General features: G+C 40.5%; 5 protein-coding genes, 1 non-coding gene and 1 pseudogene across 23 annotated transcripts; 2 read left to right on the top strand and 5 right to left on the bottom strand.

The window, feature by feature from the left end:
- Positions 1-13888: 13888 nt before the first annotated feature.
- On the bottom strand, positions 13889-27276 carry Htr3a (5-hydroxytryptamine receptor 3A). Its single transcript, XM_004856613.3, has 9 exons — positions 27042-27276; positions 24918-25084; positions 23209-23253; positions 21159-21268; positions 19546-19715; positions 17439-17602; positions 16864-17074; positions 16531-16752; positions 13889-14714 (listed from the first exon to the last, which is right to left on the bottom strand). Exons 1-9 carry the CDS (start codon positions 27115-27117, stop codon positions 14416-14418), a joined length of 1464 nt encoding a protein of 487 aa, XP_004856670.2. The 5' UTR covers positions 27118-27276; the 3' UTR covers positions 13889-14415.
- Positions 27277-51071: 23795 nt separating this feature from the next.
- On the bottom strand, positions 51072-94558 carry Htr3b (5-hydroxytryptamine receptor 3B). The gene is made up of 9 exons (XM_087212037.1): positions 94411-94558; positions 92939-93099; positions 66758-66802; positions 66320-66429; positions 65730-65899; positions 65078-65235; positions 55399-55609; positions 55079-55261; positions 51072-54409 (listed from the first exon to the last, which is right to left on the bottom strand). The coding sequence occupies exons 1-9, from the start codon at positions 94556-94558 to the stop codon at positions 54174-54176; spliced, it is 1422 nt and encodes a 473-aa protein (XP_087068163.1). The 3' UTR covers positions 51072-54173.
- A 21124-nt stretch (positions 94559-115682) lies between these two features.
- LOC110344272 (inositol-pentakisphosphate 2-kinase pseudogene) lies at positions 115683-117518 on the bottom strand (annotated as a pseudogene).
- Positions 117519-119190: 1672 nt separating this feature from the next.
- Positions 119191-182135, top strand: Usp28 (ubiquitin specific peptidase 28). 16 transcript variants are annotated; one of them, XM_087212394.1, is made up of 28 exons: positions 119193-119397; positions 135712-135926; positions 137552-137629; positions 139111-139243; positions 145396-145501; positions 146405-146564; positions 151788-151874; positions 153095-153232; positions 154276-154349; positions 154729-154808; positions 156446-156594; positions 157572-157703; positions 158359-158486; positions 161305-161400; positions 164872-165051; positions 166952-167172; positions 168421-168491; positions 169844-170072; positions 172342-172536; positions 173146-173285; positions 173446-173631; positions 174564-174659; positions 175552-175730; positions 175844-175922; positions 177224-177303; positions 177852-177975; positions 179703-179898; positions 180960-182135. In XM_087212394.1, exons 2-28 carry the CDS (start codon positions 135897-135899, stop codon positions 181133-181135), a joined length of 3543 nt encoding a protein of 1180 aa, XP_087068520.1. In that variant the 5' UTR covers positions 119193-119397; positions 135712-135896; the 3' UTR covers positions 181136-182135. The 16 variants fall into 16 exon arrangements, with proteins under 16 accessions (XP_087068519.1, XP_087068522.1, XP_087068518.1 ...); XM_087212393.1 differs by lacking the exon at positions 135712-135926 and having other exon boundaries at positions 119191-119397; positions 154732-154808; XM_087212396.1 differs by lacking the exon at positions 135712-135926 and having other exon boundaries at positions 119191-119397; positions 173446-173559.
- Positions 182136-211044: 28909 nt separating this feature from the next.
- Cldn25 (claudin 25) lies at positions 211045-229337 on the bottom strand. Of its 2 annotated transcripts, none has more exons than XM_087212391.1 (5): positions 224699-229337; positions 224161-224221; positions 223210-224005; positions 221307-221396; positions 211045-213587 (listed from the first exon to the last, which is right to left on the bottom strand). In XM_087212391.1, exon 5 carries the CDS (start codon positions 213574-213576, stop codon positions 212953-212955), a length of 624 nt encoding a protein of 207 aa, XP_087068517.1. In that variant the 5' UTR covers positions 213577-213587; positions 221307-221396; positions 223210-224005; positions 224161-224221; positions 224699-229337; the 3' UTR covers positions 211045-212952. The 2 variants fall into 2 exon arrangements, 1 of the variants encoding a protein (XP_087068517.1); XR_002386786.2 differs by lacking the exon at positions 211045-213587 and adding an exon at positions 220483-221173.
- A 22-nt stretch (positions 229338-229359) lies between these two features.
- Positions 229360-263520, top strand: Zw10 (zw10 kinetochore protein). 2 transcript variants are annotated; one of them, XM_004856609.3, is made up of 16 exons: positions 229360-229547; positions 231545-231679; positions 238436-238537; positions 238715-238792; positions 238946-239105; positions 240794-240946; positions 241700-241891; positions 250088-250251; positions 251472-251654; positions 252106-252344; positions 254592-254663; positions 256663-256832; positions 257659-257789; positions 258810-258941; positions 259762-259964; positions 263380-263520. In XM_004856609.3, exons 1-16 carry the CDS (start codon positions 229443-229445, stop codon positions 263498-263500), a joined length of 2340 nt encoding a protein of 779 aa, XP_004856666.2. In that variant the 5' UTR covers positions 229360-229442; the 3' UTR covers positions 263501-263520. The 2 variants fall into 2 exon arrangements, with proteins under 2 accessions (XP_004856666.2, XP_087068516.1); XM_087212390.1 differs by lacking the exon at positions 241700-241891.
- On the bottom strand, positions 246400-246506 carry LOC147827926 (U6 spliceosomal RNA). The gene has a single exon (XR_015451700.1). It is a non-coding gene; the product is annotated as a U6 spliceosomal RNA (small nuclear RNA).
- Positions 263521-288358: the final 24838 nt, after the last annotated feature.

Genomic DNA, 288358 nt, shown 5'->3' with positions numbered 1-288358 from the left:
TATTTGGTGAGTAAGAAATAAAACTTGAAAGAGAAATGCAGGTTTGCTTGGGGATATTGAGTGCCCACTACAGTTTGAGGCTATGAATGTATAGTAAAACCACTCAACTCCATTTGACTTCTTTTTTTTTCTTTTTGGTACCGGAGATCAAACTCGGGTCCTTGCACTTGCGCAGCAGGCAGTGAAACCACTGAGCTAAATCCCCGGCCCTACATTTGATTTTCTTCAAAAATATTCAACTACTTAGATGTGGGAGCAGAGAATGTGGATAATTGAACACAGCTAGACTGTGGCTTCACCATGGGAGTATGTATGAGAGGGAGCTGTATTTTAAATCACCAGTAATATGGGAGATTGTTCAAGGGTATAGTTAGGCATTATAATAGCTCAGACAAAAAAATGATGAGGACTTATAATCTTGCAGGGACAATGGGTTTGATAAAGAAAGAATAGATATGACAGGGAAAAGGTAGGATCAACAGGGCTTGTAAGTAGTCTAGACATGAGAGAAAAAAGACTGAATGACTTTCTAGATGCTTTGCTTGGACACCTAAGTTGTGACATTCACTGAAACAGGAAACATGGAAAGTACAACTTGAAGGAGGGGTTGATTGTGAACTGAAACAGGTCATGCTGAGCTTGAGGGGGCCTCCAAGCAGGGGAGTAAGAGACACTGGGTATATAATTCAGGAGTTATGGCTGGGTTTGGGACACAGACTGGAGACCTAGGAGTCTTTTGAGTGGCTCTATGAGTGGATGAGATTCCCCCAGGCATTAAGTCAGAAGAGAAGAGGGCTAAGGGTGGACCCTAAATGTTGTGCCAAGCGAGCTGATAGATCACCAAACACTGGGACAAAGGACAAAGTTAAATCTAAAAGGAGTTTATTCACCTGCGTGGACTCCACTCCCTAAGCGAAATGAAGCCCTGAGTACAGGAACAGCACAGTTTATATAGGGTGTCATAGCAGCATAGCGTTTATAGGTGTTATTTTAAGAAGAGAAGTTCAAGGGGAGGTTAACATGTTTTTTGTTTTTTTCTTTTTTTTTTTTTTTTTTGGTACCAGGGATCAAACTCGGGACCTTGTGCTTTCGAGGCAGGCGCTGGAACCACTGAGCTAAATCCCTGGCCCGACATGTTTTTGACTAGTTGCAAAAGTATTTTTCACAACTCAGCTATCTCGCTGTGTCAGGTTAGGGCAATTTACAGTAAAGGGAGGCACCAGGCACTATCTCTTTCCGAGAAGCGATGAAGCAAGTTTACAGAAGCAGAACAAGCAGTTACAAAAACATCTATTTTATAAGGGGAGGGGCATGAGGGAAGTTCATCTACAGGCCAAGATGATGTTTCTTGGGTTTATCCTGGTCTCCCACTAAAGAACATGAGTGACCTAATGGTTATCAGTCAGGAAGCTATTGCAAGCAGGTAATTAAAAAAACAAACAACAACAAACACAAAAGAAAAAAAAAAAAAGAGGAAACCTATCCAACTAGCTTAGTGGAGACTATCTGCTATCCAACTATCCAACTAGTTTAGTGGAGACTCCCTCCTTAGCTTTTCTACCTTCTGGGATTTGAAGGAAATCATTGGCAAAACTCTAGGATTATATGGCTATCGTTTGCCTGTGTGTGTCTCTCCTCTTATTCTAAGGACACTGTCATGTTGGATTTAGGGCCCACTCTATTCCAGTATGACTGTAATGTAACTAATTACATCTGCAAAAACCCTATTTCCAAATAAGGTACTAGGGATGAGAACTCAGCCTCTTTTAGGGAGGCTCAGTTCAATCCATAAAGAGCCTTTCCATCTTCCTGCTCTGCCATTGTGATGTGCTGCCCTCCTGATGTTCAAACCTGGCAGCTGTAGACTCAGGCACCCCCTGAAGCTGAAGAGGGCTCATCTCTACCTTGTGTCTCTTAAAGTCAAACAAACCTTCCCATGTCCCTCTTCCCCCACTGACTTCCTCTATTTTCTCATTAGCAAAACTTTCATTACATTATCCATGCCTGAGATCAAGTGCTACTTGTCTTTCTGTGTCTGGCCTGTTTCACTTAACACAGTGTCCCCTAGGTTCATCCAGAATTTGAATTTTTAACAAGTTCCCTAGCAAGGGTGATGCTGCTGGTCTGCGACCACACTGTGAAAGCCAGGGGTTTAGACCAAGCAAGAATCCTCTTGTGGTCTGGGTACAACTCCTGTGAAGTGCATTGACATTCAAAGGAGAATGCCTGAAAAGAGTGGGCAGAAGAAAAGGGGAGTGTCTGACCAAAATCAAGACTCCATCAGGAAGGAGGAAGGGGGGAAACTGTTGGGTAGATCTCCAGTAGGGTCTGCTACGGAAGGGACACTGAGGAAGCTTCAGCGGTGGGTGGGAGGGGGATCAGACAGTTAAGAGGAAAGTCAGAATGGTTGATGTCAGGAGAAGTGATTCTGGGAATGTGGTCACTGCTGTTAATGTTACAGGGAGGGCCAAGAAGGTGAACATGGAAAAGCAGCCATTTGATTGGACAACTAGGAGGGCTTCACTGACCTTAGCCAGAGCAGCATTATTTTGAAAACAAGACATGGAGACAATTATACAAAATACAAAAGGATTTATACATTGTCATCTGCTACTGATGCCAAGTACTAGAGCTAATTCCCAGAATTGGGACTGGTTTTCCTGGGATCCAGGTGACAAGTTGAATAAGAGAAAGCCACAGGGTTTTTAATCTACTGCTGAATGTGAAATAAGTTTGCTTAGACAGAACTCAGAGTTCAGCTTCAAGCACAGCCACCTCCTGAGTCCTGAGTTACATACAATAGGTTGTGATAGCGGGGGAAAGGTTTGTGCACCCTCATCTAATTTGCTGGTGCACACAGCCTTTTGCACATATGTTCAGCTATGTCTGTTTACCCATCTAACCCACTGATTCCTTTCTCTATTTTTTATCTTTATTTTTGGTACCAGGGATCGAACTCAGGACCTTGCCCTTGTGAGGCAGGTGTGGCGCCACTGAGCTAAATCCCTGGCCCACTCCTTTCCCTTTATGTCTGCTGTCTAGCTTCATGAAAATACCTAGTTATCTGCAGGCAAGTCCAAGTTCTGCCACTTGCTGCTGGAATACCTCTCTTGGCCTGCACTTTTGCATTTGAGACACAGAGTCATCAATTTAGCTCTCATAGGGTCATAGTGAGAATTAAGGGAAATCATGTGTATAAATAAAGATGTGTAAGATAATTGTTATTATAGCTACATATCCATTGCTCTTTCTACACATAACAACACCACTAATTACAGATTGATTCCCAAGTGTTGGATGAGTATAATTTTATATATATTTATAGCTATTGACTTATACTCACCTACATATGTCTATATTTAGAGATATATACCTTTGCTTCCAGCATTGCATGGAGAATCATGTATATACCTAATCTATCAGGCTATGTGTCATTCTAATAGCAATCTGCACAAACAGCATGCAGACATAGAGTCTCTGTCAGGGATACTCACGTACATGCCTCCCTCTCCTTATGTGGATGAGAGGTGCACTATTCCAGGTCCTCTGAGGATCAGATGCCAAGATGAGATTTCACTGGGGAAATTCCTAATAGAAGGAAAATGGGAAACAAGCCCTGGAAGATTGGGCAAGCTGTCAGACTGCAGTGCAAAGCTCATATGAGTGAAGGAGGGCAGGAAAGAAGGTTGGGAAGAATGTCCTAGGCTGCTGTGCAGCTCAAGGAAGGTTTGGCAAGGCCATTGGGGAGTCTTCCTGCTAACCAGCCATCAGAGGGGACCTTGTCTCCCTTTCTTAGCATCTTTGCTACACTTGGTCATCAGCCAGGACCTGGCACAAAATGCTGTCATGAATATTAGAGCAGCTCTGGAGCCCCTGGTCAGTTACACCTGGGAGCCGAGGAAAGTCACATTCTCCCAGCTATCACTGGGGGTGCCATCCATTTTTTGTTTGATCCCAACATTACAGATTAATTAACAGAGAAGCAGTTCAAACGCAGTGAATTCTCCCAGGGACCAAATTGCCTGTGTGGTCCTCTCTGCCACCATAGCTGTTCTAAATGGTGCCTCTGCTCAGATTTTCCCTGAGGCTGGTGTCTCAGGAAGGCCAGGGCAGCAGCTGCCCATGACCTTGGACTGGGTCCTATCCCAGGCTCACTTTGGAGAGCCCAAGCTAAGTTGATTGCTGCTGTTCCTGGATACTTTCAGAGATTTCCTTCCCTAAGGATGAGAGAAGCCAGGATACTATTGGTCCAAGTCTGCTGGGACTCAAACCTAGTCCAGGCATAGGGTGGGGAGGAAACACTGCCTGGGGTTCCTTGTTATACCTCCCTCTCTCCAAAGCCCATGACCTTCACAGTGGATCTTCTGGTCCAGCCCTAATCAGAGGTCAAAGGACTGATGACACCAACCAGGCCAATGGCTCCTTATGAAGCACCTTGGGCTCCAAAGCCAAGTCCCACAGATGAAATCATGGCAAGCCACAATGGCTCAAGCCCAGTACTGTACAGATGAAAGTCTTATTTATGTGAAAGATATATCTGCAGAGGGAGCAATAAACTGCAAAGGAAAGTATGAAGGTTTGCAGCAAATGCTGTAAAGTTTTATATTCCTGAAAACTAGGGATAAAAGATATAACCATTTAAGGCAAAGTGAATAAAAGGAGCTTCCACACAATTGTAAAACAGCCTTATAATAGTTAATTGCTAGTTTCTTACTACAGTAGAGAGAGTCAAAATAACCTTTAATCACCCAGCATTGGAAAGTGATGGGAGGAGACAAGAGGATAAGAGGGAGTGACATGGAAAGGTTTGTGCCAAGTTTCCAAGTGTTCTCAGAAGAGGGACCACTGCCATTCCTTCAAGCCTGCCCTGTCCCCATATCGAGGGCTGGTTGTTGATGGAGTCTGTCCTATGTGTTCCCATCCATGGTCTGTCATTGTCATGCTTTACATCCGGATGTCACCCCAAAACCTCATGCACCTAGAGGCGGGGCTTGTGGAAGGTGATTGGATTATGGGGGCACTACAGCTGGCTTGGTGTTGGGCACTGGTCAGAGGAGGTGGCTCGCTGGCGGTGACATGGCAGTGTTTATCTCCCTCCTTGGCTCTGCCCTTCTCTCTCTGTTTCCCAGCTGCCATGAGGGGACTGTCTTTCCTCTGCCCAGACCCTTCCACCAGGCCACTTCTGCATGGAGCCAGCCGAGTCTGCAAGGACTGAAACTTCTGAATCATGAGTCAAAATAAACCTCTCCTACTCTGAGTGTCAAGTATCGGGTATTCCGTGCCAGGGATGAGAACAGTGACTAAGACAGCCACAGAGACGAGTAGATGAGACACTTCACCTCCTGGACTGCAGCATCCTCTGCACAGAGGACGGGCACGAGGACATCCCGAGCCTCACACCCTGCACTCAGTCAGTGGTTCCTCGGTGCCTCCGTAGGCCTGGCACTGTGCTAGGAAGGTGGGGGTGGGCGGAGAATGATGAGAACGGTGGGGAAGACAAATGTGTAAAAGCGTTAGACTTCACAGAGCAGGTCAGAGACAGAGGTCTGTGTGGGGGTGATGGACGCCTGCAGAAAGAGCCGTTCTAAGACTTCAGAAAGGAAATCGGTTAGATCTGGGAGGTTGAGTAGGAACTTACCAGAAGGAAGTTTTAGGTAGAGACCAGCATGTGTAAAGGCAGGTGATAAACACTTTCTGGGTGGCACAACTCCAGAGGGTCCATTCACACCAGAGACCCTGTAAAAGATGCCCCCAGGGCTGTGCAGTGCACAACCTATGCAACCCAGCATGATAGCCCTGTAAACCTGGGACCTTGGATGCACACGGGGATGCTGAGGCTGACCCCGAATCCCACCATGCACCACAGTAGGCTTCAGGAGAGGATTTCTTGCCCCACATTCATTTCTCATCATCTCTGAAAACAGGCCTCTTAGTGGGGTGGCTGCCTAGATATATGCCTATCCCTGAGGGGATTTCTGCTCCATTCCCAAACTCTGGGGAGTCTCCAAGACGCTGTCAGGAAGCTCAGGAGAAACTCAGATCCATTTCCCCCTTTAGCAAAAACAATTGCACTTTTCTTTACTCTGCAGGGAGCTTATGGGTTTCTTCTCTACAAAAAAAAATAAAAAAGATTATTAATGAAAAAGAGACTTTTAAGACAACAGTGTACCTAGTGATCTCCGGCCAATCTAGCCAACTATCAATCCCAGGGGACATGTCCCCTCCATGCCCCTTCCACACAGCACCCCTTGAAGAAGTTCATCTCCTGGAAGAGAGTGGAGGGGGCTGGTCCTTTCTGCTCCAGAATCAGCCCTCTCTTCTTCCTGGGGGTGGGAAGGGTGGAGGCCGGGCCAGGTCTCCATGTAGCTCTGCTGAGACGCACAGCATGTGACCTGTGACCCCACAGGAAATCCTCCTGACCTCTGAGGCCAACCTCAAGAGGAAAACCATGACCTCACCCTGGACAAAGGGCTGCATGGAGGCCTCCATCTCCATCCCTCCCCCAGCCTGAGTACTCTTGTCTCGAGGAGGCAGGTTGGAGGGTATGTGGGTCAGACTGTGGTCTGGGGCTGGGGATTTAGTTCAGTGGTTCTGCCGCCTGCCTTGCAAGTCCAAGAGAGGCTCACAGTCTAATCAGCCCGGGGCTCAGGTCTCCCCCTCAGCTATGGAAGGGACCAGAGAGACCCTAAAGAGGTAGGGTGAGCACACCCCCCACTTGCCTGGGACATTCCCCACTTAACAACATCCTGTCCATATGTAATTATTACTAGCACCTCTATTTCCAAGACAGAAATGCCCTTGTTTGGATGATAATTTTTTTTTTTTTTTTGGTACTAGGGATTGAACTTGGGACCTTGCGCTTTTGAGGCAGGCGCCAGAACCACTGAGCTAAATCCCTGGCCCTGGATGATAATTTTTTTTTTTTTTGGTACTGGGGATCGAACTCAGGTCCTTGTGCTTGCATAGCAGGCAGTGAAACCACTGAGCTAAATCCCTGGCCCTTCTGGATGATAATTTTTATGGCCATTCCAACAGAACAGGGATTTTGTCAGCAGAACCCACAATACCACCCCCTCTGTTAATTCAACAAGTCTTGAGCTTCTACCCTGTGCCAGGCCCCATGCTGTAGAAACTCAGCCAGATCCCTGCTATAGGAACTTATGACTTTGATGGCTACAGCCCAAAGCAGCTACAGCACAATGTGGATGTGGGAGGGATAGTGACTCATTCTCTTAAAGACCTCAGAGAAGGTTGACAGAGGAAGTGACTTCAGGGCCTCCGATGGCCACCCAACTTCCCCCAGACCACTCCACCCCACTGCCTTTTGGCTGTCAAGGTCTTTCTCACCCTCAAACTGTCTGTGCTGGGGAGAGGACTCCAGATATGGTCTTCCCTGTGCCTGGTACATATCTCTTCCCTTAATCACATCTCATTCAGTGATTCCCTCACTAAATGCAAGTGGTGGTCTGTGTGTCAGGCACTGTATGAGTGGTGGATAAAATGAGAAATACCTGCCTCAGGAACCTGCAGGCAGGTAGCTAGGACAAATGCTGAATGAGTTACAATAAATACATGACTTACAGCTGTGGAAGCCAGGGAATTCGCTGAAAGATTGCATTCCAGGTGAGGCTGGAGTAGGAGAAATGCTCCACTCACTTTCTAGGAGTGGCCCCTCTGGGAATTGTGACAAACTTGTATGGCAAGGACATTTGAGTTTCATTAGTGAAAACCAGAAAAAATGAGTTCTGGCATAAAAAAGGCAAGGAATGGATATGTCAGCCTAGGAGAGAGGGTGGAGATGGAGCCAGAGCCTGGTCTCCTGATGGACTGTCACCTGGATGGAAAGGCAGGGTTCCCTGCCCCAGGGCTGGGAAGACCCTGTTCACCCCACCTCTGCATACAGTTCTGGGCAAGGTGGATGGATCAGCAGGCTCCCTCCCGAGGAAGGAAAGACGCTCCTCCCCATTCTCAGTGTAGTGCTTCTGGCCTCCCAAAACCCTTACCACCTTAGAAAGACCTCTTCCCCAGGGAGAGGAGCAGACCCTGAGAGGGGGGAAGACAGGGAAAGGCCCAGGCTGCCTTGGTCCTGTTCCTCTTTCTCCTGCTGGGCTGGGGTCCTCCATGATTCTGCATTCCTGTTCTTTCTCCTAAGGTTATAAAGGTGCTCAATATTCATAAAACTGTCACAGGAATGTTGTCTAAAAGAAAGTATTAATTTCTTTTACAATATTAATTCAACGGGTCTGTGATGCACCACACCACAACTTTGCTATGTTAAATGCATCTAGATTTATGCATAAAAGCAGTAATTAATAGTTGAAATTTATCAAGAATTACTTTGTGCTAGACCCTTTATTTGCATTGGCTCTTTTCATCCTCACAAAAATCTCCAAAGTTGGGTGCTGTTGTTATTGCTGATTTCACAGATGAGGGAACTGAGGCACAGAGAAGTTAAGCAACTTGACCAAGATCTCACAGACTAGTAGACGTAGTGACACCCCTGCCAAAGGTGCCCACCTCCTAGTTTCTAGAACCCAGGGATATGACAGGTTACAAGATAAAAGGGCTTTGCACATGGGATGAGGTGAAGGGTCTTGGGATGAAGGCATTATTTTAAATCTGGGTGGGCCAGTGTAAGCACAAAGATATCTACAAAGGAAAGAGAGTCAGGAGAGTGAGAGAAGGGGAGTGGCAAAGCATAGGACAGAGAGGGTGTATGTGTATGTGTGTTTGTGTGTGTTGGGGGTAGAGGACTGAAGGCTTTTGGCTCCTGGCTTTGAAGCTGGGAAGGGGCTCACGAGCTGAGCAGTACAGGTGACCTCTATAATCTGGAAAAGAAAGGGAAAGAGATTCTCTCCCAGAGCTTCCAGAAGGAGCAGCTGGGGAATCTGTTGTGGACTTCTGACCTCCAGAACTGTAAGAGAGCCAGCTTATGTTTCAAGTTGGAGATCTGTTGCAGCAGTAGCAAGAAACACACAGCTCAGCAGTGTTGTGGACATTGCCCTGATGGGCAAAGAAAGCATGTCATTAAAACCCTACTTGGTCCCAGCTGAGGCTTAGGTGAGTTAGTCTGCCAGAGGCCTGCCCTCCCCACCCAACTGTTCCTGCTCCCAGCAACCCCCTCCATCCTTCCTTTCTAGGGGGATGGAGGAGCATCTCAGAGCAGGTGTGGAATGGACCTGAGTTAGGCCTTAGACATGGGGCAGAAGAGAAAGGTGAGTCCTCCATGGCTTGGGGAACTTCATCACCATCAGCACCAGTGTTCTCATCACATGAACAGAAAGGCAGAAAGACAGAATGACCAAGTATGTAGCTCAGTGAGTGGTCCAAGCCTGAGCACACATGCGGGATGCTCATGTACCCTGGGAACAGTTATGTGACCCGGCTGAGGCCATGGCCCGAGTTGGCCAGAGGGTCATGGAAGGGCATGAAGCACCCTGGAATGACATCCTCAGCGCTTGCCCAAAGCAAAGGGCCAGTCTTGAAGGAGGCTGCTGTAGAAGGATGAGGGTGCAGAGAGGGCAAGCAGGGAAATGGGGCAATAAGATGGTTCGTGCAGACCCCTCCATAGAACTTCTGGACTTTGCTGCCACCTTGTGGAAAGAATCTGGAACGCAGGGTTGCAGCTGCCCTTGGCCAAAGATTGACATCTGCCAGGGGCCTTAGGACAGATACTTCTGAGTTTTGAGTGGGAGGTTCTCCGGGGCACACACGGGGGAATTTCCAGGATCCCATTGTCCCAGATATCATACTCATGGTGCACCTCTCTGCCAAGAGTTTAGTTTTCTTTTCAGACACAGGGGCACAGGAGGTAGCATTGATAGGCGAGACCCAACCAGGATTGAGATGGGCCCCCAAACTGTGGCAGTGGGGCTTCAGAGAGGAATTCTATGCAAAGAAGTTATGAATGTGCATGGATGGTGAGAGAGCAGCAGTGGGAGAGAAAGGTGCACAAGGGTGCAGGACACAGAGGGCTGGATGCAGCCTGGTGGGACAGGCACTTATGCCCCCTGTTTCTGTGGTGGGAGTCCAGCTCACCCCTAAGACAGAGACAATATCACATGCCTGTAATCCCAGCTACTGGGGAGGCTGAGGCAGGAAGAATGAAAATTTGAGGCTAGCCTTGGCAACTTAGAGAAATCCTGTCTCAAAATCAGAAAAAAATCTAGGGATGTAGCTCGGTGGTAGAGTGCTCCTGGGTTCAATTCCTGTACTGCCTAAATAAACAAATAAATAAATAAGAAACATAAAGGCCTCTCACCCAGTGTCCACTGGGGAGTAGTTCTCACCATTCAAATCACAATGTGAGGGATCTGAGGAGGGCTGATGTGCCGCTCGGCCTCTGTACCCCAGCCTCATGACTTCCCTGGGTGTTTCCACACTGGGCCACGGTGCCCACAGCACCTGTGAGCCAAGCTCTAATGTGCTCCTTGTTTTACAGCTGAGAAGCTGAGTGTCCATTCCCAGGAGGTACAGGGGAGGTCATCGCAAGTCAGCTCCAGGGCTGGCCTGTGATGGGACCAAATTTACATTTGAGGTCTCCCACTCCATGCAGCACTCTTATATTGTCTCCCAATAAATGTGTTTCAGAAAGGAATGGGAGTGGCTAAGCTTCTGGTATGCTGGCTCTGGGCTCCTCCTCACTAGAGTGCCTAAAGAAACTGAGGCACTTCCCAAGCTGGAGAGATGAAGGTTCTGTTCACAGAAAATGGGATTTTATTCCTTCCTTCTCCGACTCCTGATCTAATTCCTGTTAGGAATAGTATTATCAGGAAGTTCTTTCTGCAGTCTGACCATCACAACTCCAAATGGAGGAGCAAGATGGTATGGAGGAGGGATCTATTTCAGGGGGCAGTAGTCTTGCTCCCTAAAACCAGGATTTCATTCTTCAGCCACTACAGTCAGGGCTGGCCAATAACCACCTCAGTGGGATAGCCTTAAATTATAGAGGACCAAGGTAGGAAAAGAAAAAAACCCACACAACACCAACTCCAGCACAGGGCTGCAGCTGATAATTAATTATCTGCTGTTTGTGTGCATTGGTAGGGCTCCTCAGACCTCTTGCTGGTCAGTGTACAGTGTGGCTGGGGGAGGAGGCCAGTGAGTGGGTGTCAGGTCAGGACAATTGTGTGAGGACTGACAAGAGCCTTCTGGACCCCCTCCTCCCCACTTATACCCCTCTCCTCCCCTCCAATCAAGGGAGGAGCTGCCCTCTCTTGCCCACCACCCCTCTCCAAGCACTGGAAGGCAGGAGAGGGAGTGATTAGCATGGGGCATTGTCCCCGGATAATGGGCCCCAGCTGCCGCTTGAAAGGAGAGACAAAGAGCCTGCCGGCTCCACACACATTATCCCCTCGTTAAATCTCTGTTATTAGATTAGATTCAAAATGTATTGATTCAGAGGCTGGGGGGAGGAGGGGAGGAAGGAGAATCTGGCCTGTGAATGCTGAACCACATTTCCCCTCCTTCACCGGACCAGGAAACTTTTCCTCCTCTGAAGTCTCTCAAAGAATCTCCCCCCAGCCCCTTCCCTTGCCTCTGAGCATGGGCTCCCTGCCTGGACTTTTGAGCATTCACTACTGGGAGCCACACTGATTTACTTGAGTTCTGATTGCCAGCCATTAGGAGTAAGGACACCAACAGCAGTCATGAGCCCAGGGAGGGCTGGGGGAGTCCGGCCGGCATTTTTAAAAGCTTTGATGGAATCTTTTTAGTAGACATGATAGCTTTGGAAAGAGGCAGATGGGGAAAAGAGATGAGAATTGGGAGCATTGGGGAGGTGCATAGAGAAGGTTGCCACAGAGATGAGATGAGAAAGAACTGCACTTATAGAAACCCAAGTGCTTCCAGTGTCCTCCCTGCTTAGCCCAGGATGTGAGGCAGTGGGCTAAATGGCAAGCACAGAGGGACAGGTTCCAGGAGATGTACCAGATGCGAGGGGGATTCTGGGTGTGCTCACTCCATTCACACAGCAAAGGTCTCCTTGGGAGAAGACCAAAATCAGTAATGATGGACAGGAGTTAGTGCACTGGCGTGTTCTCTGTCCTAAGCCTCAGTTTCCCATCCTTGGGCAGCACAGCCCAGATGTCAGATCAATGAGCTGATTGGATGTGGCTAGAGGAGCAGAAGACGTTACACGTGGTGCTTCATTCTCAGGGTGGTTAATTGGCTGCCTCAGTGCTGGGCTCTGTCACCCCATTGATTGTGGGTGAAGGGTAAGGAGGGGGAGATGGAGAATCAATAGGTTGATTAGTGTCTCACTAGCTCTCTGGCTGGACACTTTGTCAATAGCCACCCACTTACTGACCAGTGGTGCATTGACAGTGCCAGACTGTCCAGCTTTCCATCCCTGTGACCTGAGACATCAGAATCACCTAACAGTGCGACTGGCCCAAGCAGGGCCTAGTGGTATAGGGCAGCTTTTGATCCTAAAACCAAACTCCAACCTATGGGCTGCAGGGGCCACCTTGAGCAAGAAGAGAGGAACAGTCCCTGTCTTTCACCCAATCTTGTTCAGCCAGAGGCAACAATGGTAAGTGGGGACCATCCCTGAATCCTACCCACCAACAAAACAAAAATAAATATAAAATCCCTAAGTAACACCGAAAGCATATGTGTCTGGGGTGGAGGTGGCAGATGAAGCTTCATTCTCAGGTCAACTTAGGAACGAAGAGTCAGGTAATAATTACTGAGTCCTGGGCTGGGGATTTAGCTCAGTGGTTTCACCGCCTGCTGCACAAGCTCAAGGACCCGAGTTCGATCCCTGGTACCGAAAAGAATGGAAAAATAATTACTGAGTCCTGCACGCCGGGGAACCTTGGCTGAGAAGCTGAGAGAAGCTGATCCAGGTGAGGTCGTTCCTCAGCCTGTAGGCTGTATCAGACATGAAGAACCCAGGGGTTGTATCCACAGTTCTGCCCTCTGTCCAGCCTCCAGAATGGTTTATAAACTAAACTTGCACGGTTTGGGGTTAGGGGAATATACCATTTCACATATTCCCTACTGAATCTCTTATAATTGGCGAGCTAGAACAGTGGAAAAAGCAATGGATATATTTACTTCCAATATACTTTCTTTTGGGGTCCTTTCCCTTTAACCTGGCTTCATTCAATCCCCCTCCACAATGCTCTCTGAGTGTCAGGCAGACCAAGACAGAGAAGGATGAAGCTGGAATGAGCACTGGAGAGCTGAGACAGCCTCATCTATGCATCGTGGCCACCCGAACAGGTCACCTTTGTGGGACCTAGCATTTCTCTTCTCTGAATGCTTGTTAGGTGGGTGGAGTGGAGTGATGGAGTTACAGTGTTCCTTAGCTTGTCTTAAACCCTGATGTGGGGGACAGAGGGCCAGGATGTGAGATCAGAATACATTATTCCAACCCTACCTCCTTTATGGTTCTTTTTTCCTGGTAGGCTGCCAGGGGCTGGCTCTGAGAATGCCCCAGGGTAAACCTAAGGCCTGACTTTCTTGCTGTTTTCTAAGCACCAAACTGGTGTGCGCTGGCCGTGGTGCTGAAGTTCCTGTCTCCAACGCAGAATCCTCTTGCAGGGAGAAAGCTTGCTTGCTCCCAGTTTCACAGAGGGACCCTGACCCCAGAACAATAAAAGAACTGTGTGAGCCCTTCTGGAATCTTTCCACAGAGCACAGAACTTGAGCTTCCTCCTCTCCCCTCTCCATTGCTAAGCGTTCACACTCCTGACTCTCACACCAGACATAAATCCCACATCCTATTGTTCCTTTTTCATAACAGCTACCATTTCACTGCCTAGGTCCCTGAAAACTACGGATAATCTTCAAGCCTCACTTCAGCTAGCAACTTCAAACTTCTTCCACCCACCAACCTTTCCCCCAAACTGCTGACAAAGAGTGAAGAAGAGAGTTTAAGGCTTCATTGCATTTTATTATTTACCCCCAGCCCCCAGCTGATGGAGCATGAATGTCAGGTAGTAGCTACAGGTGAGGTGAAGAAGATGTTAGGGTCTGAATAAGCCAAGTGCAAAATTTTCAGGTCTGAATATTAGAGAGTTGGTTTTGTCTTTATTTAAAAACAAGGTTGGTGGAAATGAGCAGAATTTAAGTGCCTTATTCAGAGAAATGCCAATGGAAAAACTGAGACTTGATGCATAGATAAGTAAAATCGGGATAGGGAATGATCTAAGACAGCATGTTTTAAAGCCATAATGGGCATTTGGGAGTGGGGGGAAGATGTAAGGGTACTGAACACTGTGCTTTGGGGGGAGGTTCAAACCTGGCTTGGGATTACTTAGGTGAACTGGTATTGAAAATAAGGGATGCAGCTGGATCTGTGTATTGGGAATGTTCCCAGCATCCTCAGGGCCCTGAAGGACTCAGCAGAAATTCTCTACACCCATTGTAACCAGCTCCATGTTCCTTGCACTGCTGTGCTGTGCCCACTCAGGAATAATGCCAGATAGACCAGAGTGTGACCAAGGTGATGCTATAGGTCAGCACTGCCAGCAGGTAGACTCGGAAGAGCAGCTTGTCCAGCACAGAGCCCACACGCAGCCAGTCCCGGGCCACCTCCCGGATCTCATCCCGCTTCTCCAGGAAGTGCCGGATGGAGGACAGCTCCTGCAGCAGCCCACGCACAGCCAGGGAGGCCTCCTGTGGTGGTGGAGGAGGACTGCCTCTGCCCCTTGGGGTCTTCTCCAAGTCTTGGGGTCCTCCCAAATGGCTGCAGTGGTTTCCCATGGCTGGAAGAAGGGTAGGGCCTTGGTAAGGGAGGGAGGCCAGTGAGCTGGCCTGAACATTGTTCCTTATGTTTCTACAGGCCACAGAAATTTTTGTTAGGATCAATGTGAGACATATTTAGAACAACTCACATATGTGCATAGCCACCATCCAATTTAAACTTATTTTAAAAGCCAATATGATCGAGGGTAATTGTACACCCCACCTGAGTCACATCCTTTACCTTTCCACAAGTCAGCAGCATCATGAGATTAGTGTTTAGCCTTCTTGTGCATTTTTAAATTCTATAGGATTTCCTCAGCAATCTGACAGCTATTCTTTCTTTCTTTCTTTTTGGTGGGGAGGGTACCAGGAGGCGCAGAGCCACTGAACTACATCCCTGGCCACATCTACTCTTTCATTTGAAGCTTCTAATAGCTCAATGAGAGAGTCAGAGTGAAGTGATAATTGTCCCTACTTTTTTTTTTTTTGGTACCAGGGATTGAACTTGGGTCCTTCCACTTGTGAGGCAGGCGGCGGAACCACTGAGCTAAATCCCCAGCCCTCATAAAGGGTTTTTTGTTTTGGGGTTTTTTTTGGTACCAGGGATTGAACTCACAACCTTGTGCTTGTGAGGCAGGGAGCAGCACCACTGAGCTAAATCCCCAGCCCAATTGTTCCTACTTTTTTTTTTTTTTTTTTTGGTACCAGGGATCAAACTCGGGTCCTTGCACTTGCGCAGCAGGTGGCGAAACCGCTGAGCTAAATCCCCAGCCCTGTTCCTACTTTTCAAGGATGGTGTTGAAGCTCAGAGAGGCTAAGTGATTAGCAAAGCTGGTGCATCATTTAATGGAAAGACCACCTAGGCCAGGTATTTGTACTCCTAGTTCACTGCTCTCTCCACCGTATCATTTTCCTCAGAAGGGGATAATTCCTCTCTATGACTCCAATTCCTTCTGGACACCTTCAGAAATAGCGACTTTCACAAGGTGAAATCAGTTCACTGGCTCATGGTCTCAGATGGGCCAGAAGCCTTTGTAGAAGGCCTGGACTCAGTCAGGAGGAAGGACAAAAAGGAGCAGAGTGGAGAGGAAAGATTAAAATCCCAATCCCAGAGTTGGGTGAGCCTGAATTCAATCACTTTTCTTCCAGTTCCTGGTTCTGAAACATCGGACAGGCTATCTAATCTCTCTCTGTTTCTCTTTCTTCATTTGAGACCCAAGAATGACAATCACATTGGATTTTCATGAGTGCAAAATGTGATAATGTACAGAAAGTGCTTTTCGTATGCTTGGCACAAAGTGCTCAGCAAATAAACTAGCCAACCAAACACTGACAATTCAGGAGGCATAAGCTTTGTGTTTAGTGTTGCTCTGAACCCATGTCTCTAACCCTTAGATGAAATTCTGAGGGACCCAGGCTCTGAGCTGCTTAGAATGGGTGAGTTTTAGAATCTCTAGCTCCAGTATTTCACCATATGAGCCCAGGAGGCAAATAACTATCCACAGAGCACCCATTTGACCTCACTATGGGTCCATCTCAGAGGTCTCTCTCAGCCCAGGGGGCTCAGGTCCTGACCTGCTCAGCTTCCAAGGCTCCCACCCTCTCTGTCCACAGCTGGGCTTATGGGAAAGTAAAGCAAGGATCTAGATTGACACCTTTGGCAGAAATCTACCTGCTCCCAATAAGGCTGGGTGAGAGGTGCCATATGCAAGACTGCACCCTGTCCCCAGGTCCTGCCCAGGATCCTTGGTACCTTTCAGAGACTCCCTACTGTGTCCCTGCAACCAAACCAGAAATGGCCCCTCTGCGTGGGACTCTTCCCCCTTCCTTTCTCACCTGAGCAGTCTTCAATCTTGGTGGCTTGCAAGGTGGGTGGGGGCCTGTGGGAGGTTAACTGCTCTCCTAGGCAGAGTAGTTGGGCGATTCTCTCTAGAACCAGGTGCCGCAGCCAGAGAGGAACAGGCTGTTGCAGGTCTTGCTTGTGTACCAGCCGCACAATGAGGATGGTCTCTGCCAAACTTATCACCAGAAGAGCCATGCACACCACAAAATAGACACCTGTGTACCATGCGGGCAGTGTTGGAGGATGGGAGGGAGACACACAGAAGAGGCAGGAGGATCTGGGTCCTCATCAGGCTGAGTGTGCCCTTCCCGCAGGGGAGACCTTACCGATGAGGGGAGTGCCGATGGCAGTGGCTGGCAGTGTGTCGGACACAATGATCAAGAAGACTGAGTAGCCCAGGAGGAGTGTGATCTTGAAGGAGACCCTCTCACCACTATCCGGGGGCAGGTAGAAGCCCACAATGTCCATGATCATGAGGAAAATACTGGGCAGCAGCAAGCTGACTGCATAGAATAGGGGCCGCCGGCGGATGACCACCTGGGACCAGGAGAGGATGTTGGAGAAAGCCTGAAACAGACAAGCTCGGCACCCAGAAACCATAGCCTTAGCCCACACCCTCTCTCTTCAAGAAGTTTCTGACCCAGATTGTTCAGAGAAGGAAATGGACAGGCCCTATACCCTGCCTTTCTATCCAGAGGCTTATGACTGACTGGGATAAGTAAGAAACAATTCAGTTGTGTTTCCCCATCTGCTTTGTTGAAGTGATCCTGGAGGGGATGTGTGAGACCCTGGGGTTGGGAAAGGGGCTATGGAAGTTCTTCCCAGCATGCTCCTTAAGCCCTCTGGGTGTGAAGGTCTAGCACTTTTTGTCACCACGTTCCTCCCAGCCTCTCCCACTCACATAGAACTTCATTTCTGCATAGCAGCCCCTGCTTTCCCTGTCACAGAACTCCAGAAACTGGGTCAGCACCCCCAGCAACTCCCACTCGCCCTGATTCATGAAGACGCTCTTGTCAGACTTCACTTTCTCCGGCAAGCGCCACAGGGAGATGTTGATGTCCTGGACTGAGACAAAAGAAATCAGGCCAGTTTTGGCATCTACTGTTCTGAGTCTGCCAGACCCTAGGAAGGTGGAGCACAGGGTGGACAGCGACCAAGAAACCCTGATGTCAACCCTGGACCTGAGGCCTCTGCCCTTACTCTCCAGCCCCAGTTTCCTTAGCTGTACAACAAAGCACCATTACACAGTGTGCTTATCTCACGGGTTTGTAGGGAGGGCAAAGGAAGTCATGGGTGGGAACACAGCACAGTGCAAAGAAACAAATAAACCATCACACCTGCCAAAACCATTTTAAGTTTTGCCTACTAGAATTAACCTTTAGGAAATAATTTCAACGTTCTTCACCTTTGCTCTGATAGAACTACCTGTCCGTGAAGGCAAATTACAAAATAAGAAAAATCCTCATGTATAGGATAGCAGCTCTATATATGTACAATTATATGGTAGAATATAATAGTATATGCAATTGGTACTTTCCATAATGATGTATATGTGTGCATACATAAATAGATATAAATTTGTAGATATAAATGTGTAGAGAAGAGCCTGAAGAATATACAAAATGAAGTTTATACTGATAGAAATAGTTAAATCTTGCTGGAGGGAGTTATTGGCGAAGACCTTGAAATTGAGGGTAGAGATCAAAAGATACCTTGGCCTTCTCTGTAGCTTGGTTTTTGGTTCAGAAAGTTACATATTATCACTGTACTTTAATATAACACATAGGTAGAACAGAGATGGAGCTGCTTTTTGCAGATGGACGGTGCTGATGTCCTTGCCCTCTAGTGAGCCCCTGGCACTCACCCATTCAATAAAATTTGCCAAGAACATTCCTTTGGGCCAGACGCCATGGCAGGTATCTAATGGCAGACCAGAAATCACATCCCCACTGTCTCCTAAGTTTATATCTGTGAGAGAAACAGGCACTCAACAGGTACTGATAAGTATGATTAGAAGTGATGGGGGAAAAGGGGGGATTCTAAAATTTTACAATAGCAATGGCCTAGTCTGGGAATGAGAAGGTTGCCCCTAGGAGCCAATACATATGGAGCTGTCCAGAGGTGAATAGAGAGGTTGACCAGGCTGAGTGTGATCGGGAGGTAGGTTGGGAGCAGCAGGTGGAGGAGGGAGGCAGATAGCTTGGAAGAACCTGGATGTCATAAAGGGAAATAAGAGGGAGCTCTGGGCCTAGAGGGGAAGGCAGTGGGGCTGGAGCAGAGCTCAGAGGAGCATATGCCAGAGGAGGCTGGGGTGGCACACTGTCAGCAGGGCCAGCTCAAGGATTTGGACTGAGTCCCAGGACTGCTGGGAAGCCATTGAGGATTTTAAGTGACTCAATCAGATTTGCATTTTGATAAGAGCTTACTGGCTGCTGTGAGGAGCAAGAGCTAGAGGGAGACAAGAATGAATAAGATGATTGTAAACTGTATAAATTGCAAACATGTACTAATTGAAAAAAAAAGAATGAATAGGGGAGACCAGGTAGCAGGCTAATGCAGACACCTGAGCAGGCAAGAAGGGTGGCTTGGCAAGGGAAGTGGGTGTGTCTGTCCAAGATGCGTTCAGCACCCAATCCTGTTTGGGATGTTGGAAAAGAACTATTCCTTACTGAACACCTTGCAGTCCGTTCACACTGTCTCGTTTATTCCTGAGAACAACTGGGGGAAGCAGTGAGGGCAGCAGTATTGATCCCATTTGGAGAACGAGGAAGCAGAGGCTCAGTGACATTAAGAAAATAAGTAGTTGGGGCTGGGAGTGTAGCTCAGTGGTAGAGTGTGTGCTTAGTACGAGTGAGGCCCTGGGTTCGATCGCTAGCACTGCCAAAAAGAAAGAAAAGAAATGAAGTGATAAGTTGAATAAGGGAGAACATATCCTACAGAGTGGTCCTCATTCAGGTACCCCTGGAAGCCCCCAGCTCTGTCCCTGCCCCGAAAGCCCACATACTCACTATTGTGCAGCCAGCTGGTGAAGGTCAGCGAGCAGTTCTGTACATCGAAGGGAAAGTTATAGATGTCGAGGCTACAGGCAGTCACCACCTGCAGGGGCTTGTAGTTCTGTACCTCACCTTGATGCTGAACATAAACGTATGGGATACTCGGAGATTTCCCCACATCCACGCTGGCCAGGAAAGAGGGATCAGTCAGGGGTTTTAAGAGAGACCCAGCCCTGGGCATTTGAAGGTCTCCGAGCAGAAGGCTATAAACAGCAAGACAACCTGGAGCATTTCCCAATGTTCTTATCTTAGGCTTCGTGGCCTGCCATGGTCAGGGGTACTTTCCAAGCAGTAAGGGATGTGTCTCCTTTATTCCCCTATCATCCTAGCCACAAAGAGCAGGAAGGCATCCATGGAGCCCGAAGACACAGGGCCACAGGAACCTTGGCCAGCTGCCCTGGGCTGTCACATGGCCCCTGCTCCGGGGCCAGGCAGACACTGGTTCCCTGACTGCCAACGCTGTTGTTGCAGGCAGGCTTGGGGAGACAGCAGAACTCTGTGTCCTGACTTTGCCATTTCTTTGCTCCTTTTTCTTAGAAGTCCTTGAAAGTGAGACTAAAATAATCCTCTCTAGAGGAAGAACTAGAGAATGCATGGATAAGAATTAGGGAAACTCAGGAAAGTCCAGTAAGACTTCCAAGAAGACTTCATCCCATTTTTTTTTTTTTGCAGATTCCAGACCCCTAGGCTCTCCTGAGTGGTCACAATGGCATGAAGTAACTGAGCTGGGGCCCTAGGCTTCAGCCTTCTTTGGGATCAGGCTAGGAGATGAGAAATCCGGACTCACACCACTTCACTGTTGAAATTAGGAATCTAGTCAGGAATGAATTTCCCAGAATCCCTTTAGCCAGAGCTAGGCAGGACCTTGAGGGGCAGGGCCAAGGTCAGTTCCCTCCCTTAGGAAAAAGTCAGTGGCACCCTGTAGAGTTGGGCAATATTATGGGTACTGGGAGGACCCACTTGTCATGATCCCCTTTCTATCCATTCTCCCAGACATTTTACCTGCCCTTGAATTCTGAAGTCCAGCTGCAGCACCCTGCATGAACCTGCAGCATGGGGACAAAGTCTTTTGGCTGGGGCCAAATAGGACCGTGTTTGGTTGTTGGGAATAAAGGCTGATGGATCCATTTCATATTGGAGATGCAATTTGGGGCTGGTTAGGCACTTGTGTGGCTTGGGAAGTTTGAGCATGTTCCTTAGCTCTAAATCTCTTCTGTGGCCAGGTGCACCGGCTGCCACCAGTGTTCTATTCCTTCCAAAAACATAACTGTTCCCTTTAAAAATGCAGCTGTCCCCATTAGGCTATTATAACTCAGTGTGAATTCATTCACTGGCTTCTTTCCCTATGACGTCGGCCCTTGGACTAATAAGTGCATAGTTTCAACATCAGGCACAGAAAAAAAAAAGCTTTATAAAAGGAAAGAAAAGCAAAAACAAAGAAGACTGAATTCAAGCTAACTTTATCTACAGCCTGCAAGTGAGAATCTTGCAACAATCTTGTTACCCAGTGCCTGGCTTCTCTAGCCCCTGAGCCAACCAGCCACCCAGGCTCTGGTGACATTACTCACAATTCGTTGATGAGAATGTCTGGGACCCAGATGCTGTCCGTGGGAATGGACAACTTGGTGATGTTGTCAAAGTCCTCAGGGTTCCACTGGAGAAATTCATCAGCCCAGAACTAGGAGAGGAGCGGGAATGGTGATAGGCGGCCTCTCCATATGGGTTCAGGGTCACCTGCAGCTCCGGCCAGCTTTGGCCCTCATGCCCAGGAGAAAAATGGGCATCTTCTTATGAAAATATGGGTGTCAGTAGCACTCAAATCACTCATCAGTAGCTGAGACTCCCCTCCCCTCGCTCTGTCCTAACCCTCTCCCTTCATGCATGACAATCTGGATGGATGCAGTCTCTACCCCAGGAAGGCATGCAACCATTCCTAATGTTAGAACACGCTACCTACCAACTTCACAACCTTGGACAACGAATTTCCTGGTTCTGAGCCTGCATACACATAAACAGGGATAATACCCACCTCACAGAGCAGAGATGGTTGTTGTTGTTGTTGTTTTGGTACTGGGGATTGAACTCAGGACCTTGTGCTTACAAGGCAGGCGCAGTGCCACTGAGCTAAATCCCCGGCCCAGAGATGGTCATTGTTACATTCTGATTAATGCATTCTCCACTCTTATGCCAGAATGGCCATTCCGAATGGTACATTTAAAATTCTTCTGTCATGCCCCATTGCTCTTAGGATAAAGTTAAACTTTATGTGCCCATGAAGTCCTCCACCTATCCTTTTAGCCTCATTTTTGGTCATGGCTTTCTGTAAATTCTGTACTTTAGCCTTGTGGAGTTAAACACCATGGAAACCTCTGCACCTCTGTGGACCTGTTCCTTCTCCCACTCTGCAATCTCTGGCTTTTACCATGGTGCCTCCCCCTCCACCCCTTTACACTGAGCCAAGGCATCCACGCTCCCTTCTCCAAAACACCTCCCAGGCCCCCAGGTCCCAAGCTGGGTGATATGAGCCTCCTTTGTGTGCCCATGAGTGTTGGAGGAGCTGTTGTGCTGCACTTTAAAGGTCTGTCCATGTGCCTGTTACTTCCATTAGTCTGTGAGCTCAGTGTGAGCCAGGGCCCAGTCTAGTTGTGTCTCTAATTCCAGTCTTTTAGCACTGTTGCTGGTATACAGTGGATTGACCTTCCCTCCCTGCTGACTGCAACCAGCTGAGTCACACAGGTGATCCTGGAGGTCCAGAGAGGGGACCTAGGCCAGATGTTCCAGGAAAAGGAGCTGTAGGGTGTGCTCTGTATTAAGGGATCAATGCTCTGGCTTCTTCCTTTACCCAACTTCCTGTCCCATGAGACGCTGGAGTTGGAGGAGTGTGCCCATGATTACGGGAGAGGATTTCACAGAGACCCATGTACACCAGCTGTATCTGCTGGGTCTCCTGGCTTGGCCTCTGTGAGCTGTCCTCATCCTCCTGCCCCTGCTCTTCAGCCACATCCCTTTCCCTTCTGCTTGGATTTCTTTCCCCAACCCCAGAAGCTGCTAGAAAGGACCTGCCTATAGGTAGCAGCCTTTCTCTCCCCCATAAACCCAAAGCCATAGCTTAGTCAAGACCTGTATTCATCAGAAGCTGGACCAGTGGAGATACAGCCAAGGCCCTAAGGGCTCAGTAGATGAAATCATCCTGTCTTACCCAACATGACTATTGTCCAGTTTGGCTTAATAGAAGAAAGAACTTTCTAGCAACTAGAACTGATTGAAAGTGAAACTATTGCCTTGTGAGTTCCTGGGTGCTAGAAGTGATCCTTCAACTGAAGTTGGACAGGCACTTACCTGGAATGCTGTGAAGAACTTCAAAAGGGGAGGGGTGCTCCCCTCCACCAATTTTTAAGCTTCCTTCTGTTCTCTCCTGAGGTGAGAAGATTCCCGACTCCTGGATCTCACACTGAGTGTGCCTCTGAACCTCTCCCCCAGTCTTTCCCAGTGAACCCAGTGAACCCAGTGGTTTATGAGAACCACTGAAATTACTGACATCTTCAGATGGAAAAGCCCTTCCTAGGAGGTAAGTCCCTAATTCAAGAAGTGGGCTGGGTAGGGAGCTGCTCCACTCACCTGCCGGTACCAGATGTAGGTGGTCAGTACCTGATTCTTCTCATCCTGGAAAAGAAAGGGGAGCTCAGGCAGGTGGCCCTGAATACAGCACCCCCAAAACAAGCTGCTTAAGTGTAACCCATTGTCCTGGGTCACACTTAATATTCATATTAAACATTATGAAAATCTTCTATTATTTTCATCTATTATATAATTATATTATACTCAAAGGTGTGTATATATACAGTATATAGCTTCTCTCATATGTCTCTGTATTTTAGATGTTGTATTATGGTATGAATAATATATACCAGTAATGGCGAACCTTTTAGAGAAGAGTGCCCAAACTGTAACCCCAAATCCAGTTATTTTCTCAAAGTACCAACACTGCAATTAAATCTGAATACTGAGGTTTTAGTTTAGAAAAAACAACTCATACATTAACATATTTTGTCTTAAAAAAAAAAAACACACATGCCATATGTTTGCCACCACTGATATATGCTATACATAAAGTTATATGTAATTTTTAAATTAGATATAACTTAATTACAGATATTTCTCATTTAATGACCTACCTGTTTAACTATTATTTGGACTTACAACTGAGGCACGCTGTTTGGACTTGCAACCTGCTCCTCGGACTTACAACTTATCTTTTTTTTGTACATTCTGTACATCTTGTTTATAGAGCCACAATATCTTTTTTCTGTACAGTACCCCTTGTTTATACAGTACTGTAATTTTTGCTGATTGTATGGCACAGTACTGTACTGTAGCTTTATGTTCTGTTATACATTATAGTACTGCATGTAAGAGTTATGTAAATGAAAGCAAAGACATTGAGGCATGCTTTGGTTCTAAGTCCAGTCATTAAACTGGTAGGTCGTTAAATGGGGACGGTCTGTCTATTTATAAAGGGGGGGAGTGGGGATTTAGCTCAATGGTGCTGCCGAGGGCCTTGCAAGCACAAGGTCCTAAGTTCAATCCTAGGTACCAAAAAAAAAAAAAAGAGGAGGGGGTAGTGGGGTGTCTTGGTATGAAATCAAGAGGCACAATACCATATAAAGTGAACATTTAAGGGCTAGTTTCCCTTTCTGAAGCACCATGGTAACCAGTTTGCAGCTCTGCTTTCCAGAAATGATTCCATCCCTTATCAGGTGGGCAGGTTGACATAATGGAGCCTGTGAGGTCAGGTCCTGCCTCCCCTACTCCAGCACAGTGCCACTGCATCTCCGCAGCTGCTTTCTTGCTCATCTCTGTACAGTGTCTGTCCTCTTCTGCCATGCAGTGCACCCCATACTACTAAGGTGATTGATGAAAGCATTGATTAGTTAATTGATCTGTTGGTTGACAGTAATCTGTTGTCACTGTTTAGTGACACCTGCCATGTACTGAAGACTCGTGTAAGGCATTAAGGGCATAGAGATGAATAAGACAGTCTTCGCTCTACCCCACCAACACACAGAGATGGTTACCATCATGCTACGTATGGGCAGCCAGTGCAGGAGATGACTGCTGGTGTTGGGATATGGAAAGAAGCCACACTATGACTCCAGTCTGTGGTTTGAAAAGGCAGCTATGCAGATGCTGCTGCAGCCCACCCTCAGCTGTGGTGCCACAGGGACTAAGGCTTTGTGATACCCACTGTGCTGCTTGCAGGGTGACTTCTCCCACCCCTACAGGTCCACTGCTAGCGTGAGTGGAGCAGATTGGGGCTGTGTGCTCACCACACTGAGGATGGCATAGACGATGACATCGATGGAGATGGTGGTGGGTTTCCTCCAGTCTCGCACGGGCCGGACGCCCTTCCTGTAGTCAGCAAGGAGGTGGTCGGACAGCCTCTGCAGAGCCGGCCTGGTGAAGCTGTGAGCCTGGGCTGTCCCCCTCCCCCTGGCTGGGGAGGAAAGTAGTTCAAAGTGAAAATCAGAGGCCCAAGTCCTCCCCTGGTTCTCTTGCCCTGCTTCATAAGCTATTGAAACAAATGTATCCATGCCTCACAAAATTCCAGGTCCCCCCACAAATTGAAATTTCCATCACTAGAAAGTTTCGTCTGTAGAGGCTCCTGCCAAAATTCCAATGGATGTTCACATAGGGTTCCCTGCACCTTCACTTCCAGAGCAGCAGGGAGCCAGCTTGTCAGGGCAGGTGACAGGAGACAGGAGAGAGCCACATAAATAGAGAGGAGGTGGGCTAAGGGGTACAGGGAAGGGGTTCTGGCAGCAAGAGGGAAGTGGGCCATGGGCTTGTGTGTGACATTGACAGGCAAGAGGGCCAGGAAGAAAGTGCAGCCTCAAGTGCACAGTGTCTAAGCCCACTGCTCTGCACCAGGGTTTCCTCTGCCAGAGTCAGATCGCAGCACCTACACAGTTCGTTACCCTCTTCTTGACCCCAGCCTGCAACTAGCAAGGAAAGAAGAAAGGGTGGGCGTCTGCCAGAAATGGGCATTCTCTCTGTATCCTGCCAAAGCCACACATGCTACAGTGGAAGGTACGCCAGGACCTCTTCCTAGGGTGGCAGGTGAAAACTGAAGGTTGGGAAGGAGGTTGGGGGAAGTATGGAGGGAGCCAGGAGGAACCAAACTGCTCCCAGGAAAGGAGGCTACAGGCACATAAAAGCAATATGAAAGCCCAGTCACAGCTCAGCTGCTAGGCCTGGCTTCCACCGAATAGCACCACACGCCCTCCTCTCTCCTTGCCCCTTGTGTCCCCTCCTTACAAGTCAGTCCTGCAGGTTGTTCTGTGCCTTGTCCATCTACCCTGATAATCTCTCTGCCTTTCTCAGAAGAACAGAGACCAGCAAAAAAGGGAAAGAGGGAAGGTGAGAGACTAGTTTTTGAGCCTTCTTTTGAAAAATATTGGTTGACAGACTCTTCAGTCTCAGAATACCCTGCTGGGTTTGCTGACATAATAGCCCACTTTGCAGAGAATAACCCCACGGCTCAGAGGGATGAGAACAGTGCGGTCAGTGCAGGAACTGAGATTTGAAATCAGACCCATATGTCTCTTCATGACTGAGACTCTGACCTGCTTTGGACAGCACCAGACTGATCCAAGTGGGCCACAGAGCAAAGAGCCACCGCTGGGAGGACAGAGCGTATCCCAGCCAAGGAAGCCCCTGAAGCTTCAGCTTACATTTTCTCCCTCTCCACTGAGCTTGTCCCAAGGACAGCTCACAGAACATCATCTTGCCCGTGGCCTTGCACATCTGTCCAGTCCCTGGGTGGCATCCTTCTCATGTGCCCTGGGGGTTCCAAGCCAGCTGTGCAGGGGAGAAACTTTTTTGGAGGGTGAACAGGGTCTGCAGCAGAAGGAACCAGACCCTTCTGTGACTAAAGTACCGGTCTACAATGGAGTCAGGACAGGAGGGAGGTGGGGAGGCACAGGGAACCCCAGCAATTAAGACCAGTGAAGATGAGGTAAGGTGACTAGAGTAATTCTGGTCCCCACTCTGCTGTGGGGAGAGTGAGAAGCTGTGTGGTCTCGAGTGAATTACTCCCTTCTCTGGACCTCATTACATCGGGAAAAGGCCAAACAAATGAGCTCACAGGTCCTTTGCAGCTGCTATTTGATGAGTTTAGGGACTGGGCAAAGAGAAAAAGTGCCCCTCTCCTGGCAGCTCTCTGTGTTTCTGATAATGAAGGTTGCTGCCATGCTCCCCTCTTAGCAAGTCCTGCTGTCTTACCCCAGACTCAATGTCTCCAACCTCAAAACACCCTCATGCCCATATGTGGTGAGCAGAGACCTTCCAGCAACCACATATCCCTGAACGCACTTTGCCTCAACCCAGGGAGGATGGAGCCCCCACCCCCCAGCTCTGCCAAGCCAAGCTGATATATCCCCCATGCTCCTTACCTTCTCCCTGTGCCAGCAATGTGGGGAGGAGCAAGGCCAGCAGCGCCTGCTGGAGCCACAGCGACATGGTGAGCATCCCACGTGTGGGAGGGCCTGGGAGCGCCACTCAAGGTGGGCTCCGCTAAAGGCCAGCCTGTGTGCCCTCTGCCAGCCTCATGCCCAACCAGCCTGCTTCCCCGGCTGCTGCCTGCACCTTCTGAGACTTCAGCCGGGCACTCTGTAGGCCCCCAGAGTTGGGGAGCGGCCAAGTTTTCCTGCAATCAGTCCTTCAGCTGGATCAGGTTTCAGGGAAGGAGGGAAGGGGAGGGAACCATGAGAAGGGGAGCCCGCCCTGGCTCATGGCGTGTGGTGGGAGCTCAGTCCAGCCATCCAGCCAGGTGGGTTGGCCATGTTTTCCTAAAAAGTAACTTTAGGTCAGGGACTGCAGGGGTCTGGGGAGCAAGGGTGCCGCCTGACCACTGTTAGGGACACCAGGCTGCTGCTCCATTCACGTCCCTTGGTAAGTGTTTCAGTGGCACTGGGCTGGGCTGGAGGGATGGCTTAGCCGGAGGGGAGCCTGGGTCCTTTGACTCCTCAGGGTGACACAATCCCCCTAGGCAAACAGGAGATCAGGCGTCTCTGCTGACAGAGGTCTGACCTTTTGTCCTCATCAAAATATTCATGTTTAAATAGTAAAATACATAGAGAAAAAATACATATTTAACACTTACATATTTTTAAACATTTTTACTAAATCTAGTAAATATATGTAGTAAAAATATAATAGTAATACATGCTTATTGTTAAAAATCATGAACAAGTAAAACCGTCTGTAGTTTACTGCCCAGAGACAGTCATTGTTTATTTTGTGAAAATTCATTGCGTTATACACACACGACTCGTGTCCTTTTTTTGTGTGTGTATTCCAACCTAAAGTAAAGTTTTTAAAAGGCCAGATCTTATCTCTTCCCTACTTATTACCTGGAAGGGTTTCCCAGACAACAGAAGCCTTTTTGAATTCCACAGTTGAAGTGATGGCACTGACCTTTGTCCTCACTTATTCTCAATCACACCATCCCCATGTATTTACATCAAAACCACAATATTAATTTGATAGGGTGAGACAGGCATTGCTATTATTTCAGTGTATATTCTTCTATATTTCCCTCTCCATTATATGTACAATTAAGTAAATATGCAATATAAATACTTTCATATCCTTCCTCCCTTTCTTGCATAATATCATATCACCAATATTTTTAACAACTTCCTTTTTTTTTTTTTTGGTACCGAGGATCGAACTCGGGTCCTTGTGCTTGTGCAGCAGGCGGCGAAACCCCTGAGCTAAATCCCCAGCCCAACAACTTCCTTTTAAATGTGGCTTTCTTATTCTTTCTTCCTTTTCCTTTTTCTTTTTGCTTTTTGAGACAGAGTCTCACATAGTTAAGGCAGGGCTTGAACTCAGTTTGTAGTCCAAACTGGCTTCAAATCCACAGTGATCCTCCTGCCTCAGTCTCTTGAGTGCTGGGATTATAGGAATGCGCCACCACATCCAGCAAATTGTGGTTCTCTTGAAAGAATTGTTTATTTTCTCTTGTAAGTTTAACTGGCCAGTACCTATCCCTCAGATACTCAACTGTGTGCCCAAAAATTGTCTGAGGAAAGCACTGATGTAAGTTTCTGTTTGAAAGACCCCTACCCCAATTCTCCATGTAGGTAATGTGTGGAATTTTCTACCTCGACTGTATTGAAGCCAAGATGCATCTGTATTAATTATGGCAAGCTTCAGCAATAAAATATTTCATTCCTTTTCCAGTTGAATGCAAGTAAGCAATAGATTGGGAATACTGTAGGAAGTCTGTATTGTGATTAAGTTTAAAAAATAAACTACTGTGGCTGGGGATTTAGCTCAGTGATTCCACCGCCTGCCTCGCAAGCGCAAGGACCCGAGTTTGATCCCCGGTACCAAAAATAAATAAACAAATAAATAAACAAACTACTTTGGTCAGGGCTGAGTCCTTTTCTTACTCTTGTGCATTATGGAGCCTGCATATAGCATGAAACCTTCATGGGGTCCCTGCATACAGCCATTCACCAAGATCTAGCTCTGGAAAGTTCGGTTGAGCCCATGATCTTGGGCTATCCTAAATCACTTGCTTCATCACTGCAGAAGTCAGAAAAATAAGGAAACTCAGCCCCTAAGAATTTCCTTTTGGAGAATGGAGGTGAAGAAGGTGGTAGAATAGGACATGTGGTTAAATAGGAGACCCCAAACTTGTAGGGAATGTGTAGAGCCAGACATGCCCAGAATGAAGGTGCTCACAGTCTATGTTTAACAGGCCAGGCAAAAAAAGCCACACTGCCTCCAGGACCTCCAAGTTGAGGTCTTGAAGAGACCTAAGCTTTGGCAGAGCACTGGATTCCTAACTGCACCCTTGAGCCTAAAAAAGACCTTTAGGCTCCTGATCACATTGACTTATGGCCATGCCACTTAGAAATCTGTTGTGCATTTCTAGGAACTTCTCTTGTCCATATGTATTAAGAAATCTGCATATGGCTTTATACCACTTGTTGATGAAGTCCCTTCATGTGGCCAGGTACCAGGGTTTGGCCTTTAGCTATAACAGACACTTGGCGTTACCATGATAGTCATTTCATCATTAGAGAACAGATACTTAACTGCTTGCTACACCCTAACCATGACTCCCAAATGCTCTGGTGTGCACCTTTTAGAGTCATGGTGCATAGTCATGAAGCTCTTCTCTACCTTTCACTTTGAGCTGAGGCTGGTGTGGCCTGAGGGCCACTCCTTCCACAGAGCCAAGGCATGAGGAGTCACAGATCTGACTCTGAAGAACCATTAGGAACTGACCTTGTTCCAAAAGGAGTCACACTACAGCAGGAGGGAAAAGTGCAAGAAGAAACAGAAGGTAAAACAACATAAAAGAGCTTGGGGGGATCTGGAGAAGAAGAAGGGAAAAAAAAGAAGTAAGAAGAAAAGGAAATAAGCCAAGAAGGAAAGGTGGGCAAGATACTGAAGAGGAAAAGAAAGACAGGAGGACATGGTGAGGAGGAAGAAGAAAGAAAGAGAAATGAAAGGAGAAAGAGGAAGGGGAAGGATGAAGCAAAGCTGCAGGAGGTGGCTGCACTGTGAGCCCAGGGAGTGGGAGTGTCGCTTGCCCTTCTCCACATGCCGCCCTAGAGAGAGGGTCCTCTGCACTGTAGAGTGGGAGCCCACCATGTGCATGGGTTGAGACCCATCAAGAGACAATGAGAAAGCCTGGAGACTCTCCCCTGGGCTTGAGCCTTCATTTCTGCATTAGCTCCTGGCATCCTCTGGGGCAGTCCAATTGGGTTAAGAGGGAAGAGGATGTTTTCTATGCAGTGTGTGCATTAGAGAATTAGCTCCTTAGGTAACAAGATTAGAGGGAGCCGGGCAGGCCACAGCCTCCGATGGAGATGTATTGCCTGTGTGCCTCTTTGATGAGAGACAATCAAGTTTCCCCTGAAGAAATTTCCTATTAATGGATTTGATGGCACAACAGACAGGAGGGAGTTGGAGCCGTGGCCAGTGGCAGGGTGTAAATTGCCTCAGATGAAACCATGGAGTCACTTTTTCCCCTTTTAAACAAGATAAGAATTAGTTTGAGGCCTTGATGAACTTGCTTTGGCCGGTGGGGATGAGGGAATGGCGGAGACCTCGCTAATTTGATTCTGGAGCTCTGCCTGCAGACGGCTGGGCTCCTCCCAGGGAGTGGAGGCAGACTCACAGATGGCAGTGAGCCAGCCTGGGTAATGAAAAGCTCCCAGACGGCTCACCCACAGGCCTTCTCTTTGTACCCAGTGCTCCCAGTGGGCTCCCAGGGAGGAAGACTCCCTGTCATGGGTGCTGTCACATACCATCCTGCCCCTATTTTTGCTCCCATTTTCCAGGTTAAAACACAGAGCCGGAAGAGCCTCCCTGACTTGCCTGAATTCCCACAGCTAGTCAGGATGGAGTTGAGATCCTCCAGACTCCTGATTCCAGACTTTTCCATTACAGCTGTGTTTCCCATCTTCTGTAGTAAATTTTTACTGGTCTGTAAAACTTTTATCACCAAAGCGCCTGACCTTTTAAAACCTTGTAAACTTTCAAAAACTCTGTGACCTGTGCATAGTAACAGCTGGTCACACTAGGGGCCCACCTGCCACAAAAGGGCCAGGAGAGACTTCTGGTCTGTCATCACAGTGCTAAACAGGAGATGTCTCTTCCTGCTCCCCATTACCTGAGGGAGAGGGCTCCCTGGAACCACTGGCTGCACTCCCAGGTGTGGCACTTGTTCACACAACATTGCTACACGACCACTTCTGTCCCTGCTGGGCTCTGAGAGGGAAGACAGACAAGTGCACTCTCTCCACCACCCAGTTTTAGGGACCTGACATATCCATCTTGGATTTTGAAAGATTTAGGGGCTGTCTATTCAGAGAGGGTAGAAGGCAGCAGGACGGGAAATGCCCGACAGTCTTCCAAGTTCCCCTGCCTGAAAAGGTAGGAAGGAGAGAGACACAGCAGTTTTCTCAACATACAGAGTTTCTTCCATGATGTCCCATCAAGTGTGACTAAGTCCTTTGTGCCCCAAGGTCCTGGGTTCCTGGAATGGCTGGTTCTATACCACCTCATCAACAGTACTCACTATCTGTTGAGCATATGCTATGTACCAAGCACTGTGCCCAGCTCTTGTCTTATTTTCTCTTTGTTTCCAATGAAGAAGATATTATTATTTCCATAGTGCAGATGGCAAACGGAAGCAAAGAGATAATAGCAACCTGTGCAGAGTTAAGAAGCTCATAAGAAGAGGGTGTGGTACTGGTTTACAGATACAAAAGCTTGAGCTCTTAATAGCCTGACTGCATAGAGTGCCAAATTCCAGTGCTCAATTCTCTGGAATTTAGATCCAGACTGATTGGACTCTGCCTCCTACATCTCTCTCTCCCTTGCTCTGAGAATGGATGAGATCCCCACTCCTGTCTTGATTGCTCCAGTTGAGAGGGCAGGCTCTATGGGCTGACCCAATAGGAGCCTGCTAAATAAAAATACTTGCATTGAACACTATCCTAAGAGTAAATATGGACATTAATAAATTAATGGACATGGTGTTTAGTATTTTCCCACACAAAGTGGTTCACAGATTCCATGTTCTGGCATCCTGGTCCTGGCAGATTCTGTTTGGGCAAATATCAGGTATGAAGCTGCAGGGTAAATTTGGTCTGGTGGCCCCTGCAGCCCCTTCCATGATATGGAAGTGATGCTCGAGTTTGTCCCTGATTAGGACAGTGTGGTGGTGGCAGCAAAGGTCTGAGAGACAGAGAGGATCCAGAGGAAGATGAAACCCAGGGAATGTGTGGGTTGCTTGTTCCCTGCCCCACATGCCTAGAGGTATTACTGGTGCTAAACTTTGGAGGTTTGGGGGATTTTCTTATCATAAGGGAAGTGATAATCATTCACACAAACCTTAATGGGTTCATGTAATTATGGGCTTAAGAAATGACAAAGCAGGCAAAGTGTTGTCCATCCTTTTCTTTCTCCTCCTTTCTGGCACAGAAGGATGGAGGTCTTGCTTTAGTTCCTACAAGTAGCTAAGAAGGGGATGTCCCATCCTCTTGGGTATGTCACCTTCTTGTAAGATGAAACTTTCCCCACTCATATCCTCAAGTCTCCATCAAGTCTTTTCATTTCCTCCAGCTTCTTTCTGTGCCCCAAACAGCACAGCCAAACCTAGGGCACTTTCCAAGATAGAAGATCATTCTGGAAAGCGTGTCTAAAATTAGTAAACTGGAAGGAAAGGCCAGGCTTTAACAGACAGTGGTCACCAACCCATATGGTCACCCCAGAGATGGAGAGGGAGCAGAAAGTTGTTTGGCTTAAATTTCTCTCCAACTCAAGAGAATTAAATTCCAGGGAGGAAGCATCCACAGAGGTCATCTTATTCCCAGGGAGTGATCATTCATCCATATGGTGACCCCAGGACAGGACCCAGGGGAAGAAGATGATTTGGCTTAAATTTCTCTCCTACTTAAATTCTAAATTATAAAGAGGAAGGGATTGGAGAGACCATCTTATCCATTCTCCTGTTTCTGGGAAGAATTGAGGCTTAATGTACTGCAATTAATATTTTCAGAAATTTTCAAAAACAGAGACCTCCAAACCCCTTTTGGGATTCCAAAACAAAGTTTCTTCTAATACGTAACTTTAATTGCACTTGATACAATTTGAATCATTTCCTTTTGTCCTGTAGAAATGAGCCCCATATCTGATCCATCCTCTCCAGTCTTAGAGGCAGTGGAAATACAGTAGTCATTCATGGACTCTTCCAAGCAGAGAATACCAACCTTTATATACCACCATCTGGCTGACAATGCACTTTCAGTTATCAGTTCTTTCCAAACTGATAACACTCTGAGGTAGGTGACATGATTCTCATTTTAGAGTTGAACTACAGCTCTGAGATATTTAGTGACTTGGCCAAGGTGACTCAGCTAATGGGTAACCAAGCTTGGTTTATAATCCTTAAATCAAGCCAGGAAAGCTCTCCTCAGGATCTGATTCGGTCTTCTGACTTTTCCAGTGAGATAACACACAAAGACAAAGAAAATCCAACAAACTGTAATGGTTATTGCCTCTAGGGATGAGATGTGTGTCTAGGATACAGGCAGGGGAGGGAGATCTAGCTGAGAAGGACACTACCCAGTGGAGAGGCAAGACTCAGAGAAGTCACACAGCCCTCCTGCCCTGGGGGACACTATCTCAGTCACCTTTGCCTTTATAAGAGAGCAATTTGTCCCTCAGCCTAAAGTAAGACCCTCAAAACATCCCAACAGACACCAGCTTGCCTTTGTATCTCTTATGGTTTAGATCTAGATGTTCTCCAAAGCCTGATATGATCACAGATGGGGCTTTTAGAAGGCGATTAGATTTGGGGGGCTTATAGCTGACTTGCTGTTAGGAGGTTGATGTGGTCAGAACAGGTGGGCCATTGGGGAGTAGCCTAAAAAAGTTTTTCTCCCTCTCAGTCTCCTCCACTCTCTCTCTGCTTCCTGTCTACCATACCTTTAGAAGCTTTCCTCCGTTATACCCCTCTGCCTTGCTGTCCTGCTTTGGAGCCAGGCTACTATGGATTGTAATATCTCTTCTCCTTTAAATTGTGGGTGTCAGGTATTGTGTCTCAGTGATGAGAAAATGACTAAGACAGTATCAAAGGCCTCCAGAGACAGAGTTTAGAGAAAACTCTCAGGCCTCAAAAGCTATCCCCACCAAGGATCTGTCATTCTTTGCTTACAAACCTCGTGACAAGGAGACCTCTCATTTCATTTTTTAAAACAAATACTTTTATTGAACATTAATAAAATTTGCATTAATTTCATTTTTAGGGAAATCTTTTTTTTTTTTTTTTTTTTTTGGTACCGGGGATCGAACTTGGGACCTTGCGCTTGCAAAGCAGGCGGCAGAAACACTGAGCTAAATCCCCAGCCCCGGGAAATCTTTTTTTGATCCCCAAAGCTGTTTCTCTAAACTTCCACTCATCCAATCCTGGTCTTTGAGAGAAATCTTTTTTGTTTGTTTGGGTTTTTTGAGGGGTGGGTTGCCTTAAAAATTCTTACCCCCATTATGCTTTCTCTTCATGGCCCCCAGCTGCTCGGTTCTTTTGGCACCAAGTATTAGGGCTGGAAGAGCTCTGTGTAAAGAGGGCAGAGACTCCCTTAGTGTCCACAGTGCTTTGTCAAGTACCTGGACCTTACAGCTGCTTGATGGAGCCTATTGAGTGGTTGGATATGAGACAGAATCGGGAGCAAGCTTCTTCATTAATAAATGAAGAAAATCAATCCCAGAGAGGACAAGTGACTTGAACAGTCATACAGTTCCTAACACAAGAGCTAGCTTCCAGTTCCAAGGGGTTTCCAGAGTCCTATGCCAAAGGGCATAGAGCCCTTGTTTCCTGTCCACTTTTCTTTTGGGGGTTACCCTAGTCAGTTACACAGAGGACCTCAAAGCCTATTTGGTCCTTGTTACCTCTGTCCTCAACTTGCTGCCACTTTCACCATTTCTCTGTCTGCCCCTGTCTCAGTGGCTTTCTTTTTGTTCCTCAGGTATTTCAAACATGCTCTACCTAGATGTCCATTTGGCAAATACCCTCTTCTCTTCCAACTCGGCCTAAATCTCACCTGCTCGGTGAGCTCTGCCATGACTACTGTATATCATACCCCTACCTTCCCTGCCATACCCTGGCACATCTGATCTCCCTTCCCCAGCACTACTTTTCTTTCCATTGGCCCATCACTTCCTCACATTCCACATGATTGCTTTCTTTTGACTTAAGATAGTTTTTTCTTTTCTTTTCTTTTCTTTTCTTTTCTTTTCTTTTCTTTTCTTTTGGTACCGGGGATCAAACTCAGGACCTTGTGCTTTCAAGGCAGGTAGCGGAACCACTGAGCTAAATCCCTGGCCGAGTTTTTTATTTTCTATCTCCACTCATGGAATGTTAGCTCCATGAGGGCTAAGCTAACATCTCGGTGTGTTTGTTCACAAATATATGCTAAGGACTTAGAACAGTGCCTGAAACATAGTAAGGGCTTAATAAATATTTTTGGAATGACTTTCCTACTCAGAGAATCTAGAAGGTCAGAATCAATACCCACAGGATACAATGGATAGTGAAGACATACTTGTCAATCAGTTGATTATAGGACTCTTCTGCTGCCCTGAAGCACTGTGAACTGGGGATTGGCTACATGGTTGAAGGGAGATGTTCACACGTAGGTGCTCCTGGGGTCACCACGAAAGTCCCAGCTATGGTCATGGCCTGGAGGTTGCCCCCTACCACAGGCCTCAGTGCGAGATATGTGGATCAAGTTGGGCTCACAGTTGTCACTTTTGCTGTCTGTGTTAGTCAGCTTTCCATAGCTGGAACAAAATACCTGAGCTAATCAACTTATAAGGAAGGAAAGTTTATTAGGGGTCATAGTTTTAGAGGTTTCAATCTATGGTCAGTTGCATCCATTGTTTTTGGGCCCATGGCAAGGCAGAACATCACAGCAGGGAACATGGAATGAAAGAAAGCCACTCACCTTAAGGCAGCTGGGAAGCGAAAAAGAGAGAGATAGAAAGATGGGGAAGGAGTCTCAATACTCCCTTGAAGGCCATGACCCCAGTGACCTTTCTTCTACTAGACCCCACCTCCTAAAGGTTCCCCTATATCCCAATAGTGCCATTGGCTGGTAATTAAGCCTTTAGCACATTAATTTTTGGAGGACATTTAAGATTCACACCATAACACTATTCAACCTATCTCAGAGGCTCCTAAATAATGGCCCCAGAGATATCCTGGTCCTAGTCCCTGAAGCCTATGAATGTTAAGTTCTATGGCAAAAAGGATTTGTAGGTGTGATTAAATTAATGATTTTGAGGCAAGGATATTATCCCCGGTTATCAGGGTGAGCCCTAAATGTAATCAAAAGCATCCTCATAATGGGGAGAGAGAAGGAGGTTTCATGACAGAAAAGAAGGCCATGTGGTGGTATAAGCAGAAATTGGAGTATTAAGGGCTGGGGATTTAGCTTAGTGGCACAGTGCCTGCATGGCAAGCTCGAGGTCCTGAGTTCCATCCCCAGTACCAAAAAAAGAAAAAAACAAAAAAGGAATATTGAGCCTTGAAGATGGATGGAAGGGACACCAACCAGAAAATGCAGGTGGCCTTAAGAAGCTGAAAAGAAGCAAGAAGATGGATTCTCTGCCCAGAGCCTCCAGAAAGAGCTACTTCTGCCACTATCTTGACTTATATTCAGTGAAACTGACTTGGGACTGCTGATCTCTACAGCTGTAAGGGAATAAATTTGTGTTGTTTTAAGCCGCTAAGCTTGTGGTAATCTGGCACAATAGCAATAAGAAAGTAATACATCCATTCCACAGGCAGTACTCACTTCAGAACTGCCAGCACAAACCCCTATTGTGTTTTCTTACATCACACAAAATCTCAGACTCTCAGAAATCAGGCTGAGGCAGGAGGAACCTACTGTAGCCCAAGTGATTTTCAGCCCTTATCATCTCAGGTTTTGCCTCTGGAGTGCTCCCAGTTGAGCCATTCTCTTCTGCCTCCTCCACTTCTGGAGTTTTCCACACCTGTAAATAGATCCTGAAGTTTCCTGTGGGCCTGAAGTAGGACCCCGAGGGGACCCTCTCAATTGTCCTGGTTCTGAATATTTAACTATTCCTAAATGAAGAGCTCTCCAAAAGCACACAGCACTCTGCATATTTGCTGACATAATCACATTTGCACATTTGTTGTTGCCTCTGATTGTTATCCTGGAAATTTTCTTTCCCCTCCGGCTTCCCTGAAGGTGGCTTCAGGCCCACCGAGAGCAGCAGCACTTTCCAATGCATGCTTTTTTGTTTCATGGGGAATTCTAAAGCTCAATTTGTCATTCCACTGAACAAAGGTTGAACTGCCCAGCTGAGAATATTCCTGAATTTCACACATGAACACAGATCACCACAATTCAGTGTTCCTAGGCTTGGATATTTTATGTCATTTTTTTTTTACCACAATAGTACTGCAAGGGAGAATTATTCCCACCTATCAGATAAGGAAGCTGAGCCTCGGTATATGGAGAGAATCAGTGAAGCAGGATGGTTAGAAATTGTATGTGGCAGTCAAGAGTGCTGTGTTCCAAATACTTGTACTTCCTGGCTTCACAGTAGTTGGGTGAGTTGCATGACAAGGATAATGGGACAACAGATTGGGAGCAGAAGAGACTGTTGATCACTGGTCTTCCAGGCCAAGAAAGACCTCTTCGAGTTCTCTTTCTCTTTCTCTGCCATAGTGACTGGTGATGTGCCAGATGGAGCCTGCTCAAGAATTGGCCTGGGATTGGGGATTTAGCTCAGTGGTTCTGCTGCCTGCCTCAAAAGCACAAGGTCCCGAGTGTGATCCCCTGTACCAAAAAAAAAAAAAAAAAAAAAATGACCTGGATCTCAGAAAGAGGACATGTGGGGCAGAGCTAGGCTGACCTATGGTGGGCACCGAGCCCACTGCTGTAAGCCTCTAAGACTTAGGGTCATTGTGTAACTTCACCTCTCCTTCCTAACCTCTTTCATGTGTCAGCTCTGCCACTGGGCTAAAGCTATGTGGCCTTGGACAAGCTAGTCAACCTCTCTGGAGCTTGGAAGGATGGAGATACGACCCCTACCATACCATCCATGTTGGATGTAATGAGACCAGATAGGTAAAATTAACAGGGTGGGGTGCCACATAATAAATATTCAGTAAAGGGAAATTGTACTCATTATTATTATTGTTACTATGATTATTATAAAGGAAATTATGTAAATCACCCAGACCCCCCGCCCCAAAGAAAGGAGATAGGGAGGAGTGGAGGGAGAAAGAAGGGAAGGTAAAGGGGATGGAAAAGGAATGAAGATGTGTTATGTACATGCACCAACTCCTCACAAGGAATGTAAACATTATGTTCCACAAAAAATAATAAAGAAAATGATTTGAAAAATATGACAAGCAGAAGTCAAGAAGGAGGTGGAGACTGCATGTTTGACCAACTATTGTGTCTCATGCTACATACTCTCAGAGTCTTCATTCTTGGTATTGGATAACATTATCCCTGTCAACCTAGATTAAAATCAACCTATTTAAGAACAAAGAAAATTACTTTTGGGGGCTAATTAGGATGCAATCTAGGAAAACACGGATTCAAGCAACTTTGGAAATATATTCTGAGGCTTTATGATATGGCAGCTCTATTTACAGTTTTAAACCACAAGGGAGTTGGAAATTATATCACTTGTTAGTCAGGAATTATGATTGATGCTGGCAAAAGTTAAGCTGTTTTGTAAGAAAGGGATTGGATGTGGTCTCCTTCTCTTAGTAGTTTGAGGGAATGGATCCATTGTACAGAAGGTCAGTAGAGGTTAACAATGTTTCAAAGGTCACCTCTCCAGGGGCGAGGGGGAGTGTGTCTTTAGTCCAGTTCAAAGATTATTTTTTTTCCCAGTTCAAAATTTTAAACTAAGTGTGGTGATGTACACCTGTCATCCTAGCACTCTGGGAGGCTGGGACAAGAAGATTTCAAGTTGGAGGCCAGCCTGGGCAACTCAGTGACTAGTGAGAACCTGTCTCAAAATAAAAAATAAGATTAAATCAAAAATAGGGCTGGGACTGTACCTCAGTATGAAGACCCTGAGTTCAATCTCCAGTACCAAAGGAAAAAAAAAGGTTCAGCTGTGGATATGGGAGAGACTGAAATCTGACTAATAATGCTTCTACACTCCATTTTGAGTACCCTGATCCAATGCTACTTCATTTTTATTTTTTCTCCTTAACATCCTTATTTTACAAATGAGTGAACTGAGGTTTGAGGAAGTTATTTAACTTACCCAGAGTCTTGAAGCCATTAAATGGGGGGAGCCAAGATTTGGGTTTAGGCCTGGATGCCTCTCTCACCATCATGTTTTTTCTTTCTTTTTTTTTTTTTAATCCTTTTATTGGTATATTTTAGGTGTACAATATAATGACATTCATCATTGGAAATATGCACCTTTACATAATCTCTTGGTTCTTATTTCCCCCCCTTCCCCTGCCCTCCCCTCAACCCCTCCATCCCTCCCTATTTACAAAGATTTTGTTTCCTTTTTTTCATTTTTCTCATATTAATTACATTCCGTTCTTTCATTTCAACTACCCCTGCCACTTCCCCTTTCCCTTTGCCTCTTGTCTTCCTATTTGACATCATCTATTATATCTTTTAGTCCTTATTTACACTTTCAGTATCTCATACTAGAAAAACTATTCAGTATTTACGCATGTGTGTCCTATTTATTTCACTTAAGAGTATCACCTCGATGTGCATCATTTAGCAATAAATGTCTCTAATTTCTCATTTTTGATGGCTGAGTAGTACTCCATTTTATTTTTAAAAACCACATTTTCTTTATCCAGTCTCCAGTTGATGGGCATTTGGGCTGTTTCCAAGTTTTAGCTATTACAAACTGTGCTGCTATGAATATGGGTACACATATATCGCTGTGGTATGATTCTTTTAATTCTTTGGGGAAGATAACCAGCAGAGGAGTAGCTGGGTCAAATGGCACTTCCAGTCCTAGTTCTTTGAGGTATCTCCATACTGATTTCCACAGTGGATACACCAGTCTATGCTCCCACCAGCAGTGGAGCAGGGTTCCTCTTTCCCCACAGCCCCACCAGCATTTGTTATTGGTTGATTTGATGATAGCAGCCATTCTTTCTGGGGTGAGGTGGAATCTCAGCGCTGTTTTCATTTGCATTTCTTGAATGACCAGTGATGCTGAACATTTTTTTCATATGTTTATTTGCTATTTCTACTTCTTTGTCTGAGAAATGCCTGTTCATTTCAGATGCCCATTTTTGGATTGGGTCTTTCAATTTGGGAGGTCTGATTTTTTTAAGTTCTTTGTAGATTTGAGATAGTAGACCTTGGTCTGAGGGAGCGCTGCTGAAAATTTTTTCCCACATTGCGGATTGTCTCTTCACACTGATGGTGGTTTCTCTTGCTGTGCAGAAGCTTTTTAATAAGAAGAGATACCACTTATTGATTGTTTGTGCTAGTTCATGGGCAACTGAGGTTGTGTTCACAAAATCTTTTCCTAAGCCAATGTCTTCAAGAGTTCTACCTAACCTCTGTTCCAGTTGGTTCAGCATTTCTGTTTAAATATTTAGATCTTTAATCCACTTAGATTTTAGTTTAGAGCAAGGTGAGAGATCTAGTTCTAGTCTTTTGCAAGTTGAGGCTCAATTTCTCCAGCACCATTTATTAAAGAGGCTATCTTTCCTCCAGTGAGGGTGTTTGGCTCCTTTGTCAAAGATGAAGTGGCTGAGTGTGTCTGGAGTTGTTTCTGCATTTTCTAATCTGTTCCACTGGTCCTCAGGTCTGTTTCTTTGCTAGTACCATGAAGTTTTTATCACAATAGCTTTGTAGTATAGTTTCAAGTTGGGGGTTGTAATACCCCCTGCCATGTCTCTGTTACGTAGAGTTGCTTTTGCTATTCTGGGTCTCTTCTTGTTCCAAATGAATTTTTGGATTGTTTTTTCAAGGTCCATGAAGTATGCTGCTAGGATTTCAACTGGGATTGCATTGACTCTGTATAGCAGTTTTGTAAGTATGGCCATTTTCACTATGTTGATCCTTCCTAACCAGGAGCAGGGGATGTCTGTCCATTTTCTGATATCATCTTCAATCTCTCTTTTCAGAGTGCTATAGTTTTCAGAAAAGAGGTCTTTGATTTCCTTTGTTAGGTTGATTCCTATTTCAGTTTTTTGGATGCTATTGTGAAAGGAATTGTTTGCCCTATGTCTCTCTCAATGACTCTGTTGTTCATGTAGAGGAAAGCTATTGATTTTTGTGTGTTGACCTTGTAACCAGCTACTCTACTGAATTTGGTTATTAAGTCTAGAAGACTTTTGGTGGAGTTCTTGGGGTCTTCTATATAGAGTATCATGTCATCTGCAAATAATGACAATTTGACTTCTTCATTTCCTATCTTTATTCCTTTTATTTCTTTCTCTTGTCTAATTGCCATGGCCAATGTTTCTACAACTATATTGAACAGGAGGAGTGATAGTGGAGATCCTTGTCTTGTTTCTGATTTTAGTGTGAAGGATTTCAGTTTTTGACCATTTAGTATGATATTGGCTGTTGGTTTTTCATAGATGGCTTCTATCAGATTGCAGTAGAGACCGTCTATTCCAATTTTTTGTAGGGTTTTTATCATAAATGCGTGTTGGATTTTGTCAAATGCTTTTTCTGCATCAATTGAGATGATCATATGATTTTTGACCTTGGCTGTGTTGATATAGTGTATTACATTGATTGATTTGGATGTGTTGAACTATCCCTGCATCCCTGGGATGAATCCCACTTGATCAGGGTATATGATCTTCTTGATGATCATCTGCATTCTATTTGCCAGTATCTTAGTAAGGATTTTTTCATCTACGTTCATTAGTGAGATTGGCCTATAGTTCTTCTTTTCGGTTGGGTCTTTCTCTGCTTTGGGGATCAAGGTGATGCTTGCTTCCAGGAATGAATTTGGGAGTATTGCTTCCCTTTCAATTTCATTGAAGAGTTTAAACAGTAGTGGCAGTAGTTCCTCTCTAAATGTCTTGTAGAATTTAGCAGTGAAGCCATCAGGATCCGGGCTTTTCTTAGTTGGTAAGTTTTTAATTATGTTTTCAATTTCATTCATTGATATTTGGTTGTTTAGAAAAAATTTTAGGTCTTCTTCGTTCAACTGTGGTAATTCATACATGTCTAGGAATCTGTCCATTTATTCTCTGTTGGCATATAGGTTCTTGAAGTAGGTATTGATGATCCTCTGGATTTCTGCTGGGTCTGCTGTAATTTCATCCTTTTCATTCCTAATAGCATGGATTTGGACTTTTCCTTTCCTTTTTCTGATAAGGGTTTGTCAATTTTGTTTATTCTTTTGAAGAACCAACTCTTGGCTTCATTGATCTTTTTGTATTGTTTTCTTAGTCTCCATTGCATTGATTTCTGCTCTGATCTTTATAATTTCCTCCTTTCTATGGGCTCTGGGTTTGTCCTGATCTTCTTTTTCTAGAAACTTAAGGTTCACCATCAGGTTGTTTAGTTGGGTTCACTCTGTTTTCCTAATATGAGTATTCACTGCTATGAATTTCCCTCTTAAGACTGCTTTCATTGTGTCCCATAGATTCCAATATGTTGTATCATCATTGTCATTTAATTGAAGGAACTGTCTGATTTCTTCTTTAATTTTCTCTGTGACCCATTGGTTATTCAGAAGTGTGTTGTTCAATTTCCATGTGTTTATGAAATTTTTGTTGTTTCTTTTGCTATTGATCTCCAGTTTCATTGCACTATGATCTGATAATATACAGGGGATAACTTCAATTCCTTTGCATTCACCTAAATATGTTCTATGAGCGAGTATATGGTCTATTTTGGAGAACAACCCATGTGAAGCTGAAAAGAATGTGTATTCTGATTTTGTGGGGTGGAATACTCTGTAAACATCTGTTAAGTTCATTTGTTGAAGAGTTTGAGTTCTAGGATTTCACTGCTTGTTTTTGTCTAGTTGATCTATGTATTTGTGATAATGGGGTTTTGAGGTCCCCCTCTACTATTGTATTAGTGCTTATATGATTTTTCATGTCTGTTAGTATTTGTTTTATATAGTTGGGCACACTAGTGTTTTGTGCATAGACATTTATGATTATCATCTCTTCCTCTTGGATTGTTCCCTTTACAAGGATATAGTGTCCTTCTTTGTCTCTCTTAATCAGTGTGGGTTTGAAATTCACTTGGTCTGCAAAGAGGACAGCTACTCCTGCTTTTTTTGGGGTTCCTGTCGCATGGAGTATTGTTTTCCACCCTTTAACTTTCCAACTATAAGTTTCTTTTTGAATGTATTCAGCATATTGTTGGATCTTGTTGCTTGACTCATTCTGGCATTCTATTTCTTTTGATTCGTGAATTGAGACCATTAACATTGATGGTTATAACTGATACATATTGAGTTATCATTGTCATGACTTTTTCTTTTTGTTTGAATCTCCCTCTTTGCTTTTATTTTCTTGTTTTCCCGTTGGGTACATTCTGCTGGGCTTCCTGGGGTTGTGATTCTTGTTGTCTTTTCCTAGGATATTGTCTAAAATTTTTTGGAGTGCTGATTTGGTATTCATGAAGTTCCTAAGGTGCTCTTTGTCATTAAAGTATCTTAGTTCTCCATCAGTTTTCAAAGATACTTTTGCAGGGTACATCAATCTGGGTTGGAGGTTGTTTTCCTTTAGGACTTGAAATACATCACTCCAAACTCTTCTTGCCTTGAGGGTTTGCACTGAGAAGTCTGCTGTGATTCTGATGGGCTTTCCTTTGTATGTGATTTGTTTCTTTTCTGTAACTGCTTGTAGAACTTTGTTCTTCTGTTGTGTTTCTGGAATCTTAACAATTATAGGCCTATGTGCAGACATTTTTGATCAAGGCTAGCTGGAGTCCTATATGCCTCACTTATCTGTATGTACAGTTCTTTTCCCCTGCTTGGGAAGTTTTCTGCCATCACTTCTGTGAACAGTATTTTTTTTTTATGTCATCTGCCCTCTCTCCTCTTTCTTCATTGACTCCAATCAGTCTTATGTTATTCTTCTTTGCATCATCTAGCAGCTACTGGATTGATCTCTCATGGTTCCTTACAATTTTAAAGCAATTTTTCTTTTCCTGGTCACTAATTGCAATCTTATTTTCTATATCTGAAATTCTGTCTTCACATTGGCTCATTCTGCTGCATTAACTTTCAATGGAGTTTTTAGTCTCCTGGAAATGTGTTTGCATCTATTTTATGGATTCCATTTGTTTCCTATGTTGGGATTCCATCATGTTCCTCAGCTCCTCTATTTTTTTTATCTGTGTCCTCTCTAGATGTATTAATCATGTCTTGCAGTATGGGCACAATCTCTACTGTTATCTGAGAAATTATTTCTGATTTCATTTTTTCCAGATCCTCTTTCATTGCTAATTCAGGGAATCCAGGTGGTTGAGCATCAGAGTGTTCCATCTTGTTTCCCTTTGGGGTTGCTGTAGGTGATCTGGAAGTCTGGTTCTGAGGCTTGTTTAAGTGTCTTCTCATTTCAACTGGGGCAGGCGGTTGTGCTGCTAGTGCCTGAGCGGCTCACCTCCTCTGTGCTGGGAGCTGTGGCATGCTGATCTTGAAGCCTCCTCTGTGCTGGGAGCTGTGGCATGCCTACCTGGAACCCTCCTCTGGTCTGGGAGCTGTGGCATGCTGACCTGGAACCCTCCCCCATGCTGGGATCTGCTGTATGTTTCACCATCATTTTCTTTATCTTCCTTGAAGGAGAATTAGCCTAGTACTGGTCACATAATCTTTTCTAAGCCCCTGCCTCTTCCTCTCCACCTCCAGCCAGCCACTTTGCTTTCCCAGATCAGTACTGTGTGTCTCAGTCTGCAAAATGCCAGCCTCCTCCAGCTTGCTTCTGACTTTCTGGGTTGACCTCCAGCATTCCTGCCTCACTTCTGACCCCATGCCCTGCTCTTCCATTTGGTTTTCCTTCAGCCCAAGAATGGGAGCTATGGTGTGCTCAGGACTCTAGCCTAGGCTACTATGCATCTTCACACTGGGGTGGTGGCTCTTTCTCAACATGGGAATGACAATTTATTACCTTTGCAGCTTCTATTGTCACCCACAGGAGTGGCCAGCCCATAATGGCTCTGCAGCTCTCGCTGACAGGAAGAGCATTGTCATCTCTCTTTTCAGATGAAGATACTCTATTAAGATGTTAATGCTGATAATCCTGAGATCAAATTCTACCCTGGTGTGATGGTAGGGAAATTTCCTAACTTGCCTGGGCCTCAGGCTATGTTTTGTCAATTTACCCTACTATGTAAGACTGTCCATGAGGACTCAGACAGAACATCCTCATGCAATGGGTGATGTGCAGTGAGTGTCCTGTAGGTAGTAGCTGTCAGTAATTAACACCATTATTATTGTTTTGTTTGGTACTTTTTTTTTTTTTGAGACAGGGTCTTGCTGTGCAGTCCAGGCTGGCCTTGAAAGCACAATTCTCCTGCCTCAGCCTCCTTAGTGCTGGCAATGACAGATTTGTGCCACCTGCTCAGCCATCATCTTTATCATTATCATAAATGTATTATGTTCTCCTAACCTCATCTGCAAAATGAGAACTCTAATTTCCCCTCAACTTTGAGTTACTGTCACACACACACACACACACACACACACACACACACACACACACTCTGCTGCCCAAACAGCAGCTCAGGGGACCCCAGGTCTATACAACCAGAATGACCAGGCTGGGCTCTGCCCCATGCTCTGGTGGCAAGCACAGGGTGGAAGGGAGAGTGGCTGAAGGTAAAGGGGCAGGGAATGTGAGGTGGATCAGCAGGCTTTAGTGAGATCTTGGGCCTGGAGTGCAGCCCTGGAGCCATCTCCTGTAGACCTGAAAGAGGTCATAAAACCTAATGGGTGTTTGAAACTTCACCAGCAAGGGAGGGCTGGGAGATGGAGAGAGCTTTTATCCCTCCCAGGGACCAGGGCTGAGACACAGTGGCGGGAAGAGCAGGCCACTCTGACTCCTGGGGATCTGAGTAGGAAGAAAGAGAGCTGGCTCCAAGTCTTGGTGCCTCCTGCTAGCACAGCACCTCTGGGACGCAGGGGCAGGAGCAGAGACAGCAGCATGGTCCAGCATAGCCCAGCATAGCCCAGCATAGCCCACTTCCAGAAGGATGATGCCACATGTCTCTCCAGTCTCAGGCCTACCCCTATCTGATGCTCTAATGTGCTGTGGTCGCAGAAGGGAGGGGCCCAGTGAGCAAGAGGGTTGGTTATTCAATCTGTCTAGAGCTCAACAGTCAGTGAAAGGAGAGGGAATCACAACTGAGAACCCAGGATAGAGGGTCCCTCGAGATAATACGGCCACAGCTCAGCAAGCAGGAGTGCCCAAGTGTTCGCCCAGGGCAGCGAGTAGCTTTGGAGAAGTGGGTGCCTGATGTCATGTGCAGGCAGCCTCATTCTGGAAAAAAGGGCATGTGCTGTCATGAGAGGGGGCCAGTGGAAGGGGCCTTCTTTACCCTCGTTGGCTCTCTCCTTGGACTGCACACAAAGCCATCTCCGCCATCTGGCCACAGCCTATAATTCTGCCGACCAGCTGCACTGGGTGCTTGACTGCTCTGATTGTGAGGAGGGAGATTACTGAGTGGAGTGCAGTGATTGGCAGGTGCCTGAGGGCCCAGCTGCCTGGTAGTAGCTGGTTCCATGTGACGCTGTGCTGCCCCTGAACTCCCATCCCCTAGCTCCTGGGCCCCCCTGAGTCCCTACTATCATCCTTTACTTTCATTGTTCCTTAGATTCCCCCCTCCATGTGCAAATGAATGTGTAAATTCAATGCACAATGAATCCCTTGGGAGTGTGGTGAGAATTCAGATTTGGAATCAGAAGGTCTGAGAGGGACTGAGCATCTGCATTTCCAACTACTTCCTGGGCGATGCAGACACTATAAATCCAAGCACCATTCTTTTCGTAGCAAACTTTTAGGGTTGACAAAGCTTTTCCGTATATATGGTCTCCCTGGGCTCTCATAACAGCCCTGATGTAAAGTGGTGTGGAAGAATTGCTGCCATTCTCAATGCTTCTAATGCAAGGTATTGTGCTTTGGCAATTAATAAATCTCATCTCATTCAATTTTCTCGACAACTAGCCAAAAGAGCTCTTTCTAGAATTTCCAAATGGAAAAAATACTGAGGTTCTGAGATAGTTATGTAACTTGAGAAAAATCACAAATCTAAGTAGTAGAGTTGAAAATAATCAAACTCACATATTCTAACACAAATCTCTTTCACTAGTCACATATCAAATTGACGAATGTGAGACACTTCAAAAAGTAAAGGTTGAAGGTTCAAGTTCTTCAGTGAGAATACTTGAGTGTGGCAGATTGTCCAAGAGCTTGGAGCCTATGGTCAGATCTGAACCCTCATTGCTATGGTTTGGACCTGGAATATCTTCCAAAGGTCCACATGTCAAAGTTTGGTTCCTAGCTTGATATTGGCCTAGCAGGAGGTCTTCAGGTCACTGGAGGTGTGCCTCAAAGGGGACTGTGGGACTCCAGTCCCTGACCCTTTCTCTTTTGCTTCCTCACCATGAGTACTTTTGCTACACCATGTATTCCCACAATGATATGTTGCCCCTACCACAGGCCTACGAACAATGCGTCTGCCCAATCATAGACTGGAACCCCCAATACTGTGAGCTAAAATAAACGTCTTCTCTTTGTAAGTTGACTATTTTGGGTATTTGTTATAGTGATAGAAAGCTAACACACAAGTTTTTTTTCTCTTATAGTGATCTTGGGCAACTTACCTAACCTCTCTGTGCCTCTGTGTTTTTCAATTGCGAGATGAGAATGATAATATTATGGTCATATTTATATGTATCATGCATATTATATACATATCCTCATAATAACCCTACTATTAGCAAAAACCCTAGTCTATCTATCTATCTATCTATCTATCTATCTACCTACCTACCTAGTATAGGCCCTGGAAATACAGTAGTGAACAAAAATAACCTTCCTGCTCTCTTGGGACTGACATTCTAGTCCTCCTAGAATAATACCACCCAAAACACTCAGCACGGTACTTGGCACATGGCAAAACCCTCCATGATCATTAGCTCTGATTGTCTCCACTACTGTCTACACCTCAAGTTTTCTATTAATACACTACTTTAAAGCATGGGCAGAGCCAAATTTACCCTCTCTCATTCCATGAAGTCTAAAGTTTCACTTTTAAAGTTCATTCTAAATTTTTACTTCTTAACCAAAATATATTGGTATTTATTTCCATAGGAAATTAAACAAGTGTTCTGAGAACACATTGTTGAGTAAAACTAATGCTCTAGAAAAGGAATCATGCTCATTCTGGGGCTTTGAGTGTACCTGGCACACTACTGAGCCCCTCGGTGGGTACACATACCCTAGATTGAAAGTTTGGCATGAACTTGCTTTACCAAATGGTTGTTAGCAATAAGTGACTGTGTAGAAATTGGCACAGGAGGAAGAGCTCAGATCTGTTTTGTGCAGAGTTTGGAAAGTTAGTTTTGGAGACAAATGAGCATACAGTGAGGGGTCCTTTGGGCAGTGTGGTGACACAAGTGGCTGTGTAGCTGTGGGTGGGGAAGAGGGAAGAGAGAGAAAAAACTTAGACAAGCTTCAGCTATTGCACAATGAGGCCAAATTTGCTCTTGGTGCTCGATGGGCTGGGTTGGGGGAGAAGGCTACAGGAGGATGGGGCTAGGGTAGAAAAGAAAGCTAGAACTTATAGAGACCTGGGAAGCCAACAATGGACAGGGAAATGGGAGAAAATAATTGCCAATAGTACTTGCATTCCCTCTCTCTCAGCCTGGTGCTTTCCAACGAGCATAAGCAGGTGACCAGAAGCAGGGACTGATCATAGGCTAGCTATCCACATGCAGCCTGGTCTCCAGGAGGGATGATAATCCTGCTAGGCCCCTGTGGTCCCCCTGTCTTTGGAGCCCAACACTAGGCTGGAGAGGTACAGAAGGCAAGAAAAGGGGAGCACCAGCCTCCTCCCACAAACCTGGAGTCTGTTGGTTGCCACGGAGCCTGCCCACCACCCAGCAGTGCCTTCTAGCTCCTGCAGAAAGCCTAGCTGCAATTCCTGCTTTATGGCCTCTGCCAAATGAAGCACAAACTTAACTACATCACCTCCCCATAGCCGGGGGAGGGAGCTAGGGGTGGCGTGCTGGGCTTCTTCAGCCCCCTAATCTAATCACTGGTGTGGGTCATTTCAATTACGGACACCAGAGTGTGGTGAGGGGTGTGGCAGCTCATAAAAGCCTCCATGCTGGTGCTCGGCTAATTATGAAGCTCTTACTACTGTCTCAGCAGGTAAATAACTCAGGACTGACAGGTTCTGGCTGTTGAGGTGGAGTCTGAGCTGGGGAACAGGGAATTTAGACTGAGCTTGATAGGGAGGTGACAAGATGGGGCCTCAGGGCACAAGTTGGGGCTGCTGGTGGGGAAAGAACTGGGCTCTCTGCACTGGGATGGCCATCCACCATCCAATGATTGGCGGAGGAACTCTGCCTTAAAGCATGCTCTGAAGTGTTCCAGGAGCCTCAGAGCCACAGGGTATGGTAAAATTTAACTCCATCTGCTTCTACTAACCTTGCTGTACATGCATAATTGGATCTCTGAGAAGTGAGAGGATTTGGGGAAGCCTTGAGCCTGAGGTGGGAGAATGGCTAACTCCATCTGCAAGTTTCCTGCTGGCTCCCCTCATGGCCTTCTTTCCTTTGCTTTCTGGTTCTGACCCACACAGGTTCAAAGTCAAGACATGGGTGACTTGCTATGTCATAAGTATTTAAGAGTTGAGAAGCTCAGCTTCTTTTACCACCATGGGTCCTGCTCCTCTCAGACAACTATAGAAGGTGGCAAGGATTATCTTGGTAGGAAAGGGAGACACCAGGGGTTGGGAACGTAGCTCAGTCACAGAGTGCTTGTATACCATGTGTGAGGCTCTAGGTTTGATCCCCAGCATTTGGTTATTTGTAATACGTACAAAGGGCTAGGGAGGCTTTGGGAGGCAGTCATGGTAGCACTTAAAAATTATCTTGGTGGGAGGGGTAGGGGAAAGGAAAGAAGGGAATGGAATTAATATGAGAAAATGAAAAAAGGAAACAAAGTCTTTGTAAATAGGGAGGGATGGAGGGGTTTAAGGGAGGGCAGGGGAAGGGGGAAAAATAAGAATCAAGAGAGATTATGTAAAGGTGCAAATTTCCAATGATGAATGTCATTATACTGTATACCTAAAATGTACCAATAAAAGGGTATACAGTTAAAAAACAACAACAAAAACGTTATCTTGAGGTATTATGATGAACTGAAAGTTAGCTGGATAATCATCTCTGTATTCTAGATGCCAGTGGAGCCCCCAGAACTAGAACTGTGATTTCTCAGTGAATGTTAAAAGTACCTTATAACTACCTCCTACATTCTGGAAAACAGCAGATGGTAGGAGTATTCACAGCTGGGAGAGTCCCATTTTTGCTTTGTTCCTCAGTTTCCTTCCTCTATGAAACAGGAACCATGGAATGTGTAAACATTTGGAGGAGCTGAGCTAAAGCTGCTCTGTAAATAAGGGCTGCTGGCAATCATGCTCCTTCCATGGCATAAAGCACTATTCCAGGTGGAGGTCTGCAGTATCTCGTGTTAATAATGTCATTGCTTCAGGCTGCAGACTGACCCTGAGGCTCAGAGTGAGTTCTTGGCTGCCAGTGGAGATCAGAACCACTTGGTATGAAACAGCAGGCATCCACTTAGTGGCCAGGCCTAGTATATTTATACTTACATTACTAGAGAGAACCACAGCCCATAGCTGGACTCTGGTAGAGGTAGCTAGAAGTCAGACCCCACACCAAAGACTGATGACAAGAATTCATAATTGATAGCAGACAGGTCTTTTGTTTATTTTGTGATACATTACTTGCTTTTCAAAATGCTCTAAAATACTTTGCTTGATTTTGATCTCATACACTCTGTGATATGGATAGAGTAAGTTTAACAGCCTCAATTTCAGATAAAGTAGATAGAAGTGTGAGAAGTTAAGTTCAAGTTCCTCTGAGTAAATAGTGATGAAACTAGGGCCAGAATCAGGTCTCCTGAATGTGAATCTGGTACTCTTTCCAATAAGCAGTCAGGAATGAGGGAGACACAATAGCAAAGTGTTCACTGCAGGACTTTTCCTCTTTCCCTCCTTTCCCTCTCTATTATCTGGGGGAGGAAGTAAGAAAGCCAAAATCAATATAGAAACTAACTGAGCACGGCATGGCAGAGGAGGCTGCTGGTAGAAAATAGGAAGTGAAGAAGGAAACAGGTGGAGCTTTGCATGGATACTTCCTGTTCACAAACTTCTTATGTTCCTCATTTCATTAACAGCAGCAGTGGAATTTCATGGACAATTGGCGTCGAGCACTAACTGGGAGGTAATGAGAGAGGGAGGATGCAGGTAAAGGCTGTTTGAATTTAAATTCTATTTCTTCAGGGGGAGAAGGGGGGAAGATTTTTTTAAAAAGCAATTTTAGTGCCCGAAAAAGTTCCTTGCAAACAGCTTAGGACTTTTGTGTCTTGTCTTGGCAGCACTGGGCCTGGTGATTGTCTCACAGCCCACTGTGTCCTTGTGCCCACCAGCCTTCTGAAGACTACCCTGCAGATGGGGTACACAGATGCCCAGGAACTGGGTATCTGACTTTGAGTAGATTTTATCCCTCAGACTTGCGGAAACACACCAGATACATGTCCACTGTCAGGAGCAAGCTAGAATGAGTTGCTTTGCTATTGCTATTGCAAAATCATCATAGGCAAAATGCCACACACCTGAGCGGAAATGGGGGCTAAACTAAAAAGAGAAAACAGTGCAACTACTGTAATGTGTGGTCTTTATGACATCTCTCTCTCTCTCTCTCTCTCTCTCTCTCTCACACACACACACACACACACACACACACGCATGCACACACATACATATAAAAAGAGGCTATAAAACATTCAAAAGAAGAAAGATATAAGTTAATGCAGCAACAAAGATAGAAACCAGGGGTGATCAGGTGAAAATGGTGGGAGAATAAGGCTGTTTTGAGCGGGGCTCTGAGACAGAGTTGATATAGAGACTGGTGAAGCAAAAGAAGAATATGTCAAATAGAAGTAGAGGCTTGGCTGGAAAAACCCTTCCCGAGGAGGATCAGAAGCAGGCTAGCTTGACTGCACTGAATACTGTGGTAGGAAACAGTGAGAAACCAAGAAAGTCAAATAAAAGGGAAGGATATCTTGTGAAAGGCTTGAATTCTGACCTTATAATTCAGGCTTGAGATCACTGGAACTGACATGAGATAGGATAATTACTATAGACTTGGTTACTGGAGAATCTGGGCCAGAGTTGATTAGTTCCTCAGTGCCAGGTGATCGGACTCTTCTACTCCTTCTGAATGAGTGTCTGTGGCAAGAAGGAATGCTAAGGAGCCATCAGGACTACGATGCTGGACTTCATGCACCACTGTGGCTAGGTGAAGGACTCAGTCTTTGGTCAGTCCTAGATGTTTCTGTAAAGGTATTTTTTTAGATAAGTTCAATATTTAAATCAGTAGACTTTGAGTAGAATGAGTGACTCTCCATAATGTGGGCAGGCTTCATACAATTGGTTGAAGACCTTAGTTTTAAAACTCCCAGAAAAGGGAATCTTGCCAATGGACTACCTCTGGACTCAAACTTATAGCTTTCCTCCTGTCTCCAGCTTGCTGGTCTGCCTTGATGATTTTGGACTTGCCAAGTCTCCACAATTGCCTGTGAGTTATGGAGTGATTCATGTCCCTCCGAAATCTAACTCTTTTTTTGGTACTGGGGATTGAACTCGGGTCCTTGCACTTGCGCAGCAGTCGGTGAAACCACTGAGCTAAATCCCCGACCCCAAAATCTAACTCTTAATGCTTCAGAATATGACTGCATCTGGAGACAAAGTCTTGAAAGAAGTAGTTAAGGTTAAATGGAGGCACTAGGATAGGCCCTAATCCAATATGACTGGTGTCCTTATAGGAAGAGGAAACTTGGACACAGGTATAGAGGAAGGACCATGTGAAGATGCCTGGAGAAGGTAGCAGTCTACAAGCCAAGGACAGAGGTCTCAGAAGAAATCAAGTTTGCTGGCACCTTGATCTCAGGCTTCCAGTATCCAGAATAACAAGAAAATAAATTTCTGTTTGTTCAAGTTGTGGCTCAGTCTGCAGCATTTTACTTAGTAGCCCTAGCTGACTAGTACAAGGACAGTGGATTGTAAATCCCTTGAATCTAAGGACCATGCCCCCAGATCAGTGCCTTCCCCATAGTGTGGGCTTAATAAATGCTGTGCTGGACTGGGCCTGGAAGCCTTAGCACCCGGGTTCTCCATGGCACAGAAGGAAGATGGAGTCAATGTCTCAACTGGAAGAGTGGGAACAAGAGCTTCAAAAGGTACATATATAACAGGAGTTTTGTGTTCTGATTGACTCAAGGGAGACTATGGGAATCAAATCAAGTGGAGAATACTCTGTGACTGACTTATTTTCTATTCTCTAGTGTGTCGAAAATAATTCCTGGTTCTTAATCAACACTCAATAAAGGTTTTGTTGAGTGAAAGACTAAATAAATGACAAAGGCAGAACGGGGAGATGGAGTGATCATACATATGCTGTTAAACAACTGTTTAAGCATGCATGTAAGCGTGCCTGTAACTAGGAATTTTATGAAGGAGATTTCTAGGTTCCTGGTGAGTGAAGCCTTACTCTTTACTGTATACCTTGTTCTATTTACACATTTTCATCCTGAACAGGTTATTCCTGGATCCTCTGTTGTCCATAGGGTGTGTTCTTGGACTCAATGAAAAGAGGCAAAGGAGGTGGGTGGGAAGCTTTTAAACTTAACCACCATTGCTCCCCCTTCTGTCTCCCCTCAGAAATATTTTCAGCTGCCCTAGGTGCTATGACAGCATGGTGATTAAGCCCAGCGGTTTCAGTTTTCACAAGCCACTCCACAGAACCCAGAGAGAACACAAGGTGACAGTATAGAGCCCCAGCATGACAAGGTAGCTTCGGAAGAGCAGTTGGTCAAAGCGGTACAGGAGAGCCAGCCACTCAACATCTTGCTGGTCCATCTGGTCCTGGGTTTGGAGGTAGTTGTTGATGGATCGAAGCTGGAACCAGACTTCCTTTAGGGTCCCTGGCTGGGCCTGCTGGTCTTGATAACTTGGGGACTCTGCATGATAGAGCAAAACACTAAGTAAGCCAAAGGCTAACAAAGCCAGCCTGAACTTTTCCTTGAAGCTGATGGCCTTCAAGGGAGGTTGTGGGCAACACTGGGCAGTGGGTTGGGGTTGGGGTCAGGGACTCTTGCCTTCCTTGCTTAGATAGGCATGGCTGTGCTGAAGGAAGGCCGGGAGCACATGGTAGAAATGTGTTGTCTAAGCAGGGTGTGTATAGGTGAGATTCACCTAGGAGATTTGCTGAGCTGGGGACCAGCCCCAGTTACTCACTTGGAGTTTTAGAGGCTGAGATGATTCATATGCTTTTTAAAATTAAGGAACTGGAACTCCAATATATACAACCCCTCTCCAGGGGAGAGGGGAGAGGAGAGAGATTCCATGTCAGAGGAATCAGTGGCTCAATCACTAGGTAATTAGTTGAAACTGGAAAATTAAACAAGCTAGGAGTAACAGAGGACCTGATCTTCAAGCTAAAATGACCTCCAGCAGAAAGTGACCTTTAGTCCCTAGAGAGGTAAAATAAAATGCTGCACAGGGACTAAGAAGCAGGTGTTTCAGGTTCTTCACATAATCCACCACAAGGCCTGGTGCTTTTCCAGTCGGCATTGGTGCCCAGAGTGATAAAGCAAGGCAGGATAGGGAGCTCAAGCTTTCTCACAAACCTGTTACCCCAGCACACTGGGCCCGGGGGTCCACTCTAGGTTCATCAGCATCGGCATCCCTTTGAAGACACAAGAGGGGCTGTTCCCACCCACTGCACTGTCCGTTGTGGAGGAATTTGACCAAGAGGACTGATTTAGATAAGCTGAGAACCAAGAAGGCCATGCAGACTGTGAAGAATACACCTGAGGGAAGACAACAGAATAGGAAAGATGGAGTTAGCCAGAGACTCAGGCCTCCCCCTCCTCTAATCTGAAAGGCAACACAGGTCTCTGGCAGGACCAGTGTAAGATGGGTGTCATGTGGTCTTGAGGCTGCTTACCAATCAAAGAGGTATTCCCTGTGCTCCTTGGCACCTCGTTAGCCATGTTGACCCTGAAGACAGTGTAGCCCACCAGCACACTGGTCTTGAATATAATCCTTGCCCGGCAGTTGGGTGGAAGGTAGAAGCTCCCCAGGTCCATAAGCATTAGGAAGATGCTGGGAATCAGCAGGCTCACGACATAGGCCAGGGGGCGTCTTCGAATCACCACCTGGCCAGGGAAAAAGATTCTGCTGAATCTATGCCGATGGACTAGGGTTTGGCCACAGCCAGGAATATTCCCTTAAGTCTCAGTACTTTTCTGTGTAGTTTATCTTGGGAATATGTTTGAGGTTATTTTGTGGTTTAGAAAAAAGGAAAACTGTCCTTTAAACTTTTACAAAAGCTAATGTTAATGTTATTGATAGTTACAATAAGAAGCAGTTATTTATTTATCACTTTTGTGCCTGGCATTAGACTAAGTGTTTCACATGCTTATCCTAGTCAGTCCTCACAACTTTAAGGGCTGAGTTTTGTTATTGGCTCCATTTTACAAACAAGAAAACTGAGATTCAAACAGGTTGAATTACTTGTCCAAATGCACACAGTTGGTGCAAAACTACCTTAAAACCCAAAACCTTCATTTTCTTAAACCACTTACTATGCAAAATTATTGTGTATTATTTTCTGGTTACTTTTCTTGTTTCTTGGCATGTGAGCTCCTTGGGATTGGGAGATCTATCAGAGTCTCAGCAGGAACACATAGCACAGTAAAATGAGTAAATTTCAGGTGGGCTCAATAAAAAGACTCTTTGCAAGATGTGGACGTGGTATAAAGTAACCACAAGAACAGCAGGGCTGAACTTGGTGCTGCATGCCTGTAATCCCCGCACTCTGGGAGGCTGAGGTAGGAGGATCTCAAGTTTGAGCCCTGCCTGGGCAACTTAGCAAGATCCTTTCTCAAAACACACAAGCAAGCAAACAAACAAAAAGGACCAGTGATATGGCTCAGTGTGAAGGTCCTGGGTTCAATCTCCAGTCCCCCCACTCCCTAAAAGAAGATTAATACTCCAGGACTTTTTGCAGACTGAGTGAGTAGATATTATCCTTAGGCCTGAAGGGGCCAAAGGCTAGGAGTAGAGTCCAGACCTGAGGAGCGAGAAGGCTGTGCAGACAGGCAAGAGCTGTGGCTTGCTCCTAGGAACACAACCAGTTTGGCAGTGACCACCCCCCAACCCCTTGCAACTTCCTGTCACTACTCCTGACCCTTTCTTCCATGACCAAGGATCCCATCTTGCAGGCCCCAGCTCAGTCTCCAGGAGCACAGAGAAGGGAGGAGAAAGTGGATGTGGGTTCCCCTAGAGAAGAGCAAACTGAAGTTATCCCCCTTAGTCTGTACTATTGGTCCGTACAGAGCTCTGAGCAGTGTTTGCAGCTTGGAATTTGAGTCTCATAAAATCACTATTATTATTGCCATGTTTTATAGCTGTGTATATATATATATCTATATCTATATCTATATATCACTATGGGATAGTGATAGGAAAATGCCTTTAAGAAATGCCTACTCTTCTCATCCTTCCTAAAAAGAAACCAGGAAATACATAGCTGAGCTGCTTCTCCCACTGGACTGTGAACCCTCGATTCATTCCATCTCCAGGGTGGTGATGATGTTCCAAGAAGCAAAATAAGGCTTTTCTTTTTTTTTTTGGTTCTGGGGATCGAACTCGGGTGCTTGCACTTGCGCAGCAGATGGCGAAACCACTGAGCTAAATCCCTGGCCCTAAGACTTTTCTTATAGTAGGTATTCAATAAATGTTTATCAAATAAATGAACATCCTAGGCTCTTTGCTACTGGATTTAGGTGAATAATGCTTAGAATCTCAATTCTTGGATTTTCCTAACAATAGAATGCTTTCTACATGTGAGGTAGAGTGCTGGATGCATTTACTCAAACAATGTGATTTATATAAATCTCACTGCCAACTTGTTGGTAAGTAACACTTTACAGCTCAGCCCCCTTAAGTCAGATGAGCCAGTGGCAGAGCTAGTGTGCTCCCCCACTGTCTGATTCCTCCTGTTCTTTTCCATTACAGCACATTTGACTGGGTCTCTGAGTCTGAGTAGGGACAGGGTCCTTCTCTCCCATCTCCATCTCCTGCTCCAAAGCCAAGGCAGAAATGACATGCAGAGCCCAGCAATGGGGCAGAGGATGGCGAGAGAACAGCTCAGCCAGGAGAGTTCAGACACCATCTTGCTGATCAGAGTGAGGGCTCCCCAGCCCCCAGGTCCGGGAGCCCATCCCAACTCAGTGGAGCCTGGAAGGCCAGAGCCATTTGGCAGATTGTAGTCTGGCTGTTGTCTTTCACATTAAGCATAATTGGTTGCAAATGGCTACACCAGAGCAATACTCACTGCTTTGCAGTAATTTGGTTAAAACACATTTCTACCAAAGTACATTCAACAAGAAAAACAATAACAAAATTAATTGCCATCAGCCTGCACCTCTCTAGCTCCTGTCATCATGCTGTCATTGAGATGGCTGTGGGTAGTTGGGGCAGGAGAAAGAGGTCAACTCTCAGCATCTATTGTGACCCAGCCTGGGCTATCGGTGATCTGGCCTCATGGGGCTGGGTGGCACCCAGGTCTGCTATCTCTGGAGCATAGAAGGAGAATCTCCCTCTTGGCAGATTGCATGAAAGGGAAGAAAAGTCTAAGAATATCACCATAAGGAAAAGGAGAAGTAGGCATGATGATTTGGCTGGAAACAACTCAGACTTAAAATCAAAGGTGCAGAGCTCCAAAGTGACTCCATTCTAAGAGCTTATATGAGCAAGTCTAATGATCCTGTATGAGGTAACCTCTCTGGGCCTCAATTCCTATTCTTTCCTTTTCTATGTTTGTTTGTTTTTGTTTGGTACCAGGGATTGAACTCGGGTCCTTGAGCTTGGGAGGCAGGCAGTGGAACCACTGAGCTGAATCCCCGGCCCTATTTTTGTTTGTTTTTGAGACAGGGTCTCACTATGTATCCAAGGCTGGCCTCAAATTCTAGGTGATCCTCTTGTCTCAGCCTCCCAAGAGCTGGGACTACAGGGGTGTGCCCCTACATCTTGCTCCCCTTTTCTTACAGTAGTCTGTTTTTGCTTTGCCAAACATCTTGGGTACTTCTGAGATCTGTTGTGCTCTTTAAATAAAGTTCCTATGTGAATAGCACAAGTAAGGATGACTATTCTCCACCCAGAGGCTGAGGCAGACAGTAAATGTTAATCTAAGCCGAAACCAAAGGCAGGTAGTAGGGCTCCTCCAAGTCCCTAATTCTTGAGAAGTGCAAGGGTCAGGGGAGAGGTGAGGGAAGAGGGAGGGCTCAGAGGCTAGGAGTCAGCTGGCTTCATGGGTGTGAGACCTGTACAGACCCTGAACTTGGACTGGCCCTGCACTTGGCTTAATGCTGAGCTAGTGAGGTTTAGAAATTCTTAATAACTTTTGAACAAGAAGCTCCACATTTTTATTTGCAGTGAGCCCTACAAGTTTTGTCAGATTCTGTCAGGAAGCTACAATTGACTGGATGTCAACAACAGCTGAATGCTGGAAGGAAAGCATAAGTACCAATTTGGACAATTCACTTCTGCTGTGACATAAAGTGAAGAACTTTCCTGCTGATTGTAGTGATGCCTGCCTGTAATCCCAGCACTCAGGAGGCAGAGGGAGGAGGATCACCGTGAGTTCGAGGCCAGCCTGGGCTACATAACGAGTTCAAGGCCAGCCTGAATTACACAGTGAGACCCTGTCTTGAACAAAACAAAATAAAACAGAACAGAACAGAACTTTTCTGTCTCTGGATTGTTAAATTGAAAAACCCCTCCAGAACTACCTCATCCACTCTTCTCCTACCTTTAGGATGAGGTACGTTCCCCTTCCTAAAATAGACCAAATAGTCCCTACTAGTTTGGTTTTCTTCCCACAACAAGGGGCTCACCTTTTTCCTTAAGTTGATTTAGGGGCAATGTTTCCTTCAGCTTAGACTAATTTTCTCTATAAGCCCAGTGCAGCTTTAAAAAACTAATTTTATCATATGGTTTTCAGAAACTTTTTCTTCATTTCATCATTTGATCTTCAGCATCCTTTATTCTTCATTTAACAAACAATAATTGAGCATGAACAGGCTGTCAGGCACTATCCTAAATACCAGAATTAGATTATTAATGGGACGGGTCTTTGCCCTAGCCTCTGTCATAAAGGTTCATGAACCTGATCTGGTGGCTGGATATTTCATTAGTCTGTGACTGGAAAGGAACTTTGCACCAGAATGGAATATAACCAGAGTGTATAAATGATTTGTATGACTTAGGTGATGAGACTTGGGACTTTCTGCATTGATATTCAGGTGATTATTTTGGATTTAGAGTGGATGCTAGGATAGACTAAGACTTTTCAGAATGCTGAGATGGGTGAATGTATTTTGCTTGTGAGGCAGATATGAGTTTTGAGGGCCACAGCATGGTAGACTGTACTGTGATAAATAGTGTCCCCAAGATGTTATGTCCTTCCTGGAACCTTTGAATATGATCTTATTGGGAAATAGGATCATTGAAGATATAATTAGTTAAGATGAGATCATAATAGGGTAGGATGGGCCTTTCATCCAATCTGACTTGGGTCCTTAGAAGGGAAAAAACATCTAACAAGAATGCAATGCAAAGGTGGGAGCAGATGGGGTGATGGGTCTGTAAGTCAAGGAATGTCAGTGATTGCTGGCATGGAATGGATTCTCCCTTGGAATGCTCAGAAGATCGGGCTTCTTGATTCCAGACTTCTAGACTCCAGAATTGTCAGAGAATAAATTTCCATTGTTGTAAGCCACCCAGCTGGGTGCTTTGTCATGGCAGCCTTGTGAAATGACTGAAGGTGACTTGCCCAGTAACACAATGTGTGTGTGTCTGCCTAAGAATGTACTGGAATACACTGTGTGGCACTTAATTTTGTGTCATCATGCTGTAGGATTAGATATATGGTTTCTGGAGTCAGATTGCCTGGGTTCAAGACCAGGCTCCACTAGTCACCATGTAACTTCCAATAAGTTGCTTAACTTCTTGGCACTTCAATCCATCTACTTGTAAAACTGAAGATACTTTGAGAACCCATCTCATGGGTGTAAACATCTACCAACTCTGAGACTAATGCCTAGCATACAGTGTTCAGTCTTGCAATTATTGTTATCATGTTTCCCTGGGCAATTTTTGAGGTCCACAATAGATATTAGGAGCCATTTTTATTCATCTTTGTATTTTAAGTGTTTACCACTGAAACAGGTACACAGATGTTCATTGAATTGTATTGGAGTCTGTTAATAATGCTACCTTTAGTTCCAATGGAATAGCAGTGTGGAGTTACCCCATAGGGGTCTATCCTACTGAGGCCAGTCTTTTTGAAGGCTGCCTGTCATAAATCATGCCTGAAGCCATAACCTCTGTTTTTGCTGGGAAGAAGTATTACCAGCTCAGTGAGACACTGATCTCTGCAAAACTACCCCTACCTACAGCCCGTCATTTCTAATGGTCTAAAGGAGCTGGTGCCTTTAAATTCCACAGAAAAGAAGAAAAAGCACTTTAGTTTCAGTCCGTGTTCTCCATTAGACACCCTTCAGGTGTTAGCAGTATTATGCCACAATTTCATTATCCATTAAAGCCAGGTAATAATAAGTACACAAAGGTATTTGGAGCCTATTGATGTTAATGAAAGAGATCAATCTAATTCAGAATGTGTGTGTGGAGAGCTCCTTGGAGATGGAATAGGCCCCAAGGTTAGTCTATAATTGCCTCCTTGATGGTAGACCCCACCAGTACTTAATTTTGCATGACCATCTTTATGACATAGTTGGAATTTTGACGCCCAGGCTCACGCTTCATACAGAAGCACATTTTCCTCCTCTCCCAAGCCCCTCCCAACATTCCCAGTTCAGAAAGAATGGGAAAGTTACTGCCATTTAAATAAGATCTTTGTGCTGGGGTGAGAGTTTCCTGGATCTTGACCATGTGTTGGAATGGCTTAGCAGAAACTCCATGATTCATGCATTGATTGAGTGACCTGGGAAGGATTCCTAAGGCCCTAATCTCAATCTCTCCCCGTCTTTCTCTCTCTCTCTTTCTCTCTGCCTTTCTCTCTCTTTCTCTCTCCCTCCCTCTCTCTCTCTGTTGGTGCCCAAAAGAATCTTGTATCAAATTTATAAACTGCATTCAATGGAAATCTCAACAAAATTAAATATAGAAAGGAACCTTACCATGGAAAAAAAGAGGGTAAGGGAAGCACCTTTTCATTTATCTAGGAGTGCTTTGTGGGTACTCCCCTTCCTGCTTGAATGAATGAACACTTTGTGCCACATGAGGTTTCTGTGGTTGGGCTGGCTTAGTTCCCATAGCTGTCCACTCTTTTCCATCCAATAAAAGTTTCTAAATTTTATCCCTATCTTCTCCCACTTCTACCCTCACTTAAAAAAAAAAAAAAAAATCACAGGGCCAGGAGTTTAGCTCAGTGGTTCTGCCAACTGCCCGCAAGCACAAGGTCCTCAGTTTGATGCCCAGTACCAAAAAAAAAAGAAAAAAAAATCACTGCCATACAGATCAAATGCTCACCCTGCTGTTTCTGGGAAGTGGTACTTTCAATAATGTATTGGAAGAAACCTGCCCTCCTATGGCTCCTGGATCAGGCCTAGCTCCACACAGACAACCTTGTGGGAAGAAGTGCCTTGTTCTGGGCCCCCTGTGGAATGTAGCCCGACTCCAAAGCATCAGTGGTACCCTCTGATAAACAATATGTGTCCCAGAGCCAGCAGCTATGATTGCACCTTAGCTGGAACTCACAGGGCATTCACAGCATTTGATTTACTATAAACAGCAGCAGTGTACACCTGACCTAAGATGATGATGTATTTAGACAAGATCATCAGCTCCCCTGCCTGCTCTACCTGTCTCCAGCCTCTTGCTGGGCAGCCTGGACTGGGACACAGTAGGTGATTAGTTTGGGAGAGAGATAGCCTTTTGCTGTCAGGATCCTGGAAGGCCCACTGTTGGCATGGACATGGGCTCTGGGTTTCACATTACTGGCTAAGGGCCGCTGAAAGACACCAGCATGTCTCAGATGCTAAAATTCAGAGTTGGATATCTGCAACTGAGTAAAACCGATGAGCCCAGGCAGGGTGCACATGGAGGCTGGGAGGCTGAGAGAGATGAAGAATTGTAATAGTGACAGAATCTACTTTAAGTCTTTTCAAAGCTGCAGAATCACGCCTAAGTCTGTCTAATGTGATCTGTGCCTCTACAGAGGATACTTTCACTACCCTTCTGAAGGACCAGGGTAGAAACCAGCCCCGCTAATAACCTCAGGATAAAGGTACACAGAAGTCTCCAAGAGCAAGGAATCAAATGGGTGCCTCCATGCAAACACTGTAAAGGAGAGGAACAGGGCAGTGAAGGGAACCAAGGAACTGGAGCGTGGATCCTCGATCTGGAGAAGACTCCCCTCTGTTAAGCAATTTATCAGCTGTGTTCATCATATTCCAAATGGAGGGAGTACACAGAAAACCTTCAGCTGCTGTTGAGAAGAAAAATTAATATTTAAATGAAGGGTGACACTTAACTACAAATGGCTGCTCTGTGGAGAGCGCTTGAGAGTGTGCGCACATGGAGATGCACACACTTGCTCTCCTGTTTACCTGCCCCATCTCTTGCCTCTATTTGTCTCCTCCGTGCAGTGTAGGTAATGGTGTGTGTAGCATTCTCAGGAGTACTTGGTGGGTGACTATATTCCACCTCACACGTGCTACTCCCTCACATTTCCCTTTAATGCTCTCCATTATTTGGGCTGCATTAATAATGTTCGCAGGCTGATATCTTTAAAATTAATGAGGTGTTCACTTTTAGCTAAGAAACTCATTGAAATTTTTTAAAAAGCTTCTTTCCCCCCCTCCTTTTCTTTTACTGAAAAAAAAAAAAAAGTGGACAAGCAGGCCACAGCACAAGCTTTATAAAAACCAAACAAAATTCTACACAAGAACTCAAACCCTGTCCCACTCCTAGGAAGGTGGGAGTTGCTAGCCAGTGGTATAGTCAGGTTCCAACCCCAGGTGTGTCCAAGAGACCCCAACTTAACAAGAGCTTTGCTGGAAAGCTGCATGCAACTCCATTTAACTAATACCTGTGACCTCAACAATACTTTATTCCACCACTGCCCTTAGTGCATGCATTGTAACCATAATGCCTTAGTCTAGACCAGTGGTGGTGAACCTATGACAAGCTTGCTGCAGCAGGCTCACAAAACCCTCTCTGCCCAAACGTAGCCAAGTCACACAGCGTTGCACAGCACCCGAGTGTCAGATAACAGCGCGCATAAGGGCCATGCGCACGCTCAGAAGGGAGAAGCTGCACCAGGCACCACTAACATAAGACCTGAGTGCTCCGTGTGTTGCTCTCAAACTAATGAAGTGTGAGCCAAGGTTTGACAAATTATCAGCACACACACAACAGCAAAGATCACATTAATTGTGCAAAAGTACGCCAAATACAAATGTTTACCTTTTAACAAAAAGCTGTTTGCATCATTGAAAGCTCTGCCATTGTGCTTTTATTTTTAAGACAAAGATGTTAATGTATGAGTTGTTTTTTCTAACCTAAAACCTCAGGTTTAATTGCAGTGTCGTCACGTTGTGCTAAATAAAGGGGTTTTAGGTTGCAATTTGGGCACTCCGTCTTTAAAAGGTTTGCCATCACTGGTCTAGTCTAAATGCCCCTTCTTATTTCAAAGGTGTGTTTCTAGGAGAATTCATATTGTGTGCAACCTGACTTGCCAATTTTCCAATTGGATCCATTATGTGGCATGAAGGACCTCCCCACTCCACTCCACTACCACTAGACAGCTTTGCATAGAAAAGCAGAGTGCCCTGCTGAATACAAATGCTAATTCTGCCTGACCATGAGCCTTCTGCTGACCACATGTCAGGATCGTTTGCCGGGAAAAACAGCAAAGAGAGAACAGCCGCCTCTGGAGTGCAAATCAGCAGACTTCAGTGTCTGACACCCACCCACCATTTCCCAAGCCCCAAGCAGACAAATTTCCCTGGGAACAATGCACCTGAGTCCGTTCCCAGGGGTACACAGGAGAAGTGTGGGTTTTGGCACATACTTTTTAGCAGTTGTTCTCCCTGAGCCAGAAGCCACCAGTGGTTTCTATGGGTCCTGCAGGTAACTATTAGCTCATCCCTTCAGATATTCAAGTTTATAATATGATCATTTTATGGTGTATCTGCATCTGAAATTAATTTGTAATTACACAATTAAAAACAGGACAACAACACTGATCAGATAGACTTCCCAATTTGTTAGTGATGGTGAGTTTGTTTGTTTTTCTCAGTAGAATTAGAAGTGGTAATGTTAATATGTACTGAAAGGTTTGATGATTCCTGCTTGTAGAGAATTGCTCAGGGCTCTGGTGTCTGAATGCAAGTCTCTTTACTTTTCCTTGTGGACTGTCTACAACAGGACCCCAAGATCTCTCATTGAACTTCTGATCTCTGTAGATATCCGGAGCCATGTGAACCAACTGTTCTTGTGTGATAATGTGATATGCACTGGAGCAGAGATTCCTTAACCCAACAGAGAAGGGCAAGAACTGCAGAGAAATGGGCAAGAGGGGAAGAAGAAGGACCTACATTAAACTGAATCTGTGCAAAATCTCCAGCACTTCTCTGCAGGATGTTGTATGTTGAGGACACAGAAAGCAGTTCCCATTCACTGTCATTCAAAAATGCTTTTTTGTCATGCTTAATGTCTTCTCTGTTCCTCAGAAAGCCCAGGTCTATATCTTCCACTGGAAACAACAGACACAATTAACTTACCAGGAGAAAAAGAGATGCCAACATCAACCCACTTTTCCATCTCCCAGTTCAAATCCCTCCTTTTTCTCTTGCCCCTATATGCACTGCCTTATTGATCTAATTTGAATTAGGCAGTAGAGGTGTAGAATAAACTCTTCAGAGTCATTAAAATGAAGAAAACTATGAATTTAGGATTTGGAGTCCACTCTATAGAATAGTGGCACTTGTCTGTGACTCTATACTATTCTCAATGACAGTAGCATCCTAATACTGTAATCACAAATTAAGAGCAGCAGCGGGCTATCACATTATACCTGGTCTGAATTATAGCAGGAGCCAAATAACTGCAAGAAGAGATACATATTTTTAAAAGTAAATATGAAATTATAATATAACTTAATAATAATATAATTCAATTATAAGAGAATATATATACCAACCCAGCACAGGTGATTTCCCAAGTAGTATACTGTATGTCTCAGTTTACCTGTGTGCAGAATGCTATTGAAGGTTAGGCTGCAATTCTGGATATCAAACGGAAAAGCATATGTCTGTAAGCTGCAGGCAGACACCACCTGGATAGGCTTAAAGTTCTTAATGGTCCCAGAGGAGTTCACATAAACATAGGGAAGGTCAGGAGATCTTTCAGTGTCCACACTATATGAAACACAAGAGGACCTGTTGTTACAAAGAGGGTTTTAGTTATTTCAAAACATACGGAACTGATTTTGAGATGGTAGTGACCAGGAGATCTAGGACTAGCCCAGCACTGCAAAGAGAACTGCATTTTCCATGAGATGATTACCCTGGCAAAGACAAGGTAAAATGGCATTCTCATAGTTTAATTTATTTGCTACTGCTACACTGTGGACATACAGAGTGACCTCAAGCTCAATAATCAAATGTGTATCTTCAATGATGTCAACTCTTATTATTTCTCACCCAAATATTCCCAACAATATGCTTCTCTTCAACTTGAGAAACAAAAAAAAAAGCAACAATGACTGAAAGTAAGAATCAACTAGTCTAAGCGGTCTAAAGCCCCACAGAAGCCCCACTTATACCCAGCACACTTACAACTCATTAATGATGATATCAGGGGTCCAGATGGCACTGAGAGGTAGAGAGATCTCTCTAATCTCATCAAACATGCTGGAGTTCCAGGATAAAAACTCATCATACCAAACCTGTTAGGAGTAGCCAAAAAGAAATTTATCAAAATGGGATGAGGTCAATCTCACTAAAGGACTGAGAAGAGGTTTGAATTAATGATCCAGTATATCAGCCCCTGGGTGCTGTCTGTTAGGGGAGAGAACTTCCCATCCCATTCCTTCAGGTGGTAGCCCCAGTAGAGTATATGGCCATACATTCTGCATGGATTCTAACAGACTAGATCTGCTGCAGATCTAAGAAAATATAAATGGAAAGATATAATCTGTTCCTTAGAATCATCATATTTTGAAGCAGATCCAGATCAGAAATCCAGCATGCATAGAAGTAAACATAATCATTTACCTCATGGTACCAAACACTTGTCTTTAATTTTTGATTCTGTACATCCTGCAATGCAAAAAGAATATTCATACCAAATCTTAGAGTGTCAAGGAATGAAAGGCAAATTCAACAGTATGACAGTTCTGAAGAAGAAAATAAAATCTAACTAAATAATACTCATTTAAACACATTGGCTACACTCTTCAATACCTGGGTATTCTCAGTTCGTATTTATTATGCACACCTGTCGCTTGAGCTTTCCTGTATTATCTATGACAAAATGGCACTTTGGCTACACTTGACATCTTGAATGATTTGCTAATCTTTTCCACTCTAATTAGTTACACTGCTATTAATCAAACTAAAAAATGATATGTAGTCTTAGCCAATTTTGAGCTAAAAAGACGAGACCACACTTTTATTTGTAATCAAGATATTATTCATAATCTTTCAAAAAAGTGTTATTTCAGCTGATATTGGCTGGCATTCCCCTGAAGTTTAAATTTCTCTGCTTACAAAACAAACTGAATAAACTTAATGTAAGTGAGGTATATTTCAGAGGATTTAATAAGTGTTATTTCCCATATCTGCAATGATGCAGTGATTTTTTAAAAATCCCCAGAAACAGCAATCAACCAACAAACAAAAAACATCTTTACTATTTTTTATATCTAATCTAGTAAAGAACATTCTCAAACTATAATATATATTTGAAAATGGACCATAAGCTGAAATGTAAGAGCAAAACTCTTCTTAGCTTTGAATTGGGCAATATTTTCTTAGGTATGGCAACAAAAGAAAAATAAATGAAATTTCATGAAAATAAAATACTTGAGTACATTAAAGAACACTATCAGGAAATAAAATAATTCACAGACTGGAAGAAAATATTTGTATATCATATATCTGATAAAGCGTTTGGATACTGAATACATAAAGAAGCTGATTGTGGTGGCCCATGTCTGTAATCCCAGCACTTGGGAGGCTGAGGCAGGAGGATTGCCAACAGTTCAAGGCCAGCCTGGGCTACATAGTGAGCTCAGGGATAGCCTAAATTACAGAGTAAGACTCTGTCTAAAAACAAAAACAAAAACCAGAATATATAAAGAATTCCTATCACTCAACAACAACAAAACAAACAATACTATTTAAAAGTGAGCAAGGAAATTGAGTGGACATATCTTCAAAGTAAATACACAAATTTCCATGAGAAGATGCTTAATATTACTGTTATGAGTCAAATTGTTGATCCTCTCCCCTAAAATTTTTTTTGGGGGGTAACGGGGATCGAACTCGGACCTTGCACTTGCGCGACAGGTGCCGAACCTACTGAGCTAAATCCGCGTCCTTCCTCTAAAATTTTTTTGTATGTTGACTGACACTCAATGTGCATAGATTTGGATTTTAGAAAGTACAATAATTAAGGTTAAGTGTGCCTAGAATGTCAGGGTACTAATCTTATAGGATTGGTGATCTTACAAGAAGAGAAAGAGACAAGACAAACACAAACTGAGGAAAGTTATTCTACCAGACTTAAACTAATGCTTAAGGGAGTCCTATACTAGAAACGAAAGGACGATAATTACCATCATGAAAATATAAAATTCAACAGTAGAATAGTAGAACAGATACATGAAAGGGAAAGAGAATCCAACCCTATCAATACAGAAAACCACCAAACCTCAAAGATGAACAAGAGAGGAAGAAAGGAGTCAGTTGTGGTTGCTCACATCTGTAATCCCAGCATTTGCGAAGTTGAGGCAGGAGGATTGCCATCAGTTCAAAGCTAGCTTGGGCAACATAGTAAGTTCACGACCAGCCTAACTCTACACAGAGAGATCCTGTCTCACACCTCCTGCCACCTCTCCCCCCAAAAGAGAGGAAGGAAGGAAAACGGACATATGAAACAAGAACTAAAAATAAACCAAGTATGGTTGTGCATGCTTGTAATCCCAGCACTCTGAAAGGCTGAGGCAGGAGGATCCCAATTTTGAGCCCCTCTTGGAAAACTTAGCAAGATCCCTCAAAATAAAAAATAAAAGAGAGCTGTAGCTGTAGCTCAGTATGAAGGCTCTCAGTTCAATCCTCATAATGCAAATAAATAAATAAATAATAAGAGCATATTTTTATTTATCAGTAACAACCTTGAATGTAAATAGATTAAATTCCCTCTATTTAAAAACATATATTAAGTGAATGGATTTTTTAAAAAAAAACTAAGCTAGTACTACAAAAATCTCATCTGTATAGACACACATAGACTAAAAATGAGATGGGAAAAGATATACCATGTAAATAGAAACAAAAAGTGAGCAAGAATAGCTATATTTATATCAGGTAAAATACTTAAATCAAAAAGAGACAAAGAAGGTCATCATATAATGATAAAAGGATCAATTCAACAAGAAAAAATAACAGCTGTAAGTATACAGAGTCCACCAAAAAATTCATACATACTTCAGTAAAAGAAAAACAGTATAATGTTTTTTTCAACACATGGAGTTACTCTCATATGGGGGACCCTATAGGAGGTCCTATATTACAGAAAGCTTACTACACTCCCGGCCCTTAGAGAAGGAATTGAAAATGCATGTTCAGCAATCTCAATGACCAAAGTTACCCAAGCAGCAGTTTACCATACTACTAAATGTCTGAAAGCTAATGGCCCCCATTTTGAGCACCTTTTGTAATTATAGAGGCCAATTAATCTCATGATGTCTCAATAAATTTAGTGTTAAAAAGTATTTATACAAGTTTTCTTTTCCTGAAGTGTGTATACATTATTTTGGCAGACTCTGTATGTGCACCAAACATTGGAACACTGAATCACACCCAGAAAACATCAGATATAAAATGATAGATGAATACAGTAACAGTTGGAAACCTTAACACTTCACTTTCCTTAATGAATCACCCAGATCACTAGAAAAAAAAATCAACACAGAAATATTGGTGTTAAATTGTCCTATAGATCAAAGGGACATAGCAAACATTTACAAAACATTTCATGTAACAGCTCCAGTCTTCACATTCATCCCATCAGCGCATGGAATGCTGGGAAAATTGGATATCTATATGTAAAAAACTGAAACTAGATCCCTATCTCTCACCCTGTACAAAACCAATTCAACATGGAACAAATTTCCAATGAGAAATGTAATTGTGTTATATACCTCCAATGTACCAATAAAATAATTTAATAAAGTGCAAAAACCCTCCACAAAAACAAAATGGAACAAAGACCTGAGTATAAAATCTAAAACTTTAAAACTGCTAAAAGATGAAATATTTGAAGTCATAAACACAGGCAAAGATTTGCTGAAAAGGACTTCAATAGCAAAGGAAATAATAGTAATAATCAACAAATGAGATGACATCAAATTAAAAAACTTTCTGCATAGCAAGGAAAACAATCAACAGAGTAAAGAAGACAGCCTACAGAATGGGAGAAAAATCTTTGCCAGCTACTCTTTCAACAGAAGACTACTGTCTAGAATATATGAGATGTGATAAGATCTCATATATTTATTATGTGAATATTTATTACAGCAAGAGACACATAGCCATTAATTCCCCTCACAATACGTCCTTCATTTCAAGCACATTTCTCCCATTGTCCTTACTACATTCTGAAGCAGTTCTGGAAGTTCTCTTTCATGAATAGCTTTAGTTCTGTTGTTGTGGCTGCTCAATGTCCTGAATTGATTCAAAACACTTACCTGGGGCTGGGGATGTAGCTCAGTGGTGCTACACCTGCCTGGAAATCACAAGGTCCTGTGTCCAATCCCCGGTAAAAACAATAAAAATAAAATCAAATAAAAAGCAATCAAATCAAATCAAACAAAATCAAATAAAAAAAACAATCAAAACATTTAAGGACACAAGTGTAAATACTGGTTTCTCTAGTGTGAGAAACTGAAAGTGTAAATAAAGGCTAAAAGGTATAATAGATAATGTGAAATAGGAAGAAAAGGGGCAAAGGGGAAGGGGAAATGGGAGGAATTGAAGAAAGGAAAGAAGGGAATGGAATTAATATGAGAAAATGAAAAAATGGAAACAAAGCCTGTAAATAGGGAAGGACGGAGGGGTTGAAGGGAGGGTAGGAGAAGGGGGGAAGAAAACACTTACCTTTCATGGTCATTCTGACTTGGGAGAAGAGCCAGAAATTGTGTGATGCCAGATCTGGTGAACAAGGTGGATGAGGAAACACCATAATGTTTTTATGAGTCTTCCTTATAGTTGTATGGCACCCAGTAGTAGTATCCACTGTCTTTTTCATGCCTCATGAAGACACAAAAGAGGACTTCCAGAACTGCTTCAGAAAGTGGTAAAAAATTGGGATAAGTGTGTTTGAAGAAAGTGGGAGCATTGTGAGGGAGATTATTTGCAATGTATCTTTTACTATATTAAAAAATTTAAAAGATAAACATTCACCATGTATTTTGATCACCCCTTGTATAAACAGTTCAAAAAGTTTAACATGAGCTGGGCATGGTGCTGCATGCCTGTGAACTCAGCATTCGGGAGGCTGAGGCAGGAGGATCACTGCAAGTTTGAGGCCAGTTTGAGTTACATAGTGAGTTCAGGACCAGCCTGAAATACATAGTGAGACTCTGTCTCAGAAACCCAAAACCAGGGCCATAAATTTAGCTCAGTGGTGCTGCTGCCTGCCTCACAAGAGCAAGGTCCCGAGTTTGATCCCTGGTACAAAACCAAACATAAAACCAAACACAAAAACCAACAAAAAAACCTTGACACCAATAAAACAACACTCAATAATGGACAGATGAGTTGCACAAGAACTTCTCAAAAGTACAATCAAGCACAGGGATGCATGCCTATAATCCTAGCACTCTGGGAGGCTGAGGCAGGAGGATCATAAGTTCAAACCCAGCCTGGGCAACTTACAGGGACTCTATCTCAAAAACAAAAAGGTCTGGGGATGTATCTCAGTGTGAAGGCTCTGAATTCAATCCTCAAAACCAGAAAACAAAGCAAAAGAAATATAAATGGCCAATAAGTATATTAAAAATGCCCACTGTCTTCAGCCATCAAGGAATTCAAACCAAAACTACATGGAGATTCCATCTTACCCCAGTCAGAATGGCTATCAAGAATGCAGAAAACACTAAAAGCTGGTGAGGGTACAAGGGAAAAGGAACTCTTCTATGCTGCTTGGAGGAATGAAAATTAGTACAGCTGTTATGAAAATCACTATGGAGGTTCTGCAAAAAACTAAAAATAGAGCTACTATATGACCTAGCTACAGCACTCTTTGGTATATAACTAAAGGAATTAAAGTCAACATATGTCCATATCCATGTTTATTGTGACATAATTCACAATAGCCAAGATACAGAACCAGCTTAGATGCCCATCAACAAATGAATGAATAATGAAAATGAATAAAAAATAGAATATTACTCAGCTGAAAGAATAAAATTATGTCTTTTGCAAAAAAATGTATGGAGTCCCAGCATGGAAGAGGCTTCCAGGCAGATGTGCCACAGCTCCCAGACCAGAGGAGGCTTCTGCGTAGGCATGCCATGGCTCCCAGCACAGAGGAGGCTTCCAGGTAGCCATTCAGCAGCTCCCAGCCTAGAGGAGGCTTCCAGGTAGCTATGCAGCAGCTCCCAGCCCAAAGGAGGCTTCCAGGTAGATGTGCCACAGCTCCCAGCACAGAGGAGGCTTCTAGGTCAGCATCCCACAGCTCCCCAGAACAGAGGAGGCTTCAAGATCAGAGTGCCACAGCTCCCAGCACAGAGGAGGCTTCTGGGTAGGCGTGCCACAGCTAAGAGCGCAGAGGAGGTGAGCCACTTGGGCACTAGCAGCACAACCCTCCCCTGCTGAGTTGAAATGAGAAGACATGTAAACAAGCCTCAGAACCAGACTTCCAGATCACCTACAGCAACCCCAAATGGAAATGAGATGGAACACTCTGATACTCAACCACCTGGACTCCCTGAATTAGCAATGAAAGAGGATCTGGAAAAAATGAAATCAGAAATAATTTCTCATATAACAGCAGAAATTGTGCCCATAGTGCAAGACATGATTAATACATTTAGAGAGGACACAGATTAAAAACATAGAGGAGCTGAGGAACATGATGGAATCCCAATATAGGAAACAAATGGAATCCATAAAACAGATGCAAACAGATTTCTAGGAGATTAAAAACTTCATTAAAAGTTTATGCAGCAGAATGAGCCAATGTGAAGACAGAATTTCAGATACAGAAGATAAGATTGCAATTAGTGACCAGGAAAAGAAAAATTGCTTTAAAATTGTAAGGTACCATGAGAAATCAATCCAGCAGCTGCTAGACAATGCAAAGAAGAATAACAGAAGACTGTTCAGAGTCAATGAAGAAACAGGAGAGAGTGCAGATGACATAAAAAACTGTTTACAGAAGTGATAAGACCTTGACATACAGATAAGTGAGACATATGGGATTCCAACTAGCCTTGATCAAAAAAATCTACACATAGGCATGTAATTGTTAAGATTCCAGAAACACAACAGAAGAACAAAGTTCTACAAGCAGTTACAGAAAAGAAACAAATCACATACAAAGGAAAGCCCATCAGAATCACAGCAGACTTCTCAATGCAAACCATCAAGGCAAGAAGAGCTTGGAGTGATGTATTTCAAGCCCTAAAGGAAAACAGCCTCCAACCCAGATTGATGTACCCTGCAAAACTATCTTTCAAAATTGATGGAGAAATAAAATACTTTCATGACAAAGAGCACCTTAGGAACTTCATGAATACCAAACCAGCACTCCAAAAAATTTTAGACAATATTCTAGGAAAAGACAATGAGGATCACAACCCCAGGAAGCCCAGCAAAATGAATCCGGGGGGCACAACAAGAAATTAAAAGCAAAGTGGGAGAATCAAACAAAAAGAAAAAGTCATGACAATGATAACTCAATATGTATCAGTTATAACCATCAATGTTAATGGTCTCAATTCACCAATCAAAAGAAATATACTGGCAAAATGGGTAAAGAAGCAAGGTACAACAATATTCTGCATACAAGAAACACATGTAATTAAAAAAGAAACTCAGGGCTGGGGATTTAGCTCAGTGGTTTCGTTGCCTGCTATGCAGGCGCAAAGACCCGAGTTTGATCCCTGGTACCAAAAAATACCCCCCAAAACTCAAAGATCATCCTTCTGGGGCAGGGATTTAGCTCAGTGGTTCCACCGCCTGCCTCGCAAGTGCAAGGTCCTGAGTTCAATCCCCGGTACCAAAAAAAGAAAGAAAGAAAAAAGAAACTCATAGACTGAAATTTAAAGGGAGGAAAACAATATTCCAAGAAACAGGAACCTGAAAAAAAGCAGGAGTAGCTAGTCTCTTTGTAGACCAAGTGGATTTCAAACCCACACTGATTAAGACAGACAAAGAAGGATACTACATCCTTGTAAAGGGAACAAACCAAGGGGAAGAGATGACAATAATAAATATCAACGCACCAAACACAAGTGCACCCAACTATATAAAACAAATACTAACTGACAAGAAAAGTCAGATATGCACTAATACAATAGTAGTGGGGGACCTCAATACCCCACTGTCACAAATAGATAGATCAACTAGACAAAAAACAAGCAATGAAATACTAGAACTCAATCAAACTCTTGAACAAATGAACTTAACAGATGTTTACAGAGTCTTCCACCCCACAAAATCAGAATACACATTCTTCTCAGCTGCACATGGGTCGTTCTCCAAAATAGACCACATACTCACTCATAGAACATATTTAGGTAAGTGAAAAAGAATTGAAGTTATCCCCTGTATATTATCAGATCATACTGCGATGAAGTTGGAGATCCATAGCAAAAGAAACTTCAAAAACTTCATAAACACATGGAAATTGAACAACACACTTCTGAATAAACAATAGATCACAGAGGAAATTAAACAAGAAATCAGACAGTTCCTTCAACTAAATGACAATGACAATACAACATATTGGAATCTATGGGACAAAATGAAAGCAGTCTTATGAGCGAAATTCATAGAGGTGAATACTCATATTAGGAAAACAGAACGAGCCCAATTAAACAACCCGAGGCTGAATCTCAGGCTTCTAGAAAAACAAGGGCAGGACAAACCCAAAGCTCATACAAGGGAGGAAATTGTAAAGATCAGACCAGAAATCAATTCAATAGAGACTAAGACAATGATACAAAAAATTAGTGAAGGCAAGAGTTGGTTCTTCTAAAGAATAAACAAAATTGACAAACCCTTAGCCAACCTTATCAGAAAAAGGAAAGAAAAGGCACAAATCCATGCAATTAGGAATGAAAAGGGTGAAATCACAACAGACCCAGCAGAAATCCAGAGGATCATCAATACCTACTTCAAGAACCTATACAGCAATAACATGGAAAACACAGAAGAAATGGACAGATTCCTAGACATGTATGAATTACCAAAGTTGAAGACCTAAAATTTTTTCCAAACAACTGAATATCAATCAATGAAATTGAAAACATAATTAAAAACCTACCAACCAAGAAAAGCCCGGGTCCTAATGGCTTCACTGCTGAATTTTACAAGACATTTAGAGGAACTACTGCACTACTGTTTAAACTCTTCAATGAAATTGAAAGGGAAGCAATATTCCCAAATTCATTCCTGGAAGCAAGCATCACCTTGATCCCCAAAGCAGAGAAAGACCCAACTGAAAAAGAGAACTATGGGCCAATCTCCCTAATGAACATAGATGCAAAAATCCTTAATAAGATACTGGCAAATAGAATGCAGAAGATCATCAAGAAGATCATACACCCTGACCAAGTGTGAATCATCCCAGGGATGGAAGGATGGTTCAACATACACAAATCAATCAATGTAATACACCATATCAATAGAGCCAAGGACAAAAACCACATGATCATCTCAATAGACGCAGAAAAAGCATTTGACAAAATCCAACATGCATGTATGATAAAAACCCTACAAAAAATTGCAATAGATGGTCTCTACCTCAAACTGATAGAAGCCATCTATGAAAAACCAACAGCCAATATCATACTAAATGGTCAAAAACTGAAATCCTTCACACTCAAATCAGGAACAAGACAAGGATGTCCACTATACCACTCTTGTTCAATATAGTTCTGGAAACTTTAGCCACGGCAATTAGACAAGAGAAAGAGATAAAAGGAATAAAGATAGGAAATGAAGAAGTCAAATTGTCATTATTTGCAGATGACATGATACTCTATCTAGAAGACCCCAAGAACTCCACCAAAAGTCTTCTAGACTTAATAACCAAATTCAGTAGAGTAGCCGGATATAATGTCAACACACAAAAATCAATAGCTTTCCTCTACACGAATGACAGACTCACTGAGAGAGAAATAGGGCAAACAATTCCTTTCACAATTGCATCCAAAAAACTGAAACATTTAGGAATCAACCTAACAAAAGAAATCAAAGACCTCTTCTCTGAAAACAATAGCACTTTGAAAAAAGAGATTGAAGAGGATATCAGAAAATGGAAAGACATCCCTTCCTCCTGGGTAGGAAGGATCCACATAGTGAAAATGGCCATACTTCCAAAATTGCTATATGGATTCAATGCAATTCCAATTGAAATCCCAGCAGCATACTTCATGGACCTTGAGAAAACATCCAAAAATTCATTTGGAACAAAAAGAGACCCAGAATATCAAAAGCAATTCTGAGCAATAAAGACAAGGTAGGGGGTATCACAATTCCCAACTTGAAACTATACTACAAAACTACTTGATAAAAACAGCATGGTACTGGCAAAGAAACAGACCTGAGGACCAGTGGAACAGATTAGAAGATGCAGAAACAACACCAGACACACTCAGCCATCTCATCTTTGACAAAGGAGCCAAACACCCTCACTGGAGGAAAGATAGCCTCTTTAATAAATGGTGCTGGAAAAATTCGGCTTCAACTTGCCAAAGATTAAAACTAGACCTGTATCTCTCACCATGCATTAAACTAAAATCAAAATGGATTAAAGATCTAAATATTAAAATAGAAACTCTGAACCAGTTGGAACAGAGGTTAAGTAGAACCCTTGAAGACATCGGTGTAGGAAAAGATTTTATGAACAAAACCTCAGTTGCCCATGAACTAGCACAAACAATCAACAAATGGGATCTCTTCTTATTAAAAGGCTTCTGCACAGCAAGAGAAACCACCAGCAGTGCGAAGAGACAACCCACAATGTGGGAAAAAATTTTCACCAGCTCTTCCTCAGACAAAGGTCTACTATCTCGAATCTATAAAGAACTGAAAAAGATCAGACCTCCCAAATTTAAAGACCCAGTCAAAAAATGGGCATCTGAAATGAACAGACATTTCTCACACAAAGAAGTAGAAATAGAAAATAAATACATGAAAAAATGTTCAACATCACTGGTCATTCGAGAGATGCAAATGAAAACAACACTGAGATTCCACTTCGCTCCAGAAAGAATGGCTGCTATCATGAAATCAACCAATAACAAATGCTGGCAGGGCTGTGGGGAAAGTGGAACCCTGCTCCACTGCTGGTGGGAATGTAGACTGGTGCAAGCACTGTGGAAATCAGTGTGGAGATATCTCAAAGAACTAGGACTGGAAGTCCCATTTGACCTCGCTATTCCACTGCTGGGGATCTTCCCCAAAGAATTAAAAGAATCATACCACAGTGATATATGTGCACCCATGTTCATAGCAGCGCAGTTTGTAATAGCTAAAACTTGGAAACAGTGCAAATGCCCATCAACTGGAGACTGGATAAAGAAAATGTGTTTTTTAAATAAAATGGAGTACTACTCAGCCATAAAAAATGAGAAATTAGAGACATTTATAGCTGTGGATGCACATTGAGGCAATACTCTTAAGTGAAATAAATAGGACACACATGTGTAAATACCGAATAGTTTCTCTGGTGTGAGAAACTGACAGTGTAAATAAGGACTAAATGTATAATAGGTCATGTGAAATAGGAAGAAAAGGGGCAAAGGGGAAGGAAGTGGGAGGGCTAGGGGAAAGGATAGAAGGGAATGGGATTAATATGAGAAAATGGAAAAATAGGAACAAAATCTTTGTAAATAGGGAGGACTGGAGGGGTTGAAGGGAGGGCTGGGCAAGGGTGAAAAATAAGAACCAAGAGAGACTATGTAAAGGTGCAAATTTCCAATGATGAATGTCATTATATTGTATACCTAAAATGTACCAATGAGTAGAATGAATAATCGATAATGCAAAATAGGAAGAAAAGGTCCAAAGGGGTAGGGGTAGTAGGAGGGGCAGGGGAAAGGAAAGGGAAAGGAAAAATGATGAGAAATGGAAAAAATGGAAATAAAGTCTTTGTAAATAGGGAAGGGTGGAGGGCGTGAAGGGAGAGCTAGGAATGGGGAAAAAATAAGAACCAAGATGCATTCTATAAAGGTACAATTCCCAATGAGAAATGTAATTGTGTTGTATACCTACAATGTACCAATAAAAGAATTTAAAAAAAAAAGGTAATGGGGAAATAGATAAAATATATGCACATATGAAAAATACCACATTAAAACCCAATTATTTTATAAAAAGTAATGGGCACTAATAAAATACATGTATTTTAAAAGACAGAGAAAGAGAGATACCATATGTTCTTACTTATTGCAGGAGCTATAAGGTTGATCTCAAAGGATGTTGTGGCTTATTTATAGATTCTCTCTCAAGCCTCATGCACTCATAGGTGGGGCTTTTGGGAGGTGACTGGATCACGGATGTGTGATACTGGATTACTTCACTAATCTGCTTAGTATATTTCTGGGTATGGATAACAGACTTACTGTAGAGGGAAGACTCATCCTCGGTGTGGGTGGCACCAACCAAAAGGCTTGTAGCCTAAATGGAATGAAAAGGGAAAGAAGAAAGAAGTTGCATTGCTTCTTGCCTACCATGCTATGGACTATTTCTCCTCTGCCATTTCCCTTTGCCATGCCACTCTGCCTTGGAGCCAGCTGACTGTGCACTGAAACTTCTACAAGGTGTGAGCTAAAACAAATCTTTCCTCTTTTAACTTGTGGGTGTCAGGTGTTTTGTCCCAGCAACTAAAAAGTAACTAAGACAAAGGAGTAGGGTTGGTGAATTAGCTCAGTGATTCTGCCACCTGCCTTGCAAGCACAAGGTCCCGAACAAGGTCCCGAGTTTGATCCCTGGTACCAAAAAAAAAAAAAAGACAAAGGAGTAGAGAATAAAATAGTGTTCATCAGAGCCTGGGCAGGGTATGGGTAGAGAGATAGAGAGCGGATGGTTAATAGGTATGGGAAGCAGTTAAGATACGAAGAATACCTTCTAAATTTCTCTAGGACAGCAGGATGATCTCTAGCACAGATGGCTGACAACAATTAATTAAATATTTCAAAATAGGTAGTAAAGATGATTTTGAATGTAGCCAGCACAAAGAAATGTCTGAAGTAATACATATGCCAATTACCCTCATCTAATTACACATTGTATACGTGTATGGAGATGTCACACTACACCCCATAAATATGTATATTTACTAAGTCATAAAGAATTTTTTAAAAAAACTTAAAAAGAAAAAGAGAGAAAGATCTGTCTTGGCTGTGTAAGAATGTAGTGAGAAGATGACCATCTATAACCCAGGTAGAGGGCCCTCACCAAGAATCAAATTGCCAGTACCTTGATCTTGGGGTCCCAACCCCTACAACTATGAGAAATATATTTATGTTGTTTAAGGCATTCAGTTTGTAGCATTTGTTGTGGTAGCCTGAACTGACAAACACAATCACTAATCATTAGGAAATGCAAATCAAAAGCACAATGAGATACAGACAAATAAGGAAAAAATAGACAAGTAGACAAAATAACAAGTGTTGGTGAGGAGGTAGAGAAAATCTAACCCTGGGCAGCAGCGGCAGCCGTGCGCCGCTCAACGACGAGCGCACGGCGCAGGCGCACGGCCTGGCTGCCGCCGCTGTCTCTACCCGCAGCGCTCCGCGAACCTTCTTCCCTCAACAGAGGCCCCAAAACGAAAAACAGACCTATCTGGAAGAAATGCATTTAGAAGACACCACCCGCTTTTGTCCAAAGGAAGAAAGAGAAAGTGAACAAACATCTTTCAGCGATCAAAATCCCAGGTCCAGTGGATCAGAATACAGGGAAAAAAACTAATGAGAATCCCTCAATGGATCCTTCACCTACAAAACAAAATTTCTTCAGAAACCGACTTGCTCTTGCAAATGACCTTGACCAAGGAACAGCTGTGTAAAATATACTTAAAGTTGTATTCTCAAGTGGTAAGATGACGATAAAAAGCTTGTATATATCTGTGTAGGAATATATATATTGATGTATAAATCCCTGAGGAAAACTAATATAAATACATATGAAACTAAATCAACGCACAAGACATTGAAGAGATGAAGATTAGTCTATGGTTAAGACCTGACTTTTTGAACTTCAACACTTGGGAAAAGGGAAATGAAGACTTTTCACATCATTATAGAAAAGCACAATAAATTTGGAGGAAAAATAAATGTTTATAAGAACAACAACAACAAAAAAGAAAATCTAACTCTTGTATGTTGTTGGTAGGAATATAAAATGGTGCAGCTTCTGTGAAAATGGCATGGTAACCCCCCACCAAATTTTTTAAAATGAAAATACCATGTCATCCAGCAATTTAAGTATAGATCCCCAAAAAGTGAAAGCAGGAACTTAGATATTTGTCCACCCACATTCATAACATTTAAAGCAGTATTATTCACTATAGCCAAGGGTCATAAGCAACCCACATGTCCATCAATGGGTGAATAGATAAACAAAATTTGATACACACATAAATTGGAATATTATTCAGCCTTAGAAAGGAAGAAAATTCTAACACATGCTACAACATCAATGAAACTTGAGGACATTATGCTAAATGAAATCAGCTGGTCATGAATGGACAAATACTGCAGGATGCCACTTATATATGGTACATAGAGTAGTGACATCCATAAGGCAGAAAATAGAGTAGTCATTGCTGAAGGCTGGGGCAAATGAAGTGGGGAGTTATTGTTTAATGAGCACGGAGTTTCTGTTTTACAAAATGAAAGTTCTAGAGAACAGATGGTGGTAAGTATGAGGTTTCTCTTTGAGGAGATGAAGATGTTCTGAAATTAGTGGTGTTGGAGGTGGGCCAGTCCCAGAACCTGGAAGGAAGCTCCCCCACCGCCATCCCAAGCCCCTAGGGCAGAGAAGCTGAGCCGCGTGGGCACCAGAAGCAACCCCCCACCCCGTGGAAATGAGAAGACACACAAACAAGCCTGAAAAACAGACTTCCGGATCACCTACAGCAACCCCAAAGGGAAACGAGATGGAACAATCTGATACGCAACCACCTAGACTCTCTGAACTGGCAACAAAAGAGGATCTGGGAAAAATGAAATCAGAAATAATTACTCAGATAACAGCAAAGATTTTGCTCATGGTGCAAGACATGATTAATAAATCTAGAGAGGACACAGATAAAAAAATAGAGGATCTGAGGAACATGATGGAATCCCAACATAGGAAACAAATGCAATCCATAAAACAGATGCAAACAGATTTCCAGGAGATTAGAAACTCCATCGAAAGTCTGTGCAGCAGAATGAAATTAGTGGTGTTGGTTGCAAAGTTTTGTGAATATACTAAAACCTATTGAATTGTATGCTATAAAATGGTGATTTTTTTTTTTTTGCTTGTGTTTTGGTGGAACTGGAGATTGATCTCAGGGCCTTCACCCTGAGGTACATCCCCAGCCAGTACCCTCAACTTTTTTCTGTTTTGAGACAGTATCTTACTAAGTTGTTAAAGGCTGGGCTCAAATTTGTGATCCTCCTGCCTCAGCCTCCCAAAGTGCTAGAATTCTAGGCATGTGACATCATGTGGACCCATATTTGTAAATTTTGAGGTTGAACTAAATCTCAATAAAGCTATTTTTAAGAAATGTATTAATAAAGAAAAGGAAATCATTTTGAAGACATTCCTAGGAAATTTAAAACTAAAAAGGTCAATACAAACTATTAAAGAGTTCTTCTTAAACTCATATTTATCATTTATTTGGTGTACAATCCATCACTGAAAACTGACTGCATCCTTAGAAGAGATTAAGTGAATGGAAAAACCAAGATGAAGACATGTGAAATAAAATGTGTAATGCAATTCCGCTGCCAGGTTAGGTTCAAAGCTGCAGTCATTTACATAAGCTCTGTGTTGCTCTGTATAGTACAGTACCAGAGATCCATAAATAACACTGTTTGGGGAGTTGATGGCATGAAAGCAAATAAGAGTTCCCCAGTAAGGGCATATATTAAATTAATTGTCCAGTCAATTCTCCAGCCACTATCCTTTGTGCCAAGGGTCAAGACTACCATTCTGAACAATTCAGCTTGAGCCTGGGGTAGAGAGGCTTCTAATTTGTGAAAATGGTGCACCTGGATTTGTGCAGTACACAGCCTAGACAGATGTACGCAGTGACTTGCATAGGGTAGCATCACTTTAAAGAAAAATCAATAAACTTTAAAGTTTCTCTAATAAAAGCCAATAAATAAATACAGTTTCCCCTATTTGACAAGAAAGAAATTTGCTACCAAATATACATTCCTAGGTACCTTGAGAAAGAAGAAATAGTGGTCTGAGTGAACTTGTTCTAGAGATTCTTATGGATTTTAAATAGATACTTGGGAAAAGCAGATTTTAAAGTTGTATGCAAAGTAAAAAGATTGAATTCACAAATATTTCCCCAAGGAAAAGATTATAGGAGGACCAGAGGAGACTTCCAGCCAAGATTGGCTCAGCAGGGGTCCTGAAAATTGAAGAAAGTCCTCTACTGAGTGCTCAAGATTAGGGAACAGTACTTCCATGCAGATATTACCAGTTGAGAAGTCGTTAAATATATCATGTCTCACTCACTAAAGCACAGAAAGACTGTCAGCTTAGTTACAATTAACGAACCTTCCCAAGAAATAGGGAGGGAAAGAGAGTCAAAATGTACACTATATTACTGGGAAATATAGCAATTACATATGCTTTCAGAAGAACTATGCCATTACATCTGGTAATTGTCCATGCCAATTTCTTTATCACTGTCATACCGAGTTGTGAACATCTCCCATTCATTCAGTCTGGTGGCTGGGAAGAGGATTTTTACATTGTCATGTTTCGTTTTCACTCTCTCTTTATCCAGTTGATTCTTATAAACTGCCAAGCTGATGCTTGAGATCATTTCTCTTTTTGTCTATTGGTTTGGGAAATCACATACAGCAATGATGCTAAGAATTTTTTCTAGCATCTTATGAGGGTGGGTAGGAGGACTCATCATTCAGCCCTAAAGAACACAATGTCAAAAAGTAGTTTGAGGCTAAAACTAAAAATCTTTTTTTGTGAAAGGAAACACGTTTCTCAATGCCAGCTGGTGAACATAATTGGTTCTCTGGTGGCGTTATTCACAGCTTTTCTCTCTGTGTATCCTTGCTTTTTTTTTTCCTTTAGATACCTTCCATCTTGCTTGTTAAAAGCAAAGGATATTTCAGAGAATTGGAATTCATTAGTCTTCCTAACAGAGGGAGTCTATTTAGATCTAAATTGGTGGTTAGCAAATATACAGATAATTCCCCCACATTCTTATTTATCTTTCCCAGTTCCGGAGACTATAGAAACAGATGCCTCAACGTCTGGCTGGAGGCTCTAGTCAATGGACTGGAATACAAAGGTATCTGGGATTCGGAATTGACAAAACTCAATAGAAACAAATTGAAACTCTTCACTGTTGAGTAGATTATCCCTATAATCAGATTTCCCTAAGGTACTCATAATACCCAGAAATTCTAAGACAAGACTGTAGTCTTTTATATAAACAAAACAGGAGGCAAAGCATTATAATGGAAGTGAGGTGCCGAGATGAGAGCAGGGTAGAAGCTCTTCATTCCAATCGCAAGTTTCCAGCAGTTCTGTGGCTAGCAGATGTGTCAGGCAAGCTCTTCTTTCCCACCAGGGAAGCCCTTGTGTGGGCAGAGTCTGTGAGTGATTCTGTCTCGCCTTCAAAACTGCCTCTGCTCTGGACCTAGCTTAGCCCCCCTAAACGCAACAGAGACATTTGTGAAGCATATTCGGACTCACCCTATTATCGCTACAGACAATTCTAGATCGATACTTATTTATTTAATTCATCTATCCACTTGCTAAGTATTGACCCAGTGTGTTGGAAGTAAAATATACTGCGCTGCATGTTGTGGAAACTATGACTATGAGTAAGAAAGCCCTTCCCTCAAGTAGCTTATAATCAATTAGGGAGTGTAACATTTTAACAGAAAATGATGTGCATTAAGAAATACATAGATTCTAGTGAATTGAAAGGAAGGAGACATCCTTGTGCCTTTGGAGAATGGAGGGAAATTTCTTTTGGGAGCTGAGATTTGAAGGACTATAGTATTGTGCAGGGAAAATGAAGGGGAGGGTTTTCAGCTGAGGCAGCTGAATGAACAACATACAGGCAAGAAACAACAAGGTGCTGGGTGTGGTGGCACTTACCTATAATCCCAACACTCTGGGAGGCTGAGGCAGGAAGATCACAAGTTTGAGCCCAGCCTAAGTGTGTCACTTACTTTTCTCTCATTGCTGAGAGACAAAATACCTGACCCTCGAAGTTAAAGGAGGAGCGGTTTATTCGTCTTACATGTTCATAGAAGTTTCAGTCCATAATTGGCTGGCTCCAAGGCAGGGTGGCAGAGGTGCAACAGTTCATAGTGATGGAAGCAGAAAAAGCAACGAGAGAGGCGGCAGGGGAGTCACAGTGGAGAAAGAGTTCATGGCTCCCACAAGGCAGCAAAAGCAACAAGAAACCTTAAAACAGTGTCTTTCTGCTCCTTTTATCCTATTCAGACTACTGGGATTAGGGCAGTGCCAAACCACTCTCTCCTGTGCAGTGGTTTAGTAATCAGACCCCCTTAATTCTAGCATCACACACTCTAGAGTCACCCATCTCAGAAAAGCCTCACCGACGACTGCATGAGGCTTTGGGAGGACATCAAGACACAAGCCATAACACTAGAGAATTTAGCAACTTAGTCAGACCCTGTCTCAAAATATAAAATAAAAGTAGGGCTGGGGATATGGCTCAGTACAAAGGCCTTGGGTTCAATCCCCAGTATACAGATCAAACGAACAAAAAATACAGACAAGAAAACAAGAAGTCTAAGGTTCCCTTTAACACTGAGCACATATTTAAGAGATTTGCTAAGGTAGTAGAGAGGAATAAAACTAGAAGGATAAGATGCAAGAATTTTCCAGACTTTTGTTTTGTTTTGAGACAGGGTCTCACTTTGCAGCTCAGGCTGGCCTTGAACTTAGGGCGATCCTCCTGCCTCAGTTTCCCAAGTGGTGGGATTACAGACATGTGCCACCATGCCTGGCTTCCAGACTTCTAAAAGAAAATTTCCTGTATCTAATAATATGATATGTCTAACATATCATAGAAACAATTATATTTTCCAACAGTAGAAAACAGCCCAAATAATAGTGTTCTCCTTGTCTACCATAGGAAATCTGCTTTTACTTTCTTTTATCAAGTTAGGAAGAGTTGGATAAAGAATATCAATTTGAAGTTGCGTGTGGTGGTGTACAGCTGTAATCTTAGTACTTGGAAGGTTGAGACAGGAGGACAACTGTGAGTTCTGAAGGAGTCTGACCACTGCCATCCTAGGCTGAGCAGAAGCTACTTTAAGCCTCTTCCAATCTGCTATGCTAACAATGTATAATCATGAGTTAATAGAGCCAAGTAACCATGGCTACGCTCAATAACTCCCATCATTCTTCAGCCCTACTCTTTTTTTCTTTTTCTTTTTGGTACTGCAGACTGAACTTGGGACCTTGTGCTTTCGAGGCAGGTGGCAGAATCACTGAGCTAAAAAATCCCCAGCCCATCAGCCCTACTCTTAACAGGAAACCATCACTCTGTGCTTCCTCAAGCCTTGCCTCTGGCAGGTAGTCACAACTCCTTTACACTGAACTCTCCTCCTTGAAAGTCCCATTTTGACCTTTTCCTTTCAGAGCCCTTCTTTATGGTCATGACCCTGTGAGAGATCTTACAGCCTGTACGAGTTTGGTCTAAGTGCCAGGGGGGTCCCGCTCAGGTTTGTTCTGAATAAAGCTGTCCTGACTGATGAGCTCGTACCTTTTTCCCTAACAGTGTGGGCTATGTAGTGAGTTCAAGGCCAGCCTGTACCAGATAGCAAGACCAAGACCCTGTCTAAAAAAAAAAACAAACATAACAAACCTTCAATTTCATATACTTTTCCTGAGGGGAAATATTATATTATAAAGACTTGCTGGGCAATGTGGTACATGCCTGTAATCCCAGCACTCTGAGAAGCTGAGGTAGTTAGGATCAAAAGTTCAAGTCCCACCTGGCGAACTTAGCAACTTAGTGAGACTCTGTCTCTAAATAAATAAATAAACAAATAAATAAATAAAGGCAGACAGACAGACAGACTTTTCATGTGGTGGCACAAGTTGGTAATCACAGCACTCAGGAGGCTGAGACAGGAAGATGGTAAGGTTGAGGCCAGCCTAGGTTACACAGAGTTTAAATCTAGACTAGACTACAGAGTGAGACTCTGTCCCCCAAAAAAGATCTTACTTATTTTCTTCTTTTTTTTCCCATTAAGTTTATTGGTACATTTTAGGTATACAATAGTTACATTCATCATTGGGATCTTGTACCTTTACATGCCATATCTTGGTTCTTATTTTTTCCCCTTCCCCTGCCCTCCCTTCACCCCCTCCACCCTTCTCTATTTACAAAAACTTTGTTTCCATTTTTTTCTTTTTCTCATATTTTTTCCTTTTCCCTTCTTTCCTTTCCCCTACCCCTCCCACTTCCCCTACTCCTTTAGACCTTTTCTTCCTATTACACATTATCAATTATATATTTTGATCCTTATTTACACTTTTAGTTTTTCACACCAGAGAAACTATTTGGTATTTACACATGTGCGTCCTATAAGTCTCTAAAGGAAAGCCCAAATAATTCTATTTTATCTTAATCAACTGAAGTCTGAAAGTAGAAGAAGAGAAATCTATGTGTAGTCTTAATCTCTTGCTCAAAGCTGACTATCCCTCTGTCCTGGGGTATCACATGACATGGTTCATATTGCATATCTTTATTCAAATTATGCTTCACCACTAGACAAGGTCTGGTAAGCAAAACAGTCACAATAACCCACTGACAACTAAATGGGAAAGAATAATATCTCTTTCAGCCAGATGAAGAATCAGCCCCAGGAAATTCAATCTCCAAGATTCTAGTTCTATGTACAATTAAAAAGAGACTTAAAGAATTTTCTATTAGAATTATGTGAGCCTAGACCTTTTGATGTGGGGTATTTCCTATCATTAAATTAAACAGTACAAAGTGTGATCACAAAATACAGTGCATGTTTAATTTTTTTTTTCACCAAGAGGCATGGTGCCACTGAGCTACAGCCCCAACCCCTTAAATTTTTAAAATGCATTACAGTAAAAGACACATTGTCATGAAACTCCCTCAGAATACTCCCCCTTGCTTTGAGCACCCTTATCTCATTGTTCTTGCTACTTTCTGAACCAGTTCTGGAAGTCCTCTTTTGTGACGGTCCTTAGTTATGCTGTTGTGTATGCCTCAATGTCCTGAATCTATTTAAAATATTTACCTTTCATGGTCATTTTGACTTGGGGAAGGCCTAGAAGTTGCACAGTGCCAGATCCAGTGAATAAGGTGAAACCCAATGCTCTAAGTCTCAAATTTAGTTTTTCATAAATGTCAATGCATAATTCTCAATAAAAAAACTTAGAGATTTTATGATTCACTGCATACCACTAAGATATTAACATTTAAACTCCATTATTTTTTATCTTTTGATTTTTTTGTTTGTTTTTTCTTTTTTTTTTGGTTTTTTGGGACAGGGTTTTGCTATGCATTCAAGGCTGGCCTCCAACTCATGGCAATCTTCCTACCTCAGCCTCCCAAGTGCTGGGTTTATAGGTGCATACACCACACCTGGCAAATTATTTTTTAAAAGTACATTAAACTGATAACCTTCTGTTGTGATATATTTTATATACATAAACGTAAAAATTGAAGATAAAAGTAGCACATAAAATGGGGAGTAGGGCCGGGGATTTAGCTCAGTGGTTCTGCCGCCTGCTTCTCAAGCATAAGATCCTGAGTTCAATCCCCAGTACCAAAAAAAACCAAAACAAAATATGGGGAGCAGGTAAATGGATTACTATTGTAAATTGTATATATTTTATGTGAAGTGTTATATATTAATTATAAGTATACTGGAATAAGTTAATAATGTATATGAAAATCCTTAAGACGTTCTAAAAATAATATGAAATGGACAGTTAAAAAGCCAATAGAAGAACTAAAATAAAATATTAAAAACATTTTTTTTTAATTTTTAATTTTTAAGCCAGGAATGGTGACACACACCTATAATCCCAGCACTCTGGAAGACTGAGATAGGAGGATTGCAAGTTCAAGTCCAGCATGGATGACTAAATGAAAATCTGTTTCAAAATATAAAAGTAAAAAAGCTAGGGATATACTTCAGGGCAAAGACCCTGGGTTCAATCCCTAGTACAGTGCAAAAAAATTTTTTTAATATTTGTTAAAAATTTAAAATTGTCTAAAATAAGGCAGGATGTGAGGAACAGAGGAACAAAATAAGTTATTCTATTCCACATAGAATAACTAGTAAACAAATTATGAGATGGTGTTGACTAATAGATTAAATACTTCAAGTAAAATACTTAAATTGGGTATGGTGGCACATGCTTGTAATCCTAGAATTTGGGAGGCTGAGGCAGGAGGATTGCATGTTCAAGCCCAGCCTGGGCTACATAGTGATAGAAGATTTTAGGAGCTCTATTAACCATTTATTGAATCAATATTCATAAAGCAGTACACCCTTTTATTCAATATTATACTGGAGTTCCTAGGCAGTACAACAGGCAATAAAAAGAAAGAAAGGTCACCTTTGAAAAGTTGGGTGAGTGGGGAACCTACTTTCCACTCCCCCTTCTGTCTCTCTTAGACAGAAGCTTTCTTTCTCTCAATAAATTTTCCCTACTCTTTTTTTAAATAAAAAAAGAAATAAAGGTATTGAGATAGAAAAAGAAAAAGTAAGGGCCGGGGATTTAGTTCAGTGGTTTCGAGGCCTGCTGCACAAGTGCAAGGACCCGAGTTCGACCCCTGGTACCAAAAAAAAAAAAAAGAAAAGGAAAAAGTAAAACTGTCTTTGCTCACTGACAACATGATCTCCTACATAGAAAATCTGAAAGAATATACAGAAAAGTCTGGAAAAGAGATGTCAGCATTACAGGATCCAAGGCCAATATATACAAATCAACTGTATTTTTGTAGGCTAGCAATAAACAACTAAATTCAAATTTAAAGTATTATTTATAAGAAGGAAAGAAGAGTTGGAAATAGAAAGTAAAAAGAATTGAAACGTGTTATGTACATATATCAACTGTCCCCCCATGGTGAATGTAATCATTATATAATGCAAACATGTACTAATAAGCATTTTTAAAAGTAAATAAAATACTATTTACAACAGCAACAAAAAAGTGAAATACTTAAGGATAAATTTAACTGAATATGTGGAACACATGAAAGCTACAAAACATTAAGGGAAGTTTAAAAACTAAACTATGAAAAAAAAAAATCTAAACTATGGTAATAAACAATAAAGCCATGAATCAGATGACTCAATATTGTTAGGCAATTCTCTTCAAACTGACCTATGGATTTCAATGCAATGCCAATCAAATTTCGAGAAGATTTTTTTAGAGATTAGTAAGTTAATTCTAAAGTTCATATGTAAATGTAAAGGATCTAGAAAAGTCAAAACAGTTTTAGAAAAGAAGAATGAAATTAGAAGTCTCACACTATTTGATTTCAAGACTTCTGTAATGCTACAGTATTTGAAACAGTGTGGTATTGGATTGAGTAGAAATATGGATAAGCTGGAGAGAAAACAGTACAGAAATAGGCTCAAAATATATAAAGAACTCTCATAACTTGGCAATAAAATAATAATCCACTGTAAAAAGAGGAATAAATATATAAGCAAATACTTCATCAAAAAAGATATACAGTTGGCAGGTAAAAGACGTTTAGTAACAGTATTTAGGGAAATAAAAAAAAATTTAAATTTAAATACTACAAATCTACTAGAATAGTTAACATTAAAAAGATTGACTATATCAAGTGATAGTGATGATGTGAAGAGACTGGAAAATTCAGCCATTTTAAATGGAATGCAAAATGAAAACAGCCACATCAGAAAAACAGCTTGATGGTTTCTTACAAAATTAAGCACAAACTTATCACACAACTCAGCAATACCATATCTAAGTATCCAAAGGAAATAAAAATGTATGTAAATCTTTTTCTTTTTTTGGTACCAGGGATCAAACTCGGGTCCTTGCGTTTGCACAGCAGGCAGTGAAACCACTGAGCTAAATCCCTGGCCCTGTATATAAATATTTAATATGGCTTTATTCATAATTGCCCCAAATAAAAACAATTCTCATGTCCAACAACTGTTAAACAGATAAACAAATCATAGTACACCTGAACAGTGGACTCCTACTACTGAAATATGCAATGACATGGATGAATCTGAAAGGTATTATGCTAAGTGAAAGAAGTCAGACACAGATGGTAAAATACTCTTAAAATTCCATTTATATGACATTCGGGGTAAGTTAAAGCTATAGGTGAAAAATCAGATCAGTAGTTGCCAGGGACTGTGGTTAGAGAGAAATGGCTTTAAAAGATGAATTTCATTCTATGTAATTTATACTTCAATTTTTAAAATGCATCAAAATTTGTAGGATGCAACTAAAGTTGTGTTTAGGGTAGTAAATGCTTATATTAGAACAGAAAAAAAATTTAAAATTATGTGTCTATATTTCTACTTTAAGAAATTAGATTTGAAAAAAAAAGACACAGCCAGGTATTTAGCTCAGTGGTTCTGCTGCCTACCTTGCAAGAGCAAGGTCCCAAGTTCAATTCCCCAGTACCAAAAATAAAATAAAATACATTAAAAGAGACATTAAGGTGCATGCCTGGATTCCCAGCTCTCTGAGGCAGGAGGATTGCTATGAGTTGGAGGCCAGTCTGTGCTACATATCGAGACCCTGTCTCAAAAAAACAAACAAGAGGGTCAGGGATGTAGCTCAGTGGCCCCGTGCCTGCCTGGCAAACACAAGGTCCTGAGTTCGATCCCCAGTACCAAAAACCAACCAAACAAACAAAATAACAAACAAGAAAAAAAAAGGTGGGGGAGCCAAATTAAACACAAAGTAAGTAAAAGAAATAATAAAGATAAAAGCAGATATCAGTGAAATAGAAAATAAATAATAGAGAAAATTACAGATTTGATTCTTTGAAAAAGCAAATAAAATTGATAAACTTTTGGCAAGATTGGTCAAGAGAAAAATACGAGAAACAATAAATTACCAACATGAGGCATAAGCCAGACTTGGAGGTGCACTCCTGTAATCCCAGCACTCTGGGAGGCTGAGGCAGGAGAATAGCAGGTTTGAGCCAAATCTGGGTAACTTAGCAAGAAATCCTTCCTCAAAAAAGGGCTGGGAATGTAGCTCAGTGTGAAGTTCAATCCACACTACCACAAAAAAACAAAGCAAAGCAAAACAAAACAAAAACAATGTGAAGCATAAAGGAGGCCATATCACTAGAAATACTATAAATATTAAATTAATAGAAAGGGAAACTGAACAACTTGAAGCCAATAAATTTGGCAACTTCAATGAAATAGTCCAATTCCTTTCATTAACACAAATTACTGGACTAAAAATGTAGCTCAATGGTACAGTGCTTATCTATCATAAAAGGGCCCCTAGGTTTGGTCCCTAGTAAAGCACACCCCCAAAAATATTCAAGACAAGGAAAAATTTAAAAGCCAAACATATCTCATATGAAGTTCTAGAATTTAAAAACTAATCACTGATGGATGAAATCAGAATCATATTTGTCTGTGGATAGAGGGGATGAGAATAGACTAGGAAGGGAATGAGGGATCTTTCTGGAAATGATGGAAATCTTTAATACCTTGATAGAGGTATGAATTATATGGGTGTGCAATGATCAAAATCACTGATACAACTGTACTCCTAAAGCCTGTACATTTCAATACATATATGTTATATCTTAATTTCAAAAAATGAAATGGGGCTATAGCTCAGTGATAGAACATCTGCCTACCATATGTGAAGTCCTGGGTTCAATTCCCACCACAAAACAAGAAAGTTTTGAGAATTAAATTGTAAAACAATTATTAAACTACTTTAACAAAATTTAAAGTGTGTTTTTAACAGAAATCAAGATAAATCTGGGATCTATTGATATTGAAGATTTGTAGTTAGGAAAAAAGGAGGAAGAAGGCAGGAGATTTAGCTCAGTGGTTCTGCCACCTGCCTCGCAAGCTCAAGGTCCAGAGTTCAATCCCTGGTACCAAAAAAAAAAAAAAAAAGGAGGAAGAAGGAAAAGGAGATAATAATCATCAAGGCTATCATTTATAGGGAGTTTACTAAGAACTCTGCTAACAGCTTTACATAAGTTTTCTCATTTCCTTCCTATGACCCATCTTTCAGAAATAACAGGAAAAAGATGCTTTAATAAACAAGTCCTCCCTGCCATTCTTGGCAAACACTTTAGATATAAAAGCCCTTTTATAAACTCACGGTACTAAGGCATTTTTCTCTTTCAAATTTCAGGCAATAAGCGAGAGATCTTTTCCTGAATCTACTACTTCCACTAATAAATCTGAATCACAGGAAAAGACACCTATTACCATCCTGGATTTCAGCAATATTCATAAAATATGTACTATGACCTATAACCATGATTCCTAAAACATTTTAATTCCATGATATTTCTATACTATTTGTCTTTTACCCTATAAGTGGGAGGCAAGAAAGCATGATTTGCCAAATAAATATTTTACCCCATGCTAACTGCTAAAATGAACCTAGCACAACTTCTCCAGCAGTTCAGCTAGTCCTAAGAATAAAATCTCTTCCAGGTTCCTGCATAAACTGCAGGTAGCTTTAACAGAGGGGAACAAGAATAAGAAAGGACAAAATGGTCCTTACCACATCCAGCACAGCATGGACAAATAAGTCCAGGTAGACAGTGGTGGGCTCACCCCAGTTGTGAACTGGTCTCACTTCCTTTTGGTATTGCTGTAATAACTGCTTGGTGAGGTGATGCGGGGCAGAATTCCTGGGATGAAGCATATCTGTGGCTAGAATTCCTGGAAAAGAAAACTTTCACTGTGAAGATGAAAATAAAAAGCATTTTTAGGAGATTTTAGATCATTCAGAATGTGTTAGCTCTTCGTGGAATACAGTCTGCACACATTCACAGCTAGCTAGTGGGCTCTTTGGCAGACACTTATTTTAAGTAAGTGAGTGGCCTAAGTGTCCAATACAGAAATCTCACTTTAAAGACAGGTAAATCAACCCATCTCCAAAAGTGCAAACTCTACCTACAATTCCTTCTTACAGCAATCATGCATCATGGGAACAGAATTCTTTCATTATTCCTGTGTTACCCCCTCTTGGCATACAGAAGAAACCCTCCCACTTAGCCAAATCTTAACTCGCACTTTATTTTTTTCTTTTGATTTTTCTTTTGTAATGCACAAACTACTGAACCCAAAGAAATCTGTATGTATTTCTAGATAATAAAATTAATGAGATTCCAATTCAGACTTTTCTTCTCAAAAGTCTCTTTTCTCACATTGTCTGCCTTTAAATAAAATGCACTTGTCAGAAAATGAGATCTTTGTTTTGGGAAAATTCTCTCTGGTTCCAGGGAACAACTATTTCCTCTGACCCAGGAATCTTGATTTGTAGAGGAGCAGTGACTAGTGCTGAGGCAGGGGAGGCCAGGGGATAGAACGCGAGAGAAATGAGCATGAACAATTGGAAGTGACAAATTTGTGAGGGTTCTCTCTGAATTGCAAAAAGATATTTTGTTCACAAGCTTCGCCAGCCCTTAGGGGATTCAAAGCTTCGCTAAGTCATTGGACTGAAGCAAATTGCACACCTCCTGACATAGTGTGTGATGAGCTCTATCTGTAGTGTCCGCGTGTGAATTTGCGTGGGCTCTCAGTGGTTTTGATGGTTATTTTGATGAGCTGCTGAAAGCATGAGAGGTCCAGCAGGAAACTGTAAATGAGATCGCTTCTCCCTGTGCGACAATCCTGTTTATGCCCATTTCTTTATGAATGATGTTGTGTCACTTGCCGCCACAGGCAGCAATTCCTATGATTTATCAATGTCAGTATGACCAAAATACTAACAACAATGCTGGAGGTACAATCCCAGACTCATTGCGGGCAGTGGACTATGCACTTTCATTACCATTAGAACTGAGAATCTAATGAGCATTTTAACTCCCTAACTATTCACCCAAGAAGATGCCCAAAATAGCATCAGGTATTCAGGCATGCAGGACTAAGGTGAGTGGCTCTCATTGGGCACATCATTTTTAGGGGTTTTGTGAACTGTTATTGTCAAAAAGTGTGCTGTGAATCTCTCCACCTGAGACCATTTCTCACGGGTGTACTCCAAGGGGAAGAAGTCAGGAACATAAAGCAAAGCTGGCTCAGTGTTCTTCCTACCAACTTCGCTTTGGGCAGCCTCATTTTTACCTCGCTTGGAAGTTCTCAATTCAAGTCTCAGTTGGGGAAATGCTGAAATGTGCATGATGCAATACAGGAAACTATCTGAGACAGTGTTAAAACATAATTCTGAGAAATAAATGTGTGTTCCTTACACTCTTAGCTCAAAAAGACTCCAATTCCCCTCTGCTACCTTTTCTAGGGACCAGTCCCTAGGTCTCCTATGGATAAACACATATTTTCTAGAATCAAAGTCTTGGGTAAAAAGAGAAAGTTCTGGAAGGTAGGACCAGGAACAAAAGAGAAACAAGAAATGAAAAAAGAAAAATTACAAGCAAATGGAAGTGTACTTAAAACCAAAAAGAGAAAGAGTTCTTTGTTTAAGATGGGAAGAAATAATAAATTACATTTCTACTATGAATGCAAATTTGCCTGAGGAGAAAGATCAATTACAGGAGAAAGATTAAGGATTTAAGTGACCATTAATTAACAGTAAATGATGCCCCTTGAAAGCTAATGTGACATTCACACAAGCACTAAATGACTCACAGTTCAGTGATGTTTCAACAGACACTGATGGAAGCTATCAACAGACACAGGAAAGATGCCTTGCTAACACTGGCTTCCTGAATGCTAATAATCAGCTTCAAATAATTCATTTGTACAATCTCTGGAAAGTAGAATGTGTTAGGGACTGAGATGTGAAGCACTTGTAGGCAAAGAGAGATTTAAACAGAAGAAGATAAGAATACAAGGGGAAGGAGATGAAAAAGGAATTAAGATGTCTTCCGCACATGTATCAACTCCGCATGAGGAATGCAACCATTCTGTACTGCACACATGTACTAATGTACTAATAAAAATAAAAGGTAAAAAAGAACATAAGAATACAATGGAATTATTCCTTTGTTTTCCTTGTTTTAATGAGTTACTCTCACATACACTTATCTTAAAGTGTTTGGGGCACTTTGATGAAAAGAGCTATTCTTGGCTTTGTATGTATCTTTATAAAACAATGAGACATATGTCTGAGAGGTTACAAGGAAATATGAAGTTTAGCTGAATGGTTCTACTGAATCCCTAGTACTATCTGAGCGTGTACGGTATGCCAGAGAGTAGGCTAATCCCTTTGTATAAATGATCTTGTAACAGTCACTATAATCTTATTAGCTAGGTATTTTACAGCCCTATGAGAAGTGTATAATTACTGTAGGTGAGGGACCACAGGCTTAGTGAGGTCAGTACTGCCCAAGGCCACACAGCTTGCAAACAAAGGGGCTGAAATTTAAATGCAGCTAGTCTGGATCCAAAGCCTAAACTCTTCAGCATGGCACTATACTGACCTGCCTATTAGGAACAGTAGTGAGTAAGCCTTCAAAAAGGAAGGCTGACTGTACATGATTGGGTAAAAACAACAAGGTTATTTTTTTCTTTCTTTCTCTGCACCCCCCGCCAGGGGGGGAGAGTGGTTTCAGGTCAATAATTTATTTTCATTGTACCTTAAAATTTCACAATCTTAATTGATCTTCATGAATGTCCCCCCAAAATAAGTTATCTTATGGAAACTGAGAGCTGAAAAGATTAACTGACTTACCCAGATGACTAGTGACAGTGAAGGTGGAGCTAGACCTTCTTCCACTCCACTGTACAATCAGTAGCTATATATCAGTAATCAACTCAGTGTTCTTACATTTACCAATCATCTCAATAGTAACCCAGGGAAATTCTAAAGGACAGATTTCCTTGCCTTAAGGGTCCTCAGTATGATTTGTAGTAAAGTACTTGTTATTAGACATGACTAAAACACTTTTATGCTATGTTTAGAGGAAAAAGCAAGCATAAATACAAAACATTAGAAAAGATATATCATTAAGAAGAATTTCTTCTGTTTCCTACCTTCATTTTTCTACTTTATCTTAGCTTAATGTTGACAATTATTTTCTGCTAAGAAATTCATTTGGGGGGTTGGGATTTAGCTCAGTGGCACCATGCCTGGATTGCAGGCACAAGATCTTGAATTTGATCCCCAGTACTGAAAAAAAAAAGAAAGAAAGAAAAGGAAAAAAAACGAAATTTATTTGGCCCTTAATGAAATTTCCTCTATTTTATTTTTATAATTGAGGTATGTTTTTATCCTTTAATTTAAATATCCAGGATTTTTTCTGTACTGGGGATCGATCTCAGGACCTTGCACTTGCAAGGCAGGCACGGTGCCACTGAGCTAAATCCCTGGCCATCATCATCCCAGGATTTTTACACTTTAATAAGAAGTGTAAGAAGTAGGGCCAGGGATTTAGCTCAGTAGTAATGTGCCTGCCTTGCAAACGCAAGATCCTGAGATCGATTCCCGGTACCAAAAAAAAACACACAAAAAAGCATAAGAAAATAATAATATTTTATACCCAAAAGAAAAATAATTTCCAGCTTTTAAAAAAAAAAACTTTTTAGTTTCTTGGCTCCCTAACTCATCTCTGTAATTGAATCATTTCACTTCCAGTCACATTTTAAAACTTGAGAATTCAGACTGAGGATCTAGGAGAACCCCCAAGAAAGTAGGGTATTGGGAAACACCAGCACAATCACAAATTTGTGACATGTCCACATTTGTAAAAAATAAATTATATACTAAATAAAATAGTTCAAGAAAGAAGAGTTAATAATAGCACCCCGGGGGACCGAGGATGTAGCTCAGTGGTTCGGGCACCTGCCTCGAAAGCACAAGGTCCTAAGTTCAATCCCCGGTACCAAAAAAAACCAAACAAAAACAAACAAAAACAAACAAACAGAAATAATAGGACCACGGAAGAATAGTTCCAGAAATTTAGAAAGTTTCTAGGGTCTTTTAAAGAGGAATTGCAAACTCAAAACCTGTGAGTTTTTAGTATTTATCCTTAGAAGTACACTTATCACTATATAGATTTTGTAAGGCTGGATATAAACCCCGTAATACCAAAATATATACATGTGTCTGTATCCATGGGAAATTCACAGAACTCTTTCTCTAGGCTCCTCAAAGCTTATAAGTCTATTTTGGATAATAAAAATATATTCACTATACATAAAAGCAAATCTGAAAAAGAATGCCCAAACTCTTGCAAATTGCTGCAGAGACTATGATTTCTAAAGAAGCAGAAAGTCATCAAACAATTACATCATTTTAGAGGCAATTTTAGCTATACCCAAAAATCCTCACCATGGAATGCTATACATCTGTGTGTAATTGTAGGAACAAAGTCAGAAACAAGTCACTGATCTTTGTGTGGATTCACAGGAGTAACATTTCACAAACAACGAATAAAAGTGAACAACTGATATACTGTCTCTAGCTTCCAGGGGTTAACATTTGATGCCTAGTAAAATCATTAACAGGACTCACCTCTGGCAGCCACTAGGATGCAGGGCCACAGAAGAGCCATCACACTTGCCAGTGTTCTTGGGCAGGTCCCAAAGAGGAGAAGTGCAAACTTGCCAACTGGATGAAACGCCACTCAACTTTTCATGACAGGGTTCCTCTCCACTCTGTTCCGTTTGCCAGTTTGTGCTGTCCTTACTGGTGCTGTTTTGTGAACTCTGAATTGGACCGAGGCAATACCAGCACCACACAAAGGTTTTGGAATTGATGCTATCATGAACCCCCTTAACGTCTCTACTTGGTTCTGCCCCAGGATCAGATGATGGCCAACAGTTCCATCTTCCTGATAGGAGATAGCTAAGTGAATAATGTAATATAAGAGGAGCCCCTGAGGAGAGGAAATTCCACACTAATATGATTTCCTTTACAGCTTTTACCTAAGGCAATGCTCTTGCTGACATTTAGGACACTAATTTCATTAATAATTGAAGTCCAAATAGCTATCCTAAATCAGACTTATGCAGTAACATCTTCAGCATTCGAAATGGGACTCTTGAATTACACAAAGCTAATGACAACCTGGTATTGTCTAATGAGGAACAATTGCAAACAATACAATGGGAAAAGTGCTTTTTGTTTTTCCTAAGCCTATTTAATTAAAAGAAACATTGATTTTTGATAAACAAGAGTGCTTTTTAAATATTCACTGACCACAATTCAAAAACCAACTACCTAAGAGAGAATGTTTCTAGGCCTATTGAAGATAAGTATTAATGATTAACATCATTCAATAAATTTTTTTAGCTGTGTGATTGAGTACCCATTTGCTCTTCATTCTTAAGGAAAAGGGCATATATAATTCTGTATAATAACTCTTCCACTGGTAGACTCCCTAGGTCAGTGATGGTGAAACTTTTAGAGCTTTAAATGATAATAACCTGCTGCAGCATGTGTGCCATAGGTTGACCACCACTGCCCTAAAATCCAAATTTCTTACCATTCCCAATATCTGCCTGCTTTTTATTAGAAGTGGAATTATAGAAGCACAGGTTTGAGCTAAAGTTTTGCAGAGCAAAATGAAGGTAAGGGAAGCATATACTGGATTCTTGTTCTACTGATTACTTAGTCCATTTGTTTAGAATCCAAGAAGCTCTCTATCTAATTTTCATCTATCAGTAAAACATAGCCTGATTGTTTCTTACTGATGGTGAAGAGAGTGGCAAATATGAAAAGGAGAAAATGAGGATGGCTGACCCATGTAGTGTGGAGTTGGTTTTGGAGGTATCAGAATGAATTCATGATTTTCAGTATATTTGTGTGGAAATGTGTGTATATGCGCGCATATATATATATATATATATATATATATATATATATATATATATGCCTTAGTGCTGTTCTCCAGGGGGCCAGGAGCAAGAGGAATGGGCTCACCTGGCACCCAGATCTTAGTTTCTAAATATCATACTCACCTAACAGGAAGAAATGGAGAACTGATTGATGCCAGAGCTGATGGAGGGAAAGTATAAGAGCCTACAACATCTCGTACCAGAAAGCACATCAGTACTAAAAGTAGGATGGGAACATGATAAAAGGACATAGAAATCAGCTTAAAGGAACCAAATCTGGGACAATTTTAGCATAAAATCAATAATGATAGCAAAAAATTATAATCCACTAAATAAAACTGTGACCCACAAATTTATATGGATTTAATAAACACATGAATGGGACAAAGAGAAAGCATTTCCTTAAATTAGAATGCCAACTAATAAGTGTAGAAGGAATAATAAAGTATGTGGATTAGGTAGTATAATGTGACAATGTAGATTTCCTAATTTTGACTGGGTTGAGATTATATAGAAGAGTGTCCTTGTTTATTAAAACCAAACTAAGTATTCAAGGGTGGAGGCATGTCATGAAGGTTCTTATTCACAAATAGTTGCATGAGGGGTGTGGAAGCAGGGAGTTGTTTCTACTGACCTGTAAATTTTGCTGCTCATTTGAAAATATTTCAGAAGAAAAAAAATTTAAATGTAAGCTGGTAGAGAAACTTTGAAACAAAGTTATGGGAAGTTTATTTGAGAACAACCTTGTAGAGACAGTGGACAGACAAATGGGGCTTCATCAGAGATGAGCTCATCCCAGAAAGGTCCAGGAAGAGCCAAGCTCTTTCCCCATCTTTTACCCCATCTTCCTCTCTGTCTTCATTGTGTTCCATCTGTATAATTTGTTATATCAAAAAGTGAGTAAACAACAAAAACAAAACAAAAAAAGAGATGAGCTCACAAGGGGTCGATCTGACCTTCAAAGTCCTGGCACTTTCTATAAGTTCTCTGAATTGTCAGACTCTACCCAAGAAGAATCAGGACAAGAGAAAGACAAGCCTCTGGCAGCGTGGCTATGTAGGTAGCACTTTTATGGGAAGAGAACGCAGAAGCTTCCCTTTATGCAAAGATATAATTGAGATGATGATCGACATCATATTCTTGCCACGCACTTTAGTAAGCCATGACTCTCAGTTAATCCTTCGGGGACACGCTTCCCCTCCCTTTTCTTTGCACTTTCTCATATGCCCATCTGTTGTTACTGGAAGGCCAATGCTAATGATGTGTAATACAGGTGCATTTTGACCTTCATTAGCTAATTTAACAAGTCTGATGATCCTGTCCATTACAGCTCTTGGCTGATGAATCCTGCCAAAGTAGGAGAGATTTTATGTGAGTGACTTGTCTTCAGATACTCACTGGTCTTTCCTTGATGGCCCTGCTGTGTACTGTCTGGGGACTAAAATCTTCCTTTTCTAACTTTACTGTCCTATGGGAGTTTAGTTTGTTTACTCAATACTTTTAGATTTGGTATTACCCTGTGCCTCAGCCTTCAATTTTTCATGAAAATAATCTCTTCTCTCTCCTTAAATATAACACTTCTCAAGAAAGCTTTTTATTCACATTGTATCTAACTGCAGGCCTTTCAAGTAGATCAATATATTTAAGACAAAACTTGGAGTCGAGAGAGCATAGGCATTCGGGCTGCTTAAGTAATATTGTTTGAGCAAAACAAACAAAGACTTCATCTGAGGTTTGAATCTGCCACTCTCTGACAGCAGCTCAGGGCAGCCCCATCATTGTGAGAGTACCTAGAAGTGTGTTTCTTCCAGAAGCCCTCTTTCACAGCCTGATGAGCCCTTGCACTGTATCTCCATTATTTCCAAGTAAGATATGGGACCTCTTAGACAGACCAATGTCTTTCAGAAGAAGCAGGGTTATTATGCAAACATAATAAGGAAGTGTTTATTATGCAAACAGCAACTGAGTTATGTGTCCTTTAAGACTACTAAATAGTTTTTAATTACTGCTATATCAGTAAATCCCATAAATATGCAAATGCAATTAGTTCACAAAATGGGCCTTAAATATCTTTATTCCTCTCCAACAAAGTTCTTTGAAGTTAATCGCTAACTCTCTTTGTTCACCCCCTTCTCACTTGTGCTAAAATTGACAGGAATTTTGACAGATGTACATATTCAGGGAGAATCAAATTTTCTGAGCACATCTGGTCAGGCTGGAGGAGAAAAGCAGAAATGGACACTCTAGCCAAACTCAAATGTTTAATGAATAGAGTCCCATATGTAATTTCTGGTACTCCATAGTGTTGTTCTTTGAAATAAATATCAAGCTAACCACTGAGGCAGCACTTCAAGCCCAAATCCACACTCAACATTTGATATTCCTCTAGATCAGAGTTTCATGTTTAATATTAATGTATATTTTCTAGTCATAAATAAAGCACAGATGGAGGCTCCTAGGGTGCTGACCTTCACGATTTGTGTCTCTTGGCTTACTACGGAAAGTCATAGACCAAGGAGCCAAAGTCTCAGGCCTTAGAATCATTCTTGCTGTGTCATCTCTCACCTCTATCACTTGTGTTCATGGCCTTGACCAAATTGATTTCTATTTCTTTTTTTTTTTTTTTGGTACCGGGGATTGAACTCGGGACCTTGCACTTGCAAGGCACGTGGCGGAACCACTGAGCTAAATCCCTGGCCCCTGATTTCTATTTCTAAGCCTTAGTTTTCACATCTGTAAAAAGAGTTTAATTACCATGGAATTAGTTTTTGATGGCTCTGTAACATTACCACAAACTTAAGTGTTTCAAGAAAGAACTCACTGCTGGACATAGTGGTACATGTCTGTAATCCCAGGACTCTGGGAAGCTAAGACAGGAGGATCACAAGTTCAAGCCCAACCTTGCCACTTGATCATGAGTTCAAGGCCTGCCTAAGTTACATAGTGAGACTTTGTGTCAAAACAAACAAACAACAAAAAGTCAACCATGATGGGAGAATTTGCTACATAAAAATCAACAAATATTACAAGTCAAGGTGATTCCCACCAGCTTGTTACTAAACACTACACAACCACTCCCTTGATCTTATGGGACCTCATATATACCTCTATTATCACACTTATTCAAGTGTACTTTGAGTGTCTTTTCTAGAATTCTGTGAATATCCTGAAGGTAGACAGCTGTTATATTGTTCATCTCTGCAGCTCTAGCACAGAGTTGGTACCTATTGAGTACTCATTAAATGTTTCAGAAGGATGGAAGGAAGAGTTGACAAATGAACAGAAAAGAACTTTGGCTTATTTGAGAAAGAAGAAACCCAACAGGGACCAGCTTTCTCACAACCACAGTCAAGATGCTACCCTCTTGGATAGCAAGCTAACCACTGAGGATGGTTGAGAATTCTAGCTTGGGCTAAAGAAAAGTTGTTTTTTCAGTTGACAGTTGACTCCTGACCAGTGAGCAAGCAGTGCATAAAAGAAGGATAAGCATGAAGCCCAGAGGCCGGTGGGCACTGCCTCCCTTTGATTGTCTTAGGAGCTACCCAAAGTTCAGGGATTTTGATTCCCTGGAGATAAGATGTCCTCTAAAAGCCCGAGGAAGCTAGAATGCAGAAGGAAATAGAAGGAATGTGGTTTGTGGTTTCTGGTTTCGCTCCCAATTATATCGGTTTCAAGAAACTACTGAGATCACACTGCGGCAGGTGGTCTCATCCAGTAAGCCATGTTGTTCAAGTCTTCTGCACAGACTAGGGGTGTGACACCTTACTATATCAACACTGAGGCTCTCTCTTGACCTGTGGCTCACTCTATGGCCCTGGACTTTATCATTTAGGCCTATTTAGAAGTATTCTGTGGAGATGACTGGGTGTGGTCTATCACAATAGTCAGTAAAATATTCTGGTTTGGGTCTCAGTTTCTGGATATTTCCATCTCTGCTGTAGACTCAAGAGAGAGAAAGATCTTCATTTTTTAGAGTTTGTTTTATTTATTCATTTGTCTACTCATTATGTAGGGAAATATGGTACACATTGGAGATATAATGATAGAAAAGCTCAATCAGGTGTGGTAGCCCACACCTATAGTCCCAGCTCTAGGGAGACTGAGGCAGGAGGACTGCAAATTCAAGGCCATCCTGGGATTCATCGTGAGACTTTTGTCTCCAAATGAATAGATAAATACAAAAATAAATAAGCAAGCTTGGAGGCCTTGGGATGGAGGTGATAGATAAGAAAAAAACTAGAAGGCAGGTGTGATGATGCACATCTATACTCCTAGCTACACTGGTGGCGAAGGCATGAGGATTGCAAGTTTGAGACCAGACTGGACAACTTAGCAAGACTTTGTCTCAAAATAAAAAGGACTGAGGTTGTAGCTTAGTGTAAGAACCTGGGTTCAATCAATCCCCAGTATTAAAAAAAAAAATAGGAAGAAAAGAAACAATATTTGAGAAAACAGATGGATGATCTGGAAAAGATAATAAAGTAGCCCAGACTCAGGGTGGAGTAGAGAGCCTTTGCACGAAGGGCATTTGTGCTGAGTAGTTGGCTGGGTGAGGAGAGGAAAATGAAGGTCCCAGAAGAAGGAATGGCAGGGTGGTGAGAGAGCACAGTGCCTCCCAGAAGGCTGCAAACCTCGCTTTGTAAAACTAGGTGCAGATAATTCCAGACTCCCTTGGGTTGAATAAATTCACAAGTTCATGATACAGAGTGTTAAGGGTGGTTAAAATAGGAAGGGGAAATATTGTATAAGTCTGTATAAGTGATGTAATTATAAAGCTGTCTCCAAATGGCCTGTAGCAATTATTCTAAAATACACAACAGCTGTATTTGCCCCCTTTCTGCCACTGTGAAATTTACACTGTCATTGCTCCAGGAGGAAGGCTTGGCACTAATGACAGGCTGGCTGAGGATGGCTGGAGTGTGACAGACCTCTAGTTAAACCCCTTGAAGCCCAAGAGCAGGGGGAACTGCAAAGCTCCCAGAAAGCCAGTTTGTGGCGGCAAATGTGGTCAGAGCACCACCTTGTGGCAACTGTTACGCATTCAGAAATTCTGTGTAGCCAGAAACCACATACAAGCCATTTAAAATTTGATGATACCAGGCAATTTTAGGTGATGTGAAGGTCATGTCATTCCTCTATTCATGTCATCACTCTCTTTCTTTGCTCTTCATTCCCTCTTTAGGTTCCCCGGCACCAGCCCACACCAACCTTCCAATCTGTTCTCATTATGCTCCTATTTAACTTACATCTGTCACTTGGTTGCCCTCCCCTCCACTCATGCTCCTTCAAATTCTCACTCCCTACAGGCTTCCAAGTTTCATGGGAAACTGTCTCAGTGACTTCTTATGGGGTAACTTCCCTATTCTCCTCCTAAGAGCAAGAATAAAATCTTGGTTCTCCACTCCTGAAAGGTTATATAAAAAAAAGCGCTATTAAAAGCCGTAACAAAATTTTAACATAAACAGAAGAAATAAAGTTCTACAAAGTTCTTAGATTCTCTGAAGCATACTTGCTATCAGGATTTGTATATCAGTGGTTTACATTAGCAGTATTCACAATAGAAACTGGGAAGGTGAAAGGACGGGTTAGCCTGAACCCCAGGGACCCCTGACAGTGAAAGTGGCATAAGGGAGCCTGGCTTCCACACTCTCAGCACATCCGGTACTCTAAACAGTGAGAGTGGATGTCCAGGGAGGGAGTGGGCTCCCAGTGTTTCTTGCTCTTTTCCTGGGCAGATGAAACTTTAGTGGCCCAAGAGGAGTTTCTTACAAAAGTCCTCTATGTGGGCCTTGGAAGCAACAGCATGCAGAAGCCCAGAGGGAAGTACAGAAACAGTACTAGGGATCTGAAAAGATATGGGGAGGTACCAAAGTATCCCATTGCAGAGACCGAGAGGACATGTGAAAGGCATTAAGTTTCTTATTGCTCCAGAAGACAGTTAAGTTCCAAGGAACCCGATGATCAAATTTTTCAGAGCCCAATCATTCAGAAATATAATTAGCTATTTTCAAATTAATACTACCTCTTGTTATGGTTTATATCTAGATGTCCCCCTAAAACCTCATGTGTTCATAGGTAGGGCTTTGGAGAGCTGATTGGATCATGGAATGTGATATTCAACAGTAGATTAGTGCACTGATGAGTCTGTAGCTAAATGCAACTTAGAAGGTAAAGCCTGGTTGGTTTAGCATAGATCTAGGTGTGGGTGATAGATTTACTGAAGAGGGAAGACCCACCTTGCATGTGGGTGACACCATCCAATAGTCTTGGAGACTGGATGGAATAAAAGAAAAAGCAGAAGGAAGGTTGCTGCTTTCTGCCTGCCACACCATGAACTGTTTCTCCTCTGCCTCTCCACCATACTGTCTTGCCTTGGAGCCAACTGACTATGGGTTGAAACCTCCACAAACTGTGAGCTAGAATAAATTTTTCCTCCTTTAACTTGTAGGCGTCCAGTGTTTTGTTCCAGCAATAAGAAAGTAACTAAAACAGAGAGTGAAGCTGAAAGTTTGGTGGCGATCCCAGGTTACAACTCCTGGTTAGAAAAGCCAGGAGCATGGGCAATCTGAAGAAAGCTACAAGGAGTGAGCAAAGCCAGCCCAAGACACAAGCCATGAGCTAGCAATGCTGGAGGGGCGGGGCCCTTTGGAGGCGGTGTTAAATCCTGTATGGAGGCCAAGCCCTGGAACCAGGAAGTTTTGGGTAGCGTGAAGTATGATGAGACAAGAGAGGCCCTGAGATGCCTTGGCATCACTTGATGACTTAAAACTAAAATGCCAGGTAAGGCAAAACCCATGGGAACTCAGCTGTTTAGAAAAAAGGGGCCATGGGCAGCTTCTGGCTGAGTGGAACCAGCCCCTTAGGGACAGGTTTGGTTGCTGAAGGTAAGCAGATGCCAGATTTGGACAGATCTGATAGCAGCTGGCCTAGCCACAGATAAGAGACGGACAGACCCAGGGATTGCTCATAGGGCAGATAAAAGATGTAATCTTGGTCAAGAACCCAGTGGGAAGGCCAAAGTGACTTTGGACATCAGCCTTGGCTCTGGGCCCTTGACTGATGGTCAGGTTGATACTGTGTGGGACAATTCCATTTACAAATTTACATGGCTGCCTGGTGACCATAAGGAGATAAGACAAACCACTTTCAATTCACCCATTTGGCCCATACGGAAGCCAGATGGGACTTGGCAAATGACTGTGCACTACCAGAAACTAAACAAAGTGACTCTTACAGTTTGCATGGAGGGTGGGCTATAAACCTCCCAGGAATCACCACAAGGCTATGTGTACAGGCCAATTCTGTGTCATGGCCTGGTGGCCTAGGACTTGGCCACCTGGACCAAGCCATGCTCTGTGGTGCTATTGACATTATTTTAACCTGTTTGCCTTACAAATCTGAATGCCGCTGCACACAGTCTGAAGGAAGTGTTGTTGGCCTGGGGGTGGGCCATCAGATGACAAGGTCCAGGTGATAGGGGAAAAGATGCAACTCCCAGACCCGCTAGATATCTGAAGTGAGAGTTTGTGTTCTCTAAAATCAAAGAATGAATTCTAGGAACAACAGAGGTTAAGAATAGGAAAAATTTATTGAGAGAAAGATAGCTTCTGCCTAAGAGAGACAGAAGGGCAACCAGAAAGTGGATTGCCCACTCACCCTTCTCAAAGGTGTTTTATGGGACAAATCCACAAGGTGAGGCAGGTTCAAGGTGGGACAAAGCTATAGTCAACTAGTAAGATTGCAAGTACAGTTGGTTAGGTAATATTGATCCAATGAGAAATCACGTGGACAAAACTGTGAACAACCAATAAGATTATGACAATTATAGTCGCTTAATAATATTGATTAAATGGGGATCCAATGGGGAAGCAAATCACGTGGCAAGCATGCAAGGAATGAGCAAGGATTTTTGGTGGTAAGGGGTGGGTCAGGGATCTTTCGTGGAAGATCTTGGTCCCCCACCAAGGTGATTGATACCCATTTAGAATATCAGTCTCTGCTATTCATGCTATGTGGGTGTGGTAGTTTCCTCTTCTTTTACAATACTGGCTTTCAGTGAATGTGTCTTGATTGTCCTCCATGTTGGTTCCCCAGGGGCTGCCCTGTCTAACTTCCTAGAAGGGCTGGGGATTTAGCTCAGTGGTGCTGCCGCCTGCCTCGCATGGGGAAGGTCCTGAGTTTGATCCCTGGTACCAAAAAAAAAAAAAAAAAAATAGGAGATATCTTATTAACTTACCTATCTATAATACTGGGAGCTGGCTTGTCCAATTCTTAGGTGTTTGGCTGGAGTTTATGATAAAAGCAAGGGAAGCGGAAGCACTTTATTGGCTTTTGGTCACAACTGTAGAAAGGAGCCAAGAGTTGGTATTCTCTGAATAAGAAACAGTGGTGATGTATGCTGCTCTGCACCCTGATTAGGAAACTGTTAGCAGTGATGTACACTGGTCTGCACACCTGTGAAGGAATCGTGAGACAACAGACTGTGAAAGTACAGACTAGATATTCAGTAGAGGGCTAGGTGCTGGCATCCATGATGTACATGACATAGGAAACTGTACAAGATGATAGACTACAGGTTATGACACCTAGCTCCTATACAGAAGGGAAATAGAGGCCTCTGGCCAAGGCCTAGTATACTGATGGCCACAGCCATGGCACGGCTCCCCAACGGACAACAGCTGCTGTCCAGCCTAGTACAAAAGTACTCTGGTTTAAAACTGGGACAGACAAGTGGAGCCAATGGGCAGAGTTACAGGCATGAGGATGAACCTGCACATGTTTATATGGACAGTTAGGCCATATACCAAGGGCTGACACTTTGGTTACTGGCTTGGGTGACCCAAAAGTAACAGATAGGACACTGACCCCAAAGTACAGGTAACAGCCCATTAGATCCATCTGACTGATCTGCATGCCTGACTGGCAGAACAAGGTCCTGAAATAATAAAAGGAAACTTAATTGAGATAAAATACATCCTCCCAGAAGGGTGGGATCTCCTTATAATGCAGTCACATGGACAGCATTGTCTCCTGGACACACACATTTGCCCATGTTGGATGCATACCAAACTTGTTTGTGTTGTTACAATAAGTAAACAGACAATTTAGATACTAGTGAAGGGACATGACTTGACTTCTCTCGACAGTGAGGCCTTTCTCCCAGATGACAACTGGAGAAAACTATCCAGGAGGCAGAAAACTCCACTATTGTGGAGGCCTGCCTGGCAAAGGACTTTAGATGGGCCCTTTAAGAAATGTCTTTGACTCCCAATCACAACTATGACCCTCTTCAACAGAAAGAAGCCAGATCGATCTTTAACCATCACCCTTTATGGCAGTTGGGGGGATGCTTCCTTAGAGGGACAATTAAACAAGGGTACATAGACCAGAGGAAGATTAAAGTCTAATTGGCCTCCTCTGTGAACACAGAGGGAAAAGACTGCACTCAAGGAGTGTCACATATTACATGTTAGTCACATGTTACATATTAGGAAACAGTTAAGACAACTGAGGCTAAGTTGTTTACCAGAGAATGTACCAATGGATATTGGAAAAGAGATAGACCTTGTGTTACTTGATTATTTGTGCTCCATAGTTAAAAAAAAAAAAAAAAATCCTTGGATAGTGTGATTATATAATACTGATATTATGTCATTGTTATTATGGTCTTTGTACACAAAGGTAAGCTCTATGGGCCATGCATAAGGATGATCTTTGAGGGGGTGGGATGTGGGGAACCACTGCTAATGGACTCAAAGCCTGAGGTCACCTAAGGATACCTAAGGACATGACCCTGCTATCAGGGGCATGCACATAACAGGAGACAGTTACGTAAGAATGATTTAACATAGACAACTATGCATGCTCAACATGGTCATGTCAGGACACCATGACGTAATGTCTGGTATGTCTGATAACGGAAGGGCTGAAGGAATAAAGATGAGCAGTTCTTGAGCTCTTCAGATCTGGCTCACCTGCTCCTGCTGATTTCATGGATCTCGACTCTTCGTGTTTTCTGAGGGGACCCTCACAGGATATGGACCCCTCCTGGTGCCAGCTGGGAGGCTCAGCCCTGACATAGCACATGCCTGTAATCAGCACTCAGGAGACTGAGGCAGGAAGATCGCTGTGAGTTTGAGGGCAGCCTGGGCTACAGAGCAAGACTGTTTAAAGAAAAAAAATTAATGATGACAGTCAGAGAGCCTCTTTGGTAGTGCATAAAAAGCACTACTTTCTCCTGAGGTAGAAAGGTAGATAAAGTTGAGAACAAGGCTTAGGACTTAATCAACAGAGTAGCTGAGCTGCAAAGAAGATGAAATTTCCAGCAAAACAGGTTTACTATGCCAAATTCTTATGTTTTGATTCTATTTTGTTAATCCCTGTCTTTTAACTGGAATATTTGACCCATTAATATTTAAAATTGGGGTTAAAAAAAAACAAAATAAAATAAAATTCGGGTTGAATGAGCAGCTCTGTAGTAGAGCGCTTGCCTACCATGTATGAAGCCCAGTACTACCAAAACTATATTTTTGAAGTAATTATTGATATGACTACACTTAGCTTTTCTATCTTGTTTGTTCTCTGTGTTTTCTTGTTTTTGTTCTTGTTCATCCTTTTCTGCTTTTAAAAATTTTGTTAAAAAATTTTTGTTAAACTATTTTAAATTACTGATTGGCTTTTTAGTTATAACTTTTGCATTGCACTCTTAGTGGTTACTTTAAGGATTAAAATATATATTCTTAACTTTTCACAATCTAGGTAGAGTGCACCTTCCCATAAAATGTAACGGTCTTGTAATCATTTAGTTTCATTTACCAGCCCCTGCCATTCTTTATATTCTAGCTGTCATACACATTAAACCTGCATATATTGTACAGTGTGTAGGATGTTATAAATTTTCTTTTTTGTAGTAATATGTAGTCTTACATTAAACTAATTAAATTGATTTTTATTTCTGGTAATAAGTATTTTAGGTTCCAAATTTTTCATTTTGTTCTTGTTTATATTTTATATCTGTTGAGATTTTCTGTTTTTTCACTTCTTATGTTTTCTTTTACTTTCCTAAGCATAGTTGTCATAGATAATTTAATGTTTTTATGTAGTAAGTCTGTAACAGCCTATGTTGGATTGAACTCAGGACCTTGCACTTGCAAGGCAGGCAGCGGAAACACTGAGCTAAATCCCCGGCCCATGGTACTTTTTTGATAAAAAGAAATTCTTAATTTTAAAATAAGTTTACTGACTTATTTTGTTTGAGATAAGATCTGCTGTAGCCAATGCTGTCCTTGGACTCACTCTGTAGACCTGGAGGCCCTGTTTGCCTGTCTCAGCCTCCTGGGTGTGAGGGTTGGGTTTACAGGCAGGCACCACTGCACCAGGCCTAGTAACACCACTCATTAAAGGTCTATCTTCTCTCTGATGGTCTTCAATTCTGGTCTTTGTCAAAAATAAAGTTTGCAGAAATGTATGGGTTTATTTTTAGTTCTGTGTTTTAATGTTATGTCTTTATCAAGAGACTATAATTAACTTTGCCTTTTTTATAAAAGGAAAATCAGATTCCAAGAACTGAAGGCTTTCGTGAATTTTAACTCACAACTTGAAAGCTGTTAGTGTCTTGGGCCGGGGATTTAGCTCAGTGGTGCCACCACCTGCCTCACAAGTGCAAAGTCCCAAGCTCCATCCCCGGTAACAGCAACCCCCCCACCCCCCACCCCCCACCCCCGCACCCAAGCTTTTAGTGTCTTTATACTTTCAAGAAAGAGAAAAAAGGACATGAGATTATTTTGCTTTTCAAAACCAAATACTTCTAAATGAACACATTGACTTTATTGAAAGCTATTTCTATTTTTCACAATGTGGGCTGCCCAGAAAGGCTGAGAACACATCGCTTTTTTTTTTTTTGGTACCAGGGATTGAACTTTGGTCCTTGCGCTTGCAAGGCAGGCGGCAGAACCACTGAGCTAAATCCCCAGGCCACATTACTTTTTTAACTAGCAAAGAGAGACTTTTTTGAAATATCTTCTTAATACCTGTTTCACCTTTTACATGAACCAATACATTAATCTAAGAGTTACAATAGAATTACCTATATCCTTTGCTCCATAATAACAGTGCCCATTTTTCTAAGCTTGTGAGGAGATGGCCCTTAAAACATTTGACTACATCATTCCTGAAAAGAAATCCACAGCTCAAACACCAGTCATACCTGTCAATGAGCTGCAGCCCTGAGCGATCAAATCCAGTTGCTTGGAAGCAGAGACAAAACATTTTATGAAGAGAAGTGAGGAACAAATATAAGTACACATTTTTTTTCCTTCTTCTTTTCTCAATTCTTTTCCTAACATTTTGTTCTGTCTGTCCATACAAGAATTCAAAAACATTTACATGGTATTGTTTTTTAAAATTCTACCACATATTTTTAATTTATGTTTCTGTTCCTGCTACAGAATAGATTTGTCTGTTCTTTACTGTGGCAAAAGATCAGATTTTTAAAATGTTTCAGAGTCAAATGGTACTCTTATAAAATATTTTGATTTTGAGGTAAATTTGTGGGAAAAAGATAAAGTCATTGACTCAGAAAACAATTTAGCCAGGTGTGGCGGTACACACCTATAATCCCAGCACTCGGAGGCTAAGGCAACAGGATCACAAGTTTGAGACCAGCATGGGCCACTCAGTGAAACCCTGTTTCAAATTTAAAATTAAAAAAAACATTTAGTTTATTTTTTATAAATTTTATCCCATTCCTCCCTCAAGCCCCCTCTGCTCCGTATGTACAAAAGCTTTTTTCCAATCTATTTTCACTTTTTTTCTTGTCCCTTCCTTACTTCCTCCCTCCCTCCCTCGTTCCCCTTCTTATTTGAATACTTTATCCCCATTTCCCAACATCCATTATACATTTCAGTCCTTATTTCCACTTTCGGTTTCTCACACCAGAGAAACAATGTAGTATTTAAAAAAGTGTATCAGATTTATTTTACTTAGGAGTATGGTCTCAAGATCCATCCATTTAGCTATAAATGTCTGAAGCTCATCCTTCTTTATGGCAGGCCAGTACTCCCTTGCATAAAAAGCCCCACATCTTCTTTATTGACTTGTAAGTTGATGGGCATGTGGGCTGTTTTTAAGATTTACCTATTACACACTGTGCTGCTATAAACATAGATGCACATAACTTTAAAATTTCAATATCCAGTTCTTCATTTATAGCAAGTATACACAGACCTGAATTTTTATATATACCTTGTGTTTTCTAATCCTGCTACATTCAAGTACAAGTTCTAGGGGCTCCTAGAGATTTCTTAGTATTTTCTCTGTAGATGATCATTTCATCTACATATAAAGATTTTGCTTCTACCATGCCAATCCTATCCTAGTTGTGTCATTTTATTGCCAGACTATTTTGGTTTAGACCTATGTTTCAAAGTCTAATGGACAGATGAAGAGTAGACATATATGCTCTTGTTCCCCACTTAAGGGAGAAAGCATTGTATCGTCTCCATTCATAGAAGGAGTTTTTGTTGGAAGTATGGAGTACATGTCTTTGATCTGTTGAGAAGGTTCTGTTCTACTTCTAGTCTCCTGATAGCTTTTACCATGAACAGCTGTAGAATTTAGTCCAATACTCTTTATCCAACTAGTGACAGGATCATATGGCTTTCTCCTTTCCTCTGTTAAAATGATGACTTTTGGGGGTGGATCTTCCAATGCTGAACCAACACAACACTGCCATCCCTATAATAAAACCACTTTGTACATACTGCCAGTTCTGACTTCTAAGAGTTTGGTTTGTTAAACAAATTTCTATTTATGTTCATACTTTTTTCTTCTATTATCTTTATCCAGTTTTAGGATTAGCACAATGTTGAGTTCCTAAAATGAGGGGAGAAGCGTTCCTTTTTTCTGCTTTGATTGTTTGATATAATTTATCAGTTAAAATGTTTATGAGCCTGCTGTTGTCATACAGGTAGGTTTTCAAGCTAGGAATATACTTTCTTTAATAGGTGCTATTCAAATTTTATATTTCCTCCAGAGTTGTTTTCATTAATTTGTCTTCTAGGTTACTTCTTAGAAGTTGTCAAATTTATTTCAAAAAAGATTTTTGTAATATGCTTTCTATATCCTTTTAAATTCTGTAAAATCTGTGGTAATGTCTCCTAGATCCTAATATTGTAATTTAAAAAATGTATAACTGATATTGTGTAACAGGAAGAAAAGGTTTAAAAGAGCAGGGGAATTGGGAGGGGTAGGGGAAGGGAAAAAAGGGAAAGGAAAACATATGAGAAGAGGAAAAAATGGATACAAGGTCTTTGCAAATAGGGAAGGGTGGAGGGGGTGAAGGGAGGGCAAGGGAAGGGGAAAAAAAATAAGCACCAAGAGACTCATGTAATGGTACAAGATCCCAATGATGAATGTAACTGTATTTTATACCTAAAATGTACCAATAAATGGGGGAAAAAAACATAGATGTGCATATATCACTGTGGTGTGGTGCTTTTAATTCTTTCAGGAAGATACCAAGGAGAGGTACAGCTGGGACAAATGGAACCTCTACTTTTAGTTTTTTGAGAAATCTCCACATTGATTTCCATAGTGGTTGCACGAGTCTACACTCCTGCCAGCAGTGGAGAAGGGTCCTTTTTCCCCCACATTTCTGCCAGCATTTGTTATGGATTGATTTTTTGATAGTAGCCATTTCAAGATAAAAATTTTATTTTATTATTATTATTTTTTTGGTACTGGGGATCAAACTTGGGACCTTGTGCTTGCGAGGCAGGTGGCAGAAACACTGAGCTAAATCTCCGGCCCCACAAGATAAAAATTTTAAAAAGGATTGGGAATGTAGCTCACTGGGAAGGCCCTGGGCTTCATCCCTAGTACTGCAAAATAAATGAAACAACTTCACACTGGGACAAAACATTTCCAGGAAAGGAAAAAAGAATTAATTCCTTCTCTGGGAAGATTCCAGAGACTGTTCCCTTTTAAATGTGTCAGTTATTTGCTATTTCTTATTATTTTATTTTTTCCCTGAATGCTCTTGAAACGATTATTCACTAACAAGGTAATTATTCTGGAGCCTTCATGGTGACAACATGTGCAAAGTGTATCCATCCACTTGTGATATTTGATCACTGTGAGATTTGCTAAGCACCCATGTAGACCTGTTCATTAAATCTATAGTTGGCAGGGTGACTATAGCTGATTATCATGGCTCACACCATGGAGAAATGAGAGGGGACTACCAGACCTCATGCCCTCAAGTTGATTAGATCAAATTTGTTAACTCGGCCAGGGATACAGCTCAGTGGCATGTCCCTGCCTGGCAAGCACAAAGTCCTGAGTTTGATCCCCGGTTCAGACAAAAAAACAAAAACAAAAATTTGTTAACTCTGGAGTTCTATTTAGAACCATATAGCAGAAAAAGGCTTAATAAAAACTCAAGGCTCATATTTGCCAAACATCATATACAGATCTCTTTCAGGGATATGAGTATGGGTCATCTCTGGTGATCTTTTAAGGAAATTTTCATGAATAAGAGTTATTAGTGTTTTTTTTTCTTTTCAAACAAGTATAATTTTCAAGTTATCACAAAATTTCCCACAAAAGTTTACAATCAGCAAAATATGTTCCCTCATTTTTCATGTAGCATTTTCATACAATTTCATGGTTTCATTAATATGTTACAGTAAGCCTTCATTAGTCCCTCAAAACGATGATATAAACCTATAGGGTTTTGTTTTGCTCTGTACAACCTACCATAGAAAAAAAAATGAAGCCAAGATTCCCAATGATTTCATAGCAGCCAGGCTCACTTTTGGTGACCCCAACTAGGTGACCCTTGCTGCACTTCAAGGTGAGGCTGAGGGAGGAATGTGGCAGGAAGGTAGGGAACCCTCAGTCCTTGACCACTAGGGAGACTAGAGTGCTAGGACACCTGGGCTGTCTGCACACCCACCCCAGCAACTCAGCAAGTTACAGCTCTGCTTCCAGCTTCTACAGCAATAATTTCAGGTAGGAAAGAATGCCTCATCTCCCCCTAGAGTTAAAAATAAAATGCTCATGTGAGTGGTGTCCATCCTGACCCGAGTCTTGTGCTCCCTACTGACCTTTCAGGAGCCATGGGCTTTGGTACCTCCACAGGGACCACTCAGAATTGACATCTGAACTAACCCCTGGTCACTCAGCAGCAGGGACCCACTCAAAGCCTATGGCGATTTGCGGCTTGCACTGAAAAGGTGATCAGTAACAGCTGAGAAAGTTCCCATGGTTTCCATGTTTTCTCAAAAGTCCAAACTATAAGATGCTCATGACAATTCAAATTTTCTATGTCAGGAGTATGGTAGTAGGAGTTCCAAACCTTGTGTCTTATAATAAGGCTTTTCCCATTAGAGAGTTAGACATGAGCCCTGGTTGGAAGGAAGAACTACCCAGGATGTCTTCTCAGAGCTTAACGGACACTTCATTTTAAGAAAATGAGTGGCTTCCTGGGAAGTGGCACTCATGTCCTACATTCCTTGTCCTGGAATATGTTTCTAGTGCTCTTCAATTTCATGTCTCCAGAGGCAATCTCACCTCAACAAGGGTTAAAAGCAAAATATTCACAGCCAAAATTCATCCAACACAACAGAAAATAGTTCTATCATTCAACTTTCACATTCAAGTTTCAAAGACACTGCAGGGGGAAAGTTAGACCTTATGGAGAACTAATGTGCAATCTTCACTCTCCTTGAACTGAGTCCACATGATGGTGTCATCTTTAGCATGCTCAGTCTTTGAGTAATAGCTGACTATCTTGGTGTCTAGTTTGTACTGGTGAGGGATGTTCTCATATGGCTTGAGGTCCAGGTCCAGCACAGACACAGAGAAGGCCAGCCGGGACCTCGAGGAGAGGACGACAATCTTCTGATCACAGCTGGCATCCTGCAGACATGGGGAGAGCGCGATCATGACGGAGCATCCTTGGCAGTCATGGCCACGTGATACTGCTGCACCTTCATTAATGTGAAGGCCACTGTCCTGTCATCCTCTGTGGACAGATCAAATAGCTTCTGGTAAAATCCTTCATCATAAGGCCCGTCTATTTGAAACATTTTTCGTTCAATGTGGTTATACAGAGGGTAGAGGCCTTCAATGTCCAGCAGGTCCAACATCTGAACCTATAGGGTTTTGTACAAAAGACAGCCTTTCGGTACCCTGACCGCTCTGGGATGTTTTTTCTTCGGTGGTGGAGGCTCCAGCTGAAAGGCCTGGCTTTGCAGATGTATGGGCCCCAGGGCCCCAGCCTCAAGGGCCCCACTTGGCCCTTGTCTGAGCTGCTCAGCAGTACCCACCTGATGACGTGCACCAGCTCCCGGATCACAGCCCTCATGCAGTGGTCCCCACCAGCCAGGCCATTGGAAGGGAAGAAGGGCTTCAGGTGGTGTGCAAGTTCCCTCCAGCCAGCCACTGGGCTCTGGGCATCACCACAGCCATAAATCAGCTCACCATTCTTAAATATCTTCAGGTTGTTCTGGGATTCTTGCAGCAAACTCTTCAAGGCATTCTCTGCTTGTTTCCCGAGAAGAGACTGAGGGAACAGTATTTACTTATCTGCTTCCACTTCCCAGTTGCTACCTTGAGGTGCTGGTGCATGTAGTAGCGACACACCTTATGCTTCATCTCACATGTAACACTGCTCAAGAAAGGAATGAACCTCCATTTTGGCTTAATCTCTACACACAGAATTGGCTGGTGCTCTGCAATGCGGTTCGTCTGAAGTCTGGTGAGGTTGGGAAGGCACATAGCATAACCATTGAGCGTGTCCAGCTCCTTGTCATGAGACTGTGGTCTTTCAACTGTATCTTTAAACATAGTTGTTTCACAAACTCTAAAGGCAGCTGAACAACCTCCCCACAGTGCACACAGTTCTCCCCAAAAAACTCTTTCATGATATTTTTGCCAAAGTCCACTATGTCCTGCAGGTGCAGGTGCTAAAATATCTCTTCTGAGGTCTTCTTCCTATTTGGAAGAAACTTCAAAAAACGCACCACAACACATAGGCCACCACCACCCCGTGATACCCCCATTCACTCTCGTCCATCTTCTCTTCTTCTATGCCCTGGAGGCTCGCGGACAGGGACTCAAAGACTTGAGCTAGGGGCTGCCCGCCTCGTCTGGCTCCAGCTGCCGCCATCTGGGGCCTGTCAGCTGCTGCTACTCATGGGCACGGGTTGCCCAAGAGTTATTAGTTTTGACATAATTTATATACATTAAATAAGCAATCTTAAAAGGAATGTGGGAAGACAAATAAGTGTCATTACAGTGACAAAGGACACAAAGAAATAGAACTTTCTAGTACTGTACAAATATGTGATGTTGCAAACTGGACTGAGAAATGAACTTGCTCTACAGCAATACCACATTGAAGCTGTGAACGTAGGCTTTTTTCCTTCTTTTTTGGAGACAGGGTCTTGGTTTGTAATTCAAGGTGGTTTTGAACTCACTATGTGGCCCAGGCAGCCCTCAAACTCACAGTGATCCTCCTGCCTGAGCCTCCTGAAAGCTGGGATTACAGACATGTACCACCATGCCCCACTAAACACAGGTTTTGACTACTTGTGAGAGGGGTAAAAAGACAAAGCCACAAGCATGAAAAGTTCTACAACCATTAGACACAGACATAACCACAGAGTTAGCCTGTTGCACATGGAAAAGTCTAAGGCAGTATCACTGCAATCCTTGCTGTTTACTTGCCTGGGAAAGGGGCTCCCTGTCTCTGCATGAGGAAGTAGTAGCAGTCCTAGCCCAGGTCCAAGACCGAGCCCGCAAGGGGTGCACTTGACTTTTGCCACAAACTGTGCTCATATATGGACTGCAGGCCTCAGGTGAAACATCACCATCACAGGGACAGTGATGCCAGGAGCTCAGCAAAGGCCACCATCTATATGGGACACACACAGAAGGTGTCTCTTGAGGGCGACACCAGGGAAACGGCACACAGAGTACTCTTCAGAGGCCCTTCCACACAGATTTGGGACAGCCAATATGTTTGGCAAGTGGATTGTTGTTCTGGTACATTTATTTATTTTTTTGAGGCAGGGTCTGGCTATGTAACCCAGGATGGCCTCCAACTCAGGATCTTCTTACCTCAACCTCCCCAGTCTGTGATTACAGATGTGTGCCGCCAGGCCTGGCTCATGATACATTTGTCTCTGAAAAGTGGAATATGGTTTAATAGTTGGAAAATACAATTCAAGTAAGGGATCTGAGTTTTTAACATGGCATTATATCTAGCTCAAATTTAACAAAATTTTAGTTTGAATGCCTGAAAATCTGAAATGGGAAGGAACACTTTGGCAATTTCTTACTCTTCACGCCCAGGTCAGGGTTAAGGGCACCATGCTGGGCATCCTGTATGGAGCTTCTGGTCAGTCCCTTCAGTTTCAGACAAATCGCTCCCATCAGCCTCCACCTCGCTTTTTCTTACAGACAGTGAAACTCAATATGGCGGCGCACAACTGTAATCCCAGCACCCTGGCAGGCTGAGGCAGGAGGATCACAAGTTCAAGCCCCCAACCTGGGCAAATCAGCATTTAACAAGACTGTCTCAAACAAACAAGAAGGGCGTGGATGTAGCTCAATGAAATGGCCCTGGATTCTATCCCCAGTACCACGAAATAAGAATTTTCGTGTCACTAGGGTAGGAAAGAACGCCTCTATTACGCATTCCTAGGCAGCTGCCCACATTGGGGTAGAGCTTAAACTCGTTTGTGGGGAAGCTGGAGCCGGAAGTCTGCCCTATAAACCAGGAGGACTTGCCGGCCAAGAGTGGAGGACCACAGTTGCGACCCCAGCGTCCCCGGTAACCCGACCCACTTCCGGAGTACCACAGGCGCGCGCCGCAACGGCTAGGCACAGTAACACCGACCGTTAGCAGAGGGGAGGAAAGGACGGAATCACGTGACCGGCGCCGGGTCAGGGCCCGGCGTGCGCGGGAGCACGCAGAGAGGCTCGGCCTGGGCCGCGCGCCTTGCGTGCGCGCGCAGGCCGGGGGCGGGCCGTGTGGGCTAGGCCTCCGGGGCGCGGGACCAGGGACCCGCGGGGGCGCGGGCGGGGCCTCCCCGGGGGCTGGTGTGGCGGCGGCGAAGGCCCCGGGAGCCCGGTTACCCGCGGAGGGGTACCTCGGCCATGACTGCGGAGCTCCAGCAGGACGACGCGGCCGGAGCGGCTGACGGCCACGGCTCGGTGGGCCCGCGGCGGGAGCGGCAGCGGCGGGCGGGCTGGGGAACGGGAGGGAGCGGTGGGCCGGCGGGAGCGGCGCGGGGCGCGGGGCGCGGGTAGGCCCGGCGGGGCCTGCGGGCTGGGGGCTGGGAGTGGCGCGGGGCCGCGGGGCTGATGCTCCAGGGAGCCTGCGGGCTGCGTGGGTGGGTCGCGCAAATTGAGGGCTTTATGATCCGGGCGGTAGGCGAGCTGGAGTTGGAGGGGGCTAGGGTTTGGGGACCTAGATATAAAAGGGTTGCACGTGGGTATGTCTGCATCAGGGATCGCTAAGAAGAGTTCTCGGCCACGACCAGGAGAGAAACTTCCGAAAGCGGCAGCATTTATTGTTTGACTCTTAAATTTATGGCGCTGTTGTTTTAAAAAGTCTAAAGCAAACGGAAGTAATCTCACGTAAAGCTGAGGTTTATCAACAAACTATAAAAGACTAGGTCCTAGTTACCACCACCTTTCTTGCTCCTGGACCACCCCACTCCTTAATTCTTTTTAAGCTAGCCTCCCCAGTTAGTGCATTCATCACTAGATTTTTTTGGGGGGAGGGGGGACAGCGCCTTGAATAGAAGGTATACTTATGCTCTACTATTCCTGTTATCTAAGAAGATTGAAATCAATACGAGGATTTCTGGGTGAAAGAGAACACTAGTTTGGAGAAAATCAAAAGACTGATGTCTCGTGTGAAGAATTTTGGGAAGTGGGCAATTTGAGAATGTCTTCTAGTGTTACTTTGGAATGTTATAACAACACTGCACCCCTTAAGTACTGCACTTTTCCAAGACAGAATGGGAAATCTATGTCGAAATGTTCAAATACGAGTTTGGAATTGAGAAACTGTTAGATACTCCAAGTGAGAAACCTGTTAATGTCTTTTCTTTTGATGCACTCGAAAGACCAAATGGACACGTTTAAAAGAACTCATGTAGAATAAAAATAAGGAAAAGAATAAAAACTTACCGAGAAAAAAATACCTGCAGGTCCTGGCCGCCACAATGAAAGTATGTGGATGGTGTTTCCTGTGCTGATTTCTAATGCAAATGTTACTGTTAGGTATTCACCGGTGTCTTTGGAATTTGAATCAGGATTTTTCTTTTGTTTGGTTTCAGAGATCAGTTCTGTTTGCTTTTAGGATAGTGACTTAAAAACAGGTGGGAAATTTTTAGTTTTGAGACAGTCATATTGATTTAGAGAGACTTATTTTAAGGGCGAGCAAGTCATATTTAAATTTGTAGAGAGGTTGTCATTTAAGATTAGTTGCCTATTAATCAGTGCATTTCCACTTACTTCTGCCTCAGTTTGAGTAGTGACCCAATTTCAGCGCTCTCTGTTTGAGAATTTGTAAGTCAGGTGTGTGATGAGTGTCTGTATGTAAGTCATAGCTATTTTAGGAAGACTTGCCACTCCGGAGGCTGTGGCTGGCTGCGGTACCCTGATTCCTGGCAACCTGCAGAGTGATGACATTTACTGTTCTTCCCAGTGATTTGCCCTACACTGACAGTTGATAAGCTTGGAATGCTTGATAATATTTGCCCTTTTCGTTTTTGCTAATGTTAAATGTTTGAAGTTAGCAGGTTAGATTGAAGGAATTCAACATGGGGAAAGTACCCCTTATGTCTTGGAAGAATTTAATAACTTCTTCCTCTCACATGTTAGAATGAATTCTTTATTTTGAATTCTTGAGGCATTCTTTCTGTTAAAGGATATTTAATTGTTCTATTTGAGAAGAGCTGTCCTCTGACACTGAAAAGCTATTTAAGACCTATAGTGCTTCCTTCCTCCTATTGGTTAGTTGTACAGGACAGACAAAAATCCTTTATAGCCTCCCAAGAATTTTAGTGAGAGAAAAATGTAGTAGTCTTGAAATATGCTTGCAGTGTGTATTAGAATCCAAGAGTGGACATGTTGTGATACCACTTAATCCCCCAGACTGCAGATTGATTACTTCTAATGCTCACTTGCTGCCAGGTTCCTGTAGTTTAATCAATTCTTGGCTTAGATAAAAACCAGTAGGAAAGTTTTATGTTAACTGTAAGATAAATAACTTGAAGACATCTTGGTTTTTTTTCTTTTTTTTTTTGGTACTGGGGATCGAGCTGGGGACCATGTGCTTTCGAGGCAGGCAGCAGAACCACTGAGGTCAATCCCTGGCCCCATTTTGGTTTTTATAAGCCTCACTCTGTAGTTCAGGCCCTCAACTCACTAGGCAGCCCAGACTTGCCTTGAACTTGCTGTGATAACCCTGCCTCAGCCCCCTGGAGTGCTGGGATTACAGACATGCACCACCTTGCCTGTACAGTATTTATGAGATATTTACAGCCTCTTACTGGGCAGCCTCTTTCTGTGTGTTCTATTTCATCAAAGAAATTTAAACTAGTAGCAAAGTGAAGTAAGTCATTTACAAGGGAACTAATACTAATAGTAACAGCTAACATTAATTGAGCATGTACTGTCTGCCAGACCCAGTACTCAGAATTTAACGTAATAATCTTAATCCCATGAAAAGGCTTGTATTTGTTAAATAATATGTCCAAGAGTGCCCAGCTAGGAAATGGTACAGCCAGGATCAAACCTAGGTAGTTCTGAGTCCAAGAGCCCAAGACATCCCTGGTTCTATTTTGTAGTTTGGTGGTGGTGAACCTATGGCACGTGTGCCTCAGCAGGGCTGTCTGTATCATTGAAAGCTCTAACAGGTTCGCCTGTCTTAGTTGACAGATCCATTGTTCTGGGCCAAAACCTTTCTAATACTCTCTTAATGTCTTCTCTAGAACTCTTCTGATGTTTTAAACTTCTGCCCCCAGCCTCATACAGGACCTGTTTTCCTTGACTGAGCTCCCTCATGTCTTTGGAGAGGTCCTTGTTTCCTGTTCTGTTCAGTCCCACTCTCCAGCATCTCATCTCTTTTCTCTTATTTCAGTGGATTTCCTTGTTCCCCTTCATTTTTTTTTTTTTTTTTTTTGGTACCAGGGATCCGACTCAGATCCTTGCACTTTTTGAGGCAGGCAGCAAAACCACTGAGCTAAATCCCCAGCCCACCCTTCATTTTTTAGAGATAAACCTAGATCAGTGGTTTTTATAGGTGAGAGTTTTTTTGTTGTTTTGAGACTGAGTTTCCACTATGTAGTTCATACTGGCCTTGAACTCACTGTAGCCACGGCTGGCCTTGAACTTGTGATCCTCCTGCCTCAGCCTCCAGAGTGTTGGGATTACAGGTGAGCAGTACTATGTCTGGCTGCGGTGAGAGGTTTGGTACCCTAGGACACATTTGGCAATATTTGGGGCTTTTAAAAAAATTTTTGGCTCTTGCTACTCACATGGACCAGCACCATCTGTATCATGTATCACCTAAGATTTAAAATTGCATGGAGTTGGGTATACAGGAGCCAGCATATACTCCTCCTCCAGCTAATTGTGTCCACTGCTTTCCAGTTCTGTGTTGAGTGACCTCGTTTGGAGAGTTTGAAGCCAGCAGGGTGGAATTATCAATACTAAGGAAACAAGCATGTAGAGCAAATCAGCACACCACTGATCCCTAGTCCTGTTGAATCCGATTCTGCCTTTGACACGATCCCTAGTTGATTCACTTTCACACTAAATTTGAGAAGCTTATGGCTAGAGTTCCCATTCTGTGCATGTGTTTGTGCCCGTTCCTGAAATATCAGTGACTATACAATTCTTCACTGCCATCTCCTTGTTCACTTCATTTCACAGTATTTTATTTACCTTTGGAACAGAACTTCTAACCCCCCTTCCCACCTATTTCTTCTGTAATTTTTGCAGTGACAATGTAATTCAAGCTTAATCTAGAAAATTTGGAAAATATAGATCTGAGTAGGATTAACTTTTAGCTGATAAGAGTTGAGGCACATTGGTTCCTGGATTTCAGCAGAGATTGAAGTGCCAACAACAGCTTCTACAAAGGTTCAGGTAGCGAAGGCTGTGGAGACCACACTGGGCTTCAAGCAAGAAGAGGGCTGATTGCCCAGAGGCCTGCAGGCAGGCTGACCAGGCACTAGCAGGCTTGCTAGGTTGTAGGGCAATCACTGGTTTTATGTAATCAGCACCTGTTAGGTTGCCAAAAGAAGATTCTAATAAGAATTTGTTAATGAATGAAACACCTCACTCCAGTTATTGACCAGTTATTGACCACGTTAGTCAAGCCAGTGGTCTTTCACTAATAATTCTTTTGACCGTTCTTCCTTGATTATTCAAATACCCACTTCAAAGTCTCATTCTCATGCTTTTATTTACTTGTTATTATTTTATATTATTATTTTGTTTTTATGATCCCTTGTTACCATTTTTTGTTGATACTTGCGGAATTTGATTTTATCATCCTCATCCAATTCTGCTTTTTCCTAAAAATTACCAGAGTGTATATATCATATTCATATATATGTATATATGTGTGTATGCACATATATATGTTTATATATATATTTGTTGCTTTGTTTTTTGAGACAGGGTGTTGCTGCGTAATTCAGGCTGGCCTTGAACTCCTGTGTTCCCTAGGCTGGCTTTAAACTTACAGTAATGCTGCAGGCTCAGCCTCCTGAGTGCTGGGATTACAGACATATGCCACCATGCCTGGCTGAAAATCACCAAAGTGTATTTTAAAATTACTTGTTGTAGTGTCTTCACAGACAGAAATACCGTAATAGGCCCTCAGGTCTGTATTAGCTACATCATTTTACAACTTTAAAAAATAAATACAGCTGAGAATGGTGGCACAGACCTGTAGACCCAGTACTGAGGAGGCTGAGCAGGTGGATAGCTATAAGTTCAAAGCCAGCTTGGGCTACATAGTGAGTTCCAGACCAACCTGGACTACATAGCAAGACCTTGTCTCAAAAACAAACAAAATTATATACTTGGACAGCTGGTACATCATTGCTTTCATCTTGCAGAAGTACAGTAGTGGATTTAGGGAGTTGATTTCTTCTGGCTGCAGTCTGGCAGACTCTTGGTTCCTGCCTTTGATTGAATGTCCTGTTGGTGCTGTGTACTGCTGTAGCTGGCTTTCTTCTTGTCTGCTCACTTGGATTTTCAGGTTCAGGGTCCCAAAATCCCCTTCAAGGGGACATCCCCATGTGACCAGAAGACCTCCTCCAGGCCCTACCTCTTGAAGATTCCACTACCTCCCTATAATACTATAGACTGAGAACCAAGCCTTAACTCATGGGTCTCTGGAGGACACTTACCCAAACCATAGGTAGTACCCTGCAAGGTATGATTTATCCTATTACAGATAAGGAAACTGAGACTCATTAATGTAGCTTACAGGAGTCTCCTGAAATTTTATTTATTCATTCATATGACATTTTAATCCAAGTCTTTGCCTCCATATTCCAGATGAAAATGTGACAAGAAGAACCGTAACTTGAAAGTATTCTGTCTTGAACATAATGTTTCCTTCACTGCAGTATAAGCCTAAAACTAAACTTTCAGACTGCTACCTAATTGTGAAACACTTGAACTTATATTCTTATCAAACCCTCACAGCAACTCTGTGAAGCAAAATACATGTTTTTTTGGTACTGGGGATCAAACTCCAGACCTTGCGCTTGCAAGGCAGGCACTGGAACCACTAAGCTAAATCCCCAGCCCTGTGAAGCAAAATTTAGTATGCCCACAAAGTAATAAAACCAAAACTATAACATGGGTATTTTTTCTCCTGGGATATCAATATTTTTACAAATCTCTAGCTTATTTTATTTGCACAGGCATGGCATCATATTTTACATTTTTTTCATTTTGCTAACATTGGCTGTGTGCGTTACTACTTTGTTTGGTAATTGTACTAGTACCTGAAAGATGATGGAATAGTTCACTTTCCACATGTGGAAACTGGCGCTGAGGAAGGATGGGAGTTGCCAGGAGACTGATATGTGCTAGTGTCTGGGCTACATAGTGCAGTTTCCATCCTCTAGCTTTCTACATAAAAAGGAAGGCCAAATCAGGATCAGAAAGTAATAGCAGCATGCTACATGGTGGCTGGTAATCAGTTTACATTTAAGAAGTCCTAAAGCAGCATTTTTTTCCTCCAGTCTTCCTGCCCCTGTCAGTACTTTACTTGTGTCCTTTCCTTCTTCCTTGTGGAGTGAGGATGTGTGTGCATCATTCTACTGCTTATTTTTTCATCATGGCAAAATTCATGCAACATAAAATCAACTATTTTAAAGTGTACAAATTTAGTAGTAATTAGTTTATTCACAATATTATGCAGTCACCATCTCTGTGTAGTTCTAAAACGTTTTCATTGCTGTAAAAGAAAGGTCCTCATCCATTAAGCAGGCACTTCCTGTTCTCCCCTCCCGTCAACCTCTGGCAATACCAATATACTTTTTGTCTCTAAATTTACCTGTTTTGGATTTATCAGTGGAATCACAGTAATGACATTTTGTATATGGTGCCTTTCATTTTGTTATTATTTTGTTATTTTTGAGGTTTATTCAGTTCGTAGCAACCATATAGGTGTATAGGCAGCCCTTCATATACATGGGTTTCCACATCCATTGGAAAAAAAATATATGTATTAAACCTATGCTGAATATGTTAGACTTTCATCTTGTCATTCCTTAAACAGTGTAGTCTTAACTATTCACATCACATTTACATTGTATTAGGTATTATAAATCTGGCAGTGATTTAGAGTGTACATACATAGGTTATATGTAAATGTTACAAGAGAGACTTGAACATCATCAGATTTTGGTATGTACAGAAGTGTTGAAACCAGTGGTCTTCAGATAGAGAGGAATGACTTTCACTTTGTTTTCATTCTTTCTCTGATAGGCATTTGAGTTATTTCTACCTTTTGGCTAAAGTGGAATTGCTGAGACATATGATAATTCTATGTTTAACTTTTTGAGGAACTGCCAAATTGTTTTCCACAGCAGCTGCACCATTTTACATTCTCACCAGCAGTGCATAGGAATCTATTTTCTGTACATCCTTATCAAACATTTACTAATATTTTATGTTTCTGTTTTGTTTGACAATAGCCATCCTCTGGAGTGTGAAATGGTTTTGATTTGCCTTTCCCTTTTGACTTTTTTTTAGGCATCTTTTCAAGTTTTGGGGGGTTTTTTTGTTTTTTTGTTTGTTTTGGAGACAGGGTCTTGCTATTAGCCCAGGCTAGCCTTGAACTCACTATGTAGCCCAGGCTGGCCTCAAACTTGTGGCAGTCTTCCTGCCTCAGCCTTCTGGGTGCTGGGATTACAGGTGTGCCCAGCAAAGTGGCTTTTCATAAATTAACAATTTGTATGTCTTTGGAGAAATATTCACATTGTTTTCTCAGTTTTGAATTGAGTTTTGTAATTGTTGAGCTGTGAGAACCCAGCCCACCCCCCCTTTTCTGGGGATTGAAGCCAAGGCCTTTGTACTGAACTACATCTTCAGTCCTTTTTGAAACATGGCCTCACTAAGTTGTCCAGGCTGAGCTTGAAATTTCAGTCCTGCCTCAGCCTCCCAGGAATGCTGGGATTACAGGTATGCGCCACCATGCCTGGCTATAAGAACTCTACATAGTCTAGACACTAACACTTCTTAGATACATGATTTAGAAATATTTATTCCATCTTATAGGTTAGCATTTCACTTTCTTGATAACTGTCATTAGATGCACACAGTTGTTTAATTTTGAAGTCTGATTTAGTTGGCTTTTTTATCCCCCGCTGGGACTTGAATCCAAGGCCTTGCATGTGCCAGGTAAGCTGTGTACTTCTAAGCTACATCCCTAGCTTGAGTTAAGCTTTGCATGTTGTGTGAGATAGTTCAGTGCCCTTCTTTTGCTTGTAGGTTGCCCTGGCAGTTTGTTGAAGAGCCTGTATTTTCCTTATCAAATAATAATGCCTTCTTGTCTAAAATCAACTGACTGTAGCTGAGTGAGGTTATGTCTGAGTTCATAATTCCATTCCATTGGTCTATATGCTATCCTTATGCCATACTACACTGTTTTGATTACTGTAGCCTTGTAGTAAATTTTGAAACTGCAAAGTATGAGTCATCTAACTTTGTTGTTCTTTTTAATACTTTGCTGGTTCTTCAGGATCCCTTGAAATACTATGTGAATTTGAGGAAAAGCTTCTCCATTTCTGCAGAAAAGGAGAAATTTTGATAGGGGTTGCATTGAATTTATAGATAATTTTGGTAGTGTTCTTGTCTTTTTGGGTTTTTTTTTTTTTGGTACTAGGGATTGAACTCCAGACCCTGCACTTGCAAGGCAGGTGGTGGAACCACTGAGCCAAACCCCTGGCCCCAAATATCTGAGATCAAGAGTTTGTTTGTTTTTTTGGTACCGGGGATGGAACTCAGGACCTTGTGGTTGCGAGGCAGGTGGGGTCACCACTGAGCTAAATCCCTGGCCCCTGTTGTCTTAATAATACTAAGTTTTTGGGCAGGGGATTTAGCTCAGTGGTGCCACCGCCTGCCTTGCAAGTGCAAGGACCCAAGTTTGATCCTCGGTATGGAAAAAAAAAAAAAGAATACTAAGTTTTTGCAATGATTTGTATTGTGTGCTAATTTGATTTGGCCACAGGGTACCCACATGTTTGGTCAGATGTTAATATAGTGTCTGTGAAGATGTTTTTGGATGAAAATGAATCTGTAGACTGAGTAAAGCAGATTGTCCTCCCTAATGTGAGTGGACCTCATCCAATCATTTGAAGACTCAATTAGAATGAAAAGGCTGACTAAAAGGAACCTTCATCTGCCTACTTGGGCTGGGACATCAGTCTTCTGCCTTTATACAGGACTATCAGTTCTTTTTGTTTTCAGACCTTCACATTCAGAATGGAACTTTCATTCGTTAGCTTTGCTGGTTCTCAAGCCTTTAGACTTGGACTGAAACTCACATCATCAATTTTCTTGGTTTGGGGTCCTTGAACTTGGATTAAAGCTACACCACTAGTCTCAGGATCTCCAGCTTGCTAACTGCAGATCTCGGGACCTCTCAGCTTCTGTATTTGTGAACCAATTCCTTTTAATAAATCTGTCTACCTATATGTATATCTCCTATTGGTTCGGTTTCTTTGGAGAATCCTCATTAAGTCTTTCAATCCATGTACGTGGATGTCTCGCAATTATTTAAGTCTTCACTTTCTTTCAAGAATATTTTGTAGTTTTCACTGTACAAGTCTTTTACTTTGTTGGTTAAATTTATTCCTTGATACTTTATTCTTTTGGATGCTATTGTAAATGAAATTTTTATCTGATTTCCATTTGGGTTGTTCTTGTTGCTGTATAGAAACAGTTAGTTTTTCCGTGTTGATTTTATACCCTGCAGCATTGCTGAATTTATTTATTAGGCCTGGTAACTTTTATGTGGAATAATTGAGATTTTTCTATATGTAAGATCATGTCATAAGTGAATAGTTTTACTTTTTCTTTCCAATTTGGATCTCTTATTCTATTTCTTGCCTAATTGCTCTGGCTAGAATTTCTGGTAAAATGTTGAATAGCAGTGTTTGGAGTGGGTATCTTTGTCTCATTCCTGATTTTAGAGCTTTCAGCTTTTGACTATTGAATATGATGTTATCTGTGAGGTCTTTTTTTTTTTTTTGGTACTGGGGATCCAACTCGGGTCCTTGCGCTTGCGCAGCAGAGGGCGAAACTGAGCTAAATCCCCGGCCCCAAAATGTAGGCTTTTTCTTTTTGGTACCTGGGGCGGGGGATTGAACTCAGGTCCTTGTGCTTGCGAGGCAGGCAGCAGAACCACTGAGGTAAATCCCTAGCCCTGGTCTTTGTATTTTTTGTTGTTACTGTTTTGTTTTTTGTACTAGAGATTGAACCCAAGGCCTTCACACTGAGCTGCATCTCTAGCCCCTTTTTTAAAATTTTGAGACAGAGTGTCACTAATTTGCTAAATTGCCCAGGGTGGTCTCAAACTTGAGATTCTCCTTGCCTCAGCCTCCTAGAATGCCAGGATTACTGACATCTTCCACCATTCCCAGCTCACTGAGTTTTTAAAAGCCCTATATTAAGTTAGACGATTCCCTTCTATTCCTAGTTTTCTGATTTTTTTTTTTAAATCATGAATGGTTGTAGGATGTTGTCAAATGTTTTTCTGCATCAATCAAGGTGATTTGTGTTTTTTCCCCTTCATTTCGTTAGTGTGGTATATTATATTGTTTGCTTTTATTGCTGGTTTCCTCTAATGTCATTGGCAAATATTTGACTAAGCTTTATCTATTCATTATTTGAGCTGTTCAGAGTATACTCTATCTTTCCATTTTCCCTCCTAGCATCTTGCCATTCTCATCACAACTGATTTATTCAGTAGCCCTTAACTCATAGTTAAGCCTTTTTTTCCTCTGGTAGCATTCCATTTTGAGCCAGTGTTCACTTTTAGTCTACTTAAACACACCCACCCCCTTATATCTCTTCCCTGCCTAGGAACCTGTCATGATTATTCATTGTTCATCAGATTAAGTCTGAAGTCAGCTGTGCTTCATGCAGCCTTCTGTCGTGCAGTGCTATATCACCTCTCTAGTATGTTATTTGTCAAACATAGAAACTGCATACTGAGACCACCCCGATAATACCAAAAATTTGTTGTTAGATTTCTAAAACTATAGGTATCTAAATTTTATTTCATTTTTTGAAGCAAAACAGTTATTGATACATTTTAGATGTATATAATGATAGCATTCATCATAATTTGTACCTGTACATGAGATATCTTGTTTTTTTCCCATTCCCCTTCCCTTCAACCTCTCCTCCCTTCCTTATTTACAAAAGCTTTGTTTCCATTTTTACTTTTTTTTTTTCCTCTTGTCCCTTCATTACTCTCCCCCTCCTCCCTCCCTTGTTCCCCTCCCCATTTGAACATTTTCTTCTCATTTCCCAATGTTTATTATACATTTTGGTCCTAATTTCCACTTTTGGTTTCTCAACACCAGAAAAGCAATGAGGTGTTTAAATATGTGTGTCCAATTTATCTCACTTAAGAGTATGGTCTCAAGGTGCATCCATATAGCTAGAAATGTCTCAAGCTTATCCTTCTGTTGTATATAAAAACCACATCTTTGTCCATTCATCCATTGATGGGCATCTAGGCTGTTGCCAAGATTTAGCTGTTAAAAAGTGGTCACTGTAAACATGGGTATGCATATATTGGTGTGGTATGATGCTTCTAATTCTATCAGGAAGAGACCAAGAAGGGGAATAGCTGGCTCAAATGGAACCTCTAGTTTTAGTTTTTGAGGTGTCTCCACACTGATTTCCACAATGGTTGTACCAGTCTACACTCCCATCAACAGTTTTTCCCCACAGCCCCACCAGCATTTGTTATTGGTTGATTTCTTGATTTAAGAGCCATTCTTTCTAGAGTGAAATGGAATCTCAGTGATGTTTTAATTTGCATTTCTCAAATGACTAGTGATATTGAACGTTTTTTCATATATTTATTTGCCATTCTGCTTCATCTGAGAAGTGTCTATTCATTTCAGGTGCCCATTTTTGAGCATGTAAATTTTATTTCTCATCTTTCATATGTTCCTAGTTTCTCAATTAGCTCTAGCAGTATATTACTAAAAATGGTGTATTTTCCTTAATTTTTGGAGGTGCAGCCCATATGACAGCGTAGTGGCATCCTAGCCTCATTTCTCATACTTGGTTGAGGCATATAGTCAAATGAAAAAACAAAACAAAACCAAAAAACAGTCTTATTCTAAAGCAGTATTCACAAAGTCAGTATTCTAAAGCAACAAAGAAGCAAGGTCTAGGGCATTATATATAGTAGTATAAAACAATATACTCATGAGCATAGACAATTTCTGGAAAGATATATCAGAAACTATTAATAGTAGTATTCTTAATACTATTAAGAGGGAGGAAAAATGAGGGAAATTTCCTTTTCAATTGATATATCCTTTTGTAATGTTGGACTTTCTTACTGAATGTGAAAAACAGAGGTAAACATTTTTAAAAACTGAAATAAATCAGACACATAAGCCTAAATATCACATGGTTTCTCTTATGTGAGAAACCCAGCATAAAAATAAAGAGCAAAATAGAAGATAGGAAGTAGGGAGATGGGTGTTTCTCGAATGGGAAGGGGATAGAGAGGATACAGAGGGGAAGGGGATGGAAAAGGAATTAAAATGTGTTGTGTATATGTACCAACTCCACACAAGTAATGTAATTTTTTTAAAAAAATGTTTTGAGACTGGATCTCGCTAAGTAATTCAGGCTGGCCTTGAACTCATTCACTGTGTAGCCCAGGTTGGCCTTAAACTCCTGCCTCAGCCACTCGTAAGTGCTGGGATCACAGGTATACGCCACTATGCCGAGCAGAATGTAATCATTATGGACTGCAAACATGTACTAATAAAAATTTTTTTAAAGTAGTTCATTTTTTGCTTTAAGTTCCAGTTTAAACCCCTCTTTGTCGTATAAGAGCAGCTCAACTCTAAAATATTTTTATTAAGTACTGACTTCTGCATCGTTCACACAAATTGTCAAGTGACTGTGTGAGGGGATCCTTGTTGTATGTCTGAAAAACAGCTACTTGTCATTTTTAACAAGTCATGTTATAATGACTACATTAGGTTTCTTTCCCGTGAATAAATTGGACTGACATGGAGTTGTTGCTGGGTGAAAAACTGAAAAAATAATCTGGGCAAAATTTTGTGGCTCATTCCTTCTTTTTAGAGGTTGGAAAAGCTAGCAGTCACAGAGTGCATTGTTAAGAAACTATTGTCAAGACAGACCTTCTGGAGCTGGTGCTGAATATTTTCTTAGACTCCTACATAGGCCCTTCCCTTTCCTTTGTACCAAACTGTGAAATTGGAAAGCCAGATCTTTAACTTTGGGGGAATTTTTATTAGGTACACCTTGGTATTTCTTTGGAGTAAAGGAATATTTATATTTTATTTTATTTTTTTGCGGTACCGGGGATTAAACTAAGGACCTTGCACTTGTTAGGCAGGTGTGGTGCCACTGAGCTACATCCCCGGCCCAGGAATATTTATTATTTAGTTTTAAGTGTGGAGTAGTCTTTGTGAAGACTTGATAACTACGATAAGGAAATGTACATAAGAATGATAAAAGTAGCATCCCTGTTTGAAGGAATGGAATAATCTAGAAAGCATCTCATCACAGTGCTAAGGTGTTCTAAAGATTAGTAATTAGTAGTGTGGGGCCTTGTTTTATCAGAGATGGTTTAAATTTTGTTGCAGTAGGATTGGGCCAATCATTGCTTGTTACAGAAAATTTGACAGCCTGTTTTTTATTGTCCCCATAATCAGGTTTGTTATTTATTGAAAAGTGACTTACTGTCTTTGCTTTAAGAAAATCTCATTCTAGTAAGTGAACTGGATTGCATTTAAGTCGCTGAGTCATGGCTGTAATTGCAGCAATCCTGGAGACTGAGGCAGGAGGATCACTGGAGTTTGAGGCTTGCCTGGGTTACCAAGCTAGTTCAAGGTCAGCCTGAACTACCTAGTGAGAGCCTGAATTACCTAGTGAGATCCTGTCTCAAAAAAAAAAAAAAAATTTTCCTTTCTCTGGGTGCTGGCTGTGCTTGCCTTTATTCACTGCCTCTGGGCAGAAAAAGAGAATATTTTTTGTTTTTGAAAACTGTAAATTTAGCCAAGGAAATGCATACCTGTTGGTTCTTGCCAGTTGTTTGACTTCATTGTGACCAGAGCACAGGCTTTGTCTTGTCTCCTGTTGGGTGTGTACTTTATAGATAGAGGGGTACTCAGAGCAAAGGTAATATTTAAATCCATTTCCTGTGAAGATCTGGAAAAACTAAGTAATGCAGCGTGATCCTAGTAAGTTCAGTTTCCCTGTCATTGTAAAATTAGCATTTAGCATATAGTGCTTATTAGGATTTGGGGTGTGGGTACTGTTGAGAATTTAGATTTATATTTATGAGATTGAGTCATATGATAGTAGTTGTGCATATGTATCCATAGCATAATGTAATCTTTGTGAAATCACTGTTCATGCTCTTCATAGCTTTCCTTGATTTAATTTTTTAATTTAAAAGTTCTGATGATAAATAGGTCCTGTAAATCCTTTGTTTAAAAAACATTTCAGTACTAGATATTGAACCCAGGGTCTTGCCACTGAGTTACTTTCCTAGCCCTTTTCTTATTTTTTATTTTGAAGCAAAGTTTGCTAAGTTACTAATTTGCTCAGGCTCAAACTTTGGATTTTCCTACCTCAGCTTCTCAGGGTGCTGGTATTACAGTGGTGTGGACTGCACCCAGCCGGATTCTGTAAATCATAATTTCCTAATATTTGCACAATTCCTACCTTCTAGTGTTGTTATAGGAATTATACATGTATGTAAGGGACAAAGTTTTCTGACATAAAGTAGGTGTTCAATAAATGTTAGTTACAGAGCTGGGTGTGGAAGAGCGTGCCTGTAATCCCAGTACCTGGGAGGTTGAAACAGGAAGACCCCACTGTGAGTTCAAGGCCAGCCTGAGCTACATACATAGTGAGTTGAAGGCCAGCCTGAACTACATAGCAAGAACCCTTTCAAAAAATAATAATAAAAAAAATGTTAGTTACAATCATTGTCACCACTACCCTATGGATAATTCAAATTAGGCCTGATTTTCTATGGTTCTTGATTTAAAGGAGGCAAGCATTTTATACTTAAAACAGTTGAAGAACCATAGAAAGAGAAATAATAGATAATAACAGTAAACCCTATTCATTTATAGGCTCATTCATTCTCTCACTGGGAGGCTGGGAAAGGAAAGGGGAGAGAGTAATGTGGACTGTTTTTTTGTTTGTTTTGTTTTTGTACTGAGTACTGAACTCACTACATTCCCAGCCTTTTTTTTTTTTAAATTTTGAGACTGGATCTCATTGAGTTGCCCAGGCTAGCCTTAGACTTTATTCTCTCGCCATAGATACCCTGAGTCGGATTTGCATAGCACCCTAGGGTTGTGCTGTGGTTTGGATCTTGTCTGTTTCCCAAAAGTACGAGTAATGAAGGCTTGGTTACTGCCTGTGGTACTGTTGCAAGGTGGTAGGACCTGTAAGTAATGGAAAGAAATTAGGTCCTTGGGGCCATGCCCGTGAAGGAAGCATTGGAACCCTGGCCCCTTCCTGTCTCTGTGCTTCCTGGTGAGCAAGGGTTCTCTGTTTTGGGCTTCTGCCATGAAATACTGTGTAGCCATATGCCCAAGGCAGTGGGGCCAAGTGACCATGGAGGGAAGCTTTGGAACCTGAGCCAAAAGTAAGCCTTGCTCCTTATAAGCTGATTATCTCGTGTACTGTACTTTGTCACAATGACAGCTGAGTAGCACAGCATGGGAGAATGAGTTCATGAGGTACAGAATTGAGTAGGAGAAAAGGTTGAATAAGTTAAGGGTAGGATCAGATAATAGTCTTTGAATGGCAAGATGATGAATTTGGATTTGAATTACAAGTAGAATATTGTTTTGGGAGCAGTACAAAATAATTTTACATAGTTGTCATTTCTACTCAAGAGCTTCTAAAAAAGGGAACCTGAAGAGTTTCTTTTCTTTTCCTGAATATTATTCTAGAAGTATTACTGTCTGCTTCTGCCTGTTACAAGTGGAAAAAAGGGACTGGGAATTCTAGAGTGTAACTGATTTTAAGTCAAGACCAAATGAAAATGGTTAGTAAATTGATACTTGAATACCATATTTCATCAATTCATATTTATTTGTCATTGTAAGATCTTTGAAATTAAGATGTTCCTTACATTCATCGTTATTAAAGTAAGCACATATGCTGTGGTTGTCACTGTCTGCACATATATTTAGTCATGGTTGTCTGTTCCTCTTGTCATAAAGGCAGTTGAGTTATTCGCACTGTTACACCACAGTTTACCTCCCATTTAAAATATCTTTTTAGGGGCTGGGGATTTAGCTCAGCGGTTCCGCCACCTGCCTCGCGAGCGCAAGGACCCGAGTTCGATCCCCATACCAAAAAAAAACCAAACAAAAAAAACAAAATGTCTTTTAAAAGATTATACTGTGATTGAGCATTGACATGAACAAACAAAACAAAGAAACATGTATATGAAGAAAGGTATGGAAGTAGAATAACAGAGTATAATTTTTCTTTGTGACTGATAGCTCCTTAGATTCAGCCAAATACAATATTTACCTCTGTACTTTCTGATGATAGTTTGTTCAGGACAGATTATATTACTAAGTAATCAACTTGTGATTGTATAAAGCAGGTGACGTTAAAAAAAAACTTGTCAAGATGTAAAGATCAACATCAAAGTATAAGAATAAAATATTTGCATTATTTTGACTAAGAGTAATCTTGCCTATTTCTTTGTCTTCTCAGATACAACGTGGGTTAGTGGTTAGATTGCCGGCTTTGAAATCAGGCAGCTTGAGCTCAAATTCCAGGCTGACCCCTCACTAGCAATGACCTTGTGCAAGTTACTTAACCTCGGTGCCTCAGTGTTCTGTCAAATGGGCATAATACCTATCTCACAGTTCTGTTACGACAGTTAAATGAATTAATATATGCAAAGTGTTCAGAACAGCACCTGGCTAGTAAGTAGTACATTATCTGTGTTATTTTTACCGGGATTATATTCTGTGAATCATAAGTGTTGATAAAGAGTTATTCCAGGAAAACATGTGATTGTTTATGCTACTCCTTTCCACTCTTAATTATTCTATTCTTTTTGGGATGTGTTGATTTTGGTGTTTTAGAAAATTATGTATGATTCACATACAGAGATTCATGCAGTTTTATACAGTAAAATCAAATAGAATTAGAATTAGTTTGGGGACTTTGTTTGTTTGTTTGTTTGTTTGCTTTTTGGTACCGGGGATCGAACGTGGGCCCTTGGGCTTGCGAGGCAGGCAGCGGAACCGTTGAGCTAAATTCCCAGCCCTAGTTTGGGAACTTTTTATAATACCTTATTTTTCTAAAAATCACATGCTTATGCTTTCAACTTTGGCCAGCTCAAAAGCTTGTAGTCAACACCTTGTAGTGTGATAATCACTCTCCCAGTACACAGTCAGTGACTGGCTTTGACAAGACCCATGGCCTCAAGGACTGCTCGGGTCTCAGCAGGGTAGGGTTCCATTTCTAGCCTCTGACTATAACCTATGACTGGAACAGAAAGGCTGTTGATGCTTTTTTGAGGACTCTGGAGGGATGTTTCAGTTAGTTATTTCTAGTTGTGTGATCCTTAAGTGTGTTATTGGGCCCTCAGCTGTTGAAGAACATAGGATACTGTTTCTGTTACAGCTGGCAGTAAATGTAGACTGTTTCTCTGAGACATTTTAATTGAAGTTAATGGGGAAGCCTCAGGTATGTATCAGGGCTTAATTCTGGCATAAGCTTAGAAGTGGCATATATTGAATTCTTTTCCCTGAAGTAATTTTGAATTGTTTTGTTTTCAGTATTATTCTAAAAGATCATTATCCTAAGTTGAGCCAGTTAGTTGTTTAAATTGAACTGTGTTCGTAAAGAGGTGTTTTGTGTCAGCTTTTGACTTTGTGCAAAACATTAAAATCTAGGGTGAAGACTTTAAATCTGAAAAGGGGTTTTAAATGTGTCTTGGGTAGCAGTAAATTAACGAGTTAGATTTTTCCATGATTCAGATTTATGAAAATATTCCATAGTTCATTTTATTTAATTATTCAGAAAACTCTAGCTTTAGCTACATTTCTGTTTAAGTTATGAAACATAAAATTTAAATATGATGTTGGTAGTACCACTTGTTTGCTAATTACGTGATTGGAAACTTATTGTCAGTGAAAAATGACACACACAAATGGCATGTGCAGTAAAGCTTAAAATAGCTTGTCTTCACATCCATGCAAATTCTCTGGACTCCTTATATGACCTATTGCTTACAGAAAGGAAAACCTGACGCACTTTTAAGTGTCCACTGAGGCTAAAGTAGTACATTTAAATTATAGATGTATTTGTAGTTTTACTGATTATATACTTGTATTTCTTTCATAAGTGCCCAAAGTATTTTCTATGCTTAGACTTTTAAAAGAATAATAGGTTGAGAATTTCAGAATGCCTGCCAGTCAATACCTTGTTACATGGAGCTTGTAGTTCTATAGAGTAAAAAATGTAAATCTCAGGTCTAAGATGTGCCTAGGTTTACTTTCTGACTGAAGTGTATGCATTTTTGTTTCTTTCTCAAATACAGAGTTGCCAAATGCTGTTAAATCAACTGAGAGAAATCACAGGCATTCAAGATCCATCCTTTCTTCATGAAGCTTTAAAGGTTGGTTTTTAGTACCCTCTTAGCCAACAGGCTTTAAAACAATTAACCAGGGCTGGGGATTTAGCTCAGTGGCAGTGGGCCTGCCTTGCAAGTGCAAGGTCCTGAGTTCGATCTCTGGTACCAAAAATAACAACAACAACAAAAAAAACAGTTATCCATATCCTAGTTGTGTTTGTTCAAGCTTTTTGTTTGTTTGTTTGGTACCGGGCATTGAACTTGGGACCTTGTGCCTGCAAGGCAAGCACCGGAACCACTGAGCTAAATCCCCAGCCCTGTTGAAGCTATTTTTATGCCAACATTGAAATTCATATGGGGAAGGGCCCAGGATTTAGCTCAGTGGTTTCACCACCTCCTGTGCAAGTGCAAGGACCCAAGTTTGATCCCCGGTACCAAAAAAAAAAAAAAAAAAATTCATATAAGCACAAGAACTCTACATATCAAGTAGTCTGGTTTCTTCAACATGTAAATTGTGGGAAGCTGGGGGAAACTTGTGGGAAAAATTCCACAGAGTAAAGAGATTTAATTTAAGAATCATATCAGCCAGTTGCACTGTGTAGAGCTTATATGGATCCTGATTGAAATCAATAAATTAAACAGTATTTGGGGCAGGGAAGTTTGAATTGGTAGTTTGATATTTTAAAAAGTATTGTTGTGGGCTAGGGATTTAGCTCAGTGGCTCTGCCACCTGCTTCGCAAGCACAAGGTCCCAAGTTTGATCCCCGGTGCCAAAAAAAAAAAAAAAGTATTGTTGCTATAAGCATTGTGGGATTTGAAAATGATACATTCTGAAATGTTAATTAATGAAATGATAAAATGCTTAGGATTTGCCTCAGAATATCTGGGAGATGTTTAGAAAAAACAAGATTGGCCATGACTTGCTAATTGTGGGATAGTTGCATGAAGTTCAGGTATTCATTCTTTGGTTGTGTGCTTTGGACGTTTTTCCTAATAAAAAGTTCAAAATAAATACCACCCCTGCAACATAATAATTAACTTGATACTTTTATTGTTGAGGTTGATTTCCTTTGGAATCTCTATTAATTGCCATCTCCCTTTTTTGACATGTTGTACTTTAACCAGCTTGTGAAATCAGTAGTAATAGCCTCTGAAACAATAATGGCAAGTGTGCAGCGGATTTCATTTTTGTTTGTTATGGGAAATCAAGGTGTGGCAACTTGCTTCCTGTAACTAGGTGTTTCCTATATCTTCAAGCAAATTAGACTTACTGTCCCTCATCATACTTTTCTTTTTCTACTTTTTTTTTTTTTTGGTACTGAAAATCGAATTTGGGTCCTTGTGCTTTTGAGGCAGGCGGCGGAACCACTGAACTAAATCCCTGGCCCTCTTTTTCTGCTTTTGACCCTTCATTTATTCAGTATGACATCAAAGTAGTAGGGAGGTATAACAAAAAAACTGTCTTGCTTCTTAAATTCTGTGGTGCTCTACTTTCGAAATTTTTGGGATTTTTTTTCTGTCCTTAGGCCAGTAATGGTGACATCACCCAGGCTGTCAGCCTTCTCACTGATGAAAGAGTTAAGGAGCCCTGTCAAGACACTGTTGCCACTGAACCATCTGAAGTAGAAGGAAGTGCTGCCAACAAAGAAGTGTTAGCAAGTAGGTATCTCCTGTCTTGGTCCTTCTTGAAACTAGCAGAATAATAAGAATAAGTGCATATGAGTTCCCTGTCAATCACATCAACCCTTTGAGTAGTGAATATTGAGCCATTACTATGTGCCAGGCACAATTCCAATCTCTGAAATGTTTTCATTCATTCATTCATTATGTGGCACTCATTCAGTAAGCACCAACTATGTGTCAGGTACTTCTGAATCCCTGCCTTTGTATAGCTTATGGTTTAGTTGAGGGAAATCAACAAATAAATAAATTATATAACATATTAGAACATTAAAAATGGCATAAAAAAAAAGGGCCAAATGAAAGAAATGGAAAAGGGAGGTCTGAAATTTCAAGTAGATTGGGCCTTTTTTAAAAAATTTTTTTTCCCCATACTGGGGATCAAATTCGGGTCTTTGCGCTTGTCAAGCAGGTGGCGAAACCACTGAGCTAAATCCCCAGCCCAGGTTGGGCCTTTTGAGAAGGCACCAGGCTGGGTAGGGAGAAAGTCACCAAAGAACCTAAGACGAGAATGTACCTAGATTGCTTAAGGAGACCAGAGCTGAGGCTGAGTGAGGAGGGCACTAAGAATCATGGTGGGAGCAGGAGGTGAATCACTCAGTGCCTTCATAAGTGTTGGCTTTTATTCCAAGTTAAGGAGGTAGCATTGGAGAGTTTGGAGCAGAGAAGTGATATAAACTGGTGTCCATTTTCTAAAGAACACACTGATTGCTATGTTGAAAACAGAATGTGCAGGAGGGGTAGTGAGTAGCATGGGTTGGGCCTGGGAGCCCAGGACCAGTCAGGAGGCTATTGCACATGATGGAGGTATGGGCCAGGAGACACTGGGGGAGGGCTAAGAAGTGCTTGCATCTCACTGTATAGTATGCTTTAGATAAAGGCAGAAGAATGTGCTTAAAGAGAGCAGTGTTGTTAGAGAAAGAGAGAAGTTAAAGGTGCCTCCACATTTTTTTCCTAAGCACCTGAAAGGATGGAGTTGCATTTAGCTGAGATAGGGTAGGTGGAACAGCTTTAGGCTGGAGAACAAACAGATCAGTTTTGAAAATAGTGTTTCAGATGCATTAGACATTCAGGTAGAGGTGTCCAGAGGATCATGGAGACCCAAGGGCACAGTTGAGGGGAGAGATCTGGGCTGGAGGAGTGGGTTTAGGGAAAAGGTTCAGTGGCTAAGCACTGGATGCTCCCAGTGTTGAGAGGTCTTGAGGAGGGGACTAATAGGATGGTCCTCTGGAAGTCAAGGAGGCTTCTGGGTGGACAGAGCCCACAAGCAGGGTCATACGGTGCTAGTGGACGTTTGTAGTAGTAAACTATTCTGAATAATGCTGCTAGAGTATTCTGGGTATGTGTTTCTTTTAGTGCACATTGTGATTTTTTTCAGTCAGCATTTTTCTTTTTGAGATTCACCTATGTTGAAGATAATAATTATATTCATGTGAGTTCATTTTCACTGATGTGTAGTGTTTAAGTTGTTCAGAAGCTTTTACTATTATAACAAGCTGCAGTCAGTTGTTTGGGTTCGTATTTCTTATGGATATATGCAGGAGTTTAGCATATACAGCTAGTGATAAAGTTAGTGGTTATTAAGATATACTCATCTTCAACTGTCTTAGTCACTTAATTATTGCCAAAACCCCATAGTTGACACCCACAAGCTAAAGGAGGAGAGGTTTATCTTGGCTACAGGTTGTAGAGGTTTCAGTCCATAGTCTGCCAGCTCCAAGACAAAACAGCATAGTGGAAGGGCCTGGGAGGAGCATGGGAGCCTGAAAGCAGTAAGAGATCAAGGGAGGAGCTGGGAAGGGAAATATACTCCAAGAGTGGCCCACCTCTTCCAAGGAGACCCGGACTCTTTAACAGCAAGTCAGCTATAAGCCCTCATAATCTAGTCACCTTTCAAAAATCCTGCCTATGAGCTCCTGAGACTTTAGGGGGACATTCAGATGTAAACCATAACATCACCTTTTTAGGTAAAAAGATTATTTTCCAAAATGATTTTTTAATCTATTTATACTGCCATTAATAGGGTTTGAGAATACCAGTAGTTTTCAAACTTGTTATGTCAGATTGTAAAATTATCGCCCATCCTTTTTTTTCATATGGGGGATTGAACTCTGGATCTTGTGCTTTCGAGGCAGGTGTAGCACCACTGAGCTGAATCCCCAGCCCTTGTTGCCTAGCCTTTTAATGTGAAATGATACTTTTTTTTAAATTAGAATTTTAAAAATTAGTATTGAGATTGAGCATCACTCTACTTTTGGCCATTGCATTTCCTCGCCTGTGAAATTTTTCTTTGTATCTTCTGCTGGCTTTTTTTTCCCTCCTTCCTTCCTTTCTTTTTTTTTTTTGTTTTTTGTTTTGTGAGACAAGGACTTGCTATGAAGTCTAGGCTAGCTTTGAACTCAGTGTGTAGCCCAGGCTGGTCTCCAACACATGGCAATCCTCCTGCCTCTGCCTTCTAAGTGCTGTGATTACAGGCATGTACTACCCTGCCTAGCAGTTTTATTTAATTGTTTGCCTCTTGTTAATTCTTGATATTATTTTACTGATACTGATCTACTATATTATTAATATTAATCCATTTTTCTGGATTTAGATGTTGTAGATATTTTCTTCCTTTTGGTGACTTGTGTTTTTACATTATAGTGATGAACCAAAGAGCTGAATTTTACTACGGTTGTATTTATCATTCTTTTTCTGTCCTTTGTGGTTAGTTTTTCCGATTTTGTTTGTTTTGTTTTGTTTTGTTTTGTTTTTGAGATAAGGTCTTGCTATGTATTCCAAGCTGGCCTTGAACTCTCCTCCTGCCTCAGCCTCCTTCCTGAAGGCTGGAATTACAGGCATGTGCCACCAGGCCCAGCTGGTTTTTGTTTAAGAATTCACTATACCCTGAAATCAGAATGATATTATATTTTAATATTGTATGCTCTGTCCTTCACATTTAAATCTTTATTTTTGTCTGAAGTCAATTATTTTTGGTATGAAATAAGGCAGGGATACAATTACATTTTTCTCCCCATATATAGCTATTCAGTTGTCTCAGTGACTTTAATCGAATAGACTATACTTACCCACTGATCTTCAGGATCTGCTCTTATCTCTCAGAATATTTATTTTCATTTCTTTTCAGTATATACCTACCTAATAGTGGAATTGCTAGGTTATACCAACTTCTTGGGTAATATTTCTAAGAGAGGACTCTATAGTTTTCATAACTGAAACAATGTTAGTGTACTTTAAATACATATTAGCAAGAATCTCTTAATCTGATCAAATACTAAGAAATTTCCCTGCTTATTTCTTTAACTATTTATAGTTGGTTGGTAGGAATAATGATCCAAATAAATTAGAATATCAAATATGTTTGAAGTACTCTTTTTTAAAAATTAATTTTATTGGTACATTTTAGGTATACAATATAATGACATTCATCATTGAAAATTTGTACCTTTACATAATATATGTTGATTGAAGTACGCTTTAAGACTCTCTTTATCTGTACATTTCTCCTTTCTTTTTCTTGCAAGTTTTTTGAGACAGGATCTCACTGTGTAGTCCACTGTGTGCTAGCCTTGAACTCACCAAGTAACCCAGACTGGCCTGAAACTCCTGATCCTCCTGCCCCAGCCTCCTGAGGGTTAGGATTACAGACATGCGCCACCATTCATACCCAGTGTTTACAGTATTGCAGTTTACTGTCCAAAGAAATCAAGACCTTTGTTCTGTCAGATTTAATACACTCTGGAATTTGTTGCTGATTGTATTTTGAGACAGGGTCTGGGTCTTGCTAAGTTGCCCAGGCTGGCCTTGAACTTCTTATCCTCCTGCCTCGGCCTTCCAGAATGCTGAGATTAAAATTGTGCACCACCATGCCCAGCTGCAAGAATTCTTTATATATTCTGTATAGGTCCCTTATCACGTTTTGCAAAAACTCTCCCATTCTGTGGTTATCTTTACTTTTCTTGATGATGTCTTTTGAAGCCCAAAGGTTTTATTTTAATGTCAAATTTATCTATTTATCTCTTTTAGTTACTTATATTTTGGGTGTCATATCTAAGATACCATTGTCCAGTTCAAAGTTATGAAGATTTATACCTTTGTCTTCTTTGGGAAGTTTTATAGTTTTAGCCCATATTTTCAGGGCTTGATCCATTTTAAGTTTTTTTTGTGGATGGTCTTAGGTAGAAGTTCAGCTTTATTTGCATGTGGGTATCCAGTTGTCCCAGTACCATTTATTGAAAAGATATTCTTTTCCTATTGAGTTGTCTTGTTGCTTGTGTTGAAAATTACTTGGCCATGAACATGAAGGTTTATTTCTGAACTTTGAATTCTGTTCCATTGATCTGTATGCCTGGTCTATGCCAGTAGAACAGTCTACAGAGTCTTAATTGCTGAAGTTTTGTAGTACCTATGGGTTTTATTTTTCCTTTTGGGGGGGGGTACTGGGGATCAAACTTAGGACCTTGCACTTGTGAGATAGGCAAGATGCCACTGAGCTAAATCCCTAGGCCTTTTTTCTCCTTTTTATTTTATTGTTATTATTATTTTTTGTACTGGGGATCGAACTCGGGACCTTGCGCTTGCGAGGCAGGCAGCAGAACCACTGAGCTAAATCCCTGGCCCTTTTTCCTTTTTAAATTAGTTTTTTTTTTCTTGTGGTACTAGTAATTGAACCCAGGGCCTTTGCACTGAGCTATATTTCTAGTCCTTTTATTTTTTGAGACAGAGTCTCACTAATTTGCCCAGGCTGGTCTCAAACTTTTAATCCTCCTGCCTCAGCCTCCCAAAGTGCTAGATTGCAATTCTTACATCTCCATACTTGGCTTTCATTTAACTGTGTACATTAATTTTTTTTTTTTTTTTTTTTTTTGGTACCAGGGATTGAACTCAGGACCTTGCGCTTGCAAGGCAGGCGCTGGAACCACTGAGCTAAATCCCCAGGCCCCACTAATCTTTATTTAATGCCTTCTTATTTTGTTTACTGTAGATTATTTTGGATTTCCCTTAAAAATGATTATCTGTGAATGTAGCTTTGTATCTTATTTTCCAATCTTTATGTTTCCATTGCATTAGTTAGAACTTCTAGAGCTACGATGAGTAAAAGCAGTAGACATGTTTGTCTTCGTCTTGGTTTGACAGGAAATGTGTTTCACATTTCACAATTAAGTATATAGTATGTTGTGAACTTCTTATGGATACCTTTTTCTCAGCTAAAAATGTGTACTTCTCTCTTCCTGATTGGCTCGAAGAGTTTATCCTGAAAGGAGGTTAAATGTTACCAGATAATTTTTTTCTGTTTCTATTGAGATAATTTTTTTCTTTAGTTATTAAGAAAACACAGTTTTCTAATATTAACTCTGTATTTTATTCCTATAATGAACTTAACCTGGTCTTAATAAGTAATTTTTTTTTATGTTACTGGATTCTCTTTGCTAATATTTACGGGTTTTTGGGTGTTTCTGTGGTCACGTGTAGGTTGTTATATTTCCTTATTCATTCTGTGTTTTTTTGTTGTTGTTTTGTGACATGGTCTTACTATGTAGTTCAGGCATAGTAGTTGAACTCACCATGTAGCCCAGGCTGGCCTTGAACCTGTGACCATTGTCCTGCCTCAGCCTCCTGAGTGCTGGAATACAGGTGTGCACCCCTATGCCCAGATGGTTATACTGTTTTTGATTGGTTTGGTATATTTGTAGTAGTTGTTATGCTGACTTCATAGAAATGAGTTGAATATGTCCTCCATTCTCAAGAAGAGTTTGTGTGAGATTGAATATTTCTTCCTTAAATGTTTTATACTTAGCTGATGCCTTGCAATGATAGAGACTATTTAACCTGCAAGTATGGAATATATTTTGACTTTGCAGAATGAGACTGTAGAAAAGTTCATTCCATTTCAGTAGCTTCTGTTGTACCCTTGGCTAGTATAATGTTACAGTATAGCTAGCTAGCTGTAAGACTATTCTTTTGACTCTGGGACAGAGAAATGAAATTGTTCTGCTACAGATAAACCATCATAGTGACATCTAGAGAGTATATCTGGTTTCAGGAATGTTTTGATTTTTTTTTTTTCCATACTGCAGACAGAAGGACAATTTCCAGTGTGTAAACTAATTAAATTGTTATTTACCTTACAGAAGTGATAGATCTTACTCATGATAACAAAGATGATCTTCAGGCTGCCATTGCTTTGAGTCTACTGGAGTCTCCCAAAATTCAAGCTGATGGAAGAGATCTTAACAGGTTATTGCATTAATTTATAATCTTTGCTCCTCACGTTTATGTGTAGGTCAAAGGCAATAGCTCTGTGAATGCCACTCAGGAATAATTCTGCTAAGTATATTTAGTGGGACCTGCATGAAATTTCTTTTAGGAGAGGCAATGCACATTAGTTTACTTTCCTTTTTGGCTTATTTTTGGAAAAACCAAATAGGAAGTCTGTGAGTAGAAGTCTGCAGAGTTTTATAGTTCACAGTTGCTAGCAGAAAACAAGAACCTAGTTCCATGTATCTGGTAAACATTCATTCCCCTTATCAACTTTTAGGGTGTGCTTCTGGGTATTTTTAAATGAAAGATGTCATTCAACTACCCTGTCTCAGGAGGAGCCATGGGATATATTATTTGAATTGTTACTGATTCAGTGATTATCTGGTGCTGTTCAAAAACATCCATTTTCAATGGTGGTCAGTCAGTTTCTGTCATGTTACTCTTTCACTGCTGAGTTGTTTCTTTTAAGGAGCATGGGAGATGTGGGGATATTGTGTGCTGGACTATTTGGAGGCTCTATGCTTTGGCACAGTGTCTCTCTTGCCCTTTTCTTTAGCGAGTGCTTAGGGCACTGTGGTTGATATAGAAAAATTTGAATACAGTATTATAGTCATAACTAGTTTTAAATCTCAGATGAGTTCCATTATGGACCATTTACTCTCTGTTATGGAAGGGTTAAAACTCCTGTTTAAGCCTTGCTTTTTATTTACATTGTAACCTTATAGCTACCGCATACCCAGTGGTTACCCTATAAACAGTTTTTGTGAATTTTGAATTTTCTATGAAAGATTACTAACATCCTCCATATACTCTTATTGTCCTTTAATTTTTTTTTCTTTTTTTTTTGATGTGTGATATGTTGGCACAAATACTGTATAGGATGCATGAGGCAACCTCTGCAGAAACTAAACGCTCAAAGAGAAAACGCTGTGAAGTCTGGGGAGAAAATCCCAATCCCAATGACTGGAGGAGAGTTGATGGCTGGCCAGTTGGGCTGAAAAATGTTGGCAATACATGTTGGTTCAGTGCTGTTATTCAGGTATGATATTTTAAAGAGACAGCCATGTCTTCTGGAAATAATTTATTTTTTTAAACTGAAATAAGAAAACATAACTTTGAAAATGTTAGGGCCAGGGATTTAGCTTAGTGGTTCTGCCGCCTGCCTTGCAAGCACAAGGTCCTGAGTTTGATCCCCGGTACCAAAAAAAAAAAAAAAAGAAAAGAAAATATTAAAATTTGATCCTTTAGTTCATGGCTTCTATGTCATGCCATGTGTGTGAAATGGCCCCCCTCAAATTTTGTTACTATGTTGGCATATTACCTGTCTGGTATGAAAAAAGTTAAAACTTCTGGGCCCTATGCTACATACCTGTAATCCCAGCTGCTCAGAAGGCTGAGGCAGGAAGATTGTACAGTCAAGGCCAGGCTGGGCAACTTAGACTGTGTCTCAGAACAAAAAGAAAATGAATCTGTAACTCAGTGTTAGAGCACCCCTGCATTCCATACCCAGGACTGGGGGGAAAAAAATTAGAATAGGTAAAACTAGGTAGTATTTCCTAAAGGATTATTGAATTTTGGCTGCTTTTATGTGTTTTAGATTTAGATGTTCTGGTGTCTAAATTAGTACTTAAAATGGCATCTACTGTTGTAATATATTAAATGTTTAGGGTCAGCATTTAGTGACTGCTGTGTTAAGGCAGAGCTAGAGTGAACAAGGAGAGATCAGTTATTGAGAAGTTGCCATAGGCATCTAGGCAGGAGATAAAAGCAGCCTGTGGGAAAGATGTAGCCAGAACTGTGGAAGGAAAGAAATAAAAACATTCTTGAGAGCCAGGCTTAGTGGCACATGCCTGTAACCCTAGCACTCTGGGAGGATCCCATGTTTGAGCCCAGCATGAGTCAATTTAGTGACTTAGTGAGACCTTGTCTCAATATAAAGAATGGGCTGGGATGTAGCTCAGTGTAAAGGCCCCAGGTTCAGCTTCCAGTACTGCAAAACCAAACAAACAACAGCAGAAACTATTGAGAAGATCAGATCTATAGGACTTGTTGAGCAGTCTATGCAAGAGAGAGTTTAGAAAGGTGCCAGTGTTTCTGGCTCAAGTGACCATGAGGATTACAGTGCCATTTGATTTCAGATTTTTAGATGAGGGATGCTCAGCTGGTAAAATCTCTGTAAGTATACCAAAGTCCAGAAAACTCCAAAATCTGAAACACCTCTAGTTCAAATATTTCAGATAATTGATACTCAGCCGGTAGTAGGATTTCTAGAAATTTGTGTTTGTGTGAGATTGTTGCCTTTAAATGTATGGTAATATCTCATGACCTTTCTTTTTGTTACTTTGAGACAGGGACTTGCATTGTAGTTCAGACTGGCCTTAAGTGCACTATGTAACCTAGGCTGGCCTTGAACCTCATAGCAATCCCCCTGCCTCAGCCTCCTGACTGCTGGAATTACAGGCTAGAGTCATCACACCCAGGCTCCATGTTCTATTTTTTATGAAGATTTTGTCTTAGCAGAGCTATGAAGCTTTTAAGAAGAAAGTTCAATTCATTTAGGTTGAAAGATTTACTGGGTACGTGATAAAAGGACAAAACACCAGTCTGAGAATTCAATGAGGGTAGTTAATGACGATAGGTTCAAAGCTAGACTGAGGGAGGAAAAAAGACAGGAAGGAACTGATGATTAAGGAACAAGGAAAAAGATCAGCTTGCCTGGGTCCCTGCTGAAAGCAAGCAACAGGTGTCTTGAGGATAATTGAACTAATATGTCAGAAAATGCATGTGGTCTAAGAGTGAGAGTTTCTGAACATGTTTCTTGAGGATTACATATTTCAGGTGTTGACATATCCTGGATATGGAGTACAGCTGGAGTGAAGGACTGTGTCACTGTGAGGAAACCTAGAGATGTCTGGGCTGGAGGATGTACATGAGTCCTTCCACAATAATGGACACCTACTTTATGAGATATAGGAGTGAACAAAACACAGACAGCTGTAACCTTATGGAATTTAAATTCTCACGAAGGATGATGGACAGTAAACTAAAAACTAACTGAATGGTCAACTTTCCATGTAAATATATGTAATATGTTAGGCTGTGATTGGTCCCATAGAAAAAGCAGAGTAAGAGAGACTGGAATTGCTTCAGAAGTGGGAGCCAGTCATAATATTAATGATGGTGTTAGGCAGGTCTCTTTGAGGGAATAATCCTGGAGCTAATGCCAAATGGATAGGAGATGAGAGCTGTGTATGATTGGAATAAAAATATTCCAGGGAAGGGAATGCACAGAGCCATGCCCCTAAGATGGAAAGGGCTCAGTGTTTTCAGGGGGTCATCCAGGGTTCCCATGTGGCTGGATGCTAAGAGCAAAGAGGCTGAGGTTGAGATAAGATGGGAGTGGTGGAAGCTCCTGAGCAGGAGTGGCCAACCCTGACGCAAGCATGAAAAGGCTCCTTCTGGCTACTGTGGGGAGAGCAGAGTGAAGGGCAGGACCTGCTACATTCATCGTGGGAGTGGTGGTGGCTTGAACCAGGCTGGTAACTACGAAAGTAGTCAGATTCTTGCTATATTGTAAAGGCAGAGCTTCAGAGATTCCCATAGGTTGCTGACTGAAGTTACCCAGGAGGATGACAGGACTTGGAGTAATAAGAACTTTTACCAGATAGGAGTCTTCAGTGAATCTGGAGCTCACGTTTAGTCATGTTAGAGAGGTAGTCAGAAGACACTGTATGGCAGTTGAGTTGGTGAGGGAATGGTCTGGAGGCAGGGAGGTCATGCACAGTGGTCCAGGTGAGCCGTGGTGGGTTTAGATTAGAGCAGCTGGGGGACAGGTGGGCAGGAGGTTGTAAGTGCCACCAAGAGCTTCAGTCTAGGGGCCTTAAGGCTTACTGTGAATGCTTAAGAAAGGGAAAAGATTTATACTACTCTGACATTCTAAACTTTGGTATCTGGGAGAAGGACGTAAGTGATACAGAGAACACAGGAGAAGAAGCTGGTGTTATAGAAAGAACCACCATATTGATAATGGGTTATAGCTTGCATATTTTGATTTTTAAGAATAACGGCATCTTTGAGGTAAGATTTTGGCAGTGCAATAGGTAGAATGAGGTCACTAAGACTGTAAAGCTGCTTTTCCCACCTAAAACAGAAACTCTGGAGACTTGTAGGATGGCTGGCAGAATAGGAATGCAGGTACACTGGTATCAACAAGTGCATGGGGAAAGGGGAGATCATCTGAGGGTGGAGCTTGCCACCTCGCAACACAAGAAAAAGTGTGGTGGCAGCACAGCCCTGGTATCCATGCCCCGTCAGCTGGCGCAAGAGAGAAGGTTATCAGTGCCAAGGTAGATGCTGCCACTTTGACTCTGATGTCAGGAAGCAGACCTGGGGTTTTGGAATATGGGAAAGTATGTTTTTTCTTTCTGATTGCAAAGTTTAGCCTGCTTTCTACCAGGATGCTGCTTTGAGAAGTCCAATATGCAGCCTAGAGAGGTGTTCATTTGAGGAATATTTTGGGATGAGTTACATTCATGCAAGGGAGTTTTCAAAATTAACTTAAAAAGTTATAGTAGAAAAAGTATAAATTACAAATAATAAAAGGAATCCTTCTCACCTAGGGGTTCAGCTACAGGGTGTCACTAGAGATGCCTGCTGTTAGCTACCACCCCTCCTGCACTCCCCTGCACTGGGGGCTGGACCCAGGCCCTGGCTCTAGGGCTGCACTCCTAGCCCTTCTGTGTTTAGTTAAGATAGGGCTCCGCTAGGTTGTCCAGCCTCGAACTTGGGATCCTCTGCTTCAGCCTTACAGTAGCTGGGATTACAGGCATGTTCTACTTTGTACAGCTAAACTTAAAAAACAAAACAAAACAGTGTGTATGATACAGTGGAGGATAGTAAACTCTGCTGTTCTCACCACCCAGTTTAAGTTATAAATCTCTGCTGATGAGGCCATCCTTCCCCCGCCACAGCCACACATGTATGAGGCTCCAAACAATATATATGGTATTGTTTTAGATGTTATTAAACTTAGTATACACAGTATTGTTTTTCTGTAACCCTTTTTTATTTATTTATTTATTTTTTCCCATTAAGTTTATTGGTACATTTTAGGTATAAAATACAGTTACATTCATCATTGGGATCTTGTACCTTTACATGAGTATCTTGGTTCTTATTTTTTTCCCCTTCCCTTGCCCTCCCTTCACCCCCTCCACCCTTCCCTATTTGCAAAGACTTTGTTTCCATTTTTTTCCTTTTCTCATATTATTTCTTTTCCCTTTTTTCCTTTCCCCTACTCCTCCCACTTCCCCTGCTCCTTTAGACCTTTTGTTCCTATTACACAATATCAATTATACATATTTTCAATCACAATATCAAGATCTAGGAGACATTACCACAGATTTTACAGAATTTAAAAGGATATAGAAAGCATATTACAACAATCTTTTTTGAAATAAATTTGACAACTTCAAAGAAGTAACCTAGAAGACAAATTAAAGAAACTAACTCTGGAGGAAATATAAAATTTGAATAGCACCTATTAAAGAAAGTATATTCCTAGCTTGAAAACCTACCTGTATGACAACAGCAGGCTCATAAACATTTTAACTGATAAATTATATCAAACAATTAAAGCAGAAAAAAGAAGGAACACTTCTCCCCTCATTTTAGGAACTCAACATTGTGCTAATCCTAAAACTGGTTACAGATAATAGAAGAAAAAAGTATGAACATAAATAGAAATTTGTTTAACAAAACAAACTCTTAGAAGTCAGAACTGGCAGTATGTAGAAAGTGGTTTTGTGTAACCCTTTTTTAAACAGTATATTTCTGAGATTTATCCATATTGATAACATAGTTTTTGTTAATTCAGTCTTACCGTGGTATAGTACTGTTTTATTTATTCATTTATTCATTCATTTATGTATTTTTGAGACATGGCCTTGCTTTGTTGTTTAGGCTGGTCCTGAACTCACTATGTAACCTAGGCTGGCCTCAAACGACTACATGATTACTCATTGTGTAAATGCAGTATAATTTATTCATCTTCTAAGGCCTTAAGTTTGTTTCTATTGTTTTACCTAAAGGGTTAACAGTTTTGTTAATTTTTGTGTAACTGGTATTATTTCCTTGGAAATAATAGTAGAATCATTAAGTTGACAGTTACACATGCTTTTAAATACAAATGAAAATACAGTGAAAGAAATTTTTTTTCTGAAGTTATATTGAAAGAAAAGATAAGTTCATTTCTTTCTTTTAGTCTCTTTTTCAGTTGCCTGAGTTTCGAAGACTTGTTCTCAGCTATAGTCTGCCACAAAATATACTTGAAAATTGTCAAAGTCACACGGTAAGTTGGTGCTTAGACGTTTCTTCCCTATCACTTAATTTCTTTCATCCCAAAGCCTCTTTAATTTTTATTTTTTAAACTGCAAATTGAACCAAGGGCCTTTTTCTGGGCCACCCTGCAAACCCTTTTCTATTTTAAAATTTGAGACAGAGTCTTGCTAAGTCACTCATTGTTCCCCAGGCTGGACTCAAACTTTTGACCTTTTTGCCTAGAAAGGATGACAGGCCTGCACCACCAGGCCTGGTTGAGCCTCCTAATTTTTTTTTTTTTTTTTTGAGACAGGATTTTGCTATGTAGTCCAGGCTGGCCTTGAACTCATGGTGATCCTGCCTGAGCCTCCTGAGTGCTGGGATTACAGGCATACACCACCATACCCAGCATTAAATTTTTGACTAAAGGTGAAAACTTCGGCTTGTGCTAACATTTGTTTTCACTTCTCTTTTTGTTTTTGCAATGCTGGTTACCCAATCGAGGGCTTTGTGCATGTTAGGTAAGTGCTCTACCATTGAGCTACATCCACAGCTCTTTTGTTTTCATTTCTAAATGGCTCTTTTTCCTTCTTTGTGACAAAATTAAAGGCTTGCAAAAAAATTTTTTTTTTTTGGTACTGAGGATCAAACTCAGAACCTTGTGCTTGCAATACAGGCATGGTGCCACTGAGCTGCATCTCTGGCTGCAAAAAATAAAATTTTAAGTAAGTATAAAATTAGAAAAACAGTTCTAAGAATGTAGTTAGCCAGCCTGCCTACTTCAGCAGTGCTGCCCTGGGTGGGGACACTCAGAACACCTGTGTGTCCCTGTGTGCATGTTATCCTTTCCTCTGCATTGGCTGCTCAGGCCAAGGATGCAGAATAGATGACCTGGTACACCTAGATCTCAGAAGAGATTCCAGTCTGCACCTGCTGCAGGAGGCAGCTCCCTCCCTGTGATCTCACCCTTCCTTGGATTTTACATTACTGTAATGCGGTCTCCTAACAAAAGAAGGGGCTCAGCTTCAAGATGTTTCAGTCTTTGCAACAGTATTTCTCTTCGACTTCTGAGTAGTTATTTTTGAGTTTAGAGTAATCCTCTGTCCTTATCTGGGTCTCCATGATGTGCTTTGAGGCGTGACTCTGACTTAGACTAGGTAAAAATGAATTAGAGATTGACAGCTTCTCTCTTTATATGTTGATCTTCCAAATAAGACGTTATATGAGTACACATGAATGTGCTTTCTGTAGGAAAAGAGAAATATCGTGTTTATGCAGGAGCTTCAGTATTTGTTTGCTCTTATGATGGGATCGAATCGAAAATTTGTAGACCCTTCTGCAGCCCTGGATCTATTAAAGGGAGCATTCCGATCATCTGAGGAACAGCAGGTACTCTCAAGTTTGGAGTCATACCTTATTCATGTTACTGTGATATTCATGTTACTGTGATGTTGCTTATTCAGCTAACAAGCTGTGAACGTGACTAAGCAGGACTGTAGGTGCCTGTTTTTGCCCTTTATTTTACTTACAAAGCAGGTGGTAAGAGAGCAAGCATGTGTAAGAAAAGAGTGTTATGCAGAGGGCTGATGGTCCAGAAGGGAAGAAGAAATGGTAGTAGAAAGAACAGTAGACTTACACAGAGGCTATTGAAACAGAAAGGAAGAGCTTAGAAAATACCTCAGTGAGCCATGTCAAAGGGTTGCCAAGAAAAGTCAAGTCCTTTGTTCCTTTGTTTTGGGATGACCCAGGTAGAAATCTTACTTTTAAAACTGGCTAGAGCAGTGATGGCGAACCTTTTAGAACTTTCAGTAGTACAAACAGCCTGCTGCGGTATGCATACCCTAGGTTTGCCACCACTGATCGAGGGTATAGTTTGGTGGTAGATTACTTGCCTAGCATGAGTGAGTCCTTGGGTTTGATCCGCAGTACCACATTTTAAAAAAATTTGCATTTCTGTAAAACCAACTAAATCTGAGTCCAGCAGCTTTTCTGAGCACTTTTTCTCTTTTTGACATTAATACTTGCCTTTCCCTACCTCCACCTAAAAATTAAAGTTGTCACAATTGGATCAGCTTCTTCAAGAGTTTCCTTTCTCCATTCAAATCTCACATTGCTCTAGAAGACTACGGTCTGTTCTTTGAACTTTTAAAAAATTAATTGGAAGATTGTGTTTGGTTTTTCAGCCAGACAGTTGTGAGTGAAAGTGGTAAAGTTTCAGTTTCTTCTAGGCAGAACTTAGAAGTACCTAACACACTTTGTGTTTTGTCTCTAGAAGCTAGGTTCCATTATTTTGTATCTGTGATATTTGGCCCTAAAAAAGAAGTGCTTTCATAGTAGTAGAGCTCAGTCATTGGTGGGATTAAGGGCAAACTTTAATTTCCCTGTGTATAGTGTTTCAAATGACTCTTATGCAATTTGTGCCTCTCTTATAGCAAGATGTGAGTGAATTCACACACAAGCTCCTGGATTGGCTAGAGGATGCATTCCAGCTAGCTGTCAATGTTAAGTGAGTGTTGAGGGTTGGTTTATACATCCTTCTAATTCCCAGTGGCTCTGGGAATTACAATATAGGGAAAGGTCCCCCTTCTCAAGTAGAAATTACTGATTCTTATCAAACTTAATGGGGTAACCATGAGTTAGTCTTCACTGTGTTTGGCTTTCCCTCTTTACGGATGTAGATGATCCCCTAAACTTGCAGCTGTTTTGCTGAAAAGACCCTATTAACTTTATATTTGTTCAGTAAGTGGAACTAATCCCTTACTTTAGACTATACCTGCTCTTTGTGATTGATGAAAATGAATTACTTTTGTTTTTAAGTGATGCTTGGGCTTTGTGTACCACATATTTGATCCAAATGAAACAGAAGTGTCTCCCTTTTTTAAAAGCAGCAATCCCAGGAACAAATCCGAAAATCCCATGGTGCAGCTATTCTACGGTACTTTCTTAACTGAAGGGATTCGTGAAGGTAAATTCTGTGCCCCTAATTCTTAGCCTGCAATCATACACTTCTTACTGTGTCCTTTTGGGGAACAGTATAATGAATAGACTTGAGAGTCAGACAGACCTAGGTCTGTGTATTGGTTCTTTTAGTATCTGTGTTATTGTGGACAAACTGTGAGCTGCTGGGTCCCCAGTCTCTCTCATCTGTAAAATGGGTACAATCTTTGTTTCAGAGTTGTTAGATCGTGTAATATTTGCACAACCCAATTCTAGCATTGTTAGATACACAGTGATGTTATTCAGTTTTCTCTATGTAGCTTTTCTGATGTAATATCTAATTTCAAAAGATTTTATTGTGCCAGAATTGCTTGTCTACTCTAAGCTGCATGATGGACACACTTATTTTAACTACAGAGAATTTTTAATATGCACAAATAGAATGATTATTAAAACCCTCATGAAGCCCAGCATTGTAGCACACATCTATAATCTCAGCTACTTAGGAGGCTGAGGCAGGAAGATTGCAAGTTGGAGGCCACCAACCTGGACAATGTAGACCTTGTCTCAGAATAATTTTTTTTAAAGGGCTGGGAAGGTAGCTCAGTGGTAGAGCACTTGTCTAGCATGCACAAAGTCCTAGATTCAATTCCCAGTACTAGGGGTGAGGGCACGAACCGAGCAACCATCACCTCACAGCTAGTAATTTCCATTCTAAGTCCTGTTCTTACTGCAATTTTTTAAAAAAATTTAGTTATAAAATTTATTATTTATTTATTTATTTTTGGTATTGGAGTTTGAACCTAGAACCTTGTGCTTGCTAAGCATGTGCTGTGTCACTGAGCTATACTCCCAGGCTCTAATAATCTTTTTCTTTTCTTTTTTGTTTTGGAGACAGGGTCTTGCTGTGTAGTTCGAGCTGGCCTTGAACTCACTATGTAGTAGAATCTGGCCTCGAACTTGCAGCAGTCCTCCTGCCTCAACCTCAAAAGCGCTGGTATTACAGGCCTGTGCCACCACGTCCAGCCTAATAACCTTTTAAAAACAATGTAGCACTACTACTCCAAAATATGGCATTTGGAAATATCAGAAATCTGGCAGGAATCAAATATCCTGATTTGTTTGATTAAAAAAAATTTGTTTTAATCAAGATTCAAATGTGATTCATTTATGATTGGTTGATATATCTTTTAAGGCTCTTCAGTATCTGTAAGCTCTACCTGTACCTATTTTTCCTTGAAATACATTTTTTGGAGAAACTGGTTGATTTGTAATATTTCCCAGAGTCTGAATTTTGCTGCTTGTGTTCCCGTGAAACATATTTAATGTATTTTAGCATAGTTTTCTCCACTCTTTGTAAGTTGGTGGCGTATCTGGATGTTTGACCCCATTCGGTAAGGCAAGACGAGTGCACTGGGGGCCAGAAAGTCTTTGACTGACCAGGAGGTACATAATGTCTGGCGTCTTTGTTTGCAGAGTCTGCAGTTGTGAATGGTCCATGCCTGGGTCCACTGGCGTGTTAGAGGGTGCCATTCAGGCTTGCGTGCATTTCTGCCCAGGTCTCAGGATATAGCTGAATTTAAGATGTTGTCTGTGGGGAGCCAGAAAGTAGGCTTTCTATAGCTGTAGTGATGCCTTTGAAAATCAATCTCTCTCTTTGCCCAGGAAAGCCCTTTTGTAACAACGAGACCTTTGGCCAGTATCCCCTCCAGGTAAACGGTTATCGCAACTTAGACGAATGTTTGGAAGGGGCCATGGTGGAGGGTGACATTGAGCTTCTTCCTTCTGATCATTCAGTGAAGTATGGACAAGAGGTAAGGTGGATAATTTTACTTGCTATGCCAGTGACAAAGCCAATTAAGTAGAACTTTCAGGCAAACTAACTTCCCGTCATGTTAGGTAACTTAATGCTGAATACAAATTAATTTGTCTTAAGTCTCTTATCAGTTCACACGAGTCATTGAATCTTAGTGCTTTGAAAAATAAATTCTTTACTGAAACTATGAATTTGAGTTAATCATGTGAAGGTTGTATGCTGCTTCTGATGTTTTAAGTATGATCAAGTTTCTCTCTTTCTGTTGAAGCCTACCTGTACCTGAGTAGGGAGAACCCACTGCCTCCATATTTTCGGAGGGTAAAAGTACAGTGATTAACTCCTATGGTATGCCATTTAGAATGTTTTCCCTATTACACTATTTATTGTTCTCAATTGTAAATTCTGCCTTTGCTTTTACAGTTTTTTAAATTTAATTTTTATTTATGTGGGATTTTTGTTATTGTTTTAGTGGGTTGGAAAGGGAGGAAGTTAAAGGGAGAGCAAGGGTAATTAGTATCTCAGAATTCGAGCTGGATAAGAAATAGTGAGTAGTGTTTGTAGCATACTTGTCAACATTACAAAGTTTGGCTTGTTTGTTCTCCTTTCACTATACATTTTGAAGCAAATCGGGGCCTTTGTGGTCCACAGCAATTAATACAAGAGAAAAAAAGAGCTTTCTTGAATTAAAATAGCCTAAAATGAGGCTTGTAGAAAGTTTTGGAACTTGGTGAAAGCTGCTACCTCCCCAGCTTTTCAAGGAAAGAACTAATTTCTGATGGGAGACATAGGATCTGTGCAAACTTACTGCATTTTCTTATGAAAGAGAAGGAAAAGTCACTAGCTACTCAGACCTCAGTATTCAAGGATGGGAACTCTGTAAAAATTAAAAAACAAAACAAAACAAGTCATTATGCATGTTTGTTTAGATTTAGCCCTGAGACAAGCAAACTGCCTGGACTCACCTTGTCTCAACAGGGCATCCAACAGAACTGTTTGTACCTTTGGAAAAGGGTTCGTAGGAACCTCTGGCATATAGATGAATTGAACAGAAATGCCATTATTGTTGTAGCCTTTCCTCACCTAGGATCAGTGACAGTTGAAATCTTTGTAAGTCAGTGTTTTCTTTCCTTGAAACTAGTAGTAGGACTGGAGTCCTTTATGATGCATCTGTTTATTGGAACGCAGAGATTTTTTTCTCAGAAACTTGAATGATGAAATCATGAAGCTATTTCAAGTTTCCTTTTTTAGACATAAAGGAGATTCAAGTTATGGTCAATGGTGTGTATGTAAATAGTGTGTATTATATATATAGTGTTAGTCCTTTTAGATGATTCCTGGAGACAGTTTCTTCTTAGTTATATGCTGTTTAAATCATAATTCCCAATTCTTTAGTTAAGCTATTTTCTTCAGGGTTTGAATCTCTCTTAATACTGATGACTCATTTAACAAATGAGTGGCATAGATACTGGGTCAGTTCACATGTTCAAAAATGATTAGTGCTAAGGATGATGAGTGAATAAAATGCTATTTATTGGCTAGCTAGTAAATTTGGAGTCTTGAAAAATGTTTACTCATATTTTCTAAAAGAGCATGATTTCACTTTATTTTTTTATTGGGATATTTGACTTGAATATAAATTTCATACAGGAACAGGTTTTTTTAATGAGAAACAATAAATTTTTAATGAGGGATGTTTTAAATGTGGCTGTTGGTATTTCCTAAAGTTAATTTCTTTTTCCCCACATTTCTACCCTGGACAAAGCGTTGGTTTACCAAGCTACCTCCAGTGTTGACCTTTGAGCTCTCAAGATTCGAGTTCAATCAGTCCCTTGGGCAGCCAGAAAAAATTCATAATAAGCTTGAATTTCCTCAGATTATTTATATGGACAGGTGAGTTCTGGGTTGATTGTTTTCATGATGTGGTGCAACAGTAGAAATGAGCATGTAGTAAGTATATTGTGCATAGGAATCACTTTGAGGTCTTGATAATATAGAAATTTGGACTCAGTAGACTTTGGTTGGGACCCAAGAGTTTGTTGAGCTGAGCATGGTGGCATACGCCTATAATCCTAGCAGTCAGGAGCCCGAGGCGGGAAAATCTCTGGAGTTCGAGGACAGCCTGGACTCCATAGTGAGTTCAAGGACAGTCTGAACTACATAGCAAGACCCTGTCTCAACAAACAAACAAAAATTTGCATTTCTGTGAAACTCCTAGGGCAGTGAGTGCCCAAACTGCAACCCATAACCCACTTATTTATCGCAAAGTGCCAACACTGCAATTAAACCTGAATGGTCGCTGCTGGGAGAATACTGGGGTGAGTTGGCTTGTGTGCGGACAGAGAGGGCTCTGTCTGCTCATTGCAGCACATGTGCCAAAGATTGCCACCACTGTACCTAGGGTAATGCTGTTGATGTTTCTGATCTCTGACTGCAATTTGAATAGCTGGGGTTTTAGGTGAAAGCCTTGTTTCTTTGGGGGTAAAAAATAGTATGTGGAATAGCTACAGTGTAGTTCTTTCTATCCTGAATACTATCAATATTCTTGGAGTGGGGGCAGTCCTAGAGAGACTCACTTTACAATATTTTAATCTTTTTAGAGTCTCGTTTACTGAGGTATAGTTTACATATTAAAGAAGGCCACCACTTTTAGCTGGATAAACAATGAATTTTGCCAATGTAGAGAAAGTCAAGCAACCAGCATCCCAGCTTCGATAGAGCACCTTTCCATCACCCAGAAGATTCTCTTAGGCCCTCTGTAGTCAATCTCTTTCTCCCATCTCCAGGCTCTGGGATCCACTGAATAACATTCTGACCCCACTGTACTTTTGTCATTCTAGAATGTTGTATTAGTGACATTAATATGTACCCTGTTATGGCTATGTTCATTCCTTAGGATAGTATTTTTGGTATTCACTTATGTTGTCCATATATCAGTAGTTTATTCCACTTTATTGTGGAGTAGTATGCTTTTTTCGTTTTGTTTTGTTTTGATTTTTGGTGGTGGGGATTTAACCCAGGGCCTTGTATGTACTGAGAATTCCCTCTACTACTATAGCTATACCCCTAGGCCCTGTTGAATATTCTTTTGTATATACATGCCATGATATTTTTCTCATTCTCTAGTTGGTAGATAGTTTAGATACATCCATTTGGGGACCATTATCTATAAAGCTACCATGAACATTCACATACGTTTCTCTAGTGTAAAGTACAGAAAGGTGAGATTGCTGTGTTGCATGAAAAATGTATATTTAAAAAAAAATTTAAAAAATAAAAATTAAAAAAAAAAGAAAAAGAAAAATGGATATTGCCCTTGACAGCATAGTTTTGTACTGTTTTCTAAAGTGGCTGTATAGTTTTGCATTGCCATCAGTAGAATATGAGAGCTCCATTTGCTCCAAATCCTTGTCAGTGCTTTGAATTATAAGTCTTTAATTCTAGCCATTCTAAGTGGGTATGGAGAAATACTGTATTTTTCTTTGGATTTACATTTTCCTGAACACGAATGATGTTGAGCATCGTTTTGTATGCTTAATTGAGAGTTATTTGTATGTTTTCTTGGGCAAAGTGTCAGTTCACATTGTGTCCACTTTCTAACTACTTGTCTTACATTAGGTCTCTGGCCCATTTAGATTTCATACATGGTATGAGATGAAGGGTTTTAGAGCAGAGAGGGAGGCATGTCCAGTTGTAGTAAAGGCATCATAGTTGAAAAAACTGCCCTTTCTCCCTTTGATTTACCTTAACACTTTTGTCAAAAATTAATTGAAAATATATTTGTGTGCCTATTTTTGAAGTCTGTTTTGTCTCTGGTCTAATCTTACGCTTGTACCATATTGCCTTGATTACAGTGGCTTTATTTTATGTCTTAATATCAGGTAGTATCAAAATTGTTTTGTTTGATCCTGGCTCTTTGCATTTCTATATAAATTTTTTCAACTTGTTGGTTTCTACTAAATGACGATTGGGATTTTTATTTGAATTGTGTTCCACCTATAGATCAATTTAGGGAGAAATGACATCTTAATAATATTGAACCCTTCAGTCCATGAACATGATATGGCTGTTTTTTCAAGTCATTGATTTGTCAACAGTTCTTTGCAATATTTGGTGTACAAATATTGCACATGTTTGATTAAATTTATCCTTAAAGAAATCATGCTTTACATCATTGTCCAGCTGGGTGTCATGGCGCACACCTGTAATCCTAGCATTCCGGGAGGTTGAGGCAGGAAGATCGCAAATTCAGTGCCCATACTGAAAAAAAAGTCACTGTCCATTTGTTCTTTATAATACATTGAAATGCAACTGATATTTTCCCTTTAGGATGGCATAGCATCCCTCAGCTTTATTACTCATTCACTTATTCTCTCTGAAGGTTTTCTACATAGTCATGTCATCTACATCTAAAAGGCAGCTTTTCTTCTTCCTTTGCTGTCTCCATACCTTTTATTTCTGTTTCTTTATTGTCCTGGCTGTGCCTTCAGTAAAATATTAAATAAAAGTAGGGGAAGTTGGTCATCCTTGCCTTCTCCCCAATCTTAGAGGAGTCCATCAGTATTGCACTATTCAGTACAATACTATCTGGGTTTTTCATAGATGCTCTTTCCCTAATTAAGGTAGTTTCCTTATATCTCTCCTTTGCTGAAATTCTCTATCATTAACGTTTTTAAATATAAATGTGTTTATGTGATTATCATTTGCTTAGATACATGTACAGGAGCAAGGAGCTTGTTCGAAATAAGAGAGAGAGTATTCGAAAGTTGAAGGAGGAAATACAAGTTCTTCAGCAAAAATTGGAAAGGTGAGTTCGTGGACACTTGTGCTTAGAAATGTAAAAGATAAACAGAATATTAAGATCAGGTAGTTTGTTTATATTTAGAGTTTAATAACAAGGGTACTCTATGAAGTAGCTATGAAAATCTTTTTTCTAATTGTGAGGTAACCTTCAAGACCAGCTAATATGTATAGCTTTTCATTGTTCCGATTGACCTTGCTGTCTTCTTCATAAACATGAGAGAGAAAACTGTGACAGTGCTCCATTTTATATGTCTTGGAAAAGCAGTTTCTAAAGTGTCCAGAAAAAGTAAAAATAATGCTACTCTGCCTAGAATGGTGCTGGTTAAAAGGGCTAAGTTTTCTGACCTATACAAAATCCTTTCTCTCATAGAGGAATCTTTGCCTTTTTTTGTTCCTTTTATATTGTTTCTATGCAATCACCCTGATTTCCTCAGGAGACAGTGTGATTTGTTTATTGTCTAGATGGATCCCACTGACTCAGCATTTATGAAGGAAATCTCATGTACTGTCAGTGGCTTTTTTTCCCCATCGTGTACTTAACAGTTTCCTTTCTACCACCATCCCTCCTCTGCCTACTCTATTGCTAGGTCATTAGTTACCCTTAGGGCCAACACTTCCCATTCCTAGCCCAGGTGGACCCTGCACCTGAAGCTCCACTCTCCCCCTTTCCTCTCACTCAGGAACAACTTTTGCATGTATATTGTGACCTGTCATCCATTGTCTGAGTAGAGACTCAAGATGAAGATTGTCTCCTCAGATACTATACTGGAAGTGATTTACAGGACTGTGAGGACTGCAGTGTTATACTTGAAAGATTTTAGTAAAACTCTGTAAGGCTGGAATTTTAAATTATTTGTACAGATCCAGTAATGTTTTTTAGCTCAGAAGGAAACAGGAACCAAAAAAGCATTCTGGTTTTTCTAGATTTTAAAAGGGTAGGACCATTTTCTTTTGTATAATACTGCTTTTGTTTTAGAATAGACTTGAAAGTTCAGATAATTTTAATTTTTAATTTTTTAAAGGTTGTGCAATATATCTGGTTGTGTATCTATGACACACTTCTGGGAAAATGTACAAACACCTATTAATGGCTCCTATAAGATAGTAAAACTGAGATGGAAGTAGGTGACTTTTATGTATTTGAATTTTCTTACCAATCGCATGCATTACTTTTAAGAATAAAAATGGCGCACACTTGTAATCCCAGCACTCAGAAAGCTGAGGCAGGTGGATTGTGAATTTGAGGTTAACCAGGACTACATAGTAAGTCCAAGACCAGTCTGGATACATAGTGAGATCTTGTCTAGCGGGAAAAAACATTTCACCATTTCTTCTCTAAGGTAACCTTGCTATAATATTGAAAATAAGACTTCTCGTGTACAGTGCAGACAACATTTTAAAAACCTTTAGCTCTGATTCTTCTAACCAAAACAGGTGTTTTATTGTATGAAGTACTTGGCCCTGAAGGTTGCCTAAAGGAATTCAGTTGAACACAAAAATAATTAGCATAGAATTGAAGACAAGTTTCTTAAAGAAAAGTTTTTCTAAGATTTTAGATAAGTGTTATATTAAAATGCAACTAACATGGGAAGAGGTAACAGTTGTAAATGATGGCTTGCAGTCCTATGACAGATATCAATGCGGTATTGCGTACAAAGTCTGAGAAAATTCAAGTAAGCCAATAGTAGCAGAGGGGAAAGCAAGGAAATACATCTAAGAAACAGGACAGTTCTCCATAGTTCTTCTGTCTGAACATAGTTTGAGACGCTCTTCAGTAAAAGCTGCACCTCTGTAGCAGGCAGATTCTACTTCTTTAAATTTGTGGGGATGAAGGGATACATGGCTCCCTTGTTATCTGCCTTCTAATGTGTGGTTGACTTTGAGTTGCATTGTTCTTTATTTTCCACTAGTATTTTTATTTTATGATGTCCTTTTTAATATAAAAACAGGTGATTTTTTTTTCCTTCCAAGTTTTGTACTTGTTTCTTTCTTCCACTGTATTCAGAGAAGAAAAATATGGAGCTGGGCTTGGTGGCACACACCTGTAATCCCAGCACTCAGAAGGCTGAGGCAGGAAGATCACCGCAAATTCAAGGCCAGCCTGGGCTTACACAGTGAGTTCAAGGCCAGCCTGAACTACATAGCAAGGCCTTGTTTTAAAAAAAAAAAACAACAAAAGAAAAAATGTGAAATGACTCTATTCTTATATAAAATGGAATCTCAGAATTATGGGGTTACCTGTATGAACCAGTCAGGTTGATTATTGTACCATTTAAACTGTTTTAGTAAACTCTAAAATTCGTTAAACTAAATCTCTTTAGTGAGTCTAAAGTAAGTGCTAGTATTGGCAGAATATTAGATTTTATTAAGATATTATTCATTATTTTGGTCACATACTTGACAATATTTACTATTTACCCATCCTGCAGAAACCTTCAGTAATTTATGCCTGCTCTACACCATTGAATGAGTAGCCAAATAACAGTGTTTGTACTATAAAAAAAAAAACAAACTTGTCCAAAAAAAACAAATTAGTATTTGTAGGACCCTGAAGAAGAAAGATCTGCCAGTTCTTTTTGTTTTGTTTTTTTTTGGTACCAGGGATCGAACTCCGGTCCTTGTGCTTGAGTCTGCAAGCAGATGGCGAAACCACTGAGCTAAATCCCCGGCCCTAATTCTCTTTGTTTTATTTGTGGTACTGGGGATTGAACCCAGAGGAACTCTACCAATGAGCTATACCCTCAAGGCCTTCTTATTTTATTTTTGGAGATACAGTGAGACAAGGTCTCACTACATTGTCCAGACCAGCTTTGAACTTGTGATGTTTCTGCCTCTGTCTCCCAGTAGCTGGGATCACAGGCATGCATCACCATGCTACACTCTGACCTTTATCAGCACCTGCTTTCCATTTCCATCCTTCTTTGACTTTGTTTTGAAGTAGTTGGTCTGAAAGACAGCAAAGAAAAAACCCTTGAGTACTACTGCACTACAATTATTTTCAGATTTGAGTTCCAGCAACATTTATAATTTTCTTTAAGAAACAGTTTATTTTTACGACCAAACCCTAAATATGACATGACGCTAAGAGAAAGCATACCTGGCATGGCATGATTATGAGCTATTTAAAGTGTTTCCTGCCAAATATTAGCTTGCTATCAATTTTTACTTTTTTTTGAGACAGGGTCTCACTGTGTATTTCAAGCTGGCCTTGAACTCACTATTTAGCTCAGGCTGGCCTTGAACTTGCAGCAGTCTTCCTGCTTCAGCCTCCCAAGTGCTAAGATTATAGGCATGTATCACCATGCCTAGGCACAAATTTTACTTCCATAGTTTGAGAATTTTTACCCTATAGACTGAGTAACCTATTAAATATTGTATGCTTTTAGAATAAACTTATCCATTGACTTCACACCATAGATCTTTTGTTAGCAAATCTTAAAATGCATAACAGACTACCATTGTCTTTGCTCTTTAGGTATGTGAAATATGGCTCTGGTCCATCTCGTTTCCCACTCCCAGACATGTTGAAATATGTTATTGAATTTGCCAGTACAAAGCCTATCTCAGAAAGCTGTCCATCTCAAAGTGACACACATGTGACATTGCCAATTTCTTCAGTGCACTGCCCAGTTTCTGACCTGACATCCAAGAGAAGGTAATGAAAACCAGATTGATTTTCAGTTTAATTTGAATGATGTATCATCTTTTTTCCTGATTAGCACTTAATTCATGGGGCCATGAGTTCTTTTTTTTGGTATTGGTTATTGAACTCAGGGCTTTCACACTGAGCTGCATCTTCAGCCTTTTTTTTTTTTTCCTGAGACAAGGTCTCACTACTGAGTTCCAGCTCACCTGGAACTCACTGTGTAGCCCAGGCTGGGCTCAAACTTGTGGTGCTTCACCTGCCTTAGCCTCCCGAGTGCTAAGATTATAGGTGTGCAGTACCATGCTTGGCTCAATATTTTATTTTGAGACAGAGTGTCATAAGTTGCTTAACTGCCTGGGCTGGACTCAAACTTGCTATCCTGCCTTTGCTTTACAAAGTGCTGGAATCACAGGTGTGTGTCACCATGTCCGGCTGAGCTCTTTGTCTGAAGGGAAGGATTCTGCCAACTTACTCGGGTCACAGTGTTTGTAATTCCCTCTAGCATTGCTGGGGATTGTGCAGAGGCTTTTCCCCATTCAAATAGTGTTTGTACTCTGTCTGCTTGCTTTGAGCCAGCTGCACTAACACTTTTCTCAGAGGAAAGTCAAGCCCTGCTCTTCCTAGACCTCTTCTTTGCCCCCTTGCCCTGATGTGTGTACAGCTAAGTAAACATTAAGGGAAGACTTATTCTTGAGTACAGAATTAAAACATGAGAAATTGAAGAGGGTACGTAGAGGGGCTTGTCTAGTAAAGAAATTGGAAGCCAGGTCACCTTGGCTTCTGATTCTATTCCAGCTGAGCCAGGTGTGACAGTCACGTAGACTAGAGGAGCCAGGAGGGTCAGCTCAGGTCACAGTTAGGGAGTGTGTGTGTGTGTGTGTGTGTGTGTGTGTGTGTGTACTGACCAGTAAACTCTAGTACTCATGAAAAACAAGAGTTTTATGTTTAAAGAAAAGCCAACTAACTTTTCTTTCTAAATGGAGCGTTAGGGGAATGAGAGTTTCTCTTAAGTCACAGAGGAAGTTTACATTCTCTAGTTTTGGGGGGAAACAGACACCTAAATAAAATAGGAAACTTATTTTGTATCCCTGCATGTTTGTCTACGTGCATTTTTACTCTGACAAACATTTACTTTATGTTCTTTTTCTTTATGTTCTTCATGCTCTTTTTCTTTTATGTTCTTTACTTTGTGTTCTTTTTAGTTTACAGCATTGATGTAAATAAGTTAATATTTACATCTTATAGATGGGATTTTGTAGAAAGATTAGGTTAGGATTTTGAAGATGTACATTTTGTAGAAAGTGTAAGTTACTGAGACTGGCCCTGTGTCCTTAGGCATTTAGCTCGGGAGTGAGAGAGCTGGAATTGCCTGACGTGAAGCCTGCTCTCCGACTCTCCCAAGGGGCGCTGCTGTCATTCTTGTGGATTGGATGTTAGCTGATACTTCCTTTTTCTTGCTTCTGTGTATTTCATTCCTGGATGGAGTCTCATTTAGACAGTGATGTCCTGATCGTTGTAGTCAATTCTTTCATTCTTCCAATCCCAGCCTTTTCTGTTTCTCCTGGTCCTTCACAAGAAGACGTAATTAGCAATGAAAGGATGTGAACCAAAGACTTGGGCAGATCTGGGCTTTGCTCTCTATCACCCTCTGCCTGAGTAAATTTCAGTAACTTGCTTAATTTTTTAAACATTAGGCTTATAATTGATAAAATAAGGATAGTAATACTATAGTATAAGATATATGTGAGATAATTCATCTAAGAAACTTTGGCTTAATTACTTTACAGAGGTAATACTAAATAGTAGCTGTACTTTTTTCATGTATCAGCTTATTTTCCATAACGTGTTAATTTAGGCAAGCATATATTTTGGAAATATTCTATGAGCATGTTTTTTTGTCTTCCTGTAGTACAGGTCCAGAAAGCTCTTCTGAGGATGTTGACTGTACCTTTTCCCCTTGTGAAGACCATCTACACAAGTCTGAGGTGATGAACAGGCCACTGACCTCTCCCCGGTCTCCCCTGGGAATGCCTGCACACCCAGCTCCTCGGACAGTCACGCCTGAGGAGATGAGCTTTGTTAAGACCTGTCTTCAGAGGTGGAGAAGTGAAATTGAACAAGATATACAAGGTTGGTGCTAGGCATCTTGGGTACACATTCCACATTGCCATACATGAATTTTAGCCTGGTAATTGTGACTTTTTTGTTCCTTTCATGCACTGTATGATGGTTCATACCCATACAGCTATGGAAAGATTCCTTCTAGTTTCCCTCTCAAAAATTCTTTGGAAATTTGTAGAACCTTAGACACTCATGATCACCTTTACTGAGATTAATTGGTCTTCCTTCCTTTATCTTCCCTTTCTCCTCCCTTTCCCTTCCCTTCCATTACTTTCCTGACTTGTTTCCTTTCCCTTCTCCTTTCTCCCTCCCCCTTTCCCCTTCCCCCTATTCCTCCTTCTTCCCCCTCATCTGGCCCCCTACACACACACACTTTTGTTGCTTCAGCACTTCCTTTTTGTTTTTTTTGAGACAGGGTCTCGCTGTATATTCTAGCCTGACCTTGAACTCTCTGTGTAGTCCAGGCTGGCTGCATACTCAGGAGCAATCCTCCTGCCTCAGCCTTTCAAGTGCTGGGATTACAGGCATACATCACCAGGCTTGACTTACTGCTTCTATTCTTTTCTTTCTCTTTTCTTTTCTGTTCTCTCCTCTCCCCTCCCCTCCCCTCCCTTCCCCTCCTCTCCCCTCTTTTCCTTCTGTATTTGTTTTCTTTCTGTCTGTATAGTGTCCTTGAGCTCACTATGCAGCCCAGGCTGGCCTCAAGCTCATGATGATCCTCCTACCTCCGCCTTCTGAGTGTGTGTGCACTATCATGTCCAGCCTGTTGTCCCATTTCAGATCCTATTGCTGGGACATATTACTGTATACCTAAGCAATGCATTAAAATTTTTCTTAAATGGAAGCAGTTGCTTCTTTCAGAAATTTTGGTACTACCCAGGTATGGTGGCACATACCTATAATCCCAGCACTCAGGAGGCTGAGGGAGGAGGATCATCATGAATTTGAGGGCAGCCTGAGCTACATAGTAAATTCATAACCAGCCTGAACTGCGTAGCAAGACCTTGTCTCAAAAGACCAAAAGGAAATTTTGATGCTGATTATAAAAAATGGTTTAAAAAAGCTTAATGTAATGTATTAAGTAAGAGCCTTCATAGCTGAAGGCACTAGTAAGTTTAAAACTATACTGTTTTGTGGTCCATAGTGGGAAGTTGGAATCATTAGAACTGTGTATAGATAAACAATACTCTTTGCTTAGTGGAGTATCCTGTGTGACATGGAATGAGATCATTTTAATGAAGTGTTCTCTTTTGACAGACTTAAAGGATTGTATTGCAAGCACCACTGAGACTATTGAGCAGATGTACTGTGATCCTCTCCTTCGTAAGGTAGAATAAAAATTGATGGGGAGATAGTCAAGACATGCTAATGGCAGACACAACAAGAAAATATAATAGTTTTCTTTGTAACCAAGTGAGAATCTCCTTGAGATATAAGAATAACCATAAGATTTCTAAATAAACTTAAGAAGGACTTTATTGTTCTTTTATTTTGGGTAAAAAATAGCAACATATGTTCACCTGCAGTAGGCTCTAAAACATCCTTGTTTTGATTTTGCTGTGTGGTATTTCTTCATATAGTAGAAAGGTTTGCTGTCAAATATTAATAAACATTTCTCACAAAATGGGAATGTTAAGTAGTGCCATGGGGAAGGCTGACTCAGGAACTGGTTATCCACCCTTTCCAAAGTACCATGGTGTAGTATCGTGCTTTCAAGTTTTATTTCTCTAATAACTTAATCCGTCAAAACAGGAGCTAGGCAATAGGAATTCTTCTTGACCACACAAATTTTCGTTCAGAAAGCATTGGGGCATGGCCTTCAGAGGCCTCTGTGTTATAGGCCACAGGCACAGTGACTGCCGGAGCAGAGCTGTGCTTTGGCAGTAGCAGTAGGCACTGCTTTGTTGCAGGGCAGTGTTGGACCATTTGTATCTTAAGGTTTCCCCATTGTCTTTTCTGAGTTACTTCAAAAATCTTTACCACCAGTGGAAACATGTCAAGGTACTGATTGAGTATAAGTTTAATTTGATTCTATAACTGTTAGCTTTTCTTTTTTTCACCAGTGATTATTTAGCATTTTAAGCATTGCTCTATTTTGTCCATATTGAGAAAAAAATACTTCCTTTTTAATTGTTGAAACAATGAAGTATATAAAGGGTCTTCACCCCAGATAGGTGATGGTCATTCACAAGAAGAATTATAAGGAGCATGTGACTGATTAATAATGAAGCATGGTAAATTAAATTTTGGCACCAAATAAAATAGGGATAAAATAAGATAGCTGCTGAGCTTGTTTATAGGTCACAAATATGGTGAACATTTTCAAGGCTATTATGTTTTTAGACTTAACTGTTTGAGTTGGAAAGATAAATAAGTGTATGTTGTCTTTGTTTTAGATCTGTAATCATAGGAGTTCAAAGATCCTTCAGAAATGTCATCTAGTTAGTTTTTAGCTGTCATCTAGTTAGCTGAAAAATAATCAGTAAATTCCAAGGCTAAGTTTTTGTTAGTTTACCTTGAATTAACAAGATGTTTCATGTGAACCCCGTATCAAACACCACATACTATATACATAGCCATTTTCCCGCTTTGTAATAACTGCAAACAGTGTTGAATTTTAATGACCAAAACTTTATCAGATTAGTTTGCTTAATCTGAGTGGTTTCCTTTCCATTTGCAGGTGCCTTATCATCTACATGCAGTTCTTGTTCATGAAGGACAAGCAAATGCTGGGCACTACTGGGCCTATATCTATAATCAACCCCGGCAGATCTGGCTCAAGTACAATGATATCTCTGTTACTGAATCTTCCTGGGAAGAACTTGAGAGAGATTCATACGGGGGCCTGAGAAATGTTAGTGCCTACTGTCTGATGTATATTAATGACAAGCTGCCCCACTTTAATGCAGGTAAAAATATCCTAATAGACCCGGAGATTGGGGAAAATGTATATTGTACTGGGAGGGTGACAGTCTTATACTTCTTTTGAAAACATTTAAAGTATAATTTATTATTAGGTAATAATGCATTTTTAGAAATATGAACAGTATAAAAGGGAATAAAACGGAAAAATGAGTTTTCCTATTTCTAAATACATTTTGGGGAATTTTGTTGTTTTGTTTTGTTTTATTTTTTGAGAGAGAGTCTGGCTTTGTAATTCAGGCTGGCCTTGGACTTACTTGGTAGCCCAGGCTGGCCTCGAGCTCATGGCAATCTTCCTGCCTCAGCCTCTCAAGTGCTGGGATTATAGGTATGTGCCACCATGCCTGCCCTTCTCATTCTTTTTAAAAACTATGTAATAATTCTATCACATGGACTGTAACTTATTTGACCAGTTCCCATTGATAGAGTTTTAAATTGTCTCTACATTTTATTTTTTTTCCTCTTTTTTTAGTGACATCTTTGTACACACTTTGTTTTTTTTTTTTTGAGACAGGGTCCTGCTGTATAGTTTAGGCTGGCCTGGGACTCACTATGTAGCCCAGGCTGGCCTTGAACTTGCAGCAGTCCTTCTGCCTCAGCCTCCTGAGTGCTGGGATTAGAGGCATGCACCACCATGCTCAGCTGTACACACATTTTTGCACCCTGTGGAGAAGAGCTAAATTTTCTTTTTATTTTTTTCTTCAGTACTGGGGATCAAACTCAGGACTTGGTGCTTGCAAGGCAGGCCTGGTGCCACTGAGCTAAATCCCCAGCTCGGAGAAGAGCTAAATTTTAAAAGTATATTAGTCTTAACAGTTTCATACTTCTAATAATACCAAGAGCAGTGATGATTATAATATATGTTGGTACCATATTCCTTAATGCATGCTTTGAAACTATTTCTCTAATAATTGATAATTCTAAAAGAAAGATATGATAGAAATTCATATTATTCTCATTTTCTAGCTGGTAACACGCTTTAAGAGGGTCCATGGTTGTCTAGAGTCATACAGCTAGTAAAAAAATACAAGGCCTAAGATTCAAATTAACTTCTGACTCCTGATTCTGTGCTGCTTAAATTTACATTATTCTTTCTCTCTGTTCACTTCTGTGAAAAGTCTTATGACCAGCATTTTACATTTAAGATAAGTAGGGCTCAAACTTATCATATTGCATAACAAAACATGTAAGGCATTTGTCTAGGCAGCACATTATCTTTCTGACTTGCTGGTGCAGTTGGAGAATAGGGGATGGAAAGAATGATCATTTAATAATAACTGATATTCAAAATTGTGTATTTGTGTGAGGCATGTTGGCACACACCTGTAATCTCAGCACTCTGAGAGACTAAAGCAGAAGAGTCACAAGTTCAGTCCCAGCCTGGGCAATTTAACGAGACCCTGCCTCAAAAAAGGGCTGGAAGTGTAGCCTATATATTAATGTACAGATGACTTGTGATAGTACATTGGAATCTTGCTGTTGCCCACATTCATTTTTATATTATAGAAACAACAAGTAAAGCTGTCACTTGGTTAGTTTCAAGTTATGGCATCTAGTAAATAAGTGAACGTATTATTCTGTTGTAAGTTCTTTTTTTGTCATAGAATTAGAAGTGAAATTTAAAATGTCCTTGATACACTTGCCATTTTTATCATAACTTTTCATAAGCAGGTATAATGGACTATTTAACCACTGTTTTATATTGCTTTCTGATAGCACTTGATTGTGTGAAACTTGAGGGAGTATACATGCTTGAAATTCATATCTGACCATATTGAGATAGAGCTCAATGTTGTCAATAGATACAGTAGTTAAATTGATAAAACTATTATCATTGGGTCTGATGATTTTCTAAATTACCAAGAAATGTTTCATATATGCAGTGATTGGCCATGCTTCTAGACCCTTATTCTCTTATCATTCATTTATTTGACAGATAAGTAAGTGCCTACTTAACCAGTATGCCAGGCACTGTTACTGATGTGCCCTGCAGATTTATTGGCCTTTTAGTGCCATTCTTTCTTCTTTTTTTTTTTCTTTTTTTGGTACTGGGGATTGAATTTAGGACCTTGCGCTTGTGAGGCAGGCAGAGGCACCACTGAGCTAAATTCCAGGCCCTAATGCCATTATTTCTGATATGTATGTGGTGGTTGTTGTTGTTGTTGTTTAGGGCAAGAAAAAAGTTAAAATATTCTGCATTCTTTCTGGCCCCTAGAGATCTTTTTCTGGGTTGAACTCCGTCTTGTTTTTCCTCAGAGACAGCCTCAAATGAGTCTGATCAAATGATAGGCGAACTGGAAGCCCTGTCTGTTGAACTCAGACATTACATTCAGGAAGACAACTGGCGGTTTGAACAGGAAGTAGAGGAGTGGGAAGAAGAGCAGTCTTGCAAAATCCCTCAAATGGAATCCTCTTCAAGCTCAGCATCACAGGAATTCTCTTCGACGCAAGGTATCTAAAACGGGCATTATGCCAGTGACCTAGTAACATTTTTGCTGTACTCCTCAGCCAGCCCTGTACTCCTCAGTAAACTGAGGTGATACCATAAGTGCTATCATAAGCTTTCACCATTTGTTTCATTTATAGTTGGTTTTTGCACAACCTAATAGAATAAGAGTATGATTTCTGATAAGTGATACCAGAAATACTACTTGTACTATACTAGGATTAAATATTTCCAAAGGAGCTCTTCCTAACAGATGTTTGTTTTTAGGAAGCTTCCTTGGCACAAAGCAGTACAAGAAATTTGGGAGCACACTAAATTTTCCAGAATCTTCAGTGGGGTTTTGCTGAAGTAGCCATTTCATGGAGTCACTAGTTTCTAAGGGAAATTTGCATAGGCTTTTTAGAAAGGTGTGTTAGAATTGTTATGTATTAAATTGTGTGTCTGTCTCGCTTGTTATCAATGTGTCCTGGACGTTAGGAAATTTGCATAGGCTTTTTAGAAAGGTGTGTTAGAATTGTTATGTATTAAATTGTGTGTCTGTCTCGCTTGTTATCAATGTGTCCTGGACGTTATTTATCATCAGATGCTAATGCCTTCTTGTGATTCTTTGTCAGAGCCTGCAGTAGCCTCTTCTCATGGGGTTCGCTGTTTGTCATCTGAGCATGCTGTGATTGTGAAGGAACAGACTGCCCAGGCTATTGCAAATACTGCCCATGCCTATGAGAAGAGTGGTGTAGAAGCAGCATTGAGTGAGGTGAGCTGACTAGGAGGCCTACTTGCAAGAGGGTCTGGCTTTCAGCAGTAGTTGACAGATTTCTCACATTTCTGTTATTCTGTGTCTGCTGCATTTAACCAACCCCTTTTTATTTCTCCTCTTTTTTTTCATACCTTTTCTCCCCATTCTGCTGCCACAGCTTAAGGAAGCTGAACCCAAGAAGCCCAGGCCCCAGGAAACAAACCGTGCAGAGCAGTCAGAACAGCCCCCAAAGCCTAATGACACAGAGTCTGCTGCCCAGCCTAATTCTGAGGTCTCTGAAGTCGAGATTCCCAGTGTGGGAAGGATTCTGGTTAGATCTGATGCAGATGGATATGATGAGGAGGTACAGAGATGAGTGCAGTCAGTCTTACATTTCTGCTCATGTGACTGAATGTATTTTTTAAAGGTGTCTGTCAGTAGCTAATAAGTTAGCATTTTTTAAAAACATAATTTTGTTCTGTGTGCTGCTCTCATGTGTATATATACACACATGCATTCAGGCTTATATGTAGGGAGCCTCAGAAAGGTAGAATTTAGTTCCTTTTTGGACAAAAAGATTGCCTTCAAGGGTATCTTTGTTTTTGGTATTAGTCCATTGTTTTCCCACCAAATAGGAATTTTTCAGTTGTCCAGTGAGCAAAATAAATGTGGATTAAAGTTTTTTCTTTTAATCCTAAAGCTTTAGCAAGAAGCTGTAGAATGCTGTTATTCATTATCTCCTTTTCATTTGTACTGCACATGAACAATTATAAATCCTTTCTTTCAGACTCTTATTCTTTTCTGTGAAGTATTAATTTTAATCTTTGAAAGATTTTAAAAGAATCATTTGTATAGCTCCCAGTTTTCAGACTGTTCTAAGTATACTGTTCATCCTAGTAAAACTCTAAAATACTTGAGTATATTTAAGTCATAGACCAAAAGTTATAGAACTAAATTATAATTCTGACCTCAGACACTTCCTTTCTGAGAGCTGTAATTTAATTTTTCAGCAGTGCCAGATTGGAGATATTTTTGCCATACATTCTTCTTTATCTTGCTAAATGAGAGAGAACGTATAGTATAGGGATAGCTGGTCTTGGGCAGGGTATTGGCATTGTGTAGAGGGACAGAGGCTGTGCATGCACGTAGGAGTAGGGGTGTGAAATTTGACTTGCAATCGTTGGTGGCCAAGGGGCACATTGCTCCGCTTCCCTTCCACGTTCTTGCTCTCATACAGTCTTCTTTTGAACCTTTCTTCTCTTTTTTCTCTCTGTGTTTTATGCCCTCTTGTGGTAGGTGATGCTGAGCCCTGCCATGCAAGGGGTCATCCTGGCCATAGCTAAAGCCCGTCAGACCTTTGACCGAGATGGGTCTGAAGCAGGGCTTATTAAGGTATCTCTGCTTTTAAAAATTTTAATCCTTACACAGCCCAAATGTCATATTGGGGCAATAATTCTATTATATATATAATAATTCATATATATGTATAGACTGGGGATGGAGGGATATCAAAATGTCCTTCATTGAAGTGACACATAAAATCTGCTTTCCTGTCCAGCTAATGAACAAGCTGTCCCACAGTATTCTGGGCTCCTCCTCAGCCTTGGTTAGCAGTACCATCCTGTGTTATACCTAGCCTACAGGGGCTTTTGTTGTTCTTAAGAGACATCAATTAATTAAGCTGTTAATAAGATTGCACGTTTATAATTTTGGAGGCCTAAATACAAGAAAAGAGGTTTTGCTTTTTTAAGGTATTTGAATAAAACTTAAGATACTTGAATCCATTTACATGGATTTTTAAAAATTCTTGTTATTGGCTGCAAGGATATGCGTGTAACAATTAAAATGAAATTTTTTCTAAGTACTGAGGATTGAAAGTGCCTTTGCCTTGAGGTACATCCCCAGCCATTTTTAAATTTTGAGACAGAGTCTTGCTAAATTGCTAGATTACCCAGCCTGGGCTCGAACTTCCAGTCTTCCTGCCTCAGCCTTCCAGAGTGCTGGGATTACAGATTATATGGCTCCATGCCTGGCCAAAAAACTACTTGTTTTTTCATGAACCTCATGAGAAAATTGTTTTGGATATAGTGTGGTTTTAGTGCTAGAATTGTGGAGGAGTTTGATTCTTTAGGACATACGAACAACTCAGATTCCATAATTGCTTTTGTAGTTCCTCAAGAATCCTTTGGAATTGTAGAGTTAGGAGACTTTCTTCCCTTAGGTATTGATTTCCCTGTGCACAAGTTCATAGTGCATCCTTTACTAACTATCAGGTCTGTCATAGGCATTCCATGAAGAATACTCCAGACTCTATCAGCTTGCTGAGGAGACACCCACCTCTCACAGTGACCCTCGACTTCAGCATGTTCTTGTCTACTTTTTCCAAAATGAAGCACCCAAACGAGTAATAGAGCGGACCCTTCTGGAGCAGTTTGCAGATAAAAATCTGAGCTACGATGAAAGGTGAAAAGGGAATGCTCAGGTGGCCCACCCTCCCCCCGGGCCTGGATGATTCTTCTGGTAGGGAAGATTTGCCCTGCACCCTTTCATTGTCTTCTGAACTTTGTTTTACTCAGATCAATCAGCATTATGAAGGTGGCTCAGGCTAAACTGAAGGAAATTGGTCCAGATGACATGAATATGGAGGAGTACAAGGTGAGGCCTCCCCTACTCTTGGTACGGGGGATTGAATGCAGGGACTTTGCACTGAGCTATGTTATCAGAACTTTTTTCTTTCTTGAGACAAGTTACTTAGTTGCCCAGACATGGCTCAAATTTGTGCTACTCCTACCTCAGCCTCCTGAGTGCTGGAATTACAAGTATACACCAGTATTCTTGGCTTTTAAAAGTTTATTTATTTATTTTTTTGGTTTGTCCATTTTTAAAATCTACAAAGCAAAAACATTAATTCTGGAGGTTAATGATTCTCGAGGCAAAATTAGAATTCATGTTACCACTGACTTGGAAAGTCTGGGAAAGATTGGATAAATGAATTTTCTTATCCTCAGAATAGCAGGTCTCCCTGTATCTATCTTTTTGTTAGAGTGAATCAGTACAGTACTTCATGTTCCATAAGTACCTACTTGAGCCTTGTTCTAGGCAGTAAAATTCTTTTTTTTTCTTTTTGGTACCAGGGATCGAACTCGGGTCCTTGCGCTTGCGCAGCAGGTGGCAGAACCACTGAGCTAAATCCCCAGCCCTAGGCAGTAAAATTCTTGAAGTTCATGTTTTTGGTTTCCAAAAATGGTATGTTTTTTAATATGTATTAAAATACAGCTACAGATTTTTTTTAAAAAGCTATTGTGTTGTAAAACAAAACATTCTACCACTCAGGTGTGCTTACCACACTTACTGAGCTTGAGGTTGCTCTGTGGACTCATAGGTTTTTCCTCTCATCTTCCTCTGGATGAACTTGTCAGTACTGATAGGTCATTCAGTCTAGTTCTAGAATGATTTTTTGTTTAATGATCCTGGGGATTGAACCTAGAGCCTCAGTAAAGTTAATCAAGCATTGTATCACAGAGCTACACCCCTCACCTTTAAAATTTTATTTTGAGATAGCGTCTTACCAAATTGCCCAGGCTGGCCTCAAACTTGGGTTACTTCTGCCTCAGCCTCCCGAGTACCTTGGATTACAGATGTGTGCTGCCAATCAACTAAGGGCTGAATGACTTTGATATGGATGTTGAAACAATAAATTCTAAAGCTTATGTGAAATATTTCTCCTCAGTGGAAGGTAGAGAACTTTGAAAATAAGGTCAATGGTAGACTTTTATTCTAAGTGTTGAATAGGTTTTTGTGTAAAAGTTTGTATATTTTTATTTTTTATTTTATCTTTTTATACATGGCTAGATGAGCTTAATAAATACTTACACTTAATTTAAAACCTTCGGTGGTGGAAGGTACACCCCTAGTTGATTGAGATAAAATCATTAATGATAATCCTTCTTTTTCAGAAGTGGCATGAAGATTATAGTTTGTTTCGAAAGGTGTCCGTGTATCTCCTAACAGGCCTGGAACTCTATCAAAAAGGAAAGTATGTTGGCCTTTTATTTCACTTAGACTGTTGGTCAGGACAGGTACTGATGCCCACCCAGGGACACTGGAGTCACAGCCATACAGCCCTCCCTTGTCACGTACACTAGTTTGCCTCTGTTATTCCCAGCGTTTCACTTCAGTTTTGCTCTGAACATTACATGTTGTTTTTATCCTTCAACATAATGAATGATATGTTTAATAGTGAAGAGATACAGTGCACAGATACTTTTGTGAGAAATGAAGATGAACGTGGGAAATGAATTTTCCAGTTGGCATGGACGCCAATGAGCATCTAGTCTCTTTTTTTAGTTTGAGAGATGGGAAAAACTGAGGGCCAAAGAAGTTTGCTGATTTGCTTTGAGTTTCTTGGCAGTTTGAGACGGGCTATTGGCCCTCCGACTTCTCCCAGTACACCATGCTGACTCCATTTTTAAGGCTCTTCTATAATTGCAGCCAAGTAGATTTTTATATTAGGGAACAATGGAGTCTAAACTCCAGATTTTGTCAATAGAGAAGTCAGCTGCATTTTATTTCCCATTTTCTAAGGTATCAAGAAGCATTGTCCTACCTGGTATATGCCTACCAGAGCAACGCCGCTCTCCTAATGAAGGGGCCCCGCCGGGGGGTGAAGGAATCAGTGATTGCTTTATACCGAAGAAAATGCCTTCTGGTTTGTACTATTTGTAAAGCCTGGAGATTTTGATTTGTTTATATGTATGTATGTTAAGTGTATTTCTGCTCCTTGAAACCATGAGATACAATTTAAAATAATTATCCCTAACAGATTTTAGATTTTTTTCCCCAAACTTTCACGAGTAGTTTTACATTGCACTGGGTTTTTTTCACATTACCTTAATTGAATATGGGACTGGGGATGTGGCTCAGTGGTGCAGCGCCTGCCTGGCAAGTGCAAGGCCCTGAGTTTGATTCCTGGTACCAAAAAAAAAAGTACTTAATTGAATATCATTTTTATTTAACCCAGCAGAGTTGAGAGTCACCCATCCCACTCTCTGTGCTATTCCTGTTTGCCTGCACAGTAGCTTTGATCACAATATTTCTTACTGGATTGTGAGTTCATTGAGCACAGATCCTCTTAGTTAGTGGTTTCCTGAGCCTGGCACATAGTAAACATATAATAAACATATAATAAATGGCTGTTGAAGGAATGTGATATTTTTCCAGTGTTCCCTACTAAGCTAGTAGATGCAAGTTTTAAGGGTTTCCCAGAGACTCCAGTTTTTAAAAAGGTAGTGATCCTACTCTTCTACTGACTCGTTGTCACACAGTAGTGAAGACTAAGCCTAACCTGGCCTGTTTTGCATTTAATAGGCAGGTGGAAAAGCAAACCTAAATCCACTGCCTGCCCAGCGTTTATACCCTGCTTATCCTTTAGAGAACTATAGATATGACTTCTTCAGGCTGTGTGCTTGTATTTATTTCCCCTGTCACCCTGCAGATTCACCCATCCCAGAAGTCAGGCTATCGATTCTACCACTGCCTTGGTCTTGTTAACACAGGACATTAAGTCATGACATATGTTATCTCAATAGTCTCATTTCCTGATTTATACTTTGATTTTTTGTATCAATTAAAAATGTGGCAGGACTAACTTTGAAGCTGAAAAGGCATTATAGATTTGTTGGAACTACATTTTATTAAAGTCATGCTTTTATATTTTAAATCACCAAATGCAGATTGACGTTTTAAAATCCTGCTCAGCTTCCACAGTAATGCAGTAATAGAGACTTAAGTGTTTCCATTACTGGATTTCAACCCCCCATTGTGTTTCAGAATCATGTAGTGAGTACTTTTGCAGAAAGTAATTACATCCAAACACCTCCCCAGAGAATTAAACCAGATTTTCTAGAGAAGAATGTGGGTATCATTGTGTCTAATGCAGAATTTTTTTTTGTCCCTGGTACTGGGGATACCCAGGAGGGCCTTTGCACTGAGGAATATCACCAGCCCTTATTTTATGTTTTAAAAATTTGAGACAGACTGCCTTAGCCTCCCAGAGTACTATGATTACAGATGTGTGCTACTGCACTTAGCTTAGTGCAGGAGATTCTGATGCTCAGTGGAAAGTGAGAACCTTTCAGTGTTTTTTTGCTGGAAGCAGATGTTAAACATGGTCTTGACTTGTAAGTTTAGGCCAGTGGGTACAGACTTACTTGCATTAAAATAATTTTACAAGCTTTTATAAATCCTGATCCCCAGGTCATCAGTACACTAATTATATCTGCATATTTGGGATGGAAACCAGGCATTGGTGGTTTCTCAAGACCTCCTGGTAACTCCAGTATGCAGTAGCATAAGGGATCCATATGTTTAGATTCTTATTAAATAGATATTTATCTTTCAGACAGTTTCTCCCCCCATTCTGCCTTTTATCTGTAGGAGCTAAATGCCAGAGCAGCTTCACTCTTTGAAACAAATGATGACCACTCTGTAACGGAGGGCATTAATGTGATGAATGAATTGATCATTCCATGCATTCACCTTATCATTAATAATGACATCTCCAAGGATGACCTGGATGCCATTGAAGTCATGAGAAACCATTGGTGCTCTTACCTTGGGCAGGATATTGCAGGTACGTTGCTAGCATCTCTAGTAATTGCTAAGGTTTTATGAGTCTTAGAGATTACAGTGGTCTTTCTTTTTAGCACTAGTTGTCAAAGCATTTTAGGGCATTGGAAGTCCCTAGAAGATAAGTGAATTAAATGGGTCTGTGGAAACAAGGGGTGAGAGCCTTGACTCTGTCTTAACTCCCGTTTACTTCTTCTGAGGCTAGCAAGCGCTTCCATGGATAGCCAGAAACCTCTGTTTGAAAATAATCAGCTCTCTCCAGGAATACCAGACTTCAACTATTCTCTCATCTGCCAAAATCTGTTTATGCAAAGTATGATTACCCAATGGCCTTAACTAAATTTGCCTGTGGCTTGAAGTTGTAAGATATACTATTAAATATGGCAACTTCAAGATTAATAAATTAGTATGTAAAGTATACTTGCTTCCAAAGCATCATGAGGTAGGAGCCCAAAGCTGTTTTCTATGTGAGTTCAGATTTGGAAGGTTGGCTTATATTCTGTTATAAATCTTCTTTTTATTTTCTCACTCATGTAAAGATATTTCAGTGACTTGTTCAAGTGTTCATGTTTATAGTATTTATTGATAAATTATATATAAGTAGTTTCTACATCTTTCCCTTTAATATTTTCAGTTATTTAGACTATGGGTGATCTATAGCTTTGTTTAATCCCATATGTATACATTGGTGTATTTTAAGCATTTGAAAGAGTACAGCATTATTATATGTATGGTACAGAGTATCATATCTGCTTTCTCAAGTATTAAAATAAAGGATCAATGATCAGAAGACATGTCCATGAAAAAGTGAATATGTAGTGTTACTCTGCCAGCACCAGATAGCTTAAAGCAGTGACTTAAAGCTTTGCTGTATTTGGCATATAGCTATTTGTTGCTGGTTGGCATAAATGCATCATTTGTAGTTAGCTGATCAGCATAATGTTTTGTTTGACCTTTGAGGTTGAGTAATGAGCCATTGAAGTCTCCTGATACAGTTTCAAGCTTACTAGTTTTACATAGAGATCAATTTAACTGTATATGTAACCATTCATTTTGCCTCTACAGAAAATCTGCAGCTGTGCTTAGGGGAGTTTCTACCCAGGCTTCTGGATCCTTCTGCAGAAATCATTGTCTTGAAGGAACCGCCAACTATTCGACCTAATTCTCCCTATGACCTTTGTAGCCGATTTGCAGCTGTCATGGAGTCAATTCAAGGTGTTTCAACTGTGACAGTGAAATAAGCACCTCATGTTCAAGGCCCACGGCATTCTCTGGTTGCCTACTTGTTGCACAGCAGTCTGTTGTCACAGTGTTCACTGGGGGAAAGGGATTCAGTGGAAAAGTAAAATTCACATCCACACCCCACCCATGTTGCATGTTTAAAGAAGGATTAAAGATGAAGTTGCACTTTTTAGGTACAGAGTTATAAAAGCTATTTCACTAGGAAAGGCAGGAACCCATATATTAAGGCATTATATTATGCCTGAAGAGCCGAAATGCCTTGAAACCACAATGCTTGGGCTTTTCCAAGCCTCTCACCACTTTTTGAATTATTCTTCAGGCATAAATATTTTTGACAGCAGAATAGAAGAGTGATTCATCAGAACCTGAACCAGATGAACAGCTACTAGTTATTTTATCAAGTACAGATGACATTTTAAAATTCTGAACTATAAGAAGTTAGTAATATAAACCCTGCCTTGCTCTTGACAAGAGGAGACAAAAATGGGTTGCTGATGAGCCTACCCCCTTTCACACGTGGGTAGAACATAAGGTTGCATGGCAGGAGATGCTGAAAAGTCAGAAAGCTGCACCTCCTTTCTTCTCTTTTATATTTTTAAATAAGCCAAAAGACCTCATTCGCAGTCCTGAATAAAAGGAAAGCAATTAAGGACGTTGGAAAGAATAGCATTATGCAGCTTGACTAAAGATGGGATTTTAATAGTTATTAACTATTTAGGCAAAATTCTCTATTTGAAAATTGTCAGAAATAGATGTCTGAGGCTATTCCTTGCCCAGTAGAACATTTTGATTCTTTTTTTGCTTTTAAAAAATAAGGAATATGGATTTGTAAAAATATATATATATGTATATTTAGAGAGAAAACCATTTTAAAAATACTCCTAACTGGGAATTATGTTTTAACCAAAATTTAAAGATTAATAGAGGAAACATGGGAGGGGAAAACACCTGATACAACTATGCAGATTTTATAATGTGCAATAAAAGTATTTGTTTTACCGTTGGTGTACAGTGTGGCCCTCATTTAAATGTGTATTTTTCACTTTGGAAATGGATGGACTGAGTAAGCATTTGTCTTGTTTCACCTTTTCTTTAGAAGAAAAAGGCAGGTTAAAGGATTGAGAAACTTGATGAGACCAAAGGTACCAGCATTTAAAAGAGTAAGTGGTAATCAATTCCTGAACAGCAGCAAGTGTTTATGGATAACCTTCTCATCTCATTTGTTATTTGCATTGCATTAAGTGTATCCACATTGGGATTTGTGCAGTTTTAGAATGCAAAAAAGAAAAAAAAAATTTTTTTTCCCCTTAAAACTGAATTTCTAGGGTCATGGATGTAGCTCAGCGGCACAGCACTTGCCTGGCAAGCTTGAGGCCCTGAGTTCAATTCCCTGGACAAAAAAAAAGCAACCAAATTTATTTTTTGAAATTTTTTTTTGGTACCAGGGATCGAACTCAGGTCCTTGCACTTGTGCAGCAGGCGGTGAAACCACTGAGCTAAATCCTGGCCCTCCAAATTTATTTTTTTGAACAACTGGCAGGTCATCTTTTACAGATAATCAGTGGTGGTTTTGTTTTTCAGAGTTCATTGCAAAGATTTGTTTCAGGAGAAGTTGATCAATTTTCGTATCCGTTTTATTGTTTAAAGTTCTGTATATCACCATTTGCCTTTAACTTAATTCCTGTCCTCATTGAGTAATGTACACTCTGCTTTGGTTATATCGTTTCACTTTATATGATAACCCTGAGAATGATGATCATAGGAACTGGTTTAGGCTGTCTCTATAGCTTATGCTTTAATGACCTCTCAGTTGTCTTTCATAGTTTGTTGGTTTGGGTTGCTTCCGTCTGTCCCCCAACCCTACTTGTTCTCCCCACTAGTTATTTCCCCATTACCATTGGGAATCTACACTGGCCAAGAAAGGAACAGGTGAACATTTGCAGATTGTGTTGCTCTGTAGCCTGTATCATTTAGATCCACTCAGACCACCAGGTGGAGTGCTGAGAACTAGTCTCTTTTTCTCCCACAGCTGGCTGCCTTTACGTACAGCCACATTTCTCAGAAGGCTCTACAAACTGAGATCTCAGACTATTTTTTATAGCCCTCAGGCTAAGAATGATTTTTTATATTTTTAAAAGCTGGGAAAAAGAATGAGAGAAAGGAAAACAAGAGTAGGAAGAAGTTTATGTGCCCTTACCTAAAGGATTTAAGAGTTTGAGCTCCCGGAATATTTGACCTCAGCATTAATCTTGTTGAGATTGGTTTTAGACTTTTCATGGTTAACTGGAATTGGAACCTCTTTTGTTTGAATTTTAATGACCTTTAAAAGCTAAAAAGCAGCCAGGCATGGTGGCACATGCCTGTAATCCTAATACTCTGGGAGGATGAAGCAGAAGGATTGCAAGTTTGAGCCCAGCTTGGACAGTTTATTGGGACCCTGTCTCAAAATTTTAAAAGGAATAGGTAGTACTGGGGATATAGCTCAGTCCTAGGTTCAATTCCCATAACCAACAAAACCAAACAAGGGCTGGGGATTTAGCTCAGTGGCTCAGTGCCTGCCTTGCAAGCATAAGGACCTGAGTTTGATCCCTGGTACCAAACCAGACCAAACCAAAAAAAACAAACAAAAACCCAGAAACCATTTAAACTCATTTTAACCCTGCACATTTCGTGAAAGAGTTACGGATGAGTACATGTAGCAAAACAAATTAATGAGTGAACCAGAGGTAAGGATTGAATGGAGAGCTGAAGATACCTCAGGGAGAGGATAGAAGGAGGTGACGGTGTATTATTTGTGCCAGAATTTACAGCTGTTTGTTCAGTTTCATTGCTCTGTTTATTGTATTTGTGTGACTAAATCTCACAATTTATCTTACAAATTTTCATCTCTAAATTTTGGCTATACTGCTCCCAGGAACATTCATGTACATCTTTTGATGCACACACATTCATTTCTGTTAGTATATAATGAGGAGTGTAATTACTGGGTCATGGGAATATGTGGATACAGATACAGGTAGATATATCTTAATTAGGCATTACCAAACACCTTCCAAAATGGTTATACCAATTTAAGCTCTCACCAGCAGTTTATTAATTCATCGCTCTGTATCCCTGTCAACATTTTGTTTTGTCAGTATTTTTAATCTTAGCCATTCTCATAGTTATGTCAGTGATGTCTCCTGGTTCTAACTTGCACTTCCCTGCAGACTATTGATGAACATCTCTTTATTTACTTAACTGAACTTTGGCCATTGTCTTGTGTGAAGTTTGTACTTAAGCCTTTTGTCAGTTTTGTTGAACCTCCTGTCTTGAACTTACTGATTTCCATGACTTTTTTTTTTTTTTTTTTTTTTTTGGTACTGGGGATTGAACTCAGGATCTTGAGCTTACTAGGCAGGCATGGTGGCACTGAGCTACATCCCCAGCCCTCATTTCAGTTATGGAGCTTTACTGAATATATGCATTGCACATATCTACTCACAGTCTGTAGCCTTTATCCTGATGAAGATAAGTTTTTGATACTAATATCTAACATAACAGTCTTTATCTTGTTGAAATCATTACACAAGGTCATAAAGCTTTTCTTCTATGTTATCTTCTAGAAGTTTTACTCTTTCACCTTTCGATGATTTGACCCAGCAGCATTTATTGAAAACATTTTCCTTTTCCCAGTTCTCTGTACTATCAAATTTTCATAAAACAAGTGTCTGTGTTTTCTATTCCTAGGTTCTTTTGTCTGTTCCACTGGCCAGTTTGTCTAGTTGTACCAACATCACATTGTCTCAATTAGTGTACTTTTTTATTTCCAATACTACACATTCTCCAGCTTTGACTTCTTCAAAATTATCTTAGCTAACATTGATCCTTTGCATTTCCAAATAAATGTTGGGATCAGTTTGTCACATGACACTTGACATATACAAACTTCCATGGATTTTAATTAGGTTTGTAATAAATTGCCATGCTAGCGTCAGTTGATGCTTGCTGATGGACATCTTCGTGGTATTTTATTAATCCCTCTGCAAAGCTGGAGACTGAACCCAGAGCACTGAGCTATATTTGCAGCCTTTTAAAAAAAAAAGTTTATCTTTTTAATACAAAATCTTGATAAGTTGCCATCAAATTTTCAATTCTGCTTCAGCCTCCTAAAGAAGGCTAATCCTTCCTTAGAAGCTGGGATTGCAAACATATGCCACCATGCTTTCGTTAGATTTTCATAATTTCTGTAGGAAGTTCTCTCACATTTTCCAAGATTTATTCCTGAGTTTTTAAATGTTTTTTAAGCGATTGCAAATGTTTCTTACTGCTTTCTGGAAACAAATTGATGTTTTTATATCCAGTAACCTTGATAATTTCACTTATTAAAATAACAAATTTTTAAAAGATTTCCTTTACAATTATGTTATCTGTGAAGAATTATTTATTTTGAATCCTTAAAACTTTTATTTTTTTTTGTCTGATCACACTTACTAGGACCTTTTTGTACAGTGCATCTTTTTCCCCTAATATGAGGGAGGAAAATTGTCAGTAATTTACCATTAATTATGCTTTAGGATTGTTAACTCTTACTAGGTAAAAACAGATTAATCTATTCCTATCTAGCTTGCTAAGTTTTTAAAATAAAAAATGTTGAATTTTATCAAAATTTGTGTTTGTGTATGATTATAGGTCTTTTCCTACATTGTTACTATTTGAGTTACACATATTGATTTCAAATTTTCTTTTTCTTTTTCGTTTTTTTTTTTTTTTTTTTGAGACAGTCTCACTATGTAGTTCAGGCTGGCCTTGGACTTGGTGCAATCCTCCTGCCTCAGCCTCCCAAATACTAGAATTATAGGCATGCACCACCATGCCTGGTGATTGCAAATTTTAAACCATGCATATAATAATAAACTGGATTTGATCATGATATCTTTTCATATGGAGATAGAAATTTGATTAGGATTTCTGCATATGTCTTTGTGAGAGATTGACCTTTTATTTTCTCATGGTGTACTTATAATTTGGTATTGAGATTATTCTGGCCTTATTGAATAAGTTTGGAAATGATCTCATTTTCTGTGATCTCAGAGAATTTGGATAGCGTTATTTCTTTTAAAATATTTGGGAGAATTCATTATACTATTCCAGACTAGCATTGTTGTCTTGGTGTATTTTGTGGAAAGCTTTTAATTATGCATTATGTTTCTTTGGTAAATACCAGATTTTTGGATTATCTTGATTACTTCTTATTATGGTTTATGTTTAGATATCCCCCAAGAGTCTAATACATGCATAGGTGGAGCTTTTGGAACGTGATTGGATTTGGGGGACTTATAGGTGACTTACTTTTAAGTGGTGGGTGGTTGGAAAAGACAGGTCACTTGGGCATGATCTCTCTTCCTGAATCCTCCCTTGATGCTCTCTGCTTCCTATCTGCCATGCTGTGAGCTTCTGTCCTCTGACATGCCCCAATGCCATGCTGTCCTGCCTTGAACATTGCTGACTATGGACTGAAATGTGAGCCAGAATAAACCTCTTCTTCCTTAAGTTGTAGGTGTTGGGTATGATGTCCCAGCAACTAAGAAAGTTAAGCTAACTAAGACAGATTTGGTACCAGAAAAGTGAGATTGTTGTGACACTAACTGGCCCTGTGGTGTAGTTATGTCCCCCTTTCATTCTTTTTTGTTTTGGTACCAGGGATTGAACTGGGGACCTTGAGCTTGCGAGGCAGGCAACAGAAACACTGAACTAAATCCCCAGGCCCCCCCTTTCATTCTTGATATCACATAACCTATCTTCTTACTCTTCTTTATTAGTATTTTCAAGGTTATTAGTCTTCTCAAAGAACCATGTATTACTTTATTTTTCTCTTTTGTAAACTTTCTGTTTATAGATCCAACACTTTCCAGCAGTGTTCTTAGCTGCAATGCAGAATCAGCTCTGTCACTTTTTTGGGGGGTGGATGGGTACTGGAGATCAAACTTGGGACCTTGCGCTTGTGAGGCAGGTGGCGGAAACACTGAGCTAAATCTCTAGCTGTGGCTCTATCACTTTTTCTTTTTAATTTTATTTTATTGCTACATTTTAGGAATACAATATAATGACATTCATCATTGGAAATTTGCACCTTTACATAATCTCTCGGTTCTTATTTTTTCTCCTTCCCCTGCCCTCCCGTCAACCCCTCCATCCCTCCCTATTTACAAAGACTTTGTTTCCATTTTTCCATTTTCTTTCTTTTTTTTTTTTTTTTGGTACTGGGGATCGAACTCGGGTGCTTGCGCTTGCACAGCAGGCGGTGAAACCACTGAGCTAAATGCCCGGCCCTGCATTTTCTAATATTAATTCCATTCACTTCTTTACTTTCCCCTACCCCTCTCACTTCCCCTTCCCCTTTGCCCCTTTTCTTCCTAGTTCACATTATCTATTATACCTTTTAGTCCTTATTTACACTTTCAGATTCTCACACTAGAGAAACTATTCGATATTTATACATGAGTGTCCTACTAAATTCACTTAAAAGTATCGCTTCAGTGTGCATCCATTTAGCTATAAATGTCACATTTTTTTATGGCTGACTAGTACTCCATTTTATTAAAAAACTACATTTTCTTGATCCAGTCTCCAGTTGATGGGCAATTGGGCTGCTTCCAAGTTTTAGGTATTACAAATTGTGCTACTATGAATGTCGGTGCACTTTTATCACGGTGGCAGTATTCTTTTAATTCTTTGGGGAAGATACCCAGCAGGGGAATAGCTGGGTCAAATGGGACTTCCAGTCCTAGTTCTTTGAAGTATCTCCATACTGATTTCCACAATGGTTGCACAAGTCTACACTGCCACCAGCAGTGGAGCAGGGTTCCTCTTTCCCCACAGCCCCGGCAGCATTTGTTATTGGTTGATTTCATGATAGCAGCCATTCTTTCTGGGGTGAGGTGGAATTGCAGCGTTGTTTTCATTTGCCATCTCTCAAATGACCAGTGATGTTGAACATTTTTTTATGTTTACTTGCCATTTCTACTTCTTTGTGTGAGAAATGTCTGTTCATTTCAGCTGCCCATTTTTGGATTGGGTCTTTAAATTTGGGTGGTCTTTGATTTTTTTCAGTTCTTTATAGATTTGAGATAGTAGACCTTTGTCTGAGGGACAGTAGGTGAAATTTTTACCCCACATTGTGAGTTGTCTCTTCACACTGCTGGTGGTTTTTCTTGCTGTGGAGAAGCTTTTTAATAAGAGGAGATCCCACTTGGTGATTGTTTGTGCTAGTTCACAGGCAATTGAGGTTGTGTTCACAAAATCTTTTCCTATGTCTTCAAGAGTTCTACCTAACCTCTGTTCCAGCTGGTTCAGTGTTTCTCTTTTATATTTAGATCTATAATCCATTTCGATTTTAGTTTAGTGCATGGTGAGAAATATAGGTCTAGTTTTAATCTTTGGCAAGTTGAAACCCAATTTTTCCAGCACCATTTCTTAAAGAGGCTATCTTTCCTCCAGTGAGGGTGTTTGGCTCCTTTGTCAAAGAGGAGGTGGTTGAATGTGTCTGGAGTTGTTTCTGCAGCTTCTAATCTGTTCCACTGGTCCTCAGGTCTGTTTCTTTGCCAGTACCATGCTGTTTTTATCACAGTAGCTTTGTAGTAGAGTTGCAGGTTGGGGATTGTGATACCCCCTGCCATGTCTCTGTTACCTAGAATTGCTTTTGCTATTCTGGGTCTCTTGTTCCAAATGAATTTTTGGATTGTTTTCTCAAGGTTCATGAAGTATGCTGCTGGGATCTCAATTGGAATTGCATTAAATCTATATAGCAGTTTTGGAAGTATGGCCATTTTCACTATATTAATCCTTCCTATCCAGGAGCAGGGGATGTCTGTCCATTTTCTGATATCATCTTCAATCTCTCTTTTCAGAGTGCCATAGTTTTCAGAGAAGAGGTCTTTGATTTCTTTTGTTAGGTTGATTCCTACGTATTTCAGTTTTTTGGACTCTGTTGTGAAAGGAATTGTTTGCTATATTTCTGTCTCAGTGAGTCTGTCATTCATGTAGAGGAAAGCTATTGAATTTTGTGTGACCTTGTATCCAGCTACTCTACTGAATTTGGTTATGAAGTTTAGGAGACTTTTGGTGGAGTTTTTGGGGTCTTTGATATAGAGTATCATGTCATCTGCAAATAATGACAATTTGATTTCACTTCCTATCTTTATTCCTTTTATTTCTTTCTCTTGTCTAATTAGCGTGGCTAATGTTTCCAAAACTATATTGAACAAGAGTGGTGATAGTGGACATCCTTGTCTTGTTCCTGATTTTAGTGTGAAGGATTTCAGTTTTTGACCATTTAGTATGATATTGGCTGTTGGTTTTTCATAGATGGCTTCTATCAGTTTGAGGTAGAGACCATCTATTCCAATTTTTTGTAGGGTTTTTATCATACATGCATGTTGGATTTTGTCAAATGCTTTTTCTGCATCTATGGACATAACCATATGGTTTTTGTCCTTGGCTCTGTTAATATAGTGTATTACATTGATTGATTTGCGTACATTGAACCATCCCTGCATCCCTGGGATGAATCCCACTTGATCAGGGTGTATGATCTTCTTGATGATCTTCTTCATTCTATTTGCCAGCATCTTATTAAGGATTTTTGCATCTATGTTCATTAGTGAGATTGGCCTATAGTTCTCTTTTTCAGATGAGTCTTTCTCTGCTTTGGGGATCAAGGTGATGCTTGCTTCCAGGAATGAATTTGGGAGTATTGCTTCCCTTTCAATTTCATTGAAGAGTTTAAACAGTAGTGCAGTAGTTCCTCTAAATGTCTTGTAGAATTCAGTAGTGAAGCCATCAGGACCTGGGCTTTTCTTAGTTGGTAAGTTTCTAATTATGTTTTCAATTTCATTGATTGATTTTGGGTCATTTAGAAGTTTTAGGTCATCTTCTTTCAACTTTGGTAATTCATATGTATCTAAGAATCTGTCCATTTCTTCTGTGTTTTCCATCTCATTGGCATATAGGTTCTGGAAGTAGATATTGATGATCCTCTGGATTTCTGCTGTGTCCATTGTAATTTCACCCATTTCATTCCTAATTGCATGGATTTTGGCCTTTTCTTTCCTTTTTCTGATAAGTTTGGCTAAGGGTTTGTCAATTTTGTTTATTCTTTCGAAGAACCAACTCTTGGCTTCATTGATTTTTTGTATTGTTCTCTTAGTCTCCATTGTATTGATTTCTCCTCTGATCTTTCTAATTTCCTCCCTTGTATGAGCTTTGGGTTTGTCCTGCTCTTCTTTTTCTAGAAGCTTGAGGTTCAGCATCAGGTTGTTTCATTGGGCTCATTCTGTTTTCCTAATATGCGTATTCACTGCTATGAATTTCCCTCATAAGACTGATTTCATTGTGTCCCATAGATTCTGATATTGATATGTTGTATTGTCATTGTCATTTAATTGAAGGAACTGTCTGATTTCTTGTTTAATTTCCTCTGTGACCTCTTGGTTATTCAGAAGTGTGTTGTTCAATTTCCATGTGTTTATGAAGTTTTTGCAGTTTCTTTTGCTATTGACCTCCAGTTTCATGTCACTATGGTCTGATAATATACAGGGGATAACTTCAGTGCCTTTGCACTTACTTAAACATGTTCTGTGAGTGAGTATGTGGTCTATTTTGGAGAGCAACACGTGCAGCTGAGAAGAATGTGTATTCTGATTTTGTGGGGTGGAAGACTCTGTAAACATCTGTTAAGTTCATTTGTTGAAGAGTTCGATTGAGTTCTAGCATTTCATTACTTTTTTTTGTCTAGTTGATCTATCTATTTGTGACAGTGGGGTGTTGAAGTCTCCCATTATTATTGTATTAGTGCATATATGACTTTTTATGTCCATTAGTATTTGTTTTATATAGTTGGGCACACTAGTATTTGGTGCATAGACATTTATGATTGTCATCGCTTCCTCTTGGATTGTTCCCTTTACAAGGATGTAGTGTCCTTCTTCATCTCTCTTAATCAATGTTGGTTTGAAATCCTCTTGATCTGCAAAGAGGATAGCTACTCCTGCTTTTTTTTTGGTTCCTGTCACATGGAGTATTGTTTTCCACCCTTTAACTTTCAGTCTGTGAGTTTGTTTTTGAATTAAGTGTGTTTCTTGTATGTAGCATATTGTTGGATTTTGCTTCTTGACCCATTCTGCCAGTCTATTTCTTTTGATTGGTGAATTGAGACCATTAACATTGATGGTTATAACTGAAACGTATTGACTTATCATTGCCATGACATTTTCTTTTTGTTGGACTATCCCCCTTTGCTTTCAATTTCTTGTCTCGCCTGACAGTTTCATTCTACTGTGTTTCCTGGGGTTGTGATCCTCATTGTCTTTTCCTAGGATACTGTCTAAAATTTTTTGGAGTTGTGGTTTGGTATTCATGAAGTTCCTAAGGTGCCCTTTGTCATGAAAGTATCTTATTTCTCTAAGCCCGGTGATTTAGCTCAGTGGTTCCGCTGCCTGCCTTGCAAGCACAAGGACCCGAGTTTGATCCCTGGTACCAAAAAAAAAAAAGTAAGTATCTTCTTTCTCCATCAATTTTGAATGATAGTTTTGCCAGATACATCAGTCTGGGTTGGAGGCTGTTTTCCTTTAGGGCTTGGAATACATCACTCCAAGCTCTTCTTGCCTTGAGGATTTGCATTGAGAAGTCTGCTGTGATTCTGTTGGGGTTTCCTTTGTATGTGATTTGTTTCTTTTCTCTAACTGCTTGTAGAAGTTTGTTTTTCTGTTGGGTTCCTGGAATCATATGCCTATGTGTAGATTTCTTTTTGATCAAGGCTAGTTGGAGTCCTGTATGCCTCACTTATCTGTATGTCAAGTTCTTTTCCCCTGCTTGGGATGTTTTCTGCCATCACTTCTGTGAACAGTTTTTTTATGTCATCTGTACTCTCCTGTTTCTTCACTGACTCCAGTCATGTTATTCTTCTTTGCATCATCTAGCAGCTGCTGGCTTGATTTCTCATGGTCCCTTACAATTTTGAAGCAGTTTTTCTTTTCCTGGTCAGGAATTGGAATCTTATCTTCTATATCTGAAATTCTGTCCTCACATTGGCTCATTCTGCTATGTAGACTTTCAATGGAGTTTTTAATCTCCTGGAAATGTGTTTGTATCTGTTTTATGGATTCCATTTGCTTCCTATGATGGGATTCCATCATGTTCCTCAGCTCCTCTCTAGATTTATTAATCATGTCTTTTACTATGAGCACAATCTCTGCTGTTATCTGAGAAATTATTTCTGATTTCATTTTTTCCAGATCCTCTTTTGTTGCCAATTCAGGGAGTCCAGCTAGTTGAGTATCAGAGTGTTCCATCTCATTTCCCTTTGGGGTTGCTGTAGGTGATCTGGAAGTCTGGTTTTGAGACTTGTTTGTTTCTTCTCATTTCAATGTGGGTGGGGTGTTTGGGAGTGTGTGGGGGTGTGCTGCTGGCACCCACGCGGCTCACCTCCTCTGTGCTGGGAGCATGCTACTTCAGCCCAGATGCCTCCTCTGCACCTCTGCCACTTTTTAAAACACAGCCACCAAGGCCTCAACTTTACAAACACTTAGATTTGGGCTGGGACCTTGATGCTTTTATGTCCAAAAACATCACAGTTGATTCTGATATACAATCACAGTTAAGAACCACTTCTTCATTGGACTTTTATGCCTACTAGGAAATTTGCAAAGACTATATGATATAACATGTATATAGATGATGATATAAAGATATCATCAATTTGTATTTTATGGTTTTATAAAAGGTCTGTAGAATGTTCTTCAGTGATAGTTTATAGGTTTCATAGTTTTTGTTTATTTGTTTGCTTTTGAGATAAGGTCTTGCTATATAGTTTAGGGTGGTCCTGAGCTTGCTATGTAGCCCAGGCTGGCCTTGAACTTGGGGCAATCCTCCAATGAGTGCTGGGATTACAGGTGGTTTACACAGCCTTTAGGCATTCAAGGTTCACTAAAGATTTCACACAAATAGATACCTACTTAGTTTCTTCTCTTCTTTTTTTTTAAATTTTATTTTATTTTTCTGGTATTGGGGATGGGACTCGGGACCTTGTGCTTGCCAGGCAGGCATGGCACCACTGAGCTACATCCCCAGCCCTCCAGCTGGGTTTCATAATTTTTGATTTAATGTATTTTATCATGTGTACATTCTTCATGTTAAATGACTTTGATAGAGATATAGAAAAATATATCATTTTCAGTATAATCTTTTTTAATGACCAAAGACATCAGTTTTTCAAGGTTTTCTCACAAATTGAAGTTCAGAGCTATTGAGTTATTACATTACTTTTTCTTGAGCCTGTGAAAGAATTGTTCACATTCTTTTTAAATTGTTGATCAATAAACTGATACAGTAATCTACCAGTTGGAGAGAATTAGCTTAAGGAGTATTTTAAGGACACTTAGATCTTTTTTTTTCTTCAGCATACTTGATTGCTGCATTGCCTGTGAGGTTATTGGCTGCTTATGATAACCCTTAAGCCACGTTGATGGGCTGGTTGATTGGCCTCTGATAAGTGTGCAAATAGATTTTGTTCAAGTGGATCCAACAGGAAACAAACCTGATCTCTTCCCATTTCACAATAAGATAACCCTCCCAGAGTTGCCTGTGTTTTACCAGCAGTACAAGAAATTGTGATAATGAACAGGAATATTGACTTTGAGTACAGCAAAAAGATAAAAACTGTCTAAAATCTTTAGATGAATTTGAATTTATAAGCTGGCACGAAAGTGGTATCCATGAGCTGCCAGCAATGAGCTTCGAAAGGTAAATGTGTGCTGATCCTGGTGTTAAGGTTCATGAATGACCAGTTTTTCCCCCCACTCTTTCATTAGTTTTACAGATGAATGGGTTTCATTTGGTCAGAATCATATATATACATAACATACTTTGGTCATTTTCACCCCTCCACCATCCCCTCTGTACTCCCCCACCTGCTTTCACATTTGGGGGGCGCTTATTGTATATATTTTGCTCATATCTATCCCCCATTGCCCCTTCTTATGCTCTTTCATCCTCCCTCTTATTTGCTTTCTCTTGTCAAACAATACTCTTTTCTTTTTCTTTTTTTTTTTTTGGTTCAACAAATTTCTATGTTCATACTTCTTTCTTCTATTATCTTTATCCAGTTTTATTATTATCACAATGTTGATTTCTTAAAATGAGGGGAAAAGTGTTCCTCCTTTTTTCTGCTTTAAATGTTTGATATAATTTATCAGTTAAAATGTTTATGAGCCTGTTGTTGACATATAGGTAGGTTTTCACGCTGGGAATATACTTTCTTTAATAGGTGCTATTCAAATTTTATATTTCTTCCAGAGTTAGTTTCATTAATTTGTCTTCCAAGGTATTTCATAGAAGTTGTCAAATTTATTTCAAAAAATTTTTGTAATATGCTTTCTATATCCTTTTAAATTCTGTAAAATCTATGGTAATGTCCTCTAAATCTTGATATTGTACTTTAAAAAAATGTATAATTGATACTTTGTAATAGGAAGAAAAAAACCACAGTCCTTTTTTTTTTTTTTTTTTGTACCGGGGATGGAACTTGGATCCTTGCGCTTGCGAGGCAGGTGGCAGAACCACTGAACTAAATCCCCGGCCGAACAATACTCTTTTTTCTCCTCATGCTTTTAAAAATTCTACATATAGGGCAAAACATTCCATATTTATCTTTCTGAGTCAAGCTTATTTTGTTCAACAGCATGGTCTCCAGATCCATCCCATTTTTTTGCAAATGACTTAATTTCATTCTTCCTTGTGACTGAAAAATTCCTCATTGTGTACATATTCCACATTTTTCTTTATCCATTAATTTGTTGATGCATGTCTAGGCTTATTCCATATTTCATATTGTGAATTGTGCCACAATAAAATAAATATGGGTATGCAGGTATTTCTTGAGTATGCTTACTTTAATTGTTTCTCATATATACCAAGGAGTGGTATAGCTTGGTCAAATGGTAGCTTTATTTTTAATTTTTTGAGGAACCTCCATACTGATTCCCATAGTGGCTCTACTAATTTACATTACCCCCAACAATGTAGAAGGGTCACCCCACCTTGCATTCTCACCAGTATTTATTGTTTTGGGGGTCTTTTGTTGGTGGTAGTTATGTTTTGTATCTTTCTTTTTTGGTACTGGGGATCGAACTCAGGACCCTGTGCTTGCGAGGCAAGGAGCAGCACCACTGAGCTAAATCCCTGGCCCCTGTTTTGTATTCTTGATGGTAGCTATTCTGTCTGAGGTGAGATGGAATCTCAGTGTAGTTTTGGTTTGCATTTCTCAGATGACCAGTTTTCTATATAGTATCCTGATGGTAAGCTAGAGGTACCACTGCGTGCCAAAGGCAATCTCTTCAGATTACCATTTGGATTTTAATAGCAAGGATAGAATCCCAGTGATGATCTGAAAATATTCACAAAAGTCATCTTTTTTTTCTTTTCTTTTTCTTTTTTTTTTTTTTTGACAGGATCTTGCTGGCCCTGAACTCTTGGTCTCAGGTAATCTCCTTTCTCAGCCTCTAAACATATGGGACCATAGGCACATGCTGCCGCATCCACCCATGAAAGTCATCTTCCCTGTCTAAAGAATAGTGCTCATGGATGAGTTAAGCAATTCTACAGCTTTCCAGACTTATGAATCTCTATTGGATCAGTAGGTCTCTTATAAGATGGGTTCTGTGGAAAGAATTTTAACATTAGAATCTGACACATCTGGTTTCACATACTGGCTGAACTTGTTTTCCTGATATGTCAAGCAGGAAAATACCCCTAGTTGTATTTTAAGGGTTAAAGTAGATGTCACAATGACTCAGTGTAAAGTAGAGCTCCAGATGAAGCCTTATAGGGAAATTTTTCATGGGGCAAGAATTTTAAGGGTTGTCCTGTCTTGTGTAGGGTATTATGCTTAAATAATTAGGTATAATATATATATTATATTATATATATATATATATATATATATATATTTTTTTTTTTTTTTGGTACCAGGGATTGAACTTGGGTCCTTGAGCTTGTGAGGCAGGCGGCGGAACCACTGAGCTAAATCCCTGGCCAATTAGGTATAATATAGATATCTAGGAGTTATGAACCTGTAGTAAATGGATATATGCATATCAGGCAGCTTGACTGGAAGATGGTGTCATTAAAAGGTTCAGAGCTTATGCTGGATATAAAAATTACAGTATCTCATACCTGATTCATGTTTTTAGATATTTCTTTAATCACTTTATTCAGTGGCCTGACCATGATAGGATATGATATCACTGCTACTTGCAATGATTTTTTCCTTCTTTGCCCCTTGACAATATCTCAAGAAGATCTCATAACTTTATTGTCATGTATGAGCGTGAAATAGAATGATTTTTATGTACTGTAGAGTTTGGGTGAGTATGTATCCAAAGCTCATGCCTGTGTATTTGTTTCAGAGGTTCTCTCCTGTCTAGTTCAGGCCCACCCTAACTTCATACACCAGCAGTAAGGAGGGAGCTATCAGAATTCTCCTATTCTCCTTCATTCCCTCTTTTACACCCAACTTGCGTCCTTTAGAGCTTGGGGGAAGAAAGTTTATGGGAAAGAAAGGACTTTTTTAAAAAAGTATTTATAGGATCCAGTGTCCTTTGTTACAGTAGAATCTAATGATTATCTTTATATGGGACATTTTGTGGACTCTTCAGAGAACCCTATAGAAAATTTCTACATTCCATGCCCCGATGGCTTTGGGATTTTCTGGCAGACCTCATAATGTCCCTCTCAGCTCTAGTCCTTCTCTCCTTCAGTGGTGCTCTGGGACAAGTTTGCCTGTGAGACAGAGAAGAAACAGCCTGCCTCTACGCATTTTCCTGTGATGGTTGGAGGGGATGTGATTTGGCCAACAGCTGTTAAATCATTCCCCTTCACTTCCCTTTGCTTGCCCTTGATCCCCTGAGAATGGATGGAGACCATGTGCTTCAATGTCCTCCTGCCACCACTAAGGTTACTTCACAGTTGCTCTCTGGTCTGCTCTGGCAGCAAGCACAGCTCAGCAACGGTGATGCTGCTCCTTGTCTTCCCCTATTCCAAATGCTGCTGCTGCCTCTGAAGAAGCAGTGAGTAAGCCACCTCTAACATAGTGAAGATTAGAGAAGGATCTAGTCACATTAACGTCCCTAACTGCTCCAAACTCCACAAATCTGATTAACACAGCCAGCCCTCCTGAAGACTCCTCCAGTTTGGCTCTGCCATTGTTTATGGAGACAACTGTCAAATAGCCAAGTCTCCCAGTGTTCTGCTGAGGAACTGATGCCATTACAGCTGTGACTGTCTGGGATGCCCTGCACTCATTCCAGGAGGAGCTTCTATGTAAGTAGTACTCCCCTCACAGAAACCAGCAGTCTGAGAATATCAGGGACAGAGACCAGTAACACTCAGACTCAACTGAGGGCATTAGCTGGCAGGGTATTGACTGGCAGTGGCCAGTGATGCCTTGCAGTAACAGACTGACAACTGGCAGTATTGACTTACTGTATTTGGCATTAACTAGTGTCAAGCAGTGTCTTTAATTAAAGCCCAAAGCTATAACACTATGGGCTGAGAGCCAGTTGGCACTCAGAGCCCAGGGGTTGCTAGCACACCTGCACTTTGTTGACTTATAATTTCCATCTGAATCAAGCAAAAGATGTCCCAGCATGTAACTGGTCTATAGAATACTGAACCTCTCATCCCAGTAAAAGGCTGCTCTCCAGCCCCAGAAGCCTTTTGCCTTCAGGCTGCTCTGGTGGTACTCAGATAATCTCTCAGCCTCTATACTTCAAGTTGTATTGGAGGGTGAGCAATCCTCCAACCTGCCTAGAAAGGGGGGAGGGTGATGAGGGTTAAAGAAAGACAATAGAGGCATGCATGATTTCATAATACATGGGAGCTGGGAGGTCAGTGCCTCAGAATGGGCAAAGACAAAGAGACTCCGAGCTGGCCATTATTTATAGTGTACACACAATAATTGGAGGGAGTATCAGGTGACTTAGGAGGCAGCAGTAATCCTGTGTTGATGAGAATCCTATGTTGGTGAGGGTGGTAAGGAGAGCATTCTTACAATAGTAGGTGGGATGAGACAGCAGGCTAATAAAGAATTTGTCCTTCCCCCAGGTGAAAACTTTCTCTTTTTTTATTACTACTTGGTGGTTCTCAAAGAACCAAGATGTCTTCCGCTGATGTACTCTTGCCCTTGAGGGCACAGTATCACCAGACCATTGAGGCCTCAACTTATGACTAGAGGCACAATGAAGTTGTTTCCACATAACACAGCTGGCTTGCGGGCAAGAGGACATTGGGCCTTAGACCGTTGTAGTCATACTTTAATTATGAAATTATTTTTTCCCCAAAATTATGTAGAATGGCTCTCAACAAAGTTGGATATTCCCAAGAACCTTTGTGGGCTCCACCTTGGTAGTGGTACTGAGGGAATTGCTAACATCTGTAAGGCTATGAGGTAAGTTAAAAGCACCAAGAGATGAGAGGCTGAGGAGTTGAAGTTAATGATCAATGGTTGTGTGGTCATCAGGCATTCCAGGAAGTTAGGATCATGAAAAATAAAGTAATCAGACCTATTAAGACAATGACCTACCTTATTGAAAACAATACTAGGGATTCCTCCCATGGTGAAGGGCAAACATATAAGTAAAGAGTTATTAAAGTAACCTACAGTTTACCTTTGTCTATCATAGTAAAACACGCCCCATGGGTTGGAGTCTCAAGCTGATATGTGCATCATTGAACAAAAGGCATGATAATAAAGAGTACAGGTGCAATGGAACTCCATCTCTACATGTGATGACTTCAAGAGACTGGTCCCAGGCTCCTTTAGCATTGCTGTAAGAATTCATTTTCTTGTTCTTTTGAGGCAGGAGATTAGGGTGTGGCCAGCCGATTGGGCAAGTGGGTGTGAACTGTCAATCATGAAGATCCGGGAGACAGGCACCCAAGCCATGCACCTGGAACCAATCAGAAACTGCTGTCTTCAATTCTTCTCCCAAGAGCTCCAAGCAGATTTCTGATAGGACAGCCTAGGCCTGACGTCAGCCTGAGGAGTGGGAGATACAAAAACAGCACCAGTAAGCTCCTGGCTACTGTGCTCTCTCTTTCACAGTGGTCCGCTCTCATTCTGCAGTATGCTTCTTTTCCCACATTTGCTCTGCAGAGCATGTTTCTTTTCCTACCTGTGATAACTGTGAAACCTTGCTACCTTTGTTTTGTCCAATTCTTTTTTTTTTTACTTTATTAAATTCTTTAATTGGTACATTTTAGGTATACAACACAATTACATTTCTCATTGGGAATTGTACCTTTACATAATGCATCTTGGTTCTTATTTTTTCCACATTCCTAGCCCTCCCTTCACCCCCTCCACCCTTCCCTATTTACAAAGACTTTATTTCCATTTTTTCCACTTCTCATCAATTTTCCTTTCCCTTTCCTTTCCCCTACCCCTTTGGACCTTTTCTTCCTATTTTGCATTATCAATTATTCATTCTACTCATTGGTACATTTTAGGTATACAATATAATGACATTCAGCATTGGAAATTTGTACCTTTACATAATCTCTCTTGGTTCTTATTTTTCACCCTTGCCTAGCCCTCCCTTCAACCCCTCCAGTCCTCCCTATTTACAAAGATTTTGTTCCTATTTTTCCATTTTCTCATATTAATCCCATTCCCTTCTATCCTTTCCCCATCCCTCCCACTTCCTTCCCCTTTGCCCCTTTTCTTCCTATCTCACATTACTTATTATACATTTAGTCCTTATTTACACTTTCAGTTTCTCACACCAGAGAAACTATTCTGTATTTATACATGTGTGTCCTATTTATTTCAATTAAGAGTATCGCCTCAATGTGCATCCACTTAGATATAAATGTCTCTAATTTCTCATGTTTTATGGCTGAGTAGTACTCCATTTTATTTAAAAACCACATTTTCTTTATCCAGTCTCCAGTTGATGGGCATTTGGGCTGTTTCCAAGTTTTAGCTATCACAAACTGTACTGCTATGAACATGGGCGCACATATCACTGTGGTGTGATTCTTTTACTTCTTTGGGGAAGATCCCCAGCAGTGGAATAGCAAGGTCAAATGGGACTTCCAGTCCTAGTTCTTTGAGGTATCTCCATACTGATTTCCACTGTGGTTGCACCAGTCTGCACTCCCACCAGCAGTGGAGCAGGGTTCCTCTTTCCCCACAGCCCCGCCAGCATTTGTTATTGGTTGATTTCATGATAGCAGCCATTCTTTCTGGGGTGAGGTGGAATCGCAGTGTTGTTTCCATTTGCATCTCTCGAATGACCAGTGATGTTGAACATTTTTTCATGTATTTATTTTCTATTTCTACTTCTTTGTGTGAGAAATGTCTGTTCATTTCAGATGCCCATTTTTGGATTGGGTCTTTAAATTTGGGAGGTCTGATCTTTTTAAGTTCTTTATAGATTTGAGATAGTAGACCTTTGTCTGAGGAAGAGCTGGTTAAGATTTTTTCCCACATTGTGGGTTGCCTCTTCGCACTGCTGGTGGTTTCTCTTGCTGTGCAGAAGCCTTTTAATAAGAAGAGATTCCACTTTTGATTGTTTGTGCTAGTTCATGGGCAACTGAGGTTTTATTCATAAACTCTTTTCCTACACTGATGTCTTCAAGGGTTCTACCTAACCTCTGTTCCAACTGGTTCAGAGTTTCTATTTTAATATTTAGATCTTTAATCTATTTCGATTTTAGTTTAGTGCATGGTGAGAGATACAGGTCTAGTTTTAATCTTTGGCAAGTTGAAGCCGAATTTTTCCAGCACCATTTATTAAAGAGGCTATCTTTCCTCCAGTGAGGGTGTTTGGCTCCTTTATCAAAGATGAGATGGATGAGTGTGTCTGGCATTGTTTCTGCAGCTTCTAATCTGTTCCACTGGTCCTCAGGTCTGTTTCTTTGCCAGTACCATGCTGTTTTTATCACAGTAGCTTTGTAGTAGAGTTGCAGGTTGGGGATTGTGATACCCCCTGCCATGTCTCTGTTACCTAGAATTGCTTTTGCTATTCTGGGTCTCTTGTTCCAAATGAATTTTTGGATTGTTTTCTCAAGGTTCATGAAGTATGCTGCTGGGATCTCAATTGGAATTGCATTAAATCTATATAGCAGTTTTGGAAGTATGGCCATTTTCACTATATTAATCCTTCCTACCCAGGAGCAGGGGATGTCTGTCCATTTTCTGATATCATCTTCAATCTCTCTTTTCAGAGTGCCATAGTTTTCAGAGAAGAGGTCTTTGATTTCTTTTGTTAGGTTGATTCCTACGTATTTCAGTTTTTTGGGTGCTATTGTGAAAGGAATTATTTGCCCTATTTCTCTCTCAGTGAGTCTGTCATTCGTGTAGAGGAAAGCTATTGATTTTTGTGTGTTGACATTATATCCGGCTACTCTACTGAATTTGGTTATTAAGTCTAGAAGACTTTTGGTGGAGTTCTTGGGGTCTTCTATATAGAGTATCATGTCATCTGCAAATAATGACAATTTGACTTCTTCATTTCCTATCTTTATTCCTTTTATTTCTTTCTCTTGTCTAATTGCCGTGGCTAATGTTTCCAAAACTATATTGAACAAGAGTGGTGATAGTGGACATCCTTGTCTTGTTCCTGATTTTAGTGTGAAGGATTTCAGTTTTTGACCATTTAGTATGATATTGGCTGTTGGTTTTTCATAGATGGCTTCTATCAGTTTGAGGTAGAGACCATCTATTCCAATTTTTTGTAGGGTTTTTATCATACATGCATGTTGGATTTTGTCAAATGCTTTTTCTGCATCTGTGGAGATAATCATATGGTTTTTGTCCTTGGTTCTATTGATATAGTGCATTACATTGATTGATTTGCGTATATTGAACCATCCCTGCATCCCTGGGATGAATCCCACTTGATCAGGGTGTATGATCTTCTTGATGATCTTCTGCATTCTGTTTGCCATTATCTTATTAAGGATTTTTGCATCTATGTTCATTAGTGAGATTGGCCTATAGTTCTCTTTTTCGGATGAGTCTTTCTCTGCTTTGGGGATCAAGGTGATGCTTGCTTCCAGGAATGAATTTGGGAGTATTGCTTCCCTTTCAATTTCATTGAAGAGTTTAAACAGTAGTGGCAGCAGTTCCTCTCTAAATGTCTTGTAGAATTCAGTAGTGAAGCCATCAGGGCTCAGGCTTTTCTTAGTTGATAAGTTTTTAATTAAATTTTCAATTTCATTGGTTGATAATGGGTTGTTCAGAATTTTTAGGTCTTCTTCGTTCAGCTTTGGTAATTCATATGTATCTAGGAATCTGTCCATTTCTTCTGTGTTGTCCATCTTATTGGCATATAGGTTCTGGATGTAGGTATTGATGATCCTCTGGATTTCTGCTGGGTCAGTTGTAATTTCACCCTTTTCATTCCTAACTGCATGGATTTGGGCCTTTTCTTTCCTTTTTCTGACAAGGTTGGCTAAAGGTCTGTCAATTTAGTTGATTCTTTCGAAGAACCAACTCTTGGCTTCATTGATTTTTTGTATTGTTCTCTTAGTCTCCATTGCATTGATTTCTCCTCTGATCTGTATAATTTCCTCCCTTGTATGAGCTCTGGGGTTGTCCTTTTCTTCTTTTTCTAGAAGCTTGAGGTGCAGCATCAAGTTGTTTAATTGAGCTCACTCTGTTTTCCTAATATGTGTATTCACTGCTATGAATTTCCCTCATAAGACTGCTTTCATTGTGTCCCATAGATTCCGATATGTTGTATTGTCATTGCCATTTAATTGACGGAACTGTCTGATTTCTTCTTTAATTTCCTCTGTGACCCATTGGTTATTCAGAAGTGTGTTGTTCAATTTCCACATGTTTATGAAATTTTTTGAGTTTCTTTTGCTCTGAATCTCCAATTTCATCGCACTATGGTCTGATAATATACAGGCGATAACTTCACTTCCTTTGCACTTACTTAAACATGTTCTATGTGTGAATATGTGGTCTATTTTTGAGAATGACCCATGTGCAGCTGAGAAGAATGTGTATTCTGATTTTGTGGGGTGGAAGACTCTGTAAACATCTGTTAAGTTCATTTGTTGAAGAGTTCGATTGAGTTCTAGCATTTCATTACTTTTTTTTGTCTAGTTGATCTATCTATTTGTGACAGTGGGGTGTTGAAGTCTCCCATTATTATTGTATTAGTGCATATATGACTTTTCATGTCCGTTAGTATTTGTTTTATATAGTTGGGCGCACTAGTGTTTGGTGCATAGACATTTATGATTGTCATCGCTTCCTCTTGGATTGTTCCCTTTACAAGGATGTAGTGTCCTTCTTCGTCTCTCTTAATCAGTGTTGGTTTGAAATCCTCTTGATCTGCAAAGAAGATAGCTACTCCTGCTTTTTTTGGGGTTCCTGTCACATGGAGTATTGTTTTCCACCCTTTAACTTTCAGTCTGTGAGTTTGTTTTTGAATTAAGTATGTTTCTTGTATGCAGCATATTGTTGGATTTTGCTTCTTGACCCATTCTGCTAGTCTATTTCTTTTGATTGGTTAATTGAGACCATTAACTTTGATGGTTATAACTGAAGTGTATTGACTTGTCATTGCCATGACTTTTTCTTTTTGTTGGGTTCTCCCCCTTTACATTTAATTTCTTGCCATGCCAGATGGGTTCATTCTGCTGGGCTTCCTGGGGTTGTGATCCTCAATGTCTGTTCCTAGGCTATTGTGTAAAATTCTTTGGAGTGCTGGTTTGGTATTCACGAAGTTCCTAAGGTGCTCTTTGTCATGAAAGTATCTTATTTCTCCATCAATTTTGAAAGATAATTTTGCAGGGTACATCAATCTGGGTTGGAGGCTGTTTTCTTTTAGGGCTTGAAATATGTCACTCCAAGATCTTCTTGCCTTGATGGTTTGTGTTGAGAAGTCTGCTGTGATTCTGATGGGCTTTCCTTTGTATGTGATTTGTTTCTTTTCTCTAACCGCTTGTAGAACTTTGTTCTTCTGTTGGGTTTCTGGAATCTTAACTATTATGTGCCTATGTGTAGATTTTTTTTTTTTTGATCAAGGCTATTTGGAGTCCTATATGCCTCACTTATCTTTATGTCAAGCTCTTTTCCCCTGCTTGGGAAGTTTTCTGCCATTATTTCTCTGAAGAGATCTTTTATGTCATCTGCACTCTTTCCTGTTTCTTCAGTTACTCCAATCAGTCTTATGTTATTCTTCTTTGCATCATCTAGCAGCTGCCGGATTGATTTCTCATGTTCCCTTATAATTTTGAAGCAATTTTTCTTTTCCTGGTCACTAATTGCAATCCTATCTTCTATATCTGAAATTCTGTCCTCACATTGGCTCATTCTGCTGTGTAGACTTTCAATGGAGTTTTTCATGTCCTGGAAATCTATTTGCATCTGTTTTATGGATTCCATTTGTTTCCTATGTTGGGATTTCATCATGTTCCTGAGCTCCTCTCTAGATTTATTAATCATGTCTTGCACTAGGGGCACAATTTCTCCTGTTATCTGAGAAATTGTTTGTGATTTCATTTTTTCCAGATCCCCTTTTGTTGCCAGTTCAGTGGGTCCAGGTGGTTGAGTATTAGAGTGTTCCATCTCATTTCCCTTTGGGGTTGCTGTAGGTGATCTGGAAGTCTGGTTTTGAGAGTTATTTATGTGTTTTCTCATTTCAATTGGGGGTGGGGGGTCTTTTGGCGCCTGCATGGATTACCTCCTCTGAGCTAGGAGAGGTGGGACAGGGGCTGGGAGCAGTGGTAGGAATGGTGGCCCAAAAGCCCTTTCCTGTGGGCTGGGAGCAGCAGGAGGGATGGTGGCTGGGAAGCCCCTTCCTCTGGTCCAGGAGCAGTGGGATGGTGGCTCAGAAGCCCCTACCCCTGGGCTAGGAGCGGTGGGAGGGATGGTGGCCCAGAAGCCCCTTCCTCTGGGCCAGGAGCAGTGGGACAGCGGCTCAGAAGCCCCTACCCCTGGGCCGGGAGCAGCGGGACTCAGTACCGTGGTCTGGTGGTCCAGTGTCCTCTGCGTCTTTGTAGTGTGGAACCAGGTGGCTGTACAGAGGAGTGGGGAAGGGGCGTGTCCAGTGGATTGTTGGCAGGGCATGGGCTGATTTCACCTGTTCCGCGTGACTCGGGACCTCGGTAGGGCGTGCGCAGACCTGCCTGTCTGCAGCAGGCTGATTTGGCGTGTTCCGCGCAACTCGGGACCTTGGTAGGGCATGCCTGTTTTGTCCAATTCTTTAAGGAGAACCTAGAAAGAATGTCTAGAAGGAATCCCCAAAACCCCAAACTTGGTAACACTTTGTATCAGCATAGGATTTCTGTCATCCCCACCCCTGTGACTTTCTCCTTTGTGCTTGAGCATAAGAATAAAAATCCTTGAGAGATAGATCTTTTGCAAAAGGGAAGAGGACCAAGAGATGAGGGATGGGCAGAAGGCAAAGGGATGAAAAAGTATTAAAATGTGTTATGTACCTCTACCAACTCCCCATGATGAATGTAATCATTATGTACTGCTAACATGTACTAATAAATATATATATAAAGTGGAAAAAAAGAATTAAAAGGCTTGTTCCTATGCCTTGGTGCTTCAGATTCTTCTAACTGAAAACATAACACCTCACCCCACCCAAGTCAGTGGTAGTAGGAATGTGACCATGGAGTTTTCCTTGCTCAGTAGGGGTGGGATAGGATGTATTTCAGGTACCAGGCTTCTCTCCTGGGAACAACTCTGAGGTCTGGGTCCATAGCATACCTTGCAAGGAAGGGTAGATAACATCATGCTTTCCTCTCTTAGGAATCCCCTTTCAGAAATCCGCCCCCCCCCCCCCGCAATGAAACTGGATTTGTCTTTCTCATAGGCTGTTGGGTATGAAGATACCTCTGAGGAGCAAAGAGTTGAGCCTCTTCTTGATACTATGAGACACATACTGTACTACCCACAGCACATGGCTCTGAGGCTTTTTTAGAAATTCTAGGCAACTTTTTAGTTGCCTAGAAAAGTTCAGCTTTTCAGCCTATTCCACATCTTACAAATGTATACAGGGTCATGAGAAAAACAACTGGCTTGCAAAAATTTCACGTGTTGTTAGAGTAAAAAGTGAATTATACCTCTCTTCATGTCCCTGTTAGGGGCCCACACCTGCCATTTTCCTGGTGAGTTTTTCATTGTTCTAACCCTGGGCAATATAGCACTTCCTATCCAGAAACCTGCAAAACCATTTTTCACTTTTCTCCCATCTCACATGAATCTATCTCACATCAGGTTCTCAGGGAATTTTCCCTGGAACTGGTCTCATAGGCTCAGAAGGATAACAGATGAATATTTTAATAGGGACCTCCTGGAATTCTTTAACTACTAACTATGAAATTTTCAGATCTAAAGACAGTCTGGTGGAGAAGATAGTGCTGAGTTGCAACAAATTTGGTGAGTCCCTAAGTTATTACAATTCTTTGCACATAATAAAAGCTTTTGACTTGGAATGCTGATTGATTTGTGTCCTTTATCTTTCTAATACATATGACTATACATCTTTCTTTGTGTAATCACAGTAAAGAAATGTTAAAATAATTTGCTACAAATCTATATGAGAAAAGGCTTGTTAAAGACTTAATTAGTTCTATTTTTTTCTCATCATTTTCTCCTTCAAAGCATTTTTAGGCGAACAGTGGTACCTTCCTCAGACTCTTCGTTGGAGTGGATTCTCACTAGAATGGAAATCAAGTTTCCTCCTGGGTTGGAGATGATCTGCTATTGGGTATTTGTGAATTAAGAGTCTTTCCATGTGGCCATTTAAAGAAAAAAGAAAAGCCTTTGTCCTGTAGAAAAAGAGTTGGGAAGATGAATATTTTCTTAGCAAATCTTTAGTTTGTGTCCATTTCTTTACAGAGAAAGCTGTAATCAGACACTGATGAAAAATGTCATCAGCACCTGCACACGTGGGATTAGGATGAGGGATGGAAGACACCAGCAGGAGCAGGTGGGCCACCTGGCAACAAAAGCCCTGATTGGACTTAAACATAAGCACAAAGGAGGTTTTTTTCTTTAAGTCTTTGGTTTTCTTTCTGCTTCAGTGTTAGTTTTTCCTTTGGTCTGGTGGGTTTTCTAGGCAGCCCATCTGGTGAACTAAAGGGATAAAGTGAAGAAAGATGGCTATTGCCTCAGAGCCCTGTGCTCAAGTTCTGATTCAGTTCATTATTGCCATGGATGCATTGCCTAAATCCTCCAAATCTCAATTTTCTCATTAGCAAAACAAATACTGTAATTCTGCTCTTTGGACAGAAAAACCCCTTTCAAAGTACGTTAAATAAGATATGTGAAAGTGATTTGAAAGCTCTTAAGCTGTACAGAGTTGTCCAACAGGAAAACCGCACAAGGACAAACCATCAGAAAAGGAGGAGCATGTTACAACCTCTGTCAACTGGGGATGAGTCCCCATTCCCAGGCTCCTTGTGTGGCTTCCCACTGAGACAGAAACTCCTGACTCTCCCCTTTTCCCCTATGATGACCACAGGGGTGTGTGGTTTAGCTGATAAATGTCCTCTCTTCTCCCTTTCTTCCTTCACTGCCCCCTCATCAATGGACTGGGACAGCTTGCCTCAGTGTCCACCCAGGTTACTTTGCACTGATCTCTGGGTCTCTCTTACAGGAGGTGCAGCTCAGCTGTCAGACTCAGTAACGGTCTCTTACTCCTGCCACTCCAGAGATGGCCATCAGCTCTCTGAAGAATCAATGGGGAAGCCACCTCTATGGTCTCAGAGATCATGGAGGGAGCTGAGACAATTATTGAGGTCTCCAATCTCTGCAAACCCCCAAAAGCTATGATTAACACAGCTAAACCTCCTGAAGATTCCCTGGTTATACCCCTGTCATTTTGGAGGGTGGGGGTACTGGGGATCAAACTTGGGACCTTGTGGTTGCGAGGCAGGTGGCAGAGCCACTGAGCTAAATCCCCAGCACTAGCCCTGTCATTTTTGCAGAGACATAAGAGCTGTCAATCAAACAGCTGGCTGAACAGCCACTGAACAGTTGTGACTGTAGCCCTGCACACCCATCTATGGAGGTGTCTTCCCTGACTACAGTTGGGTTCAATTTGAACTAAGCAGCAGAATTGAATTTGTACCCATAAGTGGGTTGGATCAACAGGTTTTTGTTTAGAACAGATTACCAGGCTCAAATTTGAAGCAATCACAGGCCTCTGGTTGCTGTAACAAGCAGCACTCCCATCACACTTCTCAGGTTGGTCTAGGACAGTGGTGGCAAACCTATGGCATCTGTCCCACAGTGGACTATTTGTTATCACTGAAAACTCAAAAAGATTTACCATCACTGCAGTGGGAGTTTTCCCTCCCCTGTAGTGAGCCCTCCACCCATGCTGCAGGTCAGGCCCTTTTAAAATAAAGCCTCGCTCTGATGATAGGGTTTGACAGAGAGCTGGCAGGGTTGACTAATGCTGTCTGCCATTAAATGGTATTGACCAGTGGCATCAGGGCCCTGAGCTGTAGCAGGCTGAATTGGCACTCAGAGCCCAGGGCCACTAGCAGAGCTTCACTTTGCCAATTCATTAGAGAATAGAGATGGCAATATTCTTTACCGTGGTCTCTAAGGCACTGCAGTCTGGCTTCTTCCTCCCCATAATGTTCTTCCCTCTTTATCTAGAACTGCTCTCCACCCTGTACCTTTTAACAGTTACCACTTCCTTAGGTTACCCACCAGTGACACCCTGACTAGGTCAAATTCCTTCTATTCTGTGATCTTATAGAACATGTAACTTTCCAAATTTGTAAAGTTTGTTATAGTTACAATTTTTGAGCAATTTTACATTCAGATCTGCCCCCATTATTTGTCTTAATGAGGAACAAGGAAACATTTGGTCTTATTCACCATTTCATTCTTGGTTCCCCAGCACAGAGTCTGGCACATAGTAGGTGCTTAGTAAATATTTGTTAAATGAGAAAATAAATGATCAGATAGAGAGTAATGGCTTCTCCTTACAAATACTGTGGGGACAAGAAACCACTCAGATATTCAAGCCTTAACCCTTATTGGAACTAGGCACAAAGAGCACTGAAACTGTTGCAGAGTAGCCAAAAAAAACTTGCTTTGGAAGCAGTTTTCTGACTTAACAGAGAGGGCCAGAATAAACCTTGATGCAGACTGCCTCTTTGCATTCAGAGATGCATTTCCCTAGGTGTATTCGGGCTTGTTTGTATCAAGTGGATATATGCTAATGAACATACATAAAAGGAAAAGGAACTCCCTGGAGAAACTATGAATCCCAGGGAAATTGATGAAGAGAAAATTTTACCTGAGCAGAAAATGGTACTTTTCTAAGAAGGGCACTGACCTGGGCTACTCTGGTAAATTTGTTCATACTTGTGTTGATGTGTGTTTTTGTTTGAGTGGTGGCTATTTCATGATGCTGGTGCTATTTTACCAAGGCATGAGAGGTGTCAGTGATACCTCAGTGTTGGAGGGTGATCAGTCCTCCAACTCCCTAGAAAGGGGGATGGCGAGGGCTAAAGAAAGACAATAGAGACTTGTGTAATTTCAAAGTATATGGGGGGCCAGGAGGTCAGTGCCTCAGAGTGGGCAGAGACTCTGAGCTACCCACTATTTATTGGGTACACACAATAATTGGAGGGAGCATCAGGTGACTTAGGGGGCAGCAGTAATCCTATGTTGATGGGAATCTTAGGTTGATGAGGTTGGTAAGGAGTGCATTCTTAGAATAGTAGGTGGGATGAGATAGCAGGGTAATAAAGAATCAGTCCTTCCCCCCAGGTGAAACTTTTCTCTTTTTTTACTACTACTTAGTGGTTCTCGAAGAACCAGGATGTCTGCAGCTGATGTACTCTTGCCCTTGAGCGGCACAGTATCACCACACCATTGAGGCCTCAACTTGAGACTGGAAGCAAAATGGGAGTTATGTTTCTGTATCCCATAGCTGGCTCACGGGCAATGACCTTGGGCCTTAGACAGTTATAGTCATACTTTAACTATGAAATGATTTGTCCCCCAAAATTATGTAGAATGGCTCCTGACACCTCAAAGCTGCACTGGTAAAGCACAGCTCCAGCCTGGGGAAGGAGACACCTCCCCAGTTCTTTGAGGACTCCAGCGTGACTCTGAGCCTGGAGAAGTGGCCTATTTGGAGATACTGGGCACCACCACAGCCACTGTGCTGTGGAAATTGTTGTCAGGGTCAATGGTGACACTTCTTCAACTGGTTACGGAAGTGGGGACAGGTGGTAGTGAGGGAGCAGGGGTGAATGCAGAGTGATCACAGTAGACAGGTAGGTTCATGAGCAACCCCAGTTTCCTCCTGCAGGACTTGCAGAAATTCTGGAGGAAGCCCTGGGTGAGGTAGTTAGGCAGAGAGTCTGTTGGTGCATGTAGGGCAAGCAAAGGAACTAGGGTTACTATGATGAATGGGGCTCGACTTGTAGCCACAGCCTGGGCAGGTCAGTTGACATTTAGGTTAAAGTTTAAGGGTTGTTTTAGAGATAGGGTCTATGTGCTGGGATTGCAGGCGTGTACCACCATGCCCAGCTGAGACTTTAAGGGGTTTATAATGTGGTTTCACACATGGTAAAAGCATTTCTGAAGAGCTGATAACTCTTTCCATATGCCTGCTTATGTTGGGGAGTAATGGGCACAGCTGCCCTGGGATAACTAGATTGTCCCAGAGTGCCTGAGACTTTGGTAAATTCTAGTGGTGAAAGTACCGAGTCCTGGGAAAATCATAAGGGTTGATCACCTTAGTACTTACGCTGACAATTACTTCACCTTCAGTGAGAAGACAGCAGATCACACATAGCCTCATAGCAATAACAAGAACAGGTCTTCCCTTTAGGATATTAACAGTCTACAAAACAGCAAAGGTCAATTCAGAGGCTGCTTTTTATTTTTTTTTTTTCTTTCAGTTCTGAAGATTGAATCCAGGGCCTTCACACTAAGCGACACCCCTATAAGGGGCCCCTGGCAGATATGTCAAAGCCTGGGCATCTGAGGACACAAAGTCTGTTGTTTAGCACAGGCACATGACCGACTTTATAATAACATTAAGTTAGCATGGACGAACACACATGTACCACACGGCAATGCAAGGTGGCATGGCTGTTTTGTCTAAGTGTGTCTCAGAAAAGCTGATAAAAAAGGACACATAGCTCTCCAACTCTGCAGCTGCATGTCTAACTCTCCCACTCTGATGCTGGCCTTACGTTGTAAAATTAAAGTTTCCTTCCTGCTTTCTGGTGATGTTTGCTTCACATGCGTTCTTTTCTTTGGGAACCTCATCTAACTGGACCCCCTTTCACCCCACCAGCCCCAATTACCCTTAGCTCTTTTCATTTTGTTTTTATTTTTTATTTTTGAGACAGGGTCTTGCTAAATCCCCAAGTTGCCCTGGCTAGGCTCAAACTTACTATACTCCTGCCTCAGCCTCCCAGAGTGCTGGGATTATAGGTATTCACCATCGGGCTAGAGGCTCCTTTGCAAACCACATCTGAGGCTGAAAAATGGATTAGAGGGGCCAGGGATTTAGCTCAGTGGTTTCGCTGCCTGCTGCGCAAGCACAAGGACCCGAGTTCGATCCCCGGTACCAAAAAAAAAAAAAAGGATTAGAGGAAGATCTCTATCCTGAGGGGCTATTCTGGGTCAGTACCTCATTTTCTTTTTCCAAGGTACCTTCACCAGCTCCTCTAGCCACACAAACAGTGCCTCTTAACACTAGATTTTCTCTGATGGACACAACTTTGTTAAGTGTTTTTCTTAAATAAAGCACAAGGATCAAAGATACAATTAATACTATGAATTTGATAGCATTTGTGTATAAATAAAATAGCAAATGAGATAAACATGTTTGTCTGGGCATGGTGGTGCATTTCTGTAATCCCAGGCTGAGGTAGGAGGATCCCTGTGAGTTTGAGGCAAACATGGGCTACATAGCAAGTTCAAGGCCAGCCTGAATGACAAAGTGAGACCCTGTCTCAAAGCAAACAAATAAACAAACATGTTTGTTAGACACTGTGCCCTTTAGGGAACTGGGAAAGGGAACATTACTAGAACCTCTGAAGTTAAATCCTAGTCTCCTGTGAGCCACGGCAGTACACGGTGAATTATAGGAAAGGTAGAAAAATGAGACTGAAAAGAAGCTGAGCTTTGGGTCTGATCAGCGCTGCTCTGGGTAGCAAAGACGAAAGCCCCCCCCTTACTGCACCTTTTATTCAGTACATCCGAAGAAACAAAGTGTAACAAATGACTTGCAGAGAGTTTAGTACATCCTTTGTAAATAAGATGTAACAATCCAAGAATAAGGAGGAACTGAGTAGATGTTTGTTCCTCCCAGGATGTTTTCAGCTCCCAGGATGTTTCTTGTCCTGGAGAATCACAGACAGCATTACCAGATCATTGAGGTCTCAGTTGTGACCGGAGGCCAAAATGCAATTATGTTTCAGAATTCCATAGCTGGGTTGTAGGCAGGAGAACTAGGCTAACCAAATGATTTTTCCCTAAAATTATGTAACATTGCTTCTGACATGTCCTGACTTTTCATTCTGAAATTAAGGTCACTATCTCACCAAGACAATCAAATCCTTGAGAAATGGAACAGTGACTGCTCTCCCCAAAATGATGCAAACAAATAGAAACTGATAAAGGATAAGGAAGAGAGAGAATTCTACTAGCATTCCTTTAATTGCAGAGATTCCTTGGTAGAAGCCAGTCCTACCTATCCAGGTTTACAGGTTTTCCCATGAGGTGGGAGGCATCATCTGATTCCTCTGCTGGAGCCTAGGATGGTGAGGCTGTGGAATCAGCCATCCGGGGAGAAGGCATGTTTTCTTTCCCCAGGCAGGTAGAAACGATGAGGAGTAGTCCACCAACAGCCAGGAAAAGACCAGCAGCCCAGCCCAGGAAGAGGGCATCTCCAAACTCCCACCGCGGTACAATCTCAGGGATTCTGTCATCCCAGAATTCTTGGACGATGGCATGAGCCACCCAGGAGACTGGAAAGAGGGTAGTGGCTGAAGCTAATGCCTCCAAAGTCCCTCCCAGGAGGCAAAGGCACCCCTTGAGTACCTTCCTGGTCCTGAAAAACTGGCAACATTCAGACCCACAGCCAGACAGCAGAAGCCCCAACAGTCCCAGCCCTTGGGAGATAATCATCAACACGCGTGCTACCTGTAGCTCCCCGGGCAGAGAAAAGAAGGAGTCGAAGGCCTTGCACACAATGGCAACTTCCTCCCGATTTATGCAGGCCTCCCAAAGCCCCATGGTCCAGGTATCCATTAGATTCATTTCTGTATTGAGAGTCTTCCACTGGGTCAGGACGATGGTGACACAGGAGCAGACCCAACCAAGGAGAGAGAGGACCAGTCCCCCGAGCTGTAGTCTCGCACGGATACTCAAGGCCATGGTTGCTCTGGCTGCAGAGGCAGAAGAATAAGGAGGACAGGTGATTCAGGGACTGGTTAGCAGGGACTACTTTTCTGGAGGCGGGGTTGGAAGTCTTTCACATGTAGAGAGGGTGTCTGCATTAGTTTTCTGGGCAGCAGCTGAGGCAGGTGTGAGGAATTTGACAATGTTTAGGTTTAGGAAGTGTATTCAAGATTGGATGTGGATGTGGATTCTGGAAGAAGTTCCCATGAGAGGCAAAAAGGGATCTGGTAAGCCATCAATATGTATTTGGTAAATAATTCATAGAGTTAAAAATCACTCCCAGCTCTGAGATCACAAGGATAATGTTCTAGGAACATACACTGATATAATCTTTCTGGAGGGCAATATGACTTCATGTTCATACAGACTCTGATGAAACACCTTGTCTCTAGGAATTTATCTATTTTTTTTTGTGAATAGTGGTTTTCAAAGATTTATAAAAATGTCCATTAAGATGTTAACAATACTGGTTAATATCGGGTAGTATTTTAAGGTGATGTAGAAGAAATTTTAATGACATGAAAAATGTTTTTGATATATTTTTTATTATACCAATAAATTTATTATTATTTTTAAAACACCAAATCAATTATCTTGATTTAAAGTAATTTAGGGTTTTCTTTTGCATCAGTGGACTATTAGGTACTGTTCAGTCTTCTAGAAAATAGTGACTAGATATAAACTACAATTTGATGGCATTTGATATTTATGAGCTATCAAGATCCAAGAAGAAAAAGGTGTAACATAGAATTGTGAATCTGTCTCTTGGGGTATCTTTTTCACTTGAAGAATCTGTTAAATAACTGAATATATGACAAAGACTCTGGGACATTGAACAGAGCTATTCAGCTTCATTTGGTTAATGGGAAATTGAGAAAAAATACAGAGTACAATTCAAGATAAACCAAGCATGGATATGTATGTAAGTGAACATATTTCCAGTTGATATTCTAAAGGGCAAATTTTCTGATTTAATAGGAAGGGAAGCTAGGTGAAAAACATTTACTCTGTATGATTTGATTACGGTTTCCTAAACTGCTATTGTCTGGTCTCTCTAGAGAAGAAAATATAACAGTTCACTACAGAAAGACAATATTTTATCAGACACCCGTTATTCTGACAATATGTTCAAATGCAAGTTTATTACTTAATAAAACCTCATGAGGTTACTTTGCACAGAAAGTGACAATAAATGTGATGCCAACAACACAACCAAGAAATAATAGAGAAAGAGCATTCAGAATATAGTTATTAAAATGAATTTAAAAGTAATTATGTATAATATATTTAATGACAAAAGATAGGATTGGCATTATTCTCAAGGAACTAGAAAATATAAAAAAGAACAAAATAAAAATAGTACAAATAAAAAATACTACTAATGAAATGGGACTCTGTGGGTAGATTCATACTAAATAAAGCAATTAATAAATTTGAATGTAGGCTAGGAGAAAATTTTCAGAATGAAAAAATAGAGTGATTAAAAGATAAAAAATATGCACAGGGCAAATACAAATATAGAAATACATCTGTGAGAAAATCTAACATATATGTAATTAGTGCTCCAGAATAGAATAAGCGAACATGAAGCAAAACCATGCAAATGGTTGAGAATCTTTCAAAACTAATGAATAATTTCAAGTCATAAACTAAAAAGAAACACTATCCAATTCTAAACAATTAATAAAATTAAACCATCCACAGATGAAACATAGAAAATCTGTAAAAGATGATGTCATACACTTAAAAATGACAGAGAAAAATAAATTATTTTGAAGAAGCAAACATTAATAAGATATTTGATCTTGCAAGTGAAACCATGGAATCAAAAAGACCAATTAATGTCTTCGAGTCTTGAATGGTAATAATTAGAAAACTAAATTCTATATTTTTGGATATATTGTTAAGTGAGAAAATGTTACAGGAACTTGGGGATTGACCTGGGCTGAGTGATGATCTTTGTTGTATTGGTGTCTCAGTTCTTGGATCCTCCCTACCTCTGTGTTCTGCCTAGAATAAAGCAATATTCAGCCACCAGGTCTTCATGATGCCCAATCCCAGGTCACCTAGATCTTTTAAGTCCCTGATGGAAAATATGGGATCTTTCCTGGCTCTGCGAGGAGAGGTCCAGGACACTGACCCTGGCCTCATCTCAATGGAATAGACCCCAAAGAGTAGGCTGAAGGAGTCCTCAAAAGGGCACTTACTGCTAGTTCCATCATAATCCAGCTCAAAGACCCAACTCACTTCCCTAATTAGAGACGCTATACTATGAAGCCAGAAGCCAAAACAGGTCTTCAGTCTTTATCTCCAAGTTTCCGGACCATCAAATTCTCAGGCCCTGTAATACCCCCTATAACTCATCCATCTTAGCTATCAAAAAAGCTAATAGGAAAAAAAAAGCTAATAGGGAATACCAATTGGTATAGGACAGTGATGGCAAACCTTTTAGAGATTGAGTGCCCAAACTGCAACCCCAAACCCATTATTTATCGCAAAGTGCCACTGCAGTCAAACCTGAATACTGAGGTTTTAGTTTGGAAAAAACAAGTGTTATCCAGTGCTCCACTGCTGGAGTGAGTTGGTTTGTGGGCTGACAGAGAAGGGTCTGTGTGCTCACTGTGGCACATGTGCCATAGTTTCGCCACCTGGACAATAAATGAGACTGTGATTCCTATTCATTCTGTAGTGTCTGATTACTACACCTTACAGGAGAAATCCCTCCAAATAGCAGTTGCCATTTCTGGCTTTGCTAGCCTTCCCTTCTTGAGGGTGTGGTTTCATTACTGGAAGTTGCCACCTGTAGGTTCTGCCACTTGGATCTTTCCCCAGTGTACTAGCTTTCCAACAAAGCTACCTTGCTTGTTACTCCATAAAGTGCATTTCAAAATTCTATTTCTGATGTGAGGTCCCTTCTTCTAAGGGGAGGATCCAAGAGCTGAGATCATCACGATACAGATCATCATCCAATCCAGGCTAATCTCAAATTTCAAGGGTAAAAAAATAAAAACAAACAAACAAACAAAAACTTCAAGGGTAATCAAATTCTCTATACAGTATATGGGATGCAATTTTATTTTCATAAAAAGTGTTGTGTGTGTGTGTGTGTGATATAAAATGTTGACCATGGTTATATTGATGGCAGGACTATGAGTAATTTTTATCTTTTTATTTGTGCTTATTTATACATTTTATAAATTTATAATTTAATAATTCTATAAGCAAGAAATGCCACATACAATAACTAAAAAAAAAAAGCCAGGTGTGAGGGGAACCAAAGTGCAGATCTAGTTAGGAGTTGGTATTTTGACCTCAATGGCAACAGGGCAAGTGGGCAGGTCTCCTCCTTCCTGTGGGACACAGTGAGGAAACTCTGCTGCTGCTTTTATGACAACTGCACGTGGTAATCAATGTGATGGCAAAATACTATACAAACTTGGAAATGCTTTCTACTTTCACTGTATATTGCCAAAATTTGCTTCCGGAATACTGGTGTGCCACTTACATATCAGCCTTTGAAGGTCAGACATTGCTTCTGATTTTTTTGCATCTTTCTGATTGTGAAAATTTGTGAACAGAGAGACACAGAAACTATGATAAAGGTGAACTAAGAAAAAACTCAGGTTTGTAAGGGACAACCAAACCCATTAACTTATTAATTTCTTTTTTACTTATTCAAGCATTCATTGCTGGATGCATTGACTGTGCATAGCAGTTCTACTCTATTCTGTGTGGTTTTTCTTCTTTCTTAAGCCATAGCCTGGCTCGTTTTTGTCTTTTCCTTGGATCCCAAGAAACCATCTTCACCTTTTCAAGTGGGTGCTGCTCTGCCTAAGAACATTTATTTGTATATTTATTTGCTGTTTGTTACTGTGGACTCCTATCTCCTGTTCAGTGTTACAACACAAGGCAAGAAGAAATAGAGACAGAATCAAAGTCAGAGATGGGGAGCTAAGATAGTGCTGAGCAAGCAGCCAAGACCCTGAAAGGCCAGAACCACTGTTATTTATTGGTGACAAAAATCATTGTTAAGTTGGGTTAAGGGGGCTACTTGCGTTTGCTAGGGATACATTGCTGACACAGGCAAGGCTTGTAAAAGAGTCAAAGCATTCTTGTGTTAGGAAAAGAACAGACCAGACATAGGTTATGGTTAATAATTTCATTTCTGAAAAAAAAATTTCAATTCTGGGAACGGAATTTCAAGTCACTCTTACCTTGGCTGAGTCACATAAGCTTTGGTTGAACTCACTTCTTAAAACAAGCCAATTGTGTGGTTAATTCTTTACAGCTTACACTGCTTACAGCCTGATTTGGGCTGTAAGTCAACAGGGTGGTCTCCCAAAGTTTGTACTTCTTTATCTGAGAAGTGTCTGTTCATTTCAGATGCCCATTTTTGGACTGGGTCTTTGAATTTGGGGGGGTCTGATTTTTTTTGAGTTCTTTACATATTATAGATATTAGTCCTTTGTCTGAGGAATGGCTAGTAAAAAATTTTTCCCATGCTATGGGTTGTTTCTTCACTCTGTTGGTGGTTTCATTTGCTGTACAAAAACTTTTTAATATACTGAGAGTCATTGATTCTTTGCAATATTTTTTGTGTGATTGGGGTTTTGTTAATAAAGTCTTTGCCTACACTTATGTCTTCAAGAATTTTACCTATTTTATCTTCCAGCTAATTGTTTCTGTTTTAATATTTAGATCTTTGATCCATTTCATTTTTAGTTTAGTGCATGGTGATTGATATGGATCTAGGTTTAATCTTCAGTATGTGGAAAACCAGTTTTCTCAGCACCATTTATTAAAGAGGATATCTTTCTTCTATTGAAGGTGTTGGCCCCTTTGTCAAAGATTAGGTAGTGGAGTGTGCATGAGTTGTTTCTGCATTTTCTATTTTGTTTCATTGATCCTCAGATCTGTTTTTTGTTTTTGCCAGTACCATGTTGTTTTTATCACAGTAGCTTTGTAATATGGTTTCAGATCAGGGATTCTGATGGATTATTGTGATAAATGTAAGAGATATTTTTTCTCAGGTAGCTATGGAATGTGGGAAGGCTCCACCCAGATCTAAGGGTACCTCCAGCTGGAGCTCCACTCTGGTCTCTTAAGTGTTTCTCAAGTAGCTAAGGGAGTTCTGGAGGTCTCCACTTTGATTGCTTAGGAGTTTAATGCTTTTCAAGTTGCTCTTGGGAGTGTCTAGGGCAGACCCCAACGGGCTCCACCCATCTCTCTAAAAAATCAATAGACCAATGCACCATGAGAAGCACCTTGAAGGTCCCAGTGACCTCACCATTAGGTTGTAGAGTATTTTTTAGTCAGATTGTTTTTGCAAAAGGTGAGGAAAAGTGGTATGAAATCGCATGTGTTCAGGCTTTTATGGTTCTTTATCTCTGTAAAGGCACAAGAAACATGGTATTTAAAGAGGCCTCCAAGGGCTGGGGATTTAGTTCAGTGGTTCCAGTGCCTGCCTCGAAAGCACAAGGTCCTGAGTTTGATCCCTGGTACCAAAAAAAAAAAAAAAAAAAAAAGAGGCCTCCAAAGGAAAATATTGGTATCATTGATAATCCTGAAAGAGGAGATTAGGGTGTGGCAAAGCTGGCTGGGGAAATAGATCTGATCTGTTAATTACAAGATCCCGGAACACATGTACAAAACAGTTCCCAAAGCCCTGCACATGGACTTCTCATGAGCAGATTTTCAATAGGATGGCCTAGACCTGACATAGCGAGAGGCATGGGATCCCAGCATTGACCCATATATAGAATTTCCCATGAGTTTCCTTGAGATTTGGACAGCATAAAAGGACATAGACTCCAAGAAGAGTTTGCTATTGCGTCTTTCTCATGAGAGCTTGCCCTGCTTTCTCCAGGGTGTTTTATCCTGCTTTTTCCTCTTTTACTTGCCCTAAGCTCACTCTGCAGAGCCAATTTTTCTCTCATTCTTCACTTTTACTTGTTCAAATAAACTTTGCCACTGCTTTTTTGCTCATTTCATTCAATTCTTTGTTCGAGACAAGAAGAACCTGGATCTAACTCCAGAAGGAGCAGCAAACAACCCAGAACCCAGTAATGTTTATTTGGTGAGCCACTTTTAGAAGGTGCTACATGATAACATTTTGCTGTAGCTATCCAGGAGAATCAAAATCCAGGGGACTCCAATAGCAATACTGTCAGCCCAGGGATGTAGCTCAGTGGCATAGCACCTGTCTGGCAAGCATGAGGTACTTAGTTAAAACAAAAACCAATAATAATACTGTTCTTCTGCAACTATCTCTCAGAGGGATGTGGGTCTCTCCCATCTGTTTCCACTGGAGGGCAGTACCCCAGAGAGAACCAGTCTTTTCAAATATGACCCAACTACTGGACATGGTCTTTTCTGTGTCCAAAAATTGCAATATAGATGAGGATGAAAGGAGAAGGGCTGAAAAAAAATACAGACCAAAATCATGGCTGTCACAATTGGCAATACTTTAAGGACACCCAAATTGTCCAAGGGAAAACCCAAGGTGAATCAGTGCCTACGTAAAACTGGATGCCTGGCACATGACTATACCAAACACCACCTGGACCCTTCTCTGAGTGTCAGGTGGCCAATGTACCTGACTCATGGCACTGGAGGATTTACTGTCCTCACTCCCAGAGAGGGGCTAGGCCAGCCAAAACCCACAGTTCCCACCCTGATAAAGAGGACTGAAAGGGCCCAAGGCAATCTGCAATGCCTGTCCATGAACATAGCAAAAGTTTACATTTATTCTTCTTTTTTTTCCCGGTACCAGGGATCGAACTCAAGTCCTTGTGCTTGCGGGGCAGGCGGTGGAACAACTGAGCTAAATCCCCTGCCCTCAAGTTTACATTTATTAAAAATAAGAAAAGAGGGGCCGGGGATTTAGCTCAGCGGTTTTGCTGCCTGCTGTGCAAGCACAAGGACCTGAGTTCGATCCCTGGTACCAAAAAAAAAAAAAAAGAAAAAAGAAAAGAAACAGCTCTTAGAGCACGTTTGTGGCAAGTAAAAGTAGGAAAAGAAGTATGCTCTACAGAAAGAGTGGGCTACAGTGAAAGAACACAGTAGCAGAGAATCAATGGTGACTGTCCTTTTTGTATTGTCCACTCCTTAGGCTGACATCAGATCTGGACCATTCTATCAAAAACTTGCTCAAGTTCTAATGACAAGTCCACATGCAGGGCTTGGGGGACTGTTTTATGCGTGTGTCCTGGGATTTTGTAATTAACAGGAGATGACTACTTTCCCAGACAGCTTTGCCACGCCCTAATCTTATGAGTCATTTCCCTGAGTAATACTTATCCCTTAATTCTTCATGGGGTGCTGAGAGAGTGCAGTTATCCGTCTTAATATAGCTACTTCCTGCTGGGAGGGGCTAAAGGCCATACCTACTGGGGATTATTTGCTCAGCAACTACCTTGGGGTGTTGTGGCTCACTTGCTGGGTTGAAGAAATAAGAAAAGGGGTAGTTACTGTTAAGATGTCTGTTTTAATGTGAGAAAGAAAGTAACTTTACTATTAAGTTGGGGATGTACAGCCCAAATATAAGAAGAAACAGGTCAGATTTCCATGCTTCCTGTGGAAGAGAAAGTATAGCAAAGAGAGATTTTAGATGAATTACCAAGTGCCTCAGAGCCCTAGCCTTAGCAAGATTACTCACATTATGGATGTAATTAAAAACAGGAGACTCAATATGGGTGCCCACTTACTTATCTGTACCCAGAACAGTATTGGTCTTGCTTTTTGAAGAGGAGCCTCACATCTTCCAGAGGTTCACAGGCATGGCTTTCTTCCTAGTCCTGTGAAAATTCAAGTGACTATTACTCATCTAGCATTTTTATAACTTTTCACTGTGTCCCTTGAGCAAGGCCCAGAATGGTTCCTCATGAACTGGGGATAAGGCTAGGGTCTTGAGGGGCTGTAAGGCTGCTCTTCTTCCTCTCTACTAGCCTTTTGATTTTCCAAAATACCTTAGATATGTCTCTTTGGGGTCCTTTGCAATAAATGAGTGACCTGCTTGGGAAGATAAATTACTGTAAGGGTTGCAGAATTTCTTGTTTTATAGATGACTGCTTATTATTTAGCAGATGCCCCCCACCGCAGATTACTGCATGGGCATGTATCATCAGAAAGGCATATTTTGAGTCTGTATAGATATTTAGCTTTTTGCCTTTTCCTAATATCAATTCAATGCCCAAATAAGAGCTGTGGCCTTTGACTTTTGGGCAGAGGTCCCTGGGAGAAGGAGTTTGGTCTCAGTGACCTGCTGTGAAAAACTACACAACCTGCCTTTTGATGTCCTTGGACAAAGCTGCTTCCATTAGTGAAGCGTACCTTGTAGGGAACAGGGAAAGGGGACGTTACTAGGACCTCTGCAGCAAGTCCTAGTCTTCTGCGAGCCATGGCAGCACAAGGCGAATTAACTTATTATACAGGAAAGGTAGAAAAAAAAAATGAGATTGAAAAGAAGCTGAGCTTTGGGTCTGATCAGTGCTGCTCTGGGCAGCAAAAATGAAAGCCCCAAGCTTGCCGCACCTTTTATTCAGCACATCGGAAGAAACAATTGTAACAAATGACTTGCAGAGAGTTCTGTACTTCGTGATAAACAAAGTGTAACAAATTCAAGAACAATGAGGAACTGAGTAGATGAAGATTTTGTTCCTCCCAGGATGTCTTCAGCTGGTGTAATCTTGTCCTGGAGCATCACAGCCTCATTGGATCATTGAGGTCTCAGTTGTGACCAGGGGCCAAAATGGAATTATGTCTCAAAATCCCATAGCTGGCCTGTAGGCAGGAGAACTAGGCGTAATCAAATGGTTTTTCCCTAAAATTATGTAGCATTGTTCCCAACAGTACCTCCTCAGGATCTCGGAGGGGCAGGTTGCTGACTAGGGATCTCCTTGAACCCAATTATGGCAGTAGATCTAGGGGAGGTGTTACTGGACAGTGATCAGTCCTCAGACTGCCTAGAAAGGGGGACGGTGAGGGCTAAAGAAAAAAAGACAATAGAGACTTGTGTAATTTCAAAGTATATGAGGGGCTGGGAGGTCAGTGCCTCAGAGTGGGCAAAGACAGACACTCTGAGCTCGCCATTATTTATTGGGTACACACAATAATTGGAGGGAGTATTAGGTGATTTAGGGGGCAACAGTAATCCTATGTTGATGCAGATCTTATGCTGATGAGGATCTTAGGTCGATGAGGATCTTACATTGATGAAGGTGGTAAGGAGAGCATTCTTACAGGAGTAGGTGGGATGAGATAGAAGGCTAATAAAGAAGTTGTCCTTCCCCCAGGTGAAACCTTTCTCTTTTATTATTACTTGGTGGTTCTCAAAGAACCAGGATGGCTTCAACTGATGCAGTATTGCCCTTGAGCATCACAGTATCACTGGATCATTGAAGCCTCAACTTGTGACCAGAGGCAAAATGGAGTTATATTTCCGCATGCCATAGCTGGCTCATGGGCATGGTGACACTGGCCTAAGACAGTAATAGTCATAATTTAATTATGAAATGACTTTTTCCCAAAATTTATGTAGAATGACTCTCAACAGGGGGTTTTCCAGAGAAAGATGATAAAACATAAGCCAAAAAAATTGAAATTGCTTACCCACAAATCAAGGGTCACCTAGGGTTTCTCTCACTAGACGAAGATGTCTGTGGACAAGGGCATTGCAAGTTGCCCCAGGCCTCTTCAGTCCTCTTTAGCCAGGCTGGGGGTGAAGATTTTGGCTGGCCTATCACCTCTCTGGGATCAGGGACATTCAATCCTCCAGTGCCATGAGTCAGGATACATAGAGCATGCCCAGACAGTGGATTTGTACAGTTGTGTGCTCAGTGTCCTGGCTTCTTTCTTTTCTTTCTTTCTTCTTTTCTTTCTTTCTTTCTCTCTTTCTTTTGCACTGCTGAGAATGGAACCCAGGGCCTTTTGCATGCTAGGCAAGAGCTCTATCACTGATCCAACTCTTCAGCACAGTGTCCTAATTTCTTGCAGTCCTTGATTGGCTCTGAGTTTTTCCTTAGATGACTTGGGTGTACTTCATACATTGCCAGTTGTGATGGCTATAAAAGCCACCTGCTTTTTTTCCCTCAACTTTTCTCCTTTTATCCTCATCTTGATTCTAGTTGTTGAACACAGAAAAGATTATGTCCAGCAATTGGGTCATACGGTCTTGAGGCCCCATCTGCAAACATACCAAGGTCTTTTGAAAATATTAGGTCTCTCTGGACCACTAGCCTCTGGTAGAAATACGTAGGAGAGACCTATATCACTCTGAGAGACAGGTAGGCATCTGAGGACAGGCATTTTTTTCTTCTGGAGTCCTCTTTAAGTACTGTGGTTCTTGGGCCTTTACAGAGGTATAGAGCCATAAAAACCTGAACATAAGGGAGTTCTCACCACTTTCCTTGATTTTTGCAAAAAAAAAAAAAAAAAGAAATCTAACTGAAGAATTTAGACTGCCATTCTGTACCCATGTCTCGCCATTCCCCAGTTACTGGACCCAAACAGTATTGTAATAGTAAAGACAAGGGTGGAGCCCCTAGGGCTCCAACTAGTTACCTGTATGAGGGTAATGGAAAGAGAGAGAAGACTGGTTCTGGTGTCCTTCAGAGGGCATCCCCTGTAGAAGGATGCAAACCTATAAGTCCTTGAGCATTCTCTGTGAGACTCAATTGTACTAGCAGACATCTTTGATGAAGCAAGTACCACTAGAGCCTTTTTTTTTCCCTTAGAACTCTCCATACCTTGTGGCCCACTATAACTCCCCCAGGGTCAAATTGTTCCCAATTTTTAAGGATGCGGCCTGATGGTGAGGTAGCTGGAATCTTCAAGGTGTTTCCCATGGTGCATTGGCTCACTATCTCCTTAGACAGAAGTGTGGACCCTGCTCAGGGGTTCCTTTAGAAATTCCTGTAAGATCAGAGTGGAACCTCCTGCCTAGGGACTCTCTTAGTCACTTGAAATAGGGTCAGAGCTCCCCCATCTGGGGATCAGGGTGTAGTCTCCAGCAGAGGGACTCCCTTTGCCACTTGAGGAAACAGTATCCCTTGCATTTACCCCCATTAGTATACCCATGGCTCTACTTTTGCATACTCACAGCTGCTTGAGTTGATCTTTACTGGCTGTCTCTGTTCTCCTCAGGCCATCAGGAATGTATTTCTAAATTACCTGAATTTCTGTTAGAAGAAACAAGGAGGGGTTCTTAACCTAGTTCAAAAGAGAAAAGGGGAAGAAGCCCACATGTTCCCTAAAATCAGAAGCTTAGATCCTATCTACAAGAGTGAAATTTCCTGGTGATGAGGTTATTTGAAAAGAAAATGGTGAACAAACATGATGCAACCATATGGCCAACTCATGCATTACAAGAAGAAACAAAATGGCTGCCAATCATGCTGAAAGGTGGACTAAGGTGAAACAAGGTCCTGAGAAAGCAACTCACTAATGATGATACCCAGAGATAAAAGGCATGTAGGGGAAAAACACAGATGAGACTTTGAGCACAAAAAGTAGTAACTAGGGTAGGTGGCTACTCAGGCAGGAGACTAAGTTACTAAAAATCTATTTTTCCCAAAAGACAGAGAACATTGAGTAAACTATCATGAAGTACAGAAACGTGAGGACAAAAAAGGCATACTCAATGCTAGGTTGTACACACAGAACCTGAATGATCTGTTCTGCCACTGGGTTAATAAGTTGTCTGGCTGTTCTTTACTGCAATGAGACTGAAAATGGGAAAGAGAAGAAAGAAAAGAGGAAATAAATGTGGGGCAGACCTATGGTCCTCCTAATGGCTGGGAAAAATGAGGCCATGTGCTCCTTCTCTCCTGTTCCACATGGTAGGACACACTAGGAAGCTGTTCCTGGTGTGTGAGAGAGCTTCCCGAGTTCCCCAGCTTCCATTAATTTTTACCATCCTCTAGATCCCTGCCTCCCTCTGATAACCAAAAAGGACTGAAGCTCTCTGAAGGATGAAAGCCTGTTCTGGGGGAGAAGGGATGAGAAGGAGATTGGCACTTTCCTAGGAGAGACAGAGGAAAAGAAAAACACCTTCTTAGCTATAGATTTTAGAGAGCAAGAAACCAAAAATGTGTCCAAAAGGGTCTTACCTGCTTCTGGCTGGCTATGTCAAATATGTTACCAGGTTTTGGAGTGCTGGAGTCTCCTTCTAGAGGTGGTTTTTAGGTTCTTTCTGTCCTGAACAAAGAATTGGCAAACAGAAGTGCAAACAGTACGAAATATTACGTTTATTAAAAGTAAGAAAAGAAACAGGCTCTGCAGAGTGAGTTTGGGCAAAGTGAAAATAGGAAAATAAGTACGTTCTACAGAAAGAATGGGCTACAGGGCCGGGGATTTACCTCAGTGGTTCCGCCACCTGCCTTGCAAGCGTAAGGACCCAAGTTCGATCCCCAGTACCAAAAAAAAAAAAGTTCAGAAAGAGTGGGCTATAGTGACAGAAGTAGTCTGACATCTCCATCTCTTTAAAAAGAACTACAGGTGACCTTAGACATCATAGGTGACAAATTCAATAATTCTGTTTTAACTTTCTTTTCTAAAAATTGTTTTCTCCATCTGTATCCATAATTGAGGGTGAGGAAGAACCCTAGTCAGGACTTTTTTTTTTTTTTGACAGTTTCACTATGTAGTTCAGGATGGCCTTGAACTCACTGTGTAGCACAGGCTGACCTTGAACTTGCAGTGATCCTCCTGCCTCAGCCTCCCAAGTGCTGGTATTACAGGTGTGTACCATCATGCCTGGCCTAGTCAGAACTTCTTTACTCCTGTTCTGACATGTCAATTTGAAAGCCAATGTTTAACCAGTAGCTTTTAATTGTCCCACAGTGTCCTACTCCCTTACTAGGAAGAGGTTTACTAGCAAAATTGGAGACAATTCTCTGATTCTGGCAAAGGATAAAGCAGATTTTACTTATTAGGACTACATCAGGCCATGCTTGTAGACACCCCTGAGGTTACCATAAATACTTACACTACTCTTAATCCTGCCTCACTGATGCCTACTGGCTCAGAAGCTAGCCACTCTTGTGAACAGGTAATTTCCCAGACTTATGTGAGCCAGCAGGACATCAGTGATCTGCCCCTCCAAGACCCTGAGGAGGAGTGGTCCACTGATGGAAGTAGTTTTGTCCAAGAACAATATCAAAAGGCACATTATGCATTGTCAGTTCACAACCAGGTTTGAAGCCAAACCCCTTGCCTCATGGACCTCTGTTCAAAAAATGAAGCTCATAGCCCTTACTCACACATTGATATTAAGAAAAGGTAAAAAGCTAAATATTTTCACAGATCCCAAGTACACGTTCTGTTGCTGCCTGCCCATGGAGTAATCTAAAATAAAGGGGCTTGCTGACTAATCAGCAACTCCCCAAGAAGGTCACTGTCATTTATTGCAAGAGACCCAAAGAAACATGTCTAAAGTTTACTTGGGAAATTAAAAGCCTGGTAGAGAGGAAAGAAGAGAAGCCTTACAGCCCCTCAAGACCCTAGCCTTACTCCCAGTTCCCAAGGAACCATGAAACTGGTCATTCTTCAAGGGACACAGTGGAAAGCTATAAAATCTCTACATAGGGAATGGCCACTTAAATTTTTACAGGATTAGGACTAGCAGTGATCACCTGACAGGTCTGTAAAGCTTTCACATTGTGCTTACAATAACTCTGGCAATCCCAGACCACCTCCTTTGTTAGTATATGTGCTGCTTCAGTGAGCACACACATCCTTTGTTAGAAAAAGCTACTCCTGTGAACCTCTGGATGACCTGAGACTCCTCTTCAAAAAGCAACTCAGTACTGCTTTGGGTGCAGATAAGTACAGTCACTAGTGACCTTTCATTCACCATAGTTTAAAGGGATACATGTATTGAGACTCCTGTTTTTGATTAGATCCATAATGCGGCGAGTCTTGCTAGGGCTCTAGCTCTGAGGCTCTTGGTAATTTATCCCTTTTGTCATACTGTCTCCTTCATGGAAGCTATGAAAATCTGACCTGTTCCTTCTCATATTTAAGCTCTACATCCCCAACCTAATAATAAAGTTACTGTCCTGACAAATTCACCAAGATTTCTTCTGTTGATCAGCTAGTTCACATAGAGACATTAACTCTTTTCTCATTTTCTTCCGACAGGCACCCCTCCCAGTCCAGCTGGTAAGCCACAACATCCCAAGGTAGTTCAAGAGTACAGAATCCCCAGTAGGTAGGGCCTATAGTCTCTTTCAGTAGAAAGTGGCTCTATGAAGATGGAGACCCTCACACCCTCAACACCCCTTAAAGAATTACAGGGATTTATATTTCTCAGGGGGAAATGAGGCAGGAGATTAGGGGATGGCAAACTGCCTGGGCAGGTAAGTATGACCTGTTAAACACAGACATCCAGGAGACAAATGCCCAAGATTTGCACCTAAAACCAATCTTCAATTCTGCTCAAAGGAATTTAAGCAATTTTTCAAGACCAGATGTCAGCCCAAGGAGTGCGAGATACAAAAGATAGCCATTAACCATCTGTGGTGGTTGTGAGCCTTTTCACTGGGTTGCTCTCACTCTGTAAATCATACTTCTTTTCCTACTTTTAATTGGCCTACACTTACTCTGCAGAGTTTTTTCTTACCTTAATAAATATGTGGCTACCGTTTGTGCTTTTGTCCAATTCTTTGTTAAAGATAAAAAGAACCTAGAAGGTACCACTAGGAGACTCCAGTACCCTGGAACCCAGTAACATATTTTGGTGAAGCTAGCTAGAAGGAGGTAAGACCCACTGGGCATGGTGTTTTTTTCTCCCTCTCTCTAATCTACGGTCTCAGACTGAGAAGTACCCAGTAACAGCACCTCTTTCAATTCTAAGTTTAGCTCCCGTCATACTGTAAAGCTTCCCTAAGTCAGAGACTGGGTACCTTTCCTTCAAGTAAGGCCAATCAGTCTACCAAGAGGCAGTTGATTTGGTTTTCCAGGGAGAGGCCCTTCCCAGGATAATACGGCTGTCCTTCAGCACCTCCTGTCTCAGAAACTGTCTTTGCTTCACTAGGATAAGCAGACTATTCCCAGATACATGAAACCGTCAGGGACCCTAGGGTCAGCACCTACTTGAGGTTAGCTCCCATAAGCTCTTTTTGTTAAAATGGGAGGTAATGTTTTAAGCAAAGCAGTGCACGTGTACTGCAGAAAAATAGAAAAACATACATAGAGTTCACCAAAAATTGTATACCCAGCAGTTCGCCATACTAATAAATGGCTAGAAGCTAACGGTCACCACTTTGAGCACTCTTTGTAGAGACCAAAGTTAACTTGTATTAAACCACCCCCCCCACCCCCCACCCCCGTCTTGCTATGTAGTTCAGGATAATCTTGAACCGGCTGGCAGCGATCCTCCTGCTTTATCCTTTGTAGTACTGAGATTAGGGCATGCACCACTGCGACCTGGCTGCTCCTTGTGCCCTTAACGAAAGAAAGATCCAGATGGGCTCCTTTACTCTTCTGGCCAGATAATTTCACAGATGAATGTTCTGAAGTTGAGAAGCCTTCAGTTAGTCCTGATTATTAGGTAAAAAACATTTCAGTTTTTCCAGTGAAGAACGGGCGCGAAGCGACATCGCATTTGAAAACAGCCAAGGAGGAAATAGTGTCTCCTAGTTGGCCTACTCTGGGACGACGTGGATCCCAGCCAGTCCGGCGCGGATAGCTGGGAGCTGTAGGGCAGCCCTCGCGTTTGCGCATGCGCCGGGCCCAGCCAAACTCTGTTTCCCGGCAGCCCGAGCGCGGAATCCGGGGGCGGGAGGGGAGTGCCGCGCTGGCTGCTAGAGTGACCCACTGGGCTTCACGTTGCTGTCGCGGCGATGGCTTCCTTCGTTACGGAAGTTTTGGCTCACTCTGGGAGCTTGGAGAAGGAGGATCTCGGCACCCGGATCAGTCGTCTGACCCGGCGGGTGGAGGAGATCAAGGTGAGGGCGGTGCAGCTGTTAGTTGGCTGGCAAAAGGCGCGGGGTGGTGTTTGAGGTGACGGAAAGGGAATGGGGCTTAAAGACACACGGTGGGTATCCCCAGAATGGAGCCAGTCGGGGAGATTTTGGGGGTTGCAGGGTGGCAGGGTTGAGAAATGTAGATTGCGGAGGGAGTTTGATGGGGAGTCCAGGGAACTCTTGGGGACTGAGGAGGCCTGTTACTGGGGAGGGCGGGGCGCTTGCGAGGAGTGTTGGGTGCTAGGCTCAGGTGGAGACGAGTGGTGGGTTAGGGGAAGGAGGAAGACTGGCGAGAAAGGCAGAGCGGGACTGTAGCTGGAAACCTCGAGGTGTCTTGAGAGGGATAGAAAGATGGGACCAGCCACCCCATCTGTGTTGGTGAATGAACGTAATAGATCTGAGAGGATTGGGATTGCGCCATCCTCCTTCCCGAAATTTTACCCCCTCATATGTTCTAAAGTTGTCTTCATCCTTAAGCCCTTGGGGCTATGCTGAGTGAGTGTCATAAAATATATCAGTGATAGATATATGGGCTTACTGCACATAACCACATACACTGCCACTTTGTCTGACATTGTTGGCTTTGACAGTATTTGCCTGTGTGTTCAGGTTTCTTTTCTGTAGAAGTATGTGTACCTGCATTAAGTCTGGATTTAAGGAAGCAAGTTTGGCATGCACAAGATGCATGAAAGCACATAATACAGCTCTTCCTAACAACTCTTGCTTATACAAAAGTGGTTTCCTAAATTTTAATTTTCACATCATTAGCATTTCTGTAACATGGCTTTAAGATGTTTCACCACTTTTTCATGTTGTTGGAAGAGGACAGGTTGAGCTACTTGGCATGGCTCCAAAGGCTCCTACATGTTTTGGACCTAATTTACCTCCCCTGTCACTATTTTCCTTTACCAACTTGAATCTTAGCGGATGAAGTGTTTTGCTCCAAGTAGAACCCATTTTTTTCTTGTTCCCAGATTGTGCTTGTATTGCCATTCCTTCACCCTTCTACCACTTTTCAGTGTATTTCTACCCATTTTTCAGCTTCTGTCTCAGTGTAGTCTTCTGTATAAAATATGCCCCATTTTCTCTCAAGAGAGGCAGTTTTTCTCATTTATGCTCCTGGAGGACAACTCTGCTGTATTACATTTCAGGTCTCTATTTTGGTCGCTCCATTGTATAGTTTTTTCCCTACCTAAAAGGAATTGAAGCGCAAACATAATTCTTACATCTTCTAAAGCACTGAATAATTCAGTGCAGCGTATTCAGTAATTTGTTTCTTAGTTAATTGAAATTAAAGGAGATAATGAAATTCAAATCATTTTTAGAGTTTCAGAATTAGGCCTTAAAATTTTATAGGCAAGAAGAAAGAAACTAATAATATCGAAACGTACAGATTATGGACTGAATTTATCCACTTACACTCTTTTCTATGTGATTAGAATTAGTATATATAGTCTTATATAGCTTAATGAGAATTTCTGACTCCACCCTTCTCTCTTCCAGCATTTTACATTCCTTGGGTACTATTACGTTTGATCATTGTCTTCTTACATCCTAATAATGATGAGACTGTTAAGGGTGAAAGTAATATGTTTTTGAAAAGAACTCATTGGCTTGGAGGGAAGGCTATGGGTAGCTGTTAAGAAAGCTACAATATGAAAAAGATGTCTTTTTTTTGTTTAGCCTCTCTTTTAAAAATTTCTATTTTTATTAGTACATGTTTATAGTATGTAATGATTACATTTATTGTGGGGAGTTGGTACATGTACATAATACATCTTTTTGAAAAAGATGTCTTGGGCTGGGGAGTTAGGTCAGTGGTTCTGCCGCCTGCCTCGCAAGCGAAAGGATCCGAGTTCGATCCCCGGTACCCAAAAGAAAAAAAAGAAAAAGATGTCTTATGGAAGACAAGGTGTATGCTTTTTAAAAGTTCCCTTATCTCATTGTCTCATATTATACTTATCTGTCTTATATCATAGGGTGAGGTGTGCAGTATGATCAGCAAGAAGTACAGTGAGTTCCTTCCAAGTATGCAGAGTGCGCAAGACCTGGTTATCCAGGTGGATAAGTTATCTGATGACATTGACCTGTTGAAATCCAGGATAGAGAGTGAGGTAAGAAAGGTTTGTTATACTGGAGATATATATGGATGCAATTCAGTTTCTTGATTTTTTTTTTTTGGTACTGGGAATTGAACTCACAGCCTCACGTTTGCCAGGGAGGAGGTGCTGATCCCCAGTCCGAGCTTCTTGATTTCTAAGACTAATCAATTCTGTAAAATTTTTCAAGACCTCACTTTTCTTATTAGTAAATGGAGGTTGAACCAAATGATTGTATGATGATGTCAATTTTGAGTTAGAAATATTTTCAAAACTCTACCTCTTTTCTGTGGTAAAAAATTTCTTAGCTACAATAATAATCTTCCATTTGAATAGCACTTTACAAATTAATAATAGGACTTCATTGTTTCATAAGAAAATAAAAACAGATGAAGCTTAGAGCTAGATCATTTGGCCTTTTGTCTTCTGGGTTGAAATAATTTCCCAACCCCCTCATCCTGGGGATTGAACTCAGGGCCTTGGGTGTGTTAGGCAGGTGCTATAGCATTGAGCTACACCCACAGTCCTTGCTGGCATCTCTTAAAGTCTTAATATTCTTCTTAGATCTGCAGCTGTCTTCAACACATTCAAGCTTCGAAACAATCTTTGGTTTTTTTTGCCTTTTTCTGGAAAGCCGACATGGTTTGTCCGTCGCAACTGCTCTACTTTCTGTCATAAAGCTACTTTCCTTGCATGTACAGTGGGTCTTTGGTTTTCTTTCACAGTGTCACTTTGTGGGCTAGCGCTTGTTATAATTCTTACAAAGATTTTTGCAGGTTTTAGAAATGTTTACCGTGGGGCTGGGGATTTAGCTCAGTGGCGCCATGCCTGTCCCACAAGTGCAAGGTCCTGAGTTAGATCCCCGGTACCAAAAAAAAAAATAGAACCACATGTAGAAATGTTTACCATGTTTGCTGAAGTGCTAGCATCACAAAAAGAAATAAGCAAATCTGGAAAGAAATACCTCTTTCATAATTTAAAAAATATTTGTGCATATTTTAGCTTACCGGGATTTTTCCCTGCATTATTTTTTAAAGGAAAAATAAGTAGTTGGAAGAAAGCATACTGATACCAGAGTTTTAAACAAAGTTTAACCTTACTTGTGTTCTATATCTATTTCTAAATTATTGCTCAGGGATCATTGATATCCAAAATCATGTTGTTGAGGTATTCTTAAGGTTTTTAATACCAAGGAAAGACATCAAGTCTGTTCTCCATGTGATGATTATTAAAGTAAGAAAGTAAGAAAGAAAATGTTTTTCAGAAGTTCTGAAATTTGAGGTGCTGGGGATTTAGCTCAGTGGTGCTGCTGCCTGCCTTGCAAGCTCAAGGTCCTGAGTTCAATCCCTGGTACCAAAAAAAAAAAAAAAGTTCTAAGATTTGAGTGGGAAATGAGGAAACTGTTGGTTACCTAGAATATCTATTTAGCAGCCCATTTATCAATCATTCTTATTAGTTTTTAATAAAAATAAATAAATGTTAATAAAATGTTAATAAAAAAATAAATGTTACTCTACAACACTGACGTAGTTCAAAAACTGTTTCCAGAGTATTTGTACTTATTTGATTGGTTGATTAGTGAGTCAATAGTGTAATATTTTACTGTCCTGTTAGAAGTGATTGAAACAAGGCAGCAATGGTCTCTCTTTATTTTTTGTGCGCTGGATTATGGCTGGTGAATTTTTTCAGTTATGATTGCCTTTGTGATGAGAAGGTCCTGAAAACTGGACCACTGAGTTAGAAACCAAACAAACAAAAAAAGGAGGATATTTAACCTTGGCAAAAAATACTTTGAATATTTGAAACCCTGTCATATAGGAGAAGGATTCAAATTTATAGTTCAAGAATAGCATTAAATTCGTTTTAAAGAGGATTAATTAATCATTTGCTATATTGAGCACCTCCAAGGTACAAGACACTGTGCTCATTGCTGAAGTATGAAGTACTTGAGCTGTGAATCTCAAGATGAATATAAATGAGTGAAATAGTGTGATACAATATTATGTAGGAATAATTCAGTTACAGACGGGAAATGTAGCTAGGGATGACTTCTGTAGGAAATAGAATCCGAACCAAGATTTGAGTGTCTGGTGATTAGGCAACAGGTGAAGGAAAAGTATTTGGGAAGATGTAAGGAACTGTACTAAGTCACTTTTGAGGAGCTGCAGGTCTTCGACATAACTAATGTTTTAGGACAGTGGGAAGAGACATGAGATTGAGCTAGAAAGGTAAAGCAAGCACTCAGTATCATGGGTATCATCTTGACAGTGTTGTAGAAGCTGTGAGGAATTTTAAGTAAGGGAAAAACATCAGATTTGAATTTTATGAATCTCATTCTGCTTGCAGTTTGAAGAAAGGACTTGAGGGAAATGAGCCTGGGACATGGGAGGGCGGTTATTGCATTAGAAGGCAGTTAAAATAATTTAAGAAAAATGAGGTGCTGACCTGCTCGAAAGTCAGTGGCAATGGGGATGAACAAAAATGGTTAATCTTGGTGACATTTACAAGACAGGATCTTTGGGACATGTTGATGGAGAGAGTGAAAGATGAAGGGGAAAAGGGTAAGTGGGCAGCTAGCTCAATGAAATTGAGAATCTAGAGAAAGAGCAGGGTTTTGTAGAAGATTTGTTGGGTTAAATTTAAGATGCCAGTGGTGTATCCAAGTGGACTTGTAGAGGCAGTTGGAGTGTACTAGACTTTTGTAAAAAAAAAAAAAAAAAAAGGGCTGAAAAAGAAAAGCAGAGACCTTGAAATGCAGTTGCTCAAACAAGATAACTTTTGTGTTTACTTTTTTAAATGGTAGTCTAAGCTGACAAGTTTATTCACAGTTTGTGGCCTAGTCACCCTGGTATGGCCTGTGTCAACAGCAGAAGGAGAGCTATTGTAATCTACCTGAAAATTAGTAAGTAAATGAGTCAGTAAATCAGACTGCTGTAATTTCATGAATTTTGGTTAGAGACATGAGTCACTTGAGGGAGAGATGAAGGACAATTCATATTCATAGCACAGCCAGAATATCTGCATTTTTGCCTGTTATCAAAAGTCCCACATCCTACTGGACCATGTGCAGCGGGCTGCATTGTACATACTCCTGAGTATGGGATCTTGTATGATAAAGAACAAGCATGTCTCCCTTTTGGTTTGGAAGGGGGCCACTTACTACATAGACGTCCTTGAAAAGATAGCCCAGAAATACAGTCATTGCCTGTCTTGCAAGACAGTACAGAAATGTGGGAGCCATGGAGAGACCTGTGTTCCTAAGATCTGCAGAATAGCAACATTGGCAATACTTGGTAGCTTGTTAGAAATATGGAATCTTGGCACCCTGGAACTATTGAATCAGAATCTGCATTTTAATGAGATTCACCCTGTGATAATGTATATTCAGTACAGTTTGAGAAGCACTGCTCTAGGGTTTTCGTTTGCATGGCTGAAGCTGGTCTTTCCTCATGACTAGGTTGTAGCTACAGGTTAAGGGCAAAGGGAAGGCATTAAGGAGGCACATCCATTTTTTTTTTAAGACCCAGAAAAGGTGCACATCACTTCTGCTTAAATTCCAGTGGTAAGATATTAGATGTATGTATAGTCACACCTCCTCTGAGGGAACCTGGAATATATAGTCTAGTTGAGTGTCATTACTATGGAAAAAAAGGAAAATGACTTTAGGTGGACAGTTTGTACATCACATTACCCATATACATTTTTGGAGGTTAGGAAAATAATGTGGACCTGAAGTAATAGTATTTAGAAATTGAAGCTAAGGGAATGGATGAGACTGCCAGAGAGTATATGAAGCAGGGTGTCTCAGCCTTGACACCTTCGATATTTTGGATTGGATAAATCTTTGTTGTGGGGAAGATCTGTCCTGTACAATTGTAGGATGTCAGTAGTAACCTTTGCCTCTACTAGATGCCAGAATTCCTTCAATGTGACAACAAAAAATGTCTCAGACACTGTCAAATGTTTTGGGGTAAGGGTAGGGTAGAGTTTCCCTCAGAATAAGAAGGCAGGAGGGAGAAAGTAATAGTATCAGTTATGAGGCCGGGGATTTAGCTCAGTGGTTCCACTGCCTGCCCCACAGCGCAAGGACCTTAGTTCGATCCCTGGTACCAAGAAAAAAAAGTATCAGTTATGTATGGAGTGATCAGAGGGAAAATGAGGTTCCCAAAAAACATAAGGAATGGCAGAGAACTAGGAGGAAAATCGGTAGAGACTAGTATCATGAAACTAAGGGATAAGAATGTTTTAGGAATGGGAAAAAATCTTCAACTGCTCTTCCTCAGACAAAGGTCTACTATCTCGAATCTATAAAGAACTGAAAAAGATCAGACCTCCCAAATTTAAAGACCCAGTCCGAAAATGGGCGTCTGAAATGAACAGACATTTCTCAGACAAAGAAGTAGAAATAGCAAATAAATACATGAAAAAATGTTCAACATCACTGGTCATTCGAGAGATGCAAATGAAAACAGCGTTGAGATTCCACTTCACTCCAGAAAGAATAGCTGCTATCATGAAATCAACCAAATAACAAATGCTGGCGGGGCTGTGGGGTAAGAGTAACCCTGCTCCACTGCTGGTGGGAGTGTAGACTGGTGCGACCATTGTGGAAATCAGTATGGAGATATCTCAAAGAACTAGGACTGGAAGTCCCATTTGACCCCGCTATTCCCCTGCTGGGTATCTTCCCCAAAGAATTAAAAGAATCATACCACAGTGATACATGTGTACCCATGTTCATAGCAGCACAGTTTGTGATAGCTAAAACTTGGAAACAGCCCAAATGCCCATCAACTGGAGACTGGATAAAGAAAATGTGGTTTTTTAATAAAATGGAGTACTACTCAGCCATAAAACATGGGAAATTAGAGACATTTATAGCTAAGTGGATGCACATTGAGGCGATACTCTTAAGTGAAATAAATAGGACTCACATGTATAAATACAGAATAGTTTCTCTGGTGTGAGAAACTGAAAGTGTAAATAAGGACTAAATGTGTAATAGGTAATGTGAAATAGGAAGAAAAGGGGCAAAGGGGAAGGAAGTAGGAGGGCTAGGGGAAAGGATAGAAGGGAATGGGATTAATATGAGAAAATGGAAAAATAGGAACAAAATCTTTGTAAATAGGGAGGACTGGAGGGGTTGAAGGGAGGGCTGGGCAAGGGTGAAAAATAAGAACCAAGAGAAACTATGTAAAGGTGCAAATTTCCAATGATGAATGTCATTATATTGTGTACCTAAAATGTACCAATTATTAGAAGGAATAATCGATAATGTAAAATAGGAAGAAAAGGTCCAAAGGGGTAAGGGTAGTGGGAGGCACAGGGGAAAGGAAAGAAGGGAAAGGAAAAATGATGAGAAATGGAAAAAATGGAAATAAAGTCTTTGTAAATAGGGAAGGGTGGAGGGTGTGAAGGGAGGGCTAGGAATGGGGAAAAAATAAGAACCAAGATGCATTATATAAAGGTACAATTCCCAATGAGAAATGTAATTGTGTTGCATACCTACAATGTACCAATGAAAGAATTTAATTAAAAGAAAAAAAGAATGTTTTAGGAGGAAGGAGAGTAAGCAGCGAGTATTGTTAAATAGTTAAATACTAGTAATATATGCTTTGGACTTAGCAACAAGGAATTGATTGGTATTTTTGCCGAGAACAGTTGGTGAAACGATGGGGCTAGAAACCACAATGAGTTTAGAGTGAGTGAGAGTTGAGAAAGTAAAGACAGTAAGTGTGGATCACTATTTTGAGAAGCTTATTTGTGTAGAGGAGGAGAGAAGTCAGCAGCTGAGAAACAGGATGATTACTTAGGTAGTGGGAATTTTTTTCTTGAAGACAGGAGAGATTTTTAATTTATGTAAATCTGGTGAGAGGAGCCATGAACTAGTAAGTATTCAGTCAGTAAATATTTCATGAATGAAGACTCAAGTAGGGAGAGGTTAAAGTTATAGAAGAGAGGAAATAATTGATGATGTAAAGTCTCTGAAAAGATATTGGGAGGTGGATTCTGCCTCAACATAGGAAAATGATTTTATTAGTTAAAACTGTTCGAACTGTAGACTGAGTTATCATTTGCAATGAGGATACTGTTTACTATTAATCCAAGTAGAGGAACTCTCTGTTGAGAGAAAACAGTTTAAATTAAGAATAAAAATTGAGTATGGTTGTACATATCTGTAATCCCAGCACTCAGGAGGCTAAGGCAGGAGGATTGCTGTGAATTGAAGGCCAGCCTGGACTACATAGTGAGACCCTGTCTTAAAAATCCAAAAAGAGGGGGCCGGGGATTTAGCTCAGTGGTTCCGCTGCCTGCCTCACAAGTGCAAGGGCCCAAGTTCGATCCCCGGTACTAAAATAAAGAAAAAAGAAAAATCCAAAAAGAAAGAAGGAAGGAAGAAAGGATAGAAAGGAGGGAAAGGAAGAAGAAAGAAGGAAAGAGAAAGTAAAGGAAGGAAAGAAGGAAGAAGGAAAGAGAAAGTAAAGAAGGAAGGAAAGAAGGATAAAAAAGAAAGGGATGGAGAAGAAAAAAGCAAGCAAGAAAGGTGACCTGAGGATATTGTGTTGATGGGAATGGGTGTTCTTGCAGGAGAAGGATTTGGACTAAGTAGATCTCTAAAGTCTCTCCTACTACCTTCTGTGATTTTTAATTTCAGACTGAGCTAGCGTGTAAATTTCAACATGAATTATATTGACCTGGTAAAGCTTATTAATGTTTTAGTGGTTAGGTATGGTATAGATTAATAGTACTTATTTTTGATGTATGAATTAGGTCCGCCGGGATCTTCATGTATCGACTGCTGAATTTACAGACTTGAAGCAACAACTGGAAAGAGACTCAGTAGTCCTGAATTTGCTTAAACAGCTACAAGAGGTTAGTCACCTTAGCTTGAACTTTAGTGGTTTCTTATGAGAAAGTTTTTTCCCAGTTGGTCTCATTATTCAGTGTGTATTCTCTGACTAAATGATGTTTTTTTTTTTTAAATTTAAAAAAATAGACAGAAACGACATATAAAATAAAATACCTAATAACTTAGTCTTATCTTTTCAGTTTTCTACTGCTATTGAAGAATATAATTGTGCATTAGCAGAGAAGAAGTATGTCACTGCTGCTCAGCATCTGGAAGAGGTACTAAATGATTTTTCTAAAGCATGACCAATTAGTGCTGTTTCTGTTTTTAGAATACTTTGTGTTCTGTGTATTCTTCATCATTATACAAGCATGTCTTAATTGCTCTGAGTCCAGATGGAATGTTTAACAGTGATTTTGTTTCACTACCAGGCACAGAAATGCTTGAAGTTATTAAAATCAAGAAAGTGTTTTGATTTAAAAATGTTGAAATCGCTCAGCATGGAGCTTACAGTACAGAAACAGAACATACTTTATCATCTTGGAGAAGAGTGGCAGAAGTTGATTGTTTGGAAGTTCCCACCATCAAAAGGTGCTGCTGACCTCAGGTGGACTGCTTTGCTTAATCTGCCTGAACCATTTTGGCCTCTGAATATATTCTAAATATTTTGTATAGGAAGATGAGAAGGTTTCATTTGTTAATCTCCCAAGTCTGTGTTGAGTTTTCATGTTAAACAAAATGCTTTGTTAGGACCAACTTATCTGAGTCCCTAAGCTGTTCCCACTTTACTTTTCTTACATTCCTCTTTATGTCCCCTACCCCAAGAAGGATGATTGGATGGTTGGGGGCCATGTAATAAGGGTATGGTGGAGGAGTGTCTTAGTCACTTTCCTGTCACTGGGACAAAATACGCAAACTTGCAATTTAAAGGAGAGATTTATTTTGGTTCACAGTTTCAGTCCATGATTGGCTGGCTCCAAGGCAGAAATAGAATGGCAGAGGGGCATGCCAGAGGAAAAAGTGTTCAACCATGGCAGCCAGGGGCCAAGGGAGGAGCCAGGGACAAGAATATACCCTTCCAGCTCGTGCCCCCACTGACGTCCCTCAGCCAGGCCCTACCTCCTACTGGCAAGTCAGCTGTAGTTCCCACATGATCCAGTCACCTTCCAAACACAGAGATATTTGGGGAACAGTTTAGATATAAACCATAATAAAATGGTAGCACACTAACCTTCCCCTCCTTTGTGAGAAGGAGCTGTTATCACCAGCCCTAATCCCAGCAGCTTGTCTTGGCTAGAAACCTTTAAAAATCTGTTAAGCCATTCTTTCTCTTGCTGAGGAAAAGAGGCCTGGGTCAGTGGGCCTGTGAGTAGAGGAAAGGTTTGACTCAATTTTTTTTTTTTCAATTTTTGGGGAAAATGTGACAAGATCATGAAACAGAAGTTGCTTTTCAAGATGAAGAAGTAGTATTATGCTGGCCCTCACTTTGATTTACACTGTTTGGCTGTCATTTCCTCTGCCCACCTCTTGGTGTGAGCCCCCTTGATGTGTTTCCTTAGAGTGAAATCTCAGAAGGTGTATGTAAAGGACATGCAACTATATCTGGCATTTGTCCAACACTGGATCTTGAAATTTAGTGTATTTCAAGGGAAACTTCATAGTCTCCCCATACTTCCTTTCCTGTATCCATTTTAACCTACAAATATGTATATTAAATATTTTGAAGGAAATCTAGAACATATTAGATTCTGTTTCCATCTAGACTATAAATTAATAGAGCTGACAGGTATGTTGAACTCTTCATTATAATGTGTTCTACCTGTTAAACTTGTTGGGCAGGCTATTCTCTTGGTAAAAGAACATAAAGAGATGGGGATACAGCTCAGTTTAGAGCACTTGTTTAGCATGTACTAGTAAAACCTGGGTCCAATCCCCAATAACACACATGCACACACACACGAAAAAAAAAGGAACATAGAAGAGGAAGTGGAGGTCTATGAAACTAGGAGTTCATTTTTTATTCCTTGCTTTCATTCAGTGCATACTTATTTAGGCTTATCTTTCTTTTGTACTTAATTTGATTCTTTGGGCATATCACAGTAGTCACTTTCTTTTAAAAATTTATCAAGGGCATGTACGTCCTAATAGTTGGGTGCATTAGAAATACATAGTAATGAAACTACATGTTTAAGAATCTCAGTAGTGAATGGGCTCTGAAATATAGAAGTGGGAGTACCTTGTATTGCTGAAGCAGCTGATTTTTCCCCTCTTTTTCTTAGATACCAGCAGCTTAGAATCCTGCCTGCAAACAGAACTTCATTTATGCACTGAACAATCCCAGAAAGAGGAGAAGACACCTACACCACCCATCAGTTCTGTCCTTTTGGCGTTTTCTATTCTTGGAGAACTACATACTAAGCTTAAATCATTTGGTAAAGCATGCTGCTTTGTTTCATTTATATGAATTCTCAGAAGGTCCAGTGCTAAAGGAATGGTAGAAAAGATTATAAAATATTCTCTAGAAAGTATTAATCATGCTGTTTGGCCTTATGATTCATCAAAGGGAATTGTCGTAAATATTGCTTTTATTATGGATTTGGATCCTTTCTTTGTTCCTTTTTTAAAAAAACTAGTTCCTATTTATTTATTTATAATCTCTAAACGGGGAAATTTCAGTGGGAAAAGGAGCAGTGCATTATATCATGGTATAGGTATTTTGGTTATGAAGTCTGGGGTCCTTTTTTTTTTTTGTGGTATTTAGGATTGAACCCAGAGCCTTTGCACTGACCTACATCTCCAAACCTTTAAAAATTTTTTATTTTGAGACAGGATTACCTTAAGTTGTCCAGGCTGGCCTCAAACTTGCAATCCTTAAAAAAAAAAAAATGGCACTGGGAATTGAACCCAGGGATTTTGCACTGAGCTACATACCCAGCCCTTTTTAAATTTTTTATTTTGAGATAGGGCTTAACTTAGGCACTAAGTTAGTATGTTTCCCCAGACTGGGCTTAAACTTTCAGTCCTCCTGCCTCAGCCTCCCAGAGTGTTGGAATTACTAGGCATGTACCACTATAACTAGCTGAAACTTGCAATCTGCCTTAGTCTTCCAGAGTGCTGGGATTACAGGCTACACTTTGCCCAGCTTCTTCTAGTGTTTTTTGATGAGAGTTCACATGATTTTTCAGGTCAGATGTTGCTGAAGTATATCCTTAGGCCTTTGGCATCCTCCCCATCCCTTCATGCTGTGGTAGAAAGCCAGCCTAAAGCAGTTGTTGTTCGTTTTGAATCTCTGATGACTGACCTGGAACATCCATTACCATCTGAAGCTTTTGCGAAGATCCGACTGGTACTGGAAGTACTCCAGAAACAGCTTCTAGGTTTGTATCCCCAAAGCAGTGCTTTTATGTTTTAGAAGGATATTTTTAAAAGTGAATATTATTTTAAGGTAGAAATCCCCATAATGTGGGTGAAGGAAGGATCTGAAGTAAGTTAATGCCCTGGGAATAAAATAGACCTTACTTCTTGCCTACTTTGGATTTCTTCCCTCCCCTGTATTGGCAAATTGGGTCATGAGAGCTACCCCAGATTCTGTATTTGTAATGTTATTTTAGTTGAATTCTGGGATGTACTTCTCTTGTTGGACTTTCTAATAATATAACATTTTGGGAGTCTTGTATTTTTTATAGGACAAGGAGAAATGAACCCAGTGGTCTTTTACATATTCCACAGGAAAATCTCCATTTGTCTTATAAACTAATTGAATGTTTTTCTGTATATCCTTTTATTGGTACATTTTAGGTATACAATATAATGACATTCAACATTGGAAATTTGGACCCTTACATACTTTCTTGGTTCTTATTTTTTCCCCCTTCCCCTGCCCTCCCTTCAACCCCTCCATCCCTCCCTATTTACCAAGACTTTGTTTCCTTTTTTTCATTTTCTCATATTAATTCCATTCCCTTCTTTCCTTTCCTTTCCTCTACCCCTCCCACTTCCCCTTCCCCTTTTTCCCTTTTCTTCCTATTTCACATTATCTATTATACCTTTTAGTCCTTATTTACACTTTCAGTTTTTCACACTAGAGAAACTATTCAGTATCTACACATGTATGTCCTGTTTATTTCACTTAAGAGTATTGCCTCGATGTGCATCCATTTAGCAATAAATGTCTTTAATTTCTCATTTTTGATGGCTGAGTAGTATTCCATTGTATTAAAAAAACCACATTTTCTTGATTCAGTCTCCAGTTGATGGGTATTTGGGCTGTTTCCAAGTTTTAGCTATTACAAACTGTGCTGCTATGAACATGAGTACACATATATCACTGTGGTATGATTCTTTTAATTCTTTGGGGAAGATACCCAGCAGGGGAATATCTGGGTCAAATGGGACTCCCAGTCCTAGTTCTTTGAGGTATCTCCATACTGATTTCCACAGTGGTTGCACCAGTTAACACTCCCACCAGCAGTGGAGCAGGGTTCCTCTTTCTCCACAGCCCTGCCAGCATTTGTTATTGGTTGATTTCTTGATAGCAGCCATTCTTTCTGGGGTGAGGTGGAATCTCAGCATTGTTTTCATTTGCATCTTTTGAATGACCAGTGATGTTGAACATTTTTTCATATGATAAACTAACTGAATTTAACAGGAAACAAGTTACATTTCAATTGGGCTTATTGGTTAGATCTTTATATATTCATATCAGAAATATAGTTTCTGTGTTGCTTTGAATCAAATTTTTGGATTGTTATACTATTAAAAGTAAAGTTTCTTCTGATGTTTTATTTTAATAATGTTTTTTAATTCCGTTGACTTGCCCTCTTTTTGGTTTTTTTTAATTTGTCTTGTTGAATAGTGCAGCCAACATTCTTGCTCTGGAGAAATAAAAAAAAAATGTTGCTATTCTTTGCAGGTCTACCTGATATTTACATACTGTTATAAATAAATCACATAGCAGGGCATGGTGGTTCATGCCCTTGTAATTCCAGCACTCAGGAAGCTAAGGCAGGAGGCCCATGAATTCAAGGGCAGTCTAACTACATAGTCTTAAAAAAATTTTTTTTCTTTTGTCTTTTTTTGGTACTGGGAATTGAACCTCAGGACCTTGCACTTTCCAGGATGTAGCTGCTAAGCTACATCCCTGGTCCTAATGAATTCCTTATATTATTTGACAGGAGAAGAGAGTTCTAAAGCCTTCTATAAATTGCAGAAATCCAAGGTAGTTTTTCTTGTCCCTAGATTCTTCACTAAGGCAGAAATAGAATTTTATTTGTATTAGATGTAAACAGAGTTGTAAACAAAGCACCTAAGGATTGAAAGGCATCAGAAAGGTGATTAATCCAGTTATCCCTGATGCTTGAATCTTCTCTATCAACTCCATCAGTTGGTCTGATAGCCATCCCTTCTTTGGAAGCAAAACATTTATTGGTACATTTTAGATATACATAATGATAACATTCATCATAGGGAATTTGTACCTGTACATGAGATATCTTGCTTCTTTTTTTCCCAACCCCCCGACCCCTTTTCCTCTCCTTATTTACAGAAGCTTTCTTTCCATTTTTTCCTTGTATTCTCTTTTTTTTTTCTTGTCCCTTCTTTCCTTTCCCCCTCCCCCCTCCCTTGTTCACTTTCTCATTTGAACATTTTCTTCCAGTTTCCCAATACCTGTTACACAGTTTGGTTCTTATTTCCTCTTTTGTTTTCTCATATCAAAGTAACAATGTGATATTTAAACATGTAGTATAATTTCAAGTCAGGGATTGTGATGCCCCCCTGCCTTGCCTTTGTTGCTCAGAACTGCCTTTGCTGTTCCAGGTCTCTTCTAGGTCCAAATGAATTTCAAGATTGTTTTCTCTAATTCTGTGAGATATGCTGTTGGAATTGTGATTGGGATTGCAGTAAATCTGTATAACAATTTTGGAAGTATGGCCATTTTTACGATACTGGTTTTTCCTACCCAAGAACGTGGGATCTTTCCATTTTCTGATATCCTCTTTGATCTCCTTTTTCAGAGTACTGTAGTTTTCAATGTAGAGGTCTTTTACTTCCTTTGTTAAATTGATTCCTAGGCATTTCATTTTTTTGGATGCTATTGTGAAAGGTGTTGTTTTCCTAATTTCTCTCTCAGTGAGTTTATTATTCGTGTACAGGAAGGCTATTGATTTTTTTTTTGGTACTGGGACTCGAACTCAGGACCTTGGTGCAGGCTATTGATTTTTGAGTGCTGACTTTGTATCCAGCTATGCTACTGAATATGGTTATTAAATCTAGAAGTCTTTTGGTGGTGTTTTTGGGGCCTTCATGTAGAGTATCATGTCATTTGCAAATAATGATAATTTAACTTCTTCCTTTCCTATCCTTATTCCTTTTATTTCTTTCTCTTATCTAATTGCTATGGCTGATGTTTCCAGAACTATATTGAATAAGAGTGGTGACAGTGGACATCCTTGTCTTGTTCTTGATTTTAGAGTGAAAGCTTTCAGTTTTTCTCTGCTTAGTATGATGTTGGCTGTTAGTTTGTCTTAGTTGTCTTTATCAGATTGAGATAAAGACCATCTATTCCAACTTTCTGCAGGTTTTTTTTTTTGGTACTGGGGGTTGAACTCGGGACCTTGCGCTTGGGGGGCAGGTGCCAGAACCTTTGAGCTACATCCCCAGCCCTTTCTGCACGGTTTTTATCATGAATGTGTATTGGACTTTGTCAAATGCTTTTTCTGCATCTGTTGAGATGATCTCACGGTTTTTGTCCTTGGCTCCAGCAGTTGGTCAGATAGCCATTCTGAGCACCATTAGTGAGAAGGAACTCGCTTGGTAAAGTGTTCTGTCCTGCCTCAGGGTAACTCTGAGTATCTGGAAGGATTTTGTTTTGTTTTTTAAAACTCATCTCTCCTATCTATACTCAGTGATATAACCAAAATTTCCATTTTGCAAATTTAACTTTTAAGACTAGTTAAAAATTTGTTCAAAATATATTGTCCTGTGATGTCTTTTTTTTTTTTTTGGTACCTGGGATCGAACTTGGGTCCTTGAGCTTACACAGCAGGTGGCGAAACCACTGAGCTAAATCCCTGGCCCTGTAATTTTTTTTATTGATACTAATTTTATTATGTGGAATCATTCAAAACAAATCTTAATTCCTATCTCATGTGATTGATAGATTTGCAGAGTCTTTTCAGTAGCTGTTTTTTCCCATTTTACTACCAATATAAACATCCTTCGTTTTTTCAGTAACATAGTTTTAAGTTCCCCTTATCTTCATTGCCTTGGTGTCTACAGGTTTGGTTTTTTTCTGAAGCCTATCCCTGTCTTGCAGGTGACCTTCTCAGTGTGCCTCACTGTGCATTTTCCCAGTGTGCTGCATCTCTGGTGTCTTCCTCTTCTTATAAGGACATCAGTCATCCAGTTATATTGGGTCAGGGCTCTACTCTTATGACCACATTGAAAGGCCCCATTTCCAAATATGGTCACATTGGAAGCTAGGGTTTCAAAATGTGAATTTTACGGGGAGATAATTACAGTTCAGCCTTTGGCGAGTCTTTATGTGTTTATATGTGCCACACACAGACATCATGTTTGTGCATAATGTAGTATCATTAATGGAACATGAAATACATTACCCTTTTTTTATCTTAGGTCATTTGAATATTTGGCAGGCATTCTTTTTTGTATACAATATGTTTACATTGGGTGCTTGTACCTGTACATGATGTATCTTGGTTCTTATTTTGTCCCTATTACCTGTGCACCCTTCACCCCCTCCACCCTTCCTTATTTACATAGACTTCATATCCATTTTTTTTCTTTTCTCATAATTTTTCCTTTCCCCTTCCCCTCCCACCACCCCTGCCCCTTTGGACGACCTTTTCTTCCTATTTCAAATTATAAAAATATGGAATGCTTCACGAATTTGTGTGTCATCCTTGCTCAGGGGCCATGCTAATCTTCTCTGTATCATTCCAATTTTATTATATATGCTACCGAAGCAGGCACAGGCAGGCATTCTTTTTATTTCAAGAAAATCTTGAATTGAAAAATAACATTGTAATAAATCTTCGTAGAACTCTTGCAGAGTCAACTAATAAGCATTGGGAAAGGACGCAGGACCATTATATTTGTTGTCTTCTGTTTCTTTCAACAGTTCCATAAACCAAGGATAATTTATAGTATATAAACTGAATGATTTACCAACAGTATTCATTACACTTTTCATAGAGTTCATTTCAGAAAAAAAATGCACACACATATCTTGCAGTGGAGTGCAGTAATAAAGGAATCATCAACATCTTGTTTTATAATTTCATTACATCTGGACTTTTCAACCTAACAGCATGGGAACACTTTTGTAATAGGGATGAATTTTTTCATATCTAGTGGAGATCTTCTTTGACAAATGGAAAACATTAAAGAAAAGAAAAAAGTTTGTCACAGTTTTTTTTTAAGGTCATAAATTGACTATTTATTTGTAAATTTGGATGTTCTTTTTTTTTTTGGTACCAGAGATTGAACTCGGGTCCTTACGCTTGCACAGCAGGTGGCGAAACCACTGAGCTAAATCCCCAGCCCTGGATGTTCTTTTTTTTTTTGTGACACTGAGTCTTACTATGTAGTACAGACTGGCCTTCAGTTCACTGTGTAGTCCAGGCTGGCCTCAAACTCGCAGTGATCCTCCTTCCTCAGCCTCCGAAGTGCTAGGATGACAGGTGTGTACTACATGCCCAGCTTGGGCATTCTTTTAGACAGAATGTACCCAAAGTATCATCTGCAGCTGTATTGGTTACAGTACTTTCTTGGTCACTGAGACACAGTACTCACTCATAACTAGTAGAAAGTTTATTTTGGCTCAGTTGGTGGAGGTTCAGTCCATAGTCAGCTGGCTCCAAGGCAGGGTGGCATGGCAGAGGAGAAACAGCTCATGCCAAGGCACCAGAAGCAGAGAGAGGGTTCAAGGGAGGAGGAGGAAGGATAGACCCTTCCAGGCCATGCCTCCAGTGACTGATCTCCAGCCAGGCTTCACCTCCCAAATCACATTTAGCTACATATAAAGTCATCAGTGGACTAACCCACTGATGAGTATCACACCGCTTTTCCTAGTCACCCCCCAAAGCCCCACCTATGAGCACATGAGACTTTAGGGGGACATCTAGATAAAAACCATAGCAACAGCTAAAGAAGGAATTTGCAGTTTTTCAGATACTGAATTAGTTGATCTAAGATGTCAGAAAGACCTTTATGGGGCCGGGGATTTAGCTCAGTGGTGCCGCTGCCTGCGTTGCAAGCGCAAGGACCTGAGTTCGATCCCCAGTACCAAAAAAAAAGGACTGAAATTTAAAAAAAAAAAAAAAAAAAGATCTTTATGAACCGTAAATATTCTATGATGGCTTAATTGAAGATTTTCACATTTAATAAAATGTCTTTTCCTTATAATTTTCTGACAAGATTTCACTGGTAATTACTGGAATAATAGTTTCTTTTGCCATCTTTCCATCTAAGTTTTTATTTTTTTGGTGAATCCATTCATTTCATAGCTGGCCAAAGTAAGAAGGTCAGATCCCGTTAAAATCCCAGTTTTGTTAGACATTTAATTTCAGGAGTCTAATTTTCACAGTATTTTTTGGGAAAGGGAGCATGTCAAATTTACAGTATATTTCCTGAAAATATTTCTTAATATTGTCCACTTTATTGTCTTAAAATTCTTTTATACAATAAGCAAGCAGTTCTTTTGTTTTAGCTCTGTTGTAGCAAATTGTAGTTTGTATTCATCATGATATTTGTAGCATACTTTCTTCCAGACTTTTTTTCCCCTGGAGATTGAACCCAGGGCCTTGTCCACAAGCACTCTACCACTGAGCTTCATCCTCAGCCCTTTTTTATTTTTAAATTTTGAGACAGTTTTGCTGTGTTTTTCAGGCAACTCCTGTCTCAGCCTTCTGAGTAGCCGAAACTACAGATGTTTGCCACTGTGGTCAACCTGATATTTTTCCTTTACTATTTCACTGTTACTATTAGTTTTTGCATCTAACCTTGATTTTTCATCAGTAGTATGCCTTGATTTAAATTTTAAAATTCTGCCCAGTTATTTTCTTAAACTAGAAAAAGAATTATATCATAAACATTTCATTTTAACTACCTATTACAATGTATATATAGATCACTGTAAATTGTGATGTATGCGTAAAGTATTCAAATACACATAATGCTGATACAATAACATATAGAGAAAAAGGTCATTGGAATGAAATTATCCTGTGTACCCTGACTGGATCAGCACTGTGGTAGGTGAAATAGTAGAAATGACTTATATGACTGATGTCTGACAATGCAATAGTAATTGTTAGTGATGCAGCGGTTATATTGAAATATCAAAAAAAAAATAAAGAAATATCCTACCAAAACAATGAAGTTACATTTAACAGAAAGTATTTTACAGTTTCCTTGTTTTGATTTCAAAATTTGTATTTTAAAGTAACCTTATAAAGAGGTGTACCCTTCACCCAGTTTTCCCCAGTGTTAACATCCTGTGCCACTAATGGAGTATCAAAACCAGGAAATTAACACTGGTAAAATTCAGTTTATTCAAATTTCACATGCACTTGTATGTGTGTGTGTGTAGTGTTATCAAGTGTAGATATTTGTAAACATTGCTACAGTTAAGATACACAAATGTTCTATTACCACAAAGCCCCTTGTGCTTTCCCTTTATAACTGTACATCCCTCCTTCCATTTTAAATGTAAATTTAGATTAATTAGAATAAAAATATTAGTGCTTCAGTCACATTATTTTATTGGACAATGCACACCTCAACTTTAGACACTGTAAGATATACACTTTAGACACTGTAAGATAATATTGTCACCTTTTTCTAAGACAACTCTTGGAACTTTCTTTGTAAATTGAAACTAAATTCCAAACAGCCAGTTCCTTTTATGGCTCTTCTTCATTCTGCCTGGCCATTGGTTCTTAACTGTTATTTAATTGATTAAGAGGATATTCTAAATATACTGTCCTCATTGTGCTTGAAAAAAGACATAAGCTAGCTTAGAGAGGAGGCATTAAAATATTCTTTGGTAGATGATATATTACGCTTTAATGTAAAGTATATTTTTGGTATTTTATTTAAGATAAATATTTAGAGCCCATGCAGAGATGAAAAAAGTATGTTTATTCATTGTTTTTTAAAATAAATTTTATTTTATCCCATTCCTCCATTTATTCATTATTAAGCTTTTATTCTAACCTGGTTTCAATGTCAAATGCAGATCTTCTGAGTGCTTGTCATATAATAGGTCAGTAAATTAACAGTAGATGATCACAATGTAGATGGCTTAATACCTTATACAGAACAGGCAGTTACACAGTGCACATGATTCAGTTGAACAGTGAAAATAAAATAATCATAATTCTGTGCCATGCCTTGTCCCACACAGTCAGTTGTTGGGATAGCTGTAGAATTATCTGTGCTGTTTTCTTTCCCATCACCTCCAAACTGAAAAATTCTAGAAAACTAGGGGATTTAAGAATATATCAGAACTGTAAGTGGGTCTTGTTTAAAACTTTTTCTTTTGAATTCAGATTTGCCACTTGACACTGACTTAGAAAATGAAAAAACATCTACAATCATATTGGCTGAGATGCTTGGTGATGTGATCTGGCAGGACTTGTCTGAGTGCCTCATCAAGCACTGTTTGGTTTATTCTATTCCAACAAACAGCAGCAAGCTACACCAATATGAAGAGGTAAAGAGCAGACTATCACAGAAGGTTGTTCATTCTTATTGCTATCTTGTTTATTTCTTGCAGGTCTTTTGTTCTTTAGTTACAACTGTAGAAAAATTACAAATAAGAAATAAAACAGATTCTGTGTAATTTATCTTCTGGCTTCTTGTCTCTCTGGGGAAATATATATATGTATATCTATCTATCTATCTATCTATATCTATGTCTTTTTTTTTTTTTGGTACCGGGAATTGAACACAGGACCTTGTGCTTGTGAGGCAGGCGTTGGCGCCACTAAGCTAAATCCCCAGCCAGCCCTGTTTTGTTTTGTTTTTTGAGACAGAGTCTCATTTTGTAGTTCAGGCTGGCTCTGAACTCACTGGGTAGCCCAGTCTGGCCTTGAACTTGTGATCCTCCTGTCTCAGCCTCTCAAGTGCTGAGATTATAGGTATGCACCACCATGCCTGGCTGCAAAGTATATTATTAAGTGTATTTTTTTATTCTTTTATACTTGATCAGCTATAGTGGCTATTATGTGATTTTTTGGCTTAATTTTAGTACTTTCTTGACTACTAAAGTAAGTTTTTTTATTTTAAAATTATTTCACTTTTACCAGAGTCAGCAATTTCTGTTGCAGATATTCTACCTAATAAAATTAAGCCTGGAAAAATGTATACTATTTTTTAAACCTAGTATTTGGTGATTTATTCTAAGATCTAAGTGACCATCTTGTTCTTGTTCTTTTGTATACATTGGATTTGAAATTTTTGTTTTTTTTGGTACCAGCGATCAAACTCTGGTCCTTGTGCTTGCAAGGCAAGCGTCAGAACCACTGAGCTAAATCCTCGGCCCATGGATTTGAAATTTTAACATTGACTTAAATATATGGACAGTTGAACTTTTGTATCTTTGGGTCCAGCATTTATGTATTCAACCTCGTGCAGACTGAAAATATTTAGAAAAATACTTGTGTCTCTATTGAATATGTAAAGTTTTTCTTAGTTTTCCTTAAACAATATAGTGCAACAATATTTACATAGCATTTACAGTGTATAAAATATTACAAGTAATGATTTAAATGAGGATATGTGGAGGTTATATGCCAATACTGTACCTTTTTTATATAAGAGATTTGAGCATCCATTGATTTTAGTATCTAAGGAGGACCTGGAACCAATCCCCCACACATACTGAAGGATGACAGTATATAATTCTCTTTTTTTTATATTTTTCTCTTTCAGATCATACAGTCCACTGAAGAATTTGAAAATGCCCTAAAGGAAATGAGGTTTTTAAAAGGGGACACTACTGATTTGCTGAAATATGCTCGTAATATCAATTCTCATTTTGCTAATAAGAAGTGCCAGGAAGTGATTGTGACAGCCAGAAACCTAATGACCTCTGAAATTCACAATACTGTGAAGGTACCAGGGTTATGTTACACTGTATTTAAGAATAAGCTTATTTTTGAGACACATACAGTAAAGTAGAAGGGAGCACAACAGTTGCTGAGCTTGTGGAGGCAGCATTAGTCTTATCCTCTTTGAAGTCATCCTAATGGCATGTTGACATATGCCTGTAATCCTGGCAACTCTGGAGGCTGGGGTAGAAAGATTGTAAGTTTGAGGTTAAACTGGGCAGTATAGGAAGACATTCTGAAAATAAAAAAAATTTTATGAAGGGCCAGAGGTGTAGCTCTCACCCAAGATTGAGTTGTCATTAAAATAATGCCATGTCTCCTCAATTCTCTTAATTACTGTATAGAATTGCGCCTTTATCATCATGAAAACAGCCATTGTCTTATACTTAGCTGTGTACTTCCATTTGAATTATTCTGAAAACAGTGCATATTCTGTGTCTATGTTTGAATCTTAGATTGTTCCTGATTCTAAGATAAAAGTCCCAGACTTACCCAGTCCTGGTGAAGATGACAAACTAGCAGTGCAGAAAGTGTCTGCAGTTCAGTATGATGGAGCAGTGAATTTAGAGCCTGAAAATACACTGGACCAACATTCTTTTTCTTTGCCCACATGCCGCATCAGTGAATCAGTGAAGAAATTAATGGAGCTTGCCTATCAGACTTTACAAGAAGCAACAACCAGTAGTGATCAGTGGTATGAATTTTGAGTTGTCTGAAAGTGCCAGTGATTCAGAATGTTTTATCTGACTAGACATTTATTTAGAAAATCATATGGAATTCTTGGGTTTCCTTATCCTATAGTTACTATTTCTTTCTAGAAAGTGCACAGAGATACCTGTTGATTTCTTATTTACAACAACATATAGATGTTAGAGCAAAGTATGAGAAATACTGTAGATGTACCTAAATGAATGTGCATATATGTTTCTTTAATGTCAAAAATGGTTAATTACTTTTAGACAAACCACTCTTTAAGTTTTGTTTATTTTTTAACCTTTTATTATAAAAATTGAATCAAGACAGTTTATGTAAAGTACCTGGAAAATGATTAGTACTCAAATGTTAACTATTACTTGTGGTGGTGATGGTAATAGTAATAATTATACCATATGCTCCCGCTTTTTACCTATTGAAATCCAGGCCCTAATTTTGCATTTAAGATGTTTATTTTTATTTTAGCCAGACATAGTGGTATACATCTGTAATCTCAGCTTGCAGGAGGCTGAGGCAGGAGAATGTCCATGAATTTGAGGCCAGCCTGAGCTACATAGTGAGTTCAAGGCCAGCCTGAATTACATAGCAAGACCCTGTCTCGACCAAAAAAAAAAAAAAAGTAAGGTTTATTTTTAAAACAATAATAATTTCTTAGGCAGCCAACGATGGAAAAGAAGAGAACATACCACAGATCTGTCTTCAGCCTTTCAGGGTGACCTCTTCTAATTTACATTGTGATAAGTGTTATCAGATTAGTCTATATCTCATACTGAATTTCTTTTTGTTTAATAAAGTCCTTTTTTACTCCTAGATTAAATTGAGAAGAAAATGGCAGGCCATAGCCCAAGTTGATTATAACACAGATTTACAAAACCTTGTTTGGTTTGAATCTGTATTTAATAGTTTACTTCTTATCTCTATAGTAGAAAACAATTTTAATTAGATTTGGTTTAATAATATCACATTGTCAGAGCTGCAGTTTTTAATCTTCACGTGCAAATAAACCCCTTCATTTTGCTGCAGAAAGAACATGTTTGCCAAGATAATTCCATGGCTTTAGCGAATCATATTTATAAGTCCATCCAGTTTTGTTTTTTTTTTTTGGTACTGGGGATTGAACTTGGGACCTTGCTCTTGTGAGGCAGGCGGCAGAACCATTGAGCTAAATCCCCGGCCCAAGTCCATCCAGTTTTAATTATAAGTAGGAAGAAAAATACATACTTATAAAGGAAATATATATTCTTTTGGCAGAATAAATATAGATATGATTATTTCTTCACATAGCATTCTCCTATAATATATTAGATCAGAAGTTAGAGATGTGGAGCAGTATTTTAAAATTTACTCAGAAAACAGATACCAAACACTATTTTTATGTACTAAATATTTATAGATGTTCATTCCACTAAAAGAGATGGTTTTTAACAAGATAAACAAAAACACAACTCCATTACAGTGCCCCCCTCCACATTATCAAATGTCAAACAGCAACATACTCAGCAAAAATAAAGTGAATTAATTCAATCAGTTACGGTAATTAGTAGCAATGGTGTTTTTGAAGATAACAGCCATGACTTATTTTTCTAAGAATTTATGGAATCCCTCTGAATTATTCAAGGTATATAAGTTAAACGTTGAGGTAAGCAAACCTTAGATTTGCTCTTTTAAAGTACATTTTAATAGCAATTTTTAGGTGCTTTAAGACCAGATTTAAAGGGCAAAAATCTTGAGAGCTAGATTCTATCCTAGAAAATGTTGATTCATCTCCTTGCATTTGGAAAGGAGAAAAGGTGAAAGCTGGAAGTCAGACTGATTCTCAAGGAACCCAGTGAGTGCCTTTATTGATACCGTGCCCTTTGCACAGTACAGCAGTAAGTAGGTGACATTTGCTTGAGGCTTAGCTCCATTTGTTACTGAAAGGATACTCTGGGTCCTGGCAGAACACAAATTGATAAATGGAAAAGAGGCTTTAGGCTGAATGCTTCTGTTCTTAAAATTACTAATGGATCCAGGTTTTTTAGAACTGCAATTTAATTAGTAAATACTGGTTGAAAACGTATTTCCATCTAGATTAGTGGTGTTTTCTAGCAGTGACCAAAGCAGGTTTTCTCTGCAACCATGGTTTTAATTGATGACCTGTACTAAAAGTATATTTAGTTTGATTGTTTTTACCCTCAGCTTCAGAATATTCTTATGCATTTCTCTGAAATCTTTGTTTTCCTTTTAGTGCTGTTCAACTTTTCTACTCAGTGAGGAATATCTTCCATTTGTTCCATGATGTTGTGCCAACATATCATAAGTAAGTACCACTGCATCTCATTTTTATGTAATAATTGTATGCCTAAACTGTTAAATTAAAACCAGTGGTTTCATATTTTCACTGAAAATATTTTGGGTACTAAAGTTCATAAGAAAATGCAATAAATCATTTAAAAACACTTAAAAAGACTTGGGAATTTACTCTTAAATTGATAAGGGTAATTTTACAGTATTCTTGCAGTATAGTGGGTAACAAATTTTAGAACTCAAAAGAACTTTACTTATTTTTAATGCCTAGGCATTTTTGGAACTCTTCTTGGTTAAAAAAAAAACAAAAAGGACATTATTCCATATGCTGTCTGGTAAACGTACTACATTTTCCCTTGGCATTTGTAGTTTTGCAGAGAGAATGCTGTTTAGTATGATCTTCTAGCATCACAGACTGTATCTGATCTATTATTCTGAAAAGTTACTCAAATCTCAAGCTTCCCAGTTTTTTAAATTCAAATTAAATATTTAGATGCTTTTTAATAAGTGTTTTTAGTAATAGTTCAACAAAGCTGTTTCACAATCAAGGAACTGTGGTTTCAAAGAAAAAAATCAGTATTATTTGAAGTATCTTTTTCATTCAGATTTTTGAACTGTTCACATGTTTATGACTAATCCCTCTTCTTTCCATTATAAAAGAGCTTATTTATTGTGGCTTATTTTTATTTGTATTCTCTTTGCTGTAGTTTAAAGTTCTTATTTTAAATGTGGTGAAATAAAAGAAAACATATGGGTCAGTTTATGGCCTTGTTCTTAAGTCAGACGGTGGCTTAGACATTTCTTTTCTTGTTAATAAATTTTATTTTGTCCCATTTCTGTGTTTTAGAAACATTTTTCCCACTGCTGTGGCATTAGATTTACCTCTCTTTCTCTTCTGTATGACCTTTGAACTCTGTGGTGGACACAAACGTCAGTGGGCATCAGAACCACCTGGAAGCCTTGTTAAAACACAGGTTGCCCAAGATTCTGTAGGCTGAAGCAGGGAGGATGCCACCTGGATTTTTAACAAATTTCTAGGAGGTGCTGGTGTTGTTTGTCAGGGAACCATATTCTGAGAACCCCTGCCTTACATTTACAGCTTTGGCAGCATTTTAGAATCACTTATAGAGCTTCCAAGATACACATATTTGCCTAGGTTTTTTTCCTAGTGCTTTTGATGTATAGGTCTGGTGTAAGACCCAGGCATCTGTGTTTTTTAAATCCCCACAAATGATTCTGACATATAGCCTGGAATGAGGAGAGCTGCCTCAGGGTGCTGGTTTCTGGCTTGTATATCCCAGCCCAACATTCAGTCAGCAAACTAGAAAGTGCTTATTGAATGATGCTGATGGGTGTATAGCAGAAATACACGACAAGATTTCTTCCTAAGCTGGGTAGATAGACAGATACGTATCCAAGAATTAAAGCAGTGATTTTTAAATTCTGGAAGAAAATTAAAATCATTAGGGAAGATTTAAGGAAGTATAAATGCCCAGGTTTTATTTTCAGAGGTTGTGATTTAATTTGCTTGGGGTAAAATCTAAACATCTGTATTTTAAAAAATTTCCAATGTGACTCTAATCTGTAATTAATTAGCTTTAAAAGCTAGTGAATTAGAAAATGGGTAAGTCCTTCATTATATAAATGAAATGAGAATTTGGAGAAAGGGGAAATAAACCTGTATTTCCACAGACTTTCAGAATTAAATTTCAAAGGTATTATGTATAGTCCTGCTAGGTTTCTAGTACAAAGAGTTGACTCAGGTAGATTCTTTTGATCTTTGTTTTTTGTTAATAGCTGGGTTAGTTAACAGGGTAAGGTCATATTTGGGCAGGATGACCTCAGTTGAATGGATGTGGGAATGAGGTTTCATCTTCTTATGTGCAGCATTTATAAAGCAGACAATTACTTAAGCCTAGTGACATCATGACACATTAGAGGAGTAGTGACTTTTTGTCAGCCTTGGCTTCAGTAATAGGTGATTTCTATTTCTACCCTTCCTCCTGGCCTAGGGAGAATCTTCAAAAACTTCCCCAGTTGGCTGCCATTCACCATAACAACTGTATGTACATTGCTCACCACTTGCTGACCCTGGGGCACCAGTTCAGGTTATGTCTTGCGCCCATTCTTTGTGATGGCACTACTACCTTTGTGGATCTTGTACCTGGCTTCAGAAGACTTGGTAACTGATATCTTAAATTTGGGAAAACACAGATTTACATCTTCTCAGCCTAGTATCTATGTTATTTATAAATGAGGTGGTTAGAAATTAGGTGGTGGTCCTGAACTGTATTGGAAAGTGGAAGGTCATTTAGTTTCCAAATGTCTCTAGTTATTTAATTTTATAAAGTGAATGTAGCCTGTGGAAGCATTGCTTTTTTGTGATATAATTTCATAGTATATTAGCATTTCAAACTTCATTGTTGATATGTACTGAAGTCACCAAATCAGAATTATGTTAGTAGAATGACACATAATAAGATTTGTAGTGGGACAGTTCTGTTACCATTGTTGGTAAGAATGCATTAATGTTAGAGCTTATTCTTTTGCAAAACCCTAAGAGAGTTATCCCCCTCCCGTAATCCCTTATTTGGGATTATTAAAGTCAAAAGAATAGAAATATGAGGTAAATCAATATGTTTACCATAATGATAGCCTGAGAAAAGCAGAAAATCTCTGTGGTTCAATTATTTTTTTCAATTCTGATTTTTCTCTTCAGTGGTATAGATAGAAAAGAATAGTAATTGCTTTTATTTAAGTGATTTTTCTTAGCTGACTCAGACTCTAGACAAACTACTGAGAAAGATTTATCTGTTATCCTGAGAATGCGATTGGAAGGAGCAGCTATATGTATTAGAAGTGATTCTTTTTAGGGGCCTTAGGGCAAACTTTATATTATCTAGCTATTATCTTCATGTGGGCAGAACAGATACATGGTATATGTTTATCTCTCTCCTCTCCTACTCTGAACAGCTTTTAGAACTTTTTATTTTGTTTTCCCATCATAGGGACAGAGTGTTTTTTGGCCCAAATGCGGGTACAGAAAGGTGAACTTCTGGAAAGATTGTCAAGTGCTAGGAACTTTTCAAACATGGATGATGAAGAGAATTATTCTGCGGCAAGTAAAGCAGTTCGGCAGGTAGGAGGCTGTTGCTAGTGCTGAAATTTGTACTCTATCCTTAGATGCTCTTTTTTTTGTTGTTGGTGTTTAAAAAAGCAGCAAAGAATACCTAACAAATAGCTCAGTTGATTCTCCATTATCCTCACTGGAAAATCTAGATACTTTTATAGTTCTTCTTAAGAACTTTACCCTGCCCTACCAAGACAGTAGGAAGCTATTTTTTCATAGACCTAATAATGTGACTAGTAAATCTGTTGTAGCAAGTAGTTGACTTATGAATTTGTATTTGGGAAATTTATTTATTTTTATTGAGTTCTATTGGTTTTATTTTATTTACTCTATTTTTTTTGGTTGATTTAGCAGAATTCCTTAGTTTGATTATAAATTTTTTTATCAGATATGGTTTTTAATATTTTTTTTCCATTTTATGGGTTCCACTTTTAAGTCTTTTTTAAGAGCAGTTTTAGATTCACAGCAAATTAAGAGGAAGATAAAGATATATCCCATATAAACCCCTCTCCTACATATGCATGGCCTACCAAACATCCCCTACCAAAGTGGTACATTTGTTAATAATTGATGAACTTACATTTACATATCATAGTCACCCAGAGTGTATTAGGGTTCACTTTTGGTGTTGTACATTCTATAGATGTAGAAAAATGCAAAATGCCATGTATCTACCATTATAGTATCAGTATAGTACCAGTATAGTATCAGTTCACTGCTCTAAAAATCCTCTGTGCTTTTCTTATTCATCTCTCCCTAGCCTGGGAAATTTAAAATATGGGTTTGAGCATGTTCCTCTCTCTTAAATGAATTATCTTTTCTAGCAGTTTTCTTATCCTCAGGATGAGTCTGCTTTGTCTGCCATGGATCTCGCTAAGAATTAAATATTCAGAAAGCAAATGTTCTTGATTACCTCAACTTTCACATAACTCTTCTTTCCTCATATACATAGAAAATAAATAAGGTAAATCTGGAAATGTAAGTTGCAACAATCTCTCTTCTCTGTAAATAACTGTGTTCTCTTAACAGGTACTACACCAACTAAAGAGACTTGGAATTGTATGGCAGGATGTCCTGCCAGTGAATATATATTGCAAGGCTATGGGGACTTTACTAAATACAGCAGTTTCTGAAATCATTGACAAAATCACTGCCCTTGAGGTAAGAGCCCTGTATCCCTCATACAGTATGATGTCTCACTCAGTAAAAATTGAGATGCAATTCTTATCCCAGATTGTGACTTTATTATGAAAGCAGTGTTGAAGTCTCATTTTTAATCAACACAGATGGTAGAAGAAATTACTCATGTTTCCTGTCTAACTCATGCTGTTACAGTTTTTCAATTTTGCCTTAATTCTATTTTGCTGGAGACTTGCTAATCTCTTTCATCCCTAGATAAGCAAGTAGGATTGTACTTGTTCTCTGTCTATCATCTATAAATAATGAATGAGGAAATTGAAAACTGGACAGTGCTCCCAGTCTTCATACTGTGTTGTGTAGTATGAAGTCATTTGGTTTGCAAGTAAACTAAATAATTTCATTTAGTAAAGTGAATACAGTCTTAGGCAGGTACTACTTTTCCTACAAACCTTCACAGTTGAGAATGTATGTGTGCTCCTACAAGGAAAATTGACCAGATTTGTTTAGCTGTTGCTTCTAAAGCATAGATTGACAAAACCCTTATTTGTAGTAACATCTTCTGCTTTGCAGCAAGCTTTGCCACATTATGGAGAAATGGACTCTTTATTGCAGGCAAACTAAATTGCTATCTGTTGAAACATATTTTGTGTCATTCTAGCTTCAGAATATTTTCAGAGACCTGATAGAATCTAGTGTCTAGTAAGATATTCTAAATTAATTGGAAGACATACTATTGTAGCTACTCTGCTTTGTCAGCTTGTGCTGAGAGTTTGCCTTATCCTTTCCCTACTACTAAGTGGGCCCAATTCTACTCTGTTATGTTCCCTTTGTGCGAAACTAGGACATCTCTACTGAAGATGGTGATAGATTATATTCCTTATGCAAAACAGTGATGGATGAAGGACCCCAAGTATTTGCACCTCTATCCGAAGAAAACAAGAACAAGCAGTATCAAGAAGAAGTTCCAATCTATGTACTAAAATGGATGCCTTTCAAAGAATTGATGATGATACTACAAGCTAGCTTGCAAGAAATTGGAGATCGGTGCGTGTAAGCCTTCCATAGAGGCATATATTTCTTGAACAGCCACAAAAGGATAATAGTGCCATTGGTAGCAGTGCTAGTTGTTAATATTACCCAGGGAAGAGTTTCATATTGAAGAGCAGTAGTTGGGGCCTTTTTGTAGTCTGTCATAGTATAAATCTCATTACTACTTTCTCACTGGCTAGTATAGACTTCTCATTCATATTGTTTTAGCCAGGGATTTAGCTCAGTGGTTTTGACGCCTGCTGCGCAAGCGCAAGGACCCGAGTTCAATCCCCGGTACCAAAAAAATCAAATACATCATTCATACTGTTTTGATCTTGAACATGTGGTTTTGGCATGCAATACAAATGATCCAGCATTTATAGTAAGTACATTATCTTACACCTGGATGGTAATCGCTGCTAACTTAAACCAACAGTGGGTGCATTTTAAAAAGGACTTTGGTCTCTTAACAGAGAAATAACTTTTTTCTTTCTTTAATATTCAGCATCACATCACCAGACTTTTTGATTGACCAGTAGGTAGTTTTTCTGTAAGGAGTACAATAGTTTGAGAAGCTAAGTATCATGCACTAGAAAGGGTTCTTTTCCTCAATATAGTGGATGATATTTTCACCTAACTATCAGTTAATGTTGCTGTGCCCATTATGCTACATTGTATCACAATGTGCAGAGGTACTAATATGCGTCACCAGAGTGATGGGGTTAGTGATATATCCGTTGATACTTTTATTTCATCATGGTAGATTAGTTTTTGTTTTTTGGTACCGAGGATTGAAGTCAGGACCTTGTGCTTGTGAGTCAGGTGCAGTGCCACCGAGCTAAATCCCCGGTCCCATCATGGTAGATTATTAATGAATATGTGTACTTTGCATAGGAAACTCCCTGTAGAATCCTTAAGGTCTGTCTCCATCTCTATAGTTACTTCTCTCTCTGCTTTCGTTTAATTTACTGCAGGTGTCCAATTATATGAGCTCTCTCATCCTAGCTGTTTGCAACACATATTGTCCAATCTAAAACACTATAAAGCACACCTCTAATCCCAGCACTCAGGAGGCTGAGGCAGGAGGATTGCCACAGTTTGAGGCCTGCCTAGGCTACATAGTGAGTTTAAAGCCACCCTGAACTACATAGTGAGACCCTGTCTCAAAAACAGTCCCAACCTGGGCTGGGGATGTAGCTCAGTGGTGTCTCACCTGCCTGGTGAGTGCAAGGTCCTGAGTTTGATTCCTGGTACTGGGAAAAACAAAAAAACAAACCTACCCACAAAAAACCCCAAGAGAGACTTCTACTTGAAAAGAAAATTACATCAAGCTATCTCTGTAGTTAATACAAAGTTTTGATTTGTTATAAATAAGTCCTTAGTAGGTAAAAGGTGTCTGGGTAATATGCTTCACAGGTCAGCAGATGAAAAATTTTTAATCTGCCATTAAAGAGACTTCTTGTAAATCAAGGTGATGGTGCATGCCTGTGATCCCAATAACTAAGGAGGCTGAGGCAGGAAGATCACAAATTTTAGGCCAGTTTGGGGAAGTTAGCAAGACTGTCTCAAAATAGAAAGGGCTGGGGATGTAGCTCAGTGATATAGTGCTTCTGGGTTCAATCCCCAGCACTACAAAATAAAAATAGGGAGCCTCTTGCAGCCTCTCCTTCCTTGCTAATGAGATTAATAACAGTACTGGTACGTCTCAACTTCTTTTTTTCTGCTTAGGATTGTTTCAGAGAGTTGTAAATGCAAAGCTAATAGCCAGGTGTATATGTCTGTAATCAGCACTGAGAAGAGGCAGAGGCAGGGGGATTGTAAGTTTGAGTGCTGCCTGGGTAACCTAGTGAGATCCTGTCTCAAATAGGGTGGAGATGTAGCTCAGTGATATCAGGTGTGCCCTTGGGTTCCATTCTTAGTACTGAACAAAAAGCTAACTAAGAACATTTTCTTTACCAGAGAAACTACCTTAGTCATGTGTAATTTAAACATTTTAAGGTTGCAAAATATACATATGAAGGCATACAGTATACATAGCATATATTCACAGTTTAAGAAAAAAGAATGTTACTGTACCTCTTAACAAATTTAAGAAAAAAATATAACCAGTAGTTTGGAAATACCATGTGTGTCTTCTAAATGCGTTTCATCAGAGGCGCCCACTTTCTTGAATTTTGTGTTATTTCCTTGCCTTTCTTTATAGTTTTATATTTACGCATATTTTTTGTTGTTGTTGTTCTGAGACAAGGTCTCACTATGTAGCCCAGGCTGGCCTCGAACTCATTATTCTCCTGCCTCAGAGTGGCAAGTGCTGGGATTACAGGCATGTGCTACTATGCCTAGCTATACATATTCTTTTTTTTTTTTTTTTTTTTTTACTTAACCCATTATTCTATTTTCTTTTTTTTCAGATAATTTTTTTTATTAATACATGTGTATAATATGTAATGTTTACATTCCTGCATGGGGTTGTCACATGTACATAACACATCTTAATTCCTTTTTTTGTCCTCTTTACCTCCCTTCTCCTTCTACCTCTTGATCCCCTTCCCCTTTGAAAAAGAGCTCCCCTTCTTCCTGTTACCTTTGATTTTGCTCTTTGTACACATATTCTGAATACAAAGTTTGGACTTGGCCTTTTCTTCACTATCTGTAAACAGAGTCCTCTGTAACTTGCTTCTTTTGTTCAGCAGTATGTTTTTGAAATTCATTCATGGTGGTTTGTGTGCTGCACTTCATTTTCATTGCTCTATCAATCCCATTGTACAAATATCTCATAGTTTGTCCCTTCGCTTTATATTTTCACCAGTGTTTGGGATTATCAGACTTGATAATCTCATTAGTACAAAATGACAGCTTGTTGTCATTTTAATTTACAATTCCCTAAATTCTATTAAGATTGAGCATCTTTTTCTTTGGCCATCCATGTTTCTTCTTACTGTAAATGCTGTTCATATCTTTTCCTCCCTTTATCCTGCTAGATTGATTAACGGGAGATTTTTTAATATATTTATGTTTTTTATATTGTTTATGATACTTTATATATATTATATATTTTTAATACCAATCCCTTTTCAGTTAAAATTTATTGTCTGTTCTTTTTAGGAAGTAGTTACAGAGTCAAGACATGGGAGAATATGGTCATAATTACCCAGTTCAGAGAGACCTTAACGAGTATAGGACAAAGGAACAGACTTACTGTCCTCTCTTGCTCTCTTCGTCTGGCTGTGCTGATACCAAATGCAGCCAGTGAGCTGAGGGACCTAAGATATTGATGGGTAGATCTATAAAGGAGGAAGGATACCCAAGATTTATTGTGTTTCTGTTTAAAATAAGCATTTGGTTCAAACAAGAAATTTAAAAATCTTTCTTATACTTCAGAGACATAATAGGAAATAGAATTCTATGTTTGTTTATTTGTTTTTTGCAGATGGGCTGATGGCAAAGGACCCCTGGCAAGTGCATTCTCTTCCAGTGAAGTAAAAGCTTTAATTCGTGCCTTGTTCCAGAACACAGAAAGAAGAGCAGCTGCCCTTGCTAAGATTAAATAATTACATTTTTCTGAGAAAAACTGTGTCTTGACTATGTGGATTCCTCCTTTGGTGTAATTACTCCCTTCAAGACTTTTTGGAAGTTTGACTTCACATAAAAACGCTTTATGTCCTGGCCTATATGAGGCCTTGTTGAAGGACAGAATAGTAGGATAAGATGTGACGCGAAGAATCTCAATTCATTAACTCTCTAGCCACCTTCCTTTGATAATTATGAAATCGCAATTCCCAACACAAAAACAGAGCACACACACACACACACACACATACACATGCACGGACAGAAAAAAATAAACTGTTGGACAGCAGTATTTTGTGCTGCTTCCATAGCCCTCTGGGAACAACATACATTGTAATTTTAGGCCCTGGCTTTGAATTAAGGCAACCAAGAGATTCTAAGAGTCCGGGTAAATAATTTGTGAGATTGTTTTGGTCTTGCAAGAATTAGGGATAATTCCTGTAATGTTTCTTTCCAGTGACTAAGAATGTGGGAACTTTAACAAAAAGACCAACAGGTTGTCTCATCTTCTGTGCCTTTCTCTTTATTGTCATATAAGGCCCACACAGAACACTCACTGACTTGTCATCTGCTTTCTTTGTGGCACTACCTGTTGCTTTCTAAGAATTCCTAGGTCTCTTGAAATTTTTTTTGGGGGGGTACTGGGAATTGAACTCAGGACCTCACGCTTGCCAGGCAGGTGCTATGCCGCTGAGCTACATCCCCGGCTCTTGGAACGTTATGTATTTTTGGCACTTTTTGCTGTTTCAACTAAATTTTTTTGGTTGGATTTTCCCCCAATTCTGAAACTTCACTGTTTCAGTACCCTGTCAAATGTAAGATTTTAAATTGCCCTTGTTCCTGTGCAATATATATGCCATGAGCTACTAATACTGGGTCCTGAAGCCCGATTCTTTATTTGGTGGACATAGAAAATCCTTTAGCTCAACTTTTTGTGTTTTTTAATCTTTGCAGCCACTGGAGGTATACATCATGTTAAAGTTTCGTAGATCTCTCTAGGACTTTAGATTGTGTCGCTTTCTACTAAGTAATAGTTTCCTCTCCTGAAAAGAGGGCAGAGAATAATTTTTTCTTTTCCCTGATTCTTTTTAGAATATATTTTTATGAGTGCATATTAATTTTACAAAATACTGGATTTCAGTATAGTATTTTCATACATACATTAACATATCTTCCCCTGTTACTCTCTTACACCTCCCTCCCCATTACCCTTATTCCTTCCTCTTGTCTAATAGTCTAAGGAGGTGATCTTTGTCCTGAAGCATGAGCTGACTAGAGGGTGTTTCTAGTATGATGGGCTCGCTTAGTCCTCAGCCTCCCAGCCCCTTGTCCTAGAATTGTTCTTGTTCTTAGTTGTGATTTAGCCCCTTTAATCAAGTCATTCTGGTTGCTTAGTCTTTCTTTTCCTATGTGGTCATAGAAAAACAAAAGACTAATTTTTGTCTCATAAAAGAATTCAGCTGGGTTAATGACAAGCTGTTTGTCTATACTCTGCATGTCCTAATGTGAGGACCCACAAAGGAAACAATGTTCTGAACAAGCTTTAGTTTTTTTTGGTTTTTTTGGTACCGGTGATTGAAGTCGGGTCCTTGCCGCTTGCGCAGCAGGTGGCGAAACCACACGCTAAATCCCCGGCCCAAGCTTTAGTTTTTTGAGAACAAAGAAGTGGGCTTTCTTAAGAGAGGAGGAAGGGGCCGCTTTAAGAGAAAATACCTGTTTTTTGAAAATTTACATAGTTTCAGGTAGAATTCTTTTCTCAGCAATTGAGAGACTGAGGAACTAAGGGCAGAATTGAAATAAATGCATTACAGGGCTGTTACACAGAGCAATAGATTTCTTTTGTTCATAGAAGCTATTCCTGTTGCTTGTCAGGTACAGCACTTTGAGGGTGGGATCTCATAACTGAAAAGCATGCTCTTCCCTTCTTCCAGTAACAGACAGCTATTATGGTTCTTGGGCTGGGTGGCGTAGTCTTTGGGGACTTTCATCTAATGAATAGTTTGTAAGCTATGGCACACAGAGCAGACAGCCTTCGTCTTCTTACCTGGCCAAGAAATTGATAGCTGATGATGAAGTCGATGTTCATTCTGGGTAGGAGTGAATCATCTGATTGAACATGTGGGAATTGGGTCTGACAGCTCTTAGGCTCTTGAGACTGCCTGTTCTGACTGGGAGCCTGAGTTAGAAAGGGGCTAGAGCCTTTGAGAAAGAGCATGATGATTATGGGAGTAAGGGAGCATTAACAGCCTACTCATTGAGTAGCTAGATCTATGGGCAAAGAGCAATCAGAATTACACAAATGCTTGGAGAAATGAAATTCATGAAAGGTTTCCTAAGTTTGTAATAAAAGGGTTGTTAAAAAGGCAAGTCTGCCAACAGTCTAAGTCTGGGTGGTGATTTGATAGTGGCTCATGTTTCTGTATGGATCAGGGTGTATGTTGGTAGCCTGACCCTTGCTTGGTTTTGCGAAAGACTTTCTCCTGGCAATGGAGATCCTCCAGATGGCACTCTTTCCTCAACCTGGGAGCATCGCAAAGCATCCCCTGGTCTCTGGAAATGGAAGCTACAGAATTTGCCTGTTTACCCTGTGCCTGTCTTTGGCTTTCGTCAGCTCTGGAAAAGTCATCTAGACTCTGAACAGCACTTACACTATAAACTTCAGTGCCTTGCTGAATAATCACTTGTGAGTAAATTAAACAGAATTTTTTTCTTGTCTTTCCCTCCCTCCCTTCTTCCTTGTTTCTCTGTCTTTCTTTCCTTCCCTTCTTTCTTTTATATTGGGAATTGAACCTAGGCCCCATGCATGCTAGGGAAGCACTAACCCATTGAGTTAAATTCAGCCCTTTTAATTTCTTTATTTTGAAATGATCTTAGTAAGTTGCTGTCCTCCTGCCTCAGCCTTCTGACTAGCTGGGATTATAGACATGTACCACTATGCTGGCCTCAGTCTTTTGTTTGATTAGTAGCATTGTTAAAGGAGAGATAGGTAATCCCTTTACTGTGCTTGTAAATACTTATTACTTAAGGCAAGAATTCCCAGATTTTTGTGAGCATTGATTTTGTGTTCTGCAAGTACTGAGTGCTATACACATACGTGTATACCCCTGGAGTGTTTTTGTGATCATAAAATATTGGCCCAAAAAAGTAGTTTGTCTAAGCTTCACACTATCAAAAATGATTTTGAAATTTGTGATAATTTCCTCTTTAAAATATTGCCAAAGCCTAAAAATTTTCTAAAAACCACAGAGCTCTAGTTTTGAAAAAAATTTCAATTTTCATATGATTTAGAGTTAAGACTGAAGTTCCTGACTTGGGAGGAATTTGGTTAAGAATTTTGTGATATCACAAGCTATAACTGGAAATAGCATTAGATGTTTCCAAATCAAGTTATGAAATCTCTGCCTAGAAGTTGGGAAGGAGGGCAGTAATTCTGATAAACTATGTATAAGTTCCTCACTTCAGAAACCAGGTATCCTGTTTTTGTTATTGTTTAATGCAAGAGAGTAGGTTAGGAGTAAATTAGTTTTAGCTGCTCCAGCTATTGAGGAAGAGACAAACATTCAGGCCAAAGACATCTACCACCTCCTGGGCCACAGACTTAAGACTTTCTACATTCATTCCACTTACATTTATTGGATAACATTATTATTGTAAACACTGAGTTAAAAGAAATCCAAACAAAAATCCGCCCTGCTTTAATAATTTAAATTCTGGTGACAAAGACAAATGATAAACATAAAATAAATAAATACTATGTTGGAAGATAATAAGCGCTAGGGAAAAACCCATGTAGAGTGATGAGGATTAGGAATTCTAGACGGGGCCGGGGCGAGCTTCGGCTCTGTAGGATGGTGAGTCAGTGGATCACCTTTAAAAGGCAACAGAGACCAACTCTTGTTGTTGTTGCATGTGCAGACAACAGAGACCGACTTTGGCGGCGGAAGAAGCTAGGCATGTGCCCAGTGAGCTCAGAGAACAGCAAGGAAGTGAGGAGGGCAGAGAAACCATAGGAGAAGAGAGGCAAGATTGTGCATAGCCTTTTAAACCAGTGTTAAGGATTCAAGTTTTTTTTCTTTTTCTGAGTCAAATGGGGGAACATTTAGTAGCTTAAAAAAACCCTTAAAAAATAGAAACATACATAAGAATAGAGCAATATGATGAGCCCTTGTATATCTATCACCCATGATCTCATGGCTCATCTAGCATCATTTGTAACCCTTCCCTTACCCCTTTCCCTGAAAAGATACACTGGATCACTGAAGCAAGTGCCAGGCTGTATATTTCAAACTCGGGAAGTCTGCATTTTGTTTCTTGTGAAGGTGTGACGCTTTCTCTTGTTATTCCTACCTCTGCTTCCAGGTGCTGCCTGCATCCCCCTGTCTTTCCCTCATTGCACTTGTCCATTCAGGCTCACCCTATATGCACTTCCCTCCTGTTCCCTGTTCACTGGATATTAAATAATATGCGTTTCAAAAGCAATTGGCATCTGACTGGCATTTCCACTTCCCCTTTGTCTCCTCTCTTCCCCAGGCACCAGGTCCTGTAGTTTCTAGGTGTTCGAAAGCTGCATAAAAAACTTCCTTTTGCTGATTGTTTCATCAGAAGATATCCCACATGACCTTAGAAGCAGATTTCACAGGGAATCCCAGAAGACAGCTCAGCCAGTGAGTCTGTTCTGGGACTGGATAGTGGCTGGCGTCTGGGATTGGATTGGTTCAGGCCAAGTAACCCTTTTCCTAAATTCTGTTTGGGTGGACTGTCAGGGAGTGCCATAGCCCCTGGCTGGCTTCTGTCTCCCATTTTCCATACCCTCATGTAAAAAGCTGATTTAAAAGAATATTAATTGTTTTCATTTGCATGGAGAGCTCCATTTATGCTTGATTACTATGCAGTATGATAAAATTTTGCATAATGTTATATCATTAACTTTGTTATAAATTTCAGTACTAAGCTTTGCTCCTAGACATAGTCTAAATAGTTTGCCATACCTGTGTCTACATTATTGTTCTTTAAAACAAAATATTAGGACTTTTGCTCACCAAGCATTTAGCAAACTGCTCTAGGATCTTTTGTAAAATTGATTCTGATTACACTGGTCTGAGGTAGCACTAGATCTTTTGTTTCCTTTTTGAAATTTAGGGCACTTGCTCATTCCAAGGACTATGTAACATGGTTTTGTAAGTTCCAGGGGTTACACTTCCCTTGGGTCTACAATTGTGAATTCATTTAAAACCCAGATTTTCTTTTCCTATCTTTTCAACTATCTTAGGCTTTATTTTCCTTTAACTGTATTTGTTCTATCCTTTGCAGGTTGAAGATAATTTTTCTTGATAGGGAAGATGATAGCAAAAAGTAGTGGAGCTCTGTAGCTTTCTTTCTGTCATTTTTAAAACATCAAACAATCAACTCCAAGCTGACATTTTTTCCTTTTCCTAAACTGATCAGAAGCCCTCCTCCCATAAAATCCCTTACAATAATATTTTTTCCCCCATTAACTTTATTGGTACATATTAGGTATAAAATACAGTTACATTCATCATTGGGATCTTGTACCATTACATGAGTCTCTTGGTTCTAATTTTTTTTTTCCCTTCCCTTGGCCTCCCTTCACCCCCTCCACCCTTCTCTATTTGCAAAGACCTTGTTTCCATTTTTTTCCTCTTCTCATATTTTTTCCTTTCCCTTTTTTCCCTTCCCCTACCCCTCCCAATTCCCCTGCTCTTTTAGACCTTTTCTTCCTGTTACACAATATCAGTTATACATTTTTTAAATTACAATATTAAGATCTAGGAGACATTACCACAGATTTTACAGAATTTAAAAGGATATAGAAAGCATATTACAAAAATCTTTTTTGAAATAAATTTGACAACTTCTAAGAAGTACCTTGGAAGACAAATTAATGAAACTAACTCTGGAGGAAATATAAAATTTGAATAGCACCTATTAAAGAAAGTATATTCCTAGCTTGAAAACCTACTTATATGACAACAGCAGGCTCATAAACATTTTAACTGATAAATTATATCAAATATTTAAAGCGGAAAAAAGAAGGAACACTTCTCCCCTCATTTTAGGAACTCAACATTGTGCTAATCCTAAAACTGGATAAAGATAATAGAAGAAAAAAGTATGAACATAGATAGAACAAAACAAACTAACAAACTATTGGAAGTCAGATCTGGCAGGATATAGAAAGTGGTTTTATTGTAGGGATGGCAGTGTTGGTTCAGCATTGGAAGATCTACCCCCAAAAGTCATCATTTTAACAGAGAAAAGGAGAAAGCCATATGATCCTGTCACTAGTTGGAGAAAGCGTATTGGACTAAATTCTACAGCTGTTCATGGTAAAAGCTATCAGGAGACTAGAAGTAGAACAGAACCTTCTCAACAGATCAAAGACATGTACTCCATACTTCCAGTGAGAATGCCTTATATAAATGGAAAAGATACAATGCGTTCTCCCTAAAGTGGGGAACAAGGGCATATATGCCTACTCTTCATCTGTCCAGTAGACTTTGAAACATAGGTCTAAACCAAAATAGTCTGGCAATAAAATGACACAACTAGGATAGGATTGGCATGGCAGAAGCAAAATCTTTATATGTAGATGAAATGATCATCTACAGAGAAAATACTAAGAAATCTCTAGGAGCCCCTAGAACCTGTACTTGAATTTAGCAGGATTAGAAAACACAAGGTATATATAAAAATTCAAGTCTGTGTATACTTGCTATAAATGGAGAACTGGATATTGAAATTTAAAAGTTATGTAGGAGTACAAAGGACCCAGAAAAGCCAAAAACAAAAACAAAAACAGTGTTGGAAGATGTTTAGCATCAAATTTTAAGACTTCTTCTAAAGCTACAGTAATCAAGGCAGTTTTGGTGTAAGGAAAGACATAGAGATCATTTGAATAAAACAGAGAATCTAGAAATAGAACCACACATATATGATCCACTGAGTTTTGAAAGATTATTTAACATGAGCATTTTATAGAATATAAACTCAATTCAAGAGCCGAGGAAGAGATAGTGTCTTCAGCTAATGGCACTAGAACACCTGGTATCCGTATATAAAAAATTAACCTCAACTCCTTTTTTTCCATACATGAAAATAACTTGAAGGGATTTATAAACCTAAATAAGAAAGCCTGAAAGTATAAAACTTTAAGAAGAAATTAGATGGGAAAATATTTATGAATTCAGCGTAGGCAAGAACTACCTAGGATACGAAAACCATGATGTATAAAAGAAAAAATTGATAAATGAGATTCCATCACAATTTAGAACTTTAAATGACATCATTAAAATGAAAAGTAGTCCTTAAACAGACTATATTTACAATGCATATAACCTATGACCAGAATATATGAAGAATTCTTCCAGCTCATTAATAGACAACCCAATTAAAATGTGGACATAAGAAGATGATAAATAGCCAGTATAGCACAAGGAATGGTGTGCAACTCTAGAATCAGAAAAATACTAATCAATACAATAACAAGATTGAATTATACACTCATTAGGGAGATGAAGTCAAAAGTTTTAAAAGCCTTGTCATGACTTTTTCTTTTTGTTGGATTCTCCCCCTTTGCGTTTAATTTGTCATGCCCAATGGATTCATTCTGCTGGGTTTCCTGGTGTTGTGATCCTCATTGTCTTTTCCTAGGGTATTGTCTAAAATTTTTTGGAGTCCTGGTTTAGTATTCATGAAGTTCCTGAGGTGCTCTTTATCATGAAATTATCTTATTTTTGCATCAATTTTGAAAGATGGTTTTGCAGGGTACATCAATCTGGGTTGGAGGCTGTTTTCCTTTAGGGCTTGAAATACGTCACTCCAAGCTCTTCTTGCCTTGAGGGCTTGCATTGAGAAGTCTGCTGTGATTCTGTTGGACTTTCCTTTGTATGTGATTTGTTTCTTTTCTCTCACTGCTTGTAGAATTTTGTTCTTCTGTTGGATTTCTGGAATCCTAACTATTATATGCCTATGTGTAGATTATTTTTTTATTAAGGCTATCTGGAGTCCTATATGCCTCACTTATCTGTATGTCAAGTTCTTTTCCCCTCCTTGGGAAGTTTTCTACCATCACTTCTATAAAGAGTTTTTTTATGTCATCTGCACTGTCTCCTCTTTCTTCATTGACTCTAATCAGTCTTATGTTATTCTTCTTTGCATCGTCTAGCAGCTGCTGGATTAATTTCTCATGTTCCCTTACAATTTTAAAGCAATTTTTCTTTTCTTCCTCACTAATTGCAATCTTATCTTCTATATCTGAAATTCTATCCTCACATTGGTTCATTCTGCTGTGCAGACTTTCGATGGAGTTTTTAATCTCTTGGAAATCTGTTTGTATCTGTTTTATGGATTGCATTTGTTTCCTATGTTGGGATTCCATCATGTTCCTCAATCCTCTATTTTTTTATCTGTGTCCTCTCTAGATTTATTAATCATGTCTTGCACCATGAGGAAAATCTTTGCTGTTATCTGAGTAATTATTTCCTATTTCATTTTTCCCAGATCGTCTTTTGTTGCCAGTTCATAGAGTCCAGGTTGTTGAGTATCAGAGTGTTCCATCTCGTTTCCCTTTGGGGTTGCTGTAGGTGATCTGGAAGTCTGTTTTTGAGGCTTGTTCATGTGTCTTCTCATTTCCACGGGGAGTGGGGTGCTTCTGGCACCCACGGGGCTCACCTTCTCTACCCTAGTAGCTTAGGATGGCAGCAGGGGAGCTTCCTTCCGGGTGCTGGGACCAGCTGAGCTTCACTGCCCTAGGAGCCTAGGATCTACAATAATATTTTTTAAATGAAGTTCAATATACTCTAGGCTTCGATCATCATGACACTGTTCTTCCATGTTGAGGCTATTCTTAAGTATTGCTCATGAATGGCTTGATTTTTGTTTTGTTTTGTTTTGTGGTTGTTTTCAGAACCCTTTGCTGGTTTTCATCTGCAGATGCATTCCTGTTGTATATTTTGTTATAATGTCAGATTTTTCATTTTGAAAGGCACCTTCTCACTTTCAGCCATAGCATGATGTCTTTCTTTTAAAGTCCATAGCCATGAGGTCCTTGCTAGCATTTTTCTATGCTCTTTGGAATATGGTTTCCTAAAGCCAGCATCTGTGGCTAGGCCCTACAGTGTCTTTCTTGGCCAACTGTGAAATTTCCAATTGTTCTCTACCCGATGTTATAGATTAAAATAATTCCCCTCTTTGCTTCTTTGACTTTCTGATAAGCAGTTACTTACAAGGAAATTTAAAAACACATTGGATTTTCAGATATTTAGCAGAATGGGACCTCTAGGAGATTTATAGAAAGCTAAAATCCCCTATATCCCTTTGTCAACGTTTTGTTCATTCTAGAAAAATATCGACCAGATTTTTTGTTTGGCTGTGTAGTGCTGTAGTACATGTATATTGAGAGTATTATTTCTAATTCCTTTTCTGTTTCTCTTCACCCCAAGTGCCTGGTTGTTTAACTTTTACTTCATTAACCTATGAGAATTTAACCTGGAGTCCCTGAGAACTCAGTGTAATCTTAACTTTCTGATTTTTGTCTTTTCATTAAATTCTTCTTGCAAAGCAGAAAAAAGGAAAGAGTGGCTCAGTCAGAGGAGAAGCAGGTTTATATGGCAACTCTCTCTTTGTCTCTTTTTTTATGAAGACGGAGTCAGAGACTCACTGAGAGAACAGTGTTATTCTTCCAGTGAACCAAAGACAGCCAACATCACCCTTTTTTGATTTGTACTGAAGTTTGCTTCAGAATAGAAGAAAAGAGCTCCAAAGAAGTCTTTATTCTCGGTGTTTAAAAAAAAATCTTTTTACCCTAGGAAGATGGTAGGAGCAGTGGGTGAAGTATGTGGAACAGAGCAGGGAGGGTAAAGTGTGGAAGAAAGCATATCTGATCCTTTGCAGGGTATGTGCTCTGGCCAGCTGGTCTGCAGAGACTTAGGTAAGAGGAAGGGTGGAAAGGCAGTGTTAGAGGCAAGGTTCTGGTGTAGGCTGAGTGTCACCTAACCTGGGTTTCATACATGAGTGAAAATTTACTTAGCTGTGTGACCCTGGGCCAGTTATGTGTTCTCTCAAAACACAGAATTTTAATTAATATAATGGGGATAATAATATGACTGAGAATATGAGATGAAGTGAGGTAATCTATGTAAAACAGCACAAAGTAGTGATCACTGAATGTCAATTTTCAGTGTTCAGCATTTCACACTTTATGCACACAATTTAGACTTTATAATATTAGAAAATTTTCTAACTAGAGTTTCTCCTTTGAAGGCAGGAATGGTGTCTAATAATTCTTGTGTTGTTGGAGCAAGGCAGAGAGGTTTAGCACAAAGGGATCAATGAGAAGGCAGCCCCACACAGTGTAGGGTGGGAGCTAGAGTCCTGATAAGGAAAACAAGGTGGTTCCCTTGCAGTGTGAGGTGGGGTAGCCTTGGAAAGCACCTGTGAATCCTTTTCAGTGGAAAGCATTTGATTTTGGGGTTCCAACCCTCTTCCTTTGGCTGCATGGACATTTGTATTTATTTGTATGTATAAAAATCCTGTTTAGAATTTATGCCACCTGGAGGCATGAATGGTGACCAGTTGTTATTACCAGCACCCTTTAGCAATCACTGAGGCCCTGACAGTGGCCCTGAAGCACTGCCAAATCTTCAAGGATGCTGAAACAGCAGCCCCAGGAGCTTGGTATTGGAAGATTTAATTTGCATTCTAATTCTTTGAAAGTTGCTTTTTCAGTTTTGATAGGGAAAGGATATTTCCTTGACTTTTAAATGGAATAGGCATTTAACCAAAGCAGCCAATTTCCCAATATTTCTGGACAAATAGGGGTTTATTGTTTGATTTTATTATATTTTTAGTGGAGGGGCTTTTATGTTTGGTTTTATGATGATGATTAATATTTTTGTGTAGATGTGGGAGAGTTTAAGTAACATGCATTCTTTTTTTTTTTAACCAAGTGACAGAACAATGCAAATATAGGAGCAGTATTTTCTCAAAGTCTATGTGGCTGTCTACAGGGATGAGCTTGAGAATGAGATGGTGTGAGGCAGGCCCTCGGGTGTGCTGAGAGGACACTCTGCTCCTGGCCCAGGTCCAGCAGGAGAAATGGAAGAGAGGGACTCCGGAGCATAAAACTGAGGTCTTCAGTCAGAAAGATAGAGCAAGTGTGTGATAAATTTAACAGGACAGAAAGAAATGAGAATGGGAGCATTCACCATCATGTGCATAGAATTCCATGCAGGGTGTGGCCGTACCAGGTTGAGGTGCATTTCATACTTATTTTACAAAAGTCACTCATGTTCATTGCCATAAGTTATTTGAGAGGCAGTCAGAATTTACTTTGATGACTGTGCCTTGTTGCTGAGGAGCCTTGGGGAACATGGGTCTGCATAAACCAAAGATTGTATTTCACATTTAATCCCTGTTAGGAAGATTTCCGTCCTGTTTTATAGACGAGAAATCATGCACAGAGAGGCTAAGTGTGTTAATTGAGACACACAGAAGATATAGCAAAGACAGGTCTCAATTCAGGCCTGATTGCTTCCAGAACTGGTGCTTTTTTGTTCTCATGAAAAGCTCTCCTCATCCTGGGATCTTTCTGCTTCTTGTGTCTTCAGATATATTAGTTTTTAAGGCTGCTATAACAAAATACCACAGTCTGTGTGGCTTAAAAACAGAAATTTATTGTCTTAGTTCTAAAGGCTACAAGTTCACAATAAAGATGTATGTAAATTTTGTTCCCTCTGAAGGCTCTGAGGGAAAGATCTGTTCCAGTACTCTCCTCTTGGCCTGTAGATGGTATTCTCCTCTTGTTTCTGCATAGTCCTCTCTCTGGGTGTGTCTGTATTAGCTTTCTCATCACTGGGATCCAACACCCAGACACTCACAACTTGAAGCAAAAGAGGTTTAATTTGGTTCATGGTTTCTGTGGATTCAGTCCATGGTTGGATGGCTCCAAAGCAGAAACATCATGGCACAAGGACATGGCAGAGCAAAGTTGTTTCATTTATGGCAGGTGGAAAGCAGAATAGGGGAACAGTGCCAGAGAGGAAGGGGCAAGGGACTAGGCACAGATTCTAAGACCATGTCTCTATGACCCACCCAGACACCCAGACCTAGAAGTATGCATCACAGATCCCCTGGACAAATCCCAAAGCCAATCAAGTTGATACTCTAACTGCCAGTACCCAAATTTCACTTTTCATAAGCCACACTATATTAGGGCCCATCATGATGACATTTTAGTTAGATAACTTTTTTGTTTGTTTTTTGAAACAAGGTTTCATGATATATAGTTTAGGCTGGCTTGTAATTTATGATTGTCCTGCCTCAGCCTCCCAAGTGGTGGATTACAGGAATGTAGTACTGTATCTGTCTTAACTTGATTACTCCCACAAAGACCCTATCTCCAAATAAGGTCACATTTTGAGGTACTGGAGTTAGGACTTTAATGTATGAATTGGGGAGGGGGGCACAAATCAATTTATAATGCCAAACAGCTCTCCTATAAATCACTTATAAAGCATCCAGCAGCTGTGCTTTAGACGCTTTATTTACACCAGCAGGGCTCTTCCTATTTCCTCCATTGTCTTTGTCCATTTTATTTAATCTGTTAACAAGAGCAGTAAATATAGTCACCTTCAAAGTGGGTCTGCTCACTGGAGTGAGCTTCAGGTCAATAAAGCATTCAGTGGAGTCTAATTTAATTAGCCACGTTACTGGGGCAGCTGCTTTGTAACTCTGATTCATGGACTGGCTGAGTGCAGAGATGCAACTAGCAGAGTTCATGTTGATTCCACTCATCCCTGATGCAGCCCCAGGCCCTGGGAACTTTGCTCTTGTTCTGGCAGAAAAAAGAAGGGAGCTGAAGGGGCCTTTAGGATGTTCTCTCCTTGATGTGTATTTTGAAATCAAAGGAACCAGAGTAAAAGGCAAGACCTTGCAGTTTCCTTCCCCTTCCTCATCTTGCCACATGTCAACTTAGCTCTTCCATAATTTAAAGTCTCCTTCACTACAAAACCTTTATGGTTTGTTCAATGGATCTACCTACTTCCTCCACGCACCCCTCCAAGCTGCCATCGTTCTTCAAACCTGTCCCAGCATCCTGCTCTTAGCTCTCAGTCCTAGATTCACCTCTCATTCCCAGAACACTCTATAAATCTCTCTCTGTTTTTCCCAGGTCTGTGGCAGTCAGCGCTGGTGAAGGCCAGAGAACTCTATGTTTGCAAGGCAGAATACTGGATTTCACATTTGCCCCTGTCCTTACTGACCATTGTCAGTCTAGATAAACCATTTAGCTTCTCTGCTTTCATGTACTCATTAATCAAATACAGACAGAAAAGTCTCTCTTGCTTACTTTTCAGAATGGTTGTGAACACAGAATAAACTTCAAAGAAACGACTTGCACACAAACTAGCGTAGAAACAAAATTGTGATTCTGCTTATGTTGTAGTTACCATATGACAACCAACTGGGGTCATTTTGCTCTCTCTCTCTCTCTCTCTCTCTCTCTCTCTCTCTGTCTGAGTTAGATTGTGAATGTCAAGAGAATAGAGTAGCTTTTACAATGTCCAGCCCTGTGCTGTATATAATCAGGCATCAGTAAGAGTTGGGATGATTGATGAAAGCCAGTGCTGGAGAATAAAGAAAAAAATTAGCGAGTATCAAAGAAGGTTGCACATGGAGAGAGTGACTTATTTTCTTTGAGTCACAAAGGATTTACACTCATGTCAGTCATTAAGCACTGATTTAAAGTATTAGATAGCTTTTACTGACCTACAGCAGATGTTTTGGAAGTTATTTTCAATCAACCATATGATTAATATTTTTTGCCGCTCTTTTGTGTCTTAATTAAAGCAGATGAAAACTGTTGTATGTGTCCAGTATTGACACCACCGACTCTCTGTGTGGGGAATTGTTCTCATAGTCCATATTCAGCTGAGTATGTATTTCATAAGTTTAAGTCTTCAGGTATAAATTTGAATGGCTCCCAAAGTAAATGGCTTTTAAACAAAATGAAAAATTGCTTTAAAAATGGGAAGGAAGGGCATTTTAATCTATAGCATGTAAATTGCTAACTTGATATTTTGTCTCTGAGTTAAGAAATAGTGCAGAAACAGTGGATGGTTCTTTGTAGGCTTAGAAATAACTTCCTAGAATACAGCTTGGGTCATTTTTTTGTGTGTGAAATTTAAACAAGGGATGTCTTGTTCTCTCTTTCCTTCTGGGAATGCATGCTTGTGCATAGGGAGAAGAGAGCTGCTTTCCCATCCCTCCCTCTTTGCTCCTGTCATGGTAGCTGGTGCAGCGAGATTGCAGCATAGGGACAAAATCGGCTTATTTTAAAAAATATTGTCACTGGGCAAAGTGCTAGAAAGAAATATAACTTTACAAACAGAAGCCACACATTCTGGATTGAGGGTATTAGGAGCAAAATTTGGGGATGGGTTGAGCTGTATCTTGAAGCACTAGTAGTTTTCTACACTTGATCTTAGCCAAAAGGCTGAGAAGTGATACTAATAGTTTTCTAATAGAAACAAGAGGGAAGACTATTCTAGGTGTGGAGCACAGCTGTAAATGAAGTGTGGGAGTGGATAGTCTACTTGAAGAATATTCTAGGGTTTTGATTGTAGTTGGAATATAAGGTACAGGGAAGAAAGAATGCAATGAAACATCAAAAATTAGTTTGGGATTGGATCATGAAGTGCATTGCATAATTAGCCAAAAAAATTTGAATTTGATACTCCTGACAATGGGGAGTCAGTAAAGGTTTGTATAAGAAGCAGAATGGCCTGGTCTAACTTTTTTTTAATGAAGGAATCCATGTGGAGGATGGATAGTGTGTATTAAATAGAGAAGGGATATGGAGAAACTGTGTAGAAGGTTATGGATTAGAGTCTGATCTAAAGCAGGGGATAGAACTTTCCTGCCTGGGCAAGATAGAAGAGGGAATGTAATAAAACAGATTGGCATCTGCATGTGCTACATGATGGATTGACTGATTCAACAAACCTTTACTGAGCACTTGCTGCATGCCAGACATTGTGCAGTTGAAGTTACAAAGGTGAAGAGGACAGTTCTCCACTCTTTTTTTTTTGGTATTGGGAATCGAACTCGGGTCCTTGTGCTTGTGCAGCAGACAGCGAAACCACTGAGCTAAATCCCCGGCCCCCAGTTCTCCACTCTTGATGACTTAGCATTGACTAAGGAGCCAGCACAGATTAAGCCTCACCAATGTACCATGCTTTCCCAGAAGGAGTATGCAATTCAGGGACTGCCGGGGGGCACTGAGGAACATTTAACCTGAGTCTTAAAGGATGGCGGCAAGCTGACTGCATTTCTGGTTTGCTTGATAAAAATGGTTGCCATTGATTTGGGAACAAGGACGGATCTTTATCATGACTCTAAAGGCTCTGCCCAATCTGGCCCACACACTCCTCCAGCCTCTGCCCAAGTTGTCTTTTCTTCATGTTCTTTCTCCTGTTTCTTTCAATCCTTGGAGGCACCACCCTATCTCTTGCCACAGGGAATTTGCCCATTGCCTTTGTCTGGAGCATGGTCTGCCCTTCTACATCCTATCTGAATGCCTTCCTTGGGGATGACTTGGCTGAGTCTTCAAGTCATCAGAGGTTGTGACTGCCCTAGGTTCTTGGTATCCTAAACAAAGAGCTGAGTAAGACACACAAAAGTAGAAGTGAAAGCATAGATTTATTAGCCAGGATAGACTTTTTAGGGTGGTACCGGGCCAGTGAAAATTGCTCAGAGCCTCATAAAAGCCAGGTGTCAGAGCCTACGTGGCTTTTACAGCTCTTCAAACTGGCACAACAATTCACTTCAATCAGGGAAAAATCTCTATCTTTCTATTATGGGGAGGAGTTTTTGTCCCTATACAGACTGTTGAGGTAACATGGCATCCAAAGCCCTTGGTGGGTGATGTGTGAAGGGATAACAATGTAAATGAGATTATAACTAATTACAGTGGAATTGAGGTCACTTTCAGTTATTTAGGATGTTTTATAGCAATGTGTCCCCAGGCATGGCTTAATTGTTAGAAGTAGGTGCTTTTTGTGGTTTTTAGAGAGCTTATCTTGGGCTGCTCAGAAACCTATAGCACATGTACCCTCTTGTCTTTCCTGGTTGTGGTCTAACTATCAAAACTGGGCATTTTCTGTGGTTTTTGGAGAACCAGCTTCCACTTTTTCCCTCTGGCCTTCAGGTTCCCTTCCTTCTAGGGATTTCTTCTAGGGATTTCTCCTCTAACTCTTCTAGGGATTTCTCCTCTAACTCTTGCCTCAACTTCCATCTGAGAGACAAGATTCCCATAATTCTTTATGGGTTGTTGAAAGCCAATGGACTTGATTCTTCTAGAACTGATTTCTGCCCAGCATGGGTGTAGCCCCTACCTCTATGGGAATCTTGGAATTCTCACCCTAAGTCATCTAGGATCTGGAGGGAGGCCTCAGGTACTTCGGGGCTGGGCTCTGGGGGAATGGGCTGGAATCCTTAGATAATCATCTGCTTAACATATCACCGCTGAATCCTGGGAGACATGAAAGAAGTTATGAGATTAACCAAGCATGGGCCAAAAATCAAGAGAAGAATTACAGCAATCAGGGGCCCAGCATAGGGGGCTGGCCATGAGAATCGAGACCAGACATTTATATTCTACCTGGACCAATCTAGTGACCATTGTTGGTCGTTATAGTTTCCTCTGCCCTTTTAAATTATGGAATCTAGGCTGTCTAGGGCTGTTTCAGACTCATTTACAAAAACCCAGTAATCTTCTTTCAGCATTGAATAGGTTTCCCCTTGATTAGCTGTAAGTAGGTCTAGAGCCTGCTGGTTTTGTTTTGTTTTGTTTTGATTTTTAGACAGGGCCCTGCTATTTAGTTCATGCTGGGCTTCAACTCACTGTGTAGCCCAGGCTGGCCTTGAACTCATGGTGATCTTCCTGCCTCAGTCTTCCAAGTGCTAGGATTACATGTGTGCACCAGCACGCCTGACTTAGAGCCTCCTGGTTTTGGAGGGCTACTCTGGCTAAATAATTAATTTGTTGCTGGATTGCCAGTACCGAGAATGCTGGTTCTACCACTTGTTGGGTCAAAGAGAGGGAAAATTCTCTTGTCTGAATGCTATGGACTAGGCAGGTGGCACCCAGGCCAATTGCAGTTCTGATGCCCAAAACAGCCAGAACAGAGACAGGCTCAACTCTTCTGATCCTAGGAACAGTGGGGAGGCTGATGTATTACCTTTTAGAAGTGGGAGATTCCTGAATTGGGAAATTAGGGATTTTAAAATCTGCTATTAGGTATGTTAGGGTTTATTGTTTCATCCAAATAGATGGAAGGCAAAGGTACTCCTGAGTCCCACAGAGAAAGTACATCTAGAAAGTGGACTTGAGATAGGAAGAGATCAGGAGCCTTCCGATGGAATCTGTGCTAACAGTCTGTGTGTATGGGGCAATTGCCGTCTATCTGAGCTGAGGCCAGAGGAATGACACATGCAGTTTCTTTGACTGATATGGGGGGCCACAAATCCTCTAGAAAAATGTTTGACAAAAGTTATCATCTGGGCCTTTGAACTTTTTGCAGGTCTTGTTGACCTTTTGTTACTAGGGTCTGAAGTGCTGCTGTAGGTCCTTCTACAGATTCTTTCCAGGTTCTTATTGTGAACAAAGAACTGGATAAGACATGTGCAAAATGTTAGTGAGGTTTTACATTTATTGAGTGTAGAGTGCAGAGTGAGTAAGGGCCAATTGAAGGCAGGGAAAGAAATGTGCTCTGTATGGTGAAAGCAAGGCACTGAGAAAGCTTACAGTGAGTGACCATGAGGTTAATGGCTAATGTCTTTTGTATTTCCCACTCCTCAGGCTGACATCAGATCTAGGTAATCCATATAAAAAAACCTGCTTGATCTTGTTCCAGAAGAACTGACGATAGCACTTTTTTTCTTTTGGAGACAGAGTTTCACTATGTAGCCCAGATTTGCCTGAAACTCATGGTGATCCTCCTGTCTCAGTCTCCAGAGTACTGGGATTACAGGCATGGGCCACCATACCCAACAGCACTTTCTGATTGATTGCAGGTGCAGGGCTTAGGTGTATATGCCCTAGATCTCTGTGATTGATGGTCATACCTACTTGCCCAGCTGGCTGGCCATGCTCTAATCTCCTGCCTCATGCTGGCTGATATAAGAAATTAGAGTACTGATATACACAATCTTGTGCCTCACTAATGAGGTAAAAGACAATTTTCCTCTAGGGTTATAATAGAAAGGGCCTCCATTTTTGAGTCTGCTGGGATTCCTTCTTTCTAAGTCTTAAGTACTTGGTCTCCAGGGCAGACTCTAGGTGGTCCTCCTGGGCTGGGAGTTGCAGGACTTTGCTTCCATATAGGGGAATACTGTAGTTTGTTGTACTTGGCCAAGGTAAATAAGGTACTGTAAGAGTCTTGTGCCTTCTGGGCCTACCATCATATTAGAAGATAGAAAAGGCCATCCATATAGCATTTAAAATGGACACATAGGGCTGGGGCTTTAGCTCATTGGTGCCGCCGTCTGCCTCAAAAGCACAAGGTCCTGAGTTGAAGCTCCAGTACCAAAAACAAACAAACAAACAAACACAGCAACTCATATTAAGCCTTGTTTGGGGCATGTTCTGAATGCTCCTGAGGGCTATTGACAATAATTGGAGCCAAAATTTAGAAGTCTCTTGGCAAAGGTTTGCCAGAATCCTATTTAGGGTCTAGTTGGCCCTTTTGACCTTTGCAGAGGACTAAAGTCTCCATGTAGAATGGAGATAGTTAGTTTGGTGGCCTCTATTAGCATAGTTGGAGCAGCTATTGCCCTCAAGTAGGATGGCCATCCAGCAGCCACTTTGTCTAACATTTTTGAAAAGTATGCCAGAGTTCCTGTCCCTGCTTTTGGGTCAAGACACACTGAGCAAGTCCTCTCTTTTTTGATATGTAGAGGAAGAAGAGTTTTCTTTTTTAATTAATTTTATTGGTACATTTTAGGTATACAATATAATGACATTCATCATTGGAAATTGGCACCTGTACATAATCTCTCTTGGTTCTTATTTTTCACCCTTGCCTAGCCCTCCCTTCAACCCCTCCATTCCTCCCTATTTACAAAGATTTTCTTCCTATTTTTCCATTTTCTCAAATTAATCCCATTCCCTTCTATTCTTTCCCCTATCCCTCCCACTTCCTTCCCCTTTGCCCCTTTTCTTCCTATTTCACATTACCTATTATGCATTTTAGTCCTTATTTATACTTTCAGTTTCTCACACCAGAGAAACTATTTGGTATTTATACATGTGTGTCCTATTTATTTCACTTAAGAGTATTGCCTCAATGTGCATCCATTTAGCTATAAATGTCTCTAATTTCTCATTTTTTATGGCTGAGTAGTACTCCATTTTATAAAAAACCCACATTTTCTTTATCCAGTCTCCAGTTGATGGGCATTTGGGCTGTTTCCAAGTTTCAGCTATCACAAACTATGCTGCTATGAACATGGGCACACATATATCACTGTGGTATGATTCTTTTAATTCTTTGGAGAAGATCCCAGCAGTGGAATAGTGGGGTAAAATGGGACTTCCAGTCCTAGTTCTTTGAGGTATCTCCATACTGATTTCCACAGTGCTTGCACCAGTCTATACTCCCACCAGCAGTGGAGCATGGTTGCTTTTTCCCCACAGCCCCACCAGCATTTGTTATTGACTGATTTCATGATAACAGCCATTCTTTCTGGAGTGAGGTGGAATCTCAGCATTGTTTTCATTTGCATCTCTCAAATGACCAATGATGTTGAACATTTTTTCATGATTTGCTATTTCTACTTCTTGTCTGAGAAATGTCTGTTCATTTCAGATGCCCATTTTCGGATTGGATCTTTAAATTTGGGAGGTCTGATCTTTTTCAGTTCTTTATAGATTTGAGATAGTAGACATTTGTCTGAGGAAAAGCAGGTGAAGATTTTTTCCTACATTGTGGATTGTCTCTTCACACTGCTGGTGGTTTCTCTTGCTGTGCAGAAGCTTTTTAATAAGAAGAGATCCCACTTGTTGATTGTTTGTGCTAGTTCACAGGTAACTGAGGTTTTGTTCATAAAATCTTTTCCTACACCGATGTCTTCAAGAGTTCTACCTAAACTCTGTTCCAACTGGTTCAGAGTTTCTATTTTAATATTTACATCTTTAATACATTTTGATTTTAGTTTAGTGCATGGTGAGAGATATCGGTCTAGTTTTAATCTTTGGCAAGTTGAAACCCCATTTTTCCAGCCCCATTTATTAAAGAGGTTATCTTTCCTCCAGTAAGGGTGTTTGGCTCCTGTATCGAAGATAAGATGGCTGAGTGTGTCTGGAGTTTTTTGCATCTTCTAATCTGTTCCACTGGTCCTCAGATCTGTTTCTTTGCCAGTACCATGTTGTTTTTTTTATCACAGTAGCTTTGTAGTAGAGTTGCAGGTTGGGGATTGTGATACCCCCTGCCGTGTCTCTGTTACCTAGAATTGCTCTTGCTATTCTGGGTCTCTTCTTGTTCCAAATGAATTTTTGGATTGTTTTTTCAAGGTTCATGAAGTATGCTGCTGGCATCTCAATTGCAATTGCATTAAATCTATATAGCAGTTTTGGAAGTATGGCCATTTTCACTATATTAATCCTTCTTAGCCAGGAGCAGGGGATGTCTGTCCATTTTCTGATATCATCTTCAATCTCTCTTTTCACAGTGCTATACTTTTCAGAAAGAGGTCTTTGATTTCTTTTGTTAGGTTGATTCCTAGGTATTTCAGTTTTTTGGATGCTATTGTGAAAGGAATTATTTGCCCTATTTCTCTCTCAGTGAGTGTGTCATTGGTGTAGAGGAAAGCTATTGATTTTTGTGTGTTGACCTTGTAACCAGCTACTTGACTGAATTTGGTTATTAAGTCTAGAAGACTTTTGGTGGAGTTCTTGGGGTCTTCTATATAGAATATCATGTCATCTGCAAATAATGACAATTTGACTTCTTCGTTTCCTATCTTTATTCCTTTTATTTCTTTCTCTTGTCTAATTGCTGTGGTTAGTGTTTCCAAAACTATATTGAACAAGAGTGGTGATAGTGGACATCCTTGTCTTGTTCCTGATTTTAGTGTGAAGGATTTCAGTTTTTGACCATTTAGTATGATATTGGCTGCTGGTTTTTCATAGATGGCTTTTATCAGTTTGAGGTAGAGACCATCTATTCCAATTTTTTGTAGGGTTTTTATCATAAATGCATGTTGGATTTTGTCAAATGCTTTTTCTGCATCTGTGGAGATAATCATATGGTTTCTGTCCTTGGCTCTACTGATACAGTGTATTACATTGATTGATTTGCGTATATTGAACCATCCCTGCATCCCTGGGATGAATCCCACTTGATCAGGGTGTATGATCTTCTTGATGATCTTCTGTATTCTATTTGCCAGCATCTTATTAAGGATTTTTGCATCTATGTTCATTAGTGAGATTGGCCTATAGTTCTCTTTTTCAGTTGGGTCTTTCTTTGCTTTGGGGATCAAGGGGATGCTTGCTTCTAGAAATGAATTTGGGAGTATTGCTTCCCTTTCAATTTCATTGAACAGTTTAAACAGTAGCGGCAGTAGTTCCTCTCTAAATGTCTTGTAGAATTCAGCAGTGAAGTCATCAGGGCCCAGGCTTTTCTTAGTTGATAGGTTTTTAATTACATTTTCAATTTCATTGGTTGATAATGGGTTGTTCAGAATTTTTAGGTCTTCTTCGTTCAGCTTTGGTAATTCATATGTATCTAGGAATCTGTCCATTTCTTCTGTGTTGTCCATCTTATTGGCATATAGGTTCTGGAAGTAGGTATTGATGATCCTCTGGATTTCTGCTGTGTCCATTGTGATTTCACCCTTTTCATTCCTAATTGCATGGATTTGGGCCTTTTCTTTCCTTTTTCTGATAAGGTTGGCTAAGGGTTTGTCAATTTTGTTGATTCTTTCAAAGAACCAACTCTTGGCTTCATTGATTTTTTGCATCAGTCTTTTAGTCTCCATTGTATTGATTTCTCCTCTGATCTTTATAATTTCCTCCCTTGAATGAGCTTTAGGGTTGTCCTGCTCTTCTTTTTCTAGAAGCTTGAGTTTCAGCATCAGGTTGTTTAATTGAGCTCACTTTGTTTTCCTAATATGTGTATTCACTGCTATGAATTTCCCTCGTAAGACTGCTTTCATTGTGTCCCATAGATTCTGATATGTTGTATTGTCATTGTCATTTAATTGAAGGAACTGTCTGATTTCTTCTTTAATTTCCTCTGTGACCCATTGGTTATTCAGAAGTGTGTTGTTCAATTTCCATGTGTTTATGAAATTTTTTGAGATTCTTTTGCTATGGATCTCCAATTTCATCCCACTATGATCTGATAATATACAGGGGATAACTTCAATTCCTTTGCACTTACTTAAACATGTTCTATGTGTGAATATGTGGTCTATTTTTGAGAATGACCCATGTGCAGCTGAGAAGAATGTGTATTCTGATTTTGTGGGGTGGAAGACTCTGTAAACATCTGTCGAGTTCATTTGTTCAAGAGTTTGATTGAGTTCTAGTATTTCATTACTTATTTTTAGTCTAGTTGATCTATCTATTTGTGCCAGTGGGGTGTTGAGGTCCCCCACTACAATTGTATTAGTGCATATATGACTTTTCATGTCTGTTAGTATTTGTTTTATATAGTTGGGTGCACTAGTGTTTGGTGCATAGATATTTATGATTGTCATCTCTTCCTCTTGGATTGTTCCCTTTACAAGGATGTAGTGTCCTTCTTCGTCTCTCTTAATCAGTGTTGGTTTGAAATCTGCTTGATCTGCAAAGACGATAGCTACACCTGCTTTTTCTCGGGTTCCTGTCACATGGAGTATTGTTTTCCACCCTTTAACTTTCAGTCTATGAGTTTCCTTTTGAATGAAGTGTGTTTCTTGTATGCAGCATATTGTTGGATTTTGCTTCTTGACCCATTCTGCCAGTCTATTTCTTTTGATTGGTGAATTGAGACCATTAATGTTGATGGTTATAACTGAAACATATTGACTTGTCATTGCCATGACTTTTTCTTTTTGTTGAGTTCTCCCCCTTTACATTTAATTCCTTGTCATGCCAGAAGGGTTCATTCTGCTTTGCTTCCTGGGGTTGTGATCCTCAATGTCTGTTCCTAGGATATTGTGTAAAATTTTTTGGAGTGCTGGTTTGGTATTCATGAAGTTCCTAAGGTGCTCTTTGTCATGAAAGTATCTTATTTCTCCATCCATTTTGAAAGATAGTTTTGCAGGGTACATCAGTCTGGTTTGGAGGCTGTTTTGTTTTAGGGCTTGGAGTATGTCACTCCAAGCTCTTCTTGCCTTGATGGTTTGTGTTGAGAAGTCCGCTGTGATTCTGATGGGCTTTGCTTTGTATGTGATTTGTTTCTTTTCTCTAACCGCTTGTAGAACTTTGTTCTTCTGTTGAGTTTCTGGAATCGTAACAATTACATGCCTATGTGTAGATTTTTTTTTGATCAAGGCTATTTGGAGTCCTATCTGCCTCACTTATCTGTATGTCAAGTTCTTTTCCCCTGCTTGGGAAGTTTTCTGCCATTACTTCTGTGAAAAGTTTTCTTATGTTATCTGCACTCTCTCCTGTTTCTTCATTGACTCCAATCAGTTTTATGTTATTCTTCTTTGCATTGTCTAGCAGCTGGTGGATTGATTTCTCATGTTCCCTTATAATTTTGAAGTAATTTTTTTTTCCTGGTCATTAATTGCAATCTTATCTTCTATGTCTGAAATTCTGTCCTCACATTGGCTCATTCTGCTGTGTAGACTTTCAATGGAGTTTTTCATGTCCTGGAAATCTATTTGTATCTGTTTTATGGATTCCATTTGTTTCCTATGTTGGAATTCCATCATGTTCCTGAGCTCCTCTCTAGATTTATTAATCTTGTCTTGCACTAGGAGCACAATTTCTCCTGTTATCTGATAAATTATTTCTGATTTCATTTTTTTCAGATCCCCTTTTGTTCCCAGTTCAGTGGGTCCAGGTGGTTGAGTATCAGAGTGTTCCATCTCATTTCCCTTTGGAGTTGCTGTAGGTGATCTGGAAGTCTGGTTCTGAGACTTATTTACCTGTTTTCTCATTTCAACTGAGGGGGCATGGGGGTGCTGTTGTAGCCCATGCGGATCACCTCTTCTGAGCTGGGAGAGGCAGGACAGGGGCCGGGAGCGCCAGGACGGATGGTGGCACAGAAGCCCCTTCCTCTGGGCTGGGAGCAGTGGGACAGAAGGCAGCCCAAAAGCCCTTTCCTCTGGGCTGGGAGCAGCTGCAGGGATGGTGGCCAGGAAGCCCCTTCCTCTGGACCAGGAGAAGTGGGATGGTGGCTCAGAAGCCCCTACCTCTGGGCCAGGAGTGGCGGGAGGGATGGTCTCTGTCACCTTTTTATAACGAACAGGTTTCTTAAAGCATTTTTTTATTCCTATGATAAGAGTAGTCTTCATTTTATTTTTTAAATTTCTTTTTTTTTTTTTGGTACCAGGGATTGAACTCAGGTCCTTGCACTTGCACATCAGGTGGCGAAACTACTGAGCTAAATCCCCGGCCCTGTTTTTTGTTTTTGAGACAGGGTCTCACTATGCAGTTGAGACTGGCCTTGAACTCACTATATAGGCCAGGGTAACCTGGAACTTTAGGCTAATCCTCCTGGCTCAGCCTCCAGAGTATACCAGGAGTACAAGCATGCGCCATCACACCTAGCAAGTAGTCTTCATTTTAGACCTCCTGTTTAGTACATCCATAATATTACAGT

This window comes from Heterocephalus glaber, unplaced genomic scaffold (genome assembly GCF_053883595.1).
Source record: "Heterocephalus glaber isolate CG9 unplaced genomic scaffold, H.glaber_assembly_v1.0 deba00001429, whole genome shotgun sequence".
NCBI lineage: Eukaryota > Metazoa > Chordata > Mammalia > Rodentia > Bathyergidae > Heterocephalus > Heterocephalus glaber.
This window is presented reverse-complemented; position numbering and strand designations above follow the sequence as displayed.

Coding starts and splice junctions, on each gene's coding strand:
- Htr3a (XM_004856613.3), bottom strand. CDS start 27,117: ATGCTCACCATGTCGCTGTGGCTCCAGCAGGCGCTGCTGGCCTTGCTC. Junction 25,085..27,041: donor ATTGCTGGCACAGGGAGAAG/GTAAGGAGCATG, acceptor TTTCCTCCCCAG/CCAGGGGGAGGGGGACAGCC. Junction 19,716..21,158: donor GACATTCTCATCAACGAATT/GTGAGTAATGTC, acceptor TTTCCTGGCCAG/CGTGGATGTGGGGAAATCTC.
- Htr3b (XM_087212037.1), bottom strand. CDS start 94,558: ATGCACATTTCAGCATTTCCCCAACTGAGACTTGAATTGAGAACTTCC. Junction 93,100..94,410: donor CTTCCCCTTGGAGTACACCC/GTGAGAAATGGT, acceptor TTTCTTTTCCAG/GAATTCTAGCCACAGATATG. Junction 66,430..66,757: donor CAAGTGTTTGGTACCATGAG/GTAAATGATTAT, acceptor TACTCCTAACAG/GTTTGGTATGATGAGTTTTT.
- Usp28 (XM_087212392.1), top strand. CDS start 119,341: ATGACTGCGGAGCTCCAGCAGGACGACGCGGCCGGAGCGGCTGACGGC. Junction 146,565..151,787: donor GGTTCAGTGCTGTTATTCAG/GTATGATATTTT, acceptor TCTTTCTTTTAG/TCTCTTTTTCAGTTGCCTGA. Junction 175,731..175,843: donor AATCTGAGCTACGATGAAAG/GTGAAAAGGGAA, acceptor TGTTTTACTCAG/ATCAATCAGCATTATGAAGG.
- Cldn25 (XM_087212391.1), bottom strand. CDS start 213,576: ATGGCCTTGAGTATCCGTGCGAGACTACAGCTCGGGGGACTGGTCCTC.
- Zw10 (XM_004856609.3), top strand. CDS start 229,443: ATGGCTTCCTTCGTTACGGAAGTTTTGGCTCACTCTGGGAGCTTGGAG. Junction 238,538..238,714: donor TGCTTAAACAGCTACAAGAG/GTTAGTCACCTT, acceptor TTATCTTTTCAG/TTTTCTACTGCTATTGAAGA. Junction 238,793..238,945: donor CTGCTCAGCATCTGGAAGAG/GTACTAAATGAT, acceptor TTTCACTACCAG/GCACAGAAATGCTTGAAGTT.